This window comes from Euleptes europaea, chromosome 7, assembly GCF_029931775.1.
Source record: "Euleptes europaea isolate rEulEur1 chromosome 7, rEulEur1.hap1, whole genome shotgun sequence".
Classification (NCBI taxonomy): Eukaryota; Metazoa; Chordata; class Lepidosauria; order Squamata; family Sphaerodactylidae; genus Euleptes; species Euleptes europaea.
Window position 1 is genome coordinate 29,778,443 of NC_079318.1, and position 288,358 is coordinate 30,066,800.

At 42.0% G+C, this 288,358-nt stretch overlaps 2 protein-coding genes across 6 annotated transcripts; one reads left to right on the top strand and one right to left on the bottom strand.

Moving 5' to 3' along the window:
- Positions 1–589: 589 nt before the first annotated feature.
- Positions 590–157,492, bottom strand: AKT3 (AKT serine/threonine kinase 3). 4 transcript variants are annotated; one of them, XR_008933403.1, is made up of 14 exons: positions 157,365–157,492; positions 83,202–83,327; positions 70,273–70,384; positions 68,705–68,849; positions 60,512–60,643; positions 57,703–57,768; positions 51,235–51,303; positions 48,058–48,180; positions 32,197–32,325; positions 24,687–24,901; positions 19,296–19,383; positions 10,177–10,234; positions 2,079–2,181; positions 590–946 (listed from the first exon to the last, which is right to left on the bottom strand). XR_008933403.1 is itself a non-coding variant. In XM_056852356.1 (13 exons), the coding sequence occupies exons 1-13, from the start codon at positions 157,408–157,410 to the stop codon at positions 861–863; spliced, it is 1,440 nt and encodes a 479-aa protein (XP_056708334.1). In that variant the 5' UTR covers positions 157,411–157,492; the 3' UTR covers positions 590–860. The 4 variants fall into 4 exon arrangements, 3 of the variants coding, with proteins under 3 accessions (XP_056708334.1, XP_056708335.1, XP_056708336.1); XM_056852356.1 differs by lacking the exon at positions 10,177–10,234; XM_056852357.1 differs by lacking the exons at positions 10,177–10,234; positions 32,197–32,325.
- Positions 157,493–273,404: 115,912 nt separating this feature from the next.
- Positions 273,405–279,691, top strand: ZBTB18 (zinc finger and BTB domain containing 18). Of its 2 annotated transcripts, none has more exons than XM_056852333.1 (2): positions 273,405–273,478; positions 276,912–279,691. In XM_056852333.1, the coding sequence occupies exons 1-2, from the start codon at positions 273,457–273,459 to the stop codon at positions 278,492–278,494; spliced, it is 1,605 nt and encodes a 534-aa protein (XP_056708311.1). In that variant the 5' UTR covers positions 273,405–273,456; the 3' UTR covers positions 278,495–279,691. The 2 variants fall into 2 exon arrangements, with proteins under 2 accessions (XP_056708311.1, XP_056708312.1); XM_056852334.1 differs by lacking the exon at positions 273,405–273,478 and adding an exon at positions 274,702–275,159.
- The last annotated feature ends 8,667 nt before the right edge of the window (positions 279,692–288,358 follow it).

A 288,358-nucleotide genomic window follows, 5' to 3' on the forward strand; every position in this document is an offset into this window, starting at 1 on the left:
TCTACATTCTTCGGCCACAAGCGGTGATGTTCATCAACCAAGAAAAAGAAAAGCATGAGAGAGGTGTTATCTGATGCAAATTATAAGACCTTTAACTGCTGCCTTTTCCCCCTCAACTTCTTGCATTTTAAAGGTCCCATTCTTCATAATTGCACAATGAATCTGGAAGTCTAAGTGGTAGGCTTGGTGATCCCAGCCCTTCTGCTTCTTGTGTAGTATCCAACAGTAATTAAAAAATAATATATATATATTTATATATATTTATATATATTAACAGGTATAAGTCCTCTTGAATGTTTTCATCCAGATGTTTAATGACACATCTAATTGAAGTGATGATATGCCTAACAAAAGCGTCGCACCACCATCTTCTACATTTCCCAGTTCTGTCCAGCTCAAACAGATGTGAGAAAACATCACAAAACTATGTTGTTGTTGTTTTTTACTAGAATTTTGATTTGTCTTCTAAAAAGAAGTGAGAAATACTTCTCAGACCGGCATGTCCTTTTAGCCTCTCCTCTGAAGAGAAAAAGAGAAAGATAACCAGCTGGGCACAAAAATGCACCATCGAGAATTTGCCATCCTAACATCACGACATTTTTGGATTGCTTCTTGCCGTTACGCTCATGCTGAGACAGTGGACAGCAGCGACAGCAGGGGACCTTTAGACCAATATAAAATGTCATGCAGATAAATCAAAAGAGGCTGATTGGGCAGAAAGGGAATCGGTTCAATTTTGGAATGATTTCTGAAAGTGCTTTGCTATCCTAAATAATAGCAAGTACTGGTGATGAGGTTCAGTACTCATTTTCAGTGAGAACCCTAATATGACTGTGAATCCAGAAGAACGAAACAACAAGCTACTCCCGTCCACTTGCAGAATAGGAAAACTGAGGGAAATGTGGTCGTCTTTCATTGTCCATGCAGTCCATACCATCTTCATCATCTGTGGAAGTGAAGTTTGAAGGTAGTCTCAGAAAAAAAAAAGATTTTCTCATTGTAAGTTCCATAACATTATTCTACAGTGTATTTTTGGTAAGCAAAGAGAAGAGAGAGACCACTATTTTAATGGAAGCGGGCACGCAGAAGAGGACCTTAATATTCCTTCCGACACAGCATATAATTACTGACCAATACTGGAAGATGATGTTTTTTCTCTCATTAGGTTAAATGAATTATGATGTTCACAAACAACACAAGAATTTAACCCAATGTTGTGTGGTCCACTGGAATGAGTGAGCCCACCACATCTCACCAAAGAAGGGCCCAAAGAGGCTTAAAATATGAATCAGCAGCCTCAAGCATCTAGTATGCATGGCTGACACTTTGTCGCATTGCAACCTTAAAGGTTTATTTCTAAACATTTCAAATATGGGATGCTTTTAAAATTCATGCAACAGCTTATTTTGAAAAAAAAAAGCTTAATGTGAAAATACTGTATTGGTGACAATTAACACCTTTTAGAATGATTCGGTAAAGCTGAAGACTAGTTTAGCAAATATTTACCGGACCTTTAAGCAGAATGGTCTAAGCTGTAAGATTTAACATGCAATATGAACATTAAAGAATCCTACCAGAATTGTTCTGTGACGTGCTAATATGCACCTTTCAAGGGAACAGGTGCTCTAGTTTTGGCTTTGATTCAGCAAAATGCCTAGCAAACGCCTTGCTTAAACAGATGCTCAGAGTCAGGTATGTTAAATACTCTGCTGAACTGAGGGTGTATTGTTCATCCCAAGGAAGTCTTTGTAGTTTTCCCATTTGTTTTTATTAGACTAAGAACTGTTAGTCAGGAATGAAAAAAAGGTTTAAGGAGACAAAATCTCATTTCTGAAGCACTCTCATTTTCTGAAGTGCTCTTAAACCTAATCAAGATAGGTCTTCTAAAAGTCTTCTGTTACAAGAAGGTCATTTAAAGACATTTGCAAGCCACATGTCTCAAAGGTGTGATATTTTTCCTGGCTGCTACTATTCCAGACAGGTATATCACAGTTTGTTTTTCATAATAAAACTCTCACTCGCACTGGGGGCCCTGAACCACAGGAGTTAAACATAGCTATTTGAGATACAGTACTTACATTTTTCAGGTGGCGTTATTGTAATAGTCTGAGCAGTGAACTCTTCATCAAAATATCTGGTGTCTGTCTCAGAAGTCACTTGAGGTTTAAAGGGAGGGACAAGCTGAAGGAGCAAGGAGGAAAAAGCTGCATTAATAAATGTGAACACATCCAAATTGTACATGAAGGTCTTGAGGCCAAGTACTTAGAGTACATTAAAGCTGGCACCAAAAGGGTCCAAAACTGAAAGCTTGGTAAGTAGCTCTTGTGTATAACATTAGGCCACCAGAAAGCAAAATGCCAACAACAGTGTAGGAGCAAGTGGTAAAAAATGTTGGTTCTGTGGGACATTTGTAGTTCAATATTGGGATATGGTTTCTCTTGAAGATCTCTCTTCTCAAGAACTAGAATTCTTGGGTTGACAGGCCCACAAATGCTGCAGATTTTTATAAATTAATTTAATACCTTATATAAACACTGAAGAACATTAAAGGTCCCTTAATTTGAGCAGTGCATGGTTGCTGTACAAACATTCGTAACCGTGTGACAACCAACCCACTGGACAAAGGTTGTAAGTCATTCTGATTCCTTCCCTAATATAAAGTTCTCTGTGAGTGCATGCACACGCAAGCTGGAGCAGTCTGGGCAACAAGAATGTTGGGCTTATTTATTACAAGATTGTATGTCTTTGTGGGATCTGGAATAACAACTGGGCTGAACATGGTCTACAAAATGTATAGGAAGGGTGTCAAACAGTAATGGATGGAACTCCCTATTCAACAGATTCTCAGCTACCACACTTGAAGATTCACACTCCGCAAATCACAGCTCTCCGCCCCCTTTTATAATGCTCCCCAGGACCTGCCACTAATACTGCTGGGCATATCATGTTTTTTCCCCTCTGACTCATGCCATTTGTGTTCCCAAATCAGCCCCCCTATAGCCCACAAGAGAGGAAAGGAGAAGTGGGGTTGGAGAAAGAGAGGGGGAAAGAAAGGAGAAGGAACAGGGTGTGGGTGGGGGAAAGGAGGAATGGGATATGGGGAGGGGGAATAAAGAAAGAAAGTGGCACACAACGTTGTCATTCCCTCAGGACTGGTGTGGCACGGATGTGGAGCTGCCGTACGCTTACTTCACTGACCTGAGGATCCCGAGACAGAGCACAGGAGGTGAGAGAAGCAGCTCTGTACTGCACAAGCCCCAAGTGAACAGAGCCACCTCCCACTCTCACAAAGGGGTGGGCTGGCTCACAGACAGCAAATAGCCTTCACTGTGCTGAACAAGAGGCAGAGAATGCAAAAAGGTATTGCTTGCCTTGTTGCATTTCAGGTAAGAGAGAGAGAGAGAGAGAGAGAGAGCTGTCAAGGACTGGTGAGGTACGCTTGCTCAAGGTGAGAGAGCAGTGTGCAGGCAAGTCCAAAGCAAGGTAGGTTGGTTGAGATGGGCGGCACCCACATTTAAAATGCCTTGCCAGTACCCGGCTGCTCTCTTACCTCTTTGCACAGAAGATTAAGGAGGCAAGGCCTGTGAGGAGACGAGAGAGCCGCTACAGCAATACAACAGCCACTGAGCTACTGTGGTGGCATTTCATAAGTGGGTATACTTGCTCTGGATGGGGATTGTCTCATGGGCCATAAGGGTGCCTTTGGAAGGCTGGATGCAGCCCCAAGGCTATATGTTTGACATCCCTGATATAACGAATGCTCATGTAAACATCTGTAGATGGCCTAGAGCTTTGGTATTGATTGCTTGAAGAAAACAACTTCTGTGGCAGTACCTCTGGCCACTGCTGCCACCAAGAAAGGAGTTGGATTCTGCAGCAGGTGTCTCTCTGCACAGACTGAACTGCTGCTGAATATCAAGCTCAGCACCCATTTCCTGGGGGTGCAGGAAATAACCCCAAACAGGTACAACAGCCTGGAAAGAACACTGAGAAACATCTATTTGCCAATTTTTATATTTTGTACTGATCATTCATTCTATTGTTTTAGTGGCTGCTGTTAAAGGTCATAGATGGTAAAAACTTTATTGCACCTAGTAATATTACTGGCATTCAGACATTACTGCCAAAATATGTTACATTTAGAAGTACTGTGGTAGAAGAAAAAAGAGGGGAATAAAACCCAACCTAGAATCAGAAGCTGGGTACCCAAGGTTGGGTAGAATAATATATATTATTATTATTAATTATATATACATAATTAATGAAAATATAATTTATTGGAAGCGCTATGTCTAGATTAAAATGATTAAAAAACATTAAAATAGCACAATGGCATTTCCTGAGGTTGATATCTCTAACCACATGCCAGACGCGTTTCGGCCTATTCGCCAATTTTTATATTTTGTACTGATCATTCATTCTATTGTTTTAGTGGCTGCTGTTAAAGGTCATAGATGGTAAAAACATTATTGCACCTAGTAATATTACTGGCATTCAGACATTACTGCCAAAATATGTTACATTTAGAACTACTTTCGTAGTTGCAAATTATCCAGATTAGTTAATCTGAAGTGCATTCCTGCTACAAGCACAGTTACGCAATGGCCAATTCCATATACGAGACAACAATGAATTTTAAGATATAGTAAAAGTAGAGCACTATACAGATCATCACAACTAGAAATAGACTTTTTAAAACAAAACAGTAAACAATACTTAACTATTTATTAATACAAAAATTAATAACTGAAAACAATACAGTGCCATCTGTCAGTTTTATCCTTTAGGTTCTGAACACCACAGAATTTTGTATTTTCTCAGAAATTGTTTGTGTTATCCTAAGCAATAAGTTGGTCAACGATCATAAGGTTGAACTATAAGAATGTGTGCAGACAATAATAAAGTTAGTGCCTCTTCCATTCATCCTTTATTATTAGAAAAACGACATACAAGGACAATGACTGGATGAATTCTATTCACTGAACTCATTCCACTAATTCACAAGTTGTAAAATTTTCCTGAAATCCATCGTTAGCTCTCCAGCATATTTACTGTTCCACCTCTCACATCACCTTAAATTCTATACATGTATTTGTTGTATATTCAGAATGTTATGAATGTAACTCACAGTGCAATCCAAAGCAGAGTTATACATTTACCAACAAAAAGGATTTAACTCTGCTTAGGATTGTACTACTAGTGTAAAAAAGAATTGAACTGGGCAGCCAGACCATTTATCTGATCTATATTCTACATTAATCAAAATCATATCCTGTATGTTATTAATAATATCTAGATTTCAAGACTTTCCTGGATTCCTAGTGAACCAAGCCAGTTGTACTATTCATCACTGCTCCTTCAAGGGACAGATTAACAGTGCAATTCTTGAGGGGGGGGTAAATTGATTTAGGAGTCAGCGTGACCCCTGCGCCAGCGTTAGTGCTACCTGTGGCATGAAAATGGCCAGCAACCTCACCGGCAGTGTTTCTTCAGTGCAGGGGATCATGCCATTGCCAAAGGGGACATTCCCGGAGGCAGGGCTGACTTTAGTCAGCTCCCTGAGCCCTATCACCCTGGGAACGTTCCCTTTTGCCATAGTGAACTTGTGCCTGTAAACAGGATGGCATAACCCCATGAAACTTTATGGAGCAATTTCACGGGGCTTGGGGAAAATTTGATTTTTTAATGCAGCCGTGCCTCTGCAAGCTGTTCAGGAGGTGGCACGGCTGCACCGTCCATAGGTGCTTCACAACTATCCCTCCTTCAGGATTGCTCTGTAAGGTATATTTTGAGCATCCAGTCCTTTAATAACAGTAAAAAAGAGATATGGGATTTCTCCTTTCCTTCTCCTTTTCAGAAGATCTGTTGATGGTTGTAGGTGAACATTCTGCACTCACAAAAAGCAAAACTACTCATGAATAAATACCACACCCAATCTGCCTTTGAGCAACAATGACTTGCTTAATCACAGTTTGAAGGAAAATGTGTAGCAGCTACAAAGAAACATTAGTGTCTGATAGTACTTACATAAAGCCCTAGCTCCATATTTATAGCTCATCTTATAACAAAAAAATTCAATATGCCTTTCCATTTACGGTAAAATTATATTTACTTGACTTTTCTAGTGGCAACAAGCAGATTTGTAAAAATCTCACAGCATTACGGTATAAACAGCACAGAGAGCACTACCTACCACATGAATAAAATGAATAACAGAGAACATGGGAGTGAATAACTGGATGGGATAATGTTAAGAGTATATGACACAGAGGGTATCTAAAGATGTGAAGGCCTGGAAAAGCCATAACAATTCAAATGGTGGAGGAAGCGTCTGCCACATGATCCATTCCCTCCTGTGGTTGGGGAAAACAATCTACTCACAGATCAATGGAGCCCTTTAACCTTACCTACTCGTTCTCTGGACATGTTGCATAGTATTCAGTCATAATGTGTACTGGGACACCCATGTACATCTCTAGTATTTGAATGCAGAGGCCCTCCTTCAAGGTCTTGCACTCTGGGGAAAAGCAGGATGGCAGGATTACACCCTGGGAGGCATACATGGGCTTCCATTCTAGGCAATGGGCTGGACTGTTGCAGTGAAGGTGACATTTTCTCAGCCCAGGATCAAGGGCCACAGGAGGGAAAGAGGTCACATCTTCAAAGCGCAGTCAGGGAAATTATATAACCACAGTCAAATTCTATGCATATTTAATCAGAAGCAAACCACAACTGGGCTCATGTGTGGGGAGGCTTACTAATAAGAAAATGTGCAAGAGATCTCAGCCTTAGCAACTCGACCCTCTGCAATTAGTGCTGGTATTAACTGTTAGAATAAAATCTAAACAATTATATTTTCCTATATCATAAATATGTCGATCTGCTATGTTTTGCGCTAATTAATGCTGCCCATGATCCTATCAGCACAGGTTTCTCTGAAATCAGTGGGACTTGCTTCTGCGTACACAACCATATTATACATCATACATAACGGCCATGGTCCAACTGTGCATGCACACAACAATCAGGCTTGTGCCCTATTGAAAAAGCAGTAATGGTACTAATCATCTGGAGAGACGAAAGCATCTTTATTTTCCTTTCCCAGACAACTGGTAGGCACAGCCGCTGGTTTTTAAAGAGTTCTATGCATACAACTCTGGCAACGAAACTGGGTAGAGAAACTGTGTGCCCAGCATCCATCTGGATGCATAATTCTTCATCCCGCTAGGGTACAGACCCAAATGTGTGTCATGTTCTTAAAACAGCAAACAAAGCTGACTCCACAACTGTAGAAAAGGTACAGGGAGGGCCGACGTGCATAAGAACCCTGCCCAGACCAATTCCAATGCTTGTGGATCGACTCTTCAGAAAATCAGGAGTAACTCAAGCATGCAGAAAAGGTTCTGAGTTGAACCATGTCTGAAATTGAGAACATGAACAATCCCATCCAGTATTTGACAGCAAGCCATGGCCTAACCAAACTAGTATCTGAAATAGGGATGATCAGCTATTGGGGAGAGCTGTGCCAGCACAATGCCTGCGCACAATGTCATGGTATCAGGGCAATGCTCTAGGATTTGCCAAAACTTTATAGTTAAACTGGTTTTCTCCAGCACTTATGTTGCAATGCCCTCCCCAGTCCCCCCCCAGTGCACCCTCCCCAGTCCCCCCCACCTCCGCTGGCCTTTGAGGGATTGCCAGGAGGTCTCCCACATCAGGAGTGCTAGCATCCCTAATCTGAAAGAAGCATTTATTGCAAAAGTCCAGACAAAAATCAAATCTTAGGCCTGATTAAATATTTGCTGGCTCCAACAAAACTGCCTGCCCAGAGTGTAGAGCAACTGGCAGGATCACAACATGACAAGGACATTGTGAAGTCCTGTGAGCCTCCATGAATTGAGCTGCCATGATTTGGGCAAGTGTATGGTGGCCACTGAGAGTCTGAACTCAGGCCATAGTCTTATTGAAGCCACTGTTCTTTAGTCGTTGCCCTTCATTTGAGTTTGGATTTAGTTTTATATCAAACATTCCCACAGGACAACGAATGAAAAAGTTTTTACAATACACCATTCTAAACACATGTTTTCCCTTGTTTTGAAGAGCACGCAACCTTCTGGAAGTTAAAATCAATACCAATTTTTTTTTTGGTAAAACTCAAATCCTGAGAGCTCAACATAGTTTTTGCCTAAAATGACAGGTGATTATTTAATGTCAGTCTTCAGGACTGAACCCTAAATCCATGAAACTGCTCACTGTAGACCTCTTACTACCAGTGTCCACATTACTGTTTAACAATGTTTACATGTGTACTCTATAAAGAAAAAATCAGCACACTAAGCAGAGTAAGAACTTGAAAAAGGGATCAATGTTTAGTGTTTGTGTGACACTATAATACACTATCCATGATTAGTGTTTTAATGTTTGGTTTTAATGCTTGATTTTATTGATAGTTTTATTGTTGTTGTTGTTGTTATACGGTTGTGACATTATAAAATGATGTTATCCGCTCTGAGCCAGCTTGCTGGGAAGGGCGGACTACAAATATGAAAAATAAATAAATAAATAAAACTGTGCTATAATAACAAAAAAGAAAAATCCATTGCACATGTACAGAATACCTTGCCCTACCACTAACTGCAACTACATCTGGAACAAGGGTTAAAGGACTGCAGATCAGAAAGTGCAACTTCCAAATAGGCTTGACTCTCACTTCAGGAACGCTTTTAGATCCCATTGATCTCACAGTCTTATGTTTTTAGCATGATCCTGCCCATGTTTAGGATGGTTATTATGAAGCCCAGCAGATTCCCATGGGATTCCTAGCAAAAATACTTGGAATATCTCCTTGGAACTCACTGTGCTCAGTGTTTTGATGTACTGTGAGAGTGCCGCGTACTAATATGCACCTAACAATTAAGTTTAAAAATTCCGGAAAGCTCTGACCGTGGGAATCACAGCACACATCTGGTTTGCCTCTGTACTGAAAGCAATGACACTTGTGAGTTTTTGATTCACTTAATCCACTGGCTTCAATTTGACAGTCATAACTGCAATTTTAGAACTAATAGAATGAGAACTGGATACACGTCTCTAAAATAATACGCAGGGATGAAGTCATAATTAGTTAAACATGAAGGAAATACTGAATAGCAAACTAAAGTCAGTATTAACAACCTCACTGTATGGCTGTTGAAAAAGAGGGTTCACCAGCCATTGTGGAAATTTTAGAAGGATGCCATGATAGGAACTCACAGTGTGACTTGGCATGAACTGTGACAAAACGTTTTCAGATTTTTCACATCTGTGTCTAGAAACCATAAGCAATAAGAGGAAAGGAGTGGTAAACAACCATTAAAATAACACTATTAATTATTAATCTTATCCAAACGTATGTGGCATCCATTTAGGAATGCTTCTGCTGGGTTCACTGTATTTTTGGATCTGGTGCTTTGCGAGCCTATTCAAACACCCATGAAGGTTCTGTACTGTGGCCTAAATGTTTTAAATTTTGTGAGTGGTATTCACCATCAGCCAAATAATGACGAGAAAAAGAAAACAGCGCAAATCCAGCAAAACACCTGTTCTTTGAGATGCAAGGTACACTTCATCCTAAACAGTATTTAGATCCTTTCAAATGCAAGGATAGCATAAGCTACTGGATCTAAAGGAATTTTGACTCTCAAAAGCTTGTTGGTCTCTAAGGACTCAGACTGAGTTGGATTTTTATGGTATCTTTGGTTCATCCAAGAGCTATGTTCCAAACTTTTTGTATTTTTGAGAGTTGAAGTTGCATAACTTTAGTCCCCCCCCACCCGTCACCTCAGCTATTTGCATGAGTCCTTCACACTCATGAAAATTTTAGACAGCAACTGCTCGTTCTATCATCTCCATGGCTTAGTCCCCAGTTGATAGTCTTCCTCCTATCCTACACAGGGTCTCTGCACTATATTGGTTCCTTCTTTTATACACTCCTTTGTTGCAGCAGGGAAGAGGAGTATCAAAGAATACTGTCAACTGTAGCCTTGGCACGTGCCCACTAAGTCCACAGGATATTTTGTTTTTAAATTCACTAGTACATTTCACATCATTGAAAAAAACTTATTTTGGTGACAAAATTTTATGGATACTGTCAAAACACATCATCCAATTTTAGAGGGAAAACCTCCAAAAAATTACCAGCTTCTGAAGAACTCGTCAAGAAATGAGGAACCAGCACATGGAACTTCTGCACCACCTCCAGAAGAAAATAAGAGAAATGCAGTAAGAAACCCCTTCCTAAAAATAATTCTTCTAAAGTGGTATTATGAAAAATATGGTAAAAATAATATTGAGAAGGGCAGTGAAAGATGTCTAGGATTAGAGTTGGGTTACGCTAGTCAACCCCGATGGGTAAATTTAAAAAAAATTCCAACAGTCACACCTTCATTATTTTCATATTCTAACGAGACGTAGGTCAATTCACATTTTGATTTCATTACCCTACCTGTTGCAGTTTTTATTCAGTGAACAATACCACTAGTAAGTCTTGGAAGCTCTTAGACTAGTGGACTAATTGAAGATGTACTCGTTCAAAGTACTGGAATCCTATGCAATCCAAAATACATGCATACTTCATGAAGTGTAATGACCAGTATAGAGCTTTTGGTTCTTTTAGATTTCTGAACATATGTACATTATTTTTCATTTTAATTTGATATCAGCTATTGGTTTAGGATAATTTTAATTTCATACCAAAAGCAATGGGCATACACTACATCATGAAACAACAACTCACAATGGACAGTGCCAAATTTTCATGTTAATGGAACAATGGTAGTATTGGCTTAGGATATTATTAAATTCACATTAAAAGCAATGGGGTTATAATGCTATGAATCTTTCAGTACTAATAATAATTTCATTGTTATACATATAGTATATTTTTCTTCATAAACAAAAATATCACTAAGGATCGAGTTACTTGATACATTGCTCCACAAATACACATGAAACCCCCACAATGGGACAAAAAGCATCCCCCAGGGCTGGTTCAGATTGGGAAAATGGAATGGGGGAGAATGCAACCCCTTCTCTCCCTGCACTGTCATCCCCATCATAATGGTATGCCGCAGTGCTCAGAGAAATCAGTTTCCTACAGCTGCAGGGAATGTGAGTTGGGTCAGGAGAACCCCAACCTGAATCACAGAACAATGTATTTTATACTTTGGTCCTAAGACAACAGACAGTCTTGCAACACCATGTAGCAAACTCAACCATATCTGTTTTCTAGTTCGCAGTAAACTGAGTGAAGGGATTCTAATTTACATTTGCTGATCTTGTTTAACGAATGGAGGTTGTCCTCAGCTGACTAGCTATAAGGACAAAGCAATGTCTAAACTATATTAGAGTTCAGGCCTTTGCAGGACATGGTGAAGCAAAACTACCACTTTTAAGTGTACTAGGTAGGGAGCTAGGCTCGATGCAGAAGCACTGATATTAAACTCCTAGCCCTGTTAGCCCTGTAAATCTGCACTGGGTTCAAATAGCCTTGAAGAGGTAAAACACATTGCAACATTGCATCCTTGAGTTAACCAAAGTATAAATTATGGCTGCCATGTCCAAGTCTCAAAAATTGACAAAAGCCTTCTCCTCAAATGGAGCTAAAGAAAAGCTTTTCTGACCAAGCCAGTAGTACAACTTAAAAGTCAAGTGCAGCAATAGATTCAGGAGTATCACAAGACTGCAGCTTGAGTGAGCAGAAAGTGCTGAATATTTATTCATTATTAGCTTCCCCAGCCCCTATATCAAAGGGCATTTTACCAATCATCATCTCATTTTACTCGGGGATTCAGTTTCTGCCAGCTCATTTGGAATCAGAGCCCAACCATGGGCAGGATACACAAGTATTTGTGACAAGCCCTCTGTCTTTCTGGGCATTCACTGATTGAACTATTCCAGCCTATTCTAGATTAGCAAAACTAAACCAAAGATGGACGAGCTCAGCAGGTGGCTCACTCTAATCCCACATTTTGGTATAGAGAACAATATGAGCACAAAATGAAAGAGAAAACCTGAAAACAAAAGATAGTTTAAAATAGCAATCGTCCAACTGTCCACAGCACCATTACCAACACCGCAACTGGAGATACAAACCAATAATTTATTCTTTAAAGAATCAACTTAAATGCCTTGTATGCAGGCTGACAACAATGATACATCAGCACTGAAATATTTTTACCACAATCACATATAACTGAAGTCTAAATACATACTCATTTATATTTTGATTGTGATATATGAAATAATATCTCACATTCATAAAACAAGTGTATAGTTCTATTTACAAACAGAACTTGGTGTTTCTAGGACATGATCTACTTTGATCAGCCTGTATATACAGTCATACCTTTCTCAGTCCTCTCCTCGACAAATGCACATGGTATCAAAACTGTAAATAATTATAAGTAGTCTAATATTCAACATCAATCTTTCAAGTAATCTAATAATAATCACGTATTAAAAGTAAAAAAAAATCAAAATGGAATTTTGCTCTTCAGCAAAATTTTCAGGGAATTAATAAAAATATTTTCTTAATATATTAACCTGTCTTATATTAAATCAGACCCCTGGTCCATCAAAGTCAGTATTGTTTACTCTGCTTGATTGTGGCTCTCCAGGGTGCTAGGTAGAGATTTTTCATATTACCTAATACCTGACGATGAAGAAATTGAAATTGTTAAAGATTTTCTATTCCTTGGCTCGATCATCAACCAAATGGGAGATTGCAACCAAGAAATCAGAAAGAGATTGAGACTGGGAAAGGCAGCTAGGAATGATCCTTAAGTGTAAGGATGTGTCTCTGGCAATCAAAATCAAGATAATTCATACTATGGTATACCCCATTACTATGTATGGGCGTCAAAGTTGGGCAATGAAGAAAGCAGACTGGAAATTGATTCATTTGAAATGTGCTGTTGGAGGATACCATGGACCACCAAAAAGACCAAGACAAGCCTGAACTCTCCCTAGAAGCTAAAATGACTAAACTGAGGCTATCATACTTTGGTCACATTATGAGAAGACAAGACTCACTGGAAAAGACAATAATGCGTGGAAAAGTTGAAGGCAGCAGAGAAAGATGACCCAACATGAGATGAATTGACTCAATTAAGGAAGCCATGACCCTCAGTCTGACCTGACCAAGGGTGTTAACACAGGACGTTTTGGAAGTCATTAATTTATAGAGTCGTCATAAGTTGGAAGAGACTTGACAGCACTTAACACACACACTATCTGATCCTTTAAATGCAGTTGCCAGGGACTGAACCTGGGACCTTCTGTATGCCAAGCAGATGCTCTACCACTGAGCCACAGCTCCTCCCCAATCTATTTTAACATCTATTTTAAATGCCTCTAGCTAAATCTTAAAGGTAAAGGTAGTCCCCTGTGCAAGCACTGGGTCACTACTGACTCATGGGGTGATGTCACATCATGATGCTTACTAAGCAGACTATGTTTATGGGGTGGTTTGTCATTGGCTTCTCCAGTCATCTACACTTTACCCCAACAAGCTGGGTATTCACTTTACCAACCTCGGAAGGATGGAAGGCCGAGTCAACCTTGAGCCGGCTACCTAAAACCAACTTCCATCAGGATCGAACTCAAGTTTTGAGCAGAGCTTTTGACTGCAGTACTGCAGCTTACCATTCTGTGCCATGGGGCTCTCTTACAAGGGACAAATTAATTAGTGGAACTCTTACAAATTAAAAAACCCTTTGCTTTAGAACTTTTACTTCACAATGTTGGGTTTATAAAACCAAATGTTTATAGAAATGCTTGAGATAAAAACTGACCAACAAGCTTTGACTGGTATCCAAAACCCCTTGCTCTGCAAATGCACAAGCCTTTTTTGGTTGTACTTCACCTGGCAACAGCCACCTATGCTCTACGAAAACCCTTGACAATGAGTCCTTCAGAGATGCAAACTCTTTAGAAGTGAGGGGCTACCTCATCCATCCGCTGTAGGCAATGACAGTTAATTCCTGATATACTTGCTGTGCAACTGTTTGGGGCCAAATATTTGCAAGAGGTGACATCATGGACCTAGCCAAGGTGTTCTTCCATGTAAAAAGGTATTGCATGTGCACGTGACTGGATGAATCTCTTGCCCCAACTGTGCAGGCTGCCTAGTTTTCTGTGCACAATGACATCCAGCATCCACATGTGCAATCAGTACAAATGCATGTACATAAAAACTAAACCATCTGTTAGAAATTTGTTACCTCTCAGGGCTGTCTTTAATATACTAAAAATCTAGCCTTCAATGCTCCGACAAAGAGCATAGAGATAGTGTATATAATGTGCTAAGACATAAGCAAGCCATAAACCAGAATAAAAGATGAAACTTTCTAGAACTCCTTTTATAAAAATGTTTCATAATTATAATAGAGATTAGGGGTGTGCACCATTTTTTCTGGACATTTCTGGGGGAAAAAATCCATACCAGTATGGGGTTTTCCACCCACCTTTTTTCGAGCCCAGCATTCAGCTCTGTGCTGCCTGCCGCCTCTAAGACCCAGCCAGCAGGTAACTGACGGGGAGAAGGAGGGAGAAGGGATTCCCTCCCCCATTTTTTTTTTTAAATGGCAGCGGGGCCGAAGTGACCTGAAAAATTTGGCATTATTCGGGATCCACTCTTTGGCTCCCTTTAAATCATAGTCATTTTTCCCCAGGAGAAACCCCCCCTGAAAAATACCAATAAGGCATTTTCCAGTTTTTTTTTTCAGTTCGCCTTTGCCAAATGCACACCCCTAATAGAGATTACTAAAGCTTCGTCATGCGCTAAGTGATAATTCCAAAATAAAAATTTTACTATGACTGTATTTAGACATTACATATAACTGCAGCTAAGAAAAAATTGTTCATGAACCCACCTTACTGTCAGGTTTGCACCCCTATTTATTAAATGTATATGAACTGTAGACAATTAAGAGAATTATCCTAAGCAGATCTACTTGGAAGCTACTCCCATTTTAATCAATGGGGCTTACTCCCCAGGAATTCTGCCTGTTATCTAAATTAGCTCCAGCATTCTAGATCTTGCTGCATTTCCAAGGAGTCCCTTGGCACAGAAGAAACTGCCTTCCCATCTTTTACCAATGTTCACAAAAATTCATACAAAAGAACTTCACTGTGTGGTTATATTACATGCTTTATACTATTTATTTTTTATAAATGTCATTGCTTTCTTTTTAAAGACACCATCAAAATAAAACTTCTTTCAAGATCTTTGTCAACATAAAAAATAAAACACTTGGAGAGGAATCATATGAGCGCTAAAGTACCTTCATCAGAGTCATTCTGTAATTTTAAATAGGGCAAATAGTTTTTGGAAATCTATGGAACTTGGAAAGTAACCCCCACATCATACAATGGGTTGGATCACACCATGCTGAACAGACGTTTTACATAACACAACTGCATTTTCACAAGAGCTACAGAAAGATCAAGCACTGATTTTTCTTTTCTGATCAGAGTTGCTGTCTACACAAATCAAAAGCAAAAAGTTATTTGATGCAGTCATTACATTCCAAATCGGATTTGTGAGCTGATGTGATCAAATATCATTATCGGAGTGGGGATGCTGAAATATATCTTGCACTATGTCTTGCACAAGCAAAACACAAGACAACTCGATATGGTCAAGTTGACTCAATACAAAAGCAGGTTAGGATGACTTTCAATTAACATAAGCTAAACATTGCATTTAAAAACTACTCCCTTCTCGTCTTTAGCACGCAAAGAGGTAATTAACTGAAGTATCTCCTTGAAATATAAATAGCAGTGATCTCTGAAAGTAACTATACTTGATACATGTAAAAGTTGATAAGACAGCCGATTACTTTAAGAAAAAAATCTATTTGTGCACATCTTTGTTAACAGAAAAAAAGTATTCAACCCTTTTGCCTATTCTTAGAGCAAGAAAAACAGTTTTCCAGAGAAACTAGGCAGGCTTCCCCAGAGCAGTAGGAATTATTTGACCTTTAACATTTGACCAAGCCAATAAGTGTTTAATTAAGTAATTGGTTTAATACTTCAACATTCCTCAATAGGAGGAGGAGTTGGTTTTTATATGCCGACTTTCTCTACCACTTAAGGAAGAATCAAACTGGCTTACAATCACTTTCCCTTTCCCTCCCCACAACAGACAACCTGTGAGGTAGGTGGGGCTGAGAGAGTATGACTAGCCCAAGGTCACCCACCTGGCTTCATGAGTAGGAGTGGGGAAACCAACCCAGTTTATCGTGCGCCGCTCATGTGGAGGAGTGGAGAATCAAACCCGGTTCTCCAGATCAGAGTCCACCGCTCCAAACCACTGCTCTTAACCACTACACCACGCTGGCTTCCACCAAGGAAGGCTTGAGAGTCAGCATCTTAAAAGGACTGGAGGCTTCTCTAGTTTGGTGACCAAAAGAAGGCTGCACATATTTCTTGAAATAGTGGGATGGGAATCTAGGAGACGCAAACTTCTTGGGCAAGAATGAAGAGGGCTTAGGACAGGACAAAATGCAATATGTAATATGACCCAAACAGGTATTGGGAGGGGGCCTGGAGAAAGGACATTTGCCTGGGAGGGTAAACTGCAGTTGTAACTGCAATAAACTGTAATCAATTTTACAGAAATGTACTTGGATTTAATTCAAATAGTGAAGTAAATTACACGAAATGTCCTTACAGAATTAAAAAGTCAAATTTCAATATAACAGACATTCCATACATTCTGTTTAACTATTGTGCAAGCAGAGAACCTGATGCACTACAATTACAAAAGAACTACAAGTTAAAAATGTACTTTTGTCAAAATGCATATTGTATAATGTTTGTTCCTTCATTTCAAGAGGAAGCAAATAATAAGGATTTTTAACCATAAAACGATATGGTTGAAAAATAAAAAATGGTAATACTAAGCATCTGAAAAAAACAATTAGTTGATATTTTTCAGCATATTACAAACCAACCAAAAAGTAATTCAAAATATTAGTGGGCATAAATTAAATTCAGTATTACAAACATTGTCCCAAATGTTTCATGAAGTACCAACAGACTGAAAGAAATGGTATGTATATGTGTGTGACTTCAGTATTTCAACTTCTTTTTAAAAATAACAGGTAAAAGAGAGATGAAAATCCACTCCCCCACCCCTAATCCTGAACGGCGAGAGAACCTTACATTCAGCAGCAATGTGTAAGTGCAGTGCCCTATTCAAAGAGGGCCAAAACAGATGAGATGCTGAAATATTCATGATGTGAACTGTTAGCATCAGCATTCTAAAAATGCAGTTATCAGTTACACATGAGCTCAATTTTGACTGGGACCATGGCCTACTGAGGAGGGGGGAGGGTTATGCCTCGAGGTACAGATACCCCAACAGGGCAAACAGTGGCTCCCCTAGGCCATTTCCAGTAAGACAAATGGCACAAGAGAGAATGCTTAATGCCCTATTCTCCCAATTGCCAAGCATGGTGAAATGTCTCCCCACCCCCCAGGATTAGTGCTAAAGTTTACACACTTTGTGTAATGGGGGGATAGCTTTCCAAGTTTGGCAAGAGGAAAGTTGGAAAATGAAGCAAGTGGGTAGGAATCACCTCCTCAGTGCATAGCCATTGAGTGCCATTAAAATGCAGATGACACTGGCAAGAGGTCAGTGGGCAGTCTTGAGTCACACCTAAGCTACAGAGCCTTGGTAAGCCAAAATGAGTGGAACTTCCAGCAGACAGTATGAGAAGGGGAGTGTGCTGGGTGGGGGAGTAGAGAAAGGCAGAAAATAAAACTTCTGACCTTGTTGGAGAAGTAGCCATTTTACACATAGTCAAGGGGAGGAAGGACAGTATCTTAGCATCTCAAGACAGCACCTATGAGAACATGGTCCTGAGAAAGCACGGGATGATCCCTGAATCCTGGAACTAATGTACTAAATGAGCCTAATTGATCACAACTGAAAGAATTAAATAGCCTCTTATAACAATTTTAGGAGATTGTATGCCAGCAACAGAGGATACACACTTATTCCTGTTTCTTCTACCCTTGCTCAGCCTGTTGTGTTTACCTATGCATTGTGCGCTTTTAATTTACTTAATAAACTTCTTTTCATTGTAAATGCTGTCTATCTGACCTCCTGAACCACAGTAAGCCCCATTTGGTCCTTGTTTAAAAGTAGCGGAAAAGGAGAGAAAGAGAGGAGAGAGCTCGATCCAGGAAGTAGGATTGCCAACCTTCATGTACTAGCTGGAGATCTCCTGGGATTACAACTGATCTCCAGCTGATAGAGATCAGTTCACCTGGAGAAAAATTCCACTCTGGAAGATGGGATTCTATGGCATTATATACCACTGTAGACACTCCCCTTCCCAAACCCCACCTTCCTCAGGCTCCGCCCCAAAATCTCCAGGTATTTCCCAACCCAGAGCTGGCAACCATACCAGTAAGTCATGTTACGGTCTTTAAGAGACCAAGATGGAGAGTAACCTGAGTACAACCCCTTGGGCTAAAACTTTTTAGAACTGGTTTGATGGTGATGGCAATAATCTGAGGAAAAAGTGAGGAGGGAAGGAAGAAGAGTCTTGTTGAAAGTGTTGAGGCAGGAGTAACGTCCTAATTCCCTGAGGTTCAGAGACAGGAGCTTGCAAGCCCCATATCACTCCACTGCGGTCCCAAACGGAATCAAGCACCTGAGCCTGTTAACTGCTTTTTTTTATTTTTTTAAGTGGGGCATTGATCACAGAACACCTAAAGCAGGGGTGTCAAACATACAGCCCGTGGGCCAGATGCGGTCCCTTGAGATCTCTTATCCGGCCTGTGCCTCGCCAGCCAACCCCCTGCTCCCAATCTGGGCTGGCGAGGCATGGCCCGGCCCAACCAAGTGCCATTTATGTCATATCTGGTCCTTGTAACAAATGAGTTTGACCCCCCTGTCCTAGTGTCTTGTCCGCTTTGGACCTTAGAGATATGTATCAGGGCAATAGTCTATTTGAAAAGAAGAAATTGGTGTTATAGTTGTTGAAAAATAATGTCTATGATCCAACCAAAATTAAGAACTTCTAAGTTTTATTGAGATCAACATGAAAGCTTCAAGCATATTCTAAACGCTTCCATTGAAACTGTTACCAAAAAGTGCTTAATTTTGGCTAGATCATATCCTGTTTTTTTGCCAGTTAACTGACCCGTAAAAATACTACTATGATTTTGGAATAATTGGTTTGTTTTTTAAAAAAAAATCACAACTGATAACCATTTGTTGTCCTCCCATAGAAACCTACCTTTTTATCATATACATCTTGCCAGTTTACTCCAACAAAGAAACTGTGCCTCATAATTTCTTTAGCATCATCTGGTCCTCCACCAAGTCTATTGAGGAAATGTGTACATTACATAAGTCTTGTTAGTAAACATGAAAAAACAGAATGTAGTTTTTATCCAGAAATATTAGGATAAAGTATTAATCAAATACTAAAAAACTGAAACTACTCTATGAGTATGGTGGCATTTGGCAATTAAGCGATTTGATTATTTCATTTGCATGCTTCAAACTGAAAACCAATCATTTTGTTTTTAAAATTACAAAAAAATGCCCTACTTTTTCCTCTACCATAAGGAGTCTCAAAGCAGCTTACTTCCCTCCCTCCACCTCAGAACAGGTACCTTGTGAGATAGGTGGGGCTCAGAGAGTTCTGACATAACTGTGAGTAGCCCAAGGTCACCCAGCAGGATTCATGTGGAGGAATGGGGGGAAAAACCCAGTTCTGCAGATTAAAGTCCACTGTTCTTAACCACTACACCACGCTGGATCTCTATACCATACTGGCTCTCTACACCCTTCAATGCTCACTTCACTACCACTGGCTTGGATTTTGGGGTAAATCTCTACTAACAGAAAGGGTTTCTATCAGCAGAACAGGAATTCCTTCCCTCTACTACTGCAGTCTAAAATAATCCCCAACATGTTGTTTATGGAAGAAAGAGGACACCCAGAAACAGCATGAGGAGAGAGTTGGAGGTCTGCAGCAGGAGGAGGAATCAGCAAAAATCACATCCCTTTCTTTAACATAAATTTACGGCAGGATCCAAATCATGGCTTTGTGCTCAAGTATTTATACATTACATTTGTAACTTGCCTTTCTTCCATCATGGGATGACAGTTTATAGGATATACTGGAGGAGTTCTATACAGGAATTTACCACAAACAGACCAAATCAGCTTCAGCAAGGTTTTTGTATCATGTATCTTCCAACCATACCCTAGAACCTTCCCCACCATTAACAGGTTTTCTGGAAGGTCAGAGACAAGCTCTCACTTAGCATATATTTAAATTATTTATAATGCTTGTATTTTCCTGGGAACTGCTAAGTGTGTATTTGGCGTGACAAAGATACATAAGCATCAAAAGTGTGAGGCATTTATATTTCCTTGCACTAAGATCGGTTATGCATGGCTGGTTTGTCTTACGATTCTCCAGCAAATGTCACAATTCTCTGTGGTGATTATGCATGATGTTCCCTTCCCTCAGGGCTCAGCTTACTTCCGTTCTGCGATTTCCAAGTTTTCCTATCCCTGTTTTACCCCAAAAATAAGTTTTCTTCCGAGCTTATCTCGGATGTGAGTAGGTGCATAGTTCAGCCGCCACAGATCGATCTTCCCATGTCCCAACATACCCCCATTCTGCAACTCCTCCACCTACTCCTCCTTCGGCCATCCCCTCCGTAATGCTCCAAAAAGCCATATCGGAGACGGAGGCAGCCATGGTCAGCTCCTTCTCTGTGCCCCCTCGCCTCATTTTTTTAAAAAAATTCTGCTGCTTTGATGGAATATTGCTATATCATCATATCACCCAAAATACTATTAAAAATCGCAGAGAGAGCCAGCAGAGGCTAGGATCGTACATGACACCCACGGGGGGAGGTGTTTAAAGGGGTGAGGACTTAGGCACTTCCTGATTTCTGCTTGTGATTATGCTGACTTTCTTCACTACAAGCAACACGCATGCCCAAGGTTTTCCAATCTCGGGATATAAAAGTGTGAGACAAGAGGGGGACGAACCAGGGACATATTAACCATGCATAAATGACCTAAGAATATTGAGTGAAATTCCTGAGAAAGACAGGTTTGCATATGAAGAATGTTGTGAATATGCCTCAGTGATTCTATCTGCCAGAGCCCTTCTCCATTTACAAAGATACCAACTGGAACACAGATTCTAAAATATAACACCTAAAAGACTAACATTATTTTGGTTTGCAATTTTATCTATTTTTGCCTTTCCTTTTCCATGCTTCCTTTGAAAAAGCGTGGTTTCAAATTGCCCTTTTCAACATCCACACTCCTGCATTCTCCTTCTCTTTGGTAGAAATTACGATATCTGTTTTATACAGCCATAGATAACATTCTGGTATTAGGTCCTGGGTAGGGAACTTCTTGTGGAAAAAATCAAGCCCTTCTTCTCCTTGTAACCCTCCCCCACAGACCCTATTAATTTTAACCCAAAGTCTGCCATGCTACAAGCCTCCACCTGCACCTTTATAATCATGTTAGTCAGGAGGAAACTACCTGGGGGGGGATGGGCAAGGGACATCTAAATCTACCTGCAACTCTTTCTGCCCCCTTGTTCTGAAAGCAAGAGCCTGAACTACCAGTGTGTCATCAGGCCAGAGATTTTGCCAGATATATACTTGAATATTTTGTGCTTGTATCTTTGTGATGAATTTAAATTATTGCACAGCTCCTTGGGAGCAACCTTGAGATAAACATAATGAATAAACAAAGTCGAGTTTGGGACTCATGTGACATTTTGCACTTTTGGACAGTCTTTTTCTTCAGAAGCCTATTATTCCCATGTTTAAACCCCATTTAGCCTCTTCTCCCCACCCCCTTTCATTTGAGGGAGAAAAAGTAGAAGAGCTTTAAATAAATTAATTAAAATCCACGAAAAAGATCTTCTGGAACAAGGTGAGATTCAGACTGTGGGGATGTAGGGGAAATGGGAAGGAAGACTGAATCAATCGGCTAGAACACCTGTGGGCTGTGGTGAGGCCCCCAGAAGCTCCCCCCTGCCCCAGGTCATCTTCTGCTGCCACTGAGAAGAGATCAATAGCAGCAATGGAAAGAAAGTAGTCATTAACTACAACTTGTTTGCTATGCACTTCACAGATAAATCACTTACAGAAGGCACTTTATGATTTGGACCCCACTACTGCTCTAAATCAACTGAAGAATATTATCAAAGCCCAGCCTAATTAAAATTGCCCAGATAAATTTTGATTATCGAAACATGAGGATGCAGACAAGTATCTTGGAGGACTATGCATTATCACATCAGTGCTCACCCCTTGCACCTCATGGTTTATTACATCTAACTGGAGAAGATGGCTTATTTGGGTCCAAGCAGTGATAAATGCTTCTTTACAAGAGGAACATCATGAAATCCTTCCTGAAGTAGCTGCTCTTGGACTCAAACAATTTGAACTATTGGCAACTGGCAAATAGTCCCTTCCTGGGCTACTCGAGTGCTGGTTAAGCAACTTCAGGTTTCCTTAGATAAAATAGATTGTCTAGAGCCACTGCAATCCAATTTCCAGTTTCATATCTTAATTTGTCAAGAGGGAATGTGGCATGATATAGCCCAATCTTGTCAGATCGCAAAAGCTAAGTGGGGTTAGTACTTGGAGGGGAGACCTCCAAGGACGACTCTGTAGAGGAAGGCATCTGCTTCTCACTTGCCTTGAAAGCCCATTGCTGTGGGTGGGCAAGTCAGTGGCAAATTGACAGCACCTTCCACCTTAATCTGTCAGGGTGGCCCTGGCTTTTCTAGGAGAAACGGATGATGTGCAACCCAACTGATTCTCCTGGATTTGTTTCAACACAACTGACCAAGGTTATCTTTCCAGACCACTTGATCAAGATGTAAGATGCGCCTTGGGAACTATGCTTCAGTGGTTACACTCCTATATGGATGATCAGTACTAGATGATGTTAAGAGGACAACCGTTCAGCTCCATGACACTTGTGCTATAAGTTTCCACATTCTCCCATCTCGTCTCCCATGCTGTTCAATATCTACAAAAAATGCTGGGAGAGGTGTTCCCAGATTTGGAGTGATCCGTGTCCAAACAGCACACAACTCTTTTTTTTCTTTTCAGCAGTCAAGTGAGACAATTTATGTCCTCAAAAATGTCTGGAATCAGTAATGGGCTGGATGAGGGCTAACAAATGGATGCTTGGTAATAGTAAGATTGAGGTGCTCATATTCAGTAATACAGATTGGTTTAAAGATCAGTCTGTTCTGAATCAACTTGGAGGTACCATTAGCCCTATGCCCTGCGGTATAAATCTGCTCTGTGACATGATGCACCTTCAGTCAACTTCTTCCGTGTGCCAGCTGCAGGCCTTCCTTGAGAAGCAACAGCTGGTTGCTGTTACCCATTCTTTGCTGGCAATTCCAGCTGTAAAGTTATAGTTAATACCTCTTAAGCCTCAAGCAGCCAGGGATCATGTTAATATTCAGAGGCCCACCACCACCTTGCGAAGTAAGTGAGTGAGCCAGAACGGGTTGGGCCGGAACACGCTTGGTTCTGACCAGCACCAACCAGACCTTTTGCTTTCCGTGTAGGTCACTGAGGAAAGGAGACACTGCTTGAAATCTCTTGGCACAGTTTATGTGAAGGCCAAGATAAAGCCAGCAAAAATCACTGATCGTGCCTGGAGCCAGAGTGGAGTTGCCCAAATGATGGTAACTGTGGGCTGTTCAGCACATCCTGCCCTCAGTATGCTAACAGCTTATGGTGTAGATCAGCAATTTAAATAACCTCGTTAACCCCTCACTCCCAAATTTGTTTCGATGAATGAACTTTTGGCTTCACCATGGTCAAACATTTTTATACTGATTTACTGAGGGTTGGGGAGGATTTCTGAATATCTATTGTATTTTTTGTTATCATTTTGAGCAACTGTTTGAATCTTCTGGCTATGTGTGTGCCATATAAACAATCAAACAAACAAACAAAATTATTTTATTGTGATGTCTTTACTCTGTCCTTACAATGATTTCCCTGATACCATGTTCACTGTGCTTAAGGCACCAGGCAAATAAAAACCTGTTTTGTTTTTAATTTCAGTGGATTTTTCTTGCCTTTTCTACTCTCATTCACTGATTTTATTGCAGTGGGCACTACAACGGAATTGTGTTCCAATTATTAACTGCTTCACTGATGTTTGTTGTTGGTATTATTTATTTACTGTTTTATTGCTTGTATTATTGTTTTAATTGTTTATACTGGAAACCACTATACTAACTATGCAATATATATATATATATATTTCAAAGAAATAAATAAACGTGTCAGGAGAGAATAGTTTCATATAATTTAAAATGCAGTCATTTCATATAATATAATATATAATCATTTCATATAATTTGAAAACTAAGAACAAGTTTCTACAGTGAGCAGTCAACACAGTCCTTGTCTCAACCCTTACAAACTTTTTTTGCACTATGTGAAATTGGAGGAAACATACAGAAAAATGTGTGCATTCTGGTAGGGAATTAATTGCCGTATGTGATTAAGGAATTATCCATTCCTTCACATCCAGACTTTTAAAGTTGTTTGTAACTTTCAGACCATTTAAGATTTTTTAAAAATGACCTTTCAAAACTTACCGTTTATTTGGATCTTTTATTAGGAGACCTGAAAGCAATGATTTTGCATCAGATGAGAGAGTTCGAGGAAATTTTATATCCTCCATTAGTATTAGTTCAAAAAGCTTTTCATGATCCTGGTTGTAGAATGGCAATCTGCCGCACATCATTTCATACATGACAACTCCAAGACCCCACCAGTCCACTGCACGACCGTAATCATTATCTTCCAAAACCTAAAAAAGTAACAAAAATTACTAACATTTGTTATGGATGTTCTCATTGCTTTAGAAATAACTTCAGTATCTGTCTCTATATTATTTTCTCCCTGAGCCCAAGATCAAGTATTCAATTTGGTTGAGTGTAGGCATAATGCCCGCATGAAAAAGAGTCCTAGTGGAATCATAAAGCCCAGTTTTCCTTGACTGTTTTCCATGACAAGCACATGTGGCCTTGGAGGGAGCAGGAGATCTGCCCATGCCTCTCATCCCTATCCAGCCTTCAGTCACTATGCAAGGTAGTTATGATAATGACCATACGTAATTTGCATAGTTTATGGGGAGCAGTCTGGACTGGAATATAGGAAAGCATGTACATGTTCTCTGCATTACCCCTGCACTCGTCTTCACAAGCACCAATGCATTGATGGCGGGCAGAAAGAGACTGATATTGAGTTCAGTGGGATACTGTTTTGTTTTGTTTTTGCACAAATGCTGAACTGAGCCCAATATCTGTGCTAACCAGAATAACGATGCAGTGTTCAAATACTCCAGTATCTTTTTTTCTTTTTCTTTCTTTAGAAAAATATAATACTTCTTTCAAATAATTCATTGTTGATTTGATTGTTATGTGGTACGAGGTTACACTGGTGTCAAAGGCATCTAATGTTAGTTTCTGTGATTCTGTTAGGGAGGAGCAACAGAATTCCCCATGCCCATACCATTTTATGAGAGCTTAAACATTCATTTTAATTATATCTACAACCTGAGTAAATAAAGCCTAATTGATTAATCATATGAGATTTGCAACACAACCCTAAACTGAGTTACACCCTTCTAAGACAATTGACTTCAATGGACTTACAAAGGTATAACTTTGTTTCGGCAGCCAATTCCTAAAGGGGGGGCTGAATGCCCATAGCAGCCTGCGTGACCCCTACGCCAACATCTGTGCTGCTTGCACCATGTAAACTGGCATGGATGCCAGCATAGGGCGACTTCCGTTGACCCTCCTGGACAGCGGGAGAAGCGGGCTCTCAGATGCCGGCATGGCCTCCCACTGGTGTTTCCCCAGCGTATCTCCCTGTGCCTGTGTCCTGGGGGCATTTGGGCTTAAAATGCGCCATTTTGCAGGTGTCAAGATATGCCTGCGAAATTCAGGTTAAGGCTTACGCTGGTCAGGATGCTGACAGTCAGCTCCCAGCTGTGGGGACTTAGCGTGGCACTAATGATGGCCGCAAGAGCACAGAGAGAGCACTGTGCACAACAGGGCTGGCACTTTGCACAAAAACCCACCTGGTAGAGCAAAGTCCACACACTCAGTGGCTGAGCTCTCCCACTCAAGTTCTATTTCAGGTACAACCAATGCACAGGCAGGACCCGACAGGGCACCCATGCCATGACAGGTAAGCGTGGCGATACACCCACAAGCCACCTTGCAGCCCTCATGAGCCAAGCGGCTCTTTTGCTCATCAGTGCCAGGCAAAGGCAACAGCTTTGGAGCTCACATGTTGCCTTTGCCCTCTTTCCCCTGAGGAGGTGCAATGCTCTGGGGCGAGAGCAGAAGAGAGGGGAGAGGGATGTGCCGCTGCAGTTAGAGGCCACTCCCGATGGTCACAGAAGGAGGGCATTGGGGTCAACAGCAGCGCTTCAACACCCACAGGTCTACGTATCCCCAAAGACAACTCGCACCCTTTATGTTTCAGAGGACCACAGCCCTCCCTCGAGAGGACCCATCAATGAGCGCTGGCATTTGCAGCAGCATCAGGCAGGAGTTAGGGGCCCTTACCCACAGACTCACCTCCCAAAGGGCCTAGAGGCGGCCAAAGCTCTAGGAGGGTGGCGTCTTACATTGGGGAAGCTCATGCATCCACGGCGGGGAGGGGCCACAGCACAGAATGAGAGGCATCCACCAATCAATGGGAGCAGCCACCTAGAACAGAATAGGGTGGCCAAGTGTCACCCTGGGGGAATAGTTGCCCCTGCCAGTAGGCTGCCCATCCCCAGCTACCTGCCTCTCTCTCTAGAGCTTGGTGCCTTCTGAGCTAGGGGAACTCACCTCCCTGTCATCAGGGCATGGAGAGCCGCCATGAGTTGCTTGGGTACACCTCATGGGGTAAGCGCTGGTTGGTCTCTCTCCCGGCCACTGTGGCGATGGCCTTTGGCCACCTTGGTGCTTTGCTCGGAATGGTGCGGAGTGTCACTGAGGGGCAGATACGAGCTGAGGGGGACTTGGGTGACCCATCCTGCTCTCTGCGACCCATGCACCAGCTGCAGCTGCCTCCTCACCACAGCTGGTGCCTCGACCTCGCTAGAGAAGTCACCCTCACCACGATGGGTGCCCCCCTGGCTGCCAATGTCACTCTGCCACTCCCCCCACACCCCCATGGCTCAGGCCCTCCCTCTTCCCTCCCCAGACTCCCCCCAGCCCCCTTTGCCATCTGATGTTTTAGGGGTAACAAAGGTTTTGCGGGTTGCACCCGCAGCATGGGATGGGGGATTGGGATAGACAAGTGGTGTGCAGTCATGGGCCCATCTGCCCAGTTGCTGCCACTGCATGTGGGGCTACTGGTGTTGGACAGCCACGCTTCCCTGGTGCGTGGTTGCCCCCCTTGCCCCCAGCTCTCTCCCGACCCTCTCCCAGCCTCTGCTGCACTCCCTCAGGGCCGGTTGGAGGCAGAGCCATCTTCCACCCTCCTTTGCCTTGACTTGCCCCTCTCCTGGTGTCTGCTGAACTCCTTTGGGGCTGGGTGGGGGCAGAGCCATCCTCTTTCCTCCTTTGCCTAGTCCCACCCCTCTTCTGGTCTCCAGGGCCCTCCTTTCTGACATGGTGGTTGTGGGACATGCCCACCCTGTGGGATACTTTACCTAGTCCCGCCTCCCTCCCCACTTCTCCCTGTAGCAGTCCCCTGGTGTCCTCCTGCCTCCATGGCAGCCTGGTCCCTGGCTCTGCCCCCTCCGCTCCAACGCACCCACTGGCATCCACCTCACTGTTATTTTGTTTAAAATGCCAAATTTGCGGAGCTGGCCACGGTGCCAGTACCCCCCCTCCCAGGATTGGGCTGCCCCTGCATTGAAAATAATTAACTTTTAAAAAATGTTGCTCAGTTATTTAAGGGTACTTTTTATTGATCAAGAGTTTTACTCAACTAATGAATTAGATTAACCAGTTTTGAAGTTCTAATTTTAATATGCACCTCTTTGGCTGCCCAAGCACTCATCCAGTGCAATATAAAAAAAACACAACAACCCCTGAAGAGCAGCAAAGCTCTACTTCTTCACTGAGTCTTTGCCAGTGACCATTCAGTTTCGCTCCTTTCCCTCCGCAAGTCTATCCCTGTTCCATGACAGAAAGTCAGAATGTCTCTCCAGTGATGCCTGATCTGGGCTTGCAGATGTATCGTAATAAACATAAAACATAAAACGAGGCTGAACATTTTAGAGGGGGAGTGTGGGGCTGTTTTATAAATCTAAATGAATGAAATTACTCAGACAAGATGTAAAATTTTGGACATATACTAATATGAAGTATGTAGTAGATTTTAATTCAGTCATCTTCTAAAGTATTTTGTGTTTTGTGATAAATAAAACCAGTCTCCGTAGCTACGAATTTCCACAAAACCTTTGTGTCAACAAAAAAAATGAAATACTTTCTAGGGGAGAATTTTTTACTCTGCAATTGAATTTTATTACAGCCTGATCCTGTGCATCTTTACTGAGAAATAACTCAAGAAAATATGCATGGAATTACAGTCCATTTATTCATTATGTAGTATGTAAATATACTAAACACTGTAAGATACCATGTAATTTTCTCAATAAATCAAGCATTTTATTAGGACTGAATTATTTTTCACATACAAGTAAATACTGTAAAATAATTTTTTCATCTACACTCAAGGTTTCATCCCTAGATCTTGTTTTGTAGGCTTTAACTTGGCAATCAAATAAATTTTTATTTGTACACTATTACAGAAGTGCATTTTTCTAGGTTTCCAAAACCACCTTATTCAACCTTCCCCATCTGTCACCATCTGCTTCTTTTTAGCATGTACTTTTTGTGTGATCACATAAGCATGTGAAAAATAACTAACATTCAGATGATTATCTGCTCATACATTTGAGGACTGGGCATAATAAAAGTGAACCGCCAAAAACGTATTTAACACTTTTAATTTTGTTGGGTCTTGCATGTGAGGTACATTTGATTTTCAAACTGTTTTACAATTGGCGGATTGAGCGAATACTGTTAACAGAAGAGCCAAAATCCAAATAATTAGCAGAACAATAGTTTGCTATGATTCACCAGGAACATAAACATAGAAAACTCTTTCAAAATCAAAAAGGAATTTGTTCAAAATATAGAATTTTATTTTTAATCAATGCTTAAAGAATGGAAATTAGACAACTGTAAGGAACAGTATAACTTGGATGAGAACAAGATACTAGCTCCTTCAATTTAATGGATCCTAATGCAAACAATACTGCACTCTTTTTTTGTTTATACATACAAATATGCACACTTCCGTATTGTGGTTAGGAGGGATACCCAGAGGTCCAATGAGAGTGATCAAGTCTATACCTGCACAACTACAGAAATTCAGCAGCATCAAGCCCTCCAGACCACTGGATTAATCTACGTCTAAGAGGAGCCCCGTGGTGCAGAGTGGTAAGCTGCAGTACTGCAGTCCAAGCTCTGCTCATGACCTGAGTTTGATCCCAACGGAAGTTGGTTTCAGGTAGCCGGCTCAAGGTTGACTCAACCTTCCATCCATCCAAGGTCGGTAAAATGAGTACCCAGTTTGCTGGGGGTAAAGGGAAGATGACTGGGGAAGGCACTGGCAAACCACCCCGCAAACAAAGTCTGCCTAGTAAACGTCGGGATGTGACGACACCCCATGGGTCAGGAATGACCCAGTGCTTGCACAGGGGACCTTTACCTTTTAAGAGGAGTTATCAGATATATTTAAAATGCTCAGTCTACTTTTCATATCACTTTTTCCATCTGAATTTGGCATAAAAGTCATCTCTGCCAATAGAACCTGAGTGGTGTAATGGTTTATGTCAGACTAGGGTCTACGAGATCCAGGTCTGAATCTCCACTCTGACCCTGAAGTTTGTTGTGTGACCTTGGGCCAGACACACACTTTCAACCTAACCTACCTCACGGAGTGGTTGTGAGGAAAGAATGGAGGAGGAGAGAACAATGCAAGTTGCATTAGAAAGCAAGGTCGGGGATAAATCAAGTAAATAAATAGGATGCTGTGCCTTTCTTATATTGTAAACTGACCACGGTACACAATTATAGCAGTGAAGAAGATATAAATTATGGAATCAGCACTGGCCATTTAAAATACAGCAGATGTCTACTGTTAGATGTAGATGGGTCCAATTGAAAGTGGAGCCAAAAAAGGAGGATTGAGGGTAAAAAAATGTCTTAATGTCCACATACAGGGATTAAATAAGGATAAAAACCATTGTTCCACTGAAAGTAAATTAAGGCTTAAGGGTAAAGTTTTCTGTGGCTGGATTCAATCCTAATTACAGGACAGGGAAACAATGAGCCCTTAAGAGGACAAAGTTAGAGAGTGGAGGTAGAGCAGTAATGTATGCTGAACACTATTCCACCACTACAGGCGGCCATATTGTGCCAGCTGAATCATTCTTGGATACACAGAATACATAGGCCTATAAGAAAAATAGTTCAGATACCCAACTGTCAGAAGCAATGGCCTGTAGATAACAGTAGTACCTCAAGCTTCTACAGTCTTCACTGAATTTGATGTTACCGGAATAGAAGCTATGAGCCTATTAAGATAATATTTTCCCCCAGACTATGTTCAAGGAATAATCAGAAGTGAGCTATGGGCTCACACAGTCCTCCCCAGCTTCCCTGGTAGTTAAGGTTGTCAACTTGTGGGGATAGGGTTGCCCACCTACAGGTGGTGGCTGTTGATCTGCTGCTACAACTGATCTCCAGCCGATAGTGATCAGTTCACCTGGAGAAAATGGTTGCTTTAGCAATTGGACTCTATGGCATTGAAGTCCCTCCCCTCACCAATCCCCCTCCTCAGGCTCCGCCCCAAAAACCTCCTGCTGGTGGCGAAGAGGGACCTGGCAACCCTACGTTGGGAAGGCATAAATCAGGCAAGAGGTGGGCCTCACCCAGGTGGAGAATGAAGCCCAGGACCAGCTCAGGGCCTACTCACTCAGAGGCAGTATCTGCAGGGTCAAAGGGGAAGTTCAGTAGGGTCAAGGGAGGACCTCATATGCTCAGGGACAGAGGTCAAGGGGCAGAGTCAAAAGAAAATCCTTAGGTGTACCCCTTGGGTTTGCACCTTCCTCTCACTGTCTTGCTTCCTCTCTCTGGAGAGATAACAGGAAGGAAAGGGAAACAGAAAAGGCAACAAAAGACAGCTGCAGTATTTAATGCTTTTCAGGCATGGAAAAGTTGGGACAGAAAATGAAAGGTTTTTCTTTTTTTTTTAGTGACCATGAAAGTTAAAACTGACTGCGAGCCTAATGCTGCAAAAGTCTTAAATGAACAGCACAGCAAATTCTTTTTGCCATAAAGGCACTAAATGGTTTTTTAAAAATCTCTTCCCTATTCTCCCCATTATATGAAAAAAAAAAAACTCACCTGCCAAATGACCAGAAGGGGAAAGTATGGTCATGTCAGTGAAAAACTGATTAGTTGGCAACCTTACTCATACTAGGAAGAAATGACAGATTGAAGGAGGAAATCCTGTGTTCAAAATGTCTCTTACTCTAGGAGGTAAACCATACTTTTTAGCTGATTAAGATGTATATATAAATATTAATGAAAATTTGGCAAAAACGCAACAGGAACTGTACTGTGAAACATTACCTAGAGCAGTCTTAATACATAGCTGAATCAGGAGTATTCCTTGAATTTCCATCAAAGACTAAAAATTTTCACCCTACTATTTCCAATGATTTAATTTGTAGTTTTGCCTTTGATGTTCTATATTTAGAGAGTTGTATGTGAAAAATAAATGCAGGTATGTAATTCTCTTTAGAAACTCAAGTTTCACTTTCAATGAAATGTGCTCAAGAATTAATCTACATAACAATAATTATTCTACTACAGAAACTACTGAAATGCTGAATATAACAATTATTTATAAGCATGTGCAAATGTTAAACTATAAATTAAAATCCCGGAGAAGGAAGTATTGGCCACAGTAGCAATATAGTTTCAGTATGTAAAATACTTATTAATGTTCACATAGCACCCTGTAATAAAATGAAAGATGACTTTCTACAAAGTACACAGTAAAATGCAGACATACCTCTGGAGCCAAATACTCTGGTGTTCCACAGAATGTTTTCATGGTAGCTGCATCTGTGATCCCTTCTTTGCAAAGTCCAAAATCTGTAATTTTTATGTGTCCATCTTTATCCAACATTAGATTCTCTAACTGTATTTTACAAATACACAAAATTGGACTTTTAACATTTCTAAAAAAAGGACAACCACTGCTTTAAAAAAAACTTTTGTGGTATTTATTATTGCAATTTTGTCGCCATTTTCTGTAGTTCTGTAATTGTTATTTATGTAGTTGCATGATGGCCTGAAGACTGTATGACTTCTTTGGAAAATATCCACATTAAGTACCACAGTTCAGATAAGCAAGTCTAAATTCACCTTGGGGGAAAAAAGATTCAATAATAATCATAGATACAGGTGAATGAGAGGCTGTCCAGAAAAACTATTCCTGCTCATGTCTAACATGCAAGAGAGAGCAATGCAAGCAGTGACCTATAGGCCTGTCAAGCCCTCAGTGCTCATCAGTGGGGCCCAATGGTCAAGGGAGGGGCAGCCACAGCCAATGTGATGTACAAAAGCAGCATACCCCAGGGTAGGCCAAATGAAATCTAACCTGTCAGAGCTTATTGAAGGAGTCTCCTCCCAAAGGAGACATCAGCAAACACTTCCCTGTTAATGTGGTAATGATGGGTGAAAGTATGCACAGACTTCCATGTAGCTGCCCGGAAGACCACCTGTAAAGAAGGAAAAGCCCTGTATGCGGCAGAGGTGACTGTTCCCCTAAAAGAATGAGCCATTACCTCCACCTTGGTTCCCAACCCTCTAGCCTTATAGGCCAGAGCAGTACAATCCACCTTCCTATGGTGACACCAAAACCCTGGAACCCACAGAGAACTTTCTAAAGGAGGCAAATTGGGAATCAGACTTCCTTAGTCCTATTAATATAAAAAGCTCAATGCCCTCTTGACACACAAACTCTAAGCCCTCTTGACACCCAAGTAATGCCACTTTTGCAGATGTTTGGGATTAGGGCAAAAGGAGGGCAGAACAAACCTCCTGCAAGTTGTGCAACCAGGAACTGGCTTTGGGAATAAAGGCCAGGTCCCTCCTCAGAAACACTTTGCCACTGCGGAAGACACAAATGTCTTTATCCACAGAGAAGGCACGAAGCTCAGAGAACCTAAGGGATGATATAATTCCAACTAAAAAGTCAGTTATGAACATAAGTTCCTTCAGTGGACACACGGCCATAGGTTCAACAGGTGCCCTGGAGAGTGTCTTAAGAACTGTTTCCCATGTGGGGAAATCTATGAGCTACTGGGGGGTTCAGCAGAAACACCCCTCAGAATAAATGATGTGTGGCTGGGAAAAGAAGCCTCATCCTTACTTAGCCCCCACTACTCGTGCAATCCGCCCTGAGTCCAAGTGAGAAAGGCACACTACAAATGATGTAAATAAAATACTGCAGAAATGACTACCACCTGCTGTTTCAGAGTACTCATGCTCAATCTTTTATCTTGACCAGCTTGGAGAAACCCCAAAAGATCCTCAACCTGAACTTGAGAGGATCAACAGACTTCATCCACGAACAGAAAACTTGTCAAGTGTTATTATACACTCTACTGGTGGACCTCTTTCTTGCAGCTGCCAAGGGGTCAATGAGTAGCATTTTCCCTAAACTGCTGCCACTCAGCCTTCACACTGTCAGCTTTAGCTGAGGACCAAGAATGGACTCCTGAGAGAGAAGATCCCTACAGCTGAGGAATCACCAAGGGGGTTGAGAATATCATCAAATCAGATCTTGGAACCACACCCAGTAAGGCCAGAATGGGGCAACCAGGCCCTCTGCTTTGAGATCCATCACCCTCTGGATCCTTGTGGTGAAGGTGCACTGCAGAATAGGCATACAGTAGCTGGTCTAGCCATTGGCAGTTTAGAGCATCTATTCCCATCGCTTGAGGGAATTTGGTCCTGTAGAAAAACCTGGGGATTTGATGATTGTCTGCTGATGCAAAAAGATATAGGTACACCTTTCCAAACTTCTGGCAAATGGAAAGAAAGACTTTGGTGTTCAGCTTTCAATCTGTCTGGTCCAGTTTCTTTGACTAAACCAGTCTGCCATGACACCATCTGGAAAACTTCAATGGAGGCCAGGGTTCACCCAGTTTAAAATCTGAGTTGCCTCTGAGTTTAGGGACTTTGATTTAGTGCCCCCTTGGTGGTTGACATAGGCTTTTGCCATCATATTGTCTGTGTGAATGTTCATGTGCTTTCCTAGCAACAAGTCCTGGAAGGCAAGTAGGCCAAGACAAATTGCTCCAAGCTCCAGGTGATTGACACTCCATTTTGTTTGTGCCCAAGTCACTTCCCCTGTCAGACCTTCCCCACTGAGTGAGCCCCTGAACCTAAAGAACAGTATCTGTAGTGATCAATGTTCTGGGTGGCTCCCTCAGGAAAGATTGTTGTTGAAGCTGCTCTGGGAGGCCCACCACCTGAGATCTCAGAGAAGTTGGTTTGGACATGGAATGGACAGTCATTATGGTAGAGCAGCAAGATATGTTGTAGGAGACAGGCATGAGGCCTAGCCCAGCGAAATACATCCTGGCAGGGCACTAGCATGCTAAGAAGGCTTCCCAGAACCAGAACATTCTCTTGGGAATGATTTCTTAGACCAGTGCCCAAATCTTGAGTTTTCATTCCAAGGACAGAAGAAACATGTCCGGAGAAGTATCTAGAACACCCCTCCAGATGGAAAATACACTCACTAAGAAAGGACCAGGCAGTTTTTCTCCCAGTTTATTAAAAAGCTGTGGGCTTAAAGGAGGGCCATGGCCCATTCCAAGTCAGCCAGCCCCTGTTGGAAGGAGGGGGATCTGATGAGAATGTCATCCAGATATGGAAAGATCCATGCAGACAATCCACAGGTCCACAACTGGGAAACAAGTGCTTTTGAGAAGACTCAGGGGCCATCTTCAATCCAAAGGAAAATGCCTGGTACTGCCCCGCATCAACAAAGGGAAGACATTTCTAATGGCCTTCAAGAATCAGGATATGCAGGCAAGCTTGTGACAGGTCACTGAGGTAAAACAATGCCCTTTTTGAGCCCCCCTCACTCCAGCACGGCCTGCTGGGACTCCGCCATTCTGTCCCTGGACCACAAGGAGGTTCTCCGGGCCTCAGAATGGGAGGAGAGGGGCTAGCACCACCTGGTTCCTCGGCCTTCCAGCTGTGCTCACCTCTGTACTGCACTTGGGCTGACCGACCACTTCCTCCTTGGCCTATTTCTGGGGCCTCTCTTTTAAAGGTGATTAGCCCACCTCATCCACTATAAGCCTCCAATCCAGCCCTGATCCTTCCCCGCCCCCTTTTAGGCAGGGGGGTGAAAAAAGAAAAAACAGTGGAGAAAAGGAGGGGCTGTACTAGCCAGACAAGGCTGAAACTGGAGAGAGAAACCCCTCCCACTAAGAGTCATCAAAAAGGTTTATGACTGTCTCCTGGGAGGAGCTTCTTTCCATTGGTTGGGAGTGCCCCACCCTGGACCACTGGAGAAATACCCTTAAACATGTACAAAGCACTTTTCATTTATGCCTGTCCACAGATTATGGAATCTGGTGTCCTATGCCTTGTACCTGGGTCCCCAAGGTTGGGTAGAAAGAAAATATATGTATATGTATATAAATACTGAAAATATAATTTATTAGAAGCGCTATGTAAAGGTAAAAAATATTTAAAAATATTAAAATAGCACAATGGCATTTCCTAACTATGCCTTGTAATCAGCCGGCACATCTAGGATAGCAATGGCCTTACAGCAGCTGCACTACTGAGAAGTGGTCAAGGACGAAATGGAAGGCACTGGCTGATGGAAAAAGCCAAAACTATTGCCTGGCTGGTCTACCCAGCATACAAGAAACCAAGCCATACATATATAATCTCATTCCAAACACCCTGAAAATTGATGCCAGTCACTTATATGATGCCAGGAGGACTTTCATTCATAGGGTCGCCATGAGTCGGAAGCGACTTGACGGCACTTAACACACACACACACACACACACACACACACACACACACACTTATATCATCCTCTGATTAAAAAGCACAGCTGTATGGGACAGCACAGCGTGCATGTATTATTTATTTACTAACAAGATTTTTACCTTGCCTTTCCGGCCTCATAAGGTCAAGGCGGCTAACAAATCAAAACATACAAATCAAAATGTTACCTTAAAAGCCATTAAAACCAACACACAAATACACTATTAGACCAAGTTAAAACCAAAGTTCAAAATAGCTATAAAAGATAAAAACTTTTGAAAAATTTGAGAGAAAGGAGCTTCAGAGCAAAAGGGTTTCAGAGCAGACATATGTATACTTCATTGCAAATGAAGTATACTACCCCCTTATATAATCCAGCTAGCTGACAATGCTAGACCACTGTGATGACTGCACATGTGTATTTGATTCATGCTTCCTACTGAGCCCAAAGGTACTATTAGTTAAGCCAAAGATTAGTAGGATAAACTGGTTTGTACAAATTAATTGAAACAGAAGAGGGAAGAATCTCTCAAGAGCTAGGGGTGGTATCCTAAATGAGGGGTGTGTATTAATCACTTTGAAAACTAACAGTTTTTCTTCCAGCATACATTTTTATGGATTAGAGACCAGAATGATTGGGAATATATTACCATGGTCAAATAACAGACAGCCAATAATTAACTTGTCAGTTGATCAGCATCTAATCCCTACTAGAAAAGAACAAGCTTAGGGACCTGTGAGACACCAGGGTGTGAGTATAAATCCCATCTCTCCATAGTGGTCCCCACTTTCTCTTCCTTTCCAGGCGCTCCCCGCATTTTCCACTCACACTCTCTTTTTCCAGGCTTCCTCCCATTTCCCACTCTCTTTCCCTTTTCAGGCTCTACTTAACTCCCCCCCACAAGTTTTACACACACACTGACTCTTCAGGTCTTCTTCCACAAAACCCATCCCCCCCTGTTTCTAGGCTACCCCATATTTCCAGACTACCTAGTTTTTCCCCTCTACTTTGCCCCCCCCCCCCGCAAAAAAAACTTGGTCTTCTTTTCCCAGCTGTTGTTGTTGCTTTCATTCAACTTTCATTCAGGATTGCCTAGCCTGAGGCTCTAGTACCTTGGTTGCTTGGTAGACCCATAGTGGTGATTGTGACCTCATGAGATTTCATGAGCTCTCAGTGGGGATTCTCCATTTTGGGTAAATTTTTAAAAACTCATATTTTTCCTTTTTGTATTTTTCAGCAAACCTAAGGTGTTTTTTTTCAGACCTGTAGATAATATCCCCTATCTATTTATGGCCCCATTTTGTGGATTTCTGTGTTCGCATTCTGGGGGCATTGTCCAGAATTAGATAAATGATAACAGGGTTGCTTGCATGTAACTATTTTTCTTCAATGGTATTTCACATGTTTAAGATAAACAAGTTCAAGATCATTAGGGAACTCTTGCAAACAATTACAAGTTGTTTGACTCTTTTCAATCTGAGACATCCTTGGGTCCAATGGGTCAAAGAAATCCCCTTCTTTATCATTTAAATTTCTCAAGAATGACCACTAAAAGGGCCCCTGGAGGAGGAGGATGGAAACATGAACATATGTAGAGAATTTGAAAAGATGGTAGGATGCAGTGTAAAGCACATAGACCATGAAGAACTATATAGAATAGGGCTGTGCATATCGATATACCCAAATTGAAAATAAACCCAAAATTAGCTGTTTCAGTAATATTGAGTTCTGGCTCGACCAAATACCAAAACATGGGAATCTGCCCAAAGCCAAATAGGCAATTCCCGAAAAGCTGAATAGATATTTGGCTTTTTCGGGTTTTGGCTATTCGCCTTTGCTCAGATACATGGCTCTGTGCTTTCTCCCATATTTATATCTTTGACTGGTTTTGTTAAGGCCCCATAGTTGGGGCCCTTTTGAGGTAGAGGTCATGTAATCAGAGTCAACTTGGTCTGACCAAACTATCCATCACTATTCAGTGGAGTTATCTAGATAGTCTGGAGGCAGAAGGGTCCTTTAAAAGACAGAGCTCACCTAGTCCCATCCAGAGGGATATTCCCTCCAACTAAAAAGCCCCAGCTTCAGTAGTTGCTGACCACCAGGCTTCTGAAGCACTCCTCACCTGCACGGATGAGCAATCTCCTTCACAAAAGCTGCCTTGGTCATAACTTCAGCTGGCTCTGATATCCCCCCACCCCGCATGAAAACCTGCTCTCAAACTGAAGGTCGCCCCAAATAATGGCTTCATTTCTCTGCACCGTGACCATCTCTTGAAATCAGATTGTTCATGACTATAATGGACAGTTCACTGGATGTCATTTGCAACCAGAATAAATGTTTTCTGTGCCTTATTTTTCTTGCATTTAAGCTGTTTCCCTCAGTTTGGAAGCTAATTTGAATGGACATCACGCTATGCGCCCCAGATACAAACGGAGCCCCTAGATTGTGAGGCACCAGCCTGCCAATCAGCTCTTTCTGCCAGTTCTCAGCAGTGCTAAACTTCTGAACCTGAAAACCAATTGACAGCTCGGCTCACAAATGCCTGGAGGATGGGGTGACCCCTTTGCAGGCCCATAAAATTGGGACCCCCTGTCCCAAACTTCACCAAACTTTGATGTCCATCGAAGGAGAGTCCCTTGCAGCTATGATGCAAATTTGATGATTCTACCATCAAAAATGCCCCCAAAGGAGCTTCAGAAAAAATCTCCATAGACTATAATGGACCTGAATTTTTTCGGGAAACCCGAAAATAAAGCCAAAATACCCCTTTACCGGTATGGATATTCAGCTTATTTGGGGTTTACCGAAAAAAATTGTGCCCAATAAAACCGAACCCAAAATTTGCTGGGGTTTTTTATAATCCTAATAAAGAAGACATACATTAGTACATATGTATTTATTTACTTCATTTATACACTCTGTTTTATGAGTAACTAGCAAACCTGCAACACCAATTAACCAGCAGAACAGGAAAGACCATTCCATACTCTCTGCAGTGATGCAACAATAATATTGTGAGCGGGACTTCAAAAATAAACAATGATGTCACTAGTGTGTAGAGGAGTAAGGTTTATTTCATCATCAATCAAGAGTGGAATGGCTCTCCCTAACAAGATGTCTTCAACAGATGGCTATCCAGCCTCTGCACTGAGCAAAAGGGGTTGGACTAGAAAGCCTAAAAAGCTCCTGCCAATTCTAGGACTCATAATCAATTAGCATCACAACTGTAACTTTAATGCAACCTAAATATTGGTTCTATATATGATGCCACAGCTTGCATTCAAAGACAGGGGGAACTGGCCATTTATAAAAGGCAAACAAATCATACTCTGGCATAATCCAGTATGTGACAGGTAATCCTATTATGACCCCATAGCAGCCAGATTTTGAGAGTGCAAAATGGATTTTACTGTTTTAGGACCTAAACATTACTGAATGATACCAGAAGGCCTTGCTGACACAGCCAACCGAATTTGTACTGTTACTTGCTGCCACCACTGTGCCTATTTTTTACATGTGTGTGTGCAGTAAAATAGCTTCAACAGGCTTCTCAGTTTTGTCTGCATAAGGAATTTCTAGTCAACCAAACTTCAATTACAAGAATTCTATTCCCATACAGTGCAATGCTAAACAGTTACACCCTTCTAAGCCCATTGAAGTCAATGGGCTTAGAAGGTTGTAACTCTGTTCACTATTGCACTGGAATCCTATCATCCACAAAAGGAGAAAACTTTTCTACTGTCACCAAAAGGAGAAAGTAGAGATCTGCAGGTTGTCGTATTGGTTAAACCACCAATCCAACGTACTCCCCCATACCCCTTTCCTAAAATATTTCCACATACTTGTCCCTTGTAATTTACACTGAGCATAAGGCACAGTAAAATATATATTTTAGACGTAAGATTTTATTGGAAATTATATGTCCGGGAAGGGTTTCCTTAACCTCTTCTTAGTTACCTGGTAAGCACAGACCAAGTAGAGTGATTCTTGGGGTGCACAAACTCCACAAAACCATTTAAGATTTATTTTTTAAAAGAATTTTGCATTTACTTAGCACAGTACTGTTTATAAAAATGAAAAAATACTGATAAAGTAAAAATCTTTTTACAGAAACTGAATAAAGGATAAAATAATAAATAAATACATTTATTTCTCCATTAAATCTAAATTTATTATAAAGCTGAAAATCAGATAGGAACATAAGCTTCGGGTTACTGGAATTTAGCTACCCTCCCCCCCGCCATGATTATGAGACATAATCATGAGATAAGCTTCCACCTTCCATTCAGCAGCCCTGCATGGCATCATTTTTTTCTCCAACTTTTTTTTCTTTTTCTTTCACAAAAATGGGATCCCTCCTTTTTTAATCCCCTTCAAACCTCATCCCTCTACCTGGTGGAATTTTCCATGCAGTTCTAATATTTTATGTGCCTGATATTGTGGATGTGACATTTCCTACATTTCAAGAACCACCCCCCCCCAAAAAAAACCTGCATTTCATGCAAGCTGTTTGTGATGTGAGGTTAGGGTTGCCAGGTCTCCCACTATGGCAGAAGACTTCTCACCAGCAATCCCATCTGCTGGCTGCTGTTCTGTCAGCCAGTGGTTGAAAAATAAATTTAAAAATCGCAGTTGGCACGACTGTGTTAGATCACTTCCTGGAAAACCCAGAAGAGACATCACTGCACTCAAGGAATTACAGGAAACTCTATGGTTTTATTATAGAGTTTCCAAAAGCAGAGTGATGCAGCTGCACTGCCGGAACCCCCTCATCCCTGCCCCCGCCCCGGACTCCTACTGGTTGCCAGCCTATGTGAGGTCCCTTTCACCATAATATGTGTTGATGTTACTAGCGTACACTGTCTGGCATTTTGGAGAGGTGAAATACAAAATGAATGCATGAGTGAATGAATAGGTAGCAGACAATCACTATCACTGTTGTTAGAAAAGTTCTGTTTAGGGCTATCACTGAAATTCAGGTCAAACCAAATTTAAGTAATTGCTTGGGTTCTGTCTGGCAAATCCCAACCAATATGGAACCTGGACTTTTATAAGCATCCGTCAGCAAGTCCTGTGGGCTACTAAAGGCCTCAAAGGACATGTGTGAAGTTTTCTAAGCATCTCATGGATTGATGAAATTATTAATTGGCAGTGCTACATGACCTACTCAAGGCTTCTCTATATTTAAAATGAAGCCCAATAGCACTCCAGAATGGCTGTTACAGAATTCATCACATGGTAGATCAGGAAATTTCAGCAGATTTTGGATATGCAAACACATGTCAAGCACACCATTTCCAGAGTAGAATCTAGAGGTTCTGCCACTCTGGGTTTCTCTTCTCTGAGATTTTGAAAAGCTGTGTCTAATAAAGAGTCATACAATTTATTTTTTCTATGTGCAAGGACAATGCCACAGAGGGCCTACAGTGGACATATTTAAGTGGATTATAACTGGTATTCCTAAAGACCATGGCTTTTCTGGCATTAAAAATTGCACTTGCGCATATTCAAATACATACAATTTTTGTGTACAGGAAGTTAGCTCTGTTGCTAATGTATTCAAAACTGGCTGATACACCGATACACCGACTATAGGCAGAATTTGGTGATCCATGTAGATACTGCAGGAACACTGGAGTTTTGTCATTATGCAGATATTTCCTTTTCCTCCAGTTGATATACCCAGACCTGGACAATCTATGGGGAAATTAACATGCACATGTATCTGTGTGTATCTTGTTATACCGCTCACTCTAACCATCTTTTTGAAACTCTGGCATAGTCAAAGACTTCACATTTGAGGTACCACCTGAATAACCTTTGACTAGCCCCAGACAGAGATCGCAAATATGCTTCTATCAGCACTATTATGCATCCACATGTGCATAAAGTTTAGTTAAGGAAACAGCTGGGCAACTGATTCCAATGCAGTAGATTGTGCTTCTGCTATGCAGAAAAAAATGTTTTGAAAAGATCACCAGATTTTCATTTAGATTCCATGTAGACAATTTGTTTAAATGTCAACATAAGATCTCCTTTCCACATAAACTTCCTTCATGGACACCTGCATTGTACATCAACATTGTGTCTCATACTTTCCAACTTTGTCAAGACTTGTTATAATGCTTTGTCGACAGTAAAATGGCAAATGGGGGCCTGCAAGACTCACATGGGGGATCCCATTCCCTCCCCACTTGCTTGCTGGGTCTGACACAGCTCATGGGGTCCACTGCTGCCGTCAGGCCTGGAGTGACTCCAAGCCTCCATGGCTGCTGCTGGGCCCAGAATGGCTCCTGGACTCTGCCACAGCCACTACCAAGCCTGGAGCAACTCCCAGACTCTGCTGTAGCCACTGCCAAGTCTGAAGCAGCTCCCAGGCTCACCCCTGGCTGGAATGGCTCCAGGCCTTCATGGCTACCACTACTGGGCCTCCCAGTCTCCACTGCAACCGCCACCAGGCACAGAGCAGCTCCCCGACTCTGATAGCAATCACGCAGGAGGTAGACGCATTCTCTGTGCTTGCGCAGACAATGCCATTTTATTTGGCTGGATTAAACCCCTCAATGTATTTTGTAATTGTTTTCAGATTTGCAGAAGTATTTGCTTTCTTTCTCTGTGTCCCCAGTCTGCGGATTTAGATATCCACAGATGGGGCCACCTTTCACTATTAGAATATATGATATAGCTAATCTGCTCCAATGTTAGAAAAGATGAGCAGATATACTCTGCTATGATATTCTAAACTATCATCAGTTTCTTAGCTGGATGTTAATAAGAAATATGCTAGCAGTTACCTTATTTAACCCCAGCATCACCTGAATACTATCTGTCAGAAGATGTAAGAGTGTCTATTTACTGATGAATCATCTTGTTCCCCACATATTATAAAATTAAACACTGAAAATATTTTAATCACTAGGCTGGAATTCTAACAGAAAACTCTACTAGACAATAAGAAAAAGATGTTCATTGTTCTGAACATAGACAGTAAGATTCTTTCTGAAATATATTGCGATGCTTCCTGTATGTACATCAGTGAAAATGAAAACTTAAAGCTTTCCTTTCAGTATCTAAGACTGTATGATACGCTTAAAGAAAACAATTGAAGTCTCCTAACATTAAATAATGCTATTTTAATTCTTCCATGATATTCTTGGCTGTATTATGAATTGTACAAAGGAATAAACCAAGATCTGCCAATTAAGGAGATTACAGATGCTGTTGTCCTTGCCAATCTATGAATAAAGATTCTTGTGAAGCTTTGCCAACTAAGCTCCAATACTCAGCAATATTTGGAAAGGAATATTAGTATAGAAGAATGGCAAAACTCACGAAGAAATTCCATGGCAATATCTGAATACCCTGATTAAATGCCAGATTTCCACAAGGATTACTTTCTCTCACCCCAAAACCCATCTAATTTTGGCAGCACCAATTGGGCCTTGTTAGGACTGGAACAAGTCTGTAGTATCCCACCTAGTCAGAGCCTCTCATGGGGATAGCTCTCCACCATGATAGGATGGGAAGCCCATACTGGGCCACCACATACCCAGTGCCTCCCATTAAAAATGCCCCAATGCTAACCAGCAAGAAGGGGAGAGGATATAACTCCCAGCCTACCAGGGAGAGTCCTCAGAGAGAGCTGGATGAGGCTAAGGGTGAAACAGAACCCCTTCCCCCCTCTGCACATTCTGATGACAGCAGAAGTCCTTGCAAAGAGAAGTGTTGAAGGGAGTTCTTGCCCAGGCCCAGATCCAGAGGCTCCTTGGACTCACACTGGGATAGGAGAAATAATAGCCCCTTTGATATCTGACCTACCCTATCTATTTATGCAAATCTCCTACCATTTCCCCCAAAATTCTGCTTGAGCCAAGATCAATGGCAATCCTATACACATGTTCCTTTTTTTTAAACTGTGAAGTCACAGTTGACTTATGGTGGCCCCATAGAGTTTTCAAGGCCAGAGATGTTCAGAGATGGTTTGCCATTGCCTGCCTCTGAGTCACTACCCTGGTATTTCTTGGAGATCTCCCATACAAATACTAGCCAGGGTCAGGGCTGAGATAGTTTGACTGGCCCATAGTCACCCAGCAAGCTTTCATGGTGTGGGTTTTGAACCTGGGCTTCCCAGGTCCTAGACCAACACCTTAACCGGTACACAGTGCTGGCTCTCAGTTCCTAATATAGGCTATGTAAACTCTTCTCATATTATCAGATGATATCTGGTAGTAAATCCCCTCAGCAATCTTGTTCTCTGTGTGTGTAAACAGTACAAGCAGGCTTGTACTATATCAAGACTCTTTCAACTCTTTTAAGATACCAAACATTTGAGTCGTGACTCTGATCGTTCTTCCTTCTCATGGATTTGATACAACAGGGACTGTAAAAATACTTTTGCTATCAGGAATATTTTATTGTTCTCAATATCAGAACAAAAAATAGCAGCCTGTAGGTTTCTGGATGGTACCAGGGTGGGGTTGAGAGTGTAAACCTAAGCAGAGTTACACCCTTTCAAGCCTATTGACTTCAATGGACTACAGGGGTGTAACTCTCTTTAGGGTTGGATTGTAAATAGGAGAAATGGTGCAGAGGAAAAAGGTTAATGCCTTCTTTCCCAGTACCACAGTACCAATCAAATTCAGGAGATATAATCATGGATCTCCAACGTCTTCTCTCATTTGGCCCTCAGAGACCAGAGCTGACTTCTGATAGAACTAAAATATATCCCTAAACTGAACTTCAAGGGTCCATCTACAGAGCATGACTTCATTGCCTCCCACTTCCCACTAAACTACAAAATGCCACAGAAACAACATGAAGGGGGAATCAAAGTTCTGCTATGGGAGGGGGAAATCAGCAAAAGTCAACCCTTTCCTTGCGCAAGCAGTAGTTCTCTAATGTATGGGTGTCCAACATAAGGCTCGGGGGCTGTATCCGGCCCCTTTAGGGCTCTTAACCAGCTCATGAGACAGCCAAAGCAGCTGCCTCCCCCAGTCCTGAGGTGTCAATGATCAAAAATAAATGAAAATATTGTAAGAGTGTTAAGCATGTTTATATTTTAAGTAAAAAAATTAAGTAAAAAATAATAGCATTAATTGGCTTTGCCTGTGGTCTTCTATAAAGTTTTATCTTCGGTACCTGGCGTTAAATTTTATAGTACATGTGGCCTGGCCAGACCAAGTGACATTTATGTAATATCCAGCCCTCGTAACATGAGTTCGAAATCCCTGCTCTAATGGATCCAACTCCCTAGCTACTAAGGTCTAGCTACCGCTATCAACAGAGGAAGAGAGGTAAACTTTCTTCTGGACTGTACCATTTGAGGAGAGATTTGAGGTGACAGAATCCTCCTGCATACTAAAAAGGAAATCCCTACATATGAAAAAGTATCAGAAAGGATTATAGCTTAGCTTACTTCCTAATATTCTGTGTGACGTAACTTTTTAATTTGGAGAATCCCTCCATGTGAACCCCCACCTGCATTCTGACGTAATATGGACTGCCAAAAAACAAAGAACGTTTACCTCCTCACGTATAGCCATCATACCACGTGCTATCACAGTAAACCAGTAGTTCTTGATTGTCTTTAGCCTCAAAATGTATTTATTGTATTTGTCTGATTTCAACCACCTTTATACAAACATATTCAAGGCAGTTTACAATAAAATTAAATCAAAAATCACAATTTTAAATGTCAAAACAGTCACATTTAATATATATCCCCCTGAATCTGTAGAAGCACATTTCTTGAAATCATCGATTCAAATCATTCAATTGAAATCAGATTAACAGCTACGAGCTAAACCAATTACACCAGCAGAGTTAAAACCCATTTCAGACCAGAAAAGCCATAAATAAAACCTATTTTAGTTTTCTTAATGGTGACAAGTGACCCAGCCAGAACGATCTGATAGCATTGGAGAGGTCACAGGAAAAGCTCTGCCTCTAACAGACGTGGCATCTTCCTGTGAATGAATTCAGAGTATGGCATCATAAGCTACTCTTACAGAGTGAGAACGAAAACATACTGGTGAGACACTTCCTTTACTTAGCAGCTCAGACTACTAAGGTTTTTAGAAGTGAAAACCAGCCCCTTGAATTAGGCTGGAAAAGATTTTGCAATCAATGTACTTGTTGGGGGTGTCAGATTAGGATCCAAAAGACCCGGGCTTGGAATCCACACTCCGCCACGGAAGCTTGCTGAGTGACCTTGAGCCAGTAACTCTCTTAACCTACCTCATAAAAGGGTTGTTGAGAGGATCAAATGGAGGAGAGGAGAATGGTGTAAGACACTTGGGGAGAAAGGTGGGGTACAAATGAAGTAAATAAATAAATAAAATTGCTGTGCAGGTGTTACATACTTCCTCTTGCTCATACCTGTCAGCAGACAGGCAGCAGCATACTGGACTAATTGATGTCTCTGAACTGTCTTTAAGAGAAACCCCATGCAGAGTGCATTAGAATGGTCTAATCTGGAAGTGCCCAAGACATACTTGAGGGTGGCCAGATTTCTCTGTTCCAGTAGTGGATGAAGCTGGCATATCAGTGAGAAATAAAAAAGGTACCTCTTGTCTATAAATACCACCTGATTCAGAAGCAGAGCTTAAGCTGAACAGTACAGTAGCACCTTAAAGACTACCAAAATTTATCTCGGCATGAGCTTTCATGAGTCAGAGCTCACTTCTTCAGATGCATAAAGTGTACACCCATCAAGTTTGGTAAAATGACCCAGCAGAACATTAACAAGAGAAGCTGGTGTAAAACCAGATGCAATCCAACAGAAATCAGTTCACCCAGAGCAGATGTAAGACACTCCCAGCCAACAACAGCAGAGTAAAATAAACATCAAATCTAGTGCATCAAATCTAGTGCAGGATGAATGAGACAGTGGAAAAAATTAACAGCTGGAAGGGTGTGATTACTAGCACCTATAGTGAGTTGGGAATCCAAGGGGGCCTTTTAAAGTCCCTTTTGATTGAATTCTAATTTAGCATTTTTGCATTGGATTCTACCTGTTCTTTTGAAAGAGAACAATTACCTTTAAATCAGTCCCAGAGTGTCCTGGAAGGTTAAAGTTTTCCCTCACTGGTTTCTGAACACTGAGATTTTTAATGTCAGATTAGTATTCTGTACAAAAGAGTGGATACTGAAATGTAATTCAGAAACAATGGACTCCACCTTTCTTACACTGAGACAAAACCCACCTCTCTGTAGACTCTCTTAAAGGTTCTGTCACTGCTTGCAGAGTTCTGTACCTTATGCTGTACCCCAAAATGAATTTGCTAACGTATTGACAAAAATACTGATTTTCTTGAATAGCATTACACCTAAAACTGCCTTACACCTAAAACTGTCTTACACCTAAAACTGCCTTTTTCTAGTATGAATCACTGCTGTGTGACTCCTGAATAGAAAGGCTGAACAGAGTAGGATAACATGGTCCTGAATCAAATAATTACAATGTAAAGCAAATACTGCCCTCTTGCCATTAAGAATATACAACTCTAACTTCGTATTTTCACTCCTCTCAGTTTACATCATTTAATGATGTAATTAATCCTAATGTATTAATCCTAATATTTTTGTTCTGTACTTTCAGATTTTTTAATGAAGAAAGTATTATTGCAATTTGCGAATCTCCTTTTATTGGTGCTTTTTCCAGAAACAAATGGCTGGGTTCAGAGGTCGCTGTATGAAACTGAATGTTCAGTATTTTACTGGGCTTCAACAGCATACTTTCTATTCCTTCTCTACTCTTCTCAAAACAGTGTAACTTTGTAATTACTTTGTATTTGTCCCAATAGTCTTTCAAAACCAAAATTTGATTACTTCTTTTTTTTTACCTTGAGATCACGATACACAATCTTCCCAGAATGCAGATAGTCCAGAGCAGAAACAATTTCTGCACCATAGAAGCGTGTGCGATCCTCAGAGAACACCCGCTCTCTCGACAAATGGAAAAACAGCTGCAGGGTAAACAGCAGGGACAGGATTGCAATAATTACTGATTTAGTGGGGGAAATTAACACAAACATAAAACACCTCTCATCACCATATTGTGATGATAGATAGTGTACTCTCAGTGGACACTCAGCACTCTTAGACAGCAGCTGGCTTATCTTTTCCAGGTTTCCAAGGGGGAAAAACGAGCTGTTAAATCAGCGTTTTAATCAATATACCAATCTTGTTTAAGGCATTCTGCTTGCTACCCATTTAACCTTCAGTTACCATAGGAAAAAAGTGCACCATCATCATTCCATACTTTTTGCCTCCATTTCTTCCTTTAGTTTTCGTTTTTTTTTTAATTTAGCAATAAAACTACTAGATTTAGCTATTGTGTGTCCACAACTATGCTTGTAACTATAGGTGTGGGGAACTACTTTACTTCTAATTTTTAGACCAGCTTGTTTCTAGAATAAAGTGTTAAAGGTTCCATTTGGATATGAAGAAAAGGTCTTTCACATGAAGAGTGCGGCACTGTGTAAAAAGCCAACATAGAGAAAAATACAGTGTATTCCTGGCTAGCAATAGGTACGGAGTTTTTCCTCCATCTTTCTATCAGACTACGTTAAAAGCAACCTGGTTTATAAATAAAGGATTGCATGCAATTACTTTCTCCACCTGAACTTCCCTTATGATCCTTTGTACATGCATCTTTTGACTGATATCAAGAATTAGTTATGTCACTACCCAGACATCAACCCATGGACCACTGGAGCAATATAACACAACCCGCCAAGTCCAGATTTATGCCTCTTTGTACAAATAATTCATCTGAAATAGGTATATGCTATTATTAAAAGTTATCAAAATAGCATCACCTTCTATGATGATTGAATTTTTAATCATATATAGTTAAGAGTCCTGCTGGATCAGACCAGTGGTCCATCCAGTCGAGAATTCTGTCTCACACAATAGCCAACCAGTTTCTCTGGCGTGCCAACAATACGGCATAAAGGCCAAGGCTTTCCCTTGATGCTGCCTCCTGGCACTGGTATTCAGAGGTTTTCTGCCTCTGAATGTGGAGGTTCCCAAATAAAATAATAAATAACCTCTAATAATTAAGAAACATTAGTTAGCCATTTTATTACCATCTTAACCTCAAAATTTCAGACCAAATAATTACCATGAAAGCATTTTAGCGACATGTTTTTACTGCAGTACAGTTTTGTATACAAACTTAGAATTTTGTCAAAAACTAAACAGACTGCTTTATAAGACTTATTTATGCACAATAAGGGCTATTAACATCAACTATCATTTTCATATATACTTTTCAGTATTAAACTTATATTGGCTTTTACTTGATATAATGTTAGCAAGCTGGCTCATAAGTGCTATGTTGCTGTAACAGTTCTGATTTCCCTATGATCTATGATGGCATTCTGCTTGCCATAACACTATCACATGAAGTTAATCTTTCAGCTAAAATCTTCAAGATGATGCAAACCAGTCCAAAACCTGTGTAGTGTTACATTTGTGTCAGCCAAAAATGACAGCAAAACAGTGTGACAGAATTAAGGAAAATAAAAAGTTAAATACAATAAAACGAGTGAAATTAACCAAAATAATATTTTTCATTTCCAGTTGCAGCTTTTAGTAGCAAATATTTGGAGACCTGCAATGTAATATAAAGCAGTTACACTCTTCTAAGCCTAGTGACTTCTATTGACTTAAAAGGGTGTTGCTGTAAGACTGCATTGTTCACCAACAAGGTAAAGGGCTAGATCAAAAAAAGAGAGCTCTGTTGTAACTATTTTTGCCACTCAATGAGAACTGAAAATTAAAATGAGAAAAAATTTACAGAAACTAAACACTATCTCATATGCATACCAGTGGGTGCACGCAGTCATGAGGCAGCAAGCAAAGCTTTCAACAGGCAAAACCTTGATGGGAGGGGAAGAGGGCTGGCAGTAAAAGATTTCTAAATAAGGAGGACCGCACATGGGTAAGGAGGATGTGTCAGGGAAGTGGATTGGACCCTGTATTTGTAACAAGTGTTATCGTCTTTTAATTGGATTAAAGTTCTTATGGCTTTCATTTAAACAAAAGGATACCCAGGACCAAACTATACTTGAAATTGGACTTCTAATTAGGACATAAGAGATGTAATTTGGCCTGAAGAAGCAGCCAGGGGGAGGGAGCATTGTTTAGCTGGAGCTGCAGTGCTTTGGAACAGATGAGTTAACTGAAACTACGCCTAAGTGTGGGTGAATGGAATGAATGCATATTCTTTTGCTGTTTATTCGCACCTCCACTTTCCTCCTCCCCGTGCTATCTCCCTTGTATTAAATTTTAAACGGTAACCTCCTCAAGTCCCCTGCCTTTTTTCTTCTGTAAAGCACAATGCACATTGATGGCACTATATAAACAACAGCCATAACTGTTCAATGGAAATCCTTCCCCCTAGGTTTCTTTGCCCTGATAGGGAAAAAGACAGGTACTTGTCTTTTTAATCGGGAAAACAGAGAAGAACAGTTTAATCTCCCTTTCCCTAGCACTTCAGCATCCATGTGGCACTCCCCTGGTAGCTGCTTTCTAGGGACAAAGTACATACGTGGAGTTCTGCTTACAAAACTCCAGCATCACATGTGGTTTGGCCCTGAATGAGGAAAAATACAGCCCTATAACGATAATATAATGAGCCCCTTGGGGCAGAGTGGTAAGCTGCAGTACTGCAGTCCAAGCTCCGCTCACGACCTGAGTTCGATCCCAACGGAAGTTGGTTTCAGGTAGCCGGCTCAAGGTTGACTCAGCCTTCCATCCTTCCAAGGTTGGTAAAATGAGTACCCAGCTTGCTGGGGGTAAAGGGAAGATGACTGGGGAAGGCACTGGCAAACCACCCCGTAAAAACTAAGTCTGCATAGGAAACATCGGGATGTGACGTCACCCCATGGGTGAGAAATGACCCGGTGCTTGCACAGGCGACCTTTACTTTACCTTTTATAATGATAATATAATATTGGGAGAGGGGGGTTAAGACAGCAATAGTGCCACTGATTTCTCATTGTCAGACTTACCTCTCCTCCATTGACATACTCCATTACAAAGCACAAACGGTCCTTGGTCTGGAAGGAATATTTCAAAGACTAAACAAACAAACAAAAAACTACAGTTATGGTATAATACATTCTTCATTAATGAGAGCACCAAAATTTATATTTGCGTATTTAGTTCATTAAGCTGCATAAAAAAATTCTTATCATGGCAAAGTAAAGAATGCTCAGTTATAAAGAAAATAACTCAACCAGTGTGCAAACCAACATGGTATTTTAGCATGTGCATAGTATGCAAGCAAGTGCCCTGACCAGGATGGCCCAGGCTAGCCCAATCTTGTCAGATCTTGGAAGTTAAGCAGGATCAGCCCTGGTTAGTATTTGGATGGGAAACCACCAAGGAAGTCCAGGGTCTCTACACAGAGAAAGGCAATGGAAACCCACCTCTGTTAGTCTCTTGCCTTGAAAACCCTGCAGGGTCCCCATAAATCAGCTGCGACTTGACAGCACTTTACACACACACACACACACACACACACACACACACACACACACAGTATGCTAGCACACTGAATGTCCAAAATGTGGTGATAGTTGACAATCACATGTGATCCTAGAGATCCTAGAGAAATTGTTTACATGTCTGAAAGTCATTTTTCAGTTAATGCTAAAAATCATATAAATGTGATCGTTATCACTCATTGCTGCATGTGCAAGATGTGTGACGACACATATTTATTTTCAGACATTTACAGAATTAATTTTAACAGAATTTGCAGAATTAATTTCTAGTGTTCACATGTGAATGTCTAAACTCTTTAATATTTGGACTTCCCATCATATATATACTTTTTCAGAATAATGGCTTGGATCCACCAAATGTTTCTGCCTGTGGAGCGTGACATTCTTGCCTCTCTTCTTTTGTTGCAGCTCAAGATGCTGCTCTAGGAGCCAAAGAGTCAACATGAACAGTTTTGAAATCAATCACAAACTACCTTCTGATATGGAGTAAGATAAGAACTGAGTTGGGTGGGGAGGGGAAGATGCATCATACCAACAACAGTTCAAAAGATAAACGGTAGCGCTAAAGTGTCATACTTGAGAGAGAAAAATTACAAAGAACTTAATTTATCAAATCTTTAAGACGTTTTATAGAACTGACCCCCACCCCCGAAACACACACACACACACACACACACACAAAAGTGTTAGTGGTAAATTCTAAATTACGTTCCACAATGTAATTTGTCGTTACTTGCATCTGGTGCAGTATTGAAGTCTCATAACAAACAGCAGCGACCAAAACATGTCAACAATGAGAGAGCCGTTACAGTTTCTACCTCCTTCTTAAATAAACCTGTCACATTTTATGAAGCTGATAAGAGCTGAAGTCCTCCATCTGTTTAGTCCAACACCATCATGTGAACATTAACACTGGTAATTGGCAAGTCTTCAGAATCTAGCTTCTGGTGCAAATATCTTAGGACCAAAAATGCCCTGGATTCTGGCAAGGATTGAGTCTTGAGTCTACCACAGAAACTGACAATGGCAAAGCAAATCAGCATGCCCTAGATCACTTTCATGCTCTTTTTTCCAAAGAGCGCAATGAAGAATATATTTTCTGTTTAAGTGGTTAGAATGGCTAGAATAGGGCATGGGATGGAGCATATCAATATATCTAATTCTCATTGTGGCCAAATCTGTGGATACTTAAATCTGGAGATTGGAGACATGAACTGACAAGACAGATCTTTCTACAAGCTTTAGAAAAGCCCAAGGTTTGCAGAAAAGTCTGGAATCTTTAAAAACACACACACACTAGGGGGTAAGCCCCTCCCCAATAACAGAAGCAGTGGCTGTAGCTTTAGGAAACAGACTCCCTCTATGGCTGATATTAAGCAAGAAGCCTTGGTTTCTGCAAGTAAAAGGCATAGGGTGGGGTCAGGGCCCTTTCCAGGGCTGTTTTGGCCTTTGAGAGATTGCTCATTGGTGCCAGGCCCACCTGCAACCACTGGACAACTTGCTACCATGCAACTTGCATGACTCACCCAGGACTGCTGCTGTTTGCTACTGTTCAACAGCAGCCCCCTACCAAGCCAGAGTTGTGTAGTAGTTAAGAGTTTTAGACTAGGATCTGAGAAACCCAGGTTCAAATCACCACTCTGTTGTGAAAGGTTGATGGGTGAGCTTTGGCCAGCTACCCATTCTCAGCATAATCTACCTCACAGGGTTCCTGTGGATAAAATGAAGGAGGGGAGAATTATGTAAGATGCTTTGAGTCCCTATTACGGAGCAAGGTGGGGTATAAATGAAGTACATAAATAATAAATATAGCTGAAGACTGGGGGCAAATAAAATGTGAAACAGGAAATATTGTGGCAGGGGAAAATGAGATGGCCCCTGCAAGGACTTGCAGGTCCCTCACTTGATATCATCTGTTACTTATGCAGAGAACTTATACAGAGTGTACAGTATCTTTTTGGCAGATGAATGACTGGTAATTCACTAGAAGTGATATCATTCTTAGCAGATATACCCACTGTAAATTGGGTTCCCATTTTTACGAATACTAGAAGTGAATACAATCAAGATAATTCACACTATGGTACTCCCCATTACTATGAATGGATGGGAAAACTGGACAGGAAGAAAATTGATTAATCTGAAATGTAGTGATGGGGGAGAAGTTTACAAATCAGCCACAGTCCTTCCACCTAAAAGATCAGGGAAGGACTGTGGCTGAATCATGAACAACAGTTTGCCTGTTTAGAGGAGAGTTTTATGGATAACATGGTCCACCAAAAAAAGACAAATAAGTGGGTTCTAGATCAAATCAAGCCTGAATTCTCCCTAGAATTTAAAATGACCAAACTGAGGGTATTGTATTTTGGTCATATGAAGAGAAGACAAGACTCACTGGAAAAGACAATAATGCCTAAAGTTGAAGGCAGCAGGAAAAGAGGAAGACCCAACATGAGATGGATTGACTCAATAAAGGAAGCCATAGCTTCAGTTTCTAAGACCTGAACAAGGCTGTCAATAATAGGACATTTTGGAGGTCATTAACTTATACAGTCATCATAAGTTGGAAGTGACTTGATGGCACATAGCATACACACAGAAGTGAAATTGAGAAGGCATTTATTTAAACCCCACACTCAACAGTATGTCCTGAGACAGCTCCTGATCAACAAAACAATGACAAATCACATAAAATCAATAAAGAGAACCAGAGACCAGCAATCAAACGACAGATCAGACAAACAATAACCAAATAATGTTTTTGCCTGCCATATAAAGCTTAACAAGTTTGATACCAGGCAAATTTATGTGAAGGGATTTCCTTAAGAGACAATACAGAATGCCCTGTTTTGGTGCTCACCTCCAAAGGTGAGGGCAAACAGAGCTGGGCTGCAGAAGCAGATCGTAACTGATGAGAAGGCTCGAATTCGTAATCTGCCTTGAGTCTCAACAAAAAGGCAGACTATAAATGAAGTAGATAAATGGTTGTTATCTAAGCTTCTGCCAAGCATTAGCCACTTCTTCTATGGAGCCAGGTTGTTGCACCTTCCATTCTTTCAGTTCCAGCTGTTAAACACTGAACTGCTTGCCACAGCTGTCATTGTGTAAAACATTTTAAATTTCTGCTATTGCACCATTTCTCTATACACCACGGATGCAATAACATTGTCCAATAAAGTCGCACTAATATGCTCAAACTGAAAAAAATGGATGGAGGTATATTTCCATGGACAACAGTAAACAGAAGAGGAAGCAGATTAATTATTGTAAAGAGCTCCCCTCTGAAAGCACATACATGGGCAGCACGATCCTGAGGGCTTGCTGCAGCAGTGGTGGCCAGCCGCCAGTGTGATAGCAGCACTGATCCGATCCCTACGGACAGTCCACAGGTGAAAAGAAATGTGCCTCTACACACAACATAAGAAGCACTCTGGAGTCTATAACAATGCCAGCGACACCCACCAACCAGGCAGCACTGCCTGATAACATTTCTTTGAGTGGCAAATGCATGTGCAGCCAATTGCCACCTGCCGATGCAGCCACTGCATCTCGATGCCATTCCTCCCCTCATGGAGCACCAGAAGACAAAGAGGAAAGACCCAGCAACAGAGCAACACCAACAGAGGCACGTGGCCTGAATGTCCCTCCTTACAAAAGAGGCATGCCATCACGCATTAAGGTGCTCCACTGTAGCCCAGACTGAATGACAATACAAATTGCTTATCTTTCCACTGAAAACTCCGCATTTGCCATCCTTCCTTGTTATGGCCTGTTTGCTACCTTTCACAATCCCCCACCACATCCCTTTCTGTCAGTCTGCCCTTAAGGGATATACTGTAACAAATGACAGGAATGCCAGCTGGGAGCAATGGGAGATGGCTGAAGGCCCATTGGATATAATGGCAGCCAGGAATGACAACTGACTTGAATAGGCACCACTGAAATACATCAGAGCACACAAAAGTTGCAATGAAAATGCATAATGGATTACAAGATACCTGCCTTGGCTTGGAACGATAGCCTACGGAGTGAAATTATGGTCCCTGGGCATAGAATGATAGTTCTTGGGCCAAGATAAAATGATCTGGGATTGTAATGACAGCTCCTAGAGTGGAATGACAGCCCCTGGGACTGGAGTCAGTGATCTCTGGGCTGTCATTCTAACCCTAGAGCAGCTAATATGGTCCTAGGAACTATCATTCTACTCTGGGGGCTGTCATTCCAGTCCCAGAGCACTGCTTCCGCCCTAGAGGCCATCATTCTACTCTGGAGGCTGTCATTCCAGACCCAGGGCAAGTTTCTTGCAATCCGTTCCACATTTTCATTTCAACTTTTGTGTCCTACAACGTATTTCAATGTAGTCTATGCAAGTCAATTGGCATTCCTAGCTCCCATTATACTCAATAGGCCTTCGGGCATTCACCACTGTTCCTAATGGGCATTCCTGTCATTCGTTTTAGGACCCTGGGGACGAATCTCATTGGCTCCTGAACAAGCTGCCCCAGCTCTCTATTTTCCCAGCCACAGAAGAACAAAAGGGCTCTGCTTTCCTCCAAGGTGGACTCTCTTTGGTGTGTCTCCAAATATGGTTGGCTAGAAGCACTCTGTGCTCCTCCCTTACAAGGATCTGATTGGAAGAGATAAACACCACCACTCAAGAAATCAGCACAATCAAGGAAAAACAGGAGCACATGCTGTAGCCAGCTAGCAACACCCAAACTCAAAACAACACAGATTTCTTCAGGGAGGGTAGTTTCACTTCACTAAGAAACCTGGATTCCTAATACCATCCTGAAAAATCACTGTAATGACCTGAAACAGCAATTTCCATGTATATCTTCGGCTTTGGAATTTTGTTATGCACACCCCTAGTGAACTCCCACCCTCCTTGTGCAGGACCTATATGCTTTCTGTCCAAGCTCTTCTTCCTCACTGGTGATTGGTTTCTGCTCTTCCTTCCATTTTTCCCCAGCCTAATCATAAGACTTGGAGGGTGCTAGAAAATTTACACAAAGATCTCAGGCCTTTGTGGAAGAGAGGATTCTGTGAGGCCTGCAGGCTGCTCACTCGTCATCCTTAGACCTAGGGTCATGATGCCACTTCATTCAGGAATCCTTGAAGTTGCTCAGCTACCACTTGTTCAGTGACCATGCTCAGAATAGTACATTTGAGACAGGGCAACACTCATGGATCCAGAGTAGGTTTCCATAAGAGTGGACATACCGCTCCCTCTGAGGGAGGCATTCACTGTCTTCAGGACAAAGTTCCCAGCCACCTCACCCCACCCCATGAAATTTCAGCAGCCAGGAGGGGCAATGGTTGTACCAGCAGGTGGTAGATGTCAACTTCCAAGAATCCTGTCCACATACTCAGACTGAACAAGCTGAAAGTTATACCATACAAATGGACAAGTCAGCTCCCTGGGATCATCCATACTTGTCACTGCTAATGTAGAGTCCAGGTTGGAATGGATGCAAGAGATTTTTATCTGTAAAGTGTTGAGCAAAACAATTGCAGCAGGCTGCAGAGAAGTCTACCTCCTCCAGTAGGCCAGAACCCAACAGGCCCCTGACTGGAAGGGTTCTGCAGGTCTACATTGTGAGGATGCAATGGTAGCAGAGAAATATTGTTTCTTCACTGCCAATACTGCCACAGAGGAGAATTTAAAATGAGCTCTAGTCTGTGCTTTTCAGGATTCACCATGAGACTTTCTCCTCTGTCACTCTAGCTGTCTCCTTTGTTCATCATCTGTAGCCTCTCAGTAAAACAAGACGCTGCCTGGACTCTTAGACCTGAGAGAGAGCATTTACGAGTGATCATGTCAATTGCTCCCTATATGAGATTTGGAGGGCAATAATTCAAAATATATAAATACATATTCCAATAATTGTCCTGTAAACCAATTATTTTTTCATCCTCGTAAAACTTAACTACAATGCTCTACAATTTAAAATCATCATATTGACTCACCGTTAAAAAAGGGTGTCTAGTGTTTTTCAATACTCTGCTTTCTGTAAGTGTGTGAGCCACTTCATCCTAAAAAAAAAATATTGCAGTGTTTGGTATTAAATTTTAAAGAAAGTGGAAAGATAATTTTAAAAAAATCACTACTTGAAAAGAATGCCAACAACATTTTGGAATGGCTTAAAAATAAACATGTATCTTACAGGGGTCCCCAACCTTTTTGAGCTTGCAGGCACATTTGGAAATCTGACACAGCATGGTGGGCGCAGCAACAAAATGGCTGTCACAAAACAGCTGCTGCAGGAGGCAAAGCCAGCCACAAAATGAATGCCACAGCTTAACGTCATTAACACAGTGTAGATCCTTGTGCCGTGGGGGCAGTTGCCATCATAGCAACATTTTAAAAAAATCCGCAATGCCAATCAGAAGACTTGCTGGGCAAAAGCCTTACCTGGCCCCACCCACTTCCTAAAACAACTTGGTGGGAGCCAGAAAAGGTGTCAGTGGGCGCTATCATGCCCTCGGCCACTTCGTTGGGAACCCTTTATCTACAAGGAGGAAAAGTAGATCCCCAAAAAAGCAAAATAAACTTGACATCATTTTTTTATTAAAAACATCTGCCTTCAACATAGTAATAGTGATTCTATCATGAGGCCCGTATCAAATTCATTGCTCCCCTGATCAGTGAATTCCCCAATAAGCCAGTAGAATTCCTAAGAGGCTTCTGATGGATGATACTCCGCACTTTTCGCTCCTAACCACCAAATTCTGTGCCATCGCAATCAAAACTCGCAAAAATAGAATGGAAAAAACTACATAACTTTGCTATATTTTTAGAAATATTAAGATGCTAATTCTTGTGATATGTTAAAATCTTATGTTTTAAATAGCATCAGACTTTTCTCTAATTTTGTAATTTATATTAATTTTGCAGTTTTAGTAAGTCAGTTAATTTTATGCATAACTTTTGGCTGGTCAAACAGACTGTATCAATAAACTTACTTACATAGTAATAGTGATGCAACAGTAGGTTAGCATAGCATTAATATAATACTTCTTAAAATGCTACAATGGTACAATAGATTATAAAACTGCATTGTATGATCCTGTAGTTGGCAACTTGTCCACATGCCTTGAAAAAATGACTACTGAAAAGAAGTATAATAAAGGCCACCACTGCAGGATATCAAGGCAATTCCTGTCGCTGTCGTAATGCTGTAAAACAAGGGGTGTAGTTGGCCCTAGCTCCTCCTTGCCAATGAAGTGAAAATGCCTAATATAGCACTATCATAACTGGTACCTCTTTCAGCACCAGGGGCTTAATGTCAGCAATACCAAATGTACCCCGTTTAGGACTTTAAGCCAAAATGTAAAATTTCCCAATTATATATTTTTCTGTGGAAATTTTTCTGCCCCACATAAGTAGACATAGTCTGTTTAACTACAGCAGTGCTGCAGATCAGCCATGATAGATGAGCAAAATGTCGCATACGAAGCACTGACAAATCCCATCAGCAGTTTGTCACAGAGCTAAAGAGAGGTGTAGCAACTCATGGATTTGGTTGTGAACAGAGATCAAGACCGGGTGCAAAGTATAAATGTGGGCAAAGCGACCACAATGCTGTTAAATTAAGCATTTATATTAACAGAAAGTTACCCCAAAGTCCAAAACAATCAGTTTCAATTTCAAAAGAGGGAACTTTGCTGAAATAAGGAGACTAGTCAGAAGAAAGATAAAAGGGAGAATTAAGAGTCATATCTCTAGAGAATGCCTCTAAGCTATTTAAAACAATACTACCTGAGATTTAGATAGAATGCATCCCTCAAATCAGTAAAGGTACCACTAATTCTAGTCAGTCAAAGGTTTATAAAATTATGCATGGGATGTAGCAAGTGGATAGAGGGAGCTTTTTCTGCCTCTCTCACAAAACTAGAGCTTGGGGGTACCCAATGAAATAGTTGGGAAACAGGTTCAGGACAGACAAAAGTAAATACTTTACTCAATGCATAATTAAACTGTGGAATTCACTGCCAATGGAGACAGTGATGGCCACGAGCACACATAGCTTTAAAAAGGAGTGAGACAGAATCATGGAGGAGAGGTCTATTAATGGCTACCAGCCATGGTGACAGAAGGGGCCCTCCATACACAGAGGCAGCAAACCTTTGAATACACGTGCTAGGAGACAGCAGGGGAGGACCTGGGCCTCTATACCCTGTTTGTTTGGCCCTCTAGGGGAACTGGACGGCTGCTGTTTGAAACAGTATGCTGGACTAGATGGAACACTGGTCTGATACAGCACAGGCTCTTCTCAGGTCCTTATGTTCACTGAATGGTGCAAAGTTAAGTTGACATATAAATGAGCAATGACAAGAACTTCATGCATATTTAGGGTTGTCATATAAGAAAACATTATGATGTGAAATAGTAAGTTTTGGGTTGGATCCTGTCACATTTTCATACAAGCTTAAGCCAATTCCCCCCTTATTACAGTCCCCCATCTCACATAGCTTTTGTCTATGCGGGTCCCATGTTCTCAACCACAGTGTTTAAAGGGGCCCCTTACTCCCTTTCTTACCAGTGGGGGGAAAAATGGTTAGATCCAACTGTTTCTTCTTTCACTAAGAACTGCTGAAAGATGCTACAATAAAATCATTGCTGCAAACACCAGGTGCCAGAATTAAATTTCTAAGCATCCTGGGGCCTGGGATTTATTGAGCCCTGCCTTATAGATGCCACCATCTATCAAGAAAATTGTAAGTTATATTAATAGTTCCAAATAGAATATTTACAGATAAAATTATACAAGCCTACCTTTGCAATAATAACTTCTTTTTTCAGAATCTTCATAGCATAGTATTTCCCACTGGCTTTCTCTCGAACCAGAATAACTTTGCCAAAAGTGCCTTTGCCAAGGAGTTTTAAGTAATCAAAATCATTCATTGTCTGTACAGAGCAAAAGATCAGGAATTAATAAAATTTACATCTTACAGATGCAGTCATTCAAATGCTGCTATCCAGCCATCACATACTATGGTTATTAAGAAACAAGCTCCTCTTAAACAAGCATATAGTTCAGACTAACAGAAAACTAAAAGAATTTTTTAAAAAAACATTTAAGGCTACACCTTTAGCTCATTCTTTTGCTACAAGTACTTCAGCATGTCTAGGCACAGATGTATGTACCAGGGAAGCATGCCAACATATAAAATGTCAGGGATGCTGTATCTAACTACACATTATATAAAAGAATAATTATTAGCCTTGTCTGTATTTCTGTGGTTCTGCCAATTTCAAAATGATTATCAATTACAGAGGAGCCAAGGGATGTTGAAATATGACAGCTCACTAAGCTTCCGTTAATATTATAATGTTGCCGGCACTGAAGCTCTACACGGGGAAATTTTCTGAATGTACATCGTCTGCTGATCATATACCAATGCCAGTAACAGACTGCTGGATGACACCAACAATCAGCTTGTTTATTATCTTTGGGTACAGTTTGAGTAGAGTCCACCGCTTATGTAGAAGAGTGAGGAATCAATCCCGGTTCTCCAGATTAGAACCCGCCACTCTTAACCACTGCACCACAAGGAACTTGATCAATTCACAGAACTTGATTCATTCACACCACACTAAATTCAGCTACCTAACAGCATTCCCACCATGTCTGGTTTCATTTTTATCTTATTGATTCTGATCCTCTAAAATGTGGCTTCCAGACTGTTTCTGTCATTGCTCCTATATGCATAGTTCACAAAAACACAGTTGAGTTACATCAGCATCAGAACAGTGATGCTAACTTACTCAAAAACCTTTGACAATTGCATCTAATGGTTTCACATACATATTAAATAAAAAGTAATAAACCTGGGCTTGTAGAACCCCAGGATAATTTTCTGGGTGTTGTACATGCCTCTTCCAGACCAATTTCTAGTTTTAGACCCATTCACAATGGGTTATGTGGTGAAATAATAATTCACCTGAGGTATCTGTGTATACAACTTTACAGGTGAACATTGAATTTGCGATTGGAGAACACACAGAGGCTAACCCAAACCTTCTATTACAGGTAGGAATAGGGTTGCAGAACAATAACAATTCATATATTGATGGAGTTACCCAGAAGAACAAAAGGCCTTGCCTGAAGTACCCAGAAGCTGTCCACAGGAAATGAAGGCTGCCAGAATCGTCTGAGGAAGATAGGGAAGGGAATTCTATTAAAAGAATTTCTGTTCTTTGGGGACAGGATCAGATGAGGGCATATGGTCAGATAGGAAGAATATGTTGGAATCCTTTAGAAGCAAGAAGGACAACAAGATGGCAGAGAAATGTAAAGACAAGAACAGAACCTGAACAAGAAATCTGGAAACTTTTACATTATTCTGCCTACATTTTCGTTTATCATCACAGGGGATAAGTTTTAAAACCAGGGTGAGAGATGCATATATCACTCATTTTATTTTATCTTGTTCATATGTGGTTAGTCAATTGTTGCTAAACTAAATGCTTTATTTTTTTTTAACCAATGACTGCTTGTATAAGTGAAGTTAATTTTTTCCCCTTTTTCTGACATTTATGTTATGTTGTGAGCATGAACACGCCGCCATCATAACCCAGTCAAATTTGGCAAGATACAAAGAGAAGGCAGGGAGATGACTGCTTTGCTGTGAAAGTCTGAGATTTCCAAGGTCTCTCATACAACCATGGTAGCTAGACTAGGAGTGTGATTCTTAATTTTATAAAAAGAGAAGATAGAAAAAGAAAGTTTGGTTGCAGATCCTCTGTCAAATTCCCAGGCATTGCAATGCTTGGAACTAGGGAAAAGTGGATTCCTCAAGCTTCACACCATTTGGGATTGCCTGCTCCTAGGTATTAGGCTGACAGTCTTTTGACAAATTTCAAGGAATATGTAGGAACAGAACCCTTGGAATAAAGAAAGCATGGTCCCAGCTTCCTCCTATCTTCATCAACCTGTACTTCCATGATCCTCCTCTGCCCAATCCCTCTTTCTCATCAAAGGATGCTTGTGTGCAACTGTGCATATCGAAGATTAGTGAACTAACATTCCTAGACAAGTACGCCAAAAGGTGCATTACGCCCCAGAACAGAGCTGCAGTTGTGGTGCTTAACAAATGCAGCCTGCTTAGCCCAAGTGACAGCGTTATAAAAGTTGGTAATAAAAATACCTCTACCAAAAAGTCAAAAAAGTGGCTACAGCCCTACTGGGATGAACTGTAATTCTAGTCCACTCAGGCTGCTTAGACAGAAACACATGTTATTGTAGAGGTCAGCCAATAATGGGTATGTCTAGAATTTCCCCAAGCCCTTTTTATATCCAGCCCAGCAAATAGTAGCTGTCTTTCCAGAACTGAGCAGCTGTTTGCAAGTAGAAACCCAAATCTCTACAAACCTCTAATGTATGAAGAGGTTATTCCTTTCCCTCTTGACCGCCAGGAAAGAAGTCTAGAAAGACCAATATCCTGGAAATATGACAGTTGAAGACTACTTTCAGAAGAAAGCTGATGTTGGAATGTAAAACACCGTTACCCCTACACAATCAGAGGAAGAGGAAGATGTTGCAGTAGACACAGAATGCTTGCCAACCCTGTTGATGCAACAACTGCTAGAAGGATGCCTTGCAGGAAAGGAAAGGAAATACACATTGTAAGACAACATTGGTTCAAACGTTTTTCACATGAGGTAAGCACTAGAGGAGCCCCGTGGTGCAGAGTGGTAAGCTGCAGTACTGCAGTCAAAAGCTCTGCTCACAACCTGAGTTCGATCCCGACGGAAGTCAGTTTCAGGTAGCCAGCTCAAGGTTGACTCAGCCTTCCATCCTTCCGAGATTGGTGAAATGAGGACCCAGCTTGCTGGGGGGAAAGGGAAGATGACTGGGGAAGGCACTGGCAAACCACCCCGTAAACAAAGTCTGCCTAGGAAACATCAGGATGTGACGTCACCCCATGGGTCAGGAATGACCCAGTGCTTGCACAGGGGACCTTTACCTTTTTAAGCACTAGAGAGTATCCATGCCAGAACAGGAGATTTAATGGAGGTAGGCAAGCTCTAATGAATAATTTAAGAAATATTTTACAAAATACTATGAAAAAGAATGTCCCTTGTTGGATATAGGAAATAGCTACTGTGAAAACATGCAGAAAGATATGGTTAAACCTGACTAATCTAAAGAAAGTGAACAGAACAAAACACCAAGTCCCAAGAGTTATGGAAGGGGAGAGAAGGTGCCTTTCCTTTCTGAGAAACTCCTTTAGACCAAGGGTTCCTTGGAAAGCACCCTGGTAACCAGCCACCACCACTCAGGGACCTTCTAAGAATATCTAGACTGACCCACTGAGAAGGTATCCTTCCAGCACAGTACTAGAGCAATAACAAAGTGACAGGGTAGAAACCCTAGAAAATACTTTATAACAATGTAGCACCCGTGCAGCCTGGCATGTAGGGAAGAGATTCAGAGAAATATCTCAGAGAAATACGTTGTACTAAGCAAAGTCCAAAAAAGCCTTTATTTATTTTTTTAAAAGGGGTTTATTATAAAAGGAAAAAAGGGAAAGGGTGGTTGGGTTCAAATAGAGATAGAAAAGGGACAGAACAAAATACTGAGGGGGAAAACCACACAAGAACACGGCACACAGAATTAAAAAATAAAAAGCAATACAGTTGAACTAACTCCGCCAAGGACGCTTTACCTAGGCTGTAGCAGGTTCTTCAGAGAATGTACAGAGTTCCTTGAAGTAACAAGATGGTGGAGGAGTCCATAACCCCTACTCACTCTCCTGTGGACCACAGTTTCCACTGAAGACAAGGGGAAATCCCAAATGTCCCAATATTTATGGTCAATGGAATCTGACCTAAGCTAGCCTCCTCTCTAAGAGTCACAAGCTGATTTCGGCAATCCCATGCAAAACCCCGTCTCTGACATCAGAGGCTACTGTTACCAGTCAGAGACTTATAAAATATAGTCCCATTCCCATCAAGCATTTGGTAATGGCTCTGAGCTTCCCTTATAAATAACTGGTTTGGCCCAAAGCAGCTTGTCCTTTGTACGGAAAGGATTAAGTCTGGCAGGATGGTCCAATGTCGAATGGAAATGGATGTGATAGTCTAATGTAAACTACAGGTGTCCAAGATGCCAGACTCTCTAGGTGGCACTCTTGATCCCTAGAAAGGTTTAAGGGTATCTGTTGGTTACCAATTAGTTACCAGATTCAATTCAAGGTACTGATCCTCACCTACAAAGTCCTTCAGGGCCTAGGACCAGCATATCTGCAGGACCGCCTTTCCCAGTATGCTCCAGCTTAGCAGCTCTGCTCATCTGAGCAAAGCCTTCAGAACGTGCCATCCTGCAAACAGGCAAGATCAACAGCTGCCCATACCCAAGAATTCTCTGTTGTGGCTCCCACCAAGTGGACTGGCCTGCATGATGAGGTCATGAAGGCTTCCACATTCCTATCCTTCTGCAGAATGTGTACGATGGAACTGTTTAGAAGGGCATTTTTATAAAGCAAATCAAGTTATAGCTAACATCTGGGGGATTTAAGGCAGTCTCCATTCTATATTACATGGTTCTCTAATGGTTCTCTAATTTTGTAACCCAGTTTTATTATATTGTTGATTGTATACAATGTTCCACTGCATTGTTTTGTAGTCTTCTAATTCCTGCTGTACTGTGTGCATTTTACTGTGTTTTAGTGCTGTCCACTCCCAATTTTGTTGTACATATTATACTGTTCTTACTGCATTGCTTTGAGTTGTAACCTGCCTTAAATCTCAGTGAGAAAGGTAAACTACAAATGAAGCATCTTAACAGATACACAGGATATTGTTAGGCTTCAATTACAGATGCATAAAAACATATAGTTATTAAATATAAGAGCAACACGGCATACTATTACTAACACACTGAGGTTCTCACTCTTATTATCAAAAACAAGTTACAATGAGTATACCTCTAACTGTGCAACCCTTCGCAGTTATACCACTGACCTAAGTTTATAGGCCTGCATTTTTGCAGCCAGGTAGCAACCCTTGTAAGATATGCTTACATTCATTTCTTTAAAGTAAAATGTATTTCTGAGAAAACTTGATTACCCTCTCTCTGTTGTGAGCCTGGAAAATTGGGGAGGGAGGCTGTGATGTTACATATGGTTCTAGCGCAGGTGTTTGGGGTTGCAAGCTGAAGGTGGTTCTTTGGTCAGATTCTTCCTTGGTTGCATGGCCAAAGAGAGTTCAGTGGTTGGAGTGTTCCTACTCTCCATCTGAGAAAGGGACTTTGATCTTTCCTCAAAACCAGGTAGCAAGCTCGTCCCAGCTCAGTTTCTGACTGGCTTATGGCCAAGTAAGATTTCTTTACCTGCTGCTTTCTCTTATATCCAGTAGATGATGCTAGCATATCACAAGCTGTTATTGTTAGGGGGAAGCATTTGCCTAGAATCATACTAAAATATTTCAACCTTATTATTAATTTGGGAGCCCATCACTTTTGTTAAGCAACTACACGGAGTCGGGATGCTCAGTAGAATTATTTTTGTACACTTCTGTGACATATTTTGTTTGAAAATATGAATGTGGTTAATGTGAAAAAATTTTTAACAGAGACCAAGGGTAATTTCTGGCATATTATTAAGGAAATAGTTCTTCACCTTGGTGCTGCTAGGGGCTGAGAAAAGTTTCTGTACTTCAGTGACAGTGTAGTAGAAAGAAGGAGAGGATGGATACGATAGCCCACTTAGAAGTCACACTGCTAAGTGTGCATCCAGGAGGGAGGTTGACATATAGAAGAAACACAATGAACTGTTTCAGCTGAAGTGAAGCTATCATGCCTACAAGGAGTATAGCCACCCTCCTTGTTATCCTATTGCTTGTAAGTAGACCAAGATCAGTGGAGGTAGAGAACATCTAATCTCTTGGTCCATGACAGGGGGAGCCTGCCATTGCTGCCTGGCACCTGGGGGGTGCCACACTACCACTAAATTTTGGTGGGGGCTTCAGCCCCACCACCTCTCCAAAGTTTACACCCATGCACAGAGGTGCTTGCTGCACCCATCAAAACATACTTTGATGATGGGAAATCTTTCCTTCAACAGAAAGGGACGAAAGTGTTTACCCACTGGCAGGAATTTCTGAAACTGGTTCTGCATAGATGCAGAACTTCTATGCAGAACATAATTCACAGTGGGTAGCCGTGTTAGTCTGTTTGCAGTAGTCAAAAAGGGCAAGAGTCCAGTAGCACCTTAAAGACTAACAAAAATATTTTCTGGTAGGGTATGAGCTTTTGTGAGCCACAGCTCACTTCTTCAGAACAGTTAGCAACAGTTAGGAGCAAAGCTGAAAAACGATTGAACTGGATCAAGCTTCCCCTTTACGGACACACTATTTAAGGAGCTACTTTCCCACACTGCTGTCCACACAGCTCTAATGCGTGAAAACTTCAACCATGTAGACAGGACTGGATCTTTCCCATCCACCTGGTCTTCCACTGGAAGCTGTAGCATTAATACCATTAATTTAAAAACTACATGATGTAGTTATGTCAATAGGACTCTCTTTGTCAATTTGACATAGTCTTTAGTGACAGATGAAATTAAGCCTTGCTTGTATCTTTCTCCTCTTCATTCACCTGTGGTACGATTGTATCAAATATGATAAGTCACCTGCAGTACTAATAGTTCCTGTTGAACCACTACTTGGTTCAGGTTGGGCTCCTAGTTATGGGGCAATACCACAGCTTGCCAGCAAGCAACAGAACATCTGATCACGTACTTCGTAAGCAACAGAATCAGAATATGAAATTAATAACTTTATGCTTACAAGGAAAAGGTTAAGTAGCAAAAAAACCAATTAATGATGACAAAGCAATTTCTATTTAAATTTAATACCATGTATTTTGTTTCCTTTATATATTTACTCCTTGGATCACAGACTCATCTTTCTATGTGTTTCATAATCTGATTATCTTTTCCTTATAAAAAGAGGCCCATCTGGTGCAAAAAACATTGGCATAGGCATAGAAATATGCGACAAAGCTAATATGTAGCATTAACAATATGCAACATATCTATGACTGCAAAAAACTATATTAGAAAAAAGTTAAAATACTATGTTATGTGTCTATAGATCAAGTATAGCTACAGCAGAACCATAGTATATGGTACACTGCTGAGCACTGAAGCTTTTAATATATTTTCAATATATTAATAAATATGTTTCCACTGAAAGTTTGCTTTTCCCATTAAAATGGCAAGAAATTTAAATAAAATAGACATGATACTACAGATGATATATTTAATATTAATATGTACCCAAAGAACACTGATTATTATCTTTGTTACTAATGATATCAGCTGAATATTAAGATTCTCAAACATTTTCCTTTGCAAAAAAACAAAACAAAAATTTAAAGACATTAACTGTCCTGGGAGTAGGCCCCTCTGATTAAAATGGGACTTTATTTTGAGTGCATGTGTTTAGGATTGCTCATTTATGCTACCGAGACACAAAAGTTACCAGTCATTATTGGTCTTAAGAAAAGTCTATCTTACACTGGCCACATTTTGGCATCTGAAAATCGTTTCCATCTGCAGTTTGTATTGTTTGGCAAGTTTTCAGCTAGCTGCTACAATACAACATCTGTAGCAATCCACACTCGTATCAGCACTAAATAGACTATTCCACTCAGAACAGAATATAATACACAAATCTTTCACCTCCCTTCAATCTCTTTGACCACAAGTATGCTGCTGAATTTCATCCCGAAAATAAATTATACTCTCGGTTAAGAACCTACAAAGTGACTCTGGAGCACATGATACATGCAGTGTTGTCAACAGGAAAAAAATCCCCAAACTCTGTTGTTCTGTCCCTTATATAAACAGCTGAACATTAAATCAGGACTTTTATTTTTTTTTAAAAAAAATGTTTACATCCCTATTATTTTGAAATTCATTTTGCTCATTCAGGAATACCAGAAGTTACAATGTGGCATACCTTTCTTTTATGGTGGGTTGTGGATGCATCCATCTCCTCTTCGCCTATATTATCAATCTGTGACGTTGGACTACAGTTCATTCTTTCCTCTTCCTGCCTTTGAAGTCTGTCTGCTACTGCTTGAATGGCTTCTGTCCATTCTTCCCTATCCAAAACAAGACATTTTTATTAATAAATAAATCTCATAAATATATAGACCAATAAAGGGGATGATCGAATATGTACACACACAGGCTATGATCCAGACAATTGGGCATGCAGCAGATCCCAATGTGAGCTATAGAAAATATATAAAAGCACAACCATTTCATGGCAAAGCAAATGCCTCCTTTAGCTTGAGGTACTTATCATTTGTCAGACATCAGTGAGTGGACTACATATACAAAGTTAAAGTACTAGTATCTTATACTATACTGGAAGGTTCATACTTACAGTACTTTCTCCAGTTACTACAGTACTCACTTTGCATTAAAGTATCAACTGACCATTCTAGATACCTGCTGCATTCTCCTCATCCACTTCTATTCCACATGTGGGAGTTTCCCATTAGCAACCCCTCCCCCACTGTCCACCCTTCCACAAATAGAAGAAGAAGAGTTGGTTTTTATATGCCGACTTTCTCTACCACTTAAGGGATAATCAAACCAGCTTACAATCACCTTCGCTTCCCTTCCCTACAACAGCCACCCTGTGAGGTGGGTGGGACTGAAAGAGCTGTGACTAGCCCAAGGTCACCCATCTAGCTTCACGTGTAGGAGTGGAGAAACCAACTCAGTTCACTAGATTAGCGTCTGCCGCTCATGTGGAAGAGTGGGGAATCAAACTGGTTCTCCAGATTAGAGTCCACCGCTTCAAACCACAGCTCTTAACCACCATGCTTGAGGGAAGCTACTTGATGTTCATGACCTTTTCTAAAATTGATAGCGCACTGTACAAGCAGTTCCACTTAGTATAACCCTGGTGCAAAATAAATGTCTTGATTAAAGAAACCTAATTGATTTCAATGGGATTTACCTCAAGTAATATATGGATCAAGGTGGAAGAATATTGACTGTATACCTAAATTTCTGAATGCAGTGGTTCAAATACCATTTGGACAGTAGTGAAAGAAAAGCTAAATCAATACTCAAATTTAATGACATCTGGTGTTTAACAGGACTTCAATAATTCCAAAGTGACAGAATTTACACCATGTACCAAATTTTATCATATAATGAATTACAATAAATCACAATATTATATCTCCTTATGTAGAAAGCATTAATGGTTAATTTTCACAACATAAATCATTACCTTCATAAGTAACTTTAATTATGCATTACATAAGCAACAAGATTCAAATATTTGGTGGCAGAACTGAAATGGTATTAGATATACAAGATGCTAGTTATAAATTAGGAATACCTTATGCAACCTTATCCACGTTTTCAAATAAAAGCACACAAAATCTGAAAAAAATCACATTTTTAAAGTCTTAATTAGAAGTCTTGAAAACAAGATGTAGTGAATCTTTTATTCATAGAACTTAATCTATGCGACAAGAATCCTCACTTGGCTTTATTTCTCACCGTTCTTCTGGTGTATCTACGTGAAAAGTCCTTTCTATCACAGTGGTCCACTGGAGACATCGGATAATAAATGTGTTTGGTTTTGGTCTCTCTGTTTTCATTAGCTGGCATTCTAGAAAAAAATATACTACATTTTTAATATGAAGACAGGAACTGACTTATTTTGATTAAATTCTAAATACTTATACATCATCACATTTACAGTTACACACACTCTCACACACACACACACACACACATATATATATATGTGTGTGTGAGTGTGTGTAACTGTAAATGTGATGATGTATAAGTATTTAGAATATATATATATACATTCTATTCAGTACAGTTTGGGACTTAAAGATGTATTCCTAAACTCAATCATGTGCACTTGTTCCACAGGATGGAAGCCTATGGACATAATATAAACATAATTTTATATTTTGTACCAAAAGATGTTATTGGAAGTAAACACTAGAATGAGAAGCTGAACTGGCATAAGTTGAGTGTATTTGGACCATCCTGTTGATTCATAAATATTACAGGAAAACAGAGACAGCACTTTTATCAAGGAACATACAGACATACTATCAAAAAATTACAATTGGCTCAAGTACCACAATGAAATACAAAATTTAATAAATGTATTAATTTAAACTCTCTCCATTTGCATATTTAAGATTTTTTAATCATGGTGAGAACTTATTTATGTAATAGTCACATTGCCCTAAAGTCATGCGCATATACACACACTCGCTACATGTCTGTACTTTTGCACAGTCACATACATGCAACATCACAGATGCATATATATTCTCTCAATCTGTCCTCCACAAAAGTAACTTGTCTTCTTCAGATGGCAGTGGCAGAGAGAAGAAGATGTTTTTCTCTCTGGTGGGAGCCGTGCCCCTCTCCCCAGAAGAAAATCCCCCCGCAAGCCGTTATTCTTTTAGTGGATGTAGCGTAGCGATGTGGCTGAATATAAACAGGAGAAGCCACACGAGAGTTACAGAGTCCCATGGAAAGATAAAAAAGGGGAATGGCTCATGGGTCTGAGGCTGAGCTTCACCACTGCAGCAATTATTGTAATTTGGATAGCTGTGATTTATAATTTATTAGAAAGTCCACCAAAGAAATAAATGATTATATAGCCACATGAAAGAAGAGAACCATATAATTCACAGAAATAATTAAACATTTGAAATACCTTTACATATGAAGGGGTTAGGACAACCTGCTTTGCAAGAAAAAGTTCTGCAGAAAAAGCTGACACTCCTTTAAAGTTATTTATTAGATATTTTATTTCTTTTTTACACCGAAGTCCGGATTGGGTGGGGGGAGCACACAGGGAGAAAAGTAGGCACTACGCCCATGTATCTCTGTACAGCAATGCCAGCACAATGCTCTACACACTGGCAGAAAAAGGACCAACCCAGAGGTGTGGCAGGAGTTAGTGGGATTCCTAAGCTGTGGCAGCCGAGGAATGCCCCCCAAAACTGGCAGAAATTTACAGCACTAACAAACACGGCGTAGCCTATAGGTACCCATACAACGGAAAAGGCAAAACACCCATCCTCCTCAAGTGCGACCCTGCCCAAAAGCCCCAGTGAAGCATGGGATGCCACCTATACCTGCAACCAATCCCCCCTCCCCATTGGTGGCCATACCTCCTGCCCTCCACCCAAGCACAGCCCCCTAAAGTACTACATAAACCCCAGCTAGGATGCCCCACAGTTGAGTGGGTAGGGTGCATGGCACAAGACACTGTCTCAGAGGTCTCTACCGTCCACACTTAGAGCACACCATGCTGCACTTCGGTGGTTGAAGAGGCACAGAGAGGGCACTTGGCATAACCTAGCCTAACACCAAAGGGGGACAGCAAAGTCCATGTTCTGAGACTAATGAGTCTCATTTCAGAACCCTAACAGGTACCCCATCTCAGGAGGCAAAACACAAAGGGGCAACCACACACTGACAATTAAGTAGAGGCTAGAATCCATCTGCCCCTACCCAGGAGTCTGCTCCTGCCTCCCCCATATCGCTCGCACAAGCCTGGGCACTGCCATGTCAATAGCAGCTCCCACATCATGGCTGGCGGTGTGTGCATATGAGGGAAACCTGAGTCAGGCCCACCCAGCACCATGTCCCTTGTCATGCAATGAGGCATTCTCCCAAGCAAGGGTACCTGGGAGAACTGACTGTGATGGGGGGGGGGCAGAAGTTCTGGCAGCCCCATACTGGGCTATCAGCCCACTGCTTTGCCAGAACGCCCCTCCCTGCAAGTAGATTGGTGTGCCTGGCAGCTGCCCCACTATGCCCTCTGGATCAGTGGGCCAAGCTACCATGGGACCCATTGCCTTGCAGAATCACAGTCCTACGCAGCTGCAAGAGCAGTGAATGGAGCAGTTGCAGCTGCAGAGCACTTCTTCATAGGCTCAGTAAGTGACATCTGGATGGCCACAGCATGCGCCTCAGGAGGGTTCCCTGGCAAATGGAGCCTCCATGGGTTGGAAGTGCACTCTCTGCTGGGGTCCCACATGCATGGCTGTGACCAGCATGGCATCTGTGCTGTTTAACATCACAGCACGTGTTTCTCTTTAGCAACTGTGGAGGTGGTAATACAACAGGGAGGCCCAGGAGCATGACCCGTGCAGTCCCTGCCACTCTGCTCAAAATCGTGTTGCAGCCCAGCTCCTGGAGTATCCTGCCTCATGCAGCTTTTCAACCAGCTAATCTGCCTCACTCAGATGCATGCTGTGCTAGGGAGGCAGCTCGCAAAGTACAGGCACCATACTGGCATGAGATAGCCAGTGTCCTAGAACAGATAACCATGAACACTGATTGAATCACCTTCAAGAAAGCACTCCCGTTTTTTACTCGGATTCAAACCAACCTTATAATTATGGAATAATTCTGTTTTACAGCAACAGAAAAAAATCCAAGCCCATTGTGTGACAGAAAGAAACCCTAGCCTGAAGGGGCACGGACAACAAAACTTGATTGAAGCTGTCACATGGAAACAAGCAAGGAGAGGTGGTCCTTAAAAAGCCCAAGAAATCCTTTGCCTTTGTTCCTTCTTAGTTTCAGAGGATGGCTCCGGGTCCATCATGAGATGCAGCCATGGCTTCAGGGAAAACTGGACCCAGTGAAAGAGACTCCAATGAAAACTGGAACTTTGCAACTTGTGGAAATACGAACTGCAAGAGTTTTAATCTCTATTTTATAGTTGCCTTTGAGTAAGATTTTCATAACAATTTCCTTGCCTCTTCAATCTCAATTCATTTTCAACACTGAATAAACACTTTCATTTTAACTGTAAATGGCTAGAAGGTTTTTTCATGTGCTCTGCACATGCTCAGGGTCAGCTCACCAAAGCCACTCTCGAGACAAAGAAAGGATTAATATTTGCCTGCTGTTTATCCTCTGTTGTCACTTTACAACTAGCAGCTAGCCATAATACTGGGTCCTGACTCCTGCATGAAATTTAAATATAAGAAACATATTGTATATAATTTTCTAAAATAACAAAAATATTAACTGAAATATTTAAGGAACATATCACGTACTCTCTGAGGTTTTATAACTGCCCTGTCCAATTTTAGAACAATAGGCTTTATGTTAATAGCAAATTCATACGAATTTTTTATTTGATAAGCAGCTAAATAATAAATGGGAAAAATTGATTTAAATTGATCTTCCTTTCCTGATGACTTAAATAAACTTGATTTAAATCCATCTATCCTCTTTAAAATGGGGCCTCATGGAAACTGGCTCCAGACATTAGAGTTAGTCAATGATTCTGTAGACAGCTACTATGCATTCAGTAGGTACACAGGCGCTCCAAGGAACGAGTAAGCTAGATATGCAGTTTCCGCCAGTGGTGTGTCTCATAAATGACGCTGACAAAGCAGCGGATTAGATAAAGGGTCCCTAAGGTGGCGCCCACCAACAACTTCCCTGGTCCCCACCAAATGTTTTTAGAAAGTAGACAGGGCCAGGAGGGGCTCTTTCCCAGCAGGGCTTCTGCTTGGCTACTGGAGAACTGATTGACTGTGCAGATTTTTAAAAACACTGTTTCAGTGGCAGCTGCCATGACAGTGTTGGTTTTATTCTCACTCCCTTTCCTCAATGCAGTTTTTTTTTTTTTTAATTATGCCTCTTCTCCCTTGGACTTGGGTGCGGGTGAGTGAGTGAGAGAACAATTTCCTTTCTCCCCTTTCCCCACCGTTAAACAGAGCTTCTGCCTGAAATGTTGAAGATTTACTGTCAGAGTTATGCATAACAGCAATGGTAAACAACCACATTGTTCAGTGATGAGTCTTCTGGGAATTACATGTACGTGTTTTAAGCTTTAACACAATCTAAGCATAATAAATACAACAAAGGATATTACATTTAGTATAACGGACATCATATTCATACAACTCACAATAATGCATACATTAGCTACTGTCATGTATCTCATAGTGTAAGACTAAAAACAGTAACTTCTGATGGTCTCTACAACATTCAAATATTAAACCTGTTGAATCTAAACAATTACCACAGACTTCATGCTGATCATTCAGACTTTTAAAAATAGGATATACAAGTGGGAAACTGTTTGGACTTGCGGGAGGTATCTCATTTCCCCCTCCCCCATTATATTTCCCTTTCCTGAAAGCCCCTATTAGCCTCTCCCCTTTCCCTGCTTCCTTTTTAAGGGTTGCCAGCTCCAGGTTGGGAAATTCCTGAAGACTTGGGGGTAGAGCCTTGGGGAGCAAGACGTGGGGAGGGAAACAACCTCAGCAAAGCAGCCATTTTCTCCAGGGAAGCTGATCTCTGTCAACACTTGTAATTCCGAGTGATCTTCAGCCCCCCACCTGGAGGTTGGTAACCCTACTTCCCATAGAGGAAAAGGCTGCTTTGGATGGTGGAATCTGTGGCATTAAACCCTTTTGAGGTCCTTCCCCTCCTCAAACCGCACTCTCCCCTTCTCCATCTACAGATATTTCCTAACCTGGAGTTGGTAACCCCATCTCCTTCCCACCCAATAACCAACCTACCTTTATCTCCCCCTCTTGTCTTAAGCTTTCCCTCTCCCCCATCTGGAAGCTCTAACTAGGAAAACTGTGGTCCTGTTTTGTGGTGTCAGCCCCGTGAAGGCCCGTGGGGGGGGGATTTTCCCCCGAACTCCGGATCTCGCCCGAATTTCAGGGATCCGAAGCGGGGGAGTTCAGACTTCGGCACGGCCCAAATTTAAAAGGGCTGAATTTTGCCGAAGCCGAACTTTCCCGAATTTTTTTTTCAACAGCCCTAGATATCAATAATATAACAGGAAGGGGATAGGGAGGCCAGCAGATGACATTCTCTGCTGTCCTCAACCGTAGGCTTGGCGGAATAGTTCTCTCTTGCAGGTCCTGCGGAACTCTTTAAGGTCCCACGGGGCCCTGATGTCACCATCTAAAATCTAATAAAGAAATAAAAAAAGAAAAAGCAGGGGCAGCAGCAGCACCCACTTTGACCCCACACACACACACACACTTCCAGGAGTCAGAGAGTGGGAGGGTAAACAAGGCCAGCAGGCAGCTTACACTAAGACAGTTGGGGGGAGCAGCTGTTGCAGCACCCACCCACCCACACATCCATCTGTCATTTTCCTCACTCCTTAGCATTTGGGGGTAGCAGCAGCTCCCGTGGCAAGCCAGGCAGTGGCAAGCCACTTCACGCCTCCCAGGCAGTAGCAAGCCACCTCAGCTTGCCCTGAGAACCCTACGGGGTCACCGTAAGTCGACTGCGACTTGATGGCACTTTCCACTTCCGGTATTGGAATGGTGTCAACCAAATGCACTATAATCAAAATCAGCAATTTTAAAAGAAAAGCTAGTTTGGGATAGAGATGATAACATTTCTGGAAATTTTGAAACCATGGGGAAAAAATGGAAATATGGGGGGGGGGGGATTGAAAGATATGCAATACTTACTGTCCTATCAAATCTAAAGTAAGTTTACTGCTTTAATAACATAAAATGCATAATTTATTAAATACTTAGCCTACAAAATCGCAGTATTTGACATATTTATAGATTTTAAAATTTACAAATGCCTTTTAAAAATTTATAAATGCATTTATACAAGCCATAACATCCTCCTTTCCACACTTATTTATAATTATTATTTATAATACTTCAGATGATGCATGATACAATGATTAGAGGTTGAATCATTGCTAATATTTTCAAACAAATATACCATTGATGTAATAAAATTTCTAAGTTTGTAACAATTTTAAGAATCCACTAAAATTTTATTGATTCTCCCCTATTTGAAATAATAGTCAAGAAAATGTTTATTTGCTCAATTAAAAACATTTGATATAAATTTATTATTAAAAGAGCAATCAATGTCCTATCATATCCTAACATACACAGACTTTTGAAAAGTTGGTAAATAAAAATCTAAATGGCTCATTACTAAGTTATAGTGTTCTATTAGCATTAGAAAATCTCTGTTTCTCACTGAACACTATTGGTACCTACAGTAAAGAAGCTTCAGGCAAAATTAAAAGGCGCAGTAAAAAGTTTAACATAAAATTCCCTTTTGCTGTTGAAAAGATGACATAATATTCTCACGTTTTGAGATTCCTACTCAAATCTACAAATATATCAGTAAGAAAACTGTAATCATTAGTAACCTGTGACTGACTTCTGTTTGTACAGAATCAGGATCAAGATTTCCTTTTCTTTTTCTTTTTTGACAAACCTAATAAGAATTTTTCCCAGTCTCCCACCCGCATCTAGTTTGTCATCAACAGTTGTGATGGATGAATTTCAATTTTGCACTTCCCAAGCATAGCATTACAGGAAATGGTATAGAGCATTATAACACCACTGCTCATTTTGCTGAATGTATGTTAATGTTTCCATTCAACATACAATTAATACAGAAAGTATATAAATGGTGTAATCCTAACTCTAGTCTATGAATTTCTTATGATGGCAACTAAGCTGCTACAAGTAGTGTAACATCAGCACAACTGCAACACTGACGTATAACCATGGTGCCACTAAAGAAATGGGTGCTGGGGCACGCCAGGGGTAGAGAGAAGCTCAGTTTGTATTTATTTATTAGAAAATGTGCATGCCACCTCTCCAGAGACCTGCCGCATAAAGGACAGTAAAGTAGGCACCAGGTGAGCCTCAAGACAGAGGGCATTCCGAAGCATCTCTAGCCTGTGCGCCACCCCCAGCGCCTGTGTAAAGTTATGTCAGAATAAACCCTGGTATAAACACTCTTACTGAATATATTTGGAATGGGGGGGGGACTCTGGTTTTTTATGAGAATTCCCTTTCCCAAAGCAAGCTATGCAGGTACCTTAGGGGCGCCAACCTCCAGGTACTAGCAGGAGATCTCCTGCTATTACAACTGATCTCCAGCCAATAGAGATCAGTTCACCTGGAGAAAATGGCTGCTTTGGCAATTGGACTCTATAGCATTGACGTCCCTCCCCTCCTCATACCCTGCATTCCTCAGGCTCCACCCCCAAAACTTCCCACCAGTGGCAAAGATGGACCTGGCAACCCTAAGGTGCCTGGGTGTTATGGCTTGAGTGGCCATGTATCATTTCCTTTATGTCCTTCTATCAAAAGGGTATGTGTTTGTAGGAGGGGATTAAAACCCCTATGTGCAGAATTCCTAGAAATGTGATAGATACAGGGCTGCTACTGGGTATACCACAGTCCTCCATATCATGAAGGGGGCTGTGTTACTTTGTTCCTTCACTAGTTTCTATGCTCTATGTGGGTTTGGGAGGCAAGTGACATCAGGGGGATGTGCTATCATCAAAGTGCAATGATTGGCTCCTTCCATATATAAATGTATGGGAGCATTTTTGGCATGCCATTCTGAGATTGACGGGTATGGGCAGTGGTATTGCAGACTCCAGTGTAGGTGCTATGTTCTCAGCTTTTTGGACCTGGGTCTGCTTGGGCTGTGACAGAATAAGATATTGACTAGCTACACTAGTGCTGCATCATTTTAGGACTGCATTGTTAAAAGAGTTTTGTTATTTTATTTACTTAGAAATTAAGAATGGATTAAGCTGGTGATTCCATTCAGAATATTCAAGCCAAAACTGGGTCACAAGCAAATGAACACTATAATAATCCCTTTTCCGCATTTGCAGTTATACAAAAACAAATGTATTTTAAAAGCTGACACTCAATTAAAAAAATGGTAGAACTCTATACTGTGCCCGAAAAAGATGACCAAGTCAATAAAAATAGGCAGACCCAGCTTGACAGCTATCTACAACTTGGAAGTATAGATTTTATTTAAGTCTTGGATTCCAGCCAGTATGGGGGGGGGAATTATGCTGAGTTTCTGAACCACTGACATTATTTCTATAATGCAAAAATAATGTAACATACTAGAGTACAACATTCTTCGTCCAAAATGCCTGGTATAACGAAAAATATTAGTTATAGTATCATCTTGCCATGAAATTACATTGCTTTCTAAATTACATAGTTATGTTAAAGTCTCCTGAACAACTCTTAACTACAAGCTGTATTTCAAAACATTTTGTTTATCTTACACCATTCTGAACCACAGATGACAAAGTTTGCTTGAAGCTGTAATTACTCTGTAAAGCTGGGAAGCCAATTAGACGGCCTAAAACCTGCCAGTTTGGAAGAAAAAAAACCCAAAAACATATCATCTGTTCAGAATTTATTAAAAGTTTAAAGTTTGAATTGTTAAATGTTTAACCACTTAACCTCCAGCTTAGTTCGTCTTTAAAACTATCCATTAAGGATAGTTCAGGTTCCACATCAATAACATTTCTCAAAATGATTAATAATTTTATTTGTTTATTTATTGTCCCCCTTTCTTGCTGAGATTCAAGGAGGTTTACACAGTTTGAAATTGAAGTCAAATAGAATGAGACATCCAATAATCAATGCAATGGTTCTAAGATTACAGAAAACAGAAACAATGCAAAAACTTATCAAATACAATATGTCATAAACTGTGCAAAAAGTAGAAAACTGTACAAAAGTAGAAAACAATGCAGTAAGAGCAAAATAATATACACTAAGCAATGCTATCATGTTCTGTTTATGCCCTCAGTTCCACTACAGTATAGCCTTCCCCCTTTGTAGAAATGCCCTCCTGAACAATTCTGTTTTACACAGTTTTAAAGTAACAACACATACAATATGATGCTCTGCTAGGGCCAGAACTTTACATTGAAGTAAATATTCAGCTTCCACCAAAAAAAGGCAACTGAATGGTTAATGCCCTTCTCCCCATCTTTAAAGTCTGTGACAATTTATCCCTGTCCTGATGCTATACCCCCCTTAATTCTGTTTCTGTGGTCTGCATAAAAATGTAAAGGTTCTATGTATGTATCTGCGTGTTTTTCCCTGCAGGACAAATAGTCTACAGGGGTGGTAATTCTGAATGAGAAAATTACACAGGGTACAGGAGCTACCCTTCACCCTGTAATCAGAATCTAAGTTCTCCACAACTACAATTTAAAGATTAGGATCAGCTAGGATCTGTTCAGCATCTTCCTATTCGCATCATCATGCTTGTTTGGCCCTTAAGGTCCAAAACTGGTGTCTGGAGATCTCCCAAAGAAGAAAAAATGGAAGGGTGACAGAGACTTAACAAGAAAGTAACTTTATTGACCTAACCAAGATACAAAATGGAAAGGGGGGGGACATGCCAGTAGCCTAGGACAAAGACTGAACTGGCAACAGTACAACAGCAATTTATGTGTGGCAGCCCAATAGAAACCATTCATTTTGCATGATCCCATTGTACCCAGTGATACGGCAAACTGGGGGTAAAGGGAAGATGACAGGGAAAGGCACTGGCAAACCACCCTGTAAACAAAAGTCTGCCTAGCAAAAGTCGGGATGTGACGTCACCCCATGGGTCAGGAATGACCTGGTACTTGCACAGGGGACCTTTGCCTTTATTGTACAAAAGTTCCTCCCATGGGGCTAGTCCAGAGACAGAGAGTCCTCAGTAAACCCAAACAGGAGAGATAGGTGAGGAGTTGCCCAAAATGGGACCAAAAGGTAGACTGGAATAAGCAGGAAAGGATTTTGAAATAAAAGGGAAAGAAACCTATAGCCAGGTGAGGAAGCCTGATTGGCTTTAAGGCTAGCTAGCGAGATCAAGTGGGAATGGCACTGAGTGTGGCTGAGACTTCAGCCTGGCGAAGAACTCCTTGGTGCCTCTAAACTTCGCCTTACTCTTAGCTGCCTCTGTCTCCTCATCGTTGTGGAGATCTAAAGCTGCCATAACCTCAGTAATCAGGGAGAGATATTCTTCCCCCAAGAACAAACGGGTCTGTTAATCTCGACCCCCTACATCCCCCCCTGTGGAGTCTTCTCCTGAAGAGAATTTCCCTTCTTCACTGTCGCCAGCAGATGGGGATAGGGAACAAGCTCTGCCAGTAAGTGGTAACGTGGCCTTTTTAGCCGCCTTGGTGGGCCAGGCATGGCTGGAGCCCCTGGAGCACTCTCCGGCTTCAGATCCCGGTTGTACAGAAGCCATGGTAATTGGGGCGCAGCTCTGGAACCCATAACACTCCCGCAGGAAGGGCCACCAAACTGGGCAAATTCAGAGCCTGTCTCATCAACTCGATCATGCTTCGATTGCCCCCCCCCCCGCCGTGGTAAAAGGTAGAGAAGAGGCTTCAACGTTACCAAACGATGTTCCTGTAGCCTGATCCTCACTGGGGCCGACATTACAGGAGTCTGATTCAACGTCACCAAACGACGTTCCTGTAGCCTGATCCCTGCTGGGGCCGACATTACAGGAGTCCAATTCAACTGATCCCCACTGGGGCCGACATTACAGGAGTCCGATTCACCCTCATAAACTCTGAGGGCCGAACGGGGGGTTGTGGCGGCCATTTTGTTTTGGCAGGCTCTTTTCGCGCCATCCAGATCGCTTGCCGGCTGCAAGCTCTGCTTGAGAGCGGCCGCTTCTGAATCCGGCTGCTTGGGCTTTTTCTCCCCTTTGCGGCTTTGCTGTGCCGTCTGCATTGTTTGTCGGGAGGACAGAAGACTGTCCACTCCCTCCTCGTCCCCTGAAACGAGCTCTTCAGAAGCTCTTTTTCAGACATGTTCCCTCCGGACAGACGGGGGGAGGGGGGGCGAAGAACAGGATGGGGGTGACAGGGGAGACTTGTGGAGCACAAAGAAAGGGGTAGGGCACCACAAAAGGCACAGTAATAGATTAAAATTCACAAAGAATGAAACAAGGAAAAGTAAAAGGGAAAGTAAAAAGGGAACAAGAGAAGAAGCTTTGGAGCTAATTCCTAAACCTGCTTCTCCCACTGAGGCAGGAGGAGAACTGGATATCAGAGGCGGTCCTAGCCCAGGGGACAGGAAGTAAAGTTTTAGATCCTACCTCTCCCTGAGCATAGGAAGGTAAACACCCGCTGCTGAAGATGTCCTCCGAGCTCAGTGGGAGAAAAAACATTTCTCCTGTCTTGACAAGCAGGGTCCAGTGATTTCAGCATCCAGTGGTTGTGGAAGAAGGGTGGGAATCCTGTGATTTCAGTACTGAAATAAAGTTCAGGACAGGAACCAACTATAAAAATGGGAGGGTTTGGCATGCCTTTCTTATCCACCTGGATTTATCTAGACTCCAGTGGAGAGCCCTGCTATTGGCCAAATTTAGAGCAGAATTAGAATCTGTGATGGCATCAGACCAAGAATGAAGAGTTCGGCTGACTACTAGTTGGATTTGAGTTGCACTCTGCAACTTCAGGATGTGAGACTCTTTTGACGGATCTTGAATTTTAATAAAGGTAACAAGAGAAAGGCGGAAAATGTCCAAACATGACTGTGAGATCCCGTCCCGCAGGCCACGCCTCTGGGCCCCGTGTCCTGGCCGGCTCTCACCCGCGAGTGCTTCCTTGGCCTCAAACCGGGAGTGGAGGAAATACTTCCCCTCCTCTCTTCCCTCAGCTGGTCCCTGCTTCGGAGCCAAGGCTTCCCAGCAGCCAGCCTCCTCCTCTTCGGCGTCCACGCTCCTGCGGTTTATGTGGGCCCGGCCCCCCTTGGCTCCGTCCCCTCCCAAGCATTCCGTCCTGCCCTTCCGGGGCTCCAGAAGGCCTTCCAGGGCGGCATCTGCGCCCCTCCCTCTTTCTCAGCTGACCCTGTTCCCCGCCTCCCCCGCCGGTGCACGCCCGCCTCCTCGGCTCTGCCCTGCCCATCGCTTCCGCCGCCGGGTGAGGCTGTGGCTGATCGGGTGGTCGCGGCGCGGTTCCTGGTGGCGGCGTCTCTTGCGCCCCGCTGCCTCTGGGCAATACTGCCGTGGCGCCTGGTTCCACCTTTCCCGGCCACGACGCCAGGTCCTCCCGGGCGGTCCCGGCCAGCGGCGCAGCCTGCTTTGTCCCTTCGGCTGGAGGCTGCCGGGGTTTCTGCCCAGTAAGTGGCCTGTCGGGCAGTCCCGCCATTGGGACTTGCCTGAGCGCAGGACAATGATCATAAGGAAGAAGAGAAGGATGGGTACCAGGTGATGCAACAGAAGACAGTAGGATTAATACAGTAGGGTTTTAAGATGGAAGACAGTTAAAGGAATCAGTTGGTGTATAAAAGAGTGATTGGTTGTGAACCTTGCAACCAGAAAAGGAGATACACAGCTAAATTGTTTTGAATTAAACAGGCCTTACTGTCAAATGAGTATGCATAGGATAGCAGTTATGTAGTTCAATACTTGGCATTGCCGTTTGTAAGTTCCACTGAGTTCAACAAGACACATTTTAAAAGATCACAGCTTTATTACTTTATTTCTAACTGGATGCAAGAGTTAGGGGTGCTTAGAGGCAACAGTAATTTTACATTTGACAACATTAAAATCTATACATTTCAAAAGAGTTTTCAACCTGAATTTTGTGATACTTTAAATAAACATTAATAATGATCACTGAAGAGACTTACTTGCTACTGAAAAGTTGTTAAGAGGATATGGTAGATCCACGTCTTGGGGCTTCTCCTTATATCCTATGAAAGAGCCATCTGTCTTCAAGAGGAAGTACCTTGGCCTCCAATTTTTAATATATTCCCCTAAATAAGAAAACACTATTATCATAAAAGTATAAAACTGTTAACAACTTTTTGAAGTACAGTTGCCAACTGACCAGAAAAACCTGAAATGTTCCTATGTGTTTAATAGCAGCTGATTTGCAGAAATCAGAAGGTGAAACATTTCCTGAGATGGGCATAAAGATAAGCACTAGCTAATGCCTGCCCATCATTTCTGTTAAAATTACAGGAGTATGGGAAGGTAACCCTAGCTTGAATAATTTTCTTCTACACACAGTTTATAGAAGAAAATTTAATGTTCGTATATAAAAAATCAAGCATTTTATAGTCACAAATCCTTTGTTTTTGCAGTTATTACCCTGTCATTAAAATATGCATCCCTATGTGAGAACATATTTGATTCAACTTATAGGAAAATTCTTTATTTACAAACAACTGACTTTCTAAAAGGTACTAAAATATGCAATTTTATATCAATGACATTTTTCTCTGCTGCCTAATGTTTGTGAAGTCCCAAGAGCTGAAGTGTTCTGAGTTGAGAATATAGTCTGCTAAACTCAAGCTGCCTCCACCTGTTCTAACAAGTTTGCCACCTACTGTGCAGACAAAAATCACTTGCATTCAGCCTGACTGGAGGCTGCTAGCTGTCATTCTCAGTATCCTATTTTCATAGGTCAGTTTAAGTTGGTCTCATCCTGCAGACGCAGAGTGTGTATCTAAAGTTTTACAGGTAACTATAACAGCTAGACCAATAAATATCATTGTTAATAAATTATTCTCTTGGGAAGGGGTAAGATAAACAGCTGAAATAATGAAACATCAAAATGATATAGATCCATAAGCAAATGATAATCCTATTTCTAGTCTTTGTTTTGACAGAAGGCTGTTGAGCAAGTGGTCGTTCAGCAGTTCCAGGTATGCATGAATAGCATAAACTTTTTGACACCCTAACATTCATCTGTTCACCCCAAGTATGATATTGAAAATACATTATTGGTTTATTCAATGATCTCTAACTAGAGATCAGTATCAAAAGCTGTAGTTACAAATTTTCGAGATACATTTGCAGGACTGTACAGGCGTTTAGGGAACTCCTCCGCAGTTTGGCTCATTAGTCTCATGAGGATGCTGGATTATGAAGTTTGTCAAGACAGTTGACATGAAGATGCATTCTAGTTTTGCAAAGAGCTATCAGCATTAGAAGAGTACATTGTGTTTTTCACAATGAAGGCTTTCTGCCAAAATTAACATTGAGCATCAGTTTCCGCCAGGCCTGTTTGGTAAACCACTGGCAGAAGAGGCAAACATCTGCAGCACAGTGCTTACAAAGGAGAAACGCGCATCTGAGCTGTACCACTTCAGACTACAAATAGGGACTGTCAGAGAGAACGCTAGGCTAGTACCATTCTCTCTGGCAGCTAGTTGTTGGGGGTTTGGGGGGTTGTTGTTTTTTAATGGAGGGGCATTCAGTTATATGAACCTTCACCTACAATCAGATGTAGTACAGCCCAGCCAGACACACCACAAGAACTAACCCTGCTGAGCCCTTCACTGCAAACAATACAGTGACTATGGCTGTTAGAAGCTTCGACCTTGTAATGAAGTACTTAAAAGTGACTAGCTATACCACAGTTCTTTAGGGAGAGAGCAGAGGGGGGGGAAACTCAGATTGGATTTAAAAAATAACAAAGGAAGCAAATAGCACTGTGCAAGCCCTGAAGAAAAAAACTGGAGAGTCAAGGAAAATGAGACGAAAACTCCATATGCTGATTCTTTCTTGGTGGTTAAAGTAAAACTGAGCAAGAAGGCATCAATTGCACCTCTCATACAAAATGTTCAACAGCCTCTCCAAGAGGAGGGGCAGGAGTACTTTCAGCCCTCAGGATGGTGATGTTAGTACATTTTTATGCTGCTACTTTTATTTCTGCTCTGTTATTATTCTACTGGTGTTAACTATTGTTAATATTTTTTTTGTTTTGAACTTGTATGTTTTTATCATCATAAACTGCTTGGGGGGAAATTATGGTGAAGCTGCTAAAAAATTATATGAACAAGTACCTAACAAAATTAAGATGTTTACTTTTCATTTCGTATGCAAGGAAGGAAAGTCACATAAATAACCAACTATAGAGGCTGCCCTATGCAACACAGAAAAAAATAACAATCTGACATTTACATGCCTAATATGAACACAACTTTACCACAAAAGGCAAATACTGTCAAGGTCACATAGTCACAACTGAAAAAGAAAAATGTAGAGAAAGTAAGAATCCATAGATGAAAAAGAGGAAAAACATTTGTGATAATTTAATGAACTGAATCTCTGGAGTAGTTAACATAGCAGTAGTTTTGTCTCAGAGGATTCTTCTTTATCCAACTTCCTGCTGAGTTAAATGTTAGCTAAATTATTATTTTGCTTACATTTACGCCCTTTTAAATTACAAAAAAGCATACTCTCTCTAATTCTTATTACAATTCAGGAAGAGGCCTCTAATTTTGTACACTGCACTGAAGAAAGCTGAGTAATTCACATATCATTTACATTCTGGTCAAATATTTAAAGCTACTGTAGGACACTGCCTCAGAAAAGATGCAAGTAATTCTTGTGGTATAACAGAGATTAGTTTCAACTTAATCCTTTTTAAGATTAAAAGAGAGGAAGTCCTAATTTGACTGCAATTTTGACCTGGCTAAATAGTAGAGATTCACAAGGTGAAACTTTAAATACTCCATATTTTTTTAAGATTAAAAGAGAGGAAGTCCTAATTTGACTGCAATTTTGACCTGGCTAAATAGTAGAGATTCACAAGGTGAAACTTTAAATACTCCACATGCAATATAGGATACAATCCAATCAATGCTAAACACATATTTATTTTAGGAGATACTTAAACATGTGCCCCCTGTGTCCTTCTACCTCCATTTGAAATAAGGCGGATTTAAAGGTGCATAACTTTTTCTGGATGTATTCAACTGTGCATTGTCAGTGCGCTGCTAATTAAATTTGTGATACTTAGTAAACGGACTGACTTTATTTTCATTCTTTTGCCAAGTTGAATAGTTACATTATGGGGTGGAAGAACGAGAGCTGAGAAGGGTTCCGAGAAGAAGAGCAGGGCACAGCAACAGGATGTATTCAGAGCAGAGGGGGCGGGGGGTGCCAGCCTGTACTAGCGTAATTAATAATGCCCTGAAAAAAAGCTTGGGACTAAGGAACTATCTATGGAACCACACACATTAACTGCCCTGGTATATTCCATTTTGAAAGTATTATGAGAAACTAACCTAACTACCTCTAGGCTCCGATGCCATTTTTGCAGTACTTTTGAGCTCTTCCACACTCCTACCCATTCTCAAGTCCACATGCTCCCTTGAAACACTCAAAAACATTCAAATTCCAGATTCATTTGGTACAATCCAGACTCAGTTAATTCTTTTGTAGATACAACTACCTTTTCAAAAAACTTTAAATATTATTGCCTTGATTTCTCTTTCATTGGCATTAGCAGTAGTAACAGAGAGAAACACCAACTTAAATCAGATTTCTTTCTTTAAATACAGTGAACATTGCTAATAAAGCATAGGAGGGAATCAGTACAGTTAATCTAAAATATAATAAATATGCCTTAACTAGAGCTGTAAATTTCTAATGGGATCATTAAAATTTTCATGCTAAGAGGTACTTACAGAAGATTTTCACTATACACATGCACTTCATGTAGGTAAAAGAAATAACATATCATCATATAGTAAATTCCACCTGTGTTATCATTACATACAACAATTTGTACATACTTTCCCTCTATACTAACATACAAAGAAACTGTATATGGTGGCCCTGACAACCTTGGGGACCCTATTTGGATAAAAAGTGGCATAGAAATATTTTAAATAAATAAATAAAACCCTCTCTTTCCACTACCCCAGGGATGTATTGTTATTCTCCAGTGCAAGGAGGTTTTACTGTTCTCTATGTATAGCTTTCTTAAAAGGGAGGTTTTTCATGTTCTACAAACTTGAAAGGAATATACAAGTACAAAAAAAAGTTCCTGATTCTGGGAGTCAGCTGGGAAATCACAAATGGTGGAGGAACCTACAACAAGTTCCCTCTTGGTGATCTCAAGTCATAGGGTCACATATAGGAAATTCTTCAGATTTCCAAGGTCTGGACCATTTAAGATCATTAAAGGTCAAAAACACTATTTGGAATTTAGTGTGGTAACTAAGTGATAACTCCAAACTAGTTATTAAGTGATCTCTTGGGCTGACATCTGTCAGTAGCCTTGCAAAGGCATTCTGGACTATTTCCATACTCTCTGTTCCAAGTATAGTTCATTGCCGCAGGCCAAACCTGCGGTTACAAGAACATAAATCCCTGTGAAAATTGTTCAGAATTAGCTGAGACTCAGAGTGGGAGAGGAGAAAAATATTCCTTAATTTAAGTGAGGTGGACAGGTCCACCACTGAAGGGAAGTTAGAACCTTGAGAGGAAGGATTGTCTTGTCTTGGCAGTCCACCATTCGTCTGAAATGTTGTAGGAACCAGTTGTATCCTGACACAGCAAAGCACACTACAGGGACCATCATTGGCATCAGGCTCAAAGGTCTCTGGATCAAGATTGTTTTCTGGAGTAGGTATCAAAGAAAGATTGTAGTTATCTGAATAAGTATCTGCCTGTCCCGAGGCAAGTAAGTGTTAGCCATAATGGAATCCAAAAGTGCCCTTGTAACTTGAAGACATCATGTAGGTACCACATGCAACGCCTCTACAATTACAAGGAGACCTAATAAGACCAGGATACACAGAGCTATTCATACATGATGATGGATAGCAAAGTCAAAAGGAGCTGTCAAAAGCCATTAATTAATGTAGGGTAAGACTGTGGCCCTTCACACTTCAATATACTTCAACCATTGCCATAAATTTGCCAAAGCCCCTTGGAGCAGTGCAGAGCCGAACAATAACACTATACCGCTAATGGTCATCCTATACAGTGAATCAGAGAAAACAATATTGTTGTGGACAGATGGAGATATGGAAGTGGGCTTCCTTGAGGCTGAGAGATGCAAACAATAATCCTAGTGTTAGGATTGGAAGCAAGATGGAAGCAAGAGTCACCATCATGAACTTCTTGGTCGATAAATTTGTTAACGTTCCTGAAATCATGGATGGAACAGAAACCTCTATCTTTCTTTGGGAAGGCAAAGTACAGAGAGTAAAAACCATAGCCACTCAGGAGTGAGGTATAGGTTCTATTGCATCTTTCTGCAGGAGGCAATCTGTCCAGTATGCTGGCAGATACAACGGCTAGAGGCAGATAGTATAATTAGGAAGCCAGTCCGAGGTCAAGCACCGCGTTGTTCAAATCCAATTCCTAGGCATCAGTATCAGAGAAGCAATCCAAATCCAAAGTCAGGTTCAGTTCCGAGGCCTGGATAACAGCAGTCCAGAGAAGTTCAGAGAAGTACAAGGGGGTGGTTGCGAACGTGTTGCTCCCACACATGGCTCATTTCGCCGCCTGCTTAAATCTTGTTAAGGTAGCAGGCCAGCTGATGCTCATTAAGCATACCCGGTGGAGCATATCAATCTTCATTATCACTGATGGCTAGTGCTGTATGCGGGCTAATTAATTTATTGCTTCATCTTCAGTTTTGTATTGCCACTTTGAGCCTTCGACATTTTCGTTCCAGAGGCTTTGGTGATCCGTTTGATCCATTCGGTGGTGACGCTGACAGTGCCTCAGCCTCAGGCACAGTTGAATCCCCTGAGCCAGAATACCATGAACACAGTGAGGTCTCTTCTGCCTGTGGCTGCTCTTCAGCCTGCTGCTGCTCCTCTGCCCTCACCCGGCTTTCTGCCTCTATCTCTTCTTCATCTCAGAACACCTCAGCAGGCTGACCCACGACACAATCAGTCTCCTGATGGAGAAGGAAGAAAGGTTCAGTAGGTAGAAATACTGACGAGGGGGTAAGAGAAGTAAACTTGATCGTGTATCCCAGCCTCAAAGGGGTTAGAAACTAGTGATCTGAAATGATCTTCTCCCATGATTGGGAACGTTAATGGGGACTGGAGATCACTGAAGGAAAATCACACATATCTTCAGAAGCATTGTATGGCATCAGATGATGTTTTTTGTTGAGAGGATGCCTGGATCTTCAAGGAAGAGCAGGACAATCACCTTCTGAAAGGCAAAAGAGGAGGGTTCAGCCTTCCAGTTGAAGACAACAGTTCGTCGTTCTTTCTAGAAATAGCCAGGAGAGATGCCATTTTTCCCCAGGATTCTTTGGCCAGATTCATAAGATAATGGACTAGTGGCAAAGCAACAGGAATATGTGCATATGAATCCAATACTCCCAGGATAAAGTCAGGCTTGGCAGGAAGATGTCTGGTAACTTCAAAGACATCTGTCCTTTGCATCACTTATTTAGCATACTGAAAGCCATCCTCCAAACAAGAGTAGTAGTGGAGATTGCAAAGCTGTTCTGCTGGAGAGGAACCAGATGCCTTGTCAGAATCAGACTTTGAACCTAACTGATAAGTGTGTGGAAATGAGAAGACTGGGATGGAAAGCATGCAGAAGGCAATAGGGTAGTCTGAGTCTTCCTAGTCAATGTAAAAGTCATGATATTCTTCAACAGAATGGAGATCAGTTGTAGAAGACCTTAGCTGTAAGTTCAGAACTGATGACAAGTGCCCACGTTTGGTAGTGAGGACTGAAGAGTCAGCTCTATCAATATTAGGGTCAGAAGTAATGGGGAAAACTGGAAGTTGAAGCATCATTGGTGATAGAAGAATGATGCCTGGTGTTAATTCAGGGGCCCTAGAGACAGTGGCTGTGAGTTCCAAACAACAAAGCACCTGTTGCCTTGATACAGGCAATATGGTAGAAACTAGAGTCTAATGAGGGGATCAGTCTCTGCAATACCTTGCTGTGGAAATAGTGCGATAATCTCAGCACTGTACTTTGTAGCATTGAGTGATGGTTGTACATTGAGTGATGGTTGCCCTTGAATGGGTGATCAACAACTATCCCAAAATTAAGATGCTGATGGAGATTGATGGTGAAAGGAGTGTATATCCTCAAATAGGCTTAGTGTCAGCTATCCTCTCAGTATGTGTGTGCTAAGTGCCATCAAGTCACTCCCGACTCATGACAACCCTATGAATCAATGTCCTCCAAATCGTCCTATCATTAACAGCCTTGCTCAGGTCTTAGAAATTGAGGGCCATGGCTTCCTTTATAGAGTCAATCCATCTCATGTTGGGTCTTCCTCTTTTCCTGCTGCCTTCAACTTTCCTAGCACTCTGGGGAATACCAGAGCATGAATTAACTTGATGTTGGCTGCCAGATCCTCTCAGTACAATGGCTCATGTTTAGTAGGCTCTCTTTGATATCATGAATCTTTTCAATACCAGGACTTGGGACAAAATGCATCCTCTGGACATTGGGGGTCCTGAGGGTCAAAGTGTCCCTTTGTGCTTCATGCCTTTGTAATGTGAACTGTCTCATCAAAATCTTTCAGTTCTTGATACCAATGATCTTGACAAGGTAGTGCATCATGAAGAGCTCAAGTCACCAACAACAACAACAAATCCTGACTCTCATTACAGGGAGGATAGTGTAGTACTTGGGGTGACAGCAGGGATACTGTCTGCCATGGAGAAGCAACTACTGGAAAGTCGTCTCATGTTTAGTAGGCTCTCTTTGATATCATGAATCTTTTCAATACCAGGACTTGGGACAAAATGCATCCTCTGGACATTGGGGGTCCTGAGGGTCAAAGTCCCTCTGAGAGGAAAGCACAATAGTGCAAGGATGTCTCCGGACATACCTGAATATGTGTAGCTCTCTAAAACGAAAAAGTCACCAAGATGCCCTCTGTTTCAAGTAAGATCTCAGGTAGCTCACCCATTAAATTTAGGGTGGTGGCCTGGGAAGCCTCAGCAGCTGAAGACATAAATACTGAAGGGGCCAAAACTCTCAGATCAGTATTTCTGTTTCTTCTTTTGCTTGTCTGGCTGAAGGAACAGCACCTTCCTTTTCTTCAGCCTTGTCAAGAAAGATTACAGGATTTGCCTGACAGACTCTGTTGGGACTAGTTGGTCCAATACTGAAGGTCCCTTGGTTTCAAAGCAGGTTTGGTCATCCCTTGAGATGTTCCCACAAGAACTGCAAACGTAAACTGTTCCAACACATGCAAACAAGAAGAAAACAGCACAGACAACAACAAGTTATTAAGAGAAGAGTAAAAGGCAAAAAGAAAGACGAATCATCAAGTGAAAAAGAGCTGGAGGGAGAACTTACAGAAACAGTGTCTAATGTGACAGCTAAAGCAGTGGTTGACCAAATTACTATACAGCTAGCAGGATTAGAAATTAGGCTTAAAGAAGAGTTGCAAATGTTCAAATTAGAAACAAGAACATCACTTTCGGAAATCAAAGTGAAGATAGGGGAGAACGCAGAAGAGATTAAAGGACTTAAAGCATCAAATCAGAAGCTTGTAGATAAGGTCCAAGAACACAAAAAATTGAAAGCTAATGCTGAAACAGAAATTGGGATCCTGCAGATACAAAACAGAGAAGCTAACCTTCGTTTCCGTGGCCTTGAGGAAGATTTCGGAAAGGATAATTTACTAGAGAGCTTTACTGAATTGATTCAAGAATATTTGCAGCCAGAAGATCAACCTATCATAATCTATAGCATCTACAGAATCAACTCAAAATACGCAGCGAGAAACAACGTTCCAAGAGACATCTTAGTGAAATTCACACAGAAGATAACAAAAGATTCAATATTAAGACTTCAAAGGGAGAAACCTCTAGAATACAAAGGTAAGAGAATTAAGATATTCCAAGATCTACCAAGCTCAGTGGTGGAAAAAAGAAAAGAATTTAATCAGCTTAGACAAGTCTTATTAAGTAAAGGAATCAGATATCATTGGATCATTCCAGCAGGATTGGAAAAAAAATTCCCTGATGGGAAGGAGAACAATTAAAAACCAACAACAAGCAGACAGACTGATAAGAGACCTACAAGCAGAGGATAAAAACGGCAGATCGAGTCCTTCGGGTAAGAAGAAAGACTCCCCAAAAACCAGTCCTAAGAGGAAAGACGGTGCGGACCAGCAAAAGAAGGACGCAGAGAGTGGTGAGTCATCTAAACTGAGTGAAGTGGCAGGCTACTAAAATTCAATATGGAAAAATTGCAGATAGTTTCCATGAATGTAAATGGACTTAATTCACCCGCTAAAAGAAACAAAGTATTTCATCAATTGAACAAACAAAAAGCGGACATAATTTGTATCCAGGAAACACATATCAAACAAGCTCATGAACATCTATTAAAGAACAAAAAATTAGGTTACGCAGCTATTGCCTTGGCAAAGGAAAAAAAGAAAGGAGTTCTCATCTATATAAGTCCACATTTTCAAGTAATAGCAGAAATTAAGGGTCCAGAGGGAAGATAACTTTTAATTAAGTTAAGATCGAGGGAGGGCAAAATTTTGACGTTGATGTGTATTTATGCACCAAGTAATGGAAGACAACAATTTTTTGAAAAAATATTTCAAATTATCTTAGAAGAGCAAGAAGGAGAAATAATCATGGTTGGAGATATGAATGCTGTTATAGACCCGAAGATTGACAGATCCAAGAACCATAAGGGAAGTCGCCTCCCAAAATCAGTAGATGGATTTACTACAGATTCAAGATGCCTGGAGAACCAAAAACAGTCACAAAAAAGGGTACACATTCTATTCACAAAGACATGACTCCTATTCAAGAATTGATATGTGTTGGTTTTCAAAAACATTACTAAATAATTTAGAAACCATAGAAGTTTTACCAAAACTGCTTTCAGATTATAATCCAATTTAACTGACTTGGAAATATGGGAGATTGGGAATTAGGAGATGGAGACTCGACAATAATCTGCTACTGAAAGAAGAGGTTATACTTCAGTGCAAAAAAGAATTAAAAGAATGTTTTGAGATAAATTGCTCATTGGAAGTTTTGATCAGAACGGTGTGGGGTGCTAGCAAAGCTCTTATGTGAGGAAGATTGATTGCTATTAACTCCAAACTCAAAAAACAAAAGACAGCACAGAGAACATTTGATAGAAGACCTTCAAAAACTAGAAGAACAGCATGTTAAAGTGGGCAAAAGGAGTATCCTGAAAGAAATAAAAAAGGTAAAAACAGAAATCAACATGATGGACACAGAAGAGATGCAAAAGAAAATCTTATTTGCAAGACAGAAGTTTTTTGAACACGCAAATAAACCTGGAAAATACCTAACTTATTATCTTAGAAAACAAATGGAAAAGAAGACAATAACAGGTGTCAAGATAATGGACAGTCAGTTTTAAAGAAAAAGACATTAAAGAGCAATTTGTAAAATATTTTGAGAATCTATATCAATCTCACCTGAATGGACATAATCAAGATGAAATAGTTCCCTCCCTTCTTTTCCTGTACCCCTTCAATTATATAAATAAAATCTTTAAAAAAAAAAAAGATGAAATAGTTCTGTGCTGGCGAACCAATGGCACGGGTGCCGCAGCCGGCACACCGAGCCCTCTCTGTGGGCATGCGCGGACCCGTCACGTGTGCCTAGGGCTGTGCCGTGTTGCCGTGGTGAGGGCGCTGAGGGCGGTACTCCTTCTCCCCAAGCCCATGCTCCCCAAGCCTGCGCTGGCGCCCTCCCTCTCCTTGCACCCAGGGCAAGCCCCTCCCTCCCTCTCAGCTGAGCTGCGGCTGCAGCTCAGTTGTTTGTCAGGGCGCCCCGCCCATCTTCAGTTTGGACCGGGAGGCTGTGGCCGAGCACCTTGCCATGCCCCCCTCTCAGCTGAACTGCGGGGCAGCTCAGCTGTTTGTCAGGGCCCTGCCCATCTTCAGTTTGGACTGGGAGGCTGTGGCCGAGCACCTTGCCACGCCCCCCCTCAGGGCGTGTTTGTCGGGGGGGCCGCCCATCTTCAGTTTGTCTGGGGCCCCGCCCATCTAAAAAAGCATTTAGAAAATTCTACAACATTTGCAGACAATCCTACAAGCCATCAGGAAATCTACAAGGAATTTTCTAGCATTGTAGCAGCTGCAAAGGTGAATTTTAGTAACAGATTTTTACAGTTCCGTAAGATGGAGACAACCCTGTGTTTTCTTACTTCTCCAGATAAAGCCAAATTTGAAGAACTTGATCATTCCTGCCTACACGGGTTAGATTTAGAAAATCTGGAAATGGAGCTAATAGAATTTCAAGAAAGCTCTATCTGGAAAAATAAATTCTATGACCTGCATGAAACACTTGAGAAGATAAAAGGGATGCCAAAGGACAGCACAGTTAGTTCTAAAAATGAAATCCTTTTTTATTATTTTATTATTTTTTATTAGTTTTTATAAGAAAAACATAACAAATTATAAGTCACATAAAAAGAAAGCAAAAAAACAAAAAAACAAAAGGAGCACTTATACTACAGTTTTACATCATCTATTATAATATTATAAAATAAACAGTGCCCAAATACCCACCACCCACCTTAAATGTATATCCCACCACCAATGGACTTCCGGAGAAGTATTCTGACAGTATTTAAAATTACCTTATACTGTTATTATATAACAACATTACACTTTATCTATAATTCATTAACTATACTTGTAAAATTCATTTTCGCCAGTTCATCCCAAAATGAGATGGCCTTAAAGTGTGGAATTCTCTGCCAAATAATTTTAAGTCAATGAAAGCACTTGGGATTGCTTTCCTTACTTTGTTTGGATCATCTTATGCTTGTGAGCAGCTGTTTTCAGCTTTGAATTATATCAAATCTGACTCCAGAAACAGGCTAACAGATGACCTGAGTGCTGTATGTGTTGCTCTCAAACTTACAAAGTATGAGCCAAGGGTAGACAAATTATCAGCATGCACACAACAGCAAAAAACACATTAATTGTTCAAAAAAATTGACAATGTCCTCAAAGATGTCACAAAAATGGTGAATTACATCATGCCTCGTGCTATGAATTGTCAACAGTTTCAAGCACTTCTTGAGGAGGTTCAGGCACAGTATAATTGTTTACTTATGTACAATAATGTCCGGTGGCTGAGCAGAGGACGAGTCCTGGAGAGATGCATGGCAAATGCAAACTTTTACCTTTTAATAAAAAGTTGTTTGTATCATTGAAATCTCTGTTATTGTGTTTTTCTTTTAACGCAAAATATGTGAATGTATGAGCTGTTTTTTCTAAACTAAAACCTCAGTATTCAGGTTAAATTGCCATATTGGCACTTGGCGATATATAAGTGGGTTTTGGGTTGCAGTTTGGGCACTCGCCCAAGGTTCTAAAAAGTTCTAAAAGGTTCGCCATCACTAAAATAGATAGTTATATCAAGGATTCTAAGATAAAAGCATTTGAAAAAGATGATTCTTGGTGGAATCAGAATATTACTATGCAAGAGATTACTACAGCTATTGCAAGTCAAAAAACGGATAAAGCACCCGGACTGGATGGTTTGACAGCACGATACTATAGCTGCTTTGAAGAAAAACTAGTTTTACATCTTCAAAAGTTGTTGAATGACATTCCACAAACTGGGAAGTGCCCAGAATCGTGGCAAGAAGCTCATATCACACTAATTCACAAAGAAGGTAATGATCCTCAAAGACCAGCTTCTTACAGACCCATATCTTTGTTAAATGTGGAATATAACATTTTTGCTTCTATTTTGGCCGACAGACTAAAGAAGAAAATAGGACAAGTAATACATCCAGATCAGACCGGTTTCATCCCGAAACGACTTATGCGTGATAATGTACGCTTTATCATTAATATTATAGAACAGGTAAAATAGAAGAAAAGCAGCCTTTGTATTTCTGGATGCTGAAAAAGCTTTTAATAATATTCAATGGGACTTTTTATTAAAGACTTTTCAAAAATTAAACTGCGGTAACAAATATCTTAAATGGATTCAGAGCATTTATCAGCAACAATCAGCAAGATTGGTTATCAATGGGAAATTATCAGAAAAATTTGAAATCAAGAAAGGCACTAGACAAGAATGCCCACTATCGCTGTTGTTATGTAATGTGGCTTTGGAAGTATTAGCAACCAGAATAAGACAAGATGAGAAAATTGGTGGACTGAAAGTTGATGGAGAGGAATATAAACTAAAATGCTATGCCGATGACGTGGTCTTAACATTGGAGAACCCTGCAGAGTCAATAGAACATCTTATGGAGGAAATAGAGAAATACGGTCGAGTATCGGGATATAGAATAAGCAAAAATAAAACAAAGATCATTTTAGAGAACCTGGACAACTTGGAAAAGCAGAATATACAGATCCTAACAGGAGGTAAGATTACAGAAGAACCGGTTAGATACCTAGGAATATACATTACTGGGGAAAATCATACCTTGTTAAGAGACAATTACCTAAAAATATGGTCGACAATACAGCAAGATTTAAAAAGATGGGCAAAACTCAACTTATCGTGGATGGGGAGAATCGCAGTTATAAAGATGAACTTACTACCAAGGCCGATATTTCTCTTTCAAATGCTCCCAATACAAATCGAGGATAAGATGTTGAGGGAGAGGCAGAGCCAAATCAATAAATTTGTTTGGGCGGGAAAGAAACCAAGAATTAACTTCAGAATTATGCAAGATGAAAAGAAAAGAGGCGGACTTGCCCTACCAAATATCAAGCTTTATTACCAAGCGGCAGGATTCTCATGGATTGAGGAGTGGATAAAGAACCCAGATCAAACAAACTTGAATATTGAAAAGGGTACATGGAATAAAGGATTTCACTATTACTTATGGAAAGCAAAGAATTCAGAAATTTTTGGAGAGAAACATGTCATTAAAGATGGATTGATGAAGACATGGCTTAGAAACAAAAACAGATTAAGCCCAGTACCTCCACGGATAATGTCCCCTACAGATACATATCTAACCAAGGGAGAGAAGAAAAATGTAGATATGGTAAGATATCAAGATATGTTAAATGAGCAAGAAGAAATTAAACCGTGGAATGAGATTAAGAAGAATAGAAATATTGGCTGGCTGACCTATAATCAAATTATTATGAAAATGAGACAAGATTGTTTCCAACAGGGGAAGATAAGAAAGAACACTGAGTTTGAAGATTTAATTAGTAAAGATACGGTTCATATTTTGGGGGAAATTTGCTGGAAATGTAAAGACAAAGATGGAACATATTTTCATTTGTGGTGGACATGCAAATAAATTAGGAAATTTTGGATACAAATTCATCAAGAAATGCAAAAAGTTTTAAGAATCAAATTTCCTTTGAACCCAGGAACTATGGTGCTAGGAATTGAGCCAGATAATTTGGACAGAAACCATAGAGAAATATTTGGCTATCTGACAATGGTGGCTAGACTAGTACTGGCAGCATCTTGGAAACAGGAGGATATTCCAGATTTGGAAAAGTGGCAACAAAAGATGGACGAATTTGCGGTGATGGCCAGACTGACCAGCTTGATGAAAGAGAAGACGACTGAAGAATCCCAAAAGAAATGGGAATGTTATTTTGATTATGTTGGAAAGGATAGATTGTTAGATATAAGGATCAGCTTATAAATTTACTATATAGTATAGAAGGAATTTATTATCTAAAATGTAGAATATAAGAACAATGTATAAGATGTTTGAAATGTAAGATGAAATAGACTCCCCGAAGGAGTGCAAACTGTGTGAGTGTATGTGTATATAATTTGTTTGTTTTTTCCTGAAAATGTTAATAAAATATCTTTAAAAAAAAAGAAAACTGCAAACGTGACTGCCTATTTCTTTTAGCCTGTCTAGTAAATACTGGGCAGTGTTAACTGGTCTCAGTGATACAGGCCTCATCCAAGCACACAAAATATCAAGTGCTGCCATCAGTTGAAAGCAGTTTCCCAACACACAAATGGCAATTCTTTATGGAGTTGGTCTTTGCCAAAGGCAGTTGGTGTACAGCACCCAAGAGAGGATCTTAAGAGAACTTTCTCAGCAGCTAACTAATTAAACAACCGTTAGCTCATAGGCAAATGTTAAACTATTTACAATTGTTTAATTTTTTTTATTTTATTACACGTTTACCCCGCCTTCCCCAACCCAAAGGCTCAATACAAGAAAAAAAGAGAAGAAAGTACCAGAATGTAGCTAAGAGGTAAAACCTTAGAAAAGTTCCCTCACATTGTCTTTGTTGCAGAGGACGAAAAGGAAATAAATAGCAATGGCACACAGCCTCCACCTGAGCATGTGCTGTCCAAGCCTGCATCTCTGGGAGAGTGTGTGTTTTTTGGCACCTAAATTGTAGCTCAGGAAGTTTCTAAATTTGCCCCTCAAACATGTGCAAAGCCAAGTTAAAAGATTACACCACGAAGAAGTAACTGTTAGCTCACATGGATGGGCGGGGACCTCCCTTGTAAGGAGAAGTACAGCAGAGGTAACTTTACACAGGTGTTTAATTAATCATTTCCATGTCCATAAAAGTGGCAGACACCAGTTTGTTAAGTGTGCATCTAAAGTCCCCTATTGCAAACTGTTTTCTTAATAACATATTTTAAGATACAGAGCGAAGAGGCAATAGAACCCTTTGAGTTCAGCTTCATGCTTCCCGGAAAGGAGCAACAGCTGTTACAGAGACCAAAGTGAGATTTAACAAAAAAGGCAACAAACAGACTAAAACCTGTCTAAAAAGGTTTATTACTTTACCTAGCGGTCACAATGCTGGGGAGGCAGGGTTGTTTCCATTTCATACTGAATTACATTTTGTATCCAATGTATAAATACGGGGATAACTTTATTAAGGTCCTTGATAAATCTTAATACAAAAATACAGCAAGGCAGAGGAAATAAGCTAAATAAAAACTACACAGGATAAACCAAGTTAAAAGATTACATCAACAAACACCTTCTAAAAAAATAAACTAGTCTTTTAAGAGCCCCATAGCCAAGAAGCAAAAATATTTTTCATAAAAACTGAATTTGCTTACCTTGGCCCTCTGAGGGCAGTGTTACCTAAGATTTCATTAGAAATAGTCTTTTTATTCAGAATGACAACTGACAGCCTCAAAAAAAGAGGACCTTTTAATAGTCACTGTTAAATATTTTACTATAGATTTCATTTGCAATTTATTTCATTTACAAATTGCAAGCTTCTAAAGCAAATAATATTCTAAATAAAGAGAAATCCAGTGCTTCAATTACAATACAAAATACTCAGCTGTTTGCTTCATTATGTTTGAAGCAATGCTTTAATACATCAAAGAAATTATAATTACCACGGGTTGTGATTTTTCTTTTATGTCACAGACTCCATAGCTATGAAAAACAAATGCAGGGTAAAACTAGAGTTGTTCAGAATTTCAAGGAAAAGAAAACAGAGTTGCACTTACCTGTAACTGCTGTTCATTGAAGTCTTCTGTGCAGACAGACATTTGGGACTGCGCCTGCGCTCAGGCCTGCCACCGGAAACTTTTCATAGCCTCAGGCCTAGACTGGGGATGCCCCTCCCCTTGGAGCAGGCAGGGCCGGCTTCCTGCCGAACTCCAGAGTGCTTCCTGGGCAGGGCATCCCCTCCCTCCTCAGTTCCATGCCCGCCGCCGACCCATGTAGGTGTTTTCTAAAGTACTTTGTCCTGTCTATATAGTATAAGATAGCCCTTCTCACATCTAAGGTATGTAGCGCTTTCTCTGCTTCTGAAGACGGGTTTGGGAAGAAGACAGGTAACACAATCTCTTGAGTTAGGTGAAAACTGGAAATCACCTTGGGTTTGAATAGTGGGCTGGGATGTAAGACCACCCGTTCGTTAAAGATCTTTAAGAAAGGCTTATCAATCCTGTCTGGGTAGAGGCTCTTTGGATCCATGGCGATCGGATCTCTCGGATCCATGGCTCTTGGATCCATGGTGATCGGATCCGAGACATTGCACGTGTCTCTTGGATGAATGTATTGGTTCTGAAGCAGGTTGCGATGAAACCGGTGGGCTCGGATCCGAGATGGATCCATGAGTCGGAGCCGCTGGAACTGACCGGACTGAGGGGGGCCGCTAGGGCGTCTCAGATCCGGCGAGCAAAGTAGGAGCCAGTAGGGCTCTTCTCCACAATTCAGCCTTCAGGCACATAGTGCGGACATTGCGAGCTCCGGCTGTGAATTTTTGGCATATTTTACAAGCAGCCACATTGTGGGCTTTTGCCCAGATGCATTAAGCAAAGATCATGCTCATCGGAGTGAGGGATCTTCATGGCACATTTGGTGCAATTTATAAAGAGTAACTTCGAAGACATAGCCGTGCTCAGCGCTGAGCCGAGAGGACCGGTTATACAGACTTTGCTCAGACTGCAAAAGTGGGAGAATAAGGAGTCTGTGGGCTGGCCGGGCAGCCCCGGACGGCAGCCAGATAAAGAACAATCGAACTCATGGAAGAAGAAGTTGAGAAAAAACATTGATCGGCTCTGAGGGTTGGAAAGCTCCACTCTCGGCGGCGGCAAGAAAGGAACTGAGGAGGGAGGGGATGCCCCGCCCAGGAAGCACTCTGGAGTTCGGCAGGAAGCTGGCCCTGCCTGCTCCAAGGGGAGGGGCATCCCCAGTCTAGGCCTGAGGTTATGAAAAGTTTCCGGTGGCAGGACTGAGTGCAGGCACAGTCCCAAATGTGGGGCTGCACCGAAGACTGAAAATGAACAGAAACCAACATCCTTCTTCCATCAATGCCATTTAAAAACAAGATAAAGTCAGAAAAATGTGCACATGTTGAAATTTTTTGGATAAAAAGTATGGTATTGGTTCTTGTAGGTTGTCCGGGCTGTGTAACTGTGGTCTTGGTATTTTCTTTCCTGACGTTTCACCAGCAGCTGTGGCAGGCATCTTCAGAGAAGTAACACTGACAGTGTTACTCCTCTGAAGATGCCTGCCACAGCTGCGGGCGAAACGTCAGGAAAGAAAATACCAAGACCACGGTTACACAGCCCGGACAACCTACAGGAACCAATGAACTCTGACCATGAAAGCCTTCGAGAAAAAGTATGGTAGTTCTCCAACCAACACAGGAATTAATATTCAACCTTATAACTGCTCATTGGAGTTGGGGACAGTGTGGCAGCGGCTGGGGACAGTGTGGCCGAGGTGCCGCTGCGGCGCCTCCAAAGAAGATTCGTGGCCACTGCAGGGGGGAAAAATCCTTTTAAAAAAATTAAAAGGACAAAATGGGGGAAATGGCCCCATTGAAAACAGCAATGCTGCGCCAACAAAAGCTGGCATAGAACCACTGTTTCTGAAGGGCTGTTCCCAGGCTGAAATGGGTTAGGAGGCATGATGCCGGTGGGAGGCCGAGCCTGCGTCCAAGGGCCGCGCTGCTGCGGCAGTCCTGGGGGGGCCACCGCAAGTGGCACTACTCCGGTTCCATGCCAGTTTGAACGGTGGAAGTGGTATGGATGCCTGTGAAGGGGCTGGTCGCTTCCTAAGTCAATTCGGCCCTCTGGCTCAGGAATGGGCAGTAAGTTAAGCATGTCTTACAATTTCAAAATGTTTTCATACGTTCCTTTTGCCATGCCAACATTGGCCAACCAGGTGCCTATAGGAAGCCCACAAACAAGATGACTGCAGCAGCATAATCCTGCCTGTGTTCCACAGCACCTACTATAATAGGCATGCTCCTCTGATCCTGGAGAAAATAGGTATGCATCATGACTAGAATTCATTGTGACTGGTAGCCATGGATAGCCCGATCCTCCATGAACATGTCCACTCCCCTCGTAAAGCCTTCCAAGTTGGCAGCTATCACTACATCCTGGGGCAGGGAGTTCCACAATTTTAACTATATGTTGTGTGAAGAAATACTTCCTTTTGTCCATTTTGAATCTCTCACCCTTCAACGTCAGCAGATGACCCCCCATTCTAGTATTATGAGTGAAATGCCTGTATTCCTCACTGCTCAACTGTTGCAGCTTGGAGCTCAAAGACAACAGTACTTGCTTTCCACTCTGAAGCTCTCCTAATCAGGTGACCAGTTGATGTGGAGAGGGAAAGCCTGGACCAGAAAGCATATAAGATGTTCTTTCTGCTTAAAGCCTCCTCCCCCCACCCCGCCAACTAATCGTGAGTGTCTGGGCTTAGATGGGAATATGTGTCCAGTGTACGTTACACTCTCAGCCCAGATCGCTGATCAGCTAAGCAGCCAGCAGGAGGAAGGGAAAAGGCTTGAAAGTGTCCCCTGCAGCCTGGGCTATTTCTTAGTCCAAACTGTCTCACAGGGTTATTGTAAAGGAGGAAAATGGTGCTGAATCCAAATACGCTACACTGAGCTCATTGGAAGGCCAGGATAAATATGCTATAAAATAAAGTTTGGAACCACAATTCAACATCACTATTTTTATTAATTTCAGCTAAACTTGCAGACCACTTGGGGGATGATCCAGTGTCCTGTCACGTTCATCCCTCTTCCTCCCCTATGAGCTACTCTGTAAACAGTGCCCAATGATTGACCCATCATCCATCACTGGCAGCCTTCTGATACATACAAGGCTTCCTGTCTCATAGTGCATTTAGGAGAGGGGATGGGCCCTAAATGTGTGTATGTACTAGTTAAATACTGGTACACATGTGCTTCCAGAAGTCTTGATCATTTCTAGCAAATAATATAATTAAACTGGGGATCGTGCCTACTCATGCCAAATTTGATTAACCAAGAAAGAAAGAAAAATACATTAACTCCAAGAGATTTCTCACTCCTCTTTCATTTTTGAGGGAATCAACTATATAAAAAGTCAAACTGGAATTAAGAACTACATAGTATTCCTGGAAAACAAGATACCCATACTGCATTATAAAACGAGCAGTCTATCAGTATCCATATAATGTAATTTTCTTAATTACAAGGCAAAATGCTAACGATGATTATACACAATACAATACAATTTAATTCAGTGAGACTAGTGTTGTGTGTAAATATGATGATACTTGATCGAAAACAGTATTTTAATTTCTAGTTCGTCAGTAATGTAATTATATCAAAACTAAAAAATACCTCATAATAATTTTGTCCACATTATTCCCTTTTTAAACAAAACTGAAAATATCTTGTTAGACATGCCAACAATTACGTCAGTTGAATAAAAAATTCAATAGGATCTAACATTGTTCGCCAGCCATATATTTTCTCACTTCCTTCTATGTTATAAAATATTACTCCACCTTGAGCCAAGAGGAAAGGGGAAAATTAACTAATTTTAAAATACAATAAATAAAAACAATTGCATTTTAATACATATTATTCTATGAATTATTGCCAGGAAATGGCCATTCTTGACAGAGTTAAATCCAATGCATGTATATGCGCCTACATTTGCGATCAACTTGTATAATCAGTGCTGAGTCCTTATATTTGACCATATGAGGTAGACATGTTTCAAAGCTTTGCACATATGGTCAAAGTGATCCATAGCCCTAAAATTCATTAATTATTCATTGTATCCTTTTACAGTGTTTGACCAGCTCTGGCTTTTATGTGAAAACCCCCCAAAGCTTTTCAGTGCCTGGAGAAATTAAAGTTTTAAAATTATTAACTCTAGCAAGCCTGAGTGTTTCTTGTAAGGATAAATACATTGTGAATGGAAACAGAAGGCTTTCTTATGTTTTGATACTTTAATTATATCTTTAATCATGACAGATTAATGTTTCAGGAAGCACGCAGTATCAGTTAGGAGTGCCTATCGATATGAACATGTAGATATGCTCCCCTGAAAATTATAGAAAGTTAAATTCAAGTCAATAGGAACATAGAGCAAGGAAAACAGAGTTTATCTGGACTAAATATTGCAGAATACAAGCTCTTGATTTGCACAGAAATCTTCATTAAATTGTAAGTTGAACAAAGGTAAAATAAAAGTTTTTTAAAGGAAACTACCAAATATTTCTGTGCTTTATCAACAGGATTCCAAAAATGGAAGGCACAAAAAATGTTTGGAAACTGAAGCTGAGCAACCACCCGGCAAAGAGAAAATATTATTTATTTCCTGCACATGCCCACATACACAAACATGTGCACACTCTCCTTCTTAAATATTCAACCTGAGGAACCAAAGGTTGCCTAACACATTTGAAACAACATGACACAGGGAACAATCCTAAGCAGTTCTACTCAGAACTATGTTGCTTTTTATTCAATTGGGCTTACTCCTAAGCCACAATTGATTGCAGCCATAGTCTCCTCCCATGGGAAGATTCATAAAACTGTATGGATAGCTAACAGTATGACATAAAATTACAATAAAATGGTATAAAAGAGTAGCAGTTTAAAACTGCAATAAGATGATATAAAAGAGTAGCAGTTAAATTGCAAATCTGAACAACAAATCAGCAATAGAATACATTGATAGTACAATCCTAACCCCTACTTCTGAATAGATTGAAATACATACTAAGAGTTTTCAAAAGGCCTGGAGAAAAATGCCCTGTCCCTTTAACAGAAACTAACTGCATAGAAATGGTCAGCTGAAGCTTTTCATAGCTTGGAGGTAAACAACATCCCCTAGTCCATAACAACCCATTAAGTCTCTATTAACGGGACAGGAGCCAGGGTGTCAAACTCATTTGTTAGGAGGGCAGGATATGACATGTCACTTGGTTGGGCTAGACTCTGCAGCCTAGGGGAAGTCAGATCTTGCTTACAGAGAGGCCAACCCTATTCTGAGGCCAAGCAACCGACCTAGAACATGGTGAAAGCGTGAGGCACGACGCAGGGTGTGGGGTGTCACCACAACAGAGCTCCTAGCCCAGCTGGCTCACGGGTCAGATTACTGCCCTCAGGGGGCCGGAACCGGCCCACGGGCCGAATGTTTGACACCCCTGTCCTAAGCCCTATGCTGTGTCTATCACCTGTGTGCCTAGTTGGCTGTATAGTTAAGAGTGTGATGTATGAGCTCTAATCCAGCCTCTTCCTTCTGTTTTGCTGGCTATTGCCCCGTTGTTGCCCAAAAGGTTTCTTGCTAACACCCCTCTGTAGAGGAATTTAAACCCATGGCTCCCATTTATCACATGGGTTCTTTTCCCCAGTGACCTATTGGACAAATGATGCAAATACTTTATGTGAACGTGCAGTTGCATGTTCCCTTGTTGCTGCCCTAGTGTTTGTCTCAGGACTCTTAGGGTTCATGTAACAGCCCATCCTGCACCTGGGATGAGGAAGTATATTTTCTTCATTCCCTTCTTTATTGTGTTCTGTGTGGGGGTGGCAGCCAGCTAACATCAGGGATACATGACCACATCTGCATGCTCTGGTTGGCTACCTCCTTCTCTGGATATCATGGGAGTGTAGTCTGTATCCAGCTCCATGACTATAACCAACTTGCCAAAGAATCAAGCACAGCTGCTACGCTCTCTCAAACTGGGAACTGGATTTTTTTCCTTCAAATTTCCACTCCCCTGAGTGAATATAGTATACCAGTTAGCAGCACAGGCACCATTCAGATCATGCTGGGGGGGGGGGGGATTACCATATATCAAAACATAACTCTGTTCATCAATTAATATTTTAACTTTCAAAGCTCTATTGAAAGAGTAAAAATTTCACTACTCTTCTAAAAAGAACACCCGAGTGAGCTCAGAGTTCATGACTTCTTTTGGGACAGTGCTACTACGGAAATGGCCCTGCTCATAGTCAGTATTAGTCTACCTACCAGCACCAACTGAATTTGAAGAAGCCATTATCAAAGGCTGCGTCTTGTCTTGTTTTGAATGACAGATATATTGGATCCTCAAGGGGTAATCTACAAATTTAGGTGGTATCTGGAACTTTTGCGGGGAAATGGAGGCATTTAGGATTTTGGGTAGCCCCTTCTCCCCTCTGGCAATGGCTTTTGAGAGTCAGTGGAAAAGAGTTGCTTTATATTACTCATCCCATCATGAAGATAAAAACATCACATGAGACCTTGCAGGATCAGACCAGTGGTCCATCTAGTCCAGTATGCTATTTCACACAGAGGCCACCCAGTTCCCCTGGAGGGTCAACAAAAGGCATAGAGGCCAAGGCCCTCCTGCGATATTGCCTCCTAGAACTGGGTTTCAGAGGTTTACTGCCTCTGAATATGAAGGTTCCTTTTACTCACCATGGCTAGTAGCCACCGATGCACATACCTTGCATGAATCTATCTAACCCCTTTTTAAAGTTACTACATCAAGTGACAGCAAATTTCACAATTTAATTACTCACTGCCAATCATTTTCATTGGGTGCCCATGAGTTCTAGTATTATAGGACAGAAAGAAAAAGTTCCCTCTATGTACTTTTCCCACATCATACATAATTTTATAAACCTCTATCTTGCCCACCCTTAGTTGCCTTTAAAAAAAAAACAAAACTAAAATGCTCGGACTCCTCAGACTTTTCTAATAGGAAAGGTGCTCCTGCCCCTTGACCATCTTGGTTGACCTCTTCTGTACTTTTTCCAGCTCTGCAATACTCTATCTGAAATATAGCAACCAGAACTGTACACAGCAGTCTAAATGCAGGCACACCATTGTTCTATACAAGGGCATTACACTATTGGCTGTTTTATTTTCAATCCTTTCTTAATAATCTCCAGAATGGAGTTTGCCTTTTTCACCACTGGTGCAGACTGAGTCAACATTTTCACTGAGCTGTCCACTATACTCCAAAGATCTCTTTCAGTCTTGGTCACAGCCGCTTCAGAACCCATCAGCACATACTTAATGTTAGGATTTTTTTTGTTGCAGTGTGCATCAATTTACGCTTATGCATACTGATGTCCATTTGCCGCATTGTTGCCCACTCACCCAATTTAGATAGATCCTCCTGTAGCTTTTCATAATCCAACTTGGCTTTTACCAGCCTGAATAATTTGGTATCATCTGCAAATTTGGACTCTGCACTGCTCATGCCCAATTCCAAATCACTTATGAACAACTAAAATAGCACTTGTGGGACCCTGTGGGACCCCTCTGCCCGCTCCCCTCAACTGCAAGAACTGTCAATTTATTTGTACTCTCTTCTTCCTGTAGTTCAACCAATTTTAATCCATACAATTAAAACCAAAAACTAGTGTTAATTAATTTAATCCTTAAAATCCCAGATCCTACGTTTCTCACCTAGCCCTTTAAAAAGTGGCGCCCACCAACAGTAATCAAACCTAACATTAAGGTCTTGGATGATGGCCATCTGGCAAAGGATCTCACTGAGTATATGCCTAAAATCTGTGTACTGTACATGTATATCATAAATACAAGAATATAAATAAAGTTGCCTTGTCTGGAATGCTGTTGTATGCCTTCTTTTAAAAAAACTGTGGCATGGAGGCATTCGATGATAATATTGTATGCTTGGGTCCTGGTCGTAGATTAAAGAACAACTACTCTAAGGACCAAACTTCTTAGGACACCAGTTCTCTAAATTCTGCTCAAAAACATGTTTTATATGATCCTACTTAACTATTCAATGAGCTGCTATATATTGAACAGTTATAGTTTCAGTTTCAAACAGTGTTCAAAAAGAGACTTTGTCACTATGAAGTGCCACTTCCGGCCAGAGAAGACAGTATTGAGAAATAGCGGCCCATGGGGCAGGTTGCAGGGAATACGCCAACCTGCATGGCTTAAGGGAGAGGGAGAACCATCAAGGAGGCTACAGCGGAACTGCTGAGACCATGGCTCCAGCAGGCAGGCAGGCAGCTAGCTACCAACTCACTGGCAAGATCTAAGAACACAGGGTGGTGATACCCCTTGCTGGCACTGGGTTCTCTAGTCACTCAGTAGCTGTGTGCCTGTATGTTCTGCAGCCATGGCCCCAGTAGCTCCACCATTACTTTCTGATGCCCACTGGTAAGAATGTTGTCTCCACCACCTTCAACAGCTCTCAGTGGTTGGGACTGGGATGTGACCCACCATGTAGGCATCTCGATGCATCTATGGTCTGACTCAGTACAAAGGAGCTTCATATGTTTCTTTGGTTCTGTTGAAAAGTAAAATAGAGTGGAGTGTTAACAGCATGTGGATGACACTTCACCCCAGACCTTCAGACAACCTCTCCTAACATTGTCATGTAGAAAGAACAAGTTGGAACACCGCAACACAGTATTGGAAAAATTCAGTGGGGGAGGGGTGCCGGAGTCCCAAAGTGCCACCTTCTGAACCCTACTGGCTAGAAATAGAACAGAACCACAACAGTGTAATACCTAGAACACCCAGCTTAGCCAAACAACCCAGATGGATTCTGTGATCGATGACAAGGAGAGCAACCAAGAGGTCCAGGAGAATCAAGTCACATTGCGGTACTGTACACAAGGCAGTAAAAAAAAACCTCTGTAGACTGGCTGTGAAGTCAGCAGAGCTCATGGAAGAAGAACCTTCCGCACATCAAACTTAAAATCTTCATTTCAATAGCACTGATGCATGGAAAAGACACACATGCAATCCAAACTATCATTGGCTCCAACATATTGGACTCAGTTACTGGTTAGGTTCATTTGGAACTTCCTAAACTGAATAAAGTCAAGCAAGTATGTAGCCAGACTTCAAGGCTGCATTCAGGCATCATGAGAAACCACAGCCCGTCAAACTGTGGGAATGCATATTGCCTGGGATAAATATTACATCAATGTGGTACCAATAAACACCCGTGATTGTGCACACCGGCCAGTCAAGATGCATAGTGTCCAAGTGAAGTTGAAGAATGTGCACAAGTGACCGTATGAATCAGAAAGTGGATACAATGACTAGCTGAAATACAATGCCACCCAAGGCAGAGTTAACCTTTCTAAGACTATTGACTTCAATGGACTTAGAAGTGTGTAACTCTGTTTAGGATGGCACTTGGAGTAAGAATGAATATTGCCTGGGGGAAATATTGCATTAACTATGCAATGTCAGTTTGTGCGCATTATTCATGCTTTCCTATAAATCTGCACAATCACCAGCCATCAGCCACATTTATGCCAGCATATTTATAAACTTAATTTGAACTAGCACAAACATGAATTTCATTCAGAATTTGTTTTCTAAGCAGCATCTTAACATGCCAGTCTTTGAAACTGACAGTTCTGCTTTTCAGTCTTAGAACAAAGTATTCTGAGAATCCACCCCCTTTTCCTTTCACCCACATCTCTTCATCTACTACTGTGAACACCGCCACTGCCAACTGATCCCCCACATTAAGTTGCCATTGTTAAGTTACCTCAACTCCTGGCCTCTGGCGAGAGAACCACACATGAAGCCTCAAAATCACTGCCCTGTTTAAAATGTCCTGTTTGGCACAGCCTTGACATTGACCCTTCCAGTAACTACAGTGATGTCTATAGTTCTGTCCTCAGTGCCAGCAGAAGAGTTATGGCAGTAGCAAGTAAATGTATCTGTTGAACAGATGACCACAGAGATTAACTGATTCCACTGATCAAATGTTATAAGAGGGAAGGGCAGTAGACCTTAAATCTTCCTCCAGCAAACCATTCAGGATTTATTTATTTTTGTCCCTCCTTCCTCCAAGTAAAGCTTAGGGCGGTGTACATAATTCTGTCTTCCATTTTATGTTCAGAACAACCTTATGAGGTACACTTGAACAAATGAAGTGGCCTTATATGGAAACAGACCATTCGTCCATCAAGGTCATTATTGTCTACTGATACTGGCAGTACTCTCCAGGGACTCAGGCAGAGGCATGTTAGACTGAGAGAGAGTGACTGGCCCAAGGAGCTTTGTGGCTGGCCCAAGGAGCTTTGTGGCTAAGTGGGGATTTGAACGTAGGTCTCCCAGAGACTAGTTTGACTCTCTACCTACTACACCATGCTGGCTTGCTCTCCTAAGAAGGGATATCCCTTACAGGGGTGGTGCAATTCTTCTGAACATTTTGAGATTGAAGTGGGTGTAGATATACATAAAATCTCCTTTCAAAAAGTGAAATCATAGAGTTATAAAATCAGAACTGAATGAGAACCCATGCATCACTTAGTTCTATTCTTGCCCCAAGATATGACACCCAAACCTAAAACACATGTCTTATCCTAAATGCAGCTTCTTGCCATTTTTGTTCTATCCAAATTGGACATTGAGCTATTGTAATCCTTTTCCCCTCTGATATTCTTTTACATAGATAAAACTATCAGTGCACCCTTCCCTTTTCAATTCACTACCAGGTTCAGTTCCTTCTGTTTTCTCTTATAAGATCTTCCTTCCAGACTCTTAGCAGATCTCAATTCTCTCCAATTTGACAATATTCTTCTTGAACCATAGTGTACATATATAAATATCGTGCTCCAGTTGTGATCCGCCTCCAATATTGTTAAGAAACATAAAAATTTATGAATGAAAAAGTTGACATAAATGTGTGTATTATACTGGCAACTTCAAAAGGAAACAAATCTTAACCTCTTCTTCCAAAGGCAGGCAAAAGAAGACTTTGGACAGAATCTCTCAGGTACCTTGTGACATCCAATGTTGTACCATATGTTGTGACATCCAGTATCACTGAGTACAAGCTATGAAGGTCAATCAAAAGTGATTTTAAAACTACTAGTTGCATACACCACATTTTGAGGCAACATCTTTATTCTATCAAAGGAAGTCAATCACTATGATTTATTTAAGGAAAGAAAAAATAAATTATACCAAAATATATTTGATGTTCTTAAAGAAAAAATATAGCTGCATTGAACTGTTTATCCTTCAGCTAGATCTAGTAATTCAATTATTGATTCATTTTCATACTGAATTCCAAACCTTCCTATGTTTAGAATTGAAACTATTCACAATCCTTTTTTTATGTATTAACCAAAAGCAAAACGGCAAAACTCTGCAAATAAGCATTATTTCTGCCATGTACATCGGTGATTTACATCTGCTTTTAGTTCCATGTTTTTTTGTAATAATCCCTTTCCTATCTCCATATCTCTTTTAACCACCTCCTGTCATTTATACTGCAGTGTATATTTACAATATATTTATCTTCATTACTGCCTTGTAAAGAAAACTAGTACTAATCCTTACAAAAGATCTGTCTATCAACTTTAACTCGAGCACAGCCTGACAGTGATGCTTGTCCAGTGGTTGGACAGAGGAGGAAAATGTAATGAAAAGTGAATGAATAAACAAACTGGATATGTCAAAAATATGAAGAAATCAAAGAAACTAAAGTATTAATTATTACCATTTATATCTGTGTATTGCACTGAGGGGGAGGGCACAAAATGAGTACCATATCTCACAACAGAGAATTCAGATATACAGACCACAAAACTATGAAAACAAGAAAAATGTAACAATTTTATCATGTACACACCATTCACAACTGACATGAGATTAATATATTTTATAAATGGTCACTTGAATGCAAACAGTGCCGATTCATTTGTGTACATATTTTGGATGAAATGTCTATTCAAAGACAAGATGAAATTCACAGAGCATTTAGCAACTGAACACAATATAACAACCATACCACTGTACGTAAATGTCTTTCTAAATAATCTCTTACAAATACACATTGCAATAACAAAACAAAAAACAAAAGGGGGGCGAGAAACAAGAGAGGAAGAATTGGAATGAAAAAGTAAAAAATATTAAAGAAGTTTTAATCTAGCTAAAGCAATGCATACCAATACACAGAACAACATGAAAGGAATCTCATACTCATGGACACTGACTCATACTTGAATCTCTCAAGGAAAGTTTAAACTGTGATTGAGTGAAGCAAGTATTAGTTCCCTGAGTGATATAAGCAAACTTAGTGATAATGATAAAAACCAGATCATGTTCTTGATTATAGTTGCTATACATGAAAGTAGGATGATAAAGGGTATGTTTATCAACCCACTCTTAAAATCGATGATAAAGGGTATGTTTATCAACCCACTCTTAAAATCGATATCCAGTATTACTTGAGAGAAAGTGCACAAAACACCTGCTTGTAACCAGAACCGTGATCAAAATAATTGTATTAGTATTACTCTCTCAAGCAGTAATACATTTATCGAATTTTTAAAATATGAAGTAAAGTTGGCTTAACTATTTGAAAGGTTTCTTTCAGATAAAAACAATGAAGGGCACGGAAATATTCAACTCCTGAACTAATTATCAAGACGAAAGGAGGTGGGGAGGAACATGGATAATTAGTGTGTAGCCTCCCCCCCCCCAACCAAACGCCCACATACATTTATTCTGTATATGCACACACAGCAGCAGCATCATAAACCGTCTCAAGTTCTTGCCATTATTCAGTTCGACATCTGCACATGTTTATGCGTCTCTCCAAACAACCTCTTGAACACCCTGCTGGAGCTGTCATTTTTTTTTTCTTCTCCCTATCTGGCAGATGGCAAGTCAACAATCGGCATCAACAGCAGCCGAATATCTCTCCCCTCCATTCTACCCCCCCCCAAACAGACACAATAATAACTTCTTTGTGCTTTGCCACAATGCAGCTGCTTAAACCATTTCGCTACAAGGCTGCTTTGCTTTAATAAAAAAAAAATCCCTTCTGTCAAGTCTAAAAAGCAGCATAATGTTAAGCAAGCTAAAGCCACAGCACAGCTGCAAACGGGCAGACACATTGACAGCTCCTCCCTTAACAAAGCCCTGTGAATTGAAGGGGGTTCATCTGAGGCTCACACAGTAATTAGTATAAAAAAGTCCGACAGCCTCTATTATGCTAGAGAGAGAAAAAACTGGACAGAACTGGGCTGCTGTTTTGCGTCAAGAGTTCTGTGCAAAGTAGATAAATCGTGTTGGGTTTTACCCCTCTCTTTTTAAAGACAGTAATAAGGAGGATGAGAGAAGCTAATTTGAAAACTTGGACACAGTAATTGTACCATATGGTGAGCATTTATCCCTTCTGAAATACATGCAAACAGTCACTTACATGCAGTGCTTTGTTTTACAGTTGTTATTCTCTCTACCACATTCACAAAGATGGATCTGAATATCTGATACTCCAGGGAAGTTGCACATAATTAGCAATAAAAATGCCTAGGCATTGTACATTGTCTTGCACAAAAATTTACCAAATAGTAGAACAATCATGTCCCCCAAAATATAAAAGGTCACATGGAATGGACAGTGGTAATTAAATCATAGTTTGCTAATGACATTTCTTAACACTGCAAAATACTAATACTTATTGCAGCATATTCTAGAAAGTACATGTGAAGAGGCCTCTATGCCAGATACAAGAGCTGGTTTAAGAGAAGACATGCAAACATCATCAAAACAATACACAGTATTTGGCATTCTGAGAACCGCAATAATGTCAAAACATCTGTAAACATTTTCCCAAAATAAAATATCAGCTTGTAGTTCATTTTGCTAAATAGCAAAAGAAAAGGGTGCCGGGGTCCAAAAAGTAAATAAGGTACATATATTTGATAAACTATAGAATAGCATATGATCTATTTTTCCTCAGGGTGGAAAAAGTGCATGAGATTTATTTACCTTTCTAGTTGGTTTCATGACAAATGCATCACAAGGAAGAAAAAAATGGAAGAGTGTGTGTGTGTGTGTGTGTGTGTGTTATACATGTATGCACATATGTAAAATCAAAACTAAAAGAGTGCTATGCTCAACTATTGGCTAAACCTTAGAGAAAACTAGTTTAAATTACAAAGCACTATATACCAGGATTAGAAGCTATCAAAATTTATATTTACACTTTTCAAAAGTGGTACTAGTTCAAAACTCAATGTGCCTTATATGCTACTTAGGTTTAATTTTACATTAGTGTAATGGTTGCCAGATAATTGTCAACAAGAGTTACTACTGATTTATCAATGGAATACAACAAATGAAAATACTTATTCTCAATGGAATGTTTTCTCATGAACAAATGACCCTTTCATCAGGGATAATTTATTACTAGAAACAATGTTAGAACCCACTGAAGTGCTTAATATTTCTTATTATAAAAGTGCTAGTTGCCAGAGAATGACATTGGTTCAAATGCAATCTTTGAACACATTAAGAAAGTCACTAACTTAGTATTGGTCTGTACCAACCAAATCCTTTCTACAGTATGGATATATACATATCTCCGGGGGCGGGGAGCAAAATCCCACAGGAAGCCAACCAGAAACCAGAGGCTTTTCCAAGTTAACAATCAAGTAACAGAGATTTATTAAACACTGTACAAGGAATAGATTTGGAGGGGAAACTGTGGCACAGAACCAGAGCTATTTTATAAGTTTCACTTCAGAGAAGGCACAGATCTTAGATAGTTTAGTTGGTACAGTATTGTGTGTGTGTTAAGTACCATCAAGTCGTTTCCGACTCATGGCGATCCTATGAATCCAAAGTGTCCTATCCTTAACAGCCTTGCTCAGATCTTGCAAATTGAGGGCCGTGGCTTCCTTTATAGAGTCAATCCATCTCTTGTTGGGTCTTCCTCTTTTCCTGCTGCCTTCAACTTTTCCTAGCATGATTGTCTTTTCCAGTGACTCATCTTCTCATAATATGTCCAGAGTACGACAGCCTCTGTTTAGTCATTTTAGCTTCTAGGGTCAGATTCGGGCTTGATTTGATCTAAAACCCAGTATTACAATTCTTAAATTCAGTTCACAAATTCAGTTCAGTTCCCAGAACTTCTTATAGATGTTTCTTCTCAGACTCTGCTGCCTAGCTATCAGGGAAGTTGGAGACCATACCATCTTTCTTCCCCAAAGAAAAACAGAAGTATGGAGATTTCTCCTCAAATCTCTCTTCCAGTTCTCACTATAGATATACCCCACTATTGTGGCAGTAATCCCTAAACAACACCTTGTATTTTGAATATCTTCTTCCCAGAGCCTATTCCCTTCCAGTGCCCTGAGAAAGGGTCCCTTTCCTCCCAATCTCTGCCTGTCACTCCACAGGATTTGTTTTACACCAGCTTAGGCAAATCTGAACCCGCAAGTTCCCAGAGTCAAACACAGCTACTGAACACACAGGTTACCAAAATCAGAATCAATTCCTTTCTTCAGAACAGAGAGTTCCTTAGCTCCGCCCACTCCCTGTCTCTGAGCTTCTCTCAAATATTAACTCTTTGTTTGTCACACCCAGCAATACCCTCCTGCATTTTTCAAGGCAAAGGAGGATTTGAGTGAGCTCAATCTGTGAGATGAATCCTACTTTCACAAGCTAACCATCGTTAAAATGAACCATGCTCTCATGTGATATCGGAACTAAGCCACTGCTTTTCATAGTTATACAAGGTGAAGGCAGTAAAGGGAGTGACTCAACAGATAATCTAACTGCTAATCTTCCAATCAGAACATTTCACAGATGTTATTTTGTTCTCTGCTCTGTTCTGCTTCTATACCTGGCTGTGTGAGAGAACAAATGTTTTGCTCTTACCCACTGAAAACAGATGCTGTAGACATGGGGAGGAGGACAGAGGATAGTGATCCTGGTCATGCACATATGTGCGTCCATGCGCACACACGCTCACACACTCACACACAAAATAGTGCACCTTCCAGAGACTGAGGCAAATAATTTGCTTGCACCCTCTCGAAGGCAAGCACTGGAGGAGGGGCAGAGGTAGAATCTGGGCTATGCTACATCCTCTCCCCACTCCATGATAGGCAGTAAGTCTGCAGTAAAGAGACACAATCATCCCCTAATCCACCTGCCCTGGGTGGAAACTAAAACCCTAGATCCCATGGAAGCCTTTCAAAAGGAAACAAGCAATGAATCAGACCTCAAAAAGCCTCCAAAACTGTTATTGATATAAAAGTTCAAGACTCTTTGTACACCAAAACAGTGTCATTCTCTTTCTGCAAGATGCCTAGGTTTAGGACAGAAACTGAACAGAACAATCTCCTCTGACTTGAGGAAAGAGAAGTTTTCTTTGAGAACGAATTGCACATCAGTCCTCAGCAATGCCGTGTCATTATGGAAGGCACACAGGCATTTGATAAACCATGCACACACACACAGAGAGACAGAGAGAGCACAGCTTGGAAATGCTGAGAGGCTGAAGTGATGTCCACCGGGAAGATAGTTTTGATTATACATTCCTTCAAGGGGTATGTGGCCACTGGTTCCAGAGGTGCCCAAAAAAAATATATGATGCGCCCCCTTTCACTCTTTTAGTACCCAATCTCAGCTTCCCTCTCTTTCTCTAGGTGCGCCATTTTAGCTTCCCACTCTTTTTCTTTATCTTCTAGTGTCATTCTTTCCCTCTCTTTTTCTGCTTCAATTTTGGCTAACTGAATTTCTTTTTCTATCTTAGCCTTTTCTTTTTCTATCTTAGCCTTTTCTTTTTCTGCCTCAATCCTAGCCATTTCCTGCTTTATTTTCATCAGTTATAACTCCTGACTAGGATTTTCCTCACAGGAGGCTTCCCCTATCTAAGTGTCTCCCTGTGCCTCTTTTGTTTTGCATGGGGGTGCCATTTCTCACAGAGATGTCTGAGGTAAATCTCTGAGGTAAATTTTCTCAGAATATCAAAATATTGTTCTTTTTCTTATTCAGCAACTATGGTGGGACTAATATTTGTGGGTTTAATTTGGATCAAGACACTGCCACCAATTATATGACACACACCCTTTCACTCTTTTAATACCCACTCTCAGCCTGACTGTATACGCTGAGGGAAAGTGTTAGCCTGAGTGTATTTGTGAGGAGATTATTTTTCTCCTTCTCCAGTCCTACACCTTGTTTTACCTCAGAGAGAAATTTGACACAAGAGGCTTCTTAACGTTAACAATCAGGGAAATTTATTGAACAGTATTCACAAGATGGATTTTTGAGGAAAAGGCAGAATTGGAGGGAGAACACAAAACCACACACATATATACACAAGATTCTTTCAGAGAGATAGCTTAGTTTAGGTGTTACTCAGGTTGTCTTTGGCTTAGATGTTTTCTCAAGTTTAAGTTCCTTTAGTTGTTAATTTACAAGCTTAGTTCTGGTCCTCAGAACTCTCACAGATTCAGTTTCACAGACTCTGTTCCCAGCCTAGCTAACAGGAATGAAGAGACTTTGAATCTTTTATTCCCCAGAAAACTTCTAGAAGTATGGGGAAATACCAAAATCCCTCTCCCAGTTCTCACTGACTACCCCACACCAATGGTAGTAATCCTCCACACCCCCTATAACCGGAATAGCTCTGTCCCAGAGACTAATTCCCCTTTGTGACATGAGAAAGGGCCCCTTTTCACTCAATTTAATTCTTGCCCTTCTTGGTTCTCACTACAGCTGAGATAGCAGCCACCTGATGTTTTAAAGTGCTGGTACTCAAGCCTTTACCTAAACCTGTTAGAAGAAACATCAAAAGAGAGAAAGCAGAAAGACTCAATGCCTATTTTGCCTTAGTTTTTCCCCTGAAGAAGAAAATGGAGCTCATCTAGAGATGGGTAGTAGGCAAGTCATGGCACACAGGCTGCTGGTTGACATGGACAGAGAGGATGTTGAGAGGCGCCTGGCTGCACTGGATGTGTACAAATCTCCCAGGCCAAATGGTATGCACCCAAGAGCGCTTAAAGAACTTTCTAGAGAGCTTGCAGAACCACTGTTCATCATCTTCAAGGCCTCTTGGCAGACAGGAGATGTGCCACAGGACTGGAGGAGTACAAATGTTATCTCAATCTCCGAAAGAGGGAAAAGAGATGAACCAGGAAACAACAGGCTAGTCAATCTGACCTCTGACCCAGGGAAGATATTGGAGCAGTTTTAAAGGGGTCAATCTGCAAGCATCTGAAGGACAACTTGGTGATCCAGGGAAGCCAACACAGATTTGTTCCCAAAAGGTCTTGCCAGACCAACCTCGTTTCCTTCTTTGACTGAGTGACAGGCTTACTGGATCATGGGAACGCTGTCAACATTGTTTAACTTGATTTCAGTAAAGCTTTTGTCATGCCGCAAGCCCGCCTGCCGTCTGTCCTCCTGGGGTTCCTACCTTCGGGGACCCCTCCACTGTTGAAAGGGCCCAAGCCACAGGGGTCTCCTCGGCCTCAGACCACTCAGAGGGGGAGTCAGAGCTCTCCTCCCCTGAGGTTGCCAGATTTCTGACTCTCTCACTAGCAGTTGAGAGTCTTGCTGGCCAGCCTCCACCCTGGCTTCCACCCCCTGGCTTTTATAGCCCAGGGCCTGATCAGGCCCAACCTAGCTTTCCCCTGGCTCCTCCCCTCTAACGTTTACCCTTCCCCCCAGGCCATAAAAGACCTCCCCATCACCTGAGTTCTCATGCCTCTGAGAGACAGGTGCGGGCTGTGCCACTCTCTGGCGTCCCAGTCTTGCTCTCCCACCCCTTAGCTGTTGTGCGGGGGTGGGGATGCATCCGGCATCAGGGCCAAATGCCAGTGAGGCTTTCCCCAGCTGGAGCGCTAAACTCTCATTCCCGCCCATCAGCTGTTGGGTAGGAACAGTCCTGATGCAGTCGGCCGTTGAACCGTCATTTCCTGGCGAGCTCAGGAGGCCTGCCAGACCGGTCCCGCCCATCAGCTGTTGGGCAAGGCGGAGGTTGCAGCTGCCGGCCTCCGTGCTGGGCACTGGGCCTGCGCTGCCCGGCTGGCTCCCCGACAACCTGCGGGGAGGATGTTGCCGTGCACTTTCCCTCCTGGTGGTAAGTCTCCCTCGTCATGGATGCCCTGGTGGGTGGGTGCAGCGGGACAACTTTGGACAGGGTCCCACATGATGTTCTGATAGGTAAGCTGGAGAACTGCAGACTAGACTCTTGTTAGTTTGGTGGATAGGGAACTGGTTGGAGAACTGCACCCAAAGAGTAGTTGTCATTGGCATTTCCATCTGATTGGACAGAGCGTCCAGTGGAGTGCCACAGGGCTCAGTTCTGGGCCCACTACTTTTCAATGTTTTTGATCTGGATGAGGGGGTGGAGGGACTACTCATTAAATTTGCAGAGGAGTAGCGAATACCCGAGAAGGTAAAGATAGAATTCAACAAGATCTGAATGCACTAGTAAAGTGGGCAGATGTGAACAAGATGCAATTCAACAAGGACAAGTGCCGAGTTCTACATCTGGGTAACAAAAATGAGAAGCATGCATACTGGATGGGGGATACACTTCTGGATGACACTATGTGTGAACAAGATCTAGGGGTATGGGTGGACTGTAACCTGAATATGAGAAGTCACTGTGATGCAGTAGCAAAAAAAGCAAATGCAGTCTTGGGGTGTATCAATAGGGACATAACATACAAATATCAAGATGTCATAGTCCTGCTGTATACCGCATTGGTCAGACCACACCTGTACAGTTTGCAGTTCTGGGGGCCTCACTTCAAAAAGGTTGTGGACAGAACTGAGTGGGAACAGAAGAGTGTGACGAGGATGACCACAGGCCTGGAGACCAAGCCCTATGAGAAAAGGCTGAGGGACTTGGGAATGTTTAGTCTGGAAAAGAGGTTGAGGGGAGACATGATTGCTCACTTTAAATATTTGAAAGGCTGTCATTTAGAGGACGGCAGGGAGCTGTCCCTGTTGACAGCAGAAGATAGGACTTGAAATAATGTTTATAAATTACAGGTGGAAAGGTTGAGGGATAAGAGGGCCTGAGGGATAAGATCCGCTTCCCAGCTATAGAGCCAAGCGTTATGGCAAGCAGTGACATTTGATGCCATGGCCCTGGCTGACGGCTGTATAGCATCCTAGGAGGCATCAGCCAAGAATGTTGCTGCCAGAACAATTTTCTTAATATCATTCTCCAGCTCTTTAGGGATGTCATTGGTAGCAGCTGAGAGATCAGAGGACCAGAGAAAGATTGCTCTAAAGAAGAGACAGCTTGTGTAGGAGTTCTGAAATTCTGCCGATGAGGCTTCAAAGTCCTTTCATAGTGCTATGTCAATTCTATTGCAGCACGGATCCCTGGGAAGACCATCAGCTTCATCCAGGATAACAGTTTTAGAAGTCAAATTCACCACTGGAGTGTCCAATACTGGGAGCTTGAAATGGTCAGCCACTTCTGGAACCAGAGGGTAGACATGGAAAAGAATCTGGTGGTTGGCTTTGGGTCTAGCTGGGGACTCTCATGAAGGAATTCTATAGCTGAACCTGCTGGCTGAGCCAGATCAGGCTCCTCGGCCTGTTGCTTGCTACACAGAATCTCTAAAAATAAAATGGAGAATTGCTGAAAAACCTACTGGGGGAAAAGGCAGATCTGCATGGTAGTCACCAGGGATTCCTCTTCCTCTGAGAGCCCTTTTTCCTCCTTAAAGAAGGGGAGTAAGACTGAGCTAAAACCTCAGAAGATGGGACTAGTAAGGCACTATGGCCTCCGTATCCCTCTGAAGAATGAGACCTGCACTCACTAGAAACTTTGATTCTCTTGAATGGGCCAGAAGAGCTGGAGCACCCTGCATGAGGGGTTCGCCCCTCCTCGTAACCCTCCTGACAGGCCTAGAGTGACAGCAGGATTGGCTCCTGCTTGTGGGCTTGTGTTTACATTTTTTGCTGGTTTGGGTAATAAAATCCCTGCCAGGGGTACAAAAACAGAGAACAGGAGCTGCATTTCTCTCATAATCCAAAATAGGTGATTAGAATGGGCATTCTTGCCTGATAACTCAGGTACAGGCAGATCCATTGATCTCTCTGTGCCGGAAGTAGAAGAGTACACTGCAGCTATGAGCCTTCCCACTTCCTTTTATCTGGTAGACCAAGTAAACTGTGACTGAACATGGAAGTTTCATTTCTAAGCCTATGTATTTCAGCTACTGTTTTTTAACCCTATCACTTTTTCGGCTCGGCAAATGTTATTTGGGTGTAAGGTAACCAGTGCTAGTTGCTTTTGTAAATGTGAGAACAGGAGTGGTTCTTCCCAAATTAAGAAAAAATGATCAGTCCTAAATTAATATATTCTTCAAAGGTGATCAGGGGGATGGGGAAAATTAAGGGAGTTGGGTCATGTCTTGAGCACTGTAGGAAGATTATTTGGGATGAATCAGATATGGCATGCCATGGAGGTTATTTGAAGGCTTATGAGGTGTTGGTGATGGGGCTTCTCCACAATTTTCACTTTTCCACCACTATTGTGTCAGCTAAATATTGTCCAACATAAATGTTTGCAATATTTCATGATATAATAATACCTAGGTCCAACTATTCTATAGATAGTAATTCACTTCTTAGCTGTGATGTTTCTGAAAAAATCTTTGCAAAGAAATCTCTCTCCTCCACTCTTTATTATTAAGCTCATATGACCAAAGATCTTGAGCACAGATGGATTTGTTAATGGCCTTTGACACAGTGAATAGCCATTGTGGTGTAGAGTGCTGAATGAGAGACTAGGATGTAGGATATCAGAGACCAGACTAAATCCCCACTCTGCCATGGCAGCTTACAGGGTGGCACTCGTCCAGTCATATACTCTCAGACTAGCCTACCCTAAAGAGTTGTTGTGCAGATAAAATGGAGAGGCAAACAGCACAAGCTACTCTGCATACCCATTGGAGAAAAAGGCGGGGTACAAATAAGTAAAAAATAATTTCATTTGACTACATCATTTAGAGCCTACACCTATGAGAATTATTAATGGAATGGTCTTGTGATGGCGTCCATTTATTGTCTACATGGATACAAAGAATCCATACAAAAGGCTCAGTCACTTGTTTGTGATCTGACCTGTGGAGTCCCTAAAAGGTCAGTGCTGTTGCCAATGCTGTTAAACATTTATGTCCGGTCGCTTAATGAGACCGTCTGGAGTCTTGCAGATGGGTGAATGCAGGTATCACAGAAGACAGCTAGGTCAATCCACTCCTTATTCTCAGCATGGTGGCAATTAATATTCATACTACCATATACTTGGTACTTGGGGTTGAGTCTCAATCACAGCAAACAGAGCTGAACTTACAGAAGGGACTGCCCATCCTTGCCCCCACCCCCCAAATGCTCCTGAGGGACAGGGATCCTCCAGAACAGAATGAGTTGCAGCTGAGAAGATTGTAAAGGGAAGGGTGAAATTATTTATTTTTTTATTCAATTTCTTGCCCGCCCTCCTTGGCTTTTTCATGCACCTGGTGGGCAGTTTTTACCAATTCCCTCTTTTTACTGCAGGCTCTCATTCTGCATTCTGCAGCCAGAACGTTGACTGGAGTGGGTCGCAAGGACCATATCACTCCAGTCTTGTTCCATCTACGCTGGGTCCCAATGTGCTTACAGGCCCAATTCAAGGTGCTGGTATTAACCTTTAAAGCCCAATAGGCTTGTGCCAGCATATCTTAAGAACTGCCATCTCCCATATGAATCTACCCATCCACTCTGGTCATCTTCAGAGGCCCTGCTTCAAGTGCCTATGCCATCTGAGGTTAGATGGGTGGCATCCTGAAAAGGGGGCTTTTCTTTGTCATAGCGGCAAAATTTTGGAACTCCCCCACCCCAGAGAGATTTGTCTCCTTTCCATCATTGTCTTCCATTAGCAGGTGAAGTGTTTTTTGTTTGTTTGTTTGTTTTGCATGCCCCCAGTAACTGTTACTGGCCCACCTCCCTTACTGTGCAGTTCTGGGTGTGTGTGTATTTATATATATTGTAGAACTATTTAATGTGTTCTTTATTTTATATTATATTATATTATATATATTGTAGAACTATTTAATGTGTTCTTTATAAATGCTGTTTTAATGATCTAATGTTTTAATGTTTGCTCCTTGGGAACCTTACTTGGGTAGAAAGGTGGCACAGAAATGCTTTAAATCAATAAATGACTAAATAAATTTCTAATCTGTAATCTTACCAGTTTAAAAAGGAAGTTATACAAGCTTAACAGGTGTGACAAGCAGTACAGAACAGAGCCCCAATTTCACCTGCAAGTCCCCAGTAGACTATCTCTGGATCTCTTACTGTTGCATAAATACGTACTTTCCCCAAAAGAATCACCCAGATAGTTACTTCAACTCTCTAGTTTTTCTTGAAGTCCACCAGGAAAGGCAGGTTTAGAAAAAGGTAGGACAACAGTCTCCCTGACAATGTGTTCTTTCTGGAAAGTCATTGTTGAGAATGAAAATGCCAGTCCTGGTATAGAGGCCAACTACTGCTACCTTCCCAACTTTAATGTATAGTTTCAGTCTTAAACACTAATAATTCATGTACAAATGAACACAACTTTCTGAAATAATTACCAATTTGATGTAGACAGAGACTGCAACTCTGCATAACCATGCAGCACACTTTGTGAGGAGGGGGGAATCGAACCTAGTTCTCCAGATTAGAGTCCGCCACTCTTAACCGCTAAACCATACTCGCTCTCATACAGCATATTACTACAGCCCAAACCTATTTCCCATTATTGAACATATTCAACATATATTAAAAACTAAGAGTTAAATGAAGTATTTCAATATGATTAAAAAAATGTTTTTCACTGGTTCAACTAGCTAACCAGACTCTGTGCCACTGTACCATTAGTTCAATGAAGATCTGTTTTATATTTCTCGCTGAACACTTAATATATCTTTTATACAAATGAGGTATGGATGCTTTTAAGATAGACAGACAAACTAACAGATCTAAGATTAGATAAATCAAGTGTTTCCATTTTCTTGAGGAAACTGGTAAAGGCTGTTATCTACATAATCCCTGACCAAACAAGAGATGTGAAGGGTCGAGGAAAAAAACAAAAAAATTCAGGGGGGAAAGTTTGAGGTTTTTTCTCATTATTTTCTGAGGTCTCTCCCCCCACCCCAAGCTTTTCCAACAGAAAACTTGGAAATTTTGGAGAGCACTAAACAAACCCCTAAGAAATTAGCATAGAATGAGCAAAATGCTTTTAAAGACAAGGTGGGCATGCTGCAGACCTATACAGCTCTTATGTCCAAGATGGACCTAGAAAGATACCAAATCTTCATGCAGGAAGCATGAAGGGCTTTCATTGCTTTTCATCAGTTGCATGCCTTTTGTTGTCCTTTTGACCTGAAGTGGCACAGGGTACGCCAGCTTGCAGTTTTCTCTCAATTATTGGGTATATTGCCAATTTTGCTTGTATGAATGCATTTATAAATTCCATAAATATGTCAAATATTGCGATTATATATGCTAAATAAATGATGATTCAAAACAGATGAAAGGAAATATTTCTTCATACAACGCATAGGTAAATTGTGGAACTCCCTGCCCCAGGTATGGTGATGGCTGCCAACTTGGAAGGCTTTAAGAGGGGAGTGGACATGTTCATGGAGGAGAGGGATATTCATGGCTACTAGTAAAAATGAATACTAGTCATGATGCATACCTATTCTCTCCAGGATCAGAGGAGCATGCCTATTATCTTAGGTGCTGTGGAACACAGGCAGGATGGTGCTGCTGCTGTTGTCTTGTTTGTGGGCTTCCTAGAGGCACCTGGTTGGCCATTGTGTGAACAGACTGCTGGACTCGATGGACCTTGGTCTGATCCATCATACTTTCTTATTTTCTTATACATGATGTATTTTATGTTGTTAAAGCAGTAAACTTAGTTTAAGTTTAACAGGACAATAAGTATTGCATATATTTTAATTTTTCCCAACATTTCCCCCCATGGCTTCAAAATTTCCAGAAATTTTACATCTCTATCCAAAACTAGATTTTTTCTTTGAAAATTGCTCATTTTGATTATAAGGGCATTTGGTTAACACCATCCCAATATTGGAAGTGAAAAGTGCCATCAAGTCGCAGTCAACTTATGGCGACCCTATAGGGTTGTCAAGGCAAGAAACATTCAGAGGTGGCTTGCCATTGCCTGCCTCTGTGTAGTGACACTGGACTTCCTTGATGGCCTCCCATCCAAATACTAACCAGGGCTCACCCTGCTTAGCTTCCAAGATCTGAGAAGAATAGGCTAGGTTGTGCCATCCAAGTCAGGGAATCCCAACACTACCAATTTATTAAACCACTTATAGTGTACTGGCAGAGAAGGTGTACCTACGAGTCGGAAAAGACAAATCTCTAACTCAAACCCAATGGGCACAATACAAATCAATTTCTGTGTGACTAATGCCATTGAAATAAATGTTCTTTACCGTGAAATCTAAGAAGAATTACATCAGGGGTGTCAAACTCAATTGTTATGAGGGCTGGGTATGACATAAATGTCACTTGGTCGGGCTGAGCCATGCTTCCCCAGCCCAGATCGAGAGTGGGGAGTGGCTTCCTTGGCTAGCTCATGGGCCAGATAAGAGCTTTCAAGGAGCTGGAGCTGGCCCTCGAGCCTTATGTTTGACACCCCTGAATTACATCCTTCTCAGCCCACTGACTTCAATGGACTGAGAAGGGCGTACCTCTACTTAGGACTACACTAAACTAAATGTAATTGATGTAAATGGAACTTACAACCCAATTCTAGGTAAGTGTGCACAAGGCTGCAGCTGTACACTATAATTCTAGGCAGAGTTATACCCCTCTAAGGACTGTACTGTTAGTATGCTTAACTTTGATCTATAGTTTTTCTTTGAAAAGTCAGATTATGAAACTTGTAACTAATTATTTTTTAAAGTATTTTATTTTGAATGACTCTAATGTAATCAGTAAGGTCACCATGCAGCCAGGAAATACAAAATGGAGAACCAGAGTGAAGCTATAGCACTGGGTCCCAAAAGCCTTGTAAAATGTATGGGTACTATGAAGATTACAGCCAAGCGCTCAGGGGGGTTTCACTTCCAGGATTGGGGTCAGAATCAACCCCCTAAAGAAGATAACCTTATCTCAGTAAAAGGCACCTTATATTTGCAAAATGTATTTTTAAAATTTATATCCAGTTTTCTCCCAATCAAAGAGACTCAAAGTGGTAATGCAGACAAAATTTACCCCATCATAATAACTGACCTCCGCTCACAACCCTCAAATGCACGTCACAAAACTCTGCCTTACAGAGCCTCCAATATTTCTGCAAGACTGAAACCTTCATCATGTTGTCAGGAAGCCCATTCCATAAAACAGAAGTTTCAATGAAACATGGAAATAGACTGTTGGCCATATCGCGATCTTAAATTGTGAGTAGTGTGCTCAAAATGTTTAACCACTATCAACAATCAAGCTACCACATTCTGCACCAATTGTAAATTCCATGTTATAATCAAGGATAACTTGCAATCTAATAAAGAGCCTTGTGGTAGCTTAAAAACTAAAAAATGTATTGTGGTTTATACTATTATAGACAAAATCCCATTTTATCATATATATGAAGTCATTAAGTGATTAATAGTGTAATTCTAAACAGAGTTAGGTAAGGTAAAGATAAAGGTCCCCTGTGCAAGCACCAGGTCATTCCTGACCCATGGGGTGACGTCACATCCCGACATTTCCTAGGCAGACTTTGTTTACGGGGTGGTTTGCCAGTGTTTTCCCCAGTCATCTTCCCTTTACCCCCAGCAAACTGGGTACTCATTTGACCGACCTCGGAAGGGTGGAAGGCTGAGTCAACCTTGAGCCGGCTACCTGAAACCAACTTCCGTTGGGATCGAACTCAGGTCGTGAGCAGAGCTTTTGACTGCAGCTTTACCACTCTGCGCCACGGGTTTCTTAAACAGAGTTACTCTCTGTTAAATTCACTGACTTCAACAGATTTATTGTGTAACTTTGCTTAGGACGGCACTGCACCCCAGACTGCCACAAAATGTCCTGGGAGACTGAAATGTTCCAATTCTGGTTTCTTAAGAGTTGCTATTTGTGAAGCCTGGTTTATCTTCACTTATTAAATATCTGGTCTATGTAAACAGAAAAAGTGCATTGCTGGCAGATGTGCAAGTTAACAAGCCCTTGACTATACACCTGAAATTATTTGGCCCAAGCAGAGACAGTGATAAATAGGGCCAAGGGTTTTCTGCAGGGTTGTGTGTTTTTTTAAAAAAATCCTGGGCTTGTAATTCTATTAGGTGGCCCATTGGTAGTTTAGGTGTGTTGGAGCAGTCTATGAACAAGCCCATTTTCCAAGGCCTACGAAGAATTATCTTCCAGATGGGCTTAGATTCTTGATAATGTGCTGGTGAGATTTTAGTGTGTAAATAAATTATTCCATGGTTCTGGACAAAAACCAGGTCTTAATAGAGTTCTGTGGACTGTAAGTTCAATTCAAAGAGCTGATTATGACCTTTATGGCCTAAGCCCTTCATGGCCTAAGACCCACTAATATAAAGGGTTGGGTCTTCCCATATGTACCCATGTGCCAACTACAATCTTCAGGTTGCCACCTTATGGCTGTTCCCCCTGCTTTAGGTAGTCTGCCTGGTATCTACCAGAGTCTATATTTTTCTGTAGTTGTTCCCACCCCGGGGAATGAGTTCCCTGAGGTGATGAAGGAAGGACCAGTTTATAGAAGTTTTTAGGAGGCACTGAGGGGCAATTTTATTCAACAGTATTTTTAATGGGGTGTTATACTTAGGATATTATACTTTGTTGTTGTTTTTTAATTGGAAAGGACAACTGCATTGAACAGAAGGAAAGATGGGATATGAATTATTTAATACAGGGGTATCAAACTCATTTGTTACAAGGGCCAGATATGACATAAATGTCACTTGGTTGGGCTGGCCCAAGTGTACCATAAAATGTAATGCCAGGTACCAGAAATACAAACTTTATAGAAGACACAGGCAAAGCCAATTAATGATATTAGTTGTGTGTACATGAACGTGTGTGTACTCATCTCACTCTTTCCATAGACAGCTATTCTGTGGGTGATCTTGGGTCAACCGTATCTCGCAGGGTCGTTGTGATGGTAAAACGAGCAAGAGAGAATGACCTAGAACACTTCTGAAAGAAGGGTGGGATAAAAAAACCCTAATAATTATTGAGCCTCTGCCTCAAACCAACCCTATTCCCAACCATCTTACACACCCTCTCTGTCTAGTCACAAACCTGTCCTTCCACTCAGCCCAGGGTCCATCGTAACCCCATTACCTCCCTTACACCACCTGTCACAGCCCCAACAACCACCTCCCTTACACCCAACATCCACACTCTTTCCACTGCCCAGCACCAGGGAAAGAGAAGGGGGAGGGGACAGGTTGCCTCATAGGCTGAAAACGTTGCAAGTAGCTGGAGATTTTATAATGGAACTGTATATGCAATTCATGTAAGAAACTGGAAGGATACCTCTGTTTTCTTTTTACACGGAAATGCTGTCAAATGTGGGCACTAATCTGGTGAACCGGGTTGGTTTCTCCACTCCTACACATGAAGCCAGCTGCGTGACCTTGGGCTAGTCACAGCTCAGCCCCACCTACCTCACAGGGTGTCTGTTGTGAGGAGAGGAAGGGGAAGGTGATTGTAAACCGGTTTGATTCTTCCTTAAGTGGTAGAGAAAGTTGGTATATAAAAACCAACCCTTCTTATCTGTAATGAATAGCTGCAAACTGCATGCCACTTATTCTGGACCAACTCCTTTGGCTTCAATGATTACCCACCAGATTAAGTGGCCTGGGTGTACTTCTGGCTGCATGAAATTATCAAACAGCTAAACCTCTGATACTAGAATAAAGATTTATGCTTTGGGATGGATAATCTGTGAACTAACAAACACATCACAGCCTTTTGTTACAAAGTGTTTTACTGGCAAACACTTGGAGAGATATCAAATCAGAGATACTAACTAACCTTGAAAAAAAAGTGACCGAGGAAGCAACTGATACATAAAAATACATACTCAAAGGAACTACAAAGAACAAAGTTTTCTTAGCTGTAAAACAAAACAGGAGACCAGCAGCATTTCAGAGATTACCAGAATTTATTCCAGTATTTTTGAGTCAGTGAAGTGAGCTCTGACTCATGAAAGTTTGTGATGGAATAAATTCTAATAGTCACTAAAGTGCCACAGGACTCCTGTTTTATTTGCTTAATTGTGGTTTCTAAAAAATGCTGTCCCGGTTGAACTGTGTCTTGGAGATTTAATTGATCAGATTTGGAAGTAATCCGTGGGGTTTTTTTTTCTGAATCTTTATAATAACAGGCATCTGCTGAGAGTACAATTTTCAGCAGAAAACCTAGCATGAGAGAAAGAGAGAACTTCTTAACCTTCTCTTTGTGCCACTTTCTCCTTTAGCAGAAACTTGAAAGTATCCTCTCTACCAACATCTTTTTGCATTTCTTATTTGGACAAACTCACCTATGAGAGACTGTGTCCTCAAACAGTTGGTCATGGACCCAACCAGAGGGGAGGCAATCCTGGACTTAATACTCTGTGGTACTGCCAGCGATTTAGTGCCGGATGTGGATGTGGTTGAGCCAACTGGCAATAGTGACCACAATAGCATCAAATTTAATTTATGTATGTGGGAAGGTGCCTGGGAAATCTCACACAATTACCTTTGACTTTAAAAGAGGGAACGTCTCTAAAATGAGAAACCCGGTAAAAAGGAAGTTGAAAAGAACAGTTAGGAGGGTTAAATCTCTGGAAAAGGCTTTGGGGTTACTCAACTCCACAATACTAGAGGCTTAGCTAGATTATCAGGAAAGGTGGTATTAAGTCTAAGAGGTCACCACCATGGCTAATGGGTAAGGTAAAGGAAGCTATTATAGAAAAAAATTGCCCAAACAAGGCAAACAAAAGCAAACACAAACTTGCACAAGGGAAATGCAAGCAAACAATTAGAGATGCAAAAAAAGATTTTGAGGGACATAGCGCTAAACACATTAAGACCAACAATAAGAAATTCTTTAAGTACATTAGGAGTAGGAAACCAGCTAGGGAAGCGGTTGGACCACTGGATGACAATGGGAGTAAAAGGACAACAAGGGAGGATAAAGCAATTGCTGAGAAACTAAATGAATTCTTCTCATCTGTCTTCTCTGTTGAAGATATAATGCAGATTCCTTCTCCTGAACAGAGGTTTGGGAGAGGGGAGAATGAGGAACTGGGGCAAATAGTGGTAACAAGGCAGGAAGTCCTAGAACGTCTAGACAAACTGCAAACTAACAAGTCACAGGGTCCAGACAGTATTCATCCTAGAGTTCTTCAAGAACTCAAATGGGAAATTGCTGAACTTCTAACAGTGATATGTAACATCTCCCTTGGATCAGCCTGTACCAGAGGACTGGAGAATGGCTAATGGAGATATGTGAGCAGTGGGTTCCCTCAGGGTTCCGTGTTGGGACCAGTGCTTTTCAACCTGTTCATCAATGACCTGGAACTGGGGGTGAACAGTGAGGTGGCCAAGTTTGCAGATGACACCAAATTATTTAGGGTGGTTAAAACAAAATTGGATACTGAAGAACTCCAAAAGGATTTCTCCAAAGTGGAGGAATCGGCATTAAAATCGCAAATGAAATTTAATGTGAGCAAATGTAAAGAGATGCATATTGGGGCAAAAAATCCCAACTTCACATATACACTGATGGGATCTGTGCTGGCAACGACAGACCAAGAAAGGATCTTGAGGTTGTAGTGGATGAAAATGTGAACCCAGTGTGCGGCTGCTGTGAAAAAGGCAAATTCCATGCTGGCCATAATTAGACAAGGAATGGAGAATAAAACTGCTGCTATACTGCCCTTGTACAAATCTATGGAGAGACCACACTTGAAATACTGTGTACAGTTCTGGTCACCACAACTCAAAAAGGATATTGCAGAGCCTGAGAAGGTGCAGAAAAGAGCAACCAAAATGATCAAGGGAGTAGAGCAACTGCCCTATGAGGAGTGGTTAAAAAGCTTAGGGCTGTTTAGCTTGGAAAGAAGGCAGTTAAGGGGAGACATAATAGAGGTCTCTAAAAACTTCAAATAGTTCAAAATATAGTAACCCAGTTGCAATCTGTGTTAAATTGCTTAAGTCATAAAACACCAATTTTACCACAGCTTCACTGGTTTCCAGACCTAATTCAAAGAGCTAGTTATAACTTTTAGAGTCCTAAATTATGTGGAACCAGGATACATGAACACTCTCTAAAATGAGACAACCCAACCCTTGAAATCACTGGATTTGAATGCTGCTTTGAAGACTGCTACTGGAGACTCAGCAGATAGCAATTTGTGATAGGGTCTTTTTGGTGGTGGCATCAAGGCACTGGAAAACCTCCCCCATGAGAACATTTGGCACCTTCTCTTCGGACTGTCCTTAACAGTCAAAACATTTCTGTTTCATCAGGTCTTTGGGCTCAGTGACGTGGACTAATATTGTGTCTCCTCTACTAATTTTTCCTTGTCTTTCTCCCTTTGCTAGATTATAGCTTTATTGATTTTACTGTTATATTTTAATACTTTATGCTCTCTCTAAAAATAAGTACTTTAGGCCCAGATTAGTGACAGGAAGTAGTAGTCTACGATATATACAGACAATATAATGCAAACAATTCTTACAAATAAAAAGCTCTTATAGCAAACTCTGACACCAGCTAGCAGAGCTCATCTACTAAGCCTACCTCATTAAAAAAGTAATAATAATGATTATACTTAGTATTTTTATTGGGCTTTCAGATGTCCAAACCACTAGTAGGCCACTATGATTAGAAGTTGTGACTACACATTTGATTTTATTAGCATGGTGGGAAGGCAAATGCACTCCAATTCTATTGAATTAAAAAGAAATGAAGGCTTTTGATAATCATAAATCAGATCTGGAGACTCAGTGCAGGAAAAGAAGGCTAATAAAGCTCATTTATGTGGCCCACCTTTGTCATTAACTCAAACTAAATGCTAAGGAACAACAAGGAGGGCGCAGTTAACTCAAAAATCCCACTGCAAAGCATACAGAAAGGTAAAGATGCCTTCAAAACAGCCAGCAGGCAACATCTTGCCACAACTATCGTTATCTGCTGCTGCCAATCACTATTGTTCTGGTTATACAAAGACTCCAGTGCACCAGACTGTCGCTAATTATGTATATTCAAGTGATTAGCAAGCACTTGTTGCCTTGTTCACACCACCCTCCAAACAGCAGCCTTTGAGAGGAGAATAGACTGCAAATTTATTGAGAGAACACTGTTAATCCTTTGGGGAGAATGTAAATGTAAACAGGACTACTCTACATCAAGGTGCTTTGACAACAACAATCATCTGCATAAACACATGCTCAACAACAAACAGGTGTTCTATTTCACAACTAGCGCCCATTTGATGCTTTCAAGTAAGCATTACACACAAACTGTTAGAAGTACTTTGAAACCAGCTGCAATTACTATAATTAGCTGTTTTCCTGCACTTTTCCCCTCCTACCTGTCCAATATAGTACTGGTTGCAAATTATAATCCAGAAGTAAAAATGCACAGTTCCAAGGCAAGCTCTTGTTTTTAAAAAATTGCCATCCTTAGCAAGTACCAACCTCTTGCTCAAGACATGCAATCTTTCTAGAGGAGCTCAAGTTTATCTGCAATCTACACTTTCAATTCCCGTTAAGAGTGGAAGAAATGGCGAGTATAGCATGTAAAAGTTAGAAATATCATGTTGATGTTGTAGTGCAAAGTCAGTGTTGCACCAATAGTCAATGCTGCTGTTGGCCTTTAAGGTAGCTTTGCCCACCAACGCCAGCTCTGAACAAAAAAAGCCAGGGAAAGTTCCTCACAAAAGACATATAAACTAGCAGGTATAACAAAATGGTGTTTTCCATGGTTGCCATACTATCTCTGTTACCTTGCTTGTCTGTTTGGATAAGCAGCACAAAATCAGCACAGTCCAGAATGATCAGCACAACCAGCATAGAACTGAGACCCTGACGATTTGAAAATTCATGATTTGTAATTTCACTTATTCATAGTCTGCAGTCCAATCACACAATGCAAGACTCCAATTGTTTTTACTCCTACTGTGCAGAACCCTGCCTCACAGTATCTGTGAATTTTGCCATTTGTGGTGATCCCCGGAACAGATACCTCATGAATGACTATTGTCTAAAGTAGAAACAAACAACAATAAAAATTGTATTACTCAGGTTGCCTTGCTCTATTAGCTGACTGATGGGATTCCTTGCATGAAATCCATCAAAATATCATCTTTGTTTGACTTTAATCCACACCCCATATATTCTTAATCTTCCATCATGAATCCATGATTAAAATAATTCAATAAGCAAGTGGAAATATCTTTTATTGCCTGTGTGTGTCGCTGCCTGGACTGGGGCATTCCTTTAAGCCAAATATAGAACATAAACCAGCAGCTCCATTAGAATAAGAATGAGAGGCAACAGGAGTGATTTCTTCCTTATATTCAGGCTATTTCAGTGTAATTTGGGCTCAGGCTGTAAAGTGAGCCACAATTACATGTCTAGGGTACAGATGTTTACACTATACCAATAATAGGCTTCAGGAGAGAGATTCTCATAACCACGTCCTTTTAGAAAAGGCAAGGCAGATCCTGAGGGTTAAACAACAGAACAAGGAGGAAGGGAGAGGATAAAATGATAAAAAAATGATAAAATAAAATAATGATAAAATAAAAATGATAAAATAAAAATGATACTTGTAAAGGAGGTATAAGCTTCAGAAAGGGGAGGGTCTGAGGGACCCCAGAAGAACCAAAAGGTAGGGGCAGCAGCCTGGGATTGACGAAGAAACAGGAAGGGAGAAACGCGCCTGCTGAGAGTTAAAAGTTCTGCGCCTTTCAAAAAGGGTACTTAGTACAACAAGAGGGCACTGCACATGAGAAGCCAAGGGAGAGGAGGGGAAAAAAACACTATTCAATATGTCTAATACTACTCTACTAAGAACTGTTACAGGTACTTCACCCCAGGCCAAAGACATTAATGGGGAAACTCTTGTCAGTCTGATGCCAGTGTAATGCCCCTCCCCTGCCACTGGGGACACAGAGAGCAAAAATACAGGCCAGAGTAACTGGAAGTCATTCCACTCAGAGTAACTAGACGTTATTCCAAAGCTGTGCTACTGCTAACTAGATATGTAAAAGACCAGAAATTCTGAAGTTATGGGGGGAGGAATTCCCCTCCCTCTATCTCTCCAGGAAAAAACATACCTTCTGGGAGAAACTGAAATACAGGTTGAGTATCCCTTAACCAAACTCCTTGGGACTAAGGAGTCAGTGTGGTGTAGTATTTTAGAGCTGCGGACTCTAATCTGGAGGACCGGGTTCAATTCCCCACTCCTCCACATGAAGTCTTCTGTATGACCTTGGACCAGCCACAGTTTTCTGAGAACTCTCTCAGCCCGCTTGGAGGCCGGCAATAGCAAACCACCTCCAAATGTCTCTTGCCTTGAAAGCCCTAAGGGGTCACTGTAAGTCAACTGTGACTTGATTATTATTATTATTTAATTAATTAATTAATTTCTAGGCCACCCTCAATCCTCAGCCAAGCCAAGCTCAGGGTGGGTTTCAATAGCTGATTACAATAAAACAGTTATTGTTTTATTGGCCATGCTGATGGACCTGGACCAAAGCAGCGGAATTGGATTCGAAGTCCAGAATCAAAGCGGCTTCAGCCTCGAAGGCTGCTTCCCCTCCAGCGAATGGATGCCGAGGGGAAGTTACACTTGGAGATGAAGTTCTGGGAGGAGGAGGAACTCTCTCTGCCTGGACGAGACTTGGAGCTGATGTTAGCTGTAAAGGTTGTCGAATCACATCCGACTCGTGCTTCTCCTTTTTCTTCTCCTTCAATTTCAGTCTCTTAAGTGGAGGTTCAAGGAGCAGTGTTGTGGCAGTGATGTTGGATTAACGGACTGCTTCTTCTGCTCCGAACCATGACCTGAGTGGTCAGATTCAAAAGACATTGGAGATGGTTTCAAAGGCAGCTTCGTTCTCACGGGAGTCTGGTTTGTCATTTAAATCTAAGGCTATAAGTAGAGAGTAGGCCCTGAAAATCCTCTGCAGAAAAAGTCTGAACTGTTGTTCCTCCACAACTATAGGTTCCTCCTCCTCAGAGATTAATTCCCCATCCTCTTTTCCTTTTTCATCTGATCCCAGGCCCTGGGAATAAGATTCCTCCTGCTGGTGAGCCCCTGCCCCTGCAAGGGAGGAGTTCATGGCTGCCTTAGTAGGACACAAGTTAGCTGGCCTCTGGAAGCCAGCCTGCACTTCCCTTTCAGAAGACTCCCTGACCCCGGGGGTGGGGAAGAGAAGGATCTTCTGGGTGAGCATGAGCTGGCCAGCTGGCAAAAGGAGGACCCAGGGACTGACAGGACTTGGATTGCCTGAAACTGCCTCTCCAGAGCCATATTAACTGTAGCCAGAACCTCGTTGTGTGTAACTGGCTTTCTGCTCATCTCTTCCTCGAGGAGGGAGGGATTTACTTTACCCACCGAAGCCTCTTGCTGGGACAAATCTTCCTTGGCTGTCTCCCTTTCGTGCTGGGATTGCCGACTGGCAGAGGAGGCCACTTCCTCGTCATGGCGCTGATTCGTGCCTTTTTTTGCGGGGGTCTTCAGACCACGCTCTTTTAGCCATGCTGGTCTCCCCAGCCTCCTCCGACTCTGTGGTACCAAGTTTGCGGCTGTTAGAGTGATCCTCCTCCAGTGGGAGCCGTGCCGAAGCAACAAGAATGGCATAGTATTCCCCCACTGAGAGGTACTCGTCTTTGGAATGTCTTCCCTGATATGCCATTTTCTCGTTGGGAAAGGGGGGGGAGAGAGATCAGATCTAAGCAAGGAGTTGGGGAAAAGTTAAGAGGGTTCTCTTTTATTTTTTTAAACGAGGTAGAAAAGGAAGACAGGAAGTGAAGATTTGGTCCTGCCTTCCTGGGCAAGCAGTGGGAATCACCCAAAGTTGCAAGATGCCCTTCCCTCAGAGTGAGAAGTAACTACCTTAAATTCTCAACTGCTCACACATGTTATTTAGACCAGTGTGCACCATAGCATGATTTTTGAAAAAGCTTACACCAGTCCATTAATGTCAGTGTTAAGAGTTGATTAATGTGCGATTCAGTCAAAGCAAATAACAGACTCATAATTTGAGACAGATGAAGTATAACCCCAACATTAATGTCACATTCTGTGTTAAGAATTAAGGATAAAAAAATAGATGGAATCTTGGTTAAAAATTATTTGGAAGAATAAAAACACAAGCAGGATGGTTTGAGGAGATATGGGGGAGGAGCATTCAAAGAAAAAAGCACAGCTACATCCTTTTTTAAAGAACATGTTACACAGAAACTTTGTTAGTCTCTAAGTTGCTAAGTTAGCGTCTTACACTTTTCTACTGCTAGTCAGACTAACATGGCTACCTATCATGATCTATGTTACACAGAGGTTTTCCATGACTTTATGTATCGGATACAGCTGATGCTGATACATATCAGCTTTAGATTTATATACATCATCTACCTAATGCTGAACCTGGGCCTTGTGGTACGGACTGAAATATGTACACACTGGGGCCAGGTACAGGCTGAGGGTATTTTTGTACAAATGTGGGTCAGGCCCCAGGTTCGCATAGAAATAAAACAAAAAGGAAAAAAGTTAATGGGAATTTTTAAAACTTGTAAAAAGTTAATATACCATAGAAAAAACCAATTTCAAATCAATAAAAATGCTATATCAGTGGCACCTGTCGCCACTTACATTAGCTGAAATCTATGGGAATATGCAGGATAAAATGTTGGTTCTGTAAATTACCAAATGCACATGTGGTGGACATGTTGTAGAGACAGACCTACTAGTCCTCTATTATAGCTTATCTTATAGCTTGATACAAATTTCCCCCTTTCTGCTGAGGTCATGCTACTAGGCTACACGGCTATTTTTCCAAAAGACAAAATGGGATTTAACTGCACATATGTTGTCAGCTGCTAGACTAGTATTTGCAAGATATTGGAAATCAGACCTAAGTCCTACAGTTGATGAGTGGATTCTGAAATCTAAGGAAATCTTTCTCCTAATCAAACTGACAAATTTATAGAAAAGTTATGACATGTCACAATTGCAAAGAATTTGGGGAATCTTTCTTGTAAAAATATAATGTCTATGCCTATGTTTATCTATAGCGCATTAATAAACTTTTTTCCTGCAAAAACAAAATCAAGATCTCACAAGCCAGATCTTGGCCATCATTTTGAGGGTTGCTTAGCAACCCTTTTAAACTGTCAGCACCAGCAGGAAAGTCTGGAAGGCACTGCTCTAGGCGTGTCAGGATACTAGAGGTGACAGGGAAAAGGGTGGAGGTGGCAGTGAGGATGGAAAAGCATCCACCAGGTGAGCCAAGTGGGCGGAAGCAGTAGCAATACAGGCGAGCAAGTCGTGGGCACAGCCGTAACCAGAAAAGCAGTGAGAAAGGAAGGAGGCGGCAGTGGGGAGGACAAGAGAAGTGTAAAGCCATGTGACCCCAGGAGGAGGAGGCAACAGGTGATAAAGGAAGGGCGAGAAGCTGTGGGGAGGTCAAAAAGGGAGGGAAAGTGCTGAAGAAGTGAGAGAAGCTGGGGAAGGGAGAAAGAAAGGTAAAATGCCAGAGTGCAGGAGAAATAAGATAAAAGGGTGGAATTTCGTCCATAAGTCTCACAGTTTCCACTTGTTTTTTTAATACCTTATTTGAAAAGAAAATTGTACAGCCTGTTCCATTCATGCCATGCTAGACCTAAATCTTGTACAGTACATCTTCCTTTTACTGAAACACTGTAAGCCTAACAAGTACATAACATTCCTTCATCGTGTCTAAGAAAAATCTCCTTGTGGAAATTTTCTATTTCCACATTTTTGCCAGTTTAGCAGCAGTAATGGTGAATAAAAACAACTATTCTATAGTCCTTAGGAATAAAGCTTACATAATTCAATGAAAATAATTCTGGTATCACTTCAATATTATATATGATTCCTTTGGAAATCGTTACACCAACCATCTTCCAATATTTCATTGTCCTAATATATTTCTTCCATATATGTATGAAATATGCATGTGGTGTACCCATGTACATTGTTAACTCCAGTGTACATTCTTGCAAGCCTAGTTGGGAATAGACGTCAATGATGCAACAATTTTAATGGCATTTTCCCTCAGACAGGTTATGCCATTTTTTCTTAAATTCTTTAGTGAACCCCACACAGAGATGGATAACAGGTTACATAAATTACAGGGAGGGTTTACTATTAGATGTAACAAGGCATTTTTCTTCCTACCTCTCCTTTCCAACTCTTGCGGATACTAAACTCTTAACTTGCAGATACTGAAATACTGAAATTTCTCCATCACTTCTCTCATAGATATAATTATAGTCCATCATTTCCCTGTCCTTTACTAGGTCACCCACTAGCTCTCTCACTGCAGATATCATTACAGAAAACCTGGGGGACAATTTACTACTATATTTGGACCAGGTCTCAAACTATAGAATTAATACAACAGGTTTCTTTAGGGTGAACTAGCTCCTCAATGGGATATCGACAAATGATTGTTCAAGTACATTCAGCTCATGGTCTGTATTATCAAGCCATGCAGATAAACCAGTTTAATCAAGTTGCATGGTAATATTAAGAGATGATTGGAATAACTAAACTGCCTTGATTCCATTTTTGGGCAGTTTTCCAGGCTAACCTTGGTCTCTTGTCTTCCCAAATGCAATTATTACAGATATTTTGCCACTCAAAATTTTCCTTCTGATACCAAGACCAGGGTGATTGGAACAAGACTATTAATTTTGATAATAACACCATCTTAAGAGCATTAATTCTATCAAAAAGTGAGAGATGCAGGGGTTCCCAGGTTGCTATTATGTCCTTAAACCTTCTTAGAAGTAAATTGTAATATTATAATGTAGGAGGCCCTTAACTTGTGTACTCCTAACCCTGCTCCTAAACTTCCATATCTCTGAATTAAGCAACATTTATTTAAATACACACTCTGACTTACCAGTCCCAAAGGGGAAACTGATGCTACTACCAATGCAATCCTGAAGGGGGCCCCAAGTTGGCTTAGGAGCTGACGTGACCCCACGACAGCGAAAGTGTCCAATTATCCTGCAGCACAGGGCTTGGGCACCGATGTTCTCCCAGTGCAAATCTCCATGCTGGTGTCCCGGGGAGGCATTCCTGGGGCATTCTGAGGGCGGAGCTGGCTTTAGGCAGCTTCCTAACATCTTTTGCCCCGGGGAACGCCTCCCGGGATGTTGGTGGTCCTGCACCACCTTTTTAAGTGTCGCAGGCCCACTTTCCCCTATGGAAAAAAAGACTTATTGGGGGGGAGGCTTTTTCTCCCTCAGTAGCAGCCAGAAAGCCTCTGAGGAGGCTTCTTAGCTGCGCCGTACCGGCCGCTGAGGTTCGCCCCCTCCCCCAGAATGGGCTCTACAAGTATGTGATAAAAATAGAGAAACATCAATTACTTGTTACTAAAGTGTACTCGATATTACATGATAGCATTAATACACAGACCTGGGAAAAAATCTAACCAAGTGGGTTATCCTCTAGTCTAATCTTTCTACAGTAAAGTTGCTAATTCATCTCTGAATTCAACCCAGAAAAATTTAGATTGGCAACCCATTCCAGTGTACCTTTTTCATATATGTTATGGAATTAAATCCAAAGGTTGCTGCACAGCAGAAAAGTAACAAGTTGGATTAGAACTGTCACTTGGATGCACTATTCCCACAACAATTCCGTTTACAAAGAATGGAGTTGCCCTTATATCCTGTTTCCAAAGCAAACAGAGTACAGAAAATGTGTTTTCAAAGGATTACAGGAATGATGATGATGTCATCCTAACGGAACATGTGAACAAACAGAACCAGCAAGTATCAACAATTCCCCACAATCGACAGAGAAGCTAATATATAGTAACAGAAAACAAGAGGATAGACAACACATTACTTTAATTATTTATGCGTTAATATAATAATAAAAGTCATCTGAACAAACCAGTACACATATGACTCAGAGTACTAAGTGGGTGTAAAGGTTATAATTCCAAGACACTTCTTATCACTCCCGTATTCACTACACTTTAAAGCTTTTCTGATTGACATGACCACCACAGATTTTAATAGCTAATATGCATAGATAATAGTGACTACCTCTGTGACTGTGTTAAACAAAAGCAGGAAATGTGCTCTCCAAGGGAAAAGATGTTTGTTTTCTCGGGTTAAGGCCACTTTTTACATCCCCCGCCCCAAGAAAAAAACCTGAATCTCTAATAGCTCTACTCAGTCTCTCCATTATGTAACAGTTCTTTAGGAAACCACTAGCTACCCTGACAACTGGGTTGTTTTGCCCGAGTGCCTTTGTCTAAATCCTAAAGCAATACTTGGCTATGCATTGAGCCCAGTGGCAGTGTGTGATCTGAATGCCAATCAACTGTGCTCTCTCTGTTGTCTGTGTCATCTGACAAGCCAGAAACTAAAGGGTCTATTTGAGGTCAAACAACTGTCTGGACTATTTTCACAAGCTTAAAAGACTAGGAAACAAAGCCAACACTGCTTCCTCTTTCTTGAAAGATGAGAGTAAGGGAAGGTACCGATATTCTTGAATGTTATTTATAGCAAGAAAAAATTACTCTGCGATTTGGGTCTCATGGGACTTTTCCAGTCTATTTTTTAAAAACAAGGCTTTTACCCATCTACACTAGCCTCAATATATTACTAGTAATGTCATACTCTTACTATACAAAGCGATATTAACATTCTAATAAAAATTCCTACAATGCAAGAGTGCAAACTTGCAGTTTTTAGAACATTTTTTTTCAAAATCAGGCTTCAAAGGGGCTCCAGTGCCCCAGTGAAACACAAGAGGCATGTAGTGCGGTGAACATCAAAAAGTATTTAAAGATTAGAATGTTTTTCAAGTTCATAAAACAACACAAACTCATGCTGCTAGGAAGGAAGGGAAGGAATTCTGTCATACCTCACTCGTGTGCCATAGATGTCCACTGAACTTACGCAGCCACAATAGAAATTGCTCATCCCTCTGCAGCTCTTATGAGCTGCACTAAGCGGGGGGGGGGGGAGAAGTATAACATAAGGAGGGGTTGAGAAAATGGGGAATACCAAAACCTCAGTGTCAAGGGATCAGATAACTATGTTGTATGATTTAACTATTTTTATGATTTGTTGATTGTTTTTATGTTGTATACCATATTGGTTTTAAGAAAAGCGGTACGTTGACATGGTGATTATTATTATTTACTGCTGTTTTACTGATTCTAGGTTTCAAATGCAGCACTGTTCTAATTTTCATGAGGCATTTTATGCTGCTGACTGTTGATCTGGACTTTTTTTAGGTTTGTATTGTAATAATTTTATCTCTAATGAACATGAGTACACTTCATAAAAGAAAAGTCTGTGTGGGTGCCCCACAAAACTATGTTGTCAGGAATTATTTGAAGAAAACAGAGGATCCCTATGTTGCAAAGTGCCAGTTGTGTAAGGCAAGGATTAGTTGTGGGAGAGACCTTGGTCATCTCGACACGATCCGGCTCATGCGCCATCTGAGGAATCACCACTAGGTGATGCTTCTTTAGGGGGAGAGAGGGACTAACAAAGTGGCTGCATAGCCAATAACCAGCAAAGAGGGGAGTCACTCCAGTAGTCCATCTGGTTTTCTTCCCTCCATGTATCCAGTAGGCAAGGGACAACAAACATCTCTGACGGAAATGTTTGGTGCTGGCAATAGCATGCCAAGGGGGGCAGCAGAAGCAGGTAGAAAGTTATTCTCCTGACTGGTGAGCAGGCTATTCTCACTCGTTGAGGGCCTAGAGTTCTGTAGGCGACTTCAGTTTGAGTGTCCATGGTATGCAATCCCTGGTTGCACAACGCAGAGTAAGATCTTGGTTCTGTCATTTTATTGAGTTGCAAGGGAGTATGTGAAGGCACAGTTGTACTAAACTGTGGGGATGATAGGACACTTCACAATGGACCTCTGGACTAGCACCAAGACACAGCATGCATTACCTGCTGCTGACTGTGGGCATCCATGGTGGTTTCAACATTTAGGCAGCATTGGGCATTGTGGACATGGAAACGAGTGGTTGCACACCCCACCTCCTTCACCAGGTGGATGCTCTCAGCTTGAATTCCTAACAGAAGCCCAGCTGGGACACAACCACCTATAAACATTGGGGGTCTTCTCCAGCCTGCCAGAAGACCATGGATGACTTTTCACACAGTGTGAAGGCCAACCATCTGCTGCATGAGAAGCACTGGTCAGCATGTTAGAGCACTGCTTGATCTTTGATGTGGCCACCCAATGGAACTCCATGTCAGGCATGCTCAAGCATCAGGTGGAGCACACAGGGTGGCCTTGGTGGCCAACATCAGGCAAGGAAGAAACCATTCAGCAATGACTAGTGGCTGACTCTCTCCCAGACGGTGCTTGTCCTGAAGCATTTCAAGATCTTCACCAAGGCACTCAACTGTGACACATGGTGCTCAAAAAGAAGTTGGCTTCAGTTTGTGACCAGGTCAGGCTGGCACCCAGCTTTTTCCATTGGTGATCGCCCTGGTGAAGAGGTTGCAAAGAGGCATTGAGGCCTGGTTGCAACCACTTATGCAGAACAGGATCTACATGTTGGCAACCATGAGTGTCCCTCATCTACAGGGCAGCATCTCCCTGCATGCCAATGCTCTCACTTAATGGAGATCAGCTCTCCCACTATGTAGAAGACTCAGATGTAGAAGACTCAACACTCGCTGCTGCCACCTTCTGCAAAAGTCCTGAAGGAAAGAACAGAAGCTACCTTCTGTGCCTCCATGTTTTCTTTTTGCTGTGCTTTTATAAGCCGTTACTGCAATCTCTCATTATTGGTGCCACTTCCTATAAAAACCCAGTAGAAACAAAAACAACAACAACACCCATTCCTTCTTTCAGTTTCCTTCTCTTTCTCCTAAATTATCTGTGGATTACAGAGAAATTAGGGGAAAGGAGGGGTGTTTTCACTGTATTGCCTTACTGCAATTTGTAGGAAACTCAGCGAAGGAAGCAACTGTAATCTGTTATGATAGTTTTCCTCTTCAGGACATGGAGTCCATGCTCAGCTTGGAAAACAGAGGTCAGTGATGAATGAGAGTAGGGGAAGAGAACTAGAAAAATGTGCTTGAGAAATGACTGCAATTCTCTAACCCGCCCCTAAACACCAAACTTGACACATCTTTGTCTAGTAGAGAATAAGCTTGAAGAGCAAGATTTTCCAGCACATTTTGTCCAAATTTGAGAAAGGATGATTTCTGTACTTAAATGGAAATGTATTTGAGAATTTGTAGGACACATGAACTGGTACAGCCCTAGCTAGTTTCCTGATAAAGATTAAAAATTACATCTTACAATGAAATGAGGGCTGCAGTACTATTCAGTCTCATCTGGAAGTAAATCCCATTGAATAAAACAAAATTTACTTCTGCGAGAGGATGCATAGTATTGCACTGTAAGCGCCGTTAAATGTAACAGAAACAAAGAACTGATATAAGAAGTACTGAAAAGCAGAAAAGTCTATTTTTAATTTGCTGCTCAGTTATTAGAAAGGTGCCCCATAACGACCATATGTTACTCAAATATGTTATCACACCTACCATTTCATCATATGTCTCCCAAGAAATTAATTAGCTCTAACTTCTTCAACTTTGACAAAAATGTCTGCAGCAAGTCATATTACTAGCTGTTACAAACATTTCAAAATTTCAAAGCTTTTCCAGCTTTTATTTAACCTTTTAATTATTATCATTTAGCACCATTTAAAAAGCAGATGTCCTTTTACTTATCTACTTCTGAAGTGTAACATTTATACTTCTCAAAAATAAAAGCCACATTGTTTTCACATTCATGATGTAATTCACCAACATTTAAAACTGTATACATCTTACCTGAAATGCTAACTAACACAGAATAATGATGCTAAAATGAGAGTGCCATGCTTAACTCACATTTAAGGCCACATTTATATTTATACCATCTCAAAAGGACCATGTCACTACAACCACAGAAAAGCATTTTTTAACATTTTAACTCAGGCCATTCCTGAATGGGTTATGTGCCCTAAGTTCAATGCTTTTTCCCAACAGCATCGTGGATTGTTTGTGCACCTCCAGGGGTTTCCCTGGCTTTTCTCCAATTTTTCTCAAACCTGCTTTGTTCAGAAATGTTGGGAAAGATTGTTGTAAAGCCAGGGTGGCTGCTGTGTGAGTGGGAAAATTCAGATTTTCCTACTCACATGGCAGCCATTTTTCCTAACCTTGTTCCCCGCTGCAGCAATTCCCCCACCACCACCAGGGGGCTTTATATTTTTAAAAGTCAGTATTAGAATATCATTTTATCGATATAGCGTTGTAATAACAGGTGTAGCGGGCTCTCTGGATTCTCAGCTTTCATTTAAAAAAATAAATAAATCACTAGCCCCTTTCCCTGCAGAGATACAAGGAAAAAGGCATATCTTTGCAACCAAAGAGGCTAGAGTCTTAGTTTTTAAAAAATGAAAGTTGAGAATTCAGAGAACCTGCGACATCTATTGATACAATGGTCTGTCAATATAATGACATTCTAGTGCCAATCTTTTAAAAAATTGCAAAAGCCCTGCTGGTTCATGGCAGGGGGTGCTCACTTCTGGGGAATTTGGCCAAGGAAACTGTGGGGAAACAGGAGATCCCATTGCTGCTGCACTTTATCTGTAGCCACACCAGCAACAGGGAAGCCACAAAATCTCATCGACACGTGGAATCCATGTCAGTATTTTTTTAACCTACTTCTTACCGTGTTTATCTCTGTCTGCTCCATAGTATGCATTCTCAGCATTACTGCAAGTTCTCTAAAGCCCTCTCTATTAAACTTCTGTACTCTTCTCTCCCTTCCACAACACTTTCTGTCTCTGCTTCTGTCCTGTTTGTCACAAAGAAGAAATGATATACCTTTTTCAATAGTACTGCTCCATGCATGCTGTGAGGGTTCATCTTTCCAGAACCCCACAAATTTGCTGCCACAAATAAATGTGAGGATTTTGAATATTTCTTAAACCCCACACCTTGTCACCTTTGTTTGTGTGAGGAGAAAGCTTCTCTTTCCTCCCCCCAGATGAAATTAAGAGGCTTAGAGGCTGTAGCTGATTTTATAACAATGAAGATAAGTGTAAGTTTACTATTTACGGAGAGGTAGACAGATTGCTTTACTTCAAGAGAGGCACAAAGCTTGGTTGGTTAGGAACAGTTCAAATCTTGAATGGTTACAGGCACAGTACATAGTGTTCAGTATGGACTCTTCAGGCTATTCAGTAAATATTCAGACTTTGTTCATTATACTCAGCGTGGACTCGGTTTTCCCTAGCACAGAGAACACCAGAGAGTGGAGGTTTATCCACAACCTTTCCCACTCCTCAGATTTGCCCACACCTTGTGGAAAACAAATCTCCCCCCCCCCAAAACACTGAATTAGGAGCCACTTTATTTCAAGAGCCACCTCCCACTTTATGACTGAAAAAAAAGGGTTTTCTCTCTCTACCCCAATCGTCCCTTTGTCACCACTCAGATTTGGTTTATGTAAGCTAGGTAACATGCGAACACACAAGTTCTAAGAATTTCAACACACAACTGCACAGTTTGGGAACTCAGAGCTAAAAGATCTTCTCTCTCCCTCCAAGAAGACTCCTGTCAACTCTACCCACTGCCTGCTGGCATTGGCTGACAGAATTCCTCAGTCTGCTGAGTTTAAATTTAACCCTGTATCTGTCACACATGCGTACATAATTGAATTTTCCTCCATGCAAAATAATAATTATTATTTTATTCTCTCTTCCTGCTCAAGACTGGGCTCAGAGCAGCTACAGAATAAATACAGGAAATTAGCACATCAAGGAGGAGGCAAAAACCCTTCTCCCACACAAACTAGTTTTCTATGTGCAGGTAAATATATTAGAGAAGCAATCGGTCATATAAGCCCCCACAGCTTCTCTTTATACACCACTTCTGTTCTGTGCCATTAATTCTGTTAGTTATCCTTACTATCTGTGGTGTTTGGTGTGGGAAGCCACATGACAGAACCAGAATCAAAAACACATTGTAGAGAGCTGCTCGTAAGTGGGTTTGAATCTTCTCCTGTAATCAGATTCCTTTTGACAAGCAAATATACAGGTAAGAAACGTGACCAATCTGACTGCTTCACCCACATGCCTATGCAGCTTACTTGGCAGAGGCAATGCTGCCAGAATGCCTCAGATCTCTCCCACACAAGCATTTTGGTCTTAGAGGGGTGGGCAGAAGCACCTGCCTTTTGCTAGGTGAAAGGGATAGAGGGTAGCAACAAAAGAACACCCAGCTGCACATTCACAGAAAGCATTTGTGCCACCTCCTCAATAATTCACTGGGGGAAAGTACCCTTGTGGCACACAGGAACCATGAGATGAAGTCGCACCAATGGAGATATTGGCAAGAATGCAAATCTTCCCTCTTGGGCAGCAACAACTGAATCAGCCACAAACAGAATGAAGAAGCCAAACTGGAACACACACCTCATATACTCTGGAGTACCTTTCACAACAAAAGAGTTGACAACCCCACAGCACAGCAAATAGATACAAAAACATCACTGCAGCTGTTGGTTCTGTTATAGGTTCAGCTGATAGTTGTAACTGTAATGTGAATGGAGTCCATCCTGGCCTCTACCGTATTTGAGGGCTGCTTGTAAACAGCCAAAAGAGACACAAAAGCCACCTTGGTCATGGCAGAAACCTTTGTACAGGCTATATCACGCTGCATAGAGCACTTCTATAAGGTGTAACAGGACACGGTGGGGTTCCTATCTACACATCCACTACCGTTGTCTCTTATTACTGAAGAAAGGCAACCCCGACGATGACAAGCATACCGTGCAGCCCCATATACAAAGAAGGTCAAAAATTAGATACCTTGGGCAGAATGGTCTATTCATCTGCGGCCCTGCGCTTGCGTATTTCCAATTATCAGGCCATCATGTCTGGCTACCAACTGTTTTTATGGGAGACATTAACACATCTAGAATTCCTTCTTGAGGAGAAACACTCTCTAACTTGAGTTATACTGATGGAAGCTATATGCATGTCAAAGCAGTAAATCAATGCCAGCCGCCACTAGGCAGACTCCACCATTTGAGTCATGGCGTCCTTCAGCATCATGCTTGGCTAAGGTCCACTATGCTTTCCCTGGAGACAAAGCATTGCATAGAGGATTTACCCTTCGAAGGGTCTTCCCTGTTTTCTGAGAAGACAGATGACAGATGTCCAGCACACTTAGAACACACATTGGGGGCTGTAACAACTTTTAACAGGAAGTGCATCTATAAATATTGACGTTATCTTATGGTTTATATATTAAGGTAAAATGTGCTTGAGAAACAGCTTTGCCCCAGCAGTGATGTCAAACTTCAGGAAATGAGATATTATTAGGACATGTCAGGATAGTGTTCCACAGGAATCAGCACTGCCATTATCCTGATATCCTAACAAAAAAAAGCACTAAAATCCAGAGAATTGTGCAGTAACTTACGTGCAGCAGCAAGGTGTTTTTAATGGTTTCCTTTAAAAAAAATTAAAAAAAAAAAAATCCAGAGTTTCCTAGCTTAACATAAAACATTCTGAACATTGTAGGATCCCAAACAAGAAGAGTACTTCTCTCTGGGCATGTTGCTTTCAGTTTGTCCTAAAACACTATTTCCACATGTATGTATGCATATATTTAAACTACTTATAGACCCCCCCCTTTCCCCACAAATATGGGCTCAAAGCAGTTTATAATATACAAACAACTGGGACACTAAATTAGGCACATCCCAGCCACCAGGGCACCTAGAAATTTAATTATGGTGCCTAGTATTTTCAGCAATGATTTTACTGTAGTGCCCCTAAGCAATTCCCAGTGAAGTACAAAGGGCTGGATGTAGCCAGTTTTTCCACTGGAGACAAAGGGATGAAGGAGTTCTCTTTGACCACCGAAGGTTTTTGTCCGGGATCATGGGACCTGCATGGACAGAAGTCATGTGGAATGGAGGATGTAATAACTAAGGAAATTGACAGAGACTGAACAAAAAGCTGTCTGGATCCAACCCAAAGCATATTAAGAACATAAGAAAAGCCCTGCTGGATCAGACCAGTGGTCCATCTTGTCTCACACAGTGGCCAACCAGTTCCTCTGGAGGTCCAACAATGGGACACAGAGGCCGACATCTTCCCCTGATGTTGACTCCTAGAACTGGTGTTCAAAGGTTTACTGTCTCTGAATATTATTTTGCATCAGAATGTTTTGTTGTATGAGATAAAAATAAATGTGGTTGAAGCGCTTGTCATTGTTTATATGTAAACTTCACTATACACCATTCATTGGTGGTGGGAGAATTTATTTCTTAACCAGTTGCTTTCTATACTGGCTCCTATATTCAATTAAAATGAGCTATTTAAAGCAATAATGGAATTATGAAAAATTGAGGGAAATTAGGTTACAATGAGCAGTTATCAGTTAACCACAATTGACCCTTTGTTTATTTACATACTGCAATATTTTTGTCACAGCAAGAATAAAATTAGGATTAGGTTTTGTGGTAGCAATAATTAGAACATTTTGTCATTAAAATACAAAACCCTGAAGGGTTGGGAAATGAGTCTGGTACCTAGATTTTGGGGCTGGCTCATAGAGCCAAAGAACGTTTGTCACGGCCTCCATAATATCAAACAGTTACAAACAACTGTAAAACTATATACGCCACTACAACATTAACAATACATATCTGCCAAATAACAGAAGTGATTTCTGAACTCCTCTGGAAGCCCATTCTAGTACAATGGAGCAGCCATCAAAAAGAAAAAAGCTCTGGAATGGGCCACCACCATCCAGAGCTCCCTATGGGAAGGTATGATAAGGAAAGCCTGGGATGATGAGTACAGCTGATAAACTCATGCCTGTCACAAGAAGGGGAGTGCAGAAGGTTAAAGGGGGTATTTGAAAGAACAACAGCTTGCCAACTGTCCTTTTTCCCCGCATCATAAATAACATTGAGCATCTATCCACACCCAATGAGTGTAGTTTAGCAGCTAAGAAACTAAACTACAAAACTGGCAGTCTCTGGTTTAAATCTCACCTATGACATGTGGTCAGCAGGTGGCCTTCAGGAACTTGTTTTCTGTTGACCTCAATCCTGCATCCACCATGGGGATAATACTGATGCACAGGGTTATTTTAAGAATTACAATGTATGCGAAGTGCTTTAAACAGTCTGAAGTGCTAAATGTCAATGCTAAATGTTACTGCTATACTTCTAAATGGGAAATGTCACATTTTCACTCTAGACAAGCCAACGTTTTATGTAACTATACCCTAAAAATAGCTAAAACTGAAAGATATAAGGCATACAATCATTATTGTGATCTTTTTGTGTTTTAAAGAAAAAGAGAACTTATCCAATTCCCTTCAATATATAACTTCCTAATTTTAAAAAACCCACAAAAAATAAATCACAAAATTGCCACAAAACTAAATCAAGGCCTTATATGAAAAATATTGCATATTAAACCTGTATTAACTTTTATTAACTTGCAATTTAAACACCAAAAAACTGTGCATGGATAAAATGATAAAATGTATACACTAAGTGGATATACACTAGGTGCTGTAATTACAGTTACTGACTACAGCACTCAAACTACTCCTGCCAGAGAACTTGTAATAACACTCAACCATACACAAGGAAGATTTGTTAGTAATCTGTAGCTTTACTTTCAGTTAGGATTTTAGGGTTCATAATACAAAACTGTTGAGATATCTCTCAGATCTTGCACAAACATAAGAATATCTAAGTGAAATATCTACATATAATAAAAAGGAGAACAGAGACAGAGATCCTGAATAAGCACGTTCCACCCCAACAATGCAATCCTAAACAATCACACCCATCTAAGCCTACTGACTTCAATGGACTTAGAAAGATGTAACTCTGCTTAGGATGGCACTGTAAGAACCTACTGCAGCAGAAACCAACTGTGGCTAAGTAGGATTACTGGTTCTCTACCCCCACACCAAAAACGTAAGGCAGATCTGAATAGAGGGAGCCCCTGAATTCTAGGAAGAAGTCTTAAATACAGCCAATGCTTACCCCATTCAAAACTTTGAATATGAAAGAAAATATATGCAGAGCATGTGCTTTTGTGTGTAATGGTCCCTTTACATCTGTGCCCCCATGGAAGTGAATAAATAAGCACATAAACAGGCAATTCAGGATGTGGGCCACTGTCCAAAGTAGGGTTGCCATAAAGATCTCCCATCCTCAGTGGATGTCGGTACTCAAGCAGCTGGCAGGAGACAACGTTTTGTTTGAAATGCCATCAGTGAGAGTGTGACATCAATTCTGGGAAAAACACAGAAGCAACACCGCATCTGTCTAGGAATCACCAACAATTTTTCAGCAATTCATAGAGGACTGATGTCACTTCCAGAGAAAACCTGACCTGGCCACCAGTGGGAAACCGGGGGACAGTCAGGGATAATGGCGTGACATCACTTCCAGGAAAACCCGGAAGTGATGTTGATCCTCTCTAGGAATTACAGATAACTTTATGGTTTCTGAGAAGTGACATCACTCCATTGTCAACAGCTATCCCTCCCTCACCCCAATCTCCTACTAGTTGCTGGGGCAGGGCAGGCCTGGCAACCCTATTCCAAATTAAAACTGTAATGCAAACTCCCAAATAAAAATTGTGCCAATTTGCATAAAAGGAAAACAGATTTTTACACAAACATCATCACAAACATCAAACAGAGAACAAAGAAAGGATGTAGTATTTGAAAAAGCTTCACAGAGCTCACCGTTTGTTAACTTCCAGCATATTATTAATATACAAATGTTCTAATGCAAAATTTCCATAAGAATTAAACAATCTTTTTTCATTCTCTAGTTTCGGTGTAAATGAATTCAGCTAAACATGTTCTAAAAACAATGTATGTTCACTGCCCTATTTAAAACTTACCTTATTGCAAGAGTATATTACTCTGAGCAAAATGTTCTTTGATATCATTAGGATAAGAGTTATGGAACACGGTGCTTCTAAAGCAAAGTGACATAACAACCCAAAACAGTTTCCTGAGAGTCACATACATTTGAAAACAAAATGGTTAAGACAAAACATTACATGTTTTGGATACAGCTGTTCAAAGAAAACATGTCTTGATGCAAAGTTACTAAGCAAACATTCCCAGTGCATTAGTGTGTCTAAAATTGAAAAAGTACACTTTGAATGAAAAATTATTCCAAACTCTGTACAGCAAGTTTACATGTCAGAAGCCTAGCTAGCAATGCCACTTCAACACCTACAAGCCATTTCACACAATCCATACATCTAATTCTCAATATAGCCCCATCTGCAGATAGTTACATGTGTGGATGGGGCCATGAAGAGAAAAAGGAGATATTTATGCAAACTTGGGGACCCCTCCAGGTTTGCAGAAAAATACCAAAACTTGAAAAAATAAGGGAAGAATTTACCCCTGCCTGCATTTATGCAGAGAACACTCCTCTGCTGGCCCAGCAACATGCGTCAGAGGAGGAAAAGGGACCACTTGAGACAGATATGAGGGTTTAGCCAACAGCCGCTGCTGGTGGGAAGGATGGGCAGAGTAGCAGGAAATTGAAGAAACAGGAGGGAAAATGCAAGTGGCCAGGGCAGAGAAAAAGAGGGGATGGGTGAGATTCTCTTCTCCCCATGAGAGTGCCTCGGGGTGGTGAAATTGAGGGCAAGTACACATATGGACAGACAGAACGGGGGGGGGGGGGAGACTGAGCAAACAGTAGCAGCAGAGTACCAATGCCATCAGGCATTCCCCTCCCATGAGTCTCAAGGGTCCTGACTTGTATACTCTTAATGACAGAACATGTGTTAATCAAATCTGTACTGTCTGTATCATCCTCTGCCAACAGCCTTTTACCATGAACATGTAAATATAATACTCAGCATTTGTATAATGCATTTACAGCACTTCTCATATCATACTTTTATGGCCCTAAATATCCTAGGACCAGGGTACAGGTTATAGCATCCTCCCATACTGTCCAGCCCGCCAGCCAAGGTGATCCTCCTCTCAAGGTATGCTTTATGTGCCCCCACCTTCAAAGATGAAACATGTAACAACAGGAGGCAGGGCTTTTTCAGCAGATGCTTGCCTGACTCCTACACTACTTCCTTTTAGACACCAGGCCAAAAAGTTTCTATTTACTCCAGCTTTTAATTAAGGGGCTGATTCTCTCCCCGCCCCTTTTTAAAATTCAATTTATAATCTGTTTTTAGCCTGAGAAACAGTTCAAACCCACTGTAAATTGCTCCATATTTTACATTTTTTTAATGCTCTAGCTGTTTTTGAATGCTGGGTTTTAATAACTGTAATGATGCTATTTTTTATTATTATTTTGTAAGCTGCCTCAGGCAGGTTTCCTGGAGGAGTGGCATAGAAATTCTCCAAATAAATAAATGAATATGTATATTAAGTGCTGTCAAGTCACAGCCGACTTACGGCGACCCCAGCAAGGGGCTTTAAGGCAAGTGAAAGCAGAGGTGGTTTGTCATTGCCTTCCTCTGCAAAGTCTTCCTTGGTGTTCTCCCTTCCAAGTACTGACCCTGCTTCGCTTCTGAGATTGGACTATACTATGTTTCCTTCCCTCTCAAATAAATAAAGATACAAATAAAAAAATCTATTAGCACAATAATCCTTACAATAGCTCAATAAAATAAGCCAGTATTATTATCCCCATATTGCAGATGACCATCTGAAGCTTCCAGAGGCCACACATGTTTGTGGCTAAGATTAGACTTGACATGGTGACCTCCCAGGATCACAACTCACAGTGACATCTTAAGCACATCTACTCAGAATCCTACTCAAGTCTACTCAATGGGCCTTACTCCCAGAAAAATGTTCTTAGGATTGCCATATCATTCTCTTAGACACCAGATGGCAGTGGCAGCTAGGAAGACCCCCTTCCAGCACTGTCTATCCCCCACCTTGCTACACAGTCCCAGAAAGAGATAGCACTGGTGCCGCCGCTTACAGAACATAAGCTTAACCATCTTTGGTAACAGAAGTACTTTTCCTAGTCAGTTTCTTGTTCAGTTAATCATTCTTTATCACACGAACCAAAAGTCTTGGCTATTTTAGGGAAAACACCAGAAAAATTTATAACAGCAAGAACAAAAATATATAAAGATCCTAAACTGGTTTATGTAAGATTTAACTACATCAATTACATAAACAAAATTAACTGCACGCATGGTTACATATGTATGTTTACCCTCCAAAAGCATTACAATCTTCGGAGCGGGTGTGGTATAGCGGTTAGAGTATCAGACTGGGATTTGAGAGACCCAGGTTTGAAATCCCACTCTGCCATTCAAGATCTCTGGGTGACCTTGGGACAGTAACACTTTTTCAGCTTAACCTAAGAATTCCACACATCCAACACAAACAAACATTTCTGTCTCATGGGCAGATAATGGGCAGATACATGGGACACTCTTTGCAAAACACTGGATAGCCCCCCACTCCGCTACTGACATTCTAACTTCATGGCTGCTTTGGTTGTTTTAAGAGTGTTAAAGGTACAAAAGTGTCTTTACCTGAATTTGACGTTAATATATAAACATATGTCATGGGAAAACAAAACTTGAATCTATATCAAATTGCTGGGAATTTTTTAGCTTTCATCACGACTGACCTAATTCTGCATGGAACTGCTGGAATTCAAGGAGGTACATGCACTTTACAAAACTCAGAGGGGGCACATAAGGGGGGAAAAGGCTGAGTAGTCCCCACTCCGCACACATTGTACAACTGAGTACAGGAGCACTCCATACCACTCAGGTGCTAAAAAAAATCTGCTCTGGCTGCCCATTTGTTTCCGGGAAAATTCAAAACACTGGTTCTTAACTTTAAAGCCCTAAATGGCTTGCAGCCAGGATATCCCCCTGAATGATATCCTGGCTGAAGGACCACCTCCCCCCATACTGTCCACCCCACCATCTAAGACCTTCCTCACAAACCCTGCTCTCCACATGCCCCCCATCAAAGGTAAGGCAGGTGGCAAAAAGAGTCAGTGGCACCTCATCGATGGAATGCCCTTCCCCTTGAAGTTCATCTGGTTCCCGTATAACTCTCTTTTAATACCAGGCCAGAGCCTTTCTGTTTATTCAGGCTTTTAATGAAGGGGCTAATCTTTAAACATCATTGTGTGTTTTTAACCTGAAAACTATTAAATTCATTTTAAGCTGCTCAATGATTTACCATTTATACTCTGGCTGGGTTATGCATGCTGGGTTTTAAACTAACAATATTTATTTTCACTTCATTTATACCCCACCTTTCTCCCCAATGGGGACTCAAAGAGACTTACATTCTTCTCCTCCATTTTATCCCCACAACACCTACCTGTGAGGTAGGGTAGGCTGAATTAATGATTTATTATTTTATTATGTTTTATTTTTTTTAAGCTGCCTCGGACAGGTTCCATGGAGAGGCGGCATAAAATTTTATAAGTAAATACAGTCCGGAAAGGGGATATTTTAACTTCTCCCACTCTGTGCAGTGTAGTAGAGTTTGGAAAGAGGGAAAATGGGATTTGTGAATGCACAATTCAAAGCATCCCTCATTCCTAATATTCCAACATACAAACTGTCAGAAACCTAAAGAATGGGGAGGAGGGCAATCAGGAAGAACTTTCTTTCCAAATGCAATGACGGTGAGGAGTCCCTGTCAGGATTCCTTTAGCTTTGAGATGGTCAGAGCCCTTTAAAGGTTATAGCTACCTGGACTGGTAGAGAAGGCATTAGGGTTGGAGAATTCATGCTCATGGCACGCGCTCCCCAAACTCCAATCTCTTCCTTCACGATACTATAGGCCAGTGGTGGCAAACCTATGGCACGCGTGCCAGAGGCGGCACGTAGAGCCCTCTCTGTGGGCACGCGCGCTGTCGCCCCAGCACATCTAGCGAGTTGCAAATCCAAGGCAAAACCTCCCATGCGTTTTGGCCATTTGGTCCCTCCCCTCGCCCGCCAGCCACACTAAGACCCTGCGGGATCGGCCCGGGCCTGCCTCCCGCCTTCCTTTCCCCCCTGCTTCCCGGAGCCTCCTGATGGGCCTCCGAGTGGCTTCGGAGCAGCATCAGCAGCAGGCAGTGGCGGGGCGGGCATGGAGCAGCGAAGCTGGGGGCTGATGCTGCCGCTGCTGCTGGCCGCCATGGCCGGTGCGCAGTACAAGAAGTACAGCTTCCACGGCTTCCGGGCGGCCAAGCTGCTGCCGCTGCAGCGTTCCTACGTGCTGGAGCAGTACAAGGGTGAGGGCTGGAAGGAGAGCGTCCCCGCCCTGGAGGCCAGCCTGCGCCTCCACCACCTGCTGCGCAACAGCGAGGCGCACTGCCACCAGGAGTGCGCTGCCAGCAGCAGCGAGGCGCCAGGGGAGCCGGCCTTTGGAGAGCCGGGCCCCGGCGTTGCGCCGGACGAGGGGCTGGCTGAACTGGAGCTCTCTGGGAGAGTCCTGCACGACTTCCAGCGACACACCCCTTACCTGTACCTGCACTACGTGTTCTATAATGTGAGGGGCGCGCCCTCCGGAGACCGTCCGGCTGCGTGACCCTGTGCAGAGTGACTCCGCTAGCATGGGATGAAGTGGGGATGTTAATGTATGAGTTGTTTTTTCTAAACTAAAACCTCAGTATTCAGGTTAAATTGCCGTGTTGGCACTTTCTGATAAATAAGTGGGTTTTGGGTTGCAGTTTGGGCATTCGGTCTCTAAAACGTTCACCATCACTGCTATAGGCTCAAACAGGCTTATTTCACCTTATGCCGTTTTCCTACCCTCCCCCTTAACTAGTGCTCAGCTGCATTCAAAATACTGTGGCTTCAGAGGGCAATTGGGAGGGGGGTCTTTAACTTACACATACTTTTTTGTATACCTCAAGAGTTCCTCAATTATTTAAAATACTGTCGTCTCTGGAAGGCCTATTTTGCTGCCCTACAGACAGGCACAGGATCATCCAGTTTGCTTTGAGACAGAGTATGCTACTTCAGTGAGATACGGTAAAATGAATTAAGGTATTTGGTATTTTTAGTATTTGGAACACTCTTGACACGCCAACCAAAAATTACTATTTTAGTCTTCAAAAAGAAATTCCTGTTCTCAATTGTTAAGACATTTCCTCATCATTCTACTTAGTCCCATTATGCAGAGTGACAATAGATTGGATCTAGTGATCCACAGGCAGAAGGATCACAGATTATTCCTTTGTTCTCCTTCCTCCAGCAGTCCTTTCCAACAGTCTTTCTGATGGAACAGGTAGGAAGGGTAATAGTTCTCCCTTCCTTCTCCTCCCAACACGCACAGCTATTAGTTCATATGGGTTCCTGTAACTTCAGGATTAACTGTTTTGGGGTCAGAAAGGATTGCTGAGGCAGACGAACAAAGGAAAGATTCCCCATCAGTCAGTATCTTCCAATGACAGACCAACCCAGTAGCACTATAACATCCGCATATACCAAAATATAGACATGCAGGTCAAAAGCTTGGAGGTTAAACAAACTAGGTCTCAATTATCTCATTACATAATTAATTTAAAAAGTTAAAAAGAAAACAGGACAAGATGATATGACTGCCTAACACTATGATTTACAGGAACTGGAGATGAAACCTGGCCTAGCCCACAATCTGTCTCCGTTAATTCTGTCAAATGTCTGCAATATCTACAGAAATTGTAAAAAAACAAAAAAAAGATTGATTATAGCAGACTATTTTTAATCAGATGATGGACAAGAAAATAATTAACCATAAGAGAATTTCTAGCTCAAATCCTCCCTTTCCTCAGCAAAAAATCTCGTTCATTTCCACAAGCCATTCTAATTTATTTAGCAGCAAATGTAAATACAATTTAAATTTAAAGAAAATATTCAGGAGACTTGCTATCACAGAACTTTTGTTGGATCGTTTTCACACACACTCCTTTTAAAAAATAGGCACAATTATAATATCTCACTCTGGCCATAGCATAATTTCTGCCCAATCCAGACTTTACTTAAATGGGCTACAAAAAAGAATAGGATTTATGAGATATTCTGAATCCTGTCCTTGTCCCAGACTATTTATGCTATTGAAGTTATGCAGCACATTAATAAGTTACTGAGAGGGGCAAGGAATACAATTATGGAATTCAGTGTGCTTATTTTACATGTGTAACATTGAACACTCTGCTCTCTCTTAACCACTCTGTCTAAAACTGTTTCAAGATTAAAGTCTTCTTGTTACTCATTAATATCCTGTCTTCTATAAATTGGTAAAAATAAAATCACAGCAAAAAAGAAAAGCCCTTACCTTACTGCATAATATAATTTTTGTTTCATTCACCACTTACCCCTTTTCTGAACCCAGCCTTCTTTCACAATTGTAACATCGCTCATGATGGCTTCACGCTGACCCCTCAGCTAAGAGAAACAGTATTTTGCAGTTTCAGGGTTTCAGTTCTCTTCTGGCTTTTCGGAATCTAGAGACAAATCAATCTGCAAGCATAAATAAACAAAAATTAACTCTTTTCATGTGTTCAATTGCCTGACATCCAATTCCCCAACCCTCCAAACACTTAATTAAAAAAATTAAAAGTAATGAACACATGAATGCTTTAGCTTTTACACAGGCTTCAACAACAAACGACGCTCAGCCTTGAAACGACTTGCTAATGTTGAGGAAATGAGTATATAAATAAAGCAAAGATATATTGCTGCACACAGATCTTTGCTGACTAAGGAAAATTGATTGATCCACAAGTACAGGTTTCTGTTAGAGCTGCAAAATTTAAAACCCTTTTAATTGATTCAAAAGGTGTTCTTAATCAGACAACACATGAAAAAAAATTACACATGTAATTACAAAAACAAAAAAATGGCTGTTTCTATATTACATTATATATTACCCCCTTCTTTCTTACACAAGGGAGATGGAGAATGCCTCTTCTAAGATTGTACCTGTTATGGCACAGTTGGACTTAAGAAAGAGAAAAGCATGCTCTTTATTTATTTATTTTTTACTTCAGAGATGTTTGCGTAGAAGTAAGTCTCTCTGTGTTCAATGGAGCTTACTACCTGATAAGTACAGGTAGGACTGCAACCTCACACAATAACTGCCCTTTGGGATCAGCACCCATGTGTGCAGAAGGATATTTTGGTTTGGGAGAACCACATTCAACATCTGGAGATGCAAGCACAGTGTCTCTATACAACATAAGCACGAATGAACAGATAATTAGAACCATAAAATCTACAAATGGGAAAGGAAGACTGGATCCAGGCATCTTTCCCTCTCACCCTCCCCCAAACAGGTAATCTGACAATGCTGACCATCTGTTCAGTGGAGTGTAAAGAGGAAATCCTCATGTCCAACATTAAATGAGATATACAAGATGATCTCTGAATCAGGAAACAGATTTATACAGTTCTATTGCTTATAGTACAATAAACACTGACACTACTACCAGCTTAAGCATGGAGTTCCTTGGCCAATTTGTAAAAATTCCTCATTTTTCACTTATTCACGGAGATTTGCATCCAAACTTCTGTTTGCACAAGCTTCTGCTGGGGGGGGGGGCAATCACTGTCAGTTCCCCCAACCCTCAAGGGAAGCTTTTTGATGGTTCCAGAGGGAAGTAACAAAAATACATTACACAAGCAGAACTCTGCTCACGGTCCTCTGGATCCAAGCCAAAGCTCCTTTGAACGGCGCTACTGCGACAAGTAATTCTACACGATCAGAAGTTATTTCTCATGCAACAGCATGCAAAGTCTCTTTATCATACATTTGTAAGGAAATGGGCTTTGAAAACTCTAGTACTCTGACATTGTCAGATAGGCTAAGCCTGACAGACATTCCTAATAAAATCTAAGTGTTTACCACTGTTTAATTAAGCAGTGTTCAAAAAATAATGCATACGTATATGTCATTTATTTTTTCTGTTCTTGGACTTTTTAAACAAAATTAAGAAAAACTGAAAAGCTGTTTATAGATTCTCAGTTTAAAAAAAAAGGTATAATCAACAAGAAGGGTAGGCTCAATAAACATTCCACAAAACTTATAAAAACACAATATTCCAGATTGAAAATCAAAAGATTCCTTCCATTACAAATTCATCACAGGATCAGTTTCATTCGTTTATGTTGATGCAGCACTCTGAAGACCAAGGTGATAAACTTTTAAATTTATGACATCTGCTTTTCCTGTTGATTGTTATAAGATTTAAATAAGCGGATATTTAAACATATTTACATGTTATTAAATACTAAAACATACTTTTAAAACATGTTTTTGTTTGTTCACTCTGGCCCCAAATCACTAGCCAGGGGAAGAAGAGCTGCTGGAAGGTCAAGCTCCCGCACACCCCAATGCAAACATCACAAATGAATGCCAGTAAAAGGAAGCTAAGCAGGGCCAGCCCTGGTTAGTATTTGGATGGGAGACCACCAAGGAATACCAGGGTTGCTGTGCAGAGGAAGGCACTGGCAAACCACCTCTGCTAGTCTCTTGCCATGAAAACCCCAAAAAGGGGTCGCCCTAAGTCAGCTGCGACTTGACGGCACTTTACACACACACAAAAGGAAGCTTATTAAGAGGCTTGTTCTTCGGTTTAAATGTAAAACTTTAAACATTCAGGTATGTTGCTCAGAGCCTTTGAGCTTAAACAGGATAATAAACAAATAAATACCACAATCATAATTTAAAGAGGCAAGCTGCATTACCATTTGCTAAATTTATAACAACTGCACAGGAAGAGCACACAAAAGTGACAGCTAACAGATTCAGTTTTATTTCATAAGTTTTAAGTAAACTGATGCATTTGAAGGGGAAATATGAAATCTTTTTTAAAAATCTGCTTAGTGGTAGAGCCAACATGGTGAAGTGGTTACAATGTTAGACTAGGATCAGGGAGGCTGGGGTTCAAATCTCCACTCTGCCACGGAAACTCACTTGGGCTAGTAATTCTCTCTCAGCCTCGCCTACCTCACAGGATTGTTGATTGTCAGTATAAGACGGAGGAGAGGAGAATGATGTAAACTGCTTCGGATTCCCATTGGGGAGAAAAGCAGGGTATATGTAAATAAATACTATTATGTATGACAGAGGTGGGGAACGTCAGGCCCGGGGGCTGTTTAAGGCCCACGAAATCATTTGGTCTGGCCCTTCGTGGGTCCTGGCAGATCTCTAGCTCAGAAGGATCTAAGACTGGTGATCCGCCACCTCCCGCGGACAGGATTAGCCTCAATTCAAGACAGATGTGAGTTTGTTTTGCCGAGAAAAGGAACCTTTTTTCCCCATTGCAGAAAAGTCGTTAGCTATGGAGCTGCTAGGACCGCCCAAGAAACTGTGTTAACCCTTTTCCACCCAGGCCATGGAGAAACATATTCCCTCTGTACAACAAGAGGGCTGGGGGCGGATGTGGTGACAATAGAGGGGTTAAAGGGGGCAGGGCCAGAATGCGTGGGGGGGGGGTTTCTTAGCCAATGTGTCCTCATTTTATCCCTGCAGGCGAAGATAGCAGGAGCCAGCTGTAGAATCCGGCTACAACCATGCAGTGCAGGAGCAACTCCAGCATGCAGTTGGATGGCTACGCCCTGCTGGTACAACAGACCATCCTGTGCCACCAGGTGGGTGAGTGCACCACTAGTTGGATTCCTGCCTGCTTGCCCGCTCGGGGAGGGGGTCATCTGAGACAGCTGCCTGCTTGGGGCTTGGTCGGCTAATTTTTAAGTTGATAATTCATTCATTTATTCATTCATTGGTATGATAGCTAAAACCTCAAATACAAAATTTTGTATTTGAAGTTGATAATTTTGTATGGCCCGCGAATGATGTTGTAAATATCCAAATGGCCCTCGGTGGAAAAAAGGTTCCCCATCCCTGATGTATGAGAACAAGCGTTCGCTATTGGAGCAACTATATTTAAAGCAAAATTTGATGGGAATTGATCCCTGTGTGCAAGATAAATAAATCACTTGCTTAGTAAAAATAATAATAATAATAACTTCATTATGTTAGGAGATTCACCAACTTTGGTTCTCTTTTTTTTATGCCACAAATAGTACATCATCAGGTGACCTAGTAACCTGTGGAGACTTATGAGTAAGGCTACTGTACTACAATAAAGTTTTACTTACAAATTGCTTTAAATGTAAAGAAACAAAATCATTTATTGATGGAGATCTATTCAGAAATATTCCGTCATGATACATCTGTTTTTACGTCTTCATGGTCTCTGCACATCACACTGATGGCTTCTGTACCTGCGCAGAAGCCAATCTCAGAAGATTCTCGAACATTGCCAAATGGGAGGGGCTGTGCCTCTCCTGCTCAGTTCCTTTTCATCCATCACATGGCAGACATCTCTCAGAACGTCCTGATTGTCCTTTTGTCAGCTTGAGCTAACTTTGCCAAATTTCAGCCCCTTGGGGGGGGGGGGGCTCCACAGAGCTTGTTTCCTTTCTTCCCTCTCATCTAGTTCATGGAAAAGAGGGAAAAGGAACTGTCTAGAAGCAGGGAGCACCTTCTGAGTCTGTTAGCCAAAGTAGACACATCTGCTGCTTCTCACCCATCATTGCTGTGTCATAGTGCCTCTTCCTGCAGGTACCCCATTTACACCAAAGCTGGTGCCTGGGGCGTGAGCCCTTGGCACAAGCCGAAGAGCAGGAGCCAAAGGGCTCTTGGCATGCAGCTCTTAGCCTGTTAGTCTTGCAGCCTGAGGCTCAGCTGTCTGGAAGATGCAGTACCCCAGATGTTATGCAAATATGTAATAGGTAAGCAATGCTGCTTCAACATCTGCTGTACTGAGATGATAAGAACTGCGATCTCTGGGTTGTTATTCTGGGATGAAGGAGAGTGAGGGGGGGCCATTTGGTTTTTCATTGTGGCAGTTGGGTTATATCTCTCTGTCTGTGTTTCTACTCAGATCCAGGTGAGAAGTGGATCTGGATTTGTGTGTGTTTCATATTTTCCAAGACCCAAATGAGAGGTGGGTCTGGACATTTGTATAATAAATATTAAGTGTGGATATGTCTTATGTTTGCTTTGCCTGCTGGTGGGAAATATATCCTTAGGGGAACTTAATGGGGTGAAAGATGGTGCCACATTTCATAACGTGTGGGGTAGGGGGAGATATGGTGGTAGGAGAAGGTCAGGCCAGGTAAGGGGAAGGGACAACAGATATTTACATGCTGTGGTCACTTCTGGCTCTTCTTTCAGCTGAAGTGAACTTGGTAACAATGCCAACAACTCGCCAGGCTATAAAATCGCACTTGCCCCTGTGAAGATGGGGAAATTGAAACTACTGGGCATGTACTACTGTACTGCCCTTTTCGTTGTGATCTCAGAAAAGATCTCATTACTCCAATTCTTCAAAAACTGCCCAGCCAACCTGAGGATTCATATATGGCCTCTCTTCACTCAGATCCTGATCCTGGGGCCACGGATAAAGTGGCCAGATTTTATGCAGCTGCTAGAGCCCATCGTTCCATATTAGGTTCATGGATGTTACCTGCTCATTGTAATACAATTTATGTAAACTTTATGTATGCTATTGTATGTATTTTAGAACTGGCCTTCGACTAAACTAAACACAATAGGCAATCTTACCTCTATCTCTTCTCCTGATAGCAGGTTTTGTCATCAAGTCATCCCCAGGTACCATTCCCCAACTGCCTAAATTCCAGGTACCTAAACACTGCTTGGTACCAATGTCAGTTTTGACCACCATGTCAACTTCAGTACCCTCAACATCAATACCCACAGATGTGTTGATGTTGATATCATCAACTTTGAAGTCAGGCAACCCTCCCACCACTCAGGTTGCAAAAATTAAGGACTAAAATTTCACACCCATAGATAAAGAAGCAGAAGCAGTTGCCTGTATCAGTGCCACCTCCGCCTGCTACTCAGCCTGCAATCCCTACCCTGGTTCTTACACAGGACCCTGCTCTGGCCATATTCAATCCCCAGCAAAAGCAGGTCAAACCTAAGATGATTCTGGAGGCCATCCAGGACAAACTGCCTAGTGCACACGCCTACACAGGAGCACTACCCTCTGTTGTAGGGCTAGCTGAAAGATTCCACTGAAGAAGTTCATGGACCAGAGATTTCAACCACAAAGGTTAGAGAAATCCCTTACTATAGGTAAGCACCATTCACAGCCTGGTGTATCAACTCTCAGCAACATCGCTATCACTCCCAATTAAGTCATGGCCATTGGGATAAACACTCATATCAACCTTATGCCACCACCACTCCTGAATGCCATCTTTGGTACACCAGAAACACTCAGTGGGGCATTATTCTTGCTGTTCCCAGTCTTGTTACTCTTCTTAGTGGTACTCTCCCTTCTACTGATCCCAATATCATCAGTCACTATATCAATCACTGTCACCATACCATCAGTCCCAAAGATACCGTTCTCCATCTTGGCGATCTCGTTCTCCACATCAGAGACCCCACCCTCAATCCCGGTCTTGCTCTGAGGCTCAATATGACTCAACTCATGGCACAGAGGCTTCTGCCAAAACCTTCAGCGATGGTCTTATGAGCCCCTGACAACTCACTGGCCCCTACAAAGATGCCACCACCCCTATTGTCTATGGTCATCCAACCTGCAACTGCACTGCAACCCCAAGCTGAAACTCCACAAGTCATCTCATCTGCTCACCCCAAGACTCACTACCCATCATACTCAGCAGCAGTCATCAAGTTAGTTATTTCAGATAACCTGGATCGCTCTCACCAGCTGTCACAACCACTTCCTCCAGTGCCACAAGATTGTCAAGTCCTCTGTCCCTCTTCATTCATCTTCAGAGGCTCCATATCTTCAACTAATTCTGAGGATGATCCTGACCCAGACTTAGGCTCCTCTCCAGCAGAAGACCTTTCCAATCATTGCTGAATGTCACCCTCCAAGGATGGCAGGTTTTATGTAGAACAACTCCAGTACATTGCTGCTGCTGCTTTGGAAATTCAGGTTAATCAACGATCGCCAGGTAAACCGGATCCTATATTAAGAGTCCTACATTCCAATGACCACCCACTAGTGGCCCTCTTGCCAGTCCAATGACTCCTGGAGACTGCCCAAGGTTAATGGGGCAAGCCATCTTCCAGTCCTCTCACCTTTTGTAAGATGGACACATCCACACATCCTCTCACCCATTCTCTTATTATTGAAGCTCGTCTCGGGAAGACACAACAGCCATCACATTCTGCCCCCACCAACAAAGAAGTCAGGAAAATAGATAACTTTGGCAGAAAAGTCTACACTTTGGACATCATGTCCTTTAAAATTTCCAACTATCAAGTATGCTTTTCATGATACTAACTATTTCTCTGGAAGATGATATCCCCAGCCCTTTAACATCGACCTGAGTAGCTCAACTACATGACCCTCACCTTCACAGATGAGGCCCTCTGTATCACTAAGCAACAGATGCATACCACTAAACATGTGGGGAAACCCACATGAGACAGAGGGCCACAGCAATAGCTGTCCACGAACACGGATGACAGCAGTCCTTCTCTTTGGCCCTGGATACGAGGTTGAGGATTGAAGACCTCACTTTTGATGGTGAAAGCCTCTTCAGTTCCAAAACAGACAAATCTCTGAAGAGGCTCCAGGACCTGTGCACATAGCCAAATCCATGCGCCTCAACCCTCCTTCTTCTGCGAGGCTGCAATCCATCAGACACAGGCATACCAATTTCAGTAGCACTAGGAAATACCTCAGGTTGTTCCCTGACTGAAGCTCTAACCTATGGTCCTCCCAGCTATCCAGATGGCTGTCATGCACCACCACTACATCTCAGTTCGCCTCTCACACAAAACATTCCTCAGGCCCTAAAAAGGGTTTTTGGAATTTAGTGTTATCTCTCCCCCACCACACACACACCTCTTCCAGTAATTCCCTGTATGGGAATTCATCACCTCCAATCAGTGGATTCTTATAATAAATCTCAGCTGCACCATATAATTCAACACCTTACCACCAACCATTGTTTTCGAAACCATACCCACATCCTACATCCTTGATCACAAGACACAATTGCTCCTGTACAATGACAAATAGTTGATCATGGCACTCCTCACTCACCCTGCACACCTGCGTATCACCCTATACTTCTAGCCTCCCTAGGCCTGCAAGTCAACAGAAAAAAGATGCAACTTGAATCCTCCCAACAAATCATAGTCCTCAATACAAACAGCCCCAAGGGTTTATCTCTGGATAGACAGACAGGACACCATCATTTCCCTTGTCTTCTGTTGCCATCCCACACAATCTGTTTTTTCCGTTCTACTATGCCTATGGTCCAGCTTGTTCGGCTGCAAATGAGACTGCCCCCAGAGTTCATTCCTCCATCATTTCAACCTTATCAGGGACTCCAAACACAAAAGACTTACATTGTCTCCTGAGGTCTATTTCCTTAATGGTCTAATCCCACTCACCTAAAATGGGATGCCCTTCCTACCTTCATGTCCTCTCAGTCTGACCATCAAGGCCTATCTCTGGGGTTGGAGTGCCTACTGCTGGAACCAACACTGGAGCCTCCCCTGGTCCCACAGAGAATGGGCTGCCCACATAAACTACTTAGAACTCCTTGCAGTCTTCAAGGCCCTTCTTGCATTCCTCCTGCTCCGGAAGGGCCGGACGATTCATGTGGTCACTGACAACACAACCACGATATTCTACATCAACAAATGGTGAGACACTGTCGCCACCAGCCTTGACAATCTAGCATGTTGCCTGTGGGAGCATTGCATTCACCACTATACATTTCCCATCGCCATATATATCCAAGGAGCCATAAACATCACTGCAGAAACTTGGAGTTGCCAAGGCACTGTGGGACACAAATGAGCCATTGACTATGCCACTGCAATCGACTATGCCCCTTGAGAGCTCTTATCTGGCCCGCAAGCCAGCCAAGGCAGCCACCTCCCGCTCTCGATCTGGGCTGGAAAGGCATGGCCTGGCTCAACGAAGTGCCATTTATGCCATATCCTGCTCTCGGAACAATTGAGTTTGACACCCCTGGTTTTGATGCCTTCTAGTGCAGCAGTTTCTCTTCTATTTTTTTAGCCTGCCTATTCTCCACAGAGCTCATGGTGCTGTAAACTATTCTTAATTGCATTATTTGTTTAGAGAATTTCTATGCAGCCTCTCCAGAACATAACACCCCCGCTTGATCTGACCCATGGTCCATCTAATCCAGCACCCTCTTTCATACAATGGCAAACCAGTTCCTCTGAAGGGTCAACAAACAGCGTACAGAGGACAAGGACCTTCCCTGATACTTCCTTGTAACACCGGGTTTCAGACGTTTATTGACTCTGAATATTGAGGTTTCCTTTACTCACCAAGGCAGTAGCCATTGATGGACCTATCCTCCATAAATCTGTTTTAAAGTTACTATATAACTGGCAGCAAATTTCACAATTTAATTACTCATTGAGTACAGAAGTACATCCTTTTGTCAATCCTGTACCTATTGCCCATCAACTTAATTGGGTGCTCCTGAGATCCAGAACTATGGGAGAGGAAGAAAAGGCTCTATCCACTTTTCTACCCCATGCATAATTTTATAAACCTCTATCAGACAGCCTGCTTGAGGCATCTTACAAAGCGAAACATAGATGGTGAAGGAACCCATCACAGATTACAGATTTCCAGTGTAACATGTAGCTTGGCTTTAAGAATGAGCTAGTTCACAAAAAGTTCTTGCTCAAAGACAGTATCTGGATAGCATGTAATTTCCTGTTGGGATCCAGCAAGAATATACTTATTCTCAGAAATTTTATAATAACAAGAGAAAACCATCTCTAACTGTATTACTTCATTTGGAGGAATTTAGATTGGCTATTTTGTTAATGGTTTCCCTCCAAGCCTTTGTTAATGGTTTCCCTCCAAGTGGAGTGGGGCAAGAATAAAAAAAAATATGATTAGGTTAAAAAGGTACTGTGGTGCCCCTTTTTCCACTCAGACAGAGTGCCTACCACCCTCCATTTTACAAAGCGAAACATAATAGAAACATAAAATGTCATAATAAATTTACCAATTGACCAACTATTAAAAACAGCATAAAATAGCATGAAACACTGAATAGCTTAAAACAAGTCTCATGAGTTCTCAGGCTACAAACAGACTATTAAAAAGATGTTAAAAGATCAACCCCTTAAGTACAGGCCTGGGTAAAGAGAAAAGGTTTGCCCTAGTGATTCCAATAGACTAGGGTAGGCGCTAGTTGAGCCTCGAGGAGAAGGGCATTCCAAGTGTGTGCAGGCTGGACAGTATGAGAGGATGCAGTTCTTCAACTATCCTGGCCCCAAGCCTTTTAGAGCTTTTACAGAATCAACACTGGACTCTTACCCATTTTATTCTAGGCTCCTTCAGACAATATACAATGTCTTCTTCCTTCACTAGGCAGGATCCTAGCCCCATGGTTTGGTATTGAGCTTTTTGAATGGATATTTGAGGGGAGGAAGATGTCTGAAGTGTCACTGGGGGAAACCTTACTGAATCTGATGGACCATACTATACAGCACATAAGAAAGCCTATGAGGTGGCAATGACAGTGGCAAAGGAGCAACACTTTCCTGCTACCATTGGGTCAACTGAATTGCACCATGCTCAATGATTCAGAATAATCTGGAAGTTGACAAGCCCAACATGGAGAATCAAAATGATTTTTAAAAATGACTACTAGCTGCAACATCTTTGCTGGTAAAATCTCTGAAAAATACTCTGAACTGCATGCTAGTTTGGCAGTAGATCACATACTAGAAGTGTTTGAAGCATCACCTGGTCCTTTGTTCATGGATAGTTTTAGCTTAGTATCCTTGATCAATGTTGACAGGGTCTTGGGTATAGCAAAGGCCACCATATTTAGTCCAGACCCTTATCCTTCTGGATTGTAGCAACTCAGAAGGATAAGATGAGGGGGCTCTGAAGGAAATGTTATTCAGCATCTGTTTAATATAGGCCCATTTCAAACTTACCTGTCATGGTGAAGATAATTGAGAGGGTGGTGGCAGAGATACTGTACAGTCTTCTGGATGATTCATCTGCCCTTGATCCTTTTCAGTCTGGTTTCAGACCTGGCTATGGAAGAGAGATACCTTTGGTTACTCTGATGAACAAACTGTACATTAACAAGGGAAATTCTTGTAACTACTTCTCCGTCTCCTGGAAACTTTCAACACAGTTGACCAGGGTTGGGAAAAGGAATAGAGACTGGGGAGCAGAACTTGAGCGGTTTAAATCTTTCCAGTCAGACTGTGATTGAAAGATTGTGGTCAGGCTTTTTAAGTCAGTAATATGAAACTTAACATGTAGGGGTTCCACAAGGTTCAGTATTATCCCCAATGCTTTTTATTATCTATGTAAGACTATCAATGAGATCAGCCAGAGCTTTGGAATGGAATGTATCAACAAGCTGACAATATAGCTAGCAATATATTTCTTAGAGCAAGACTCAGAAGCAGTAGTCTCTGTTCTAGGGCACTGTCTCTCTGCCATGCTCAGGGAGCCAAAATTTAATTCAGATAAGACAGAGATGATGCTGGTTGGCTGGGTATAGATTCTGGAAGGCACTATTCTATCACAGGGTGAAACTGTCATACGTTAGTGTCTTCCTTAGACTCAGCCAACTAGCCATGATGATCCATACTACAATAACCTCAAGATTCTACTACTACTGCAAGACTGCAACAATAATCTCAAAACTTGAAGAAAGCTCAGACCTCAGCTGATCAAAAAGAAGGCAGCTTGATTGTAAGAGCATAGCTGCTTGTATAAGGTAACAATGTCTACTATAAGTGGAATTATTTGCTTCCAAGTTTAATTCAAGCAGCCGGTTCTTACTTTTAAAGCCCTTCATAACCTGGTTCTTACTTTCAAAGCCCTTCATAATCTCTCCCAGTATGAGCCTGTGTGGCAACTCCATTGACTCATCTCTATTTCCATGTGCAGGGAGGTAAAATATGCCTACTCTAAAACTTCTTCCATGATGGATCCTACACTAAGAAAAATGTTAGGAGGCCCCCAACTTTGAGAAGGTAGGGTTGGGTAAAGCAGAGTTGTTTAAGAAGTTATTTGAAGATAGCTAGCAGAACTGATAATTATTCTGATTTTATCTGACTCTAAGTTTTGTCTTCCTTTTATGTGAAAATCGTTTTTAATAATATTTTGTGCAGCTTTGAGTCCTTTCCAAAAAAAAACAGCTAATACAGTTTTAAATTAATAAATTTATTCCCACAAATATCTCAAGGCCATCCAATGAACTTTGTGGCAGAGCAAGTATTTGAAACTAGGTCTCCTCAGTTATTGTCCATCACTCTAATCACCACACTACACCAGCTCTCCAGCACTAATACTAAGTAAATTTGTAATTATTTATAGCCCACCTTTCTCAACCAAACTAGGGCATCTATGCTTTCACATTTCATAAATATTATATATTAACTAACCTATACATCATGCATTTTGTGTTCTTGAAGTAGTAAGTACATATCTGATTTTTGAAAAGTAAGTATTACAAGTTTTAATGGGGAAACAGAGGAGGGAAGAGTTAAACCCCAGCTCTGCAATCTACACATACCCCAGTGACTGCCTTTTCAGTCCACAGTAGATGGAGAAGGAACCCATCACAGATTACAGATTTCCAACGTAACATGTAGCTTGGCTCTAAGAATGAGCTAGTTCACAAAAAGTTCTTGCTCAAAGACAGTATCTGGATAGCGTGTAATTTCCTGTTAGGATCCAGCAAGAATATACTTATTCTCAGAAATTTTATAACAACAAGAGAAAACCGTCTCTAACTGTATTACTTCATTTGGAGGAATTTAGATTGGCTATTGCCTTTGTTAATGGTTTCCCTCCAAGTGGAGTGGGGCAAGAATAAAAAATATGATTAGGTTAAAAAGGTACTGTGGTGCCCCTTTTTCCACTCAGACAGAGTGCCTACCACCCTCCACAACCTGTCTCTCTCAGGTTACTGCTTACAAGTAGATCAAGCCATCACACATCGCTACCCTTCTTGTCTCTTTAAAAATAGAGAGAGAGCCATAACCATTTCACCACTCAGATTTTCCATCGCTCTCTGAGACATCAGCAGATAGGATAGACCAGGCCCCTTTAAGAATTTCCCCTCACTCAAACACTGGCCAGAGTTATTGGATTTGGGGACTCAAACACTATTCCATTCACATGCTGCCACCATTTATTCATACCCAAATATATAGAGAGACTGAGATCTTAGCCTGTGGGGCAGGGGTTCTTTCCCTAAGACGATGAGCCCACAGAATTAAACAAACAAGAAGTTACCTTTTATTTATGGTTTGAACATAATACTAAAGAAAGCAAGGTAGAAGTTACAAAGTTTCTTTTTCATTGAACCTTTGAACTGTTTCCCTATCCCGGCATTGGGGTCGTTTGTTGACTCTTTCAGTCAGCTTTAAGCTGCTCTTCACCACAACTTCACTCAGCCAGATACACTCTCAACTTCCCAACTCCCTAACTTCCAACTCTTCTCAACAGCTCTTTTCCAATTGTCTCTCACTAGCATGCTGTCAGCTCCCACTGGTCGCTCTTAGAAAGGTGCAGAACCTAACCTGTCTGTCAAAGGTATTTTAAAAATTGATTTATGTTATTTATAGTCCGCCATGCTCACTGAGACTCGAAGCGGATTACATAATTAAGTCAATACAATCAATAGTTTAAGGAGGCATCTAGTAAACAATGTAGTAGAACTAAGATAGCAGAAATCTGAAACAAGGAATAAACATTACACCTGACAAATGCAAGAAATGGTATTACACAAGTAGAAATATAATGCAATGAGAGCAAGATAAAAATATACAGCAACAGACAATGCACATTAGTATTGTAGTCCAGGGCTTCTTAAACTTTTTCCACTTGCAACCCCTTTTCGCCTGATAAATTTTTATGCGACCCCGGGTATATAGGTATATAAAATAGGTATACAAATCAAACATTTGCTGATAATAAATCATAAAAAAATGTAAAACAATTTTAATTTAAAACAATTCTTTGGCATACATATAATTTTACAATTTACTGTTGCCAAATTTTTTGCGACCCCCACATTCAGTTATACAACCCCATATGGGATAGCAACCCACAGTTTAAGAAGCTTTGGTTCAGTCCACAGTCCCATTCCACCTGTTGAAATGTCTTCCTGAATCATTCTGTAGAAGCAACGAAGAGGCATGGCCTACCCAGAGTGAATCATGCCAGAGCTTCTCCTAGAGAAGAACGTGACCTGCTTGACCAACGAACAGTACGCTGCTGCTACCTGTGACTCTCCTGTAGTGCAATCTAGAAGAGGCAGAGGGGGAAAGCCTGATACCTTAGAATTTGGAAATAGCAGCTGAAAAGCAAGCCACACCATATCAAAACAACAACTCCAAGAACTCTGTGGGTATCATGATCAAGGAAGAGGGTTATCTCACTCTATCAAGATAAGCTTAGCCTGATAGTAAGGAAATAAATCCAGGCTCTAAGCACTCTCTGATAGATTTTGTTTCTGCTTGTTTGTTTTCAGACTTTCTAAGCAACAATAAAGACACTGGTATGAAGTACAGAAAATTTGGTGAGAGGTAGAGTCCTAAAAGAACTCTATAGGAGCTTAGTGTTTATGAGAAACTGTGGCTAGAGCACTGGACAAGAACTAGTAAGATCTCATATCTCCATGCAGCCATAAAGCTCCGAGTAACCTTGGGCCAAATGTTCTGTCGCAGCCTAGCCTAACTCACAGGGTTGTTCTGAGAAAAAATAGAAGGAGAAAACCAAGTAAGCCACTCAGAGCTCCCTGGAAGAAGGCAGGATAAAAATGAGAGAGTCTCCCCAAAGATCTTTGGTGTATCCTGAGTAGACTATTAACCTTTGTGGAGTGTCACAACAGACAATCACATATTTTTGCAATCGAACTTCTTCTAGAAAATCAAAACACATGCAATTTTAAATACTCTTTCTACCTGACTAATCATAAAGATAACACAATCAAGAAGTGCAGGATCCCATATTTGGTCTATCAGATACTACAGGAAAATGCTCAGAACAATTTTCATAAGCCACTACCATCAGTTTAGTTTAGTTCTCCCACATCAATCAAAATGTGACAGACACGCAGACTGTCTGGTCATGAAAAAATATAGGCCAACTTGCAGTTTATGTTTAAAAAATCATGTTCTGCACTTCAACATCTAATTTATAGCTAACTTTTAACAATGTGATTGTTTACAACACGGTCCATGACTGCAAACCGGAGATGCTCTACAGCAGTGGTCCTCATTCACAGAGAGCCACATTCACAATTACCAACAGATCCACATGACTACTGTATGTCCTGTGTGCTATTCCAAAAAACATATATACAATCATACAAGGTATAAATATTGACATTCAATATATAACTGTAACTTAATGACCAGATTACTTCTGGACATGTAAAGTTGTCTCTCCCTACAGCTGCTGAATTTTTGCCAGGCCCTCTGTATCTGGATTAAGAGGGAGAGCTTCCCTGTCTGCCTCCTTGCTCTATCCTCACCATGGGGTACAGCACCTTAGGCAAGAGAGGTAGTTTGCTAAGGCTCCCAGATGTGACCAAGCTGGATGTAGAGAAAGGGGAGTAAAACCACCACCGCCCTCTGTGGCCAGCTTGCTCCTTTCCTGGGATGAGAGTGCAAAGGCTGAAGAGAAGGGCAGACAGGACCTTTACTTCTATTCCTGGCACAAGGTCCACAGTTCAGAGAGGCTCCCAGTTTACCCATTCTCCTGTCCCTATAGTGGCTGCTGTTTCAAGGTGGGTCACAAGACACAAGAGGGAGGAGAGGAAATCTAGCCAAATTCCCCCCTTCACTACAGCCCCATCCCCGCATAACATTTTGGTCCACATGCATTCCAGAATCCTAAGCACTGTCTCCTGGGGTATAAAGAGCCCTCCTCCCTTCTTTTGCCAGCAAAAAAGGCTGGTAGCATCCAACCTTCTCCCTTCTGCCAGCTCAACTTTTGAGTTTAAAATTACATGATTTGGTATCTCTCAACATTTGGATAATATTGCATTCATTCCATTGCTATTAATTTTAATAGGACAGTTTATGTTTATTCATTGAAGGACTGCAACAGAATCTTGTCTAGTCAGTGGAAAGACCAATACATATATATTATTAATGACAGTTACGCTAGATCCTTTCCTAAAGCATCTATTTCTTTCAGAATCAGGGCACACAAGTAACTTTATATGTGTGGGTAACAAACACAATAACAACTCTTATACAAACTCTTACACTGCTGTTGAAAGTGAGAATCAATCTCTCACTTCACAAGCATCACAGTTAGGAATCCATTTGAGAAAGTAAAAAACTTTCTGGATAAGAGGACAGTTCTTTCTCTAAAACGAACACCTGAGAATGACATGTCTGCTACATGCTGAAATACACCTCCAATAATAATCAAGATACAGTTACTACCCAGATCATCATGCTCTATGGAACAATGTTTGTATGAACACATGAGAGCAGTGTTAATTATGTATAATTTTTGAGGAGTGTGCATACTACAATATTTACATGTTCTTCATATACAAGTGGTTGCAAATGCTAGGTGAATTAGAAACTGATTTTATACAACTCTATTTCCAAATAAGAAAAAAAGATAACAGCTGAGGGTGCACTATAAAATATTTAAGAGTACTTTTCTAATTTCTGGTTTGTTTTTCACAGTTTAAACTTTAGCCTAATTATTTTCCTTCATTACACAGCATTTTGCCCAGTACTGATATTAAAATTGTGTCTACATCTCCTTTAGAGAAAAGTAGCATTCTTACCAATGGAATTCTGTCAGATATATGTACAAAATCAAGATTTTCACCCGTGTTCCATATTTAGCTAATTAATATAAAAGTTCTTACATGTTTCCCTTTGATAAGAAAAACCATTTGTTCACATAAAATAGCTTAAACAGTACATGATACTGATGAAGTAGCTATCTTCACAGTGGCTATTTAGAAGAACACAAAAGCTTTTTTAAATGCAGCCAATCACAAGCGTGTTTACAAACACGTCCCACTGTGTTCACACCAATTAAATGTACATAAGATTTCAGCACCAAAGGATTCATTCTGCACAGAAGAATAATCTATTAAATCATAAAGAGACCAAGTAGGCTCTGAAATGTTAACACAAATATACTTCTACTCAGAGGGCTCGTTCAGTGATTCATTAGAGGACTACTACCAACGTCTGCTGCTGCGCACTGCTGTATGGGAAAGTGGGACCAACACTCTTACCCTGACAGCATGGTGGTGAAAATATACGGATCGCTATCTCAGCACTGTGCAGGCGCATGACTGCTGAGTGGACAGAAGTGCCCATCACTGCTGACATTATGGCTTATGTTGCACACTGCTATTAACTCAGCAGCCTAATTCCTGTACAGGAGCAGCCTCTGTGCCTCCTCAAGCACTTTGCAGCACACATGTGTTTCCCACTCATCAACAAGCAGCAGCAGCACAAGCTGGTAGCCCTGCCAACAAACCACTGCATGACCCCACCATTCTTTCAACTAAGGCTGGAGTACTAAATATAATTACATTAAAATAATATATTTTAAACACAGCAGGACTTGTTCTAACAAGCATGTTTAGCATCAAGCTATACACTGACCTAAACAGCAGCATTTGGGTATATGACCACTTACTTAGTATCTATATGTGGTACAAGTGGTAGCAAATGCCAGGTGAATTACAAACTGATCTTATACAAATTTGCTCCCTAGTAAACACAAACAGGGTTGAACAATTAACAATTATATATTGTAGTGAAGCATAAGAATGCTAAAGTTTTAGAAATGCCAATGAACTTTGGGTTTTCATATACACCATTACACAAAAATGATAATGTTTTCTAAAAACCTTGTAACTGTTTTACATTAAAAAAAACCACAAAAAAGCGAGAACTTTCAAGACATACCAGTAGAAACTAACAAATCTAAAATATTCTAGTGTATAGTCACACTTCCAATACTACTGCTTGGGTTTTTGAAATGCAATATTTACTCAAATGCAAGCCTATGTTTTTTTCAGATAGGGTATATGAAGGAAAGTACACAGTGCGTTAACAGAAAAGTCTTATTGTTTTCCACTGAAATTGTAGTAAGTGTCCCTGTGACAGCAGCTTTATAGTTTATTCCTAACCATATTTACTCAAAAATAAATTCCATTTAGTCCAATGAAACAAGTCTGGAAGTATAAAATTGTAATCTAAAAGCCTAGTCTACATTATTTACTGAAAATAAAAATCACAGCAATTTTAAATGCTAACCTTTTAGATGAAACAATTAACAAAATATGCCATATATAATCTTGCTCATAACTTAATGTGTTTCAATACCAGTCATAAAAGAAGCCTTCAAAATGTACTTTTATATCTTTATTATTATGTAATTAATAGTTTGGAAAACACCTGAAAGCCACAATCCAATAGACACACCTGTTGACAATACATTCCTTGGAACTCAGTATGATTTACTCCAGAGTACTAAAAATGGAAGTAAACATTTAAACTTTAAATTTAATAAAACTTTAAATTCAGACCAACTTGGAAGTAAATTTTGATGAACTCAGGGAGACTTTCTTTCAAATAAACCTGCATAGGATCAATCTGTATATGTTTCACTGATAGCATCAAAAACAATATTAAAGAAACAAATTATCTTTGTAATGTTTGATAACTAACAAGGGACATTAAATACTTCAGAACACTGATTGTCAATACAAGTTTCAAAAGTTAAAATATAAACTTTATAAAAAAAAATAGTTGCACATGGAAACCAAATAAAAATGCAGGTCACTTCAAAGAATCTAGGTAACCAAGTATGTATGTATTTGTGCATGTATACGCATGCACAGAACTTCTGACACATTTCTGTGGGCTCTTCCTCTGAACTTCCATGTTTTGCCTTATCCAATCAAAGCACACATACATTATAATTAGCAGACCAATCCAATTAAAGATATTGAGGTCAACTTTAAACTCTCCACAGGAAAACAAACACAACTACAAACAGAATCTCTTTAATGAGCACCCTTAAACAATCAAAACAAACTATTTTCTTCGACAGTCCCTTTTTATTTTCCCATTGACTACTCCAAAATGTATTATGCAAATACACTTTACAAAGGCAACTGCTTGCAAAGCAACAGATTCATACAACTGCAGCATTCATATTATTAGATATTATTGTTCCCTTTACATTTGACAATTTTGTATTTACTAACTAGGGTTGCAAACACACAATACTCCACTATCACAGTTTTACAAATGTGCTCACAGAAGAAATATCTTTAAACTCACTGAAGAAAGTCTATAAATAACTTTTTAACTTCTAAAACAAATACTTGTAAATTCAATTCAGTTTTCAGGTTTAACATTGTATGAAACTACCCTCGGTATCCAATGATACAAATTTAATCTTAGCAAACCTTAAGAACATTAAATCCTTGTTCAGAAAGACTGCACTTCATAATTTAAGGCTCTTATTTGAAAAAGGACTTGTTTAAAAGAACATATTTGAATAAAGAGAAGTGCAGCAAAGAATTTCTCATACTCTTTTATGTCCTCATTTGCCTGTTGCAAGATAGACCATTCTGTATAGATTTATGAGCAATTATAGTTCATTTTTAACTGGAAGGGAAATTGTTGGAATAGTTTGATAAAAGAGATTTAAATGGCCCCTACCAACATACTCCTGGTTCTTCATTGTGATTCTTAATGTTTATCATAGTATATTATGACTGATTAGCTTCAAAATACAACTCACACACTACTAGTTGAAGTCCTTTTATCAATCTAGCATCAAGTTAATTCTATGCAGTCTATTTAAATTAGTATGAAGCAAGGAGGAAGTCACAGTGTCTCACTATATATATATATATACACACACAAAGATGTATAAACTTCTGTATGTACAAGGGAGCCACCATAATGGCTGTTCCAGCAAGAATGATGCGCAGGAGGAGGCTGGTTTGTTTACTTGCAGCCACAGCTGCCAGCGCGAACATCACTTGAGCAATGCTCTATCCTTCCCCATTTCTATTCTTAGCACACAAGACACCATTTAAGATGATAAAACATTTATTACTCCCTAACTAAATCCATTTACCTGTAATCCATAACAAGCCTTTTTAGAGGGGGGAAAGGATGGGAGAGAGGAGGTGATCCAAGAGGTTGGGGTGGGTGAGTGGGGAAGGGCTGGATGTGGGAAAGATGTGGGGCGGGGGGAGACCCAGACACCTGTACAAGCACATATAACCCCCAATATACCCTAAGTTTGGGTGTGTTTTTTTAAAGGCGATGTTCCATACAAGGGACTGTGTTTGTGTCTGCGTGTTTGTGCTCGCACCCGTTGATGTTGTGCCTCGTGGCCAAGCACACATTCTCTCCCCCGCCGCCACCCCCGACCCCGTTATATAACATCCCTGTCTTTACAGAAGCTCGTTTGGCCCACCCAACACACACAGAGAGAGCCACGCGGTTATATTTCCAAGCCTCGGCTGCTGTACGAGACGGCTGAGGAGGAGGAGCTGAGAACCCCCGATGCTGCCACCACCCTCCGTTCAGCACAAGGCACTGACGGGATCACTAGGCCAGAAACATCCCCTGGAAGGGGGACACGGGGAGGGGGGGGCGAATGCCAGGGACTAAGGGGAGGGGGCGCGTCGTGGCCGTCGCCTGTGTGCAGCCGCAGGTACCGTCTGAGGAGGAGGAGGAGGAGGGAGGGAGGGAGGGAGGGAGGGAGGCATCCCCATCCTCCCCTCTCGGCTCCCTCCTCCCGCCCTCACCTCACGTGCCCCGAGAGCAGCCAGCGCCCAGCCAGCATCCCCCGCCCTTCCTCCCGCCGTTGCGCGCGCGCGCGCCCCCACCCCACCCCCCAGCTCTCCCCCACGCGCGCGCTTTACCTGCTGCAAAGGCGGGTGCGCTCGCTGACTGGCCGTTGGCGCGGAACTGGCGGGAAGGCTGCGTCTCCCGGCAGCCCCCCCCTCCTCGCCCCCACCTCGGTCCCTCGTCCTCCCCCGCCGCCGGGCTGGGTCCCTTCGCAGCCTCCGTTTGCCTCAGCGACCGAAGGAAGGCCCCGCCCCCCCCCCGGGCAGAGGCGCTCGGAGGAGACGCAGCAGGGGCGTCGGCTGCCCGGGCTCTCCCGCTATCCAGAGCGCCGCCCGCCCCTGCGGCTCGGCCGAGGCATCCGCGGAGTCAGGGCGGCGGCTCAACTCGGCCGGAGCGGCGCGGGGCCCAACGCTCGGCTCCCGCCCGCCGCCGCCTCAGCCGCCTCAGCCGCCGCCTCAGCCAGGCGCGTTATTGACTTTCAGGAAAACTCCCGACGTCACAGGCTCCCCCCCGAGTGTCTCCCCCTCCGAAGCGGCGACGGCGGCAGGAGCAGCATCGGCATCCCCCCTCCCGCCCCGCGCGCGCCCAGATCTCGCGAGAAGCGCCAGTGAGCGGAGCGGGGGGCTGCCAGACAGAGCAGGGAGGGGAGAGGCGGGGGGAGCCAGACAGAGAGAGCGAGCGCGCGAGGGAGGGGAGGAAGGGCGGGAGGCGGAGGGGAGAGGAGGATGAATGAGAGGCGGCGAGGCAGCGGCCTGGCCCGACCCGGCCGGCAAGCAGGCGGGAGGCTGTGGGGGAGCTGAGGTGAAAGTGGGCGGGAGGGGCAGGGATCAGCGGCCTCACCGGGGGCGGGGGGGGGGGAGAGAACGAGGCCGAGAAGGGGGAGGCGAAAGAGGGGAGGGGGCAGGCTGCGATGGAAAGGTGATGGGAGAGGGGTGGTGGCAGAAAGAGAGAGGGGTGGTGGCAGTCTCCGCCGCCGTGGCAAAAAGTTTGTGGGGGGAAAGGCCACAGTGAAGTCCTCGGTCCAGTCACGTATTAACTCCCCCCCCCAAAAAAAAGGGGATTGGTTTTCGTCCCTAGCTCCAGTGATTTCGTTAGCTATACATTATTATTGTTGTCACTGTGACCCTCGTACGTACTTAGCAGCCTGTCAGCCACAGTAGTACTGTGTCTAGGGAAAGGCAAATGAAATCCCAAGGAAGATTGCTCCTCCCTCTTTCAGGGATACTCACATTTAGACACAGGAATAAAAATATGTACATCACATATTTTTTTTTATTTTGATCTCCCCGTTTTCAGTGTAACTGATAAGTCACTTGCACTTCATTCAAGGATAAAAACCACAATAACACGGTATGGATATCAGCCACAATCCTCCTTTCTACAAATTTCTCAGCACCAACTAGAGCTATCAAATGTTGCACAATACATGCTTTCAGTATCCACCTAAACCCATAAACCAAGGGTTTAAATTAAAGTACTTGAAGTCAGTGTAGGACTGAAAGGTGAGGCAAAATGACGGGGATTTTCATTTAGCCTGCCAGATGAAAGTCATGGTTGCCATATGGGGGCCATGTAACATGCTCCCATGTAAATAATTTCCTCTAGAGCAGTGGTTCTCAACCTTTTTTGCCCCATTCCCCCCTTTCCCTACTGTTCAGAACATAATCCCCCCCTTCCCAAGATAGTCTAACTCAAAAGGTGCATTCCAAATATATGCATATTTGCTGAATAGTAGTCCCTGGAACCCTAAAATCCCCCCCGGGGGAATCCCCCCCCCTTGTTGAGAACCCCTGCTCTACAGCACTATTACATGTGGTTCCACCAAATATAATTATATTTATTACAAATATTAGTAGTAAAATAAATTAATATAGGCCCCTTGTTTGGATTCTCCTTTTGTTTCAAAAGTTAATTAACTGAGCAACGTTTTTAGTTCAACTAGCATATTTTGCATTCTGTTTATTCTGAGAGAACTCTGCTGAGCCAATATAAAAATTAAATTTGGTATACATTTTCAGGAGAACAACATTCTACAAAGTCTGAATGCCAAGTCAAACCCTCCTTCTACTTCTAAAGGAAGGAAGAAATGCAAAATACAATACAGCCAGGATCTGGGATACCCATGTTTGAATCCCCATTCTGCTACGGAAGCTTACTGGGTAAACTTGGGCAGTCACTCTCATTAGAGCCTACTGGGATGTTGTTCTGAGGATACAAGAGAGGGGGAAGACACTGTTGAAAGCCATTTTGTGCCCTCATTGTGGGGGGATATAAATATATAAATAAATATGATATTTTCCTTGAATACCAAGCTGTTAGAAAGAAATTTAGTCTGTGTTCAAGACACAATTCTGTTTTTGTTTGAATCCAACATCTATTTTCAAGATGGTTAGAAAGGATGTAAATCACAATGTGATATTTTAGGGAAAATGTGTATGTTCAAAATATGTTTCTATATTTCAAGCATGACCCCTACCTCAACTTCTATACACATTTTCAAGAGACACAGGAAAGCACAGCACAAAGTGATAACTCCCTTAAAGGCTGAGACATCAGTATAAAAGTTGCCATGCGCATTCAGGTCACCATCCTACATTTCAAGTGTGGCCCTCCTCAAGCTTTCAACCCATTTTCAAAGAATGGTAGTGAATACAAACTAGATAGTACTGCAGCAACTGAATCAATGTTTCTTAAAATCCTTGTAATTAAGAATAAATCTTTTAAAGCAACCATGTGAATCATTTATGTAGCTTGATTGTCTATGTATATTTAGTCAAAAATAAGTTCTACTGAGTTCATTTTGCCTGATTTCCAAGTAAGTATGTATAGGGCTGCAGCTCTAAATTAACTATTTAACAGTTTTAAATATATGTGTGTGTTAGGTGCCGTCAAGTCGCTTCCGATTTATGGTGATCCTGTGAATTAATACCCCTTTTGGACGCACGCCTTAACGTGGTGAGGGGGTTTGTGTGCGTCAGCAAAGCTGGGAGCAATACCGTAAGGGGTCTAGACTCTATCAAGAGGCTAAACTCCTAGCAGAGTCACTCTATGGTCACAGCTGAGACACCAGACGAAGATGCGTCTACCCCCTTCAGGGATCAACAGCCACACCAGCAGAAAAGAACAGGCAGTTCCAATAGTGATGGGGGCAAAGGAATCCTTGAAGGCTAGCTACTGAGCAGCAGCAGTACTGGAAGGTGACACTGGCAGAGGATCTTTCATAGACAATGGCAGTGACACTTCAGTTAACCCTGGTTAGTACTGCTCAGGAGAAGGCAATAGTAAACCACTTCTGACCAACCCTTACCTTGAAAACCCTATGATGAGACAATCCAAAATGAAAAAAGATATAGTGCTGGAAGATGATACCCCCAGGTCGGATGGCACTCAGTCAGTTACTGGGGAAGAGCGAAGGACAATGACGCAACTGGTCTAAAGCTGAAAGGATGTTCAGTCGTTGACGTGAACAGAAGCAAAAGGGAAGTTCAAAACTGTTCAGCGCTTGTAATAGAAACATGGAATGTGGGAAGCATGAATCAAGGTAAACTTGAAATTGTAAAATGAGAAATGGAACATTTAAACATTTCAATTCTGGAAGTGAATTAACTAAACAACTGGATTAGGACATTTTCAGTCAGAAAATTGCAAAGTATTTTACTCGGGAAATGACAAACAGGAAAAATGGAGTTGCTCTAATAGTGAGGCAAGATGTAGCATGGGCAGTCAGGAGCTATAATGCAAAGATGTATGCAGAGAAGGAGGTATAATGCAAGATGTTGCACAGGCAGTCAGGAGCTATAATGCAAAGTTTGAACAAATACCAACCTGACTTCAGGAAAAGCCCATCAGCATAACCACCATTCAAGTTTATGCCCAACTACAGATGCTCTGTTTTAAACTTCATCAGTAGTCATTTCAAGGCTTCCTTATTTCCTGCCAGTAATGTGGTGTCATCTGCATATCTCAAATTGTTAATGTTCCTTCCACCAATTTTCACTCCACCTTCATCTAAATCTAATCCAGGTTTCCTTATGATATATTCTGCATACAGATTGAAGAGATAAGGAGATAAAATACATCCTTGCCTAACACCTTTGCCAATTGGAAACCATTCTGTTTCTCCATATTCTGTCCTAACGGTAGCCTCTTGTCTAGAGTACAGGTTGTGCATCAAAACAATCAGATTCTGTGGCACGCCCATTTCTTTTAAAACCAGCCATAGCTTTTCATGGTCCACACAGTCAAAAGCTTTGCTGTGATCTATGAAACAAGCTGATTTCCTTCTGAAATTCTTTTTTTTTTTTTTTAAATATCTTGGACTCGTTTGTTTCAAACAGGATTATTCTTAGCAAGACTATTATGTGCACCCATGTGTATATATACACACATGCACATATATATAAACAGTCAAGAATTAATATTTTTCAATCTTAATCAACTGGGGAAAAACTTGACAATTGCCAATGTAATATTAAAATCCACGCTTGCTAAAAGAAACCTCAAATTATCTAAATTCTGTGGGGGTACTGTGATTGGATCCATCATTATGTGTTTCCCTAAAGTGGCGTTTGAATTGGGGGGGGGTGAGTGTGTGTGTGAGAGAGGGAGAAAGGCCTTTGATGAATGAATGTTTTTTTAACAAGTTTTATTAATTTTACATATAAACGATATAAAGAAAAGAAAAAGACATCTTTTTCTCAGAACTGGAATGTAAATTGAGCATTTCCAGTCTGTGGGCCATTGCTTTGTTTTCTATATTTGTTTGCATATTCTTGTTAAGATTTTCTGTGGTTTGGAATACCTCTATTGATATCTCATCTGCTCCAGGTGATCTGATTCTCCCAATTGCTCTCAGTGCAACTTTCACTTCACTTTCTAAAACTGTAGGTTCTTATTCAAAATATTCTTCTTGGAAAGAATCTATCCTTTCATCTCTTCTGTTTAGTTCCTCAGTGTATTGTTCCCATCTTTTCTTTATTTTGTCCTATTCAGTTAATGAATTTCCATCTTGATCTTTCAGCATGCCTAACCGTGCTTTAAATTTCCCTTTGATTTAATGGATCTTGTGGAACTCTCCCCTCCCATAAAAACGAAGGAAACTTTAAATATTTTTAAACAAATGTTATCAAATTGGCCAATGAACTTCTTCAGGCAGGCAGACAGAGGTATCCTCAAGGTTCCAGAATCCAGATCCAGTTGCAGGCAGCAGAAGACCTCCAGAGCAGCAGCTAAGGATGCCAGCCTCCAGGTGGCATCCTGTGGGTCCCCTGGAATTACAGCTCATCTCCATACTACAGAGATCAGTTCCCCTAGAGACAATGGATGCTGTGGAGGATGGACTCTGTGGCATTGCGACTTAGGTCCTCGTCCTTCCTAGGCTCCAGGAGTTTTCCACCCTGAGTCTGGCAGCCCTATTCTCCCATCCTCTGCCAGTGGCCAGGGGGACCTGGCAACCCTAGCAGGAGCAGAAACTGGCTCCAGAAAACTTTCACTGTAAGGGAGTCTAGCTGCAGCCAGGTCTTGGTTTTATGCTCTTTGCCCATGCTCAGAAGAATCTGAAACAAAACTAGCCTATGAGATAACCACTGTGATTGGGCAAAGAGTAATTCTCCCCCTAACATGCAATCCTATTTGCCTGTGACAACTGCCTTCTTTCCCCCTTCCTGCTGTTCTCTGGGAAACCTGGGAAACCTGCAAATGGGAGGGACAAGGTTGTTGGACTCCAGATTTGAAGCAAAACTATCCTATAAGACAGTGGTTCCCAACCTTTTTTTGACCAGGGACCACTAGGACTTTTTTGTTCGGTCCAGGGACCCCAAGGTTCAAAATAAAAATTCAGAGAATTTGAAAATAAACTTTAATCATAACTGTTAGTTAAACATTAAACTTAGAATAATATTTGAATATATATATTTTATAATAGAAACTTTTAATTGAAAATATTAATTTATTATGGGTTTATAACTTTGTTTCGCGGACCTTAATTTAGTTCTCGCGGACCCCTGGGGGTCCACGGACCCCTGGTTGGGAACCAGTGCTATAAGACAACTGCTGTAATTGGGCAAAGAGTACAGCTCTTTCTAACATGCAATTCTAGTTGCCTATGATAACTGCTTCCTGTTGCTTGGGAAACCTTCAAAGGCGGGGGGAAACAACCTTGAAGACATTTAACAGCAGCTATCCCAAAATCCCGAATAAACTTTAAAATATTTGGGTTTATTCAATATCGAGTTAACTGGCTTTGCCTGGGGATTCTGTAATGTGAATTTGGTTGGGAAAATACTCAAAATACCAGTATGGGTTTCTTCAGGAATTTTTTTCAGCTTGGCTATACGCGAGCGCACATCCCTAGTTTATAAGTCAGTGTGTTTTCTGCATGGCAATACAGGCCTGTGTTTTCTAAGTTGCTGCTGGGGTTCCAGCTGAATGGAGCTTCTGCACAGCACCGTACCTGTGCTACTTCAGTCTTACTATGCTTTGCTTTCCCTTATACATGCAGCAAATGAAGATTGGATTATCTGAGAGATGGCAGTGTCATGACAGCTGGTGTGGCAACACACCACCCTTGTAAAAAAAAATTTCCCATGCATTATATCCGTATATCAGATTACTGTGATGAGCTGGCCCCATGGACCAGAAAGCACTGCCCTAATGAGAGCTGATCGATGGCTGGAGATTATTGTATGTGATCATACAATAATCTGACTGCCTTAAAAAGTTTGAATTTGTGGATAAGCAGTACGGGGCTTTGATGCAAACGTCTTTTGTTAGATTATTGAATATGTTTTTCTCTGCATTGTGCAGCGATTTAAACATAAAAAAGGTGTCGATGGTCCACAGTGTCCCCACTGGGCACTATGTTCCTGCTTAGGGTTGCCAACCTCCAGGTGGTGGCTGGAGATCTCCCACTGTTGCAACTGATCTCCAGGTGACAGTGATCAGTTCTCCTGGAGAAAATGGCTGCTTTGGCAGTCATAATCTATGGCATTGAGGTCCCTCCCTTCTCCAAATCACTCCCTCTTCAGGCTCCACCCCCAAAATCTCAGGGTATTTCCCAATCCGGAGCTGGCAACCCTATTCCTGATGGTGGTACAGGCCATCCTTGTGATCTTCAGAAGTTCTTTGTATTTGTGTGCAGTACTGTTGAGGACAGGGAGCCCCGTGGCGCAGAGTGGTAAGCTGCAGTACTGCAGTCCAAGCTCTGCTCACGACCTCATGAGTTCGATCCCAACTGAAGTTGGTTTCAGGTAGCCGGCTCAAGGTTGATTCAGCCTTCCATCCTTCTGAGGTCGGTAAAATGAGTACCCAGCTTGCTGGGGGTAAAGGGAAGATGACTGGGGAAGGCACTGGCAAAAACCCCCGTAAACAAAGTCTGCCTAGTAAACGGGATGTGACATCACCCCATGGGTCAGGAATCATTCGGTACTTGACCAGGGGACCTTTACCTTTTACTGTTGAGGAACCTTTGTTCAAAGAAAAGGAATGCTTGCTGTTCTCAGCCAGTGAGCAGCAGAAGTAGCAGTAGTGTGTTGAGATATTCAAGGAGGGCAAGGGCACAGTCCCACTGATATGCCCTCACTGAAGTCAATGTTCTCCATTTCTGGTGGGTGTACCCACACAGCAAGGACCGGTGGAAGAAATTTCTTATATGGAATGAGGAACAGTGGATGGAGAGCTTTTGCATAACTTGTGCAATGCTCTTTGAAACTGTGGAAGCTCTCGGTTCATGGCTACAGTGACAAATCATCAACATGAGGGAGATGATTCCTGCTGCGAAGCGAGTCACAATGTCTATAGTACTGTGCCAATGTAAACTGCTACAAGAAAGTGTATGAACAGCTCAGGGTTGGCCTCTCTGTGATGGAGAAGATGGTCCTTCACATGTGCTTTGCCATGAAACTCAATCTGCTGCAAAAAACTGTGTGCCTGGACAATGAGATTGGAAAGGTGAGCATTCTTTAAGTTTTTTTAAAAAATAAGTGTCATACTAATATATTAACAATACTAATTTTATACGTAGCATGCTTCTCAAGTGGTCCTGACCCACACATTAATAGAACCCAGTATAGTGGCTGATAGATACTTGCCATCCCTGGAAAGGTGTTCTGCAGACAAGAAGAAACCCAGCTGGAGTTGGAGACGCTACTGAAAGGAAGTTCATATTTGGAGTCATATTTCATTTGCCACCCTGGTTTCTTCTTTCTCTTACAGATCATGGATAGCTTTGTGCATCTAAGCTTTCCATTCTTCACTAGGGCAATTGATGGGATGCACACCCTCATCTGAGCACCAAAAGGTGCACCTTAAAACCAAGGTAGAAGGAGCAATGATACATTTGTCTTTTGCAACTCCGCCTTCTGCATGGTGATTAGGGCTGCCAGGTCCCCCCTCTCCTCTGGTGGGAGACTTTTGGGGCAGAGCTGGGGGGATCTCGCGTGCCAACGCACGTGAGCATCACTTCCAGTTTACAACCAGAAGTGCTGCCTCGCGAGTGCCTCGCGATGTGGCACTTCTAATGCATTGCAATGCGTTTACACCTTTACCACTGGGAGTTTGAATGGTATAAGGCCCCTCGCGAGGCAGCACTTCTGATGACGTGCCGCGATGTGTATGTGCTTGTGCACGTTTGCCCCCTGACGCTCAGTTGGTTGGCGGGCAGAGGGGTGAATTGCCGAGGGTTTGCCCGCCACCACCGGGCACCTGGCAACCCTAATGGTGATGGATGCTTGGGGGGGGGCATCGTTCTGAGCCATCCAACCATCACTTTAAAAAGTGTTTGTTAGCATTGATGGTAGCACTGGTGCTTATCCCATTTGCAATCACTAATGAAACCCTTTGACAAAAATGGTGTGGCAGGCCTGGAGGCCACCCTCCAGGTACTAGCTGGAGATCTCTGCTATTACAACTGATCTCCAGCCGGAGAAAATGGCTGCTTTGGCAATTGGACCCTATGGCATTGAAGTCCCACCCCTCTCCAATCCCCCCTCAGGCTCCGCCCAAAAAATATCCAGGTATTTCCCAACCCAGAGCTGGTAGCCCTAATGCCCAGACGGCCACAAGGTGCTCCTGATGGCCCAGCTGGAAGGAAACATTACTGGGCCAGAAGCGGCATGCCCCCGCTGACAGAGGGTCGGGGCCTGTCCTGGCTGCCAGGACCTTCAAAGGCCGGCAACAGGCCAGCAGGATGGAGTCTGCAGCAGCAGCAGCAGCAGGGGCCAGAAAAGGCCCATGGTTGCAGAGGGCAAGGGGAGGACAGGCATGACAGAGCCTAAAGTTGGTGCTAGAAAAGCCTCAGGTGGAGGTGGCTCGGCAGGAGCCTCCAGAGGCTTGGCGTAGTAGAGACTGTTGGCAGCAAGATGGAAGAACCCAGCACGGACCAGGAAAGGTCACGGGGAGCTATGGCGCAGGAAGTGCCTCAGAAGGCCCAAGGCAACCTGCCAAAGCCCAGGGACCCCAGCTGAGAGAGGAGAGACACCAGTTGAGAGAGAAAGATCCCTGCCAGGACATTGTACTTTCCTGGGAGGTGGGCTGCACCAGAGCAGTGGAAGGCAGAGTGATTTGTGCTGGCATATTATATAAAAACATGTTTAAAAAAAAAAAAAACACCCAAGGGTTGAGGGCAAAAGGAACCCTTTCTAGGGCCAAGGAGGAACCAGTAGGAACCTGCTTCAGGAAGACCAGGGAACCCATTCTGTGGCCACCCGACGCATAGCAAATGGGAATAGACATCAGAGACATTTTTGACCATATAGTGCTAGGAACATGTAAAGTGTGCCTTTGGGTATTTCAAGGGGCACTGGCAATGCCTCACAATGTGCCTCCCTGTTTTCAAAGAGAAAATCACCACTGTCATTCCAGCATGTGTCCATCCTGCATGATAGCTGCCATGAGAAAGGACATGGGATGCAAGTGGACCTCTGCAAGCCTGACCCCCCTTCTTTTGCCCAGGGCAGAGGAAGACTACTACTACAATGCCAACTGCCATAAAGAGAAAGGGAAATGTGTCAGGGATGTGGTTTCTGATTTCATGCTTAGGCACCAAGCTTGTCCATGAATTAGACTGAAGGAGCTCCATAAGTGGTTTTTCAGTCCCGTTAATTACATAAATGTAAACATCCTTTGTTTTGCAGGAATGACTGCTTCCATACTAAAACCAATCAATACATAAATAAATATGGTTATTAATTCTTGCATCTCTGTTCTACTGTTTAAAATTGGGTTGTGGGGTGTTGTGGGATACTCCGTTAAAGGAAACATCATGATAACGGCACCAGGGTAGGGTTGTCAGGTCCCTCTTCGCCATTGGTGGGAGGTTTTTGGGTCGGAGCCTGAGGAGGACGGAGTTTGGGGAGGGACTTCCATGCCATAGAGTCCAATGGCCAAAGCGGCCATTTTCTCCAGGTAAACTGATCTCTATCGGCTGGAGATCAGTTGTAATAGCAGGAGATCTTCTGCTATTACCTTGAGGTTACAAATAAGAATAAAACCTGTGCCAGAGTTAAGAAACTTAAGAGAATAGCAACACGGAGGCTCATAACTAATAAGGCAGAACTTGCAAACTGGATTTGTTAGACATTCATTTCATGATAACACACCAAAAATACCAATGCATATATATACAATAAACAATAAACAACAATGTGCAATGCAGTATACAGTGAAGCACAACATCTATGAACAACACAACAGAGGCAAGAAGCCTCCGAATACAGAAATATCACCCCACAATAGTGCCAATGGCAAAAATACTATATTTGAAAAACCTGTATATAAGATTGATCTGAGGGGATGCCTGTCTGTTTTCTTGGCCAATATGGCGGGATTGTTGCACCATTTTTTGGATTTGTTTGATTTCAATTGGGTTTTATTATTATAAGTTTGGTATAAAATTTTAAACGATGTAACCCACCCTGAGCCAGCTTCGGCCGGGGAGGGAGGGCTAGAAACCACAAAATAAATAAATAAATTATATTGAACCACCAGTCTAAAGATATTCCACAGAAAATGCATATCAGGAGAAGGGGGGGATAACAGTGGGAGGTGGAGAAAGAAAAATCCTCAGAAACAACCATGGAGAAGGTTAACCATGCAAACCTTATTTTGTAGGCAGTGCTTCAATTAATGCCCCACCTACAAGAGGCATGTGCTATAGCATCATATCTTTATAACAGTCAAAATGGCGCTCAAAAGAAGAGGGACATTTTGGTAGGACTGTGAGGTAGAGAGTCTGTTGGCCATCCTGCTGTACGCTGAACAGCACACACCTGTAAAACCTGTTCCTCTTTTTCAAGGCAGCCAATGGCCTCTCTGCCTAACTAGGGTTGTTTATTAACCATTTGTGACTACTTTAATAGCTTATTACTTCTTAATTACTTGTTCCTTGAATTAGTTCCATTCCTTTCCGCCAAACCTGTGCAGCTGACTTGCTAACTGTCCCAAAGATTACTCCAGCCTAGTTTTCAGTTCTGTTAAATAAAATTTAATTCCAAACCCTATGCCTTGTTGTAATAGGCAATGTCTGGTGCACAAATAAGAAGAGAAGAAGAACCCTGCAGGGGGCAGCAAGAAGACAATCAGATAGGATAGTGAGGTCAGTACCTCCTCTCCTGTTAAGCATCATTTCTTGCCAGTCTCCAAATTGCTACTCTTAAGGCAATATCCTCCTTCTTCTCAGAAGTTCCACTCTCACTCTGGTTCTCTTGCTCAGCTGGTCATGCAGTGTAGGACACACACTCTATCTTTTCTCTTTACTATCAAGTATGTCAGTTCTTGAATAAACCTTGATCTACTCTTTAATCAGGTTGTGCATCTTTGCTATGTTAATTACTCTGCCAACATGCCTGAGACCTGCCCTTTTGAAAATGAAATGAAATGAAATGAAAATTACTGTGTTTGGGGTTGATTCCGTCCATTATTGTATCAACTTTCTCTCTTTCCCAGCAAATAGCATCTACGTGTGAATATAGCCAAGAAGACGAGGGTGCTTGCCAGCAGGTAGAGGAATAGAGCAATAGGTGCTGTGGCAGAAGATGCTGGTAATGACCCCCCCCCCCAAATAATCATCATTAAAGAATATGTAGTAAACACACAAAAGGAAACCCTAATGCCCCCACCACCATTACCATTTGCAGGGGAAGTATCATCAGGAATTATAGCCCCTGCCTCAGCCATGACTGAGGCTGCTCCACCTAAAACAATGATGCCCTCCAGACAGAGGACAGAGCCAATCTCTCTTGAAGAGGTGATTTTGTGTCTGCGCTCTGCAGAGGACAGGATTACATCCGCATTTAAGTCCCCCCTACTACCTCTAATGAGCACTGGCAACAGAAAGACATTTCATGTAATGTTTGAAATCTGTGCCTGCTTTGCACCCCAAACTGCCACCTTATGTAATGGAAGACAAACTGATGCTTGCTGATACTTAAGTAGAAAATTACTTCTCTGTGAGTAACAGACACATTTCCTGGAAATATATGGAACAACATGTACACATAATCTTGCTCTGTTCCGCCATTCCTACAATAACCAGCATCCTGTTTTCAGTGGTTCTTTGCTGATTTAAATGGTTGTACTTTCAGGAAGTGTTTTTACGTTTTGTTCTTCGGTACTGAGCTTTTCGTAGAAGCATTCCAATATTTACAGCACTTACACGCTACTGAAGTCAGGAGAGCTGGCACAAAACAGGTATTTTAAGAAGTGAAGTCATTGTTCACACAATGAAAACACATTAGCAATTGTTGTGGTTTCTATTATGATCCGTCTGAATTACTCACGTAAGATCCAGACCTTAGAACACTGTAGCCTATTGATTATTAACCAACAACCACATAGCAGAATAACTCAGCCAGAGGCAAAACTGCCTTGAGTCACAATTTTGTCACAAAAAGTCAAGGCATAAATGGAATAACAAATTAAATTAAAGCCAATATATAAGAGGACTGACAAGTCAACAGAAAACCAAAGACAAATTTCTGATTTCAGTAAGAATGATATGAATGGTTACTTATGCTTAAGTATGCATAGCTATACCATAAGAAGAAACAGAAAAGAATTAGACAGCAGTTGCTACAAAGTGTACCAATAATATTAACCAAAATATTGGGGAGCTTTGTTGTATCAAGTAGGTTAGGTTTTTTAAAATCAATTGTATGCATTTCTTAAAAGATTATTGTTACCAAATGGTTGCCACCTCCCAGACTGTGTTACATGGCAACCATCTAGACACGTGTCGCCACCGTTCCAGACGCATGCCCAGTCCTAAATACAATGGAAAGGGCTCACGCATCATCCAGCGAAACAGGCAAAGAAGAACCAAGGGCAGGCAGGCCCTCTGAGTGAACCAGAGGGGATCCATTTTCCTGTGACCCTGTTCGAGTCTCCAGCAGAAGCCATTTCGCTAGGAACAACTAGACAATTAGCCAGCACCCCCCCTCCTCCATCTGCTTATTGATGGTGCACCGAGATATCAGCCCCTAAAGATCGCACCTCCGGCATCAAGGAAGTGACTCGCCCGGATGCAGCTGGTCGCGTCTTTGTCTCCAACCAGATAATCCCATCAACGATCATCTCCCGAGTCTCCCGGAATGTGCGCAGTCAATGGGTTTAGTTGTAGTCATCCAAATTGCCACTTGCCACACCTCTCAGCCGACCATTAAGGTCTTTTGCTCACCTTTGTCTACTTTGGGAACCACGAGGGGGTAAGCCCATCATCCCCCACCCCAGAAAGAGTATAACTGGGGATGCACGCATACATTCAGTTCCTTTCTTTTCCCCTCTCATACTGCTGTTACTCTGTTGGTTTTGGGTAAGCGCTGCCCTGCCACGCATCCCTCCCGCCTTGCTGGTCAAGCCCGGCGAACCCCCCTGCCCCCATTTTTCTCTTATATTAGCCGAACGGAACCCGGACATCCTCTTCTGGATCAGGTGAATATCACCCCTCTTCAAAGGGAACCAGCCAAACTGGCAAACGTCTCTACTTCTAATATCGAGTAAAAACCTTTTAAATTGTATTTCCATTGCTTCCGTCTTGTTTTGTGGTCATGGTACGGACTCTGGTATACATAGCTTAGACCCCGTTTTAGTTACGTCATTTGCCAGTTATTGATTTTCTAAATTCCCACATAAATATTCATAACTGAGCAATCTGGCTAATATAATGTAATATGCAGCCAGCCAGTCCTGCAAATTTTACTTACTGGGTCTTATTCTTAAGTGCATACAGGATTTCAATATTAACTGACTATTAAAACACTGAAGGAAGCAGTTAAGATGGCAGCTAAGACCTATGATAGCGTATCTCATTGTATCTGCAAATCCCATCGATGCCACACCAGTGTAACCCCTGTATCAGAACAAAATTGGGTGTCATCAGCGACATGTCCTTGTTGGAGTGGGGCTTAGTTGTCTTCCTAAACCGCTCCAGGCCTGGGCACACCCCCAAGCAACATTATACCATCAAAATTCCCTCAATAAATCTCATAGAGCTTTATGCAAGGGAAAAACTTGTCTACTGTGCTCACCTGCAACTCCCAAGCATTCTCACAGCTTAGGATACTGTCTAAGTCTGCAGCCAATCATAGCCTTTCAAAGCACTATATAAATCCCAGCAAGGAAACCCATTGCTCAAATGGTAAAGTGCATGGCATGGCTATATCATTCTGGCTTCATGTTGTACACACTTAGGGGACTTTGGTGATGGGACCCACCCCGAAAGAGAATGTTGAACAACAAAGAGACACTAAGCACAAACAACCAAGAAAGAACAAAGATCTTCTATATTCTAACAGCCAAGTTGGCCAAATCTGAGGATACTTAAACCAAGAGACTGGATCCATGGACAGACAAGACAGATCTTTCTACAAACCTGGAGAGGGGAATTAGGGGTTTAAAAACCCCCAAAGGATAATGGGAACTCTTGTAGCATTAAGAAATAGATGCTCTCAGTAGCTGTTGCTAGACAACCACAATAGGTTTCTGTCAGTAAAAGGCAGGGGGGGTGACAGGGTCCTTTCCAGGGCTGTTTTGGGAGCACTCATCAGCCTGACAGCAGCCACTGGAGCTCCATGTGAGGTGAGGCAAGGCCGAGGGTGGCGCTTGGCATGACTAGGCCCTGCACCAGCTGAAGAAATGCAAAGGGTAGCACCTGGCTCCACCCAGCAGAGCCACACACAAGGTGAGGACGGTGCCTAACAGAGATGAGGGAGGCAGTGCCTGGCCCGCACCAGACCTGCCTGAGGCAAGGAAAGCAGCAGGCCAATTGGTTTAGACAGGGAAAGAGAAAATAGTGTGGGGAAGTTGAGACACAGCAAAATGGGTGCCTTTGGCAAGTCCTCGCAGGTTCCCCCATTGTACAACTAGCCCACCATGGCAAACAGCACCACACAACTGGGCCATAGTTTTCTTGGGTGGAGGGTGCCAAGGATAGGGTAGGGCAAAAAAATGAAGATGGGAGAAGATATAGATAGGTTGGCTGATGGTTGGGAAGGAGATGAGGCAGGAAAGGGGAAGAGGCTATGGGGTTTTTAAGGAAGGGAAGGAGGAAATATTGGGGGGGGGAGGGAAATTAACCCCACAAGTTCTTGTGTGACAGGGAGTAATAGTTGAAGAAAGTTTTATGTTTGATTATTTATATGCCACTGCCCCTTTAAGACTGATCCAGGTGGTATTCTGGGAACATGGAGATGGCAGTTAGAGATGGTAGTTAGCAAACTTCAGTGCTGAAGTGATTTAGTTCTGAAAATGTTTTAGTTCATGTTTGGTGTGTTCTTAAGAAATACAAAATCACACCTCCTGCCTTTTTCCTTGAGTGGGGTGTAACTCTTTGTGGGATCCTGCTTGTTGGTGTACTATTTGCCTAACACTACTCTGCTCAGAGACTTCCAAACAATAAAATCATAGCACAGATAAAAAGGGATGAAGTCACTGAGCAGATTAAAGGGAAGGGATAAAAATCAGTGAAAGGCCTGAGGAAAAGGAAAATCTTATCTCATACCAAAAACTCATCATACTCAGTGCCAGATGTGGGAGTTCTATTTCGGTTCCATAACAAGGAGTCCCGGAACCCTGTGGCCACCTTCCTCACTTCAAAAATGGTAGAGTGCAGAGCCAGGCCTCCATAGGTAACCTCATTTGATGGGCAGGCTCTTATGGGAGTAGGTGGTCCTTTAGGTACCCTTGGTCCCAGACAATTTGGGGCATTCAAGGTAATAACCATTATGAATTGTGCAGAAAGCAAATCAGCTGCCACTGTAGTTCTTTAAGAATGGAAGAGATATATTCACAATAGCCAGTACCCATTGGCTATCTTGTGGCTGCATTTGGGACTAACGAGTTTCTGAGCTATTTTCAACACCAATCCCACATAGAACACGTTGCAGTAATCTAACCTGGATGTGTTCAACACATGGACAATTGTGGCTGAAGCATTACTCTCAAGGAATGATGTAACTGACAAACTGAACAAAATTAGCTAAAGGCATTACACGTTACAGCAGAAAACTGAGCCTCCATCTATAGGCATGGATCTAAGAGCATCCCAAAATGGTGAGCCTTCTCTTTTAGAGAAAGTGTAATTCTACCCCAGACATGCTGACTTCCCAGTTCTTGACCAGTAGCATTCAGACTTCTATGGACTGAGGTCCAGTTGGTTCCCATGCGGCTCATTACTACCATTAGACACTGGTGCATTCATAGGTTGCAACTAGTGGCAGGATAGAGTTCCTGGGATGCTTAGGATGTTTTGTGCCAGTTTAACTAGTTCAGTGAGGTCTACCACAGTTGTGTATCACCAGAGCAGCTCAAACCCAATAGACAGAACCATTGATAATGACCCATCCAGATCTATATACTCATATCTAGCTAAACATGATGTATATGGCAATCTACTGTACGACATAAGAATGTTATTTTATGAGATTTTCCACCAATATGTATCCGTTTCTTTGGCTTAAACCTTGGCATGACCGAAGATGCTGGATCAATTAACAATATTAATGTTTTGCCTTTGTGAACTTAAAATGAAAATGAAGTTTTGAGCAGGGAATAGCAACTTGCAGCTAGCAGTAACAAGCAAAAACTATTCAGCCATCTTCTAGTAAAGCCAAGATTTGAATAGGGTGCTCCTGAACAGATGGTTTAAACAGACTAAAGTATTAGTTCACTGATCCTCTGTACTTGCTAATTAATTCTTCAGTTTACTAGGATTTGAGTTCATTGTTAAAAACAAGCTCCCTGCCCAAATAAATTTAGGTAAATGTCATAAATATATTAGCACAAAATGTTTTTGTATATATTATTCAGAAAAGATAGCTGTCGTTTCAATTTTCTGAGGTGCTGAATTTTTTTTTATAAGATGTCGTTACATTATGTACCATGGTTTTAGTGCAGTGTGTGATTGGAAAGCACACAGTGCGGTAAACTTGTGGAAGCCAAATAAGGCTAGCAGCGGTTAGTGCCTGGGAACACTATGAATATTGCCTTGATCTCTACAGAGGGAAAGCAGGCTATAAACATAGTAAGTGAATTAACTTCTTAAATAGTTAATTCTCTATTATCTTGTCCCTTCTACTGTCCTTGAGTGCAGTGGGAACTAGCTACATACGCCTCACAAGGAGGAGTTTCATCTCATGACTTCTAACTTTATTTTCTACCTCAAATTTTTAAAGTATTATTTGATATACATTAATTGTTGCAGTACAGACACATATTAAAGTTTATATAATGCATACATTTAATGTTTTTAAAACATTCTGATTTAGCCACCTTGGTGGTCCTGATTGGGCAGAAAGAAAGCATACAAATCTTGTAAATAAATAAATACATATATTTTATTGTTTTACACTCTTTATATGTTATTTTTATATCAAAGAGTGATTTTCTATATACTTATTTTTACCATGCATTCCTGAGATTCGGCGTATGGGAACGGTGGGGAGAAGGCGCAGGCGAGCCACCTCCTAAAGCCCTTCCCCGTACGCCAAAAAAAAAAAAAAAAAATGCCTTTTTGTTGCTTTTTTTTTTTTTTGGTTAAACGGGGCCTTTTGCCCCATAGAGAACAGTGAGGCTGCGCCTGCTAAAAAGCTGTTCTTGGCGCCAGCGTAATGGGGCGAAAGGGGACAGAAAACTGCCTACCGGCGGCTCCTCCCCCCACCCCGCTCCTGGAATGCCCCTTCATGCCAGCACCATGGAGAGACTGCACTGGCAGAGGAGCGGTCTCCTCCCTGCTTGGGCCATACAAATCACTGGTGCCCATGGGAGAGATGGAAGAAACGGAAAAAGCATTTGTTGAGATCCTCCAAGTTTGGGTATTGTGCCTGCAGTTGACTGGACCCCGACCAGCGAAATCAAAAATTATTAAAGAGCAATGTTAATGCAGAGGAAATCCAGTAAATAAGAAATAATGGTGATAATTAAAAACATTCTGACAATGTTTTTCTTATATTTAACTGTTTATTTACCAATATATAGTTAAACAAAGGGCATGCAGGCTTAATTTCAAAATACTATAAAACAGTAAACAACAAAATCAAATAGCAATGGAAGCTGCAGCAAAAACACACAAAACTAAGCCTACAGCAACAGGAAAAGAAAAAGAAAAAAACTAAAAGGGCAGGAGCCCTACAACAGCCAGACACTGCAATTGATTTTATGAAAAACATTCTGACAATGTTTTAAAATAAACTAATCATTGTAGAGCCTTTCACTCATCAGAGCTAAAATAATTAATAGCTTAGTTAGTCAGTGGAATTGGATGTGTATTGGATGTGCACTGAATTGTCTCAAGTGTCCATGAGCAGATATACAGACGTAACTGGTCTTAACTGTGCCCTTAAATGTTGCTCAAATGAATAAAGTGTTCTGATGCCGTGTGGGTCAGTATATGTGTGCGTGTGTGTGTGCATGAAATTAAACATTTGTGTAACATCTATAACTTGTATACAACCATTGTATCTAAGTTGTTCTAGTTTTCTAGAAACAATATATGGCTTTCTGGTAGGGTTGCCAGGTCCCTCTTCACCACCTGCGCAAGGTTTTTGGGGTGGAGTCTGAGGAAAGCGGAGTTTAGGGAGGAAAGGGACTTCAATGCCATAGAGTCCAATTGCCAAAGCGGCCATTTTCTCCAGGTGATCTGATCTCTATTGGCTGGAGATCAGTTGTAATAGCAGGCGATCTCCAGCTATTACCTGGAGGTTGGCAACCGTACTTTCTGGGTATTTTCAAATGCCTGATAACCACCAGAGTTCTTCTGTAGATGGAAGAAATTCCCTCCACAGAGTGCAATTTTCTCATTTCCCCCCTCCCAGTACAGCCCAAAATGCCCTCCAAAAAGGCTGTTTCTGGTGGTCCCTTGTCTCACAGGAGCAGCATTTCAGGGGGCATTTTGGGATGCAGTGGGAGGGAGAGGGGAGAAAATTAAGCTACACAAACCGAAATCTTTCCATCAGCGGAAATGCTCTGGTATATCCAAGCCAATATCTCATTCAGTTTCAACTAAACAGCAAGGCTGGCTAGAGATTTCTTCTAGCAAAGAACAACTGTATTTTGCACAGTGTTCTAGAAGTACGTGTATTTTGCAACACTGAACTGCAATAATATTTTAGGTATTTCACCAAAATAGGTTTTTAACTTTAAAAGTTGGAGGGGGGGGGGGGTTAAAATAAAAAAAAACCCTTGCCTACTTCTTAAGGAGGCAAAATTGGTCTTCCTTCAAAGGAAAATTAAAGATCATTAGCTAGAATAGATAGTTACTCATTTATTTTTAGGCATTTCTACATTTTAAAATATACCATCAATTTCTTTTGTTTCTGCTTTTGATCATTTTAGCATATAAGCAAGTCATTTCCTAAAGAGGATGTAATAACTGATCTCTTATTTTAAAAGGACAGTAGTTAAGATTTTGATGGAACACATACTGTCTTTGTCATATGATTATAATGGATATCTTCACTGCACTTTGGCCTGATTATACTTAATTTCGTAATGAACTCCTGGGTCTTCCAGGCCAGAAATATGTCTTTCTACCTTCCTAATGATGAAGTCTCCAGATAATTTCTTGTTCATTAAATTCATCCTTCCTTTCCAGTTTTTCTGACCAGGTGTCTAAAATCGTAATTAAATAGGAAAAAACTTATACATTTATGTTTTAGCAATACTGTTTATTCTGTGTTCACCTACTGTACATGTTTGTCCTTGGGTAGCATCTCCATCACTATATTATGTCCTTTGACTTTTTATAATCACTTGAACTTAAAATTTGTTGCTTGAGTATTTTGAAAAAATGCTATATTCAACTATGGGCTATATATAGGTCCATTAAAAATATTATACGCGAAAGTGTCTTTTTCATCCAAGACTTTAGGTTTAAGTACCTAGTACTCTTCCAACTCTTCGCAATCAGCATTTTAGCTGCAGTTAAACAATCTATAACCATAAATTGCCAGCACTTACGTATCAATAAGTTACAATAAAAGCATTTTCGTGTCTCTTAATAGACAGCAACACATAATCCTTCTTATTACTAACACCATCTTGTTCCAGAATCTTTTAATTGGTTGGTATGTCTACATCATGTGTTTGTAATTGGCTTTGTTTGAACCACATCTCCAGCAAATAAATTTATTTGTGTGTGCTCTTTTGTTTAATTTTGTTGGTTTTCAATACTATTGGAATAATACTTCATAGAATTTTTCATTTAAAATAAAAAAAAAACAGTGCTAGCTGTGTTAAAAGAGAAAATACATCTCCACTCTCACTCTGTAGTTATACAATTAAATATTTTCCCCATAAACTTATAAAATTGGATTTGAATGCAAGAATTACTTTGTATTGAGCAACAATAAATCTGTGGAAGTACTCCTGAGTCTTTTTTCTTACATAACAGATTTTCAAAATTTGTCTAATCTACTTAAAGATGGAAAGTTCTCTTTGCAATTAAAAAACAAACGTAACTGCAAATATTGGAACCATCTGACTTTTACATTTTAGCTGTAATTCAATATAAGAAATACACTTTGTGATAACATTTCATGTAATTTTATACAATTGTTAGCAATCCATGACTTCCAGGGTCCAGAAATACTTGTCTGCATTCTGAATGAATGAATGAATGAAGGTGGGGTTAAGGGACTTAGATATTCCCTTGTCTTTTTCCAGTTATCTAATACTGCATTTATTAAAGGGTTATGAGATATGAAACACTTGTGTTTAAATTTTTTAAAAGAACTTGTATACCATGATAAACAGGATGATGGAATATTACCACTGTCCTGCTCAAGACATAACCATGAGGCATTTATATCATTGTGGAACCTCTTCTTCAAAAATTTAAATTTTGTTGATTTATAATACAACATCAAGTTAGGGCATGATACATCTCCTTCTTGCTTCTGTGTGTTTGTGTATAGTGAGGTGTGACCTCCATCTGCGGATATGTAAATCTGCGAATTGGGGCCACGCTGCCACTAAACAGATTTTCCTGCAAACTTGGGGGAACCTCCAGGTTTGCAAAAAAAACCCTGACATCTTCAAAAAATACATTTGGGGGTTTAAATCCCTGCCCCCAAAAAAGACTGTTGAATGTGTGTGCAGACAGCAGACTTACCTTGGTTCTGCAGAACTGGTGATGGTGGCGGACTAAGGAAGCTGCTCCAGGCCTGGCTACGATGGCAGCGGACTGGGAGCTGCTCCGAACCTGGCAGCAGCCCAGGCTCATACCGGCTCCCAGATACTGCAGCTGCTACAGGCAGACTCAAAGATGGGCTGTGAGGCATGGAGCTGCACCAGGATTGGTGATGGGGGGGGAGGGATATTGGATTGCCCCTGCAAGTCTCGTGGGCCCCTCACTTGTACATGTGTATAAGAGAGGGGAGGGAGCATTAAACACAGTATGCGTACTAAGCCTGACTTTTTCAAAGTATTCTTGGTGTATTTAGAGAATTGAACAGAAACTATATGATTGATTGAAGCAATGTCAACCCGTTCCCTGTGCTGCTGGTCTATATGTAGGTATCTACCCTGAAAGACTTCAAGGCAGAAATGGATAAGTTATCTGTTTTGGATTGTTTGGATAGTAGCCTTAAAAGTAATTGAGGCATTATCCAGTTAAAGTTGGAAAGCCAGTGTGGCATAGCAGTGGTTAGAGTGTCAGACTAGGATCTCAAATTTGAATCCCCTCTCCCTCACCATGAAACCTTGCAGGGTGACCTTGGGCCAGTCACACACTCTCAGTCTAACCTCTGTGAGGATAAAATAGAGGAGACAAGAATGATGGAAACTGCTTTGCGTCTCCATTGGGGAAGAAGGGGAGGGTATAAATGAAGTAAAAAATAAGTCAGTGAAATCAGTTTGACAAGCCAGTTATGACCAATGTAAATTCCAAAGACTTCAATAGTATGTGTTAAGCCAGTTATTATTATTATTGAAATCTCATCTAGCCCACCAGGTAAGATCTGCCTAACAATACCTTTGTCATTAAACACTGATGAAGTTTGATTTTTTTTCAAGCTCTGTTTCATCCTCAAAATTGTATTGAATTCTGTATCATTAAATTGTCATGAATATTTCTGCTGTGAATGATTAATCTTAAAATGGATAGATAAGAATTAAGCACCAGTAAGTAACTTACAGTGCATTCCTAAGGAGAGTTACTCCAGTCTAAGCCCATTCATTTCAATGGGCTTAGACTGGAGTAACTCTCCTTAGGAATGCACTGTTACAGTGCAATCCTAATGCAGGACAAATGTACTCAGGGAGAACTGACCTTTATGATGGCGTATCTCCAATTTATGCCGGTGCCAGGCCCCAGTGCCACTCTGCTGCTCTCGGGCACTGGCGCAGCTCCCAGCAGCCCCCTATCAGTGCAATGTAGGGAGGTCATTAATGCTAAGCTGAGGAGTTGCCAAGCTGTTGCCAAGCTGAGGAGTCATTAATGGGGGAGGAGCCCAAAAAACAGTCCTCACTGCATCCAGGGTCTCTGACCCATAATCATGCATGCTGCATGGGGTTCTCAGTGGGTAGCCATGTTAGTCTGTCTGCAGTAGTAGAAAAGAGCAAGAGTCCAGTAGCACGGGGTTCTGGCATGCTAATAGTGATGGGAATGGGACACTTCATCTTTGAAGGACCCCTAGGAGAAGTGTAAGTGCAAGGGGTCCCTACCAATCCCATGGCTGAGCAATAATCCTTCTCCTGCGCCATATGAGTTCCTGTACCTACTCATGTTCAGTGTGGCCTCTGACATCCTGCCTCACCACTGCCTCCTCCGACTGTGCATTGGCCTGCCCCAGAGACCCTCCAGCCCCAGTCCTACTGGGGGTGCTGGCAGCCATTGGTGGATGGCAGTGTTGTGAAACATAGCACAGATGGCAAAGAGCTTGGAGACTGCCAGGGGTTGCATGGCCCACCACCCTCCCATATGATGGAGGCAACAGAACCACATCTTCCACTGTCTGGATGCCCACTCAATGGCCATGCATGTCTGGCAGTAGGCTTGGTTGTAGGATACATGATCTGGTGGCTCATCTTTGGGATACAGCATCAGCGAATAAGGGAGGAGGGGGTTTCCATGGTCACCTGGCATGGATGGAACAACACTCATCACAGCCCCTACTTAGTGCCCCACTCCTCTACCCAGATTTTTTACCCAGTAGCCATCCTTTGCAATTTCACCAGGAGGTCAATAGGCCTGATGCTGCAAAGATCTGTGCATCATGGATGGTGCCCAGAAACTGGCCACAAGGTCCATGAAAATGCCCTGATGGTCACAGGTTGCATGGACACATTGAGGCTTTAGAAGCAATTGCAGTTTCAGTATACTTGTGGCTCCTCTAAGGGGGCAATGAGGACAACATGGGTGCAGTCCACAGTACCTACTGCATTTGGGAAACCTGCGATTACCTCAAACCCTGCCCATGCCGTATGACAGTTGCAGCGCCCTGATGCACGCTCGGTATTGCTGACCACAGTGCTATCATGTTGCCAGCCAAACATACAGCACTGGCAGTAGGTGGATGAGTCACGCCCCTAGCAAAGGCAGAAAAGGCAGAAGGGGGAACCGACCAAGTGCAACCTCGCTGGGGCCTGCTGAGATATGGAACTGTGTTCCAAATGGTCAAAGGAGTTTGGGCCCCAGTGGCCCAGTCCCTTATGCCCCCCTTTACCTACCCCCTTTCCCCGTGGATGACTCTCCTGTCTGGGTAGCCTCCTCCTGATGTCTGGTGTCCAATATGGGAACAGTGGGAGGCAGGAAGGGTGGGACCAGGGTTTCTTAGGCTTCCTACAGAGCCTTGCCCCGCCTCCACATTCCCCTATGGCATAGCCACACCAACATCTGGCAGTGGCAATGGCCACCACCAGCCTAACTGGACCGAGGCTGAGAAGGTGATGCTGTATAGGTTGGTGATGGAGTATGCAAGCTTAGCCCTGTGACCTCCAGCACCAGTTTGGCCACTGCACGCCACCCTGCCTTCTCACGCATGGAGGCAGAGTAGGTCTCTGGCCTGAAGGAGATGTCAACCCTGAAGCACTGGAATGATTTGTTCTGCCTTGCTTGGAAACACGGGTTGTCCCATACAAGCGGGCAGTGGTGGAGGGTCCAGGGAGGAGGGGGGCTCTACCATCGTGGCCACCCCATCTCTCTTGGTGTGGTACTTATCCAAGACCCCAGGATCCAATGACCCAGGCCTCCATCCCCTTGTGCCAAGTCTAGAGGAGATGGAGTTCACCGAAGGGGAGGCAAAGGGCTTAAAAGAGTATAACTTAGCTTAGGGTTAAGTTTTAATACAAAATTTTTCAGTACCTTGGAGAGCATTTAGTTCAAATATTTTAAGTCCCAGAAAAGTACTGCAATCATTTGGCACCAGTGTTGCTTAAAAAAGAAACAAACAAAAACAGGGAGGTGAGCACATGACATATTTGATATCCATCATTTACAGAAGCAAGAATAAATATTAAAGCATTATCTTTAAAAACTATTTTCAGTCAGATGTGCTTAACTTATAAACTAAATAAATGTTTTAATAATGAGGGATTTGGGTACATATGTATTTGTGTGGGAGCAAGGATCAGAGAAGTGTCTATGTTTTATTCTAATACGGTAGAAAAGATTCCCAAGGAATTATATAAATAATTATATAAATAATAAATATAGTATTGTATAAATGTGAAAAAGACGGTATATTCTTGGGGGGTGGTTTTATTTTAAAGGAACACCATCTTGTGTGAAATTCTAAAATCTTGACTGTTCTCAGTAGGGGTGTATAGAAAGAAAAAATATGGATTCTGAAATGAGTGGTATAGTATTTCAAAAACTTTAATCAGATTCTTTAGTATCAGACCGGGTCACATTAGAAAATCAATCTAATAGTTGCACATATTTCTGAGTGTCACTTCCCCCTACTCCTCAACTGGGATGAACTTCTCAGGAACTGCACCCTCAGCTAACGGATGTCTCTTCCCAATTTTCAATCAGATAGGAGAAAGTATCTCAGTTCTACAGGCACCCTGGCATAAATTGTGGAATTTCCTTCCCAAGAAGAATGGTTTGTTCCCCTCTGTCAATGTCTTAAAGAGAAAATTGCATGGTATAGCCTGATCTCATCAGATCTTGGAAGATGAGCAGGGTTGGTACATGGGAGACCTCCAAGGAAGATTCTGCAGAGGATGGCAAATCACCTCTACTTCTCACTTGTCTTGAAAGCCCCTACTGAGGTCGCCATAACTTAGTTGTGACTTGACAGTACTTTACACATGTTTTGGAGGGAGAGGGAGAGGGAGAGGGAGAGGGAGAGGGAGAGGGAGAGGGAGAGGGAGAGGGAGAGGGAGAGGGAGAGGGAGAGGGAGAGGGAGAAGGAGAGGGAGAGGGAGAGGGAGAGGGAGAGGGAGAGAGAGAGAGAGAGAGAGAGAGAGAGAGAGAACATGTGTGTGCATCTATGGCTGGGATAGGGTGGGATATAATTCTAATAAATAATAATAAAAATTTTTACACACACACACATGTTAAGTGTGTATGTTAAGTGCCGTCATGGCGACCCTATGAATCAATGACCTCCAAAACATCCTATCCTTGCTCAGATCTTGCAAATTGAGGGCCGTGGCTTCCTTTATAGAGTCAATCCATCTCTTGTTGGGTCTTCCTCTTTTCCTGCTGGCTTCAACTTTTCCTAGCATGATTGTCTTTTCCAGTGTCTTCTCATAATATGTCCAAAGTATGACAGCCCCAGATTAATCATTTTAGCTTCTAGGATCAGTTCAGGCTTAATTTGATGTAAAACCCACTGATTTGTTTTTTTGGCGGTCCAAGGTATCCGTAACACTCTCCTCCAACACCACATTTCAAAGGAATCTACTTTCTTCCTATCAGCTTTCTTCATTGTCCAGCTCTCACACCCATACATAGTAATAGGGAATACAATGGCATGAATTAACCTGATCTTGGTTGGTAGTGACACATCCTTACACTTAAGAATCTTTTCTATCTCCTTCATGGCTGCCCTTCCCAATCTCAATCTCCTTCTGATTTCTTGGCTGCAGTCTCCCTTTTCGTTGATGATGGAACCAAGGAATAGAAAGTCTTCAACAATTTCAGTTTCCTCATTGTCAACCTTAAAGTTGTGTAATTCTCCTGTAGTCATTACTTTTGTCTTCTTGATGTTCAGTTGCATACACACACTTTACAAACTGTTTTAACATTTTAACTGTTTGCCACCCTAGGAAACCCAATCTGGGTAGAAAAGTGGATTAAACATGTTTAAATAAGCAAATAAATTGCCCAGTGGACACAGGAAAATTTAAACTGGCATGAAAGTAGGGCTGTTGAATTAAAAAAAATTCGGTATAGTTCGGATTCGGCTGAATTCGGCCCATTTAGATTCAGGATATGCCGAAGTCCGAACTCCCCCGCTTCGGGTCCGTGCAATTCGGCGGGAATTCAAAGTTTGGGGAAAAAATTCGGCCGAATAAAGCCATTAAAAACACAACCGCGCCTTTCCACGGCTCTGGGGGGGCATTTTGGGGGGTAAATGTCCCAAACTTTCAGAGGAGCTTCAAAGGATGCTTCTTGAAAGACCCCCCAAGTTTTGTAAAGATTGGGTCAGGGGGGGCTGAGATATGGGCCCCAAAGGGGTCCCCCACCCTTAATGTGTATCTCCGAGCAGAGCTTGCCGCACAGGCACAAAGCTCCCAGCCCCGACAAACAGCTGAGAGCAAGGGCGGGGCAGGTGTGAAAAAATTTGCAAAGCAATACAACTACAAAGCAACACAAGCACGCAATGCAACACCTTTGCAACAGTTCAAAGCAACACCTGACACCTGGGAGTTTGCAAACCATGGAAAGGGACAGAGGCAGCTAGCTATGCATAATGAGCAGGAAGGGGTGGAATTTCTCCTTTTGCATTGGACTTGGGACCAGGCAGATGCATTCTTTAAGTCACCATTTGAAAACCAGTTTTGAGCAAGCATCAAAATAACCTAACTGATCTTATGAATGAGGGAAAACCTGAAGACACAAAACTGAAGCCCCCCCTCAAACCAGGGAGAGAGAGACTGGAGGGGGAACACACACCCCAGGCAGAACCGGCAAAAGCCCCCTTTGGTTCCCCCACACCCAAAGAAACTGCTCCCTCCCCACAAACACACAGACTCTGCTTCCCCCCCACACACACACACAGAAAGGAAAAATTATAGATTAAAGCCCCCAAAGGGGTCTTACTGTGGCTGTCTTCTGTTCCATCAGGAGGGGCTGGGAGGCTGGGTAATCCAATATGATTCCATTTGTATTCAATATGAGATCCATATGTATGCATCTCTCGAGGGTGATACATTCATCCCAATAGGGGAAAGGGGAAAGCCCATATCTCGGGGGGCCCTGACCCAATGTTTACAAAACCTGGGTGGTCTCTTAAGAAGCCTTGTCTGAAGCTCCGCTGAAAGTTTGGGGTCAGCACACCCATAAATGCGCCCCCTGCAGCCACGGAAAGAGAAAAGGGGGGAGCCGATATTTCTGCCCCCACTGAACCCATCTTTACAAAACTTGGGTGGTCTCTTAAGAAGGATTGTCTGAAGCTATGCTGAAAGTTTGGGGGCTGCACCCCCCAAAAAGCGCCCCCTGCAGCCACGGAAATGGAAAAGGGGGGAGAGGAAAAAGGGGTGGAGCCCATATCTCGGGGGGCCCTGACCCAATGTTTACAAAACTTGGGTGGTCTCTTAGGAAGGCTTGTCTGAATATCCGCTGAAAGTTTGGGGTCTGTACCCTCAAAAATGCACCCCCTGCAGCCACGGAAAGGAGCGAATGTGCACAAGCACCCCCACACACACACAGGAGGATTTCCCTCTCTCTCTCTCTCTCTCTCCCCGGCCGGGCCGCACATCAGCTGATTCCTCCAGTATTCAATCCTGACTGATTGGCCAGAAGGAGACCCAGCTTGGCCACCGATTGGCCGGGGGAGTAGAATGCTGCTTACTGATGGTTATGCTGCTTACTGACGCCCCGAATTTGCCGGATTTATTCGTGAACTCCCGAACTCGCTGAATTCGGCTCCCCGGTTGCCCGCCAGTTTTGAGTTCGGTTCGTCCCAAACTAAAAACCGCCGAATCAAGGGAAATTCGGCTGATTTTCAGTTCGGGCCGAACCGAATCAACAGCCCTACACGAAAGTGAGCTTTCCCTTCCTTTCCTGCGATTTTCAAGTTGGAGGCGAAGGGGGGGGGGAATCTGGATTGTTTTAGAAAAACAGGACTCCCAGTCCTGCCAAATCGCAGTAAGACATTGCATGTGACTACATGTCAGTTCTGCCTTATGCCATTTCCTTCCATGTACAAAAATCATAATAAACACAAACTCCCACAAATATTAACTGCCATATAAATAAAGTCATATTATATACATTACCAACTATTTCATGTGTATTTCTTCAAAACAGCTACAAGCAATCTTTCCAGCCTTCCAAAGTTCCCAGCAGGGATACACGTCTGTGTAAGGCAGAACTGACAGAAAAACCCGAAATGACCGTCTACTGCTGATCTTCTTCCTTCAGGAATGTCTGCTTGTCGGTTCATGTACCTGTGATAAAGAAAAAGACAAAGGAAAATTGGGACTTTTCTAAAAATTTGAAAACTTAACAATTGAGAACTTCTATATATTGAGGATTCAGAACTGTTATGTACTGGCAATGTATGTTGTTATATTGTGTTTTGCTGTACAATATAATTTTTCGTTTAGCTTTATATTTTGTGTAGCCCTTCTGTGTCAGACTTGTGTTGAACCTCCAGATAGTAGCTGGAGATCTCCTGCTATTACACCTGATCTCCAGCTGTGAGAGATCAGTTCACCTGGAGAAAATGGTCGCTTTGGCAATTGGACTCTATGGCATTCGCGGGCCATACAAAATTATCAACTTAAAATTAGCCAACCAAGCCCCAAGCAGGCAGCTGCCCCAGATGACACCCCCACCCCAACGTGGGCAAGCAGGCTGGCATCGAAGGAATGGCCTTGGTGGGAAAGGGTTAACACAGTTTCTTGGGCGGTCCTAGCAGCTCCATAGCTAACAACTCTTCTGCAAGGGGGAAAAAGGTGCCTTTTCTCAGCAAAACAAAACTCACATCTTCCTTGAATAGAGGCTATTCCTGTTTGCGGGAGGGGGCAGATCACCAGTCTTAGATCCTTCTGAACTAGAGATCTGCCAGGACCCACGAAGGGCCAGACCAAATGATATTGTGGGCCTTAAACGGCCCCCGGGCCTGACATTTCCCACCCCTGCTTTATATGCTCTGGTTCATTTCCAGATGAGTTAATAAATTTCTACGAGGCCTAGCAGAACATTATAGTTGATTCCTGGGTTTCATACATTGTTTCTAATGGTCACTACTTAGATTTTTCTTCCCTTCCTCCACCTAGATTTCCAAGTGTCTTCCACCTCCACCCTCCCTTATTGATGGAAGAAGGGAAATTTCTCCTTTGTAAGGGTGCAGTTTAATTGATTACCTTATCTGAGGGGACATCAGGCTTCTATTCCAGGTACTTCCTGATGGATAAGAAAGAAGGAGACTTGGGCCTATCCTGGATCTGAGGGAACTAAATATGTTTATGAGCATTCAAAAATCTCATATGGTCACCTTGCTGCCAAGCCACAGTTAGTAGATAGGGTTGGCAGGCCAAGCCTGGCAGAGGGCAGGAGGGCTGGGAACATGGGGGTGGGCATGATGTCGGTGACAAAGGGTAGCTCTAGCAATTGCCAGACACTCTATTGTCCCACTGTAACAGGAGGCCTGGCAAGCCTATCAGAGGATAAATCTCTGCTCCTGAGGAGACTGGTGGGCTAGTAAGTCCAAAGTTGGAACACATTCCCACATGTCCTTTAAAACAGTCATGTTTGCTTTTAATCACAAAGAGCCGGGAAATTGCATTGTTACCTCAATCAAGCCTCAGGTCTGGACCTCAGAAGTTTTCTTATCTCTGAAAACCACCTTTTATTAACTTTTGCAAAAGGATTGCCTTCAGGTTTGAGCAGTAGCTGAGTACTTCAATGCCATAGAGTCCAATTGCCAAAGTGGCCATTTTTCTCCAGGTGAACTGATCTCTATTGGTTGGAGATCAGATGTAGTAGCAGGAGATCTCCAGCTAATACCTGGAGGTTGGCAACCCTAACTTTACTGGCTTCTTACGAGAGGCTGTTTCACATCCAGCTCCACATACGATGTGGAGTGAAGCCTTCGTGATTAGTAGCTAAAAATAGCTGGACAGTTATTTTTAGACAAATGAAATACTGAATTTAGCATTTTGGAGTGCTGCTCAATATATGATTGTGAAATCCTATTGAACCCATACCTCCTGCTTCACAGAGAAACACAGCTGTGGAAGTCGGCAAAAAAGAGGCTTGTGATGGAAACTTCCTAGTCTCCTGGGATTCATAACTCTCCCTCCTTCCATGCATCAGCAGTGAGCCTGGGAGAAAAATGCTTCAAGCATAGGAGTACAGCAAGTGTGGAACAGAGCACTATTCCCCCTCGCCTTCATGCTTCATTTTGTTTGAAATAGACCTCCATTCATACCAGTTGTAGATCTGAACACTTGTCTCCCCTATAAGTATAGAAGATTGTTCACTGGGGAGTGGGAGTGAAGGTGAGGATGGGCCAGTCACTTTGGGCCCAGTTGATTCCGCTGGGGGTGTTTTAACTTGCAGCACATTTCTGCCGGAGTAATGTCACACATCATTGGGTATGAGGCCAACCTTCGCGCATAGGATTCTGATGAAGTCCTTTTGATTTCACCTCTGTGCGGCAAGCTTACTGCTTCCATAGCAGTTCCGTCAGTGCTAGCTACTGTCAGCGGAGCAGTAAAGGTAAAGGTCCCCTCTGCAAGCACCGGGTCATTCCTGACCCATGGGGTGATGTCACATCCTGACATTTACTAGGCAGACTTTTGTTTTATGGGGTGGTTTGCCAGTGCCTTCCCCAGTCATCTTCCCTTTCCCCCCAGCAAGCTGGGTATCATTTTATCGACCTCAGAAGGATGGAAGGCTGAGTCAACCGTAAGCCGGCTACCTGAAACCAACTTCCGTCGGGATCGAACTCAGGTTGTGAGCAGAGCTTGGACTGCAGTACTGCAGCTTACCACTCTGCGCCATGGGGCTCCTTCCAGCAGCAGTACACCAGCATAAATCCCCAGTTCTGGCGCAATGTTGTGTTCGGCCGGTGCAGTACCATTTAGGAATGATTCTATCCCTGCCCAGTGGGTGTAATAGGACCACTTTGCAAATTGCGTGAAAAGTGCTAAGTGCTGTACAGACTTTTAATAAAGGCACGGGCCCTGCCCGCAGCATACAATCTAAGTGAAGATGAGCAAGTATTGTTTTGAAACAGCAATACTGCAGACCTATATCCACTTTTGCCGTGATCGGTCACAAAGATATACTGCGTTTTTGCAAGTTAACATATAGTTTGGGTTGCCAGCTCCAGATTGGGAAATACCTGGAGGTTTTGGGGGTGGAGCCTGCGGAAGGCAGGGTTTGGGGAGGGGAGGGACTTCAATGCCATAGAGTCCAATTTTGCCAAAGCAGCCATTTTCTCCAGGGGAACTGATCTCCGTTGCTTGGAGATCAGTTGTAATAGCGGGAGATCTCCAGCCACCACCTGGAGGTTGGCAACCCGACATATAGTACTGATACACTATATGTACTTATCTTTGTTCCTGGCATAGATACAAATCTATGTTGGAATTAAATTTGGGATTGGGGGAAAAAAAAGCAAAGTACAGGATTTCCCCCATGAAAGAAGAGTGGCTATACAACCAGCCACAAAAAATACAGGTTTCCATCTCGCCTTTTTACAATGCTATTCCCAATGACACCCAACCTATATCACACAAATTATTCTAAACAATTATTTTCCAGGCTATATAGGCCTTCTGTATATATTTTTCATCTGAAATACACATTTGAAAGAAGACGGCTTACAAAACGTCTGTGATCCTGGGTAGAGATTTCTAAAAGTAAAGGTCCCCAGTGCAAACACTGGGTCATTCCTGACCCATGGGGTGACGTCACATCCCGACGTTTCCAAGGCAGACTTTGTTTGCAGGGTGGTTTGCCAGTGCCTTCCCCAGTCATCTTCCCTATACCCCCAGCAAGCTGGGTACTCATTTCACCGACCTCGGAGGGATGGAAGGCTGAGTCAACCTTGAGCAGGCTACCTGAACCCGACTTCCGTCGGGATCGAACTCAGGTCATGAGCAGAGCTTTTGACTGCAGTATTGCAGCTTAACGCTCTGTGCCACGGGGCTCCTAGAGATTTCTAGCGATTAAAAAAAAGAAAGATTTGCCATTTTAAATGGGGGAAATGGAAGTTGTTGATAATGCATAATAATGGACCCTGTTCATTCATTTAAAGACACTTTTAACATGTGACTATACACCATAACTATTCATACCAAGAATCACAGACAGCTGCAGGAATCTCAGACCTGCTGTTTGCTACGCTTTTCACTGATCAGTGGTGTGGAGTGGCTCCTACAAGCAGAGGCTCAGATGACCCTTTCTCTGGCTCCACCACAATATGGAGGTCCAGCAAATATTTTCATAGATCACGATGGGCAGCCGTGTTAGTCTGTCTGTAGCAGCAGAAAAGAGCAAGAGTCCAATAGCACCTTCAAGACTAACAAAATTTCTGGCAGGGTACGAGCTTTCATGAGTCACATAGCTCACTTCTTCAGATACCAGGTATGAACACCAGGTCTGAAGAAGTGAGCTGTGACTCATGAAAGCTCATACTCTGCCAGAAATTTTGTTTGTCTTAGGTGCTCATTTCTACAAATATTTTCATGTTAGCTACGGGAGACACTATCTACACTGATACCCAGGTGTACGAGCAAAATATGTGGCTTTCTCGGCCTTCCAAGTAACGTCAAAGCAGTGAGGTACTCTGTTTTCAGTGTATCTAAAAAGAATGCTGTTTTTATACTGGAAGAGTGGATTTTCCTCATGCTATCAGCCCAGGTTTGGTACAAATACTGACTACAGTGATGATACCCATTAAAATCAACAATGGAAAAATCAGGTTATTTGGTGGTATGTTTGAAGCATGCTCATCTTCTGGATCAGTTTTCATCTTTGCATAAGGGTGGCCTACATATTCTATTTATTTCAGATGGACCATATCAAAAACAGCCTTTGTATGATCATTTGCCTTACCCTAACATATAGCACCTAGCTCCCCAGTGGACACCCTCTATGAGTTGGCAGAGGTATTGCCGGATAAGGTGCTGGAGACTCCAAGACTGACCATTCTGGGGGCTTTAACATTCATGTTGAAGATACTTGGTTGGGACTGGCTCAGGATTTTATAGCTTCTTTGACTGCCTTGGATCTCTTCCAAATTGTGATTGGCCCAACACATGAAAAAGGTCACACCCTGGGCGTAATCTTTTGCATGGAGCCTTTTGAGGGAAGGTTTGAATTCAGGGCTGGAGATTCTACCTGAAACATTGTCTGACCACTACCTACTTAAAGACAAAGGTGAATGTCTCCCCAACACCCTGCACGAGAGGGACATGATTTAAATGGTTTGCCCATGGAGGCTCATGAATCCTGCTGGATTCCAGAACTCTCTGGGGGATTTTAGAAGAAGAAGAGTTGATTTTTATATGCCAACTTTCTCTACCACTTAAGGCAGAATAAAACCGGCTTACAATTGCCTCCCCTCCCCTCCCCACAACAGACACCCTATGAGGTAGGTGGGACTGAGAGAGTGTGACTCACCCAAGGTCACCCAGCTGGCTTCATGTGTAGGAGTGGGGAAACCAACCCGGTTCACCAGATTAGCCTCTGCCGCTCATGTGGAGGAGTGGGAAATCAAACCCAGTTCTCCAGATAAGACCACCTCTCCGAACCACTGCTGTTAACCACTACACCACATGTTCTGTTGAGACCATGGTGGAAATGTGGAACGTGAAGCTCCTTGAAGCTATTGACAATGTTGCCCCTCACCGACCTCTTCTGTCCTTGGGATGAAAACTACCCCATGGTTTACCATGGAGCTGGGTTATCTGAAAATGGTAGAGAGACATCTAGAACAGTGCTGGTAGAGAACTCATATTGAACTCATACTGAATTTGACAGATTATGCAATAGAGCTCATTGTGAGTCCTACTAAGTGGTGGTGACAGCGGCAAAGAAAGGTTACATAGCTACTGTTATATAATCAATTAGTTCATGTTCATCCCAATTGTTTAAGGTAGCTCAGCATTTTCTAATGCCTACATCTGAGCCTCTAATGTTCCTGGAACAAACACTTAGCTGTGATACTTTTGCCAAGTTTTTTGCTGGTAAAATATCAAGAATACACTGTGATCTGGATGTCAGTTATAATATAGGTACACCAGAAGAAAGGCCTAATACAACATCTGGGCTATTTATGGATCATTTTGACCCAGTGTCTATGATGGACGTGGACAAGATCCTGGGAACTGTGAAGGCCACTACTTGTACACTGGATCCTGTCCATCCTGGCTGCTAAAATCATGTAAGGATCACATCAGCAAACCCTTAGCATCTATTATAAATCAGTCACGAACTCAGGGCAACTTCCCTCAGTCACTCAAAGACGCAGTTATTCATGTGCAACTTTTAAAAAACCATCTCACCAGAAAAATGATGAGGCCAATTATTGCCCAGTCTCTAATCTACCCTTCCTGGGCAAAATGATTGAGAAAGCAACAGTGAGCCAACTCCAAGTCTTTCTGGATAACCATTTTGCTCTAGATCCTTTTCAGTCTGGCTTCAGGTCAGGCTATGGGACAGAGAGGGCTCTGCTAGCTTTAGTTGACAACCACCATATAAGTGTAGACAAAAACATGGATCAAACTCAAAGGGGTAGCTCTATTGGAAACTAGTTGTCATCAGTGTGGAATCTATCCTGTGGGGTCCTGCAGGGTGCAATTCTATCCCCCATGCTTTTTAATCGTTATGTTCCAGGATTGTGATGTGGAGGCAGGCAATGCCAAACCACCTCTGAATGTCTCTTTCCTTGAAAGCCATAAGTCTGCTGTGACTTGACAGTGGGGGGAAAAAGGCCATTAGAACAAATCATTCATAGTTTTGGCTGTCATCAACATGCTGACAATACTTAGCTCTATATATTCATATTCATATCCCCTGGTGATGTGATAGAGGTTCTGATTGCTGCCTGGCTGCAGTGGTTAACTGGCTAAAAGTGAACCAATTGAAACTAAAGCTGGTTGCAAAGGCCTTAAAGGACGTTGTCCTCCCCACTTTTGATGGCTTGCTAACTCACTTGCTGACTCAACCAAAAGCTCTGGGGTCATACTGGATCCAGCTTTATTTGTGGAGAAGCAGGGGTCGCCATAAGTTGGCTACGACTTGAAGGCACTTTACACACACACAAGTTAATGCAGCTACAAAAAAGGCTTTCTGCCAACTCAGCCTACCCCATAAGATGGCCTTGATATGGCTGGCCTGGCCACCTGGCTCCATGCCACAGTAACATCAAGACGAGACTACTGCAATGTACTGTACATTGGTATCCCCTCAAAATCGACTCAGAAACTCGAGCTGGTCCAGAATGCCGCAGCTTGGCTATTAGTAGACTTCCCATTTGACCAGTATGATGGGCAATTGCCTGCCAATTAAGTGGGCTGCCTACCTCCCCTCAGCTGGTCAGTGGGCAGAAGCAGCCTTGCTGAAGGGGAGGTGGCAATCTGCGTGCACGGTGCAATGATGTCACTTCCGGGTTTACCCCAGAAGCGCCAGCACTGAGATGGTTTCCATAGAGTTTTTGGAGGACAATGCTAGTGCATCCTATGCAATGCTGACGCTTCCAGGGTAAACCCGGAAGTGAGGTCCTCATGCCGCGCACATGGATTGCCACCCCCAGCCCCACCTCCACAAAGCTCCCACCGGTGGTGAGGCAGGACCTGGCAATCCTAGCTGTTAGGAGGAGCTAGACAGAACATGCATATCACTCCCATTCTAGAGACAGTCCGTTGGCTGCCCATTTGTTACTGGGCTGAGTGTAAGGTATTGGCTATCACATACAAAGCTCTTCATGGTCTTGGCCCCTCTTATTTGTGGGACTGCCGCTCTCCCTATGCTCCCCCACAACAACTTCACTCATGTCAGGAGGGGCTTTCTGCTGGTGAAAATGGGCAAAATCGACAAGTGCTCGTACATGTGCTTTATCCGTTGCGGCTCCTGCCTTGTGGAATGGCCTGCCTGAGGAGGTCAGGAAAGCTCCCACTCTCCTGGCCTTCCACAAACTATGGAAAACTGAACTGTTCAAGAGGCTTTTCTGCGCAGGTAATATTGCACTATACAAAATTGCATTTTCCTAGCAACTTTATATTGTGGTTTGATGATGGGAACATGTGATAGCTCTGCAACAGAAGGAAGGGAATATGTATGGATCTCCTATAGTGAAAGGGTAAGAAGAGTGCATTTATAGTACATAGAAACAATAATTTGCAAAGGTCTTTAGAAACTTTGTGTCCCCTTCCCACTCAACAGCTTTTAATATTGGAGCAATTATATTGGAGGTCTAGTCTGTGTTTTTATCCAAGTTCCACATTTCCATGCAGACAAACAGCATGTCACTGAAGAGACATAGTATTATGTGGTGAATGAACAAATGGTTTGCATAAATGCAAGCTGCAACTGTCTCTAACCTATTGGAATCAATAGAACTGACAACTCATCACCAGAGAAGGGTACAAATGAAAGGGAACAAAGAAGGGGGGAGTTAACTGAGGAGAGATTTTGGAGAGCTTCTAAATGAAACCGGAACACAGGAAATTAGAAACCACTATCAAAATTATGCCTAAGTTTATTTTGTGGGGAGGATCATTTTTTTAATTATTTTAGAAAATACACAGTAGGAAAGTGGTTCTGAGAAAGATATAATGCCAGAGAATACAGACAGCAGAAGTGTAAATTTTATTTTAAGATTTTAAAAAATGTATTCCATTTCACCCTTCCTGTGTTCCAACAGAGATACAAAGAAACAGATAAGATTAAAATATAATCTGAATCAGAGGCTAAATTAAGTAGTGTAATCGTCATTAGTACAATAAGGGTCAACGCATTATTAGGGGTAAGACAGGGTGCGGGCATTACCCCGGACACAAATCACGATATGTTGTTACTACCGGTATTTTATTTTATCCTTCCCTTTTCTCCCTTCCCTTTTTCTTTTCTGTACCCTACAAAATTTCAATTAAAAATAAATAATTAATTAAAAAACGGTCGTCTTTGCCTCTCCATTCACATATGCACCCCTGCCTACTTCCTCCTTCAAAGAGTCATCTCATTGTCACTCCAGGAGAGCTTTTGACTACAACATTATCAACTAGACTAGTGTTCTTTTTAAGAGTTGTGTAGGTGTGCTTACTAGAAAAACACCAGTCCCACCTGAGTGATGATACCTTGCAGAGTTTTTAGTATCCTTTACCTTTCCTTTCCTTTATCCCTTAGAAGCTCCTTGATCCATTGATCTTGAGCAGCATATATCTAATGTTTGAGGGATATAAGGACTGGAACAAATCTTGCCACTGACAATGTAGCCTTGGGAACCATATCACTTAGTAAAAAAAAAAGGCATTATGTCAGACACAGAGGCATTAGATTTGTATGTTAAAAGGGGAGAGATATAACATGATCGGAGTTCCTCATAAAAGCGACATTCCCAAGAGGGCATGAGCTAATGAATCAATAGAGCCAGAAGAGCAAGGACAGGTCCTGTCTGGATATGGTATATTCAGAATTCTGCCCTGCATAACCATAGAGGGGTTAGCATTCAATCTAGCTAAACAGAAGGCTCTAGAAAGACAAGGAGTTGTCAAATAATAAGTATAAGCAGGCAAACCAAGTGGTGGTGAAAATCTTTAGTATCATTCCATACCTCTCTGTGGATGATTTTTTTTCTCCATTATTAATGTACATTTTATTGAGTGACTCTTTTGGGGGGGGAACTCTTGGATCCTAAACCCCTCTCTCGGGGAGGGGGAGCAGCATAAACGAAATATAGGAGCAATCTTTTATGCAAATGTCCTAGGTAATTGTTTTTAGAAGCGACAACGAGACAGACAGTCCTGTAATCAAGAATCTATTCCAGCCAGTCTAACAAAACACCCATGAATCATTAATTTAAAAAGTAACTCTGTGAATTATGCACACAGCACATCTACATAATCTTATGTTATTACTGTTACACATGTCCTCTCCTCCCTTCCCCTCCTACTGTCATATGCTGCAGCCACCTGTTATGTCTTGCTGTTATTTAAATTAAGCAGTTTTAACTTTTCATATAGTGCTCAGCACAATGGGTTAAACTTTTAAAGTCCACTTGAAAACAACCTCTGTTGCGCAGCTGTAATACTACTGTCCACTTCCTAGTTCCTCGATATTTGGTTCCTCTCCAGCTTGCAGTATGGAGCTACTGTCAGGGAGATTTATTCCTGTTATTTATAGTCTGCCTTTTTCACAGGGACTCAAGGCGCATTACACATTGGGAATCAGTACAATCAACAAAATGGGATATTCAATAACCAACGCCTGAGGATTTAGAAGTCTGGAACCACCAGGGAGAACTGAAGCGAAGAAGAAGAAGAAGAGTCAGTTTTTATATGCTGACTTTCTTTTTTTTTATTATTTAAATTTTATTGGATTTTATAATACAAATTTCCCATATTAACAAACAACAATAATGGTAACATGTAATTCTAAATCCTAACTAGATGTTGTTATAATTTCTTATATACGTTATAAACTACCAAATAACGGAAAATTTTCCGACTTCCCCGTCACCTCCGTCTGCCTCTTAATAAAGTATTCTAACCCATCGTGATTGGTCTGATCTTCTTATTTATATGCTGACTTTCTTTACCACTTAAGGCAGAATCAAACCGGCCAACGATCGCCTTCCTCTCCCCTCCCCATAACAGACAGCCTGTGAGGTAGGTGGGGCTGAGAGAGCTGTGACTAGCCCAAGGTCACCCAGCTGGCTTTGTGTGTAGGAGTGGGGAAACCAACCCAGTTCACCAGATTAGTGTCTGCCGCTCATGTGGAGGACTGGGGAATCAAACCCGGCTCTCCAGATCAGAGTCCACCGCTCCAAACCACTGCTCTTAACCACTACACCCCACTGGTTCTCAGCATAAGTATTAACATGACACAGTAAGCAGTACAGAGATTATATAATAGTATCCTACTGCAATAAGCTATATACAGCAGTATGAGCCACAGTCCCAATCATTTATCCAAGTAACTTTTGCAAACCATTTTGTATAGTGTGATATTACCTATGCAGAAAAGCCTCTTGAATAGTTCAGTTTTCCATAGTTTATGGAAGGCCAGGAGAGAGGGAGCTTTCCTGTCCTCCTCAGGCAGGCCATTCCACAAGGCGGGAACCGCAACGGATAAAGGCACATGTATGGGCACTTGTTGATTTTGCCCACTTTCACCAGCAGAAAGCCTCTCCTGACATGAGTGAAGTTGTTGTGGTGGAGCATAGGGAGAGCGGCAGTCCCGCAAATAAGAGGGGCCAAGACCATGGAGAGCTTTGTATGTGATAGCCAATACCTTACACTCAGCCCAGTAACAAATGGGCAGCCAATGGACTGCCTGTAGAATGGGAGTGATATGCATGTTCTGTCTAGCTCCTCCTAATAGCTAGGGTTGCCAGGTCCTGGCTCACCACCGGCGGGAGCTTTGTGGAGGCCGGGCTGGGGGTGGCCATCCGCCTGTGTGGCATAAGTACGTCATAAGTACGTCACTTCCAGGTTTAACCCGGAAGCACCAGCATTGTGTGGGATGCTCTAGCATTGTCCTCCAAAACAGAATGTCCTCTAGCATTGTCCTCACTGCCTTATCGCCTTACACTCAGTTACTACTATCAACCTATGGAAGGCTTTGTGAGTGTTGTGGTCATTTATGGTACAGTGCCTATGAAGTGAATGATGACTAACGTCATTCTTCACCAGCCCATGCTTTTTTCAGCTATGATTTGAGTTCTAGATAATAAAGAATACATTCTTAGTAAAGTTTCTAAAGCTCTAATTGATTGATTTACCAAACGGTTAGACCATCTATCCTTCCTCTAAGGTCTCCATTTTATCCCACACCAACCGTGTGAGGTGGTTGGCTTGGCCGAGAAACAATGATGTGACCAAGGCTTCATAATGGACTGGGTATTTGCCTCTAGATCTCTTCAGTCCAAGTCACCTATATCAAGCTAGCTGTCTAATTGCTTGCCCTCCTACACACGCGCGCGCACACACACACACACAAACTCATGCACACATCATTTCACTCACTCCAAATTCCCATATGCTGTCCCCTCACAAGAACATTTTGAACATCTCATATTGTCATATTGATCACCTAACAAACTAAACTGTAACACTACCATACCATAATGCAAATGGTGGTAGTGGTTGGGTTCCTGGGTAGACATGTAGACGGTTGGCAGGTAAACTAGTTTCTTTCTGCTAGATAAGATTAGATAATCCTTTTTTGTTTTCTATTTAGGGAAATGAAAAAGTATGCCTCACTCGATATTTATTTGCAACGTCTGTTTTTTATAACATGTGCCTTTTGATATTTGCTGTCAAGTCACAGCTGTCTTATGATGACACCGTAGGGTTCTCAAGCCAAGAGACGTTCTGAGGTGGTTTTTGTCATTGCCTACATCTGCGTCACGCCCCTGGTACTCCTTAGTGGTCCCCCATCCAAATACTAACCAGGGCCGACCCTGTTTAGTGTCTGAGATCTGATGAGATCAGGCTAGCCTAGAGCTATATACCATACTAGCATACTAGCCTTTCTCTGTGTTTTGACTAATAGTTGCTTTCTATTACATGTAATTGTCATCTGTCTAGTTTGTGGGTGGCCTAGGCATGGATCTCTTTTTAATTTCTGTACAACTTGTGCATTTTAGGTGCTGCATAAATAAAGAAATCTTAGCCGCAAACTCCCTACCTTGGGGAGGTGATTAATTTCGACTTTGCTCCAGCCACCCATCTATAAAAAAAGGGATAGCGCTTCCCTACTTCCCAACGACAGTGTTAAAATTGATAAATGATTCAAAAGTGCCCAGGTACTATACGGTTGGGACCTCACTGCCATCTGGCTGGTGGTCAACAACTGACCTGGGTCAGCTGCAGCCATAAAAAAATAGCTGTGATGAGCCTGGGTTGCATTTATAGTTATGGGTTATGGGTTGCATTTATGGTTAGTTGCAATACTAACTGTAATGAGCTGCTCCCTGGTCAGGTCGATGTACATGCTGAAGCTGTATTTTCAAATACATCTTTGTATATATTAATAAATAGTTCAGATGCTCATCAGAATCACTGGATTTGCCCACTGAACTATGTGAGAGAATTCTCTGGGCAAAGAGAGATTAAAGCATGAATTAAAAAGGCTTAAGTACTTTGCCATATGACTTTATAGGGCATTATTCTACAAAGATCTGCCAGTTTGAGTTAAACCAAAGCTTTGATTTTGATGAGACCACTCAGGTGCTTAAATTACCTGCTCCTTGTGTACAGATGAAGATTTCTTTAGCTTCTGATTTCTATACCAACAGTAGTTGCCTTTAAACTATGGTAGGGGGGGGCACCTACCTTCAAACTGGTTTGAAGGCGATTTACCGTCACAGTTTCCCTCATGAAGCTTTAGAATCATCGTTCTGTAGTGATTTTTACATTTTCTCTGTGACAGTGTGCATTTTACCTCAGAATAGGTGACCTGGAATAATGACTACCTTTGGCACAAATGAGGGTGGTTTGGAATGCTCATTTTACTCATAAGTACATTTTGAAAAGTGGAAAATGTTTTTCCTTTTCACACTCTTCCTTTTTTTCTTTTCACATTTTTCCTTTTCACATCCTGGCTTTAACATGAGGGGATATTAATAATTTTAAGCGGTCTTGAGTATCCACCTTTATAGATTTCTAGGTCTGTCACATAAACATTACCCTCTTTATTTCAAAGATGTGTAGGGACTGAAAAAACAACAGCGGTTAACTGACTTGATTCCAGTTTGAATTGTAATGCAAACATAGTTTTGCAAAATGTCTACAGGCAATTCGTGACAGTTAAGTGATAACCTGTCAGGGCAGGGGTATTTGAAATCTCTCTCCAGTGTAACATGAAGTCAGATTGCAGCTATCTTTGGTTAAAATTAGTTCGCCTTGGAAGGAAATGCCACAAAATATAATATGTGAAGAAGTGTGAGGTTGAACACCATAAGAAGATCAGCCAAGAGAGGAAGATAAATTTCTTGATTCCTTTTCATAATAAAGCACTTTGACTGGCCCGAAAACCAGGGTGTATACATCAGAGTGTAGAGGATTTTGTGTGTTACTGCAATTGGGCTCAGCTTTAGGGGCTATAGATTCACATACTAATGATACCGCAGGAGGGCAGTCCAATAGAGAAGGATGCTGTTTTTCTGTTTCTGAAGCCTTTTCACTCTCTGGACTCTTTGGGCGAAAACGCATGGTCGCTTTAGCCTCCTTTATTTCCTGTTTCAGCCAGGATTCAGCCAGGATCGAACGCGCATGCGCGTTCGATCCTGGCTGAATCCTGGCTGAAACAGGGAATAAAGGAGGCTAAAGCGACCGTGCGTTTTCGCCCTTTGCCTTGGACTCCCAGACTATCTTGGAGTTTTAGACAGCTGGTAACCAAGCTCTTTTCCAGTTTTCCTTAGTTTCTTTAGGATGGATTCGTTTATGATTTATTGGATGTCTTTGGCAAAGTTTGGAGATGCCTGCCATAATATATAAACAACAGATATACAAGGATTTCAACAACAATAACACAATGTAATCCAACTGGCTTCACTAAAGATGTTGCTGGTTTAAACTATCTCAGAATAGTTCCACAGCACTTTGGACAACTCCGTACATTGTTGCTGATGAAATATTTTCCATAACCACAAAGGTGATTTGCAGGCCTCACTCCATAACCTTATTTCGATCCCTTTTCTGAGCTCTATAGTCTACGGGAGAGGAAAACGATTGCCGAGACAGAAACTTGCAATCATCAGGCACGATTTGATACGATTGAAATAGGTCGACGGAATTCACAGTGACAAAGTTGTGTTTACAGATAGATGGATGGCGAAAGAGATGTTAAGCGGCCGTAGTCCTGATTTAGTAATGATTCTATTTTCCAAAAAATGTGAAATAGAATCTACCAGCTAAAACTAATGAGCACAAAACTACATTGATTTGGCCCAGGGTGGACAAATAGAACATCTGGCATATTTGGCACCAATGACACAGCTGGCATTGTTGGAACCATTTCTGCAGAAGGTACAGATGCAGAAATGGGAGAATTGGTACAAACAGTGCAGATGGAACAGTTGGAACAGATGACAGTGGGCAGAGCTGGCGATGCTGGCACAGGTGTCATAACCTCAACAGCTGGCACAAGTTGTGACAATCCTGGGATTTCTTAGTGCAAGGCACATGTTCATTTTGGCTTTGGCTGCAGAGAGATAAGAGCATTTTATAATTAGTAAATGTGCCATTTAAAAAGGAACTCCCCCCCCTCCATCCTTAAGGACATCCACCTCCAACTGTTAAAGCTTGGAATGCAGAGCATTTTTGCAAATTATAATTTCCCCGAGAAAGCTACAATTGATAAATACAGATTTAATCGAAGGCAATTAGACTTTTTTTAAAATTCTCGTATAGATAATAATCATGAATAGGATTTCTTCGTAAGAGATTTGTTGAGAAAATGTGTTCAGATCTGTATCCCAATTGTAGAGATTAAAGTACGCTTTGTCTTAAAGCCAAAGCTTGTTTACCATCAACTTGGTGGGTTATATTCTCCTGCATTCTCTTAAAGCACAGTTTTTTCTACAATGAAATGGAGGCTGAAAAACAGCGCAGCAATGCACACACAGCAGAACTGGATTACTTCCAGCAAAATGTGTTACCTGTTTGCTTGAAGAGGGAACTGAATGCAACTCCTCAAGATGGATTAAAAACAACAACAACAACAACAACAATTTTTGTCCCTGTTATGAAAAGGGACCGTTGTATAAACGGTCTTTTCATATGAAAAGAACATGTATCTTTATTTCTCAAAAGAGTTTGCAAGTACTGTAGCTCTCAGAGTGCAAAGTTAAGTGACATATTAATTTGCATGTCAGTATGTACAAATGGTGGTTCGCAATGCTTTGCCCCATTATAACATGACTATGGCTGCACTCCTAAACACTATTACGAGGGCATAAGTTCCATTAAATATATGACAGCATAACTACACAATACGTCCAATGCATGTTGGGTCAGGAGTATGCAACTGGTCTCATGGTCAGACATACATCAGAGGAACTCACCTTAAAAAGAGCTCATTCTCTCAGCACTGTGAGGGACCCCTGCAAAGGGGGGATAAGCATCTGTTTTCCCTCCTACCCCACCTTCGCCAGTGGAATGGGTGGTGGGAGGGCTTTTTGCCCTGTCTCCCTCTGTCTTTGTCTCCCTGTGCCCTTCCTAGGGCATGTGGAGCCAGAGAAAAGGGGCAAACATTTCACCCCTGCTGTCCTTTCTGCTGGTGAAAGTGGGGTGGGGCGGAAACCAGAAACTCCTTTTCCTCTCTTTGTGGGGCTCCCCCACAGCACTGAGCCAATAAGCTCTTTTCAAGGTAAATGCCCCTCATGTACATCTGACTGTGAGTCCTGTCTTGTACCCATGATCTGACAAGTCGGGTATATCATGTAGTTTGGCCCTTACTTTTGAGTGGACACACGTAGGATTGAATTCTAATAACTCTGCCCAGGCACAACTTGCTACAAGACAAGCCCAAAGAAAATGACAATAGAACACCTCTGCTGGTCACATACAGCTCACAACAGAAGCCAGTCCAACGTACTATCAACAACCTACAACCAATACTGATTGTGACACTTCCCTCGCTAAGGCACCGGGGTGTGTGCGTATGTGACCCTTTCTTGCTTACAGTCAGCCTGCTAACCTAAAACAACTTTTCACCCTCATGATAAACTACTTAACAGTAGTTTATGGACTGCGGTACCAAGGCCTGCAACAAACCAAGGTGCCAACTTTGCTCTCATATAGATCCTAGCAACACCATCCCTGGGCCCAGCAACGTCAGCCATACTATCTCAGGTTCATACTCCTGCTCCTATTCTAACGTGATTTATGCCCTCACATGCCAGCAATGCCCTTCCACCCTCTACATTGGACAAACAGGCCAGACCCTGCGACAAATATTGAATGGACATAAGTCTGACATCAGAAACCACAACATTCAGAAACTGGGGGGGGGACATTTTAACCTTCTAGAACATTCAGTTGCTGATTTAAGAATAGCAGTTCTCTTACAAAGGGATTTCAAAGGGAGATTAGAAAGAGAGACTGCTGAATTACAACTTATAATGAAGCTCAAGACAATGCATTCTCCTGGATTGAATAGAGACCTAGGATTCCTGATTTCCAATGCTGATTTCTTCACGACTACCCCTCTGCATATCACACCTAATCCAATCACACCTGCTATTGATATTTACATGCTGTTGCCATTGGGTTTCTGAATTCACTCTTCACTCTTCTCTACTTAGGGACAGATGGACTCATATTCTTGCTGTATCGGAAGAAGTGAGCTGTGACTCACAAAAGCTCATACCCTGTCAGAAATTTTGTTAGTCTTTAAGGTGCTACTGGACTCTTGCTCTTTTCTACTGCTGCAGGATGAGTCTGTACAGATGAAGTGGCAAAACTATGTAGAAAAGAGTAGGCTTGCTCTCAGTGGCTGATGTCACCAGGAGGCAGTTGGCAAATTCAGCCTTCGGCCCATCATGTTCCCAGTGGAACCTCTTTACTTTCCCCCATATACATGAATGGATGCCATTCACCCATATTGGGAAAAATAAAGCAAAACCTTTGAGAATCCTGAGGGATCACTCTTAAAAAGGTCTAAGAAGCAAATACCATGTAATTCAACGGGGCTTAGTCCCAGGAAAATGTCCTTAGGATTGCAACCTCAATTAATGAGGGCAAAACTTGCCCTCTATCCATGACATTGTCTGGCCTCATTGACAGGGATCCCACATGAGATATGCATATGGATGCAAGATGGCTCTGCAGTTCTCTTCATATACACTGTAGCCCTTTCCAGAGAGCCAGTGGGGTGTAGTGGTTAAGAGCAGCAGACTCTAATATGGAGAATCGGGTTTGATTTCCAACTCCTCCACATACAGCCTGCTGGGTGACCTTGGGCTAGTCACAGCTCTCTTAGCTCTCTCTCAGCCCCACCTACTTCACAAGGTGTCTGTTGTGGAGAGAGGAAGGGAAGGCAGTTGTAAACCAGTTTGTGTCTCCTTAAAAAGGTAGAGAAAATCAGGGTATAAAAATCAACTCTGCTTCTTCATTAAAGATGAGTAGGGTTGCTAACCTCCAGGTGGTGACTGGAGGTCTCCCACTATTACAACTGATCTCCAGGTGACCAAGATCACCTGGAGAAAATGGCTGCTGTGGAAGGTGGACTCTATGGCATTATACCGCACTGAAGTCCATCCCCTCCCCAAACCCTGCACTCCTCAGGCTCCAACCCCCAAAACCTCCAGGTATTTCCCAACCCAGAGCTGGCAACCCTAAACATGAGGTGGATTGACTCAATCAAGGAAGCCATGGCTCTCAGTTTGCAAGACCTGAGCAAATGACTGGACATTTTGGAGGTCATTAATTCATTCAGTGTCACCAAGTTACAGCCAACTTATGCTAACCCTGTAGGGTTTTCAAGGCAAGAGATGGTCAGAGGTGGTTTGCTACTACCTGTCTCTGCATAGCGACCCTGTACCCTGTGTGGTCTCCCATTCAAATACTGACCAGGGCCAACCCTGCTTGGCTTTTGAGATTTGATGAGATTGAGCTAGCCTGGACCATCCAGGTAGGATCCATTAATTCATAGGGTCGCCATGAGTTGGAAGTGACTTGATGGCACTTAACTCACATAACCATCATTCTGCTTTCATGAACAGCTGAAATCATGCAGAATTATATGAGGAGCACCGCATTTGGCCCTGAACTAAAATATCATGCCTTTCTCTCCCACCCCACCCTCTTCATCTCCTAAATAAATTAAAGAAACCAAAAAGACTCAAAAAATTTATCCTCATCACAGATCTCTCGTACCCTTCTTTATCAGAGATCTCTTGCATCTTTGCCTTTGTGTTTTTTCTTTGTACTGTCAGATGTTTACTTACAGGCTACCTATTATGAGAGGGAGGAGAATGGACCATAACTGTCCTCTAGTTCTTTGGCTGCCCCCCAAGAAGCACAACAATCCTTCACACCCACAAACAAACCCTTGCCTCTTTTCCTTAAAGCTGCTACACAGAAGATTTGCTGGGGATGGGCAGTTTGTCCATCCCAAACCCCTGTCCCATTTTCTTCCAGTGGGTACAAGCAAAGCAGTTGCCTGCTCCTGCAGTCAAGCTAACTCTTCAAATTTAGAATTGGGGAGACCTCCCAGCCTCCCTCTTTGTTTTCTACCAACTCATCAAGGGCTGGTGTGTGTGTGTATGTGTGGGGGAAATGGCTTAAAAAGTGGTGTCACATCACATTTCATCACCGGAAATGTCATCCAGTTGCCAATGTGACACCGGTGTGACACTCTAGAATTCAGACAAAACACTTGTGGTGACACAGAGTGGTAAGCTGCAGTACTGCAGTCAAAAACTCTGCTCACGACCTGAGTTCAATCCTGACGGAAGTCGGTTTCAAGTAGCCAACTCAAGGTTGACTCAGCCTTCCATCCTTCCAAGCTCAGTAGAATGAGTACCCAGTGTAGATGACTGGGGAAGGCAATGGCAAACCATCCCGTAAACACAGTCTGCCTAGTAAACCTCATGATGTCACTTCATGGGTCAGTAATGATCCAGTGCTTGAACAGAGGACTACCTTTACCTTTAGGGGTGTAGCTAATTTATTAGAAGCCTGGGTGAGCCAAAAAACCAGGGCTCAATCTGAAAGAAAAAGGGTAACTACTTGATATTCTTTCTTTAGCATTTGCTACTCAAAGGAATCTGTGAAAGTGAACACCCATTGTCGTAATTCCTTGACAGTGTCATCCCAGTCCAAGCCACACCCTTCTAAGCACATTTACTTCAATGGATCAAGAAAGGTGTCACTCTGTTTAGGATGGCACTGAGAATCTATTTGTGGGAAGAATCTACTAGCCTATTGACTGAAGAGTTGGCTAGTACATGGCAAAAGCTCATGTTTTAGCTAATGCTGTTTAGGTCTACCAGGAATCCCTTCTCAGAATTAATCTGGTTGTGATGGTTTTTTTGAGTCTGCCACCATTGCTAAATTTGGGGCCTGTTTATGCCTACAGAAAGTAAAATAAGTGGGTACTTGCAGAGAAGTCCATTATGCTGTTACGCTTTTGCTACATCATCTTTGGACAGACACCTTTCTATCCATACCAATGCTGTGAGCTGTAAGTGCCATGTTATCTGCCACAAACGGCTCCTTTGGGGGCTATGTACACTGTTGGTACAATATAGATAACCATAAGGACACAAGATTTAATGCTTTTCTCTACTGCCCTGGCTATTGCAGTCTATCTGCTACTCGGGGCATTCATGGCATTAGCAGCTGTGGATTCATTTGCCCTGGCCGCTTTGTCAAATGAGGCACTAGGCAGCATTGGCCAAAGTTGGAAATGTTCCAGCCGAGAGGAAGAAGTGACAGGGTAGCTACTTAACAGGCTTTGCCCTACTGAAGCAGGTATTTGCTGTGTGTGCTGAGAAGAACGGCTGCCTTGGCTCATGCAGTTTTCAGATCTGGTGGAGTGATAAGTAGAGTTGTGGAGTACTGTGTGTTTGCAAGGGTTGTTTGTATGCGATTTGGGGTTTTTGCATGTGTTGGAGTGGGTTAATTGAAAGGGGCTTGGGTGTGTGCTTGGGTGTGTGTGGAGTTGGGGGGATTACAGGGTTTCCCCTTTTACGATAGCTTCTCCCCCTTATTTTCTCCCCCCACCATTCCCTTTAATTTTTTTCCTTTGAAATGTGGTGTTGGAGGAGAGTGTTACGGATACCGTGGACTGCCAAAAAAACAAATCTGACCCTAGAAGCTAAAATGACTAAACTGAAGCTATTGTATTTTGGTCACTTTATGAGAAGACAAGAGTCACTGGAAACGACCGTCATGCTAGGAAAAGTTGAGGGCAGCAGGAAAAGAGGAAGACCCAACAAAAGATGGATTGACTCCATCAAGGAAGCCACAGCCCTCAATTTGCAAGATCACAGCAAGGCTGTCAAAGATAGGACATTTTGGAGGACTTTGATTCATAGGGTCGCCATGAGTCGGAAGCGACTTGACGGCACTTAGCACACATTCTTTTCTGTATTGATTTGTCCTTTGGGGGTAGATCTCTCTTTTGTTTGGTGTTTGGTATTATTTACAAGTCCTATTCACTAGAATTTGAGTTTTAATATTGCCTTGTCCAGCTGTTGCACTTGTAGCCCAGCTATTCAGGTGGAGCTGATACACTCTGTACTGTAACTGCTAGTCTTATTAGAATGGTGTCAATTAACTAGATTGCTGTTGATTAATCTGAACTAGTTGCCAGGCAGGGGTTGTACTACTGTAGTGCTGAGCTGATGATTCATCCAAGCAGATTTGCTGTTGCAGTCCGAGCAGTTCTTGTTTTACAGTCACTCCATAAGCAGATTTTGAAGTAATACTGCTTAACCTGTAAGGCAAACTCTGTGTTTGGAGTTGCAAGGAGTTTGCAATGTAAATTAAGAAATACACAGAGTTGAAGTTGCGTTCATTGTAAGAATTGTACACCGCAAGTTAGGTAATAAGGAGTTGGTGGCATTGGAAGCAGCTGCAACTCCATTCAATACAATCATTGCTGTCACTGCACCTTCAAATCCTGCAATGGTGGTGGCAGTTTACCAATGCAGTAGCTGGCTGCCCAGTTCTTGTGCTTGTAGGGATACCCCAGGGTGCTGATGTGTGAAATGGGGCTGCTTGCTGAAGGAAGTATCCTCTCATTCGGGAGGGGGGGACTGCTCCTATCACTGTAATGCCAAGGGACCTTTGGGCAGACACTTGGGGGCCCTATTTGAGTGGAAAGGCAGCCTAGAAAGGTGTCGTGGGTCTGCCTGCCAACCCTCCTCGGATGAGGAAGAGACAGAGTAAGCCAGCCCCGGCCCTTGTGTGACGGTACCCTTTCATATATGGACTATTGGCACACCTGGCCAAGCTATCTGACTTAATGGGATGCAGAGAGACACACCGCACCACACTCCACTACATAGAGAGACACACATAGAGAGACACACTGCACCACTACATAGGAGCACCTCAGACACCCCACTGGACCCTTAAAATTCATAAAAGCCTCCTCATTATTGGGTTGCTCTCCATCTGGCTAGCTCACCTAGGGGCAGAATTGGTTAAAAGGTCCCCTTGCCAGCCTCTTGCAAAGCTCTAGCTAGTCTCCAGCTAATTTCCCCCAACAAAAGCTCTCTGGGCTTGGCTTAACACTTGGAGGCCTCAGGAAGACCCACCAGACAAGGAAGAGACTCCATCTGGTGCAGAAGGGGAGTCTCAGGCTGAAGTCAGCACGCCACACCCTCAGTCTCACAGCCCGGGTTCTGAGGCTGAAACAGGAACCCGGCAGCCTCACCTCCACCTCCAGGGTCCCCAGAGCCTTTGCAATGTTAGAGAAGTTGAGCTCCGAGGGAGGTGCCGGAGCAGCACTGGAGAGGACAGTTGGCAGCCCAGCACGTCACCCTCTGACTGTGAACTTGATTCACCACAGGATCAGCCACAGAGGTTGCTCTGCCAGTGATGAGTGGCACCTGTCCGTGACTGACTCAGCCTGTTGGACTTCTAACTCCTTGTGTTTTGACCCTGGGCTGCCCCCTGGACTATGCTTGCTGCCTGTTGCCCCAGGTGCCTGCCTGAACCCAGACAAAATGTTTCAAATGAATAAACAAGGGGAGCACCAGTAATGCGGGCACCTCCAGCGGCAGAGTCCCCACCTCCGTAGTGGCAAATGAAAACGACCCTGACCCTGCTCTCATAATCTCTGCACTGATGTCTGGCTGGGGAGCTGCACAGAGAACATTTGGTAGCGGGGAGGACATTTTTAGGGAATGACTGGGTTGTGGGGTGGGGTCGAGCCTGTCTCTCCCTGGGGTCAGTTCTCATGGCCTCTTCCTTGGCTCCATCACCAGAGGTGGTTAGTAATGCAGCCCTAACCATCTTTAGCAGAGCCTTGTACCGGCTGCCTTACAGTCTGTTCTTCCTAGCATGCTTGCTAACTTGGGGGTAAGCTAAGCCAAGAGTAGGTCCCCTCAAAGCATTTCTCAGATGGGGAGCACTCATTCCTATCGGGGGATTACCTCTCTATGCCACTAGTTTCGAGATTTGTAAGGGGGAGTGTTTATTCAGGGAACCATAGCTCAAGAAAGGTTGGCAGAAAGAATGATTAGGGGGCTCAGGCCCCTGGTTCTGCTTGTGGGATGCTTGCAGGTGCTCTGGTCCCTGGGGATGCTCATGGGGCTTGACCTCTGTGACTTGGCAGGGCTCTGGCCCTACAGATGTGGTGGTAATTATGGCCCAGATTAATTTGTTGGGTTTCTGGCTACCAGTTGCCTTTTGGGGCTTTCTTATGAAATGATGAAAAGGCAGTTGGCAATTAGGGCCCTAGAGGTTCATCAGGAAGCTCACATCTTCTTTGACAAGTGTGATCATATTGCAGATCCTGATCAGGTTACTTACATCAGGTTGCCTGGCCAGGTTTGCCTGGCAAGTGATTAGCGGGTAAGGCAATCCGGTGCCTTTAAACATCACATCGGATAGATTCTAACTGTATAGCAATGTGCAAGGAACAGATGGATTTGGAGCAGGTCTGGCTATTACCAATGGACCATATTAGGCAGTTCTTAGTTTATTTATAGAAGAAGTGTTTGTGGAAGAAAACAATTTGGACCTATTTGGCAGCTTTGCCTTCAGAGCCAAAGTAGGCAGTTTGCTGGACAACAGTCCAATTTTAGATTTAGGAGGATGTTAGAAGGGTGGTCAAGGAAAATCCCAGCAGTGCAGGATGCTAGGCATTCCTTATGACAAATCGGGAGGCTGCCAATGCACGGTTGAGCTCCCAGTGTTCTGGCCTTGGTGAATAGGGTACCTCCAGGTACTAGCTGGAGATCTCCTGCTATTACAACTGATCTCCAGCCAATAGAGATCAGTTCACCTGGAGAAAATGGCTGCTTTGGCAATTGGACTCTATGGAACGAGAAAAGGGAAACATATGCTCAAATGGCTAGGCAGAAACCAGTCAACCTCAGCCCCAGCCTCACTGGTAGCACCAAAGTGGCCACCCAGTCTGCAGTAACAGGCACTGATTTGACTGTTGTCTTCTCCTTAACCACTGACTGATGAGTCTGAACTAAGAGTCCCAGCCCAGGCTAGTCCAATCTCGTCAGATCTTTGAAGCTAAGCAGGGTTGGTCCTGGTTAGTACTTGGATGGGAGACCACCAAGGAAGTCCAGAGTTGCAACGCAGCGGCAGGCAATGGCAAACCACCTCTGAACATCTCTTGCCTTGAAAAAGTTCCTCCACTCCCCAAACCCTGCCCTCCTCAGGCTCCGCCCCCCAAAACAAGTCACAGCTGACTTATGGGAATCCAGTAGAGTTTTCAAAACCAGGGACTAACAGAGGAGGTTTGCCGTTGCCTTCCTCTGCATAACAATCCTGGTATTCCTTGGTGGTCTCCCATCCAAGTACTAACCAGGGCTGATCCTGCTTAGCTTCTGAGGTCTGATAAGATCAGGCTAGCCTGGGCCATCCAGGTCAAGGCTACAATGGAATCTGCTCCTGCCTTCACTCCCCCATATTATGAGAGAGGGTAGTCATCCCAAAATTCTGGTGTGGTATCTGGGTAAGAATGATCTTACCCACACTAAGGGTGTATTGCTCTCACAATTAAGTCCTTAGGGACCTGAAGAAGATCATAGATATGTGCTCACTGGTGGTCCTAGTGTTGACCAAACTTCTGCAGAGAATGGTTGTTAACGGTTGGGAACGGTTGTTAACCCCATTGGCATAGGATGGGTCAGGCACAACATTAACATATTATTAAGAAGGATGATTTTGAAGGTTGGACTTATATACCCTACCCAACAATTCAATATGCCTCACCTGTATAAGGAGAATAGGGTCTACCTCTCAGAAGGGTGTGACACCTATCTGGCTGATCTTTATCAGACCCTGCAATATGTTATAGTTAGCAGGTGGGGCAAGGGGGAGTGAAGCTCGGCTAATCCCCTTCTTTGGCAGGAATCGGGTGGGTTGCTCATCATTCCAAACCTGGTAGTGGTCTTACGGTGCATCGGGAGAGGGGGATGAGGCCTGGAACCTCTCAGCACAAGGCCAGTGGAAGTACTGGCCAAATTTTGGAGCCAGGGTAGATTGGCCCAACAAAGGCAGCTATTGGCAGCTTTCCTAGTGCAGCCCACCCTTAAAATGTGTTAGCATATTTTATTCAATTATGATGTAGATCAGCCATTTTAATAAATTAAACTCAAGCTGTTTTCTCATTTGCGAGGCGTCTGGGCAATTGCTTCCCTTCTATATGGATGTGGCATAGGCCAGTGTGTATGTGTGTACAGCCATGATTTAAGAGCCGTCACCTTATCCCCAACTTTCTGGTGTAGCATATCAGGCAGGAAAATTGCCTAGAGCTGAACTGCATGGTGCAAATGGGTGTCCTTCCAACACCTATTGTTGCTACTGTCTGTGTTGATAATGTAGGCAGCAGCACCTGTAGGCTGAAGAGAGACACAATCTGTTCTCTTAAATGAACACTGATTTCCCCTGGTTTATTTTTGCTCTACATGTTAGGGAATAAATGTGCAATTAAAAATTATTCTTCACTCCTGATGCAGACCTCCAACTCCCCCCTCAGTAGGGTTGCCGACCTCCAGGTAGTAGCTGGAGATCTCCTGCTATTACAACTGATCTCCAGCAGATAGAGATCAGTTCACCTGGAGAAAATGGCCACTTTGGCAATTGGACGCTATGGCATTGAAGTCTCTCCCCTCCCCAAACCCCACCCTCCTCAGGCTCCTCCCTGAAAACCTCCTGCCAGTGGCGAAGAGGGACCTGGCAACCCTACCCCTCAGTCTGTTCCTGTGGGTCAGCTGTCCCCCACGAGCAGCATTGCAAGAGATGCTTGGGGCTGCAGCAGGAAGGGGAGGTGAGGAAGTTTTCCTTCTGTAAGTGGAGATTTACTGATTTGGTATATCGTGCATGGTCTTTACTGTGCCACAGAAAAGCAGAGAAGGGTCTAGTGTGGAGAGCCAGTGTGGTGTAGTGGTTAAGAACGGTGGTTTGGAGCAGTGGACTCTGATCTGGAGAACCAGGTTTGATTCCCCACTCCTCCACATGAGCGGAGGAGGCTAATCTGGTGAACTGGATTTGTTTCCCCACTCCTACACACAAAGCCAGCTGGGTGACCTTGGACAAGTTACAGCTCTGTTAGAGCTCTCTCAGCCCCACCTACCTCACAGGGTGACTGTTGTGGGGAGGGGGAGGGAAGGTGATTGTAAGCCGGTCTGAGTCTCCCTTAAGCGGTAGAGAAAGTCAGCATATAAAAACCAACCCCTCTTCCTCTTGTTCTTTTGTAAAAGCAGAAGCATCCACAATGTAAAAAGGTATGGGAATGATATGGTGAAAAATACTATGCAGATTTTTTTTAAAAGGTTATATAAATGAATTTAATCATGCCGGAAGTTATTTTAGAAATAAAAAGTGTGCAAGATATAAAAGATTATAAGTGCTTAAAGGAAGATGAGTGAAAAATTACCCAAGATGTATCTGCCCAGTTAACATTCCTGTTATTCTGGAAGTGATTCTGGAAGTCAGTACTTCTCCCCACATACGTTTTCAAGTGCCAAAACAGTTTGGGAGAGGGCTGTTTTGGCACTTGAAAAAGTACGTGGGAAGAAGTACTTACTTCAGCTGAAAATGTGCACTGGGGGGAGGGGAAGAATGCCTGGTCCTGCCTCTGCAGTCCTCAGCATTTTTAAATGGCCAACTTCAGCTCTAAAATGGCATCAGTGACCATGGGTCAGACCCATGGAGGCTGTAACATCTAGTTTGACCCAAAGAAACATGAGCCTCGAGACACTGACATATGACATATTACAATTTGTAATACTGTACTCCCAAAAAGAGAGACATTTTCAGAGTCAGAAAGAAACCCCATGAAAAGTTAGTTTCACACTAACTGTAGGGTCTTCCTGTTGATCTTGTCTCACTAAACAAGAGTATGTGGTTGGCCTTGGGCTTCAATGGGCTAGAGCCAGAATGAGTAGCTTTAGAATGAGAGCCAGCATGGTGTAGTGGCTAAGAGCAGTGGTTTGGAGCGCTGGACTCTGATCTGGAGAACCGGGTTTGATCCCCACACCGCCACGAGTGGCGGATGCTCATCTGGTGAACTGGGTTGGTTTCCCCACTCCTACACATGAAGCCTGCTGGGTGGGTAACCTTGGGCTAGTAACAGCTCTCTTCGAGCTCTCTCAGCCCCACCTACCTCACAGGGTGTCTGTTGTGGGGAAGGGGAAAGGAAGGTGATTATAAGCCGGTTTGATTCTTCCTTAAGGGGTAGAGAAAGTCAGCTTATAAACACCAACTCTTCTTCTTTTACCTTTCTTCCAACCGAGTGGAAGACATTCAGCATTTGACAGGATAAAAACCAGAAGCAAAAGAGTGAAGGTAACTCCCACAAGCATTCAGACAGAACAGCTGTCTCAACTAGTCATTGCTAAGCAAAAGAAAAGTTTTAGGAAGGGGCAGAACACCAGCAGCTGGCTCAGGAATATCCTCCTAATCCCATTCACCAACTGGTCAGTGTGCTGCCTCTTCTCCAATGGTCTTCCAAGAAGGAATGTAAATGAGCTGTACTCTTCTATAAGGTCAAACATACTGGCAGTGAAAAATAACGCTCATGAAGCCAAAGGCATTTAATAACCTTCCCAAAGAATCTCTTGGGAAAGAAACATGCTAAATTAGGCATAAACATACCTTTTAGTGACTGTGCAAATATAAACTCTCCTTCTTCTTTTCCCCCTCTCTCTCACACAAAATGGTAGTGAGTGAGTCCCGTGTACAGCTGCTGTTCCTGAAGAGTTCAGGGCAGGGACTCATGCCTTTAGTTCTGAATAAGACCAGTTGGGGGAAAATGCAAACCTGTTTGGTGTGTGTTTGTGTTGTTCAGGGTCAAATTGTACAGAACCGGTGATTAACTCATCTCTGGTCATCACAGTGGGGCATGCTAAATTCAACTGTTTGGGCACATTTGACATATTTGCAGCACCCCTAGTGGCGACAGCTTCTCTTGGGTATCTTTGAAGTCCTTTATTCTCCCTGTGCCTCCCTTGCTATCAGTCTTTCCCATACCATCGCTGTATCTATCGTAACAGTCAGAGAGTGAAGAGAGAGAGAAATACAAATGACTTCAAGAAATTATGAAAAGTACAGAGTCAGATTAGGACATTAAGCAGACCTGGCCCAAACCAAGCGGATCAAACCCTGAGGTGAAGGAGGGCCACAATCAGCCAGACTGAGCCCTGGCTGCACTTTTTTTTTTTTTTTGCTGTCAAGTTGCAGGCGACGTATGGTGACCCCGTAGGGTTTTCAAAGCAAGAGACTAACAGAGGTGGTTTGCCAGTGCCTTCCTCTGCACAGCAACCCTGGACTTCCTTGGTGGTCTCCCATCCAAGTACTAACCAGGACCAACCCTGCTTAGCTTCCAAGATCTGAGGAGATTAGGCTAGCCTGGGCTGGGGGACTCTTAGTTCACACTCATCAGTCAGTGGTTAAGGAGAAAACAACAGTCAAATCAGTGCCTGTTACTGCAGACTGGGTGACCACTTTGGTGCTACCAGTGAGGCTGGGGCTGAGGTTGGCTGGGGCTGAGGTTGGCTGGTTTCTGCCTAGCCATTTGAGCATATGTTTCCCTTTCTGGTTGGGGATAGGCCTGCAAAGAACCTGCTTCAGTCTGAGTAGTGCCCCACTCTGGAAAAGGGCATTTATGTTTTATTGGGAGTTAGATAATTATATATCATCTGTATATTATAATTAAAATATAATGGTTATTATAATTATAGATCATGTCTATATTGTTGCTTAGCAGTATAGATACTGGATGTCAGTTCAAGACTTTGGATATATCTCATTATATTAACATTTATCTCATCCTAATTATTATACTATATAAGACTGAATAGAATAATACCGGAGGTTTCTGTTGTGCCAGAATCAAGTCCTTGAGTGTACAATCAAGGCTCAGATACTGATTAGACTTCTAATTAACTGCAGCTTCCCATAAAAGGGTACTATCTACCAGGAACCCACCTATTGCTCATTTCCCATTAGAATAAATAGGAGTTGCATACCGGCACTATGATTTGGTGAAGACCATTAATTTCAGTTGTGATTGAAACAAGTTCTCTGTGGACTGTGCCCATAATCGAAGACAAACCAAACACAAAATATTTATAGGTATGCCGTTCTCTGAAATCCAGTAGAAACATCAGCATAACTAAAACACTCATCAACCTTAAAAAAAAAAAAACCCAAGAACTGATAAACCTTGAAGACCAAAAAAGGCCAGCTCAAAAGTTCATTGTTATGGCCTTGACCTTTTCAACAGCAAGGTTCAATAACACCAATCAGGAGCCAACATTCCTATCCATCTGTAAATGTAGATCATCAACTTAAAAATGCATTTAAGAATACAGTAACGGGAAAAATAAATAAAAAGTATGATCTGAAACAAGTCATTAAAATAATTAAACTAGCCTGTTTAATATGGGATACAAACAACTAACCTGGATGGCCCAGGCTAGCCTGATCTTGTCAGATCTCAGAAGCTAAGCAGGATCAGCCCTGGTTAGTATTTGGATGGGAGACCACCAAGGAATACCAGGGTTGCTGTGCAGAGGAAGGCACTGGCATACCACCTCTGTTAGTTTCTTGCCATGAAAACCCCAAAAGGGGTTGCCATAAGTCAGCTGTGACTTGACGGCACTTTAGACACACACACACAAACAACTTTTGTGGGCCCAATTTACTGTTTACCAAAACAAAAAAACATTACCGTTTCTTTTCTTGCTCTCTTTCTTTAAAACATTTCTGAGCCACCTTTCCACCTAGTTTAGGGTCTCTATCAATTTAAACATCTAATACCTACCAGAGTATATGTTCGTCCAAATACTGTGATCATCTGGCCAACATGCCTGATAACCCATTAGGTTTTCCCTGAAGATGCTCTTGGTTCAGGTCAACAGATGTGTTCTGGAGTTCCATGAATCCCAGGGGCATGTGGGCCTGATTCAGATCAGAACCATGGTACACAGAAAAAGGAGCGCAGACTATCGCCTGTGACTATTTAGGCAGTCTATGTCTGAGACAGAATTTGAATTCAGGTCTTTTTAGACTATGTACAGCTTTTTGCTTAGCAAAATGTATTATACTTCCCTGTGAGGGCAATCCAATTCATTCCTCTGAGCATGCAGCATTCCTGAGATCACACCTCTGTCCACTTATAGGAGGCATTTTGTATCATAAAGAAGAGGCCACACAGAAGGCACATAATCAACAGAAACTTCTTGTTAACCACAAAGATTCATCAGGAGGAAACCTTGAACTGAACTGGCAGTAAGTGTAGTCAGCAGAACTGGTAGTGGAAAGTGGGGTTTCTCGTGGATTCCAGCGCTTCTTGTATGGCAAGCTTAAAGGGCCACACCAGTAAGCAGAACAAGAAAGAGGGGGGTGGCATTGTGACCACTCCTTGATATCACTGCTGGGCCAAACCTGGAAATGATGTTACCATATCAGCATGACACTCTAGGATTCACCAGTGAATCCTAGAGCTCGTGCCAACATCACTTCCAGGTTTGGCCCAGAAGTGATGACATGGAGTTGCCGCAATGTTGATTTTCCCACAATTTTTTCTCCTGCTGACCTACTGAGTGCCATTGGGAATTAGGGGATACCAGTAGGAGGCTTCCCACTATAGCAGGAGACCTGGCAGCCCTAGGAGTGAGGGGCGGGGGAGAGAGAGACTCAATGTCAGGAAACATGTATGTGCAGGATAGCGAATGTAGTAGGTTACTAGACGTGTCTTTATGTTATCTGTATAAATGTGTGCAAAACTGGTGTGTATGTGTGTGGGGGGTGTTATTAATTTAAGGCATTACGTTCATCAGTGTAAAATAATTTTGTTCCATGTTAAGAGCCAATGTATGCAACCATGGGTGCTTGGGGCAGATGCTGGGAGCAAGAGTCAGGGATGTCTTTCCATCTTGCTTCCCTTAGGAACTTCCCAGGGGCAATTGCTTTGACCCTGTTGGTAGAAAAAGCGCTGGATTACATAGGCCCTCGGTCTGATCCACTGTAGGCTGTTCTTATGTTTGAGATGGGAAAAAATACAATGAGATGCACCATTCACATCTCATGAGGTACGTTTAACAAGAATGAAATTCACACACACACACACATATACATGGCCCAACCAACCACAGTATGTAAGCAATAGACTACAAATTTCTGTTTTAAGTTGAAAATGGTGTTGCGATATTCAGCCCTGGATGTGCATACCTTCTTAGCAGTACATGTGGTTGGTTGACGTTCCTCCCTTCACTGCCTGACTGTGACAGAACTTCCCTCTGCTTGGAGTGGGTAAAGGAACTGAAACCCTACCTATTCCGAGTTGAAAAATAAGAAAGAGATGACCAAAAAGATTGTGTAAGTAAATAAAATATGTCAGCCTTCAAAGCGTGTCACTTCAAAAGTTGCCAGCCACTCCATGGTTTATGCAGAAAAAACAAAGGCGGCTTTGTGGGGGTGGTGAGCACACATTTCCCTTGCAGCTGGCACTGGAGGTAAAATAGCTCTTCTGCCAGTTGTGGCCTACTTCACAGATGTCCTTTTGTTCCCTTTTCACAGTAGCCACATTTTTTGCTTAAAGTTTCGTTCCTTTTCTCTTTTGTAAATGTAGGCAAACATATGCCAAAAAAAAATCTAGTCTGAGATATGAGCCAGAGCATATCACGGGTATTTGGTGTTGAATAAAGGTAAAGATTTTTAAAAAGCAGAATAGCCCATTGCATAAAGTATTCTGCACACTCAAACTATTTGGTTAACGTATGTAATGAGGAGGGAGCTGATTCATTGGTGCCTCATTATTTTTCTTTCAATTAGACAGAGAAGACAGTAACAAAAAAGTTTTTTTACCAATACTTTTCAAAGCAAAACCTATCTACCTATGACATTTTCGTATTCCACCATTCCTCCAAAAAGCTCCGAGTGGCATACATGGCAAAAACCTTTGTTTTATCCCCTCAAGAACCTTCTGATGTAGGTCAAGCTAAAAGAGAGTGGCTGACCCAGCATCACTAGGGTTGCCAACCTCCAGGTACTAGCTGGAGAGCTCCTGCTATTACAATTGATCTCCAGCCGATAGAGATCAGTTCACCTGGAGAAAATGGCCGCTTTGGCAGTTGGACTCTATGGCATTGAAGTCCCTCCCCTCCCCAAACCCCACCCTCCTCAGGTTCCACCCCAAAACCTCCCACTGGTGGCGAAGAGGGACCTGGCAACCCTAAGCATCACCCAGGAAGCTTCACTGCCATATACACAGGTTTTAGACATGCTACTATCTAAGCAAAGTGTTTGTTTGTATCTTACAGGGGGAAAGACACATGCAGTATGGTACATCCCCATTCATACCCTATTGTTCCCTGTGTTGATCTGCAACATCTGCAGTTGTGACACCAGCTCCAAGATATGATGCCATTTGGATGTAGTGGGGTGTTTCTGTCATTAATGAACAACTATCCTAGTGTGTTGGTGGTTGTGGTCCCATTGGGAAATGGCTACCATATTGCAGTGCCGTTGGGTATGAGACCAGGCAGTAAGTATTTCTGATGTTGTATGGGTTCCATCCACTGACCACTGTAGACTAGTTTTACAGCTTCAGCTTTTTTGGCTGACAAGTATTTCAATTTAGGGTTTGTTGTTTTTTTTTTGCTGATAGAACTCTCTCCTTTTTCAATGTTATTTTCAGTAGGAGAGGAAATCATCTTTCAGAACTGCCAAATATACCAGCCATGTACAGATGGGTTGTTCTGCAGCTGGAGGCTTTAACTTTGTAGTATTTATTTGAAATATCAAAGCCAGCCTACCAAGGCTAAAAACACAGTGGGCAAAATTCACAATGTTTTGGCTCTTAAGCAAATAGCATTTGAACTTGGGGCTTTTTTTTCCTCCTGCTGAAATGTAATTTTATGCAGATGAGCTTTGCACAAAATTCATTAAACAATTACATCCTGGTGCAGTTTTCATATTTTTGTAAGGGATCTGCATAAGCACTAATTAGGTCTAAAACAATGTTACTGTGGAAATTGCAGTGCTGATTGTTGGAGCTGCCTTACATGCCGCATCTGCTTTGTGAGAATGATTATATAGGTGCATGCAGGACAAATGCCAACTTGCCACATTTGAACAGTGCTGTTTCTTTCAAACAACGCTGAACTTCATAAGGCAGTCAGATAAACATTGCCGAGGCTGTTGTAGGTAAAACGGGGAAGGGAAAATAAGCAGCCATGGCAATCGGTTGCAGAAACCAACTGGTGTTCCTTAAAAAAAAAGGAAGTCCGTTCGGTTCAAGCTCTAACTGTACGTTGCGAAGGGACGGCTGTGATGGTTCTAGGCCACTGGTTCCCAACCAGGGGTCCGTGGACCCCCAGGGGTCCGCGAGAACTAAATTAAGGTCCGCGAAACAAAGTAAATTAATAAAGTAAATTAATAGTAAATTAATAGTAAATTAATATTTTCAATTAAAAGTTCTCTATTATAAAAATATATATATTCAAATATTATTCTAAGTTTAATGTTTAACTAACAGTTATGATTAAAGTTTATTTTCAAATTGTTGGAATTTTTAATTTGAACCTTGGGGTCCCTGCACCGAACAAAAAAGTCCTAGTGGTCCCTGATCAAAAAAAGGTTGGGAACCACTGTTCTAGGCTGATGGCTCCCTAATGCACCTCTCTATAATAACCTTAAAAAAAACTCACCACCGATTCTGTTTCAGTTTCCAAATATCAGATTGCATAGCAAGACTGCAGCGTCATGAATTTGCAGGCATCTAGTGGAATGTTGCAGCCTGATGTCCCAATCAGCGGCCCATCTCTAATGCTGAAAACTGTGTTAATACAGCATTAGGGTCTAAATCCACAACAGTCAAGAGGCCAAATTCTGCTTCTGAATATGCTGTTTCAATCCTACTCAACGAGGAAGCTATGAGAGGGACCGAAATTGAAGCGGGTACCCATCTGTCCGTACAGTCTTGTGCACACTTAGGAATAAGTCCTATCGATCGCAATGAAATTTCTCCACAAAGGATTGTTCTATTGCCATTTTAAAGCTTTCTCATTTCGAAAGCATACAATCTATGGCTGCCTAATGATATATCTGGTCTCCACAACTTGTCCATGATTATCTTCAGGTAATCTGGGATTTATGTAATCACAGGACAGAGGATAACAACATAAGCACAACATCAGGCCCAATACAAGCTCTGGAAATAAGCATCCTGAGTTACCTGCCTAACTTTTTCTTGAAAAGCTCTTAGCAAGGAGTGCCCAAAATTTATCCCATTGGTCAGCTGCTTTAACAGTTAGGAAACTGTGAACATCTGTCCTCCCCGACATTAAGCAACAACTTTATCCTAAGTAAATCCCTTTGTTGTTTACTTGCTTCATCTTCAGGTCCTCTATCATCATCATAGCCCTCCTTAGATTTTTGTTTTAATGATTGACTTCTGATCTGTCAGTTTCCAGAACTCAACATGTTATTCTACAATCCGGATGAATCCTCACTACCACCATTTATTATGCTTACACCATTGGCATGATGAATAGCCCATTCCTGAGTGGGGGTGGGGGTTCCGTGGGGGCCGGAGGTGGCGCCGCCGCACCACTTCCAGGGTGGCTTGCTGCCAGCGCAGCAAGCTGAAAAACAAATAAAAATGATTTTATTTTTTAAATCCCATACAGTTTCACGGGGCTTTGCCACAATTTTGCAGGCATATCTCGATGCCTGCAAAATGGCGCTATTTGAGCCTGAAAGGGGTTCGGAAGCTGCCTAAAGGAAGCTTCGCTCCTGGGAATGCTCCCCTGGATGCCAGTGCTAGAAGATACACTGGGAAAATGCTGGTGGGAGGCAGTCTGGGGGGCGGGGGCTGGTGTAAGTCACCTTACACCTGTGTTTGCGCCAGTTTGCATGACACAAGTGGCACAGACGCTGGCATGGGGGTCATGCCAGCTCCTATAAGGATCTGTCCCCCCCTTCAGGAACGGGCTGCGGTGGTAGTCTTATTAGCTCCCCTCGCTGTTTGTGTATTTATTTATTTCTATTTCTATACCGCCCTCAATCTGTGGCCAAGGCCGGGCTCATGGCAGTTAACATCAGCTAGGCTGATACAATAAAACACTAACCCCAAAATAACCCGAATCAATAAAACAATTTAAATCAACTCCATAATTTCATCATTAAATTAAACTAAATATTGAGCATATATAATGTGTTTATATTTTGTGTCTTTTATATTATGTTTTATTTAATTGTTTTAAATATTTGTATTTTAAATGTTTTTTAACGTCTCACATGTTTTAATGTTTGCCACCTTGGGGACCCCCAATTGGGTGGAAAGGTGGCATGGAAATGTTTTAAATAAATAAATAGGATCACAGGTCATGAGATAATCCCTGAATCCATCCTGATTCAAAGATCATATTTCAAAAGGAATTTCTTGGCATCTACTTTTCTTGTCCTCTCCACACAAGAATGGAAGAAAAAAGCTTTTTGGAAATTTTGCTGACACACAGAGACGTGAAAGACTGAGGTGAATGAGGGAGTAGAGAAACAGGGTTCTCTCAGGACCTTTTTCATTTTTTTCCTAAGGAAAAGTTGGAATTTTGGAGGAAAAGGGGAGGGTCACTTATGTAATATTTTTCTTTTATAATTATGAGTGAAATACCTTTTTAGGCAAGGTCTTAAAATATTGTTTTGTCTTAGCTGTTCCTTGCTCCTTCAGAATGCTAAAACCTATGTAACTAACTGCATAAGGCAATCTACAGTGTTAGGTACTAGTTACAAATAAAATATAGACATTACAATTCCTTTAAAAATTGCAATTGCAATGAACTGTAGATATAAACAATTCTCCAAAACCTCTCTCCTGCTAATATTTTTTTTCTCTTCTGTAGTGAGTGAAAGAAAGTGATCTATGACTGGAAACATGTGCACCAAATCCAGAAAACAATTGAACATGTTAAAGAGCAGAGAAATCCATGCAAATCTACAGTTCTCCTAAGTCTATGGAGATAAAAATTAGTGTTCAGAATTGGAAGCTACTGACCTTTCAGGAAATGATTATAAATAGAGAAAGCAGGTTGAGGTGGGGATATTTTCAAGGATTGATTATTAATTGTTCAAGTCAATGGTCTTCGTTTTTCCCAGGATCCATCTTTAACTCCCAGGTAGCAAAATGGGACTGAGAGCCTAACTAGACATCCCCTTGCCCCCAATCCCATCCCTAGCTGCTCCCTCACTCTGCAAGCAATGCCCCTCACCTCTGCTGCCACCGGGGTTCCTGTCTAGCCCCCGCCCCCCGGCACCACCTGCAAGCCTCCTCTGGGGGAAGCCTGCCTGGGTGTCTGCCCAGCCAGGGCACTGTCAGGTTGAGTTTCAAGATCAGACCCCTGCAGTGTTTCTGTAAGAAGAAAACCCTAGCCTTAAAATGGTGGCATGTCCCTGAGATGGACATGGGGATTAGGGTTGACAGGTCCCTCTTCGCCACCGGCGGGAGGTTTTTGGGGCAGAGCCTGAGGAGGGCAGGGTTTGGGGAGAGGAGAGACTTCAACACCATAGAGTCCAACTGCCAAAGCGGCCATTTTCTCCAGGTGAACTGATCGCTATTGGCTGGAGATCAGTTGTAACAGCTGGAGAGCTTCAGCCACCACCTGGAGGGTGGCCACCCTAATGGGGATGTTGTAATGTCTAGTTAGGCTCTGAGTGAGCTAAAAACACAGTATTGAACTACCACCTGTATGGAAACTAGCAGCACTCCTTCCAAAAAGCAGAAACAATAGGTACGGTAGCTCTATAGGGGCTTGTGTGCCAGCAGGTAGTGCTCTATGACCTGCCTGAGGGTCTGAACCCATGGGTTCAAGACCACTGATTTAAGCAACATTATAGGAATTTCATATGGCTCATTTTGTCCACCAGTAGTATGATTTACTTACATGGATGGCACACTCTGGAAGAAGATCAGTGTTGAGCTGAGAGTGCATAGTAAAGTATGCTCAATATCTAGATCTACTGATAGTGCTTCAGAGGGTTGGAAGCGATTTGAAAGAGGCATTGTTACCTGCAGAGTGACGACTGAGCCCCCTGTCACTGCTGGTAAACAGGTGTTTCAGGTTTTTGTATCATTTCTTCCGCTTTCAGATAGCTAACTGTATGAGAACACACTTTTAAAAGCCCAGCTAATAAAAAGCCTGTTTAAAATACCACAACATTAATTATTTAATTAATCTTATTTATTTCTATTTTCTTAACTGAAGCAAATGAAAATATGCTTAAATAGTTATAGCTCTGTTCTAACTCGTGATTATTATTTGAATCAAACTAAGGGATCTATATTTTGAAATTGCATAAATATTCTAAACAGTACCATTTTATATATTTACTTACACAATGCAGTGTATATATTCTTAAAATAGTAAAGGAAGTTTAGATCAGGTAAAACATAATTCATATATTTATAATATATATTTCAATTTCCCCTCCTACATACAGACACATCGAAGGTACATTTTCTTCTTTAAAAAATTCCTTACACCATTACGCCCAGTAGTGGTGGACAGGACATAGTTCAACCATAAAAAGTACTGCATATCCTCAGGGCTGCCAAGAGTGCTACAGAAAGATTCCCTTTGGAGTCTGGGGTCTCCCCTCACTTGAAACAGACCCAAACCAAGCATCATACAAAAAAATAATAACTTGGCCTGCTCTACTCAATGGATTCATGCCAGGTTCTGCAGAATATAAAATGATTTGAGCAGATATTTCTTTCTCCTTTTTTTGGTAGGCTGGAGGTATCCTTACTCTATGAGGCTCATTTGTCTTACTTTCAAACAAAGCAACGGCTTCTAAGTAAAATGGACATTAAGCGTTCCTCTGAATCTCAAAGTGGTCTACACAATATATGGTATGTGATATTTGAAACATTTATCAGACAAGGGCATTTGTATCTGTTTTCCAGCTAGGTAAAAATCAAGTCAATCAGCAATTATATGTCTCAGCGGATCTCAGGCTCTAGAAATGGAGAACTACGTTTTCATAGAACTGAACTAAATTGCACGGCAACAAAATAGGTCAAATAGAATTTGCAGCATGATCTTCCAGAATTGGCATACTGTACCATCAGATGCTGCATTTTCATGTTTCAGTTGTACCAAAGGTATGAATCCAAGTGAAGGGGAAGCCCTAGTATACTTAGTAAGACACGAGCCCCATTTTAATTGTAAGTCCTACTTACATGTAATATGGAAACATATTTACCACTGAGCATCAATGGTTGTTTCTCATTTCCTTTCAGAACTTTCTCTTTACCATTAAAGATGCAGTACAGACTTTGGGATTTTAAAATAGCTTGATACCAATACAGCCCAACCCATCTGTACTTACTGATGAGCTCCTAGACTTGGTCTTACCCTATGGCCCAGTACACATCCTGATAAACTGTACGTTCTTTCACACATGTGCTGTACATTTACTGGCAGGGCATTTGAGGTGGATATTTTCCTCTGTAAAGGTGATTATTTCTAATTGGGGGGGTGGTATTCCATTGGTTTGTAAATTTGGGGAGGTATCCACTTGCTTCTTGTATTCCTTTCTATTCATAATAATATATGTAAAATATTATAGTATAGTATATTATTCATTCCAAAAGCCTGAAAGAATTCAGCTGTGCATATAGTATCACACAATCCACATATCTTGAATATTTCTGCTTGTTCATTTGTCATGAAGAATGTAAGTCAGCTTCTTCTTTTGCCGCCTGTGAATATGGTAAATAGGTCACCTGAGTCACATGCCCAAAGCACAGTTTTGTATGCCACCATTTTTTCTATTAGAACTCCTTGCAAAATCACAGTTTGTCTTTATGATCAACCTGGTCATCACAGTTATGGTGGAAAATCAGGAGAAAAGGGCCAAGCCACATTCTGCGTCCTCACATGAACTGGCTTTCCACCTGAATGAGAACTCCAAAATCTAGCTAAAATACTCATTTACACTCCCTACTTCCGCAAAGAGTGAGAAGTTCCAGGGACAGGAACACCAGTTTAGTTTACTATGGATGAAAGAGTACTGGAGACCAGAGGTGGATCTACTGTGAAACTAATGAAGCTTAAGCTTCAGGGCCCCTAATCCCGGAGGGGCCCCCTGACACAACTTTTTTTTTTTAATGTGTGGATTTCTCAACAAAATCGATGGAGTTTTTTAGTCGTAGAATCATAAGCTAATGGGTTGAAGTACTTAATATTGACTTTAGAATATGCTCTCATGCCCATTATATATGGCCTCAAAATGTCCCTGTAACTGGCCAGATTTCAAAATTTTCTTGGGGGCTTGCAGTGATCGAACCCACAGCTGAAACGGCTCACTGAGCTCGCCAGAATCTATTCACAGCCTACATTTTGGCAGCTGGATCATCAAATCCTTTGTTGGTGCGTGGCTTAATAGTTCTGTAGTTTTAGTTCATCAATGGATGGCCCATTTTCAAGGACTCCACCCCACCACCCTGTTCTCCACCATTTGAGCCTCGAGGTCTTTGTGAGGGCAGCAGGGCCCTTTGGACCTTGCTGGATGTTGCCCTGTTGTTGATGCATGTGAAGGGCCCCCCATAACAGTTCAAGCTTCAGGGCCCCAAAAATGTAGGTCCGCCACTGCTGGAGACTATCTTTTTTATCTGGTCTTGATCCACAAATATACAAGTACAGCATAAGTAGATGCAAACAAGTACTCCTGAGAGGCAGCAGATCTGCTACATCAATTCTCTTGAATAAAAGCCTGTACCCCAAAGGGCTTCAGTCAGTTCACAGTGATCTCTCCCCTCCAATTCAAAACTGCTGTTCCCAGATGTCACCTACAAGGGTTGTGCTTATCGATATACCCAACCTGAAAATAAACCCAAAATTAGCCGTTTCGGCAATATTCAGGTATTAGGTTGACTGAATACCAAAAATGGGAATCTGCCCAAAGCTGAATAGGTGATTCCTGAAAAAGCTGAATAGATATTTGGCTTTTCGGATTTGGGCTATTCACCTTCTGTGGAATCTCCATTTTGTGGCCCTTGTTGTGTTTAAAGGAGAGCTATCTCCTTTCTTCGTAATCTTGCCCCGACAGGTTTCCAGGACAGCAGGAGAGAGGGGGCAGGCATGTTGGAGTGTCCAATAGGAAGGCTCCACTGACTCGCTGTTTCAAAGTTGCATTGTTTGAATTTTGGGGGTTTCTCTGCTTCAGATCTTGCTGGCTTTCACCTGAAAGGAGGGGGTCATTTGATTATTGGGGGGTGCTTGCTTCCATTTCTCCACTGCTTGCCATTTCAAAGTTGCATTGTTTGAATTTTGGGGGTTTCTCTGCTTCAGATCTTGCTGGCTTTCACCTGAAAGGAGGGGGGTCATTTAATTGTTTGGGGGGGCATTGCTTTGTTGCCATCATTGTTCTCATTGTTGATTTTAGAGAGAGGTTTTTTGGCAATTCGGTGTTTTCTTGTATGAACTTTGCAATGTTTTCCTATGGGGAATGGCGACAACCCCTTTGGGACCCCATAAAATTAGATCCCCTGACCCAATCTTCACCAAACTTTGGGGTTCATGCAAGGAGAGTTCCTTCAAGCTACCCTGAAAATTTGGGAACTCTACCTTCAATAACACTCTCACAGGAGCTTCAAAGTTTCCCCCCATAGACTATAATGGGCCTGAATTTTTTTGGTAAACCCAGAAATAAGTCAAATACCAATATTTACTGATATGGGTATTCAGCTTATTTTGGGTTTACCAAGAAAAATCAGGCCCAATAAGCCCAAACATGAAATTTACCCATTTTTTCTTTTTTGCACAACCCTGTGACCTACCAAAAGCTCACCTTATACTACAACCTAGCGGGTGACTTGTTCATTTTGAGAACCTTCCACAGCCATGACAGGAAAATTAATATTCTTCTGTCCATTCAGACATCGTTCAGAGCCAGCATGGTGTAGTGGTTAAGAGCTGTGGACTCTAATCTGGAGAACCGGGTTTGATTCCCCATTCCTCCACATGAACAGTGGACTCTAATCTGGTGAACCAGAAAGGAGATGCTGGAAATTCCGGGCAAAGGGACTAATTTAAAAGAGTTTGGTCTTTCTTGCTGATACGATAAAAAGGAACTGGTTAAAAGGACTGGCTTAAATGGAAACATAACACTATATATGATTATGAATATTGAAATTAATATGTTTGAAATGAAAGCAAGGGTGAAATGGAAACTCAACAAAGCAATTCTTATTTGAAGGAGGTAGGTGTAGGGGAAGTTAATACTCTTTTTTTTAAAAAAAATTATAATGGTTCCTATTTGTTTTTATTTTTTATTGAGTACCTTAATTGTTACTAATAGGACCATTTTGAGAATAATTTTTGATTTAATCCCTTACTTATACTTTTTATTAATTTTATGCCAAGCATTGATTTAATGATGTTAGATAGGATAAGAGTATGTTAATTAAAATAGTAAAGGGATTGACCTCGTTAGCAAAAGTTTTTACAATTTATTTTTAGAAGGAAGAGGGTAAGGGGGAAGTCAATTTATGGTTAATTTAGAAATTTTAAGTTTTTTTTTTTAGTATTGTCAATATTGGACATTATTTTATATGTTAACATGTTAAATTAAGAAAATAAAAAATTATTACAAAAAAATAATAATCTGGTGAACCAGGTTGGTTTCCACACTCCTACACATGAAGCCAGCTGGGTGACCTTAGGCTACTCACAGTTCTCTCCAAACTCTCTCAGTCCCACCTATCTCACAAGGTGTCTATTATGGGGAGAGGAAAAGGAGATTGTAAGCCGCTTTGATTCTCCTTAAAAGGTAGAGAAAGTCGGCATATAAAAACCAACTCTTTTTCTTCATCACCTTAGTGACAGTCCTACTCACAGTAATCAGACAGCAAACTCAAAACAATACCTGAAGCATTGGAACAACAGCCTTGCATATTTTAAATCTCCATGTCTGGCCAGTAGAAAACATGATGCATCCTAGACCCTAATGCTGTCATTATGATTGGGATAAAAATGACCCAAATAGCTACCAGTTTTCTACATTTGTATTTTTTTGTCTTAAATGTTATGTTAGTTTAATTTGAGCATATCTACCTCAAGAGACAACATATATCATGAAAGGGATCCACTAGGGGGTGTAGAAGGTGCAGTAGATGGTACAGAATGTTTATTGAAGAAAGGAGCAAACATGATGGTGCTTAAAAATTAATATATGAACCTCGAAAATAAGCAGAATATAAAAATTCACTTTAATTCCAATCCTTCCCTGTGTTTGTGGCTTAACATGTGTCATTTGGCACATTAACAGCAGCATATGGGTTGATCTGATGTGAGTTACTGCATACAGTATGTTATGTTCAGGCCTAAAATGTGTAATTCTTTTGGATTAGTGTTGGCAGATCGCAGTGTTGCAGGGACCTAAAACGTTCACAAAATGTTATGTATCCATAGGATTTTCTGTTGTACTTGTTAATGTAATATGTGAGCAGATTCATAAATTAGTATAAAATCAAAACTCTATGGCATGACCAGAAAATTAGAAAGCTTTTTCTAATATTTATGTACCAAGAGATAATGGTTTGTTTAAACTCACAAAGAAGAAATGTATGATACATATGAGAAAGCAGTATACTGATACAGACCATGCGGTTGATTTACCCCAGTATTGTCTATTCTGACTGGGAGAGGATTTCAAGTTTAGGTCTTTTCCAACCTTGATACATGATATCCTTTTAATCAAGGAGATATTAGTGACAGAAGCTGGGATATTTCACATGAAAACACATACTCTGAAACTGAACTGAAGGAACTACTTTTTGAAAACCGAATAGTCACTTTCTTTCCAGAATTTGAACCTGGAGCTCTAATACCCCAAGTGGTAATTATACTCGACTCATAACTCAACAAGCGAAAGGAAATCTTGAGAACCAGGGTGATGCCCAGTGTTTAATACAATGATGTGATTTGCTCAACTAACATTAAACAACCATCATTGCATAATCCCACGTTGATTTATTTATTTATTTACATTATTTATAGTCTACCTTTCTCACTGGGACTCAAGGTGGATTGCACTAAATGAGTCAGTACAATCAACAGGATGGGACATTCAATAAACAGTGCAATAGGATTGGGATTGTAGAAATCTGCAACCAACCAGAAGCATCGGATCCCTCTGGGGGTATTCGGGTTTGCGGACCCGCAGGGGGTGGGAATGGGGGGGCGGGAGGCTGGGGTCCCGGCTTACCGGCTGCCTTGGCTGTTTCGGGTTGGCGGGGCGATGGAACCCCCCCTCGGGGTGGGGGGTGAGCCCGTGCTCTACGTGGAGCAGCCGGGGGGGGCAATGGCGGCAGCCTATTCCCATCCACCCCTGCAGCTGTCTCCCCACCCCCCGGGTGGGCTTGGCGGGCTTTTCAGGGCTGTCACGGGGCCGGGCTGGCTCCAATGAGATCGGTGCCGGCTGGCGTGCCGGGGGGGGGGGATAAAACGCAGCCCCGCCGCTGGCCTCAGCCGTACTTCCTCACCACGCCACTTGTCCCGCCCACCCTCCTCTTGGTTTCTGGGGTTTGGGTGGGTCATCTGTCACAACTGAGGGTTGGCGGTTTGGGCATGGGGCCGGATCCAGTTTGGGGGAAAGACAGCCTGCGTGCCCCACTTTCCACTCTGGGGACCTAATAAGGGGTTTTGGGGGAGGCCAGGATTGGTGAAGCCTGGCTCGGGGGCTGCGATTTGGCCTCCTCCCAAGTGGCAGGGGACCACACAGTTGGCTTCCACCCACGTGGGGGCCCGGCATACTGCCATCTCAGGCTGCGCCCAGCAGACAGGTTGGGCGCAGGGTGCTATCAGCTGACAGACGGGTCAGCTGATCCCTGGATCCTGCCCTTCATGCTTGCCAATGCCTAACGCTGTAATCAATAAAGTTATGGCCTTTTCCCACTCCAGCTATGGTGTACTAGTCATTCTTGGATAGGACCATGCGGGTCAGTCACCAGAGGTATGGGTTTTCCCCTGGGGTAACGAGCGCCCCCCCTTTCCCCCCCGTAGGGCTGGGGCCGCAAATCTGAAAGAGAACTGAAGCAAAGCTTAAGTATTAACATGGCATATAAAATGATGCACAAATGAAACAGTAGGATCCTACTTACAGCAAGGTATACACAGTACTATAGAACAGTGCTTCTTAAATTTCCCTCACTCGCAACCCCTTTTTGCCCGAGAAATTTTTACACGACTCCGGGTATACAGGTATATAAAATAGATATACAAATCAAACATTTACTGATAATAAATCACAAAGAAATTTATAATTTTACCATTTATTAAAGATTAAAGCAAATTTGCATACTAATGAGATGGATGTGCTTGTTTCACAACCCCCACATTCAGTTCCATGACCCCATATGGGGTCGCGACCCAAAGTTTAAGAAGCTTTGGTATAGACCACACAGTACATGGGTCTCTCCTTGAAATCAATTGGAAACTCCAGTAAGCTTGGTCATGATCTGTATCTATTGGACCAGTCTGTTTCCTCCTCTGATATTTTTATGCTTTGGTTTAGTTTCATGGAGTGGTGTCTGTAGTACCCACTTTTTGTAGACTGCAGGAGCTCTGTTTTGTCTCGATTGCTCCCACCCCTGTATCTTCTTGCTAATAAATGGATGTTGTTTTGAACACACCCATCTCTGCTGTGTAAATCTAGGAGCAGAAACCTGAGCGCCCTGTCCTGACTTGCAAGCAGAAGGGAACACCACAGTCTGCAGTCCATCCAAAATGTGCTCCTGACTCTCACCACCCTCTCTGCTATTCAACCAGCTATCTTTAAAAGCCCTTCGGCAAGCCAGGCATTTTCACCCTGATGCAGCCATTCCTGATGCTACTTCCAGCCAGCGACACCAGCAAGTATTCTGCAACATTTGCTGCTGCAGTTTTTTTAAAACTCACTAGAACATGGATAATATCAATTTTAGCATTTTAGCAATTATCTAACAGATACTATATACGCCAGATCAAGATGGGAATCAAGATGGATGTGAGGGGGTGGGGAAGAGTCCTTTGTTCAGTCATTCTTCATCTTCAGATCTATAAAAGGTAGGTACAGAGGGCTAGGTACAGAAAGTACAGATTGCTTTTTTCCCAGAAAAGTAGCAAACACTGTAACACTGCTCCATTTTTTGCTGGAATTCCCTTAATTATATTAATTTTTACCCTTTTATTCCATTTTATTGAGTTATCTAAAGGATGTTAAATTCCCCTCTCCTGTGCTGGAGAATACATCTATTTTGCATTTTTTTTTAATGGTGAAAAGCAGCATCCTATTCACCTGCAGTAAAGTTACCCCCCTGACCTGCATCCATTACACGTTAGGTCATAAAAGCTAAAATGAGGTTCTGGCAAGCACTGGTTATCCAGGCAGTCCGTTAACTGGAAAGGGAGAATTCTGTTTGGCCATCAGTTCAAGTGGGGGAACATTTCAAGCTCCTTGGACATTCAGTAACAGACTTAAAGGTTGCAATACTTCAGCAGAAGAGTTTAGCGTTTGCTTGAGGAACCTGCTGAGTTTTAATTCGTACGTAGATTTGATACTATTAGACTTGTACAAGGGGGGGTCTGTGAAACTCGAGGGAGGGGGAATACCATCTCCCCTCCCCCACTGCTGAGCCGGCACGTTACTTGGAGCCCATCTGCAGTGGCAGCTGTGTCTGGGAACCATTCCAAGCCTGGAACGACTCCTGGCATCCGCTGCCAGGTCTGGAGCTGCTCACGGCAGCCACCACTGGGCCCGGAGCAGCTCCTGGCATCCACTGACACCACTGCGCCTAGGCCCAGAGTCACTCCTGGTGTCCACTGCTGCTGTGGCCAGGCAGCAAACCTGGGGAGCCCCCCCCCCAAAAAAATTTTTTTGCAGTAAAGTCTGTTTAGCATGTGTGTGGCCCCGATCCGCAGATTTAGGTATCCACAGATGAGGGTCACATGTTGCTATTAGATATATAGATTTCGTTACATCATTCTCCTCACCTCCATTGTATCCTCACAACAGCCCTGTGAGGTAGGTTAGGGTGAGAGAGTGTGACTGGCCCAAAGTCACCCAGCAAGCTTCCATGGTATGAGTTGTGATTCGAACCTGGGTCTCCCACATGCTAGTCTGACACTCTTAACCATTACACCACACTGGCACTCATATACACACCACACTTTTCTCTGCCATTTTTCCATGGTCCCTCAGGATGAAAATATAAATGAAAGCTGTTGACAATGTAATCTGTATGTCAGTTGCTGGCTTTCATACAATTTATGAATGGCAGATCCTACACATTCTTAGTAGAACCAGCCAAACGAAGAAAACCTTTCCCCCATCCTAGCTAGTATTCAAAGAAGGCTTCCTAGAACTAATTGGAAATGCTATTTTTAGAACATGGTTAAGATAATCAAAAACTTCCTTCGGTCTCCCTTGAACAGTCACAATAAACATATGGCAAAGGGGTGGAGAGAGTGGGTGGAGAACAAATGTACATGGACTACAAGCTAACAAGAAAATGTATGAATGAGCAACAATTACCATTAAAGAGCATATATACTTTGAATGTAGAGCAATTTCCTAGAAGATGCCAAAATATGGGTGTCTTGTTTTAGCCCCCCTTTAGCTTTAACTCTGGCCTACAAGGTAGTGGGCAGCTTTGAGGCCTCAGGCAGTAATTGAACCTAATAAGAATAAGCACCAACATAGTTTGTCAACTGGCTCTGGTACTGCAGGATTGACAAAGACATAGCTCCTCCAAGAACCTAGGAAAACAGCACCTCAATTTTCAAGTACCATGTGTTTGATATGTGCCATCAAGTTGCTTCTGACTTGTGGTGACCGTACGAATTAATTACCTCCAAAATGTCCTGTCATTGAAAGCCTTGCTCAGATCTTGCAAACTGAAGGCCGTGGCTTCCTTTATTGAGTCAAGCCATCTCATGTTAGGTCTTCCTCTTCCCCTCCAGCCTTCGACTCTTCCTAGCATTATTGTGTTTTCCAGTGAGTCTTATCTTCTCAAGTACTACAAGGTTCAAGTACTATCAGGTTTCATAAAGTCCCCAAATCTCGGGATCCATGTATGCCATCCAGGTAACTGCATTCTTAGCTTTCTGTCCCCCTGCCCAAGTATCTTTTGTATGACAGAACCACCTAAAATAGGTATACATATATATATAGGGTTGCCCACTCTGGGTTGGGAAATACCTGGAGATTTTGGGGGTGGAGCCAGTGAGATGCTTTCAGAGAGCAAGGCATGAAGACAATCTGCCACGGTATCCTTCTGGTTTTGCTGGCTGAGATTTAGGTCAGGTCCATCATGATTTGGTGGTTCTAGTCCTGACTTTCGGATTGATACCAGCAGGTAATGCTGGACACAACTGTTAAACTCTGTGATACTCATGCTTTGGCATTCCGCAGGGTACTATTCTGTGATCCACAGATTTTGTGTACAATGGACAACAAGATATGGATGACACCCTGTTCTGGCCAGGTGAGCCTCCTGAATGACAGCCTGGAAGTGGTAATGAGAACAAATAACTGCATATTAAACCAGACAAAACTGAGAAACTGATCATGGTGCCAACAGAATGTCCCAGAGACAGGCTGTTCTGGATGGCATTGCACTCCCGTTAAAGGGAACAGATTTTCAGCATGGTGATTTTTTTAAAAATCTGGCCCTACAGATGGAGCCTCCAGTTGAGATCCTTTTAGACGTTTTACTGGCCTGAAGGGCATTAGAGATCTAGCAGCTTGAGATCATTACAAAATCCTGAAATTATGCATAAACCTTCATGATTCCCAGATAAAGTAATGGAGATCTCCTTGTGAGAAGAGCCATGCCGTAGCAGTAATCTCTCTTTTAAAGTGTGCAGTATATTTCAGAGGGATCACTGTTTTCCTGCATCTAAACTCTGTGTATAAGAGTTCTCATGCACAGGAAGAGGTTGCCATTTTGGACTACAAGTGAAATTAAGTCTCTGGCCAGCAAGGACTCACTATTTAAAGTGTTCTTGTGACACAACTAATTTCTGTGGACAGTTGTCATATTGGAGTGGAGGGAGGTTGGAGTCTGGCCAAATCTTACACAAATTGAAACGCTTCCTGTGTTATCACTACATTCAGATGAGGCTCAGCTAACAATCTTTGCAGAAATCCGTTCATTTGTTTTATGTGAGCAAAGAACAGATAAAAAATTTAATCATCATGTTTGTCATTTCTGTGCTCTTCACACAGTGGCATAAAAAGCGCCTCCATATTCCTCTCCCACATGCTGTCCTAAATTTCTCTCCCAAAGTTTTACTTTTTCTTGGAATGTCTCTATGTACCAGATGACAGTGAGTTGCTGTGTTAATTGCTTTATACTTTGAAGGGGACATTTATTGTACTAAACTCCTACATTACGTATGTGTAAATTTAAGACTGCCACCTTTCACATACTTCTGAACCATTAAAATTCTTCCATAAATCCACATAGCTATAATATACAAAGAGTTATTTTATTTGTGCCATTTTTTCAGTTACAGAAAGATAATATGGAAATGGCAATTATTACATAGGGAAAAGATCCTTGATAAATCACTAATGAAGCAGTCCTAAGCAGATCTACATGGAAGCAAGCCCCATGTTATTCACTGGGGCTTACTCCCAGGAAAGTGTTTATAGGATTGCAGCTTAGGTTGCAGTGCTGTGCATACCTCCTTGATTCAGCGGGACTTACTTGTGTGGTGCAGTGCTTAGTGTGTCTAACTAAAATTTGGGAGATCCAGGTTCAAATCCTCATTCTGCCATGGAAGCTTGCTGGGCAACCTTGGGCCAGTCAAACACTCTCAGCGTAACCTACCTCACATGGTTGTTGTGAGTATAAAATGGAGAAGGGAGAATATTGTAAGCCACTTTGGGTCCGCATTAAGGAGAAAAGCGGAGTAAAAATGATAAAATAAATAATAGTGAGAAGTAAACATACTCAAGAACAGGCTGATTGGTTGTAATCAAATATATATTAGTCAAGTTGGCCAAATCTGAGGATTCCTAAATCTGTTGATTTGAACAAGACAGATTTTTTTTATAAACCTGAAAAACACCCCAGGATTGCAGTAAAATCTGAAAACTAAAAAAATATTGGGGGGGGGGGCTTAAAACACCCAAAATGATAAAAGGAGAACCTGTAGCTTTAAGAAACAGAAGCCCTCAGTGGCTATTGCTAGGAAATCCACAGCATTCTAGGTTTGCTTCCTATTAGTAAAAGGCAGGGGGAGGGGCAGGGCCCTTTCCAGGGCTGTTTTGGCCTTTGAGAGAGGACTTATTGGGGCTAGGTGTCATGGTCCAGCCTGCGATTCACGATAGTGAGGATTCCTCAGAGGAGGAGGGACCCTGGGTGTCAGCAGAGGGCCAGCAAGAAGACCAGACCCAGGCACCCTTGGGGTGCCTGCCCACTAGGCAGCCCAGAGGCACCTCCCCGACCAGAGGCAGCAGCCTCAGACCCTGGCCCCAGCAGTCCAGGGTCACCAGTCCCCGCGGAAGGCCGCCGCAGAAGACTGCGCGCTGAGATACAGAAACGCTGTCGCAGCGCAAGATTGGCTGCATGGGGGACGCTCCGATGAAGAGTGTTGGCAGGATGGTTCCTAGAAGCCGGCTTCAGCAATAAAGCTCCCGGAAAGGAGTTTCAGGGCATGGCTGCAACTTGTTCGCCAAACGCGGAACCTACTGCCACTGTTGTGATTTACTCCTGAACTTACCCAACCTTGGACTGATAATGGGCTCTTGCAACTCCTCTGGTTCCTAATTGACCTTGGACTGTTTTGACTTCGTTTGTGCTGCTTCTCAGCCTGGTGCCTGAGAGATACTATAACCTGACTGCGGCTGCAGATAAGCCAGCCAGGACACTAGGCCTGGCAGCAACCACTGGATGACTTGATACCACCTGGCCTGCATGACTCAATTAGGCATGGCTGCTTGCTTCTGTTCAACAGCGGCCACCTTATGAAAGCCAGTGTGGTGCAGTGGTTAGAGCTTCAGAGTAGGGTCTGGGAGATCTACATTAAAATCACTAGCCTGCCATGGAAGCTCACTAGGTGATGTTGGCTCAGTCATATACTTTCACCCAAACTACCTCACAGGATTGTTGTGAGGATAAAAAGTGGGCCTGGCCCTGCAGCTGGTCCCATGCAAGTAGGCCATAGTTTTCCTAGGTAGAGGCTGACCAGGGAGGGGGGGGGAATGAAGACAGAGGTGCAGAAAAGGTAGGTTGGCTGTTGGGTTTGAAAGAGAAAAGGAAGCAGGAAAAGGGAAGAGGCAATGGGGTCTTCCAGAGAAGTGAAATAGGAGAGGAGAAGGAAATGAGATGTCCCTTGGCCAGTCCTTGCAGGTTCCTGCTTGTCAAATATATTTACCTGAAAGTAAGCTTGCTTAACTTCAGCAAGGTTACTGCATTATGTGCTTTCAATTCATACAATGGGACCTTACCAATTAATTCTGAGTAAGTATGGTTAGAACTGGGCTGTACATTGCCCAGTTAATTGACTTGGTGTGATCCCCACTCTTCTTTGTAGTGAAGAATTGTGAAATACCACATACAAGTCCATCCTTGACAATTATCAGAGCGCTGTTCAGATACACTAGAACTTGGTGGCTAAATTGGCCCAGCTGCACGATTATTACAAAGGAGAGCAACTGAAATAAAAAGGTCAACCCTACTGCTCTTCGCATTTTGCCCAGAGAAGTAGCTATCATTTTGGTTATGCTTTGCTCACTTGTAACAGCAAAAAACGATGCTGCAGAGAGAAAAAAAGCATCATGTTACACCCCCTCCATCTGTCCCCTGCTGTGCACCCACATATCCCCATCATTCTACAAATTAATCTTTCACACATTTTTTAACACTAAAATGTGTTAATGTTATAGAAGAGAAAATAAGGAAAACAGAGCTGTGTAATAATACATTAAAATTAAAATATATTGGCAACCAAAGTTATGGACTGAATTTTTTTTTAAAGATGAGAGTAAACAGTCTCATAAATTCAATGCCAATGGCACATAGATTGGATGTATGATAAAGCAGGCCTAACGGGGTTTGTCATTTTATTTTATACTTGTGAACATTTACACCTAAGCATTGGTTTAATTATCTGTCAGGTACTATCATTCGAATTTGTGTTGGGGGGGGGGAATCTATCATGAAAGAGATCCTATAACAGCATTTATTATGATGATATACCTAATTTCCCTCAGACTCTGTTTAGCATCAAATCCATCGCTCTGAATCCCAAGGCCATCCTAGCCCTGGACACTGATAGGCTGAACCAGGACCAGGTGGTGGATATCCTTAAATGCCATTCCAAGTTATCTTGACAGATTTACTACCATACAAGATACCTCATCTATGTCCATTTGTGTGACTCTGACACAACAGTTTCATAGCCACACCGTAACCTTGGGCATACTCCTTCCTTCTAGCCAAGTCTCTTGATACTATTTTTGGGGAGGCCTTAATATAATCTAGTGTGGTCCCTCAGCCCATGACTTCTTTTTATTTTTTTTGGCAGCTAGATGATTTCCATGTGGCAACAACACTCGGTGGTTTTCTCATTTCTGCTGCAGCTGCAATTCAGTGCAACAATAACAGGACTTCCACATGGCAGCTTTCCCCAACATTTCCCCTGCCCCAATCCTGCATGGTGACCATTCCCATCCCAGCACCAAAATGAGGTGTTTTTTTTTTTGTTCTGTTTTACAAATTTGTAACTGACAAATTGTTGTGACATTATAAGATCTCTTAGGTCCTCTGAATTTCCAGCTTTTTAAAAAAGTAAGCCTTTAGCTTCTTTGGTTGTAGTGATATAAGAGAAAGGCATATCTCTACAATGAAAAGGGCTAGAGGTTTACTTTTTTTAAAAGTAGGAAATTCAAAGGACCTGAAAAAACAAACCAGTGGGTTCTAGATCAAATCAAGCCTGAACTTTCCCTAGAACTCAAAATGATTAAATTGAGGCTACCGTACTTTGATCACATTCTGCGAAGACAAGAGTGACTAGAAAATACAATAATACTAGAAAAAGTTTAAGGCAGCAAGGAGAGGAAGCGGAAGAGGAAGAAGAAGAGTTGGTTTTTATATGCCGATTTTCTCTACCACTTAAGGCAGACTCAAACCGGCTTACAATCACCTTCCCTTCCCTTCCCCACAACAGACACCTTATGAGGTAGGTGGAGCTGAGAGACTGTGCTTTGCCCAAGGTCACCCAGCTGGCTTCGTGTGTTGGGGAAACAAATCCAGTTCACCAGATTAGCCTCTGCTGCTCATGTGGAGGAGAGGAGAATCAAACACGGTTCTCCAGATCAGACTCCACCGCTCCAAACCACTGCTCTTAACCACTACACCACGCTGGAAATGAGCAAGACCCAACATGAGATGAATAGACTCTACAAAAGAAGCCACGTCCTCTGTCGGCAAGACCCGAGCAAGACAAAATCACAAAATCATACAAGGGCCATCCAGTCCAACCCCCTGCCAAGCAGGATCCCACAATAAAAGCACTCCGGACAGATGGCCATCCAACCTCTGCTTAAAGACCTCCAAAGACGGGGACTCCACCCCCCCCCGAGGCAGCGCATTCCACCATCGAAGACTGTTAATGATAGAACATTTTGGTGGACATTATTCGTAGGGTTGCCATGAGTTGGAAGCGACTTGACGGCACTTAGCACACGCACCCAATAAACAGATTGATATAATGTTATAACGCTATCTTAAGCCTCCCCCCCCAACCCCACTAGTAGTGCAAGACAGAATGGACACCATGGGGTACTGAAGCAGGGAAAATGTGGGGAGGACATGGAAAGATCGGGACTTCCCTGTCCATACAGCAGCTACCCCAGCTTTGCTGCGATGTGTTCCAAAGGATCACAGAGAAGCAAAGATTGTAAAAAAGCCAGGGGAAAATCGGAAGATGCACGAGAGCACCACAATGGCATGTGAAAGCAGGGGGGAAAAACACACTTTGCTTCTCATCAGGTATGGAAGCAACCCTAAAAAGAATAACACATCCTCCAAACTCTACGCCAAACACCAAGACTTGACAGCCCTGGTCCTCTGAAAGCATTTGTCAAGTGCAAAAATTTGAGCAAGTCCTTGCAGCAGTTGATTACAAGTCGGCTATACCAGGGTTGCTGTGCAGAGGAAGGCACTGGCAAACCACCTCTGTTAGTCTCTTGCCATGAAAACCCCAAAAAGGGGTTGCCATAAGTCGGGTGTGACTTGAAGGCACTTTACACACACACATATTTTCCTTAGGTATTACTTCCTGCATAGTAGTATTTTGGAAAGAATTAGGGCTGTTGGAGAGAAGCAAAAGAGTGGCACTGCGAACTGGGAAGAATTGGGACAAATGTGGAGAGGGGAAACCAGACGCACAGCAGAGGTCCGAACCTTTTTTTCAGCCTGTGGGCACCTTACGGTTGTTTTGATTACGCTGTTTTGAGATGTTGCTTAACTGAGCTGTGTGCTGGTCTTTACTTTGTAGTAACTTCACAGTGCAGGTGATTTTGTTGTGCTAACCTCCAGGTATTAGCTGGAGATCTCCTGCTATTACAACTGATCTCCAGCCGATAGGGATCAGTTCACCTGGAGAAAATGGCCACTTTGGCAATTTATGGCATTGAAGTCCCTCCCCTCCCCAAGCCCTCCCCTCCTCAGACTCGGCCCGTAAAACCTCCCGCTGGTGGCGAAGAGGGACCTGGAAACTCTAGGGAACCTTTGAAATTCTGACACAGGGTGGCATGCGCAACCCCAAAATGGCTGCTGCATGAGGCAGAGCCACACACACAACCAAAGGAAGTCCAAGTGCGGGGGGAAAGAAGGGCAATTTTAAAAATACACTGGGAAAGAGGAATGCTATAGAGAATAAAACCAACACTGTGGTGGCAGCTGCCGCTGAAGCAACATTTATTTTAATCTGCACAGCAAATCAGATCTCCAGTGGCCAATCAGAAGTGACCCCACCCACTCTGTTAAAAACACTAGGTCAGGACCAAGTAAGGTATCAGTGGATACCATGACTCCCACCGGCACCACGTTGGAGATCCCTGATGTACAGCATGAAGAACCTCTGCAAAAACCAACCAAAATAATCCCAGATCCAGCCCAAAATATACACAGAAAAGGACTGTATCCTACTAACTAAAACAACAATTTTTTGGTTCTTGTAGGTTATCCGGGCTGTGTAACCGTGGTCAACCACGGTTACACAGCCCGGATAACCTACAAGAACCAATGAACTCTGACCGTGAAAGCCTTCGACAACAATTTTTTGTTTGCAATACACAAATTCATCCCACAAGTATTTCAATGAAAATACCGTTAACTGATTTCATTGAATACGTTCCGTAAAACTTTGGTGGCCTTTGTTGCAGGAATGTTTTCTATAAGTTTATGAGAGCCAATATGGTACCACAGCTAGAGTGTTGAATTAGAACTGGTCAGAGGCTGCGGTCCAGATCCCTGATTGGTCATGAAGTTCACTAGATAACCTTTGACCAGTCCCAGTCCTTTAGTATACTCTACCTTGGAATGCTGTTATAGGAATTAAATGGAAGAGGGGAGATCCATGTACACTTTCCTGAGCTCTTGGAGGAAACGAGGGATAAAAAGGTGGTCACTTGCTTTTCAATGGCCCCTTAACGTTGTTGTCATCACGGTCCCACCCATGAAGAAGTACGTTAATTGGTTGTATTGAACAACATATGATAGTAAGAAGGAACAAGTTTTCAAGATTGTCTGAAACAGAAAAAAAGAAACAACACCAAACATCATTTTTTGTGGACACGGGGCTGTGATCCAGACAAATCAGAGGACTAATATAAAACAGTTAAATTACTTTGGTCACTTTGGGTGGACACTATCCCATCTAAACGCTCCTTCTTTATTAAGCATTTGTTGATATTAAACACGGAGAATGAAGTGATACTTTTTTTCAATTGACAAGTGTTATTAACTTCTGGTTCTTAGGTCTCTTTTAAGTATGCTGTACAATTTTTTGTTTTAGACTAAGAAGCCAAGATTGCAGCGTGGAAGAAAGGACTTTCCAACAGGTGACAGAAAAATGGTGACAGACATGAATACCCATGTGAACTGTACTCTACACTATGTGCTAAACCTCCCAGCAGTAGCAATTAACATTAAATAGAAGCTTATCAACAACGCTACACATTTTTTTAAAAAGGAGCTGAGTCAAGTGTCTGACCAGAATCCTTCTTATGGCCATTTAATTTTCCTTTAAGAAATAATAAATTCAGGCATCCAGGTCTGAGATGAATTATGAAAGGCCTTCAGCCATAACTACTGCATTCTGCCATTTAAAAAGGAGCTGCTGGTTTCACTTTGTTTTATGAGCTTCATGTAGCCTCTTGTTATTGGATCTACCACATAAAAGCCAGCAAACCATGCAAATGAAAATCTAATCTTTTATGCATTCAGAGTTTCAGGGTAAATCGTTTTGTACAATTTCAGAGCCTTCCCCCCACCACCACCACCACAACAAAACCAAAACATGAAATTGGAGACTCTTGATTCTTATATTCATCTAGTAGCCACACACATCCAGTATACCGGATGTTGCTGTGGAAGGATGGTTGTCATCGGTGTGGAACTGGTCTTATGGAGTTCTACAAGGCTCGGTCTTACCCTTCATGCTATTCAATCTCTATATAAAGCATTTAGTAGAAATCGTTAGAACATAAGAAAAGCCCTGCTGGATCAGACCAAGGCCCATCAAGTCCAGAGGTCTGTTCAAATAGTGGCCAACCAGGTGCCTCTAAGAAGGCCACAAACAAGACAACTGCAGCAGCATTATCCTGCCTGTGTTCCACAGCACCTAATATAATAGGCATGCTCCTCTGATACTGTAGAGAATAGGTATGCATGACTAGTATTCATTGTGACCAGTAGCCATGGATAGCCCTATCCCTCATGAACATGTCCACTCCCCTCTTAAAGCCTTCCAAGTTGGCAGCCATCACCACATCCTGTGGCAGGGAGTTCTACAATTTAACTGTGTTGTGTGAAGAAATGCTTCCTTTTATCAGTTTTGAATCTCTCACCCTCCAGCTTCAGCAGATGATTCCACATTCTAGTATTATGAGAGATGGAGAAAAGCTTCTCCCTGTCTACTCTCTCCATGCCATGCATAGATCTCTATCATGTCTCCCCTTGACTGCCTTCTTTCTAAGCTAAACAGCCCTAAGTGTTTTAACCGCTCCTCTTAGGGCAGTTGCTCCAGCCCCCTGATCATTTTGCTTGCTCTTTTTCTGCACCTTCTCAAGCTCTGCAATTCTGTTTTTAGGTGAGGTGACCAGAACTGTACACACTATTCCAATTATGGTCTCACCACAGAGTTGTACAAGGGCAATATGGCTTTGGAGTAGGCTGTTATCAATACGCTGATGACCCCCAGCTCTATATTATCCAATTTGCCTGCTGCAAAGGTCCTGAACCAGTGCCTTTCTGCTATGGTTAAATGGCTAAGGGCGAACAAGTTGAAACTGAATCCTGATAAAGTGAGGTGATGCTGGCTCATGTTTTGAAAGACATGGGGCTTCCCACTTTTGATGAGGTCCAGCTGACACACACTGACTAATTTAAGAGCTTCGGGGTTATACTGAATGCAGCATTATTGCTGGAGAAGATAATACAGCTGCAAACCCCCCCCCCACACACACACACATTATTTCATTTAGCCTGGAAGATAGCCCCCTACCTTGACTCAGCTGATGTGGACACATGGATCCATGCTATAGTTACCCCAAGGCTAAACTATTATATTGCACTCTAAATGGGTCTGCCTTTGAAGGTGTCCCACTGGACACCTCCCTTCATTCAGATGAAATGCCACTGACAACTACTCTTTGAGTGCGGTTCTCTTCCCTATCCACCTAACTATCCTACAGTGCAGTACACAGTCCTCTAGTTTACCCATCAGAACATCATGGGGAACACTGTCAAAAGCTTCACTGAAATCCAAGTAAACAACATCGACCACATTCCCTCAGTCCAGTAAGAACTCTTGGGTGTATTATTTTACGTTTTAATTTAATGTTTAATTTAATTTAAAAGCTTTAATGTTCTGATGGTTGCCATCTTGGGGACCGTATTTGCATGGAAAGGTGGCATAGAATTTTTTTAAATAATAATGATAATAATGATGATGATGATAACAATAAACAGAACAGAATTTGAATCTAGTAGCACCCTAAAGACCATCAAAACTTTCCAGAGCATAAGATAATGAATGAACTTTGAGTCACAAAAGCTTACAGACTGGAAATTTTTGTTGGTCTTTAAGGTGCTATTGGTCTCCAATTATAAAGAGCTTCACTTTCCCACAAAGTGTGTAGATTCTATTATATCCATTTTTCCTTACTGAGATTGTGTTGTTGAGTAATGACACTTTTGTGCACATTTGTGTGTGTCCTCTCTTTCTCTAAACTCTTACACAAGATAATAACATATGGCATCTTGCAATTAGATGATTTAGTGAATGAACTGAGCAGCACAGACAGACTGATTGGAAGAAGACGACTTCTGTATCTGTAATCAGCTACAGCAGGAAGCAAAAGACGGAATAAGCATTAGGCAGTTTCAGGAATTTAGAATTCAAAACTGGTTGCTAAAGATGGACTTAAAAATAATGTTGCAGCATTTCAACAAATTTGTCAACATTATATGCTATGTCAACTTAATCTTTTAGGTGTAGAGGCTAAACCACTGGGAAGTATACTCAGGTATAGCTCAAAAGCTTAGGTAACCATTTTAGTCTACATTTGCAGAAAAGAACAAAGAGTCCTGCAACCCCGTAAAACTAACAGACGTATAGAGGGATGAGGTTTTGTATCCGAAAGCCCCTTTTCATCCAATACATGATCAAAGGTTTATACCAAAAATTAACATGTTATTTACCTGTTTTATAATATTATCCTCTGGACTGACATGGACCATTCTGGTAAAAGCAGCTGTTACGAAGAGAGACATCATGTAACTGGTCAGATGGTTGTGACAGACATTTCAATTGGTGAAAATATATGCGGATATCTACTGCCAAGATTTCATCACTAAGTCTTTTATTCATTCAGTATTGCTCTGATTACCTGAAGAGTGGCAGATTTAGCCATCAATTATGCAGAGAGCAAGGACTGTTTAATGGTTAGGCAGAGGGGCCCCAACTTCAGATCTGCACTCAGACATGAAAGTTCATGCACAGCCCCATCCTAAAAGCTCCAGCGTGAAAGGGCTTAGGATGGTAACTAAGTGCCACAACAGCATAGACCTTGGTGGTGTCAAGAGGATGATATGGGTAATTACATAATTTTATAAACCTCTATCATTTCCCCATTAGTTGTCTTTTTTCCAAACGAATGCCAACTAAGTCTGCAGCTCATCACACCCCTCCCTAGAAGCCAGTCACGACTCTCTATGGCAGTCAATCACACCCTCCAGACCCACCCCAAGAACTAGGACATTCAGCAGGGGGCTATTCTCCTGCGGCCCATGGCATGGACATTTTAGAGCACAGAATCTTTCACATGGCAAACGCACTTAAAGGGCACTCAGCATACAGTTGCCAACCTGCTGGCGGTGGCTGGAGATCCCAGCTATTACAACTGATCTCCAGCCGACTGAGATCAGTTCAACGAGAAAATGGCCACTTTGGCAATTGGACTCTATGGCATTGAAGTCCTTCCTCTCTCCAAACCCCGCCCCCCAAATCTCCAGGTATTTCCCAAGCCGGAGCTGGCAACCCTAAGAGCACCACAGAAGGAGCATTAACATAAGCAACCCAGAGATGCCAGGGACTGAACCTGGGACCTTCTGCATGCCAATTTCTGTTAATTTCTTTAATATTATGATGGATCTGTATTTTAAAACCTTACAAAAATTAATGACATTCATTAAAATTAAATTAAAATGCTCTACCACTGAGCCACAGCCCCTTCCACAAGTTTTAATTACACATGGTACACATGGAGCTGCCTTATTCTGAATCAGACCCTTGGTCCATCAAAGTCAGTATTGTCTACTCAGACCGGCAGTGGCTCTCCAGGGTCTCAGGCAGAGGACTTTCACACCACCTACCTGCCTGGTCCTTTTAACTGGAGATACCGGGGATTGAACCTGGGACCTTCTGCTTGCCAAGCGGATGCTTTACCGCTGAGCCACAGCCCCTCCCCTTTGTTAAGAGGATGGATCCCAAAGTCAGCTAATGTCCTCATTTTTACAGACAGATCAACCAGACACCTATTGCTCTACAGAATTTAACAGCAGACTCCTAACCTGCATTGTGCAAATCAGAATGCTTACAGACAGGGAGATACTGCCACCTTCACTTATATTTTGGTTTAAAGATTTTCAGGAGAGCATTCACAATAGTCTGTAAACTCAGGCATGTTGTACATGCCTGCCATTTGGCCCCAGCATCACCATGTTTGAAAGGCAGAGCTATACTTTTCCATAGAGCATTTAAAGAAAGGATGTCAGAATGAAATGGCCAAATAAATAAGATTAATAATTAACTCCATAGCGGCATGTTCAAAAGGGAAACTGGAGTGAAAAGAACGTATTTAGCATACATCCAATCGTTGCATAAATCTACATATCTTGATTCAGAGTACATTTAAAACGAGTTTCAAAACAATATAACATTTTAACTTCTTTGATCAGTTGAGATTTATTTTCAGGTAATATGACCGGGAGAAGGGGTGGGGGAACACAAAAATCTCAGTTGCCCTAATAGAGGAGACTAAACGTAATGAAACAGCTAATATACTATTACATATACAATATACCATTGCATGACCCTTTCCCTTATCCAGTCTACCATTCAGAATGCAAGGCACTCTTCATATGAATTGTCAAAAAGTCCCAGGTTTTTCTTTTTAAGTAGGTGTTACATCAGTTTCAAAGCCATTGTCTGGGTATGATTCGGGAAGACAGCAGCTCTCCCTTTTCATAACTAAATACATATAATCTGTATATTAGCTTATCAAAAATCTCCCCAAAAGTCATTTCTATTAATATTATGACGAATCTGAATTTTAAAACATTACAAAAATTAATGACATTGGTTAAAATTAGTTAACGAACTAGGAATTTGTGGAATGACAGAGGAGGGGAACAATTCTCTCTCCCCCCCCCCATTTCTCTCTTCAGGATTTTCTAAATTCTCAGGGACTAGCATACTGATTTATCTTCCTACCTTTTTTAACTGACCCTGCTGCTTTCAACATTCTGTCCTCCCGGAGCATATTTAGTTCCCCATAAAGCTGTTTTTGAGATTATTATTTTTTACTTTGGAAGTTCTCCAAGAAGAAACCCTTATATTATCCGTAGGTAGTCGGGTTTCGCTGCATTCATTACAATGGAGCCATTCGGTTTATTAGGTTGGAGACACATGAGGACTCATGAGAGAGAAGAGCAATTTGGTAATTGAGTAATTAGCACTAGTTTTATTCTTTTCCTTTCCCTAGATTTAACAGGCACTGGCTATCCTTCAACCACTTCGCATTTTAAAAAGGGGAAATGAAATTTAATTTTCCTTGACACTATAAAGAGAAAAGTTGCCACACCACTCACGCAATTGGCCGATCTATTTGACAGCAGATAACTCAGTATCCGCTTCTCAGAAAGTGTCTTTAGCAGTTTCGTTTTAATCTTTGAAAAGGTTATTCTTTCATTTTACATTGAATCAACAAAAACTCTGGTTTGAACCTAAGATGCTCAAAAACCAACTTAAACTGTAAAGGAAAACATCTATCATTATTAATCACTAATTTGGGGAGGGTATTTGCAGGATTTTTATTTATTTATTTATTATTTCAAGCATATATTTGTCAGCGCAGTCGAGGGCAGCCCAATGTTTACACTACCCTGCAGAGTACTAGTGTATAACGTTACACTTCAATATTTCCCTGCATCATTACAGTTTCCCTTTGCAAAACTAATGAGACATTCCAACCAAAAAAGTGCAACTTGGATTTTTTCCCCCAAAGGGGTTTCAGCATTTTCAGCACTGCATTTCTTCTACAGTATTGTTAGAACTGATAAGCAATTTTTTGGGTTAAATTACAATTACATTTTTCTGCATATATGGAGAGTCCTTTGAGTATAGAGTCCCTTGCATTGTCTGGATAGCCATTTTGCTCCTTTCCTCATCTACACAAACCCGGTTTACTATCAGACGTAGTGTTACTAGTATTAATATCTATTCCTTATTCCCGTGTCTTGCTGTCTAGTTTACAGTGCACAGAAGTCAGACGGAAGGGAGAAGTGACAACATGGAAGCTTTTGTCTCCCACCCCCTAAGTAGGTAGGCTGATGTGGCCAGTCAAAGGCATGCCCCCTTTTCCCCACATCTTTTACTCTTGGGTTTCTGTGTTAAAAGATGGACTCTCAGTGATAAAATCAGTTTTATGTACCGCTAGCTTACAGGCTCAGTGTTGCTTGTGGGTTATATGCTGAAGTTGACAGGTGTAAAAGTAGATTCACTATCCCTCCCAAATGATTCTCCTTTCTTTTGTAGAACACAGGAGTCACTTGTTTTATAGTCAATTATAAACATTCCTGTTTTCTCTGTCTTATGAATGCTCTTCGCTTAAATTTTTGCTTGTTTTGTGTATTACCTAGGGATGCCTGACATGAAAGGTGTTTTATAAATGTATGTAGAGGCCAGATGTATTGCCAGATGTTGTAGAGGAAAAAAATGCTCTCCAACTAAACAACTCCTGTTTGCATTTAATTTTTTCCCCCCTCACAGAGGCTTCGAGCCAAACGAGACATGATGCCAGCAGACTAAAGTGCAGAATCTGGTTTGTTGTCAAAGCCCTACAAAGTGGCGGGGTGGGGTGGATTTAAACTGCCACGAGGGCAGCTAGAAGAGCCGAATCCCCTCTCATCTGTGCTTTGGCTCTAAAACCATATTTTATGCTGTTTTCACATGAACACATGAAGCTGCCTTATACTGAATCAGACCCATGGTCCATCAAAGTGAGTATTATCTACTCAGATGCTCTACCACTGAGCCACAGCCCCTTCTCCACGTGAAGCACCGTAACCAGAAGTAGCCCCCACCAGGACTTTTTAAAAGATTAAAAAAAAAAGAACTTTATAGAGAAAAGCACAGGCTGGAAAAGGTTCAATCCCCCCCCCAGTCGTCCGCCCATCCTGTGCCAATGACTACCTCACCCTGTTGTGCCATGAGGGTACATGGAGGAATTTTGTTCAGTCACTTGTCTGTTTTTCTCCCACAATGTGGGAGCCACGTCGTTTCATCTTCTAAAATGGCATTTGATGAAAGAGGAAAAACTCACCAGTTGGAGATATTTAAATATTAAGTTCCCAAGTTGAACATACAAAACCTTTTGTCCAGCAAGTTCAGTACTGACTCGCTTGGCTGGCAGCAGATCTCTGTGGTCTTAGGTCTATCTTATCACCTACTGTAGGACCCTCTAAAGGCAGATACGAAATATCGAATCTGGAACCATCTGTATGCAAAGCATGTACTCTACCACCAAGACACCACTTACCTCCTGCAGCTTCTCATTAGAAGGCACTTCTGTCCTTGTACATCTGATCCATTTTTTAAAAAAACATATATAGAACTGAACAATTAAATTAGAATCTGTTTCTCAAAGACCTCATAATAAAGTACATAGGAGCAGGATTCAGATTGGAACCCTAAGTCTAGGGATTTGGGTGATGGGCAGTGAAAAGACTTGCTGACCGTGCTCTCAGCTGCTGTCCATGCCTGCTCCCTTTCCACTCTCATGCTTCTTGCTGTCCTCTATTTATTTATTTTATTTAAAACATTTATTAGCTGCCTTTCTACCTTACAGGAACTTATAGCCAAGTCTAAGTTAGGCAAACTAATGTAATCACATGATTTCAAATGACTGCCTTTTGATACCAAATTACCTATGTATCAGTATTTACAGGGCTGATCCTTAATAATGCACTCACCAATCCTAGGAAGTTATATGGTACCGAATAAGGAATGAGATGTGATATAAGATACTAGTAATTTCACGCATTGTACAGGGAAAAAGAAATTACTGGTCATTCAATAAAACATTTGCTATACCAGCTCAGACAACAGTACATTTACTAAATACTGACTTATGCAGCCCAAATTAATAATTGAAATTACTTTCGTGCTCGTGCCACTTTCATAGCTCTGTGGTGGTATTGCAAGATGCCTAGACCATGTTGGTGATCCTCTCAATGTAGTTCTTTCCCATGCCATCTTCGCTCCACCAGTGTGCTTATTCTGGACCAAAGGTTCCAAAACCTTTAACTCAGGGCAGGTTGACAAGTTCAATATATTTGAGTCCTTTCCCATGGCTGTTATATGCTAGATACCTGCTGCAATCCTAAATACACTTTCCTGGGACTATGCACCACTGAATGGAATGGGACTTAATTCCAGGTACACCTACTTTGGATTGCTCCCACGGGCTTCTGGTTTAATCACACAGACCCTCCATATGTGGGGGGGGGCTTCCTCCCTTTCGTTTGGCCTACTCAAGTTGTGCTGTAATGCTTATTTTCAGTCTCTTGGTGCTGGTTTAGCGCAATTTGCTTCAACGTATGTGAAGATACAGCAAACAACACAAAAGTGACACCTAGTGATAGCAGATTAGTATTAGCTCTCCTCAGACTAAAAAGATAGCCACTGAACAAAGAGGAGTCTTGAAAGCAGAGACAGAAAAAAAGACTAGTCACTCACTGTTACAATGTCTAGTGGCCCCTCCATATAAAAGTAGAGTGGTTTTGCACTCCAACTTTCAATGCAAAATATATTCAGATTTAATTGTAGAGCTGCTGAGGCTTAGACTGATCCCACTTGGTGCTTATAGGGGCTCAAAAGCCATAGTAGTTTTCCATTTTTACTAACATTTCATAGTCTAGTCCTATTCTCCCTGTCTCTGTGCTTGAAAGTAGCCTTCACCTGTTACCTGTGCTAAGGAAAAACACACACCTTTGGTTTTGTGGGCTTGGCTGAACTTTCTGTAAACAAACAAGCAACCATAGCAAAGGACAAAATGTTCGACTATGCCATAGGATTTCTAGAAAACAGAGTACTGTAACTGTGGCAGGAGATTTTTCTGTTATGTGCTTTAAAAAAAGAAGACAATACAGAGAAGAGGAACAAGCCTAGGTGGAACTGTGACAACAGATGTTTATGCTACGAAAACCCCAAGGGATCTTATCTCAGGATCTGGCACTCAGTTGTAACCTGAAGCAAAACTTTGATCCTTTGTATTGTGCTGTCCTAAACCCACTTTTTGGGCAGCCCAGAGAGCTGTAGTTATTGCTAACGTGACAAATACGATGCCTTTTTATACAGAAGCCCTTTCCACTAACCCCGTATGTTGGGGTCTGGTTGTGATTTCTTAGCAGAGGCTTAGTAGGATACGGAAGGCGAAATTAGTCATTCGTTTCCGAACGAAGGGCTTATGTCCCTTTAAGAACTCTTAAGCAGGACAATATTTAGCAGGTGCAGTTTTGCACCTCACCGCTGCTACACTGCCATGGGGGGAAAAACCGCACCAGTGCGACTGCAGTCTTCCTCGGGGAAAGCTGAACGAAGTGGGTAAGTCAAACTGAGAGGGGGGAAAAAACGATTGCAGGAAGAGCAGGAGCACCCAGGTTCTTTTCCAATACTGTAAGAAAAAGCAGTGGTTCAGCTCAGCCATAGAGAATATGACAAGAAGCAATCGGATGGGGGGGGGGGAGGTGGAGATTGGCTGTAGGATGAGATAGATAGATAGATAGATAGATAGATAGATAGATAGATAGATAGATAGATAGATAGATAGATAGATAGATACCTGTAGCCGTTTGTGCAAGGGACAAAAAAAATCACTGAATGCACATCTGGCGAAGATGCTTGCGCGGCGAGGTCCAAGTGGGTGACTGGCAGGTCTTCGATCCCAGGCAAACCGTTAGGCAGGCCTCGCCGGTCAGCAACTCGGCGCTTTCCCTCCCCCACCCCAGGCCCATGGCCGTTAATCCCCACCATGCACCGCGCCCAGGGAGAAGACCCACCAACGGCTCCGCTTCTCCTCGGGAGGTCGAGGAGACTGCAGCAAGGAAAAGAGGGACTGGCCCGGGACCGCGGGACCCGCCCTCCCCCGAACCCGCGCGCCAGCCCCGCCCCCTCCCCGCCCGTGATTCGCCAGAGCCCCGAGCGTCCCTCGCTTCCTCCCCTCGCCATTGGGCGGGCCCCGCGGCTCCCCTCTTCCCCCTCTGATTGGAGGAGGCCGCGCGATGGGCCGGCCGCGCTGTCAGTCAGGGGGAGCCGGCCGGGGAGGGGGGGAAGGGGCGGGGCGCGGAGGAAACATCTGGCTGCCGCAGCCCGGGCCCGTCTGTGCTGCCGCCGCGCGCGCTCCCGCGCCGCGCGCTCCCCGCCCCCCTCCTCCCCCTCTGCTGGCCCGGGCTGCTCTGAGGCGGCCGCCATGGGGGGTCGCTGAGGCGGTGCGGGGGGGCCGCCTTGCTCCCGCCCTCCCCCTCTGGGCAGTCCCTCCCTCCCTCCCTGGCTGCCTCTGGGGCGGGGGCCCCGGAGGGGGGGGCGGCCGGCCGGCGCGGGGAGGACTTGGGGGCCGCTCCAGAGTGTGAGTCCCCATCCTGCCCCTGAGGGGACTCTCGGGTGGGGGGGGCAGGGCGGGGGGGGGCTGCCTGGGCCCGGAGGGGCAGAGAGCAGCAGGTTGTTGAGGGGAGGGGGGAAGTGGGGGGGCGGTTAGGGGGCTTTCTGTGGGGCGAGGGGAGAAGCCAATGCGGGGGGGAGGGGCAGAAGGTGGCTCGGAGGTGTGATGTTGGGACAAGGGGGGGAGGGTGGGCTGTGAGGAGCTGGGCCGCAGGGAGAAGGGGGTTCACAGGTAGGGGGAGGTCTGGGAGGGGTTGGAGGAAGTGGGCCCGGAGGCGGGCGGGGGGGGGGTTGGCATCTGCTTCTGAAAGTTGACTCCCATCCAGGAAGAAGCCAAAGTCTGGAGGGGGTGCAAGTGTGCCAGGGCAAGGAGATGGGGGGCGGGGGCTCAGTGGGGCAGGGGGGAGAGCAAGCCTGGTCCAAGGGGGTGGGGGAGAGCAGGGGGGTCCTTCTGGAGAAGGGGGTGCAGAACAAGAGGGGGAAAGCACAGAGCGGGTTGCTTGCTGTGAACATGGGAAAGGCTCAGCTTCTGAGTTTGCGGGTCTCCCATGCACTGGAAAAGAGGAAGACCCAACAAGAGATGGATGGACTCAATAAAGGAAGCCACGGCCTTCAGTTTGCAAGATCTGAGCAAGGCTGTCAAAGACAGGACACTTTGGAGGACTTTCATTCATAGGGTCGCCATGAGTCGGAAGCGACTTGACGGCACTTAACACACACACACATGCACTGGAGGGGAAAGAGGAGTTTTGCAAGGGGGGGGCTAGGCTGAGCTCAGGAGCAGATGGGGGAACAGGGAGGGGAATCCTTTGTGTGGGGTAGGGCCGGGCGTGTGTTTTACTTTGCGGCTCAGAAGGTCGCAGGGAGGGGATGTGAGGAGCCATGCAGCTGTGGAGGCAAGGGGGTAAGAAACCAGAAGGGTCAAGAGAGAGCTAGCTCCCTTCCCAGCTGGGCTCGTGCGTTCAACTCTTCTAGTTACTTTCCTTTTGTTGTTGCTTTGGCTGCTGGGATGTGGTCTGTGTCTGCATTCGGCTGCTTCCTTCTTTCCTGGCTGTTCTTCTGTCACCGCCACCCCCCCTTTCCGTGCGTTTGACTTGCCGTGATCTGTGCACACTTTACAAAATGTCAGAGAGGTGGATTAAGTTCTAGTTGGCTTAATCTTCAATTTGGTGTCTTCAAGACGAACGAAAGGGAAAATGTGTTAATCTGCCATGATGTATGGATCTGCTGTTCACTCAGTTTTTACAAAGTGTATCCCTTTAGAATGGTGGCCACAGAGTTGGAGACGGTAGACAGGGTTGGTAGACAGTGGAGTAAAGCAGGGGTGTATAGACATGAGTAGACACCATTGAGAAGTTGGTTGATTTGTTAAGCATCGAGCTAATTGATCAAATAAGAAAATCTCATTCTGTTGTCTTAGCACTTCATTTCATTTTAGCATGTAACCCCATTCATTACTCAAGATTCTTCCCTGTCAGAGAAAAGGAGGCCATAACATTCTTCCATCGTCCTTTCAGAAACAGGTTTTTTATAAGCCTCGCCAGTAAAAGCAATAATAACTTAGTGCTAATATAAATTGCCTCTGAAATTAATAACTGCAATTAGTACTGTTGCCTCTGAAATTAATAACAACAAACCTGGTGTCATTAAGGCTTCGTGCAACAAAAAATATCAGTTTGTATATGAGCAGCTCATATTTGACCAACATTATCAAATTGCAAGGAAGGGAAGTCATATGAGAAAGATGAGTACTTTTAAAATTCCTTATCCTGGAAAGAACATGCAAGTCCAAAACCTACAGTACAATTTAAGTTGGCACTACCAACTTTTTAGATTGTTCAAAAGAGCTAAACTTAATTACTGCTTACAAATTGCTAAGCAGTACGTTGTTGGTGGTTGTGTTTTTAGCATAAGCAAAATGCTTGTGGAAAGTGTGATTTTGTTAATATCTGTAACAGTTAAAAATAATCTCTAAATCTGTAGAAGTGGTAAACTCTGCATTAGTTAAACCTGCTAGTTTAAAAAAGGTTACTTGTATCTAACCTCTGAGCTGAATAAAGATGAATTAGTGTGGCTTGAGTAAGTTCTCAATATATAAAAAACTCGGTAAAGTTATGACAGAAGGGATGCTATACTGTATATGCAGTAGAGCCCCATATGTTTAAGGGTTTGTTGTTTTTTTTACTTTTCTCTGTTAGAAAGTTTTGAAAAAAGAGACTTTGAAGTATTTTGTTTATACTAACAGACAAGAAAAGTTATCCTAAGAAAAAGCTGGTGGCAGGAGTGTAGAGGAGTAGCATATGGCATTAAAAGGAGCACAGCTGGAGGTAGCATTTCCATCTGAACATGATGTCAGAGCAGCTGACAGCCTGCCATCCCTCAGCCTTTTATTCTAACACACAGACAGGGAGTTAGTGTGTGTGCAGATCTGTGTGTAGGGAAGGTATCTCATTCCTCTCTAACATCATCTCCACTTTGCATCTGTCTCTCTCTCTCTTAGTCTGCTTTTTTTCCCACTGAACCAACAGACCTGGAGCCAGCAAGACTCGGACAAAAGGACTTAATCAGGTTTATGTGTACTAAAGGTAGGAATAGCAGTAGGCAGGCTACAGTGTGGTTTTTCTTTTGGTGTGTGTTTATTTAATTTGAGAATAAAAATCTCATTAGTCGTTTAACGAGGTTTGGATAGAATAAGTGCAATTCATTGTAGAAGCGATGAGAGAGTTCTTATGGTAGTTGAGGCTTAGCATTTGTATTGGCTTGGGTTGTCTCTTCTTAAGCAGTTCTGTGAGAAACTCTTTAAATTATATAGCCCTCGATTATTCTCAAGCACCAAAACAGCAATTCATAGTGTGTGTGTGTGTGTGGGGGGGGGGTGTAATTGTGGCAATACAGTTGATATGTATGTTCTAATAGCACTGCTTCCTAATGTGAAATAAATAAAAATAAGGTGTTTAAGAGATGCAAGATAGAAGCTAAAGTTTATACTGATGTCTTTTGCATAGTGATTTCTACTTAAAGAATCAGCCACTGAGAACTATGAAAACCCTGTTTTTGAAAAACAGATATTGTTTGTGTGTTAAACTTTAGACCCCCAATTCCACCCTGAGAATAACTTGTGTTCTCCTCCCCGTTCCCGCTTTCTCAGATGTATATTGAAGTTTATTTCAGTACAACAATAATTGTTTGAGGGGAGGTTTTTGTATTCACGACTAATTTAGAACTTGTAGATTTGAGCTGCCTGAATTGGCCAGACAGCTGTAATCGCACTCCTCTATTCTTAATCTCTTTATCTGGGCAGCAGCTGCCATATGGCCACAGTCAGCTGGATCAGATGTTTATAAGCTTCCTTCTTCGTCCCTCTCTGTCCTTTCAGCCTCCTAATTTGATCACAGCTACCTTGTGAGCTGCCCTCCAATCTTTATTTTTAGCCCTCTTAAGGATTAGGATTGATGTTGCCTGTGGGGCACTTAGAGTGATTGTATTGTAAATCTTCTTGCTTTATTCTAGCAGTAGTATTTTATAGAATATACTTGGGACAGGATTCTTTCTCTTCCTTTCCTAAGATGCAACTGCTCTAGAACAGCTTTGATTGTGTACCACGGAAATGAGGGAAATAGTTAAGATCGAAGTAGAAACTTTTAATGTGCCTTTTTTAAATCCTTCCCTTCAAAAGAGAAAGGTTACACATACCATCATAACAGTAGTATCCGGAAAATAAAAAGTATTAAATCTTGCTTGAATGCTTTTTATCATTACTACATACCAGCAGACACATACTACTGGTTATTGTAGTTAGAATTCTCAGCTGGGGGACAACATCTTCTGTGAAACTGTCACGTTCAAATTTTAGTGTATTCTTTTGAAGCTTTTGTATGTTAATCAGAATTATTTTGTCAAAGAAAAATTAAAAGGCCATAATTCATTTCCTCCAAGTATTTTAGAAGGCATTTTGATGGATGATTTTTTCCCTGTGAATGTTACGTTCTAAGGAGTTGCTTTTGCTTTCGTATAGAAGCATCTGTTACAACATTAAATTTTGTGACTACTTTATTTCTTTCACAATTTACTTATGGACTGTTGAAAGAACTGCTTGCTAGTATAACTGTGGAACTTTGGGTGAGAAAATAATTAAACAGAAAGAAGCTATGAAAAGTTTGCTAATTTACCCACATCATTTGTTGCATGCTACTAATATCGTTTATGTATCATCTTGTGGTTTTTAAATAACTGTTCCTGTGTAGTTAGAAATTGTTAAAGCATTAAGTGTAAAAAAATGTGTTCGCTTAATGCTATGATTTCTGTTGGTGTTTTAATTAAATCTTTTTTGCTTCTAGGTTATGAAGACAGCATGGAGTTTCCTGACCATAGTAGGCATTTGCTACAGTGTCTGAGCGAGCAGAGACATCAGGGTTTTCTTTGTGACTGCACCGTTCTGGTAGGAGATGCCCAATTCCGAGCACATAGAGCTGTACTGGCTTCATGCAGCATGTATTTCCACCTATTTTACAAGGACCAGCTGGACAAAAGAGACATTGTTCATCTGAACAGCGACATTGTTACAGCCCCAGCCTTCGCTCTCCTGCTTGAATTCATGTATGAAGGGAAACTCCAGTTCAAAGACTTACCCATTGAAGATGTGCTAGCAGCTGCCAGTTATCTCCACATGTATGACATTGTCAAAGTTTGCAAAAAGAAGCTAAAAGAAAAAGCCACCACAGAGGCAGACAGTACAAAAAAGGAAGAAGATGCCTCCAGTTGTTCCGACAAAGTGGAGAGCCTCTCTGATGGCAGTAGCCACATGGCAGGAGATATACCCAGTGATGAAGATGAAGGGGAAGACGAAAAATTGAGCATCCTGCCTAGCAAAAGGGACTTGGCATCTGAGCCCGGGAACATGTGGATGAGATTGCCCTCGGACTCAGCAGGCATTCCCCAGAGCGGCGGAGAGGCAGAGACACACACAACAGCAGCTGGAAAAACAGTAGCCAGCCCCTGTAGCTCAACAGAGTCTTTGTCCCAGAGGTCTGTCACCTCCATGAGGGATTCAGCAGATGTTGACTGTGTCCTGGACTTGTCTGTCAAGTCCAGCCTTTCTGGAGTTGAGAATTTGAACAGTTCTTATTTCTCTTCGCAGGACATGATTAGAAACAACCTGGTGCAGGTGAAGGTGGAGAAAGAGGCTTCCTGTGATGAGAGTGACGTTGGCACTAATGACTATGACATGGAACATAGCACTGTGAAAGAAAGTGTGAGCACTAATAACAGGGTACCGTATGAGCCAGCCCATTTGGCTCCTATGAGGGAAGATTCTGTTTTGAGGGAGCTAGATAGGGAGGACAAAGCAAGCGATGATGAAATGATAACTCCAGAGAATGAAAGAGTTCAGGTGGAAGGGAATATGGACAGCAGTCTGCTCCCCTATGTCTCAAACATACTTAACCCTGCAGGCCAAATTTTTATGTGTCCCCTCTGCAACAAAGTTTTTCCTAGTCCCCACATTCTGCAGATTCACTTAAGTACGCACTTTCGAGAGCAGGACGGGATCCGCAGCAAGCCTGCCACTGATGTCAATGTCCCGACCTGCTCCTTGTGTGGTAAGACTTTTTCTTGCATGTACACTTTGAAGCGTCACGAGAGGACTCATTCAGGTGAAAAACCCTACACTTGCACCCAGTGTGGAAAGAGCTTCCAGTACTCCCACAATCTGAGCCGCCATGCTGTAGTTCACACGCGGGAGAAGCCGCATGCTTGTAAGTGGTGTGAGCGCAGGTTCACACAGTCTGGAGACCTTTACAGACACATTCGGAAGTTTCACTGTGAGTTGGTGAACTCATTGTCTGTCAAAAGTGAAGCACTGAGCTTACCTACTGTCAGAGACTGGACATTAGAAGATAGCTCGCAAGAACTTTGGAAATAGAATTTTTATATATATTATATATATATATATATAAATCTATATAGTTGTGGTACAGTCTAAAAGCAGTCTTGTTTCCTTGAGCTGAAAGTTTGGCCATTAGCTTGTTTTTTGCACTTTAAGGCGGCATGAACATTTCACTACTTTAGTGCTCTAGTGGTATGAACTATAGAAATGAGACTAATAAGTCAAAAATTTCCCCTTGTTTCTCCATCAAGTAAGTACTTCTTTTAAACAAAACTACAAATGAACAAGTGTGATTATTAGGTTCTGTTTAACCTTACTGCGTCATTTCAAATTCAATTTTAAAAGGACAGGTCTCCAGTGTGTTACCAAATTGTTTACATTTTTAAAACTGCATGCATCTTTTCTAACTGTGGGAAACCTGAATGCTTTTAGACCCAAATGGTAAATTTCTGAAATGCTGGAATATCTATTTTTAAATAAGCAGCTATTATTCTAACTTGTGTATTGCAACAGTTCCCAATTTTTAAAAAAACCCACAGATTTTCAAAAATACACTGGAATTGCTGGACTGTGTGAAGGTGTGCTTGGGATGAAAAAGGAAGTTGCAGCTTCAGCAGTTGCAAACTGTGCATTTAAAAATGTGAATTACTGTTGTATACTGTAATTGATTAAATGGGTTAGGGGGTGTCAAGGAAATTGACAAGTTGTGTTAACGCTCTCAGTTGAGTCTTGAAAAGTAAATATTAACGCTATGGAAATGCATGCGTTTCAGTATATTTTTGTCTTTGTTTGCATTGTATAACTTCAATGAGTGAGTTTTAAAACTTATTTAATTTTTGTAGGAAAAAAACACCACTGGAAAAATTGGTGTTATGAAGAACATAAATGCACTGTCTTTTATTTTATATAATTTAAGTTAATTGCCCACTGTCTTTTAAGTTGAACAAAAAGCTATATGTTGATTTAGCTATGTAAAGAAAGATAGTAATGTTTACAAACAGGCTTAGAGATTTGCATGTGCAGTGTACATTTATCAAAAAAAAATCTGATTGCACAAAACCCATGCCAACTCCAACTTTAGGTGCATACATTACCCATATGAGCATTTTTAGAATTCCTGCTGCACAAATTAACAATAGGTCATTCATTTTTTTTCACCCCTTGAAAAGATTCTTTCGAGTGAAAAAGCCCCAGGCTGAAAGGACTGGAAAACCTTGATTGACATGGGGTGGAATGGGGTGGAGTGCGGGAACAGTGGGAGGAAAGTTGGGGGATGGTTGCGACCTGTGTATCCAAGTAGCAAAGACTGCAGCCTGATGTGTGGTTTTAATGATGAACACACAGGGCAAAAAGCATTTTGCACAGTGTTTGTTTTCCTGTCTTGCACTTACAAATAAGGTCTATGGGAGTAGCATGGAAAATTGTTTTTTTTTCCCCTTCCGCTTTTGTTTCAAATTTGATCGCCTTAACTACTGTAAACATAGCCTATTTTTGTGCTTAAGAAACTGAATGGAAAACTCCATTGTGTATTGCTGGACTGTTTTGGAAATATTTTGGTCAAATGTATGTTAATTTGGCTGTAATGGCATTTAAAACAAAAAAAAAGCTGTGAAATGGCCTTGGAGCATTATTTTAGTTACTTGAATAGTTTATAGGTTTTTAAATCATTCTTTTTATTAATTTAGAAAAGACAATCAATGTCTGAGAAAAATGGACTACTTTTGGATTTTTTTGTGTGGTTGTGAGTGATTGTTTTGGTTTTTTTTTTCTTTTTGCCCTTTAGTTTCACATTATTCTTTGGTTCTAAAGATTAGACTGACATCTAGCTTTGACAATCATAGTATGTTTTATTTTCCTGAGAGGGAGGGGGAATAACTTATAATGCTGTTTAGTTTTGTACTATTGGTGTGTTGGTGAATTTTTAAACTGTGTGCTAACTGCAATAAATTATACATACTGAACTCAATTAGTTGTCTTCTCCCCTTTTTAACCGCTAAAAGAATATTTTAGATAATATGCATATGTTCTGTTTTTGTCCAGAGTAATCTTGTTGACTATGGAATGGGTTTACTGTCCAAAAGATTTGGTGCGTAGCTTTCTGTTACTCTGCAGTGAAAAAAGTTGCTATGATATTCCCAAAGTTCAGAACACTGTTCAAAGCTATATGAAGGCTAATGCTCTGAACAGATTTGTCAAAGCTGATTCATTTTAAACAGAAAATTTATTGAGGTGTTTGCTTAATTTGGAAAAATGGTTAGATATGCACCAACACCCACTGAAGTAGAATTGTGGTTATCAGAAATAACCCAAGCCACTCTTCATTATGGGGTGTCAAACTGGTGCATTTGTCTCACCCTGTCCGAACAGGTTGCTCTAAAAAATGCCTGGGGACACCTTTGAAATAGACAGTTACTTTACAGACGACATAGTCCAAAATATACTCTTTATTACGTGCTGAGCTGGAGGTGTAATCTTGATCAACATCAAACTACTTTAGGAGCTTGGGCTAAGGTGCTCATAAAATAACACCTGAAGAGAAGCTTCATTGCCATTCGGACCAGTGCAATTTCTATAAAGCCAAGTGCATTTCATTGCTGAGTATCATATTTCAAATAAAGGGCTTAGTATCCTCAATATATGTGGAGAGAGCTGAATTTTTAGAAGCATAACCATTTCTTAAGTTTTATTTCAACTATGCCAGAGCTGGTATATTCTGAATACTCCATTGCTGTGAATTTTATTATTGCTCATGCCAAATAAAACAGAAGTTATTGTTCTAAAACACAATGCATAATAAACCTTTTAAAAGCCTTATTTCTTTGGAATGAAAAACTTTCCAAATGACATTTAAAGTAAAATGATGGAGGAGTGAGGGACTTAGAGAAGTAAGAATCTCTGAAGGAACTGGGTTCACTAGTGAGCATGAATTTAGAAATATTGCTTTGCTTAATTATTCTAGCTCTTCCTCCAACCAGTGTTCTTAAAGTCTGTAAGAGGCTTCAATTTAAACATATACCAAGTTCTGCAGTGTTTTATTTAATGGGCAGGGGAAGAGTGTGGGTTTGTACCTGTTACATTTCTAAGAGCTTGTTTTCATATAAAAAGGTTTTTCCCCATGAATATATGCTGGCACCTTACGTCTTAAACTCTTGTGACCTTGTAGGTTATAACAACTTTAATCTTCTCTAACAAAACATTTGTAGAGTGTGGAAATAGTAAAACACCTGAATGCGCACAGGAACCATGTTTCTCATCTTTGGGATTGAAGGTCAGCTGGACAAGTTTTTTTTTACTACCAATTGACAATGGCAGTGAACCTTACAACATTCAAATCCTGAAAAGTTAGACTATACTAGGCTATTACCTTTGAAACCAGTCTTGGTCTTAAGAATGTGGAAGATTATTAACATCGCTAATAAAAGATGAAGTTTCATTCTTGCATGAATCATGCACTTTAAAAACAACAAGAGCAATGCTAGTAATTGTTAAAGTGTGTAATATTTTTAATGTAGGAAAAAATTAGCTCGCTCACCTCTGTGGGTGTGAACAGGTGCACATGCCATATTTTGTATTGCACTTGTTGCAAGTTGCATACAAGAATTAGGCTTGGTCGTTAAACAGTTATACATGTAGATGCGGGGGGCGGGGAGGCCAAGAACAGATTTTATAACCCTGCTAAACAATTATGCAAGAATTTCATTTTGAGAAGTATATAATTGCACAGTTGAAAATAAAGCATTCTATTTGTTTTGCTGTTTGCTCATTCTAGCAGCTGCATTTGTTCACCTGTTCAGGAAGTATGCTGAGGTTCACTTTTCCTGCTGAATTAAAATATTTGCTTTGTTGCTAAAGTGATTATTTTTCAAATACTCCTTAACCAAAGTTATGAGTTTTATAATATGATTATGGGTGTTTTGAGACTTTTCGGCATCCTCAAACCTAGTTATTAACTGTTTTTTGAGGGAGGGGTATAAATTTTGGTACATAATTCTATTTGGAACGTATTTTCAGGTATGCTTTAAATGCTATTTCATTGTACAACATTGCCAGCATTCAGAAGATAGCAGATTTTTCCTAAACAATATGGGTCTACTTAAAATTTAAGCTGAACAAATTTAAAAACTGTTTCAAATGAAAATTTTAAAATGAACCCATCTATCAATGTTGAACCACATTTTTCAGTACTGAAACAGGCTAGCTCTAGCCCGATCAATGTAGAGTTTTATTACAGTTACAGTTACTGGTTTACATTTAAAATGTTCACAAAATTGCTATCAAAATGCTTATTTATTGAAAAAGTAAAAATGGTGGGTTAGTATTTTTTAAGATTATAAAAAGGAAACGGAGTTACAGCTATATTATGAATTTTGCCTTTTTTAGCCATGAGATATTTTATATCAAATACTAGCGTTTGGATCGTTTAGAACACTGAAGTTACAATTTTACTCTTACAAAACAAATCTGCTTCTAAGATCCTAAAGTAAAAGGTTGAAAGGACTTCTTTCACTACACTACAGCTGCCATTCAAAAAAGAAAACTGCATGTTAAAAGTCTGGAGTTAGAAACTCCTTCCACTGTGAAAAACCCCCAACGAAATCTGTTAGATGGTCTTAGTGATGACAGATTATGTTTCTAAGACATTTTTATCCAGATTTGAAAAAAAGTACTGTTTTTCACTTTGTTAAGATTTCCAGTACTAAAAGTGCTCTCTTTGTTGAGTGGTACGTCAATAAAACTTTAGGCTTTGCTTTTAATTTCTAATAAGACAAAAAGTTGAGGCTTATTCGTTCAGTAGAGATGCTTCAGTGCTAATAGATGCAGTAAAATTAGGGGATTTTTTTTTTACTTCAGCCACTCTTGGAGCTCTTCTACTTCAGGTTTTCAATGAGTAAAATGGTATTTTCATTCTATATAGATTAATTCTAATTGTATAGTATCCATTTTGCTTTTATGGTTTACAATGGATCCTCTTATCTGTCATCTGTTAAAATGCCACTTATATTTGTAAATTGTCTCCAAAGCGAGTGTAGTGAACATCCAATAAACTCGCGATGCCTCTGTTCTGTCCTGCTTCACTTTTACGTTGGGTTAAATTTCAATTTGGAGGTTCTTAAATACTTCATAATTTCTTGGGATGGCATAAAAATTGGGCCTGGTGTTTTGCCAAACAAAGTATTATTAAAAAGAAATTCTGTTTCCAGACTTTTCAAATCTAAACTGCACACTGTTATACTGGTGGGGTGGGAAGAGACTCAAGCATAAACTTTGTAGATGAGATGCTCGTTAACACCACATAATATTTATAAGATTTCAGAAATGCCTTCATGCGGCAGGCAGATTGCTGTGAATTCCTGTAGTGGCTGCTTTGACGTTCCCATTGTTTCTGGAGTTAATCTGCTCTGTAAGAAGGTTTTTTTTCATACGTATGACAAATACCAAAATATGGATTTACACAGGGCATCTTTAATCTTTACAGGCTACTGTAAGGAATCCATTCTTAAATTAGTAAAGCAATTTATACTGAGTAAATTACACATATATCATGACTTCAGGGAATCTGTCCCCACATGAATTAACAGGCAGTATTGCAATATTACAGTGGTAACTGTAACCTAAAAATTGGAAAACTAAATAGAAAAGAAAGCAAAGAATTTTGGGAGTTTGAGATCTCAGTCTCTCATCTAGATTTCAAAATGTGTCCTTGAACTTTCCTAAATACAATAAATAATCAATATTAAACATGTTTAACACCATAATGTTTCCTATACATAAATCATTGATCTCTAATCACGAAATGGAACTGCTGTTTTTTAAAAGTTGCTTAAATTCTTCTTCTTGTGCTTGGAGATTGCCTTTATGGAAAATTTAGACCTAAATAAGGTTACTTGAAGTACGGGTTAGAGGTATAGTTCTGGTACATTACCATAGTATATGTAGGTGAGGGGCACAATCTAAGAAATTTTTTCCGTGCAGTCTCCACTGGTGAATAGGAACTTGCAGGAGCATGGAAAGTGAACTCATTCACCTCCCGCTAATGGGACTTTAATAGGAGAGATGACCAGTGCTTATAATCATTATATTTTTTTAAAAATTGGTTTCATTGATACAACGTATCCTGTCACTCTTAAATTCAGGATTATTAGAACACACATGTACATGTTTAAAGAAATCTACAGAAGTTTAGATTTTTAAAATGGCTTTTGCAACAGAAGTTTAAATAGAACTTTTAAGAACAGAGGCGTCTTCAAACCAGGAAGAAATACAGATATCTTCATGTTCTGAATAAACTTGCTATATAACCATACCCGTATTTTGGGGGTTTGCATTACGCTGTTACCTATAAAAAATAGCTAATGTTCTTTCTGTTGATGCTGAAGAGAAAAATACATTTTGTTAGTCTTTAAGGTGCCACTAGACTCTTGTTTTGTTTTGTCTAATTAAGGGTGTGTTCAATACCCTAATAAGTATGCAACCATTTTAAGAACAGCATACTTAGCTTAGAAGTCACTACAGGGAAAAGAAACTACTCCGTTTTCCCCCCTGACAAAATGAATGACATTTCCAAATGGATTAATTTCCTGGTGTCTGGAGTGTTCCAACACACACTACCACCACCCCAGCGAGGGTGCAGCAGCAATGTAGTAAGTGATTGCTTACAGCTACAAAGTATGCTTTAAAATAGTTAATGAGTTGGATCCAGGCAGCTTTTTTTGCTTGCTCTCAGCAAATTCCCCTCCTTATTAAAGCCCCCGTTCCACATGGCTTTCGTCTAAGCAATCTTAAATATAATATAACCCTTTTGGTGGACAAAGAGGACCCCTTCCTCCCTTTTTCACCAGTAGAAAAATTAGTTGGATCCTAATGTCCTTTCTTGTAGCAGCTGATGTAACCTTTATAAACAAATTTCAAAGCAATTAATTTTAACCAAGGCTTTATTTTTGGAGTTGGGGATTTTTTATAGGCTCTCATATATTTCTTAAATATCTACTTTTGTATGATGGAAATGGGCTTAGTGTAAAGTAACTGCATAGGATTGCAGTGCCATTGTTTTGAAATATCTTGCAGTTATGTAACCAACTTGTGGAAGAAACATGACTAATTCATCTGAACGCAAAGCAGGTTTTTTTCATCATTTATCAGGAAAAAAAGGTAATGTAGGTCCATCGAATTGTGGAGAATATCCTTTCTTCAATTTCTATAAAAACCTGAGTCTGAGTCATTTATTCAGAGGCAAGGATATCCAATTTTATGTTCATGTATTATTTTATTTATCTTGCAGAGAGTGGAAACAGACAAATTAAGGTTTAAAATAGGAAAGGGGTAGCTTCAACTTTTTTTTTTTTTTTAAACTGATGCTTAGGCATCAAGACCTGGAGCTGGTAAAGACTCAAACAATTTTGCTTTTTGCCGTCAAGTCACAGGTGACTTATGGTGACCCTGTGGGGTTTTCATGGCAAAAAATGTCCTGCAACATGACCCTGGTATTCCTTGGTGGTCTCCCATCCAAATGCTAACCAGGGCTGACCCTGCGTAGCTTCAGAATTCTAATGAGATCAGGCTAGCAAGGACTATCCAGAGCAGGGTAGAAACTCAATAGTATAAGATTTATTGATTTATAGTTTATGTACTGCACTTTTTCCCTTCCAAGACTCCAGGTGGTTTGCAGTTTCATAAAAATGGATTGTTTTTTATCTTTCTTGCCCAAGGACTCAAAAACTAGAAGATTTTACCAAGTAAAGCCCCTCATTAGCATGTGCCCATTTGAAACATTCTGTCTTGTACTGCCGCCTATGTTCTAGTAAGCAGACAGACTTTGGCCTCCTCTTGGAGTTGGTTACATGGTGACAGAGCTATCGTTGAGAGAGGTCATGCCTGGGCTGTAACAACCCTGCTAAGTCCAAAATGTGTGTAACTATAGCACTCTGACCCTGATCTGGGTAGCCCAGGTAGCCTGATCTCATCAGAGCTCAGAAGCTAAGCAGGTTTGACCCTGGCAAGTATTTGGATGAGAGACCTTCAAGGAATAGCAGGGTTGTGACATGGAGGCAAGCGATGGCAAACCACATCTGAATGTCTCTTGCCTTGAAAACCCCTCCAGAGGTTGCCATAAGTCCTGTGTGACTTGATGGCGGGAACCCGGCCCCGCCCCCCCACACACACACAAATAGCACACTGGCCCTTTTTAGAAAAGCTACTTCTAGTGAGGAAAACCAGAAGTAGTGGGCAAGGAGTGCCTCACCTGCCATTTCCCTTTCCCGCAGCGTTGTGTTGTAGCATTTGAAAGTAAACAATGAGAATAAATGGAACAAGTAGCCTTTGATCTTTCATATGCATAAGCACAGAGTTGGAATTCAGCCAGATTAGAGACCTGAGTAGTTCAGGTATATGACAATTATATAATTAAGTTTCTGTGGGTGTATAGTGTACATAAGGTGCAATCCTATGCAGTGTTACTCTAGTCTAGGCTGGAGTAACTCTCCTTAGGATTGCACTGATAGTCTGCTTTTTAAAGGTTTCTTATACAATTATTTAGGTCAATTGGATCTCATGAGCACATAGCATGCAAGTGTTTCTACAAACTAAATGATCATGCTATGTTCCAGTTCAGAAGTGCAAGAGAAAGCAACCCCTTTTCTGTGTTTCAGGCCATATGTGATTATTCCTCAGGACCACCCATATTTCTAGCCAGGTTACTAGTTCTAGATACTGAATGGTTACTATAAATGAGCAGCCCTACAAGCTGGATGTTTGCCAAAGGCACAAATTGCTTTGGTTACTCAAAGGAGTGTCTGTCTGGCTAACATGAACTATTTCAAAAACATGATAAATGCTCCTAAAATTCACTGCTTTTAAAATCTTATATTCATCCAAAACAAGGTCTTTAAATGTTGTTGAACGTCACAAGCCCTCTGAATTTTAATAGCATGAGAAGTAGGAAGGCCTGTCCTTTTCTATGGTGGCAGTTCTGTGTATGGGCCTTGTAGAGGGGGAAAAATGTCTCTGTCTGTGTTCTTGCAAGTGAAGGACAGTTGAAATGTGACTCTTCAAAATAAGTGTCAGGAAAGACCTCTTGTGTCTGGTGATCAAACAGCGAGTAATTCCTTCTGAATCACTGTAGCATAGGGCTGCCAACCTCCAGGTACTAACAGAAGATCTCCTGCTATTACAACTGATCTCCAGCCTATGGAGATCAGTTCACCTGGAGAAAATGGCCAGTTCGGCCATTGGATTCTATGGCATTGAAGTCCCTCCCCTCTCCAAACCCCTCCCTCCTCAGGCGCCACCCCAAAAACCTCCTGCCAGTGGTGAAGAGGGACCTGGCAACCCTACTATGGCAGGATGTCACGTTTCTTCCTGTATCAAAGTTGCAGTCAGTCTACACGCTCCTCTTGTCATGTGGAGATCACTGCAAATAGTATTCATAACTTGGCCTCAATGGCAGAGTAGTTTGGCCTCATATTTAGGGTTGCCAACCTACACGTGGTGGCTGGAGATCTCCTGCTATTACAACTGCTGTTACAGCCAATAGAGACCAGTTCACCTGGAGAAAATGGCCGCTTTGGCAATTGGACTCTATTGCATTGAAGTCCTGCCCCTCTCCAAACCCTGCCCTCCACAGACTCCGCCCCCAAAATCTCCAGTTCCTTTCTTACTAGGTGGCCCATTAGGACAAACACACACAAAAAGATTTGACTAAAAAGATATGATCTGAACAAGGTCCTCTCACCACTGAAGCACTCCATTTATTGACCTGGTTAACTGAGAAGCAAGTTGACAATATTTATCAGAATTGTCCCAGTAAAGCACCTGCCAGCTGCCACCCAGTGTGCGTAGTGCAGTATTTCACCCCTTGCAGCATTTATCTTCCCCTTTCCTCTCTTAACGTTAATACATAAAAAT

Excerpts from the sequence above, each read along its gene's own strand:
- AKT3 (XM_056852356.1), bottom strand. The coding sequence starts at position 157,410 with ATGAGCGATGTTACAATTGTGAAAGAAGGCTGGGTTCAGAAAAGGG. Across the intron at positions 68,850-70,272 it reads GTAGATACACCAGAAGAACG|GGAAGAATGGACAGAAGCCA; the intron begins GTGAGAAATAAA and ends TGTTTTGGATAG. Across the intron at positions 51,304-57,702 it reads CTAGACACCCTTTTTTAACG|TCTTTGAAATATTCCTTCCA; the intron begins GTGAGTCAATAT and ends TTGTTTGTTTAG.
- ZBTB18 (XM_056852333.1), top strand. The coding sequence starts at position 273,457 with ATGCAGCTGTGGAGGCAAGGGG. Across the intron at positions 273,479-276,911 it reads GCAGCTGTGGAGGCAAGGGG|GTTATGAAGACAGCATGGAG; the intron begins GTAAGAAACCAG and ends TTTTGCTTCTAG.